Source organism: Lagenorhynchus albirostris, chromosome 19 (assembly GCF_949774975.1).
Source record: "Lagenorhynchus albirostris chromosome 19, mLagAlb1.1, whole genome shotgun sequence".
In the NCBI taxonomy this organism is placed as follows: domain Eukaryota; kingdom Metazoa; phylum Chordata; class Mammalia; order Artiodactyla; family Delphinidae; genus Lagenorhynchus; species Lagenorhynchus albirostris.
The window spans coordinates 33,951,806-34,173,721 of NC_083113.1; the positions used below are offsets into that span (position 1 = coordinate 33,951,806).

The 221,916-nt window shown below is 44.1% G+C and overlaps 4 protein-coding genes, 1 long non-coding RNA gene, 3 other non-coding genes and 2 pseudogenes across 29 annotated transcripts; 6 read left to right on the forward strand and 4 right to left on the reverse strand.

Moving 5' to 3' along the window:
- The first annotated feature begins 7,239 nt into the window (after nt 1–7,239).
- On the forward strand, nt 7,240–17,093 carry GINS3 (GINS complex subunit 3). The gene is made up of 3 exons (XM_060132104.1): nt 7,240–7,579; nt 14,630–14,863; nt 15,233–17,093. Exons 1-3 carry the CDS (start codon nt 7,394–7,396, stop codon nt 15,461–15,463), a joined length of 651 nt encoding a protein of 216 aa, XP_059988087.1. The 5' UTR covers nt 7,240–7,393; the 3' UTR covers nt 15,464–17,093.
- Nucleotides 7,489–113,286, forward strand: NDRG4 (NDRG family member 4). Of its 10 annotated transcripts, none has more exons than XM_060132099.1 (18): nt 7,489–7,579; nt 90,067–90,161; nt 95,990–96,034; nt 100,289–100,336; nt 103,648–103,753; nt 104,006–104,126; nt 104,214–104,276; nt 104,439–104,499; nt 105,628–105,714; nt 105,818–105,874; nt 106,292–106,395; nt 107,285–107,341; nt 107,431–107,482; nt 108,471–108,518; nt 108,702–108,737; nt 108,852–108,903; nt 110,279–110,317; nt 111,128–113,286. In XM_060132099.1, the coding sequence occupies exons 2-18, from the start codon at nt 90,090–90,092 to the stop codon at nt 111,280–111,282; spliced, it is 1,203 nt and encodes a 400-aa protein (XP_059988082.1). In that variant the 5' UTR covers nt 7,489–7,579; nt 90,067–90,089; the 3' UTR covers nt 111,283–113,286. The 10 variants fall into 10 exon arrangements, with proteins under 10 accessions (XP_059988082.1, XP_059988080.1, XP_059988085.1 ...); XM_060132097.1 differs by lacking the exon at nt 7,489–7,579 and adding an exon at nt 70,699–70,827; XM_060132096.1 differs by lacking the exon at nt 7,489–7,579 and adding an exon at nt 71,056–71,182.
- On the forward strand, nt 41,544–42,044 carry LOC132509158 (non-histone chromosomal protein HMG-14-like; annotated as a pseudogene).
- Nucleotides 56,500–72,089, reverse strand: LOC132510274 (uncharacterized). Of its 3 annotated transcripts, none has more exons than XR_009537258.1 (5): nt 71,617–72,089; nt 67,167–67,256; nt 57,763–57,809; nt 57,297–57,401; nt 56,500–56,773 (listed from the first exon to the last, which is right to left on the reverse strand). It is a non-coding gene; the product is annotated as an uncharacterized LOC132510274 (long non-coding RNA). The 3 variants fall into 3 exon arrangements; XR_009537256.1 differs by lacking the exon at nt 71,617–72,089 and adding an exon at nt 69,932–71,029; XR_009537257.1 differs by lacking the exon at nt 71,617–72,089 and adding an exon at nt 69,932–71,028 and having other exon boundaries at nt 57,297–57,355.
- An 825-nt stretch (nt 113,287–114,111) lies between the features above and the next one.
- SETD6 (SET domain containing 6, protein lysine methyltransferase) lies at nt 114,112–118,856 on the forward strand. Of its 9 annotated transcripts, none has more exons than XM_060132077.1 (9): nt 114,114–114,254; nt 114,482–114,571; nt 114,653–115,044; nt 115,145–115,339; nt 115,470–115,590; nt 117,235–117,415; nt 117,561–117,703; nt 117,852–118,103; nt 118,179–118,856. In XM_060132077.1, exons 1-9 carry the CDS (start codon nt 114,228–114,230, stop codon nt 118,227–118,229), a joined length of 1,452 nt encoding a protein of 483 aa, XP_059988060.1. In that variant the 5' UTR covers nt 114,114–114,227; the 3' UTR covers nt 118,230–118,856. The 9 variants fall into 9 exon arrangements, with proteins under 9 accessions (XP_059988061.1, XP_059988059.1, XP_059988064.1 ...); XM_060132079.1 differs by having other exon boundaries at nt 114,120–114,254; nt 114,653–114,797; nt 114,877–115,018; nt 117,852–118,856; XM_060132083.1 differs by having other exon boundaries at nt 114,123–114,254; nt 114,653–114,797; nt 114,877–115,018; nt 115,280–115,339; nt 117,852–118,856.
- Nucleotides 118,857–119,859: 1,003 nt separating this feature from the next.
- Nucleotides 119,860–219,475, reverse strand: CNOT1 (CCR4-NOT transcription complex subunit 1). 3 transcript variants are annotated; one of them, XM_060132075.1, is made up of 49 exons: nt 219,373–219,466; nt 192,222–192,494; nt 177,546–177,653; nt 176,874–176,972; nt 176,452–176,520; nt 176,309–176,363; nt 175,602–175,805; nt 174,503–174,671; nt 172,548–172,674; nt 172,289–172,399; nt 168,307–168,477; nt 167,755–167,882; nt 165,676–165,916; nt 162,696–162,815; nt 161,812–161,934; nt 161,492–161,643; nt 154,405–154,555; nt 152,979–153,180; nt 151,953–152,099; nt 150,660–150,784; nt 150,137–150,423; nt 148,903–148,981; nt 146,812–147,042; nt 146,345–146,485; nt 144,775–144,954; nt 142,914–143,030; nt 142,485–142,595; nt 142,066–142,143; nt 141,715–141,892; nt 140,758–140,888; nt 137,952–138,248; nt 137,061–137,201; nt 136,863–136,967; nt 136,146–136,265; nt 133,971–134,162; nt 133,266–133,408; nt 132,707–132,815; nt 132,438–132,607; nt 131,547–131,778; nt 129,305–129,553; nt 128,161–128,324; nt 127,822–127,939; nt 126,570–126,671; nt 125,263–125,436; nt 124,168–124,317; nt 123,317–123,497; nt 121,660–121,792; nt 120,390–120,524; nt 119,860–120,213 (listed from the first exon to the last, which is right to left on the reverse strand). In XM_060132075.1, exons 2-49 carry the CDS (start codon nt 192,321–192,323, stop codon nt 120,135–120,137), a joined length of 7,131 nt encoding a protein of 2,376 aa, XP_059988058.1. In that variant the 5' UTR covers nt 192,324–192,494; nt 219,373–219,466; the 3' UTR covers nt 119,860–120,134. The 3 variants fall into 3 exon arrangements, 2 of the variants coding, with proteins under 2 accessions (XP_059988058.1, XP_059988057.1); XM_060132074.1 differs by having other exon boundaries at nt 131,526–131,778; XR_009537254.1 differs by lacking the exons at nt 119,860–120,213; nt 120,390–120,524; nt 121,660–121,792; nt 123,317–123,497; nt 124,168–124,317 and having other exon boundaries at nt 125,418–125,436; nt 127,787–127,939; nt 131,526–131,778; nt 219,373–219,475.
- Nucleotides 143,822–143,960, reverse strand: LOC132510585 (small nucleolar RNA SNORA46). Its single transcript, XR_009537383.1, has one exon. It is a non-coding gene; the product is annotated as a small nucleolar RNA SNORA46 (small nucleolar RNA).
- Nucleotides 153,981–154,116, reverse strand: LOC132510519 (small nucleolar RNA SNORA50). Its single transcript, XR_009537326.1, has one exon. It is a non-coding gene; the product is annotated as a small nucleolar RNA SNORA50 (small nucleolar RNA).
- Nucleotides 156,685–156,931, forward strand: LOC132510005 (cytochrome c oxidase subunit 6C-like; annotated as a pseudogene).
- On the forward strand, nt 195,356–195,428 carry TRNAG-UCC (transfer RNA glycine (anticodon UCC)). The gene has a single exon. It is a non-coding gene; the product is annotated as a tRNA-Gly (tRNA).
- Nucleotides 219,476–221,916: the final 2,441 nt, after the last annotated feature.

The window sequence follows — 221,916 nt, forward strand, 5'->3', positions numbered from 1 at the left end:
TATATTTGGAATTAGCGCCTTTAAAAAGGTAATTAAGGTAAAATGAGTTCATAAGGGCGAGACCCTACTCCAATATGACTGGTGTCCTTATAAGAAAGAAATACCAGAGATGTGCGTGCACAGAGGAGACGCCATGTGACAACACAGCAAGAAGGCGCCATCTGCAACCAAGGAGAGAGGCCTCAGGAGAAACCACCCCTGCCGACACCTTGATCTTGGACTTTCAGCCTCCAGAACTGTGAGAACTTTTCTGTTGTTTAAGTCACCCAGTCTGTGGTATTTTGTTATGGTGGCCTTAGCAAACTGATACACAGATCATGGAAGACATGTATGACTTACCGAGGAGTTTAGAATTTATTCTGTAACCCATGGGGAGCCACTTGGGTTGTAAGCAGGGTAGTAATAAGATCAGATCTTTGGGGCAGAAAGATCACTATGGGAATAGTGCAAGGGAGCTTTGGAAGATGGAGAGAGCAGAGGCAGAGAAAAACCGGTCAGGAGGCATTTTGAGAGTACAGGTGAGAAGTGATGAGGGCTTGAACAAAGGCAATTTTATGGACAAAAGAATGAAAAAAAGGTAGCATTAGCAGAACCTATTGAAAGGTTGGATATGGGGAGGTGAGAGAGGAAGTAATATTGAATTCTTCCCAGGGTCCTGAATTGGATAGTGATTGCAGTAGACATTTATTTGTTTTCTACCCAGCTTCTGCTTTCCTAAAAGCACCTAGGTTGTCACACAGAAATTGGCTTCCAGTCTCCCCTGTTGTGCAGCCCATGTGCTTTAGGGAAACTGACCCCATCCCAGCTTTCAAGGTGGGCCTTGAGTGACTTACACTAATTAGCTCATTCCATTGCTCTGGCTCTAGCTTTGGGTTCAGGAGTGAGCATGTGAACTAAACCTGTCAGTGACCATGAATGTCAGAACTCTCTATTGGGACCGGATGATCTCCTTGTTTGGACAAGAATAAAGATGCTTGTAGACCTGACTTAATTGGCAAACATCTTGTGACCCCCAGGGGAATGAGCCATAACTGGACATGACTATGTACAGAGCAAAGCAAAGATTAGATTTCTAGTGACAGTCTTGGGAGGCTGTTGCACTAACCGACCATGAAGTCTTGGACTCAAGTTTTGGAGTCTAGAATCCCTTGTCACTTAAGCTGGTTTGAGCTGGATTCTCCTGTTACTTGCCATATGAAGATACAGGTAATCAGGCAGATGGTGAAGCCATTAACCAGCAGATGCAAGGCAAAAGGAGGGACTGGTGTGAAAGGCAAGAAGTTTGGTTCTGAACTTCCATGATCCCACATCTTTGCTTGAAGTTGATCCTTGGGTCTGGGATGACCCCTCCTCGCATTCGTGGGCCTGCTGGAAAAGTTCTACTCACTCTCGAAGGCCCCATTCTGATGCACCTTCCTCTGTAAAGAGCTTGTAAACCCCTCTGCTGTCCAGGTCAGAAGTCCCCACTCTTCCTGAACTTCCACAACATTTTGGACACGGCTCATGTTACTGTTTCCTTCACTGGGCACCAATATCCTTAACAGCCCAGAACACGTCACATTGTTCTACGCATTCACATCAGCAGCCCCAGGGTGTCTAATAGGCGTCTGAACATCTTTTTTTTTTTGGCCACACCATGTAGCATGTGGGATCTTAGTTCCCTGACCAGGGATTGAACCCGTGCCCCCTGCAGTGGAAGCATGGAGTCTTAACCCCTGGACCGCCAGGGAAGTCTAAGGCATCTGAATAACTTGATAAATAAACGACAGCTTGTTCTTCCCCCATATTCTCCTTAAACTAATGGATTTACTTGCCACTCCTCTTCCTTCGGACTGAGAAGAACTCTGGCTCTCAGAACATGGATTCAATTATATAATAAATTACCAGAAAAAGATAAAAATATAAGAATGGGAGGAAAGGGTATTTTTATGGAGCTGGGAACACAGAAAAAGAAAAGTTGGATTAAATGAGTTACCTCTGTTATACTGATGCGATATCTGCTCCTTTGCCAAGTTATGAGGGTGACACACAAAGTCTCTGAATATATAAGATGGATTTACAATTTCTGCTGAAGATTGTGGGAAGAATCTAAAATCGGCAGTACCCACACATAAGGTTGCATTATGCCCATCAGTTTATTTTGATCTCATTGAAGGCGTTTTGAAGCAGTGCTCAAGAAATAGCTCAACCAAAAGAACATTTAAATTATGTAAAAATGAGCTCCAGTGATTTAAATCCATTAACCTTACATAATAACTTTTCAAACATAGTACTGTAATTTCAAAATTAAAAAATTTTAAGAGTTTGAACTCATAAGAGATAAATTCTAACAATGTTTTCAGGGAAAAGTTGAAGAATAATCATTTATCATCTTCGAGTACATTTAGAAACTTGAATGGGGGGGCGGGCAAGTGTAGCCAAGCCTTTATCAATGATGACAGTAATGAATGACGATAGTTACTTAACAAATGTTTATTGAGTGCTTGCTACGTGCCAAGTATCATTTGGAACGCTAAGGATACAGCAGTGAACAAATGAATATGTATCATCAGTATGAATACTGATGATACTGAGGATGTTTACTGAGCCCTTACTATAGGCCAGGCCCTGAGCTAAGCGCTCTGCGTAGACTGGTTCATTCATTCCACTTTCACCAAAACTCTTGAGCTACTATCATATAATGCCCATTTTACAGATGCAGAAAATAAGCTTCCTGGGACTTCCCTGGTGGCACACTGGTTAAGAATCCACCTGCCAATGCAGGGGACACGGGTTCAAGCCCTGGTCTGCGAAGATCCCACATGCCACGGAGCAACTAAGCCCATGTGCCACAACAACTGAGCCTGCACTCTAAAGCCCGTGAGCCACAACTACTGAGCCTGTGTGCCACAACTACTGAAGCCTGTGCGCCTAGAGCCAGTGCTCTGCAATAAGAGAAGCCACTGCAACGAGAAGCCCGCGCACCGCAACGAAGAGTAGCCCCCGCTCGCTGCAACTAGAGAAAGCCCACATGCAGCAACGAAGACCCAACGTAGCCAAAAACAAACTTAAAAAAAGAAAAGAAAAGAAGTTTCCAATCAATAACTCACCCGAGCTCTCAGAGCCACTTGAAGTGTTGGAAGTTGGACTCTACCCAGGCCTGTCAGATCCCAGAAGTAACACAGCAGTTGAGTATAAATGGCTGCTGGAAATGTTTCATAGATAGGAGACTAAGCCATTTTAAATCTTGTCGACTCTTAAGCATTCCATTTTCACAGTTGGTATAAAAGTCAAATTCAATACTGTTGCACCAAACTTTAACACATTTAACTGAGCAGGGTCCAGTCAATGAGCTTTCATCACGGCATTATTATTGACTGGAGCTTATGGATGTAGAAGGTTAGATGTGACTGGAACCTGTACCTTGGCAAAGTATTTTTAATCACTTAAGTCCAGTGTTTTCAATGTTTCACTGCTACCCTTTGCTCCTGTTGTAATATCTGTACATCACTTGTACTATTATTTACTTAAAACTGATTCATTGTTTTTACTTCATGTTTTAAAGGAAAATAATATAATTACTATAAATAAAGAACCACAAATTCATTCAATAAATATTTATGAAGTGCCTACCGTGCACTAAGCCGTGGGGATACAGCAGTGAAAGATACACCAAAAAGAATCCCTGCCCTCACGGAGCTAATGTTCCAGTAGAGGTGATAACCAGCAAGATAAATAAGTAAGATACATAGGACATTAGAGAATAGTCAGGGCTGAGGGGGAAAGGGGAGGGCATACTTGGTGCCAGTGGGGGAGAGTTAAAACTGTAGATAGAAGGGCTAGGGAAGGTCTCATTGAGAAAGCTTCATTTACCCAAGGTGACTTTGGAGGAAACACGAAACAGGACCAGCCATGTGGAAATCCAATAGAAAGGCAATCTAGGGAGCAGGAACAGACAGTGCCAAGCCCTGAGGAATGAGTGTGTCCGGGGTTTTCAAGGAACAATAAGGAGGTCATAGGCAGAAGCAAGACTAAATAGGAAGCTACTGAAAAATCCAGGCAAGGGATGATGGTGGCCTGGACCAGAGTGATGAGCAATGGTCAGATTCTGGAAATAGTATGAAGGCAGAGCCAACATTTGCTGATGGACCAGTTAAGGGTGTAAGGGAAGAGGGATCACGGAACACCCTAAAACTTCTGGCTGAGCAAGCAACTTGAAGGATGGTGTCCAATATATTTCTTTGTTTCTTTCCTTACCCCGCCCCCCCGTAGGTCTTCCCCTGCCCCCACCCCTGGATTTGGATTTCTGTCACTTGCATCACAGCCTCCCCACTCAATGGAAGAAATTTAGAAAGCACGGGTATTCAAAAAAACACAGATTTAATGCTGCTTGTAGTTTTGCTATATCTAAAGTCTGTATATGCTACACAGTTCTACAATTCTGCAATCTTGAAATGATTACAGTGGGAAAATTATTCTATTTTTCAGGGATCCAGCAGATACCTTTCAGAAGACAGAAATTCCATATATTGTAAATATATTGAATATACTTTGAATATTATAAATATACTGAAATTCTGTTCAGTGTAATTCTGGTATGTAGATTGGTTGGCTGGGGACTAAGGGACACAAGCTTTCTTAAAAAAAGAAGCATGGCTGGCTCTTTAGGCTATAAACAGATCTATACTTGATAAACTATGTGCCCCTTTTGTCAATGAATTAATGTAATTGTTTAGCATCATAAGCTCAAACTTTCACTCATTTCACTTTTTCTGGCTTATTCACTTATTAGTTCAAGGAGAAAACAGACTAAATAGAGAAAAAACATACACGAAATGAATAATAGTTTCATGGATGAGCCAGGACGTTAAATAAGAAAACCAAGGTACTCTGATTTCATCTTAAACACTGGCCTGTTACCTTAGTATCAAAATAACTGTGGTATTTGAGTTTAGAGCCAATATTCTAGTCTCTGTACAAAAGTAATGCCTTTCTTTGGCACTGATAGATCATTAAGCATCCATCTCAACAGTCTCAACATAAAAAATAGCTTACTCTCTTTGTCAGCAAATAACCTACATTGCCTTCAATTAGACAAATTAACTTATATTTCTATCCTAAACTATATCCAGTACCCTACATCCATTCATCCTAGAAATCATAAGTTTTGGATATGAATTATGTTTATTTTTGTATTGGATTGTGTAGCAAACTGAGCATTTAAAATATGATAAAGAAAAGGACTCCCATGTAACTACCACAAATAGATAACCCTAGCGATCCAGTGCTTAGGACTCTGTGCTTTCACTACGAGGGTGAGGGTTCAATTTCTGGTCGGGGAACTAAGATCCCGCAAGTCGAGCGTCGCAGGGAAAAAAAAAGACAAAGAAAAAGACTCTCATGTAACTGCCACAAAATAGATAACTGAAAGTTCAACGCTGGTTTCTCCACTGGGCTGCACACCTGCCTGTTCAGCGGCTCCTGGACTCCATGAGTGCCAAATCAAACATGTATTTTCCTCAAACCACCCATATTCCCGTGCTCTGTACAGCAATTAGTGACACCTCCATCCACCTAGTCAACCAAGTTAAAAACCTGAGTCATCTCTGACCCTCTCTGTCCGTTCCTTCCTATATCCGACTGCTTGCCAGGTACTGCCCACGGAACAGCTTCCAGACCGACTTCCCTGCATCTAATCTCTCCCTTCTTCACCCCACTGCCAGAATTCTCTTCTTAAAGCTCAGATATATGTTACTACTTGCTCAAGAACCTTACACTTTTTCTCCCATTTCCTATGGAATAGTCTAGCTCCCTAGGATAGCACCCAAGGCTTTCCATAATGTGGCCCACTCCCCCACCGCTTCTGGTTTTGACGATGCCCAGGATTTAACTTATATTGGTCACTGAGTGATGACACAGAGTGGTCAGTGCCACTGAAAGAAGTTTACTACTCCCAAGGGAAGGGGGCACATCATGCCACGCAGGGCCACACAGGGAAGTACCAGGGTCAGTCAGGAGGCACAAGGAGCAAGGGGAGAATATGGCCCAGAACCTTTACTGTGGTTTCTGTGGGAAGAAATGGGTGAGGCAGAGTAGGCAAGTCTGAACAAACCTAGGAGTGGATAGTTTGAATAAGGTTGGTCTCTTAGTTGTCCAGTTCTTGGCCCTGGGGTGATTTAGGGCAGGGGAAATATTGGCTTGGTATGTGGGAGTTAGATAAAGGAAGTGGTTGGGATATGGGCTTTGGATCAGTTGCTTTGTACATGGCAGGCAGGTTCATAGGCAAGTTGTTTGTTACTCTAGGAATTAGTTCACCCTGGGAGGAACAGTTCCCTCGGGGCTGCAAGGCCCCAAGATGTCAAAGCATCATAAAATACACAACATAAAAAACATGGTTAACACACATTCCTTTCCTAGGAACCCTCTGCTCACAGCTCTAGTCGCCCCAGAAAATGTCCTTCTTTATGAAATAAGTTCTGTAGTGCCTCTCTCAACACTCTGCCACCACCCATGCCCCTGAGCCCCCAAGTCTGGTACCTGTAACATGACCCCTTCCCTGTCCCTGTGGCACTGACACAGGCACCCAATCTACAGAGTGGCTGGCCACCTATGACCAATGTGCCTGCCTCAAAGAGATGAACTGGGCCGATCAGATTTCCTCTCTTAAGGATTTAAAATAAAAGCCACAAAAGGAGATGGCCACTTGATGTTAAGGTGAACGGGGGGGGGGGGCCCTGAAGTAGACTCAGGGCCTTTGCAAGCCACGTGTGCTGTGCTCCACCCTTCCTGCCACTCTACACCTCCTCCAAAATACTACAAATAGTCCATAATAACTATCTGGAGCTAGTGCTAGAGTTTTGTTTTGTTTTGAATGTTTCTTTCAAGTACCAAGATTAACAGATATTCACAGAGATTGACAAACTGTAGTAAACAGGTCAGAACGGATCAAGCCTGGGAGAGAGGGCGCAATGATATCTTTTTTTAAGCCCCCAAACGTGTTGCAAAGTGTTTTAAATTTCATATAAACGTTTAAAGGACCACATAAAGACAATCCAGTGCAAATGCATCTTGCAGTTTCAAAGGCATTTCCAGCTGCTTTTTAAAGTTCTCACACTGGGCTACAGAGCTGCAAAAAATCTCCAGGCGGATCCACCTACTGCTCCCCCTCCCTTGGGTAGCGCTGAACCAAATCCGCAGACTTTGTCGATTGCTTCTGCCTGGGCAGATCCGCCTGGATCGACTACTCTTGTCTGGCCCGTCCCCTGGCGCGGTAAAAGCGTTTGAATCCAGCCTGGTGGCCGCAGCGACATCCTCAACCCTCACAATCCTGACCGGCCTCAGCCACCTCCTCTTTCTTTTACATCCCTGACTCCCGAATCACAAGAGTGGAAACGGAGAAGCTCAAGCCGCCGCCATGTCCGAGGCTTATTTCCGGGTGGAGTCGGGTGCGCTGGGGCCTGAGGAGAACTTTCTTTCCTTGGACGACATCCTGATGTCCCACGAGAAGCTCCCGGTGCGCACAGAGATCCCTATGCCGCGCCTCGGCACTTTCTTCCTAGACCGGAGCGGAGGGTCCGAGGCTGACAACGCAATCCCTGAGGTAAGCGATCCAGCCCGGAAAGACTACAACTCCCGATAGGCCTTGCGGGCTTGGGGGCGCCGCGTCGCCGGGCCCGCTGCCTCTGGGATCTGTAGTTTTACGGGGAGGCAGGGCCGTGCGTTAAGGAGTCTTGGCCGCTGGTCCCCCGCCGACCTACCCTTCAACACCCCTACGGAAACTAAATTTATACTGGGTCGTCAGGCTCCCTGCAACACGGGTTTCATTTTTGAAACTATCCATATTCAGCAGTGTCTTTACACCCCTACGTGTGTTGATGCTTAAGGATTGGCGCCTACGGAATACTTGAGGACCAGGGTTCTGATCGTTTTTGCCGTAGAACGCAACAGTTTGGGGTTGTATAGAGTAGATGATGTCTGGGAACCGCAGATTGCTAGATTCATTCCTGCGTAATGAAGATGGTATCAGCAACCATTTCCTGAGGGCTTTAGTGTAGGCATGGATGGGGTGGGGGGAGTATACTTTTCCATCTATTACCCCTTTAGTCCTTCAACAACCCTATAGTTAGGTGTTGTTACATATAAGGAAATTGAAGCCCAGAAAGTTTGGGCCAGGGTCTCATTGTAAGTGGTGAGCTGGGATTCGAACCTAGGACTGCAGGACTTCAAATTCGAGTTTGTCCCAGGAATATGGCTTGTAATAGTTATTTTTGATTTCCTATTTAACCTAAGTTTTGTTTAGAAGGGTGCTTTTGTTTGGTTTGTTTTGAGTTAATTTTTATCAAAGTAAGGCATATGCAGAGTTTAAAAAGTTAAACGGTACCGAAAGATTTATAACAAAAAGTAGCAGGTTCTGCCTTGCTTCCCTCATGCCCCTTTCCATTTCCACAGGATCTGTCTACTTTTTTCACAGTTTCTTCAAAATTCACCTCCGTATTTCTAAATAATGTTCTTACATTTATCTTGATTTTTTTTTTTTTTTTTTTACGGTACGCGGGCCTCTCGCTGCTGTGGCCTCTCCCGCCGCGGAGCGCAGGCTCCAGACGCGCAGGCTCAGCGGCCATGGCTCACGGGCCCAGCCGCTCCGCGGCATGTGGGATCCTCCCGGACATGGGCACGAACCCGTGTCCCCTGCATAGGCAGGCGGACCCTCAACCACTGCGCCACCAGGGAAGCCCCTTAAATTTATCTTGATTTTTAAAAAAAATTTAGACATTATTTATTGACTTTCCATTATAGTAGTTAAGGATTTAGTTCTCTTACACACTGATATACAGATGTATCGTACATATTTTATTCATATTTCTTTCGTTTTTACTTAATGTCCTTTTTCTGTTCCAGGATCCCATCCAGGACACCACATTGCATTTAGTAATCATGTGTCCTTAGGCTCCTCTTGGCTTTGACAGTTTATCAGACTTTCCTTGTTTTTAATGGCCATGAATTTTGTGGAGTGCTGACCAGGTATTTTGTTGAGAATGTTCCTCATTTGGGATTTGTCTGATGGTTTTCTTATGATTAGACTGTATTTGGAGGAGGAAGACCACAGAGGTAAAAGTGCCGTTTTTACCACATCGTATCAAGGGTACATGCCATCAGCATGACTTATGTTGATAGATACCTTGATCACTTGATCGAGGTGGGATTTGTCAGGATTCTTCTCTGTAAAGTTACTCTTTTTTTCCACCTTCTTTTTCTCTGGAAGGAAGTCATTATGTGCAGCCATACTTAAGGAGTGGTGAGTTGTGCTCCACTTCTTTGAGGGCACAGTGTCTGCATAAATTATTTGGGATTCTTCTGCATGGGAGATTTGTGTCGGAAGGTTTTTAATGACATTTAATATCATTCATAGACACAGGACTATCAGATTTTCTTTTCTTGTTTTACTCTTGGTACCTTGTTTTTTTCCCCTAGGAATTTGACTATTTCATCTAAATTTTCAAATATAGTGTTATAATGTTCAAATATCCTTTTACTATATTTTAAACATCTGTACAATTATAGCTGTGTCCTGATTTTTATTCTTTTTTTAAAAAAAATAAATTTATTTATTTTGGCTGTGTTGGGTTTTTGTTGCTGCACGCCAGCTTTCTCTAGTTGTGGCGAGTGGAGGCTACTCTTCATTGCGGTGCGTGGGCTTCTTATTGCGGTGGCTTCTCTTGTTGAGGAGCACAGGCTCTAGGTGCGTAGGCTTCAGTGGTTGTGGTGTGCAGGCTCAGTAATTGTGGCACACGGGCTTAGCTGCTTCGCGGCATGTGGGATCTTACCGGACCAGGATTCGATCCCATGTCCCCCTGCATTGGCAGGCAGATTCTTAACCACTGTGCCACCAGGGAAGTCCCCTGATTTTTATTCTTGATATGGAGAAATTATGATGTCTTTCTTAATTAGTCTTACTTGGAGTTTATCACTTGTGTTAGTCTTTTCAAAGAACTAAGTAATGGCTCTGTCAACTTTCTCATTTGTACTTTTATTTTTAGGTCGTTAAATTCTTATCTTAATTGGTTCTTTCCTTCTACTTTCTTCAGACTTGATTTTCTTTGTTCTCTTCCACCCAGTCACATTTTGAGATGGGTACCTAGGTCACTGATTTTTCAACTTTCCTTTTTACATTTTTAGCTGTGCATTTCCTCTAGCTTTAACTAGATTTCACAAGTTTTAATTTGATTTTCTGATTTCCATTGTGAATTCTTCTTTGACTCATGGATTATTTGTAAGACTGGTGCTTAGGTGCAAACATTTGGGGATTTTACTATGTACACTTTTGGGTTTTGATTTCTGGCTTAGTTACACAGTGGCAGAGAATATAGTCTGAATGATTTCAGTTTTTTGAAGGTTAATGCTTGCTTTAAACCCCAGCATAAGATCAATTTAACCCTTCTATATATGCTTGAAAAGCTCTATATTGTGAAGTAATGGTCTGCAATACATAATTTATATCTGTAAATTAGGTCAAGTTTGTTATTTGTTTTGTTGAGATCGTCTATATTCTTACAGTTTTTTTGTGTTTGCTACTTCTCATTTATCTAAAGAGATATGTTAATGTCTCCCACAATGATTATAGGTTTGTCGGTTGCTCTTTTTAATTCTGTTAATTAAATAGTATTTATATTCTTCTTGTGGGTTTAATGACCCTTTTATTATTGTCACATCCCTCTATCTCTAGTAATGCTTCTTTCTTTTGATTACTGTTTGCATAACTTTTTCCATCCTTCTATTTTCAACCTCTATATGTCTTTATATTTATATTTACGGTATGACTCTTTTAAGCGGCATATAGTTGGGGTTTTTTCGTTTGGTTTGACAATTTTTTTATTGGTATATTTAATGTATTTACATTTATTTAATTATTGATTTATTTGTGTTTATTTTTACCTTCCTACTATTTTCTTTGTGTTCCATCTATTTTAGTTTCCTTTTTCTTTTTTGACTTCTTGTGTATTAATCAAATTTTTGTTATCCATTTTCCTTTTTATTATTTATTCTTCTGTTATTTTAGTGGCTACCTTAAATATTACACAATCATTTTTGACTACCAAAATGTTATATGAATTACTACTTTCATCACTTCACAGTCAGTGCTAGAATCTAAGAACATTTTTTTTTCAGTACGCGGGCCTCTCACTGTTGTGGCCTCTCCCATTGCGGAGCACAGGCTCCGGATACACAGGCTCAGCGACCATGGCTCACAGGCCTAGCTGCTCCGCGGCATGTGGGATCCTCCCAGACCAGGGCATGAACCCATGTCCCTGCATCGGCAGGCAGACTCTCAACCACTGTGCCACCAGGGAAGCCCTAAGAACATTTTAACTCCATTTTCTCCCTCCTTTCTTTTATGTTATTGTTATATTGTAATTTGACTCGTTTTAAATCCTATAAAACATTATTGTCATTTATTGTTATTTTTATATTTACACACTTATTTACTCTTTCCATTACTCTTTTTTTTTTTTCTTCCTACATTTCCATATTTCTTGCTGGGGTCATTTTCATTCTCCCTTCTTGATTTCTTTACTCTGGGTCTTCTAGTGATAGATTCTCCATTTCTGTCTGTACAAGGGGTCCTAAAGACCAACGTTGGGTTCGATGATTCACTAAGAGGACCCACAGGACTCATCAGATAGTCATGCTTGTGTTTAAATTTTAATACAGTAAAAGGATAAGAGCAAAATCAGCAAAGGGAAAAGGTGCATGAGATGAAGTTTGCAGGAAACTAGACACGGGTTTCCAAGAGTCCTGTCCCAGTGGAGTCATGTAGGACACACTTAATTCCAATAATGAACTGTGACAACATGTGTGAAATATTGTCTACCAGGGAAGCTCATTAGAGACTCAGTACCCAAGTTTTTACTGGGGGAAGTTTAACATAGGCACTCTCTACCTAGCACATACCAAGATTCCAGACTCCAAGAAGGAAAGCAGGGGTTCAGCATAAGCCACATTGTTTGTACAAACAGTGTAGGTGCGGGCTTCCCTAGTGGCGCAGTGGTTGAGAGTCCACCTGCCGATGCAGGGGACACGGATTCGTGCCCCGGTCCGGGAAGATCCCATGTGCCACGGAGCGGCTGGGCCCGTGAGCCATGGCCGCTGAGCCTGCGCGTCCAGAGCCTGTGCTCCACAACGGGAGAGGCCACAACAGTGAGAGGCCCACGTACTGCAAAAACAAAAACAAACAAACAAAAAACAAAAGCAGTGTAGGCGTATTGAGGCACTCTTATCAGTCCCAGGAATGGTGGGAACTCTCCTGAAACCCAAATTCCCAGATACCAACCAAGGTCATCCTTACAAGCAGGCCTTTCTAAGGAGAGCAGCCTCAGGCTGCTGTGTTAACTTTTTAGTGCATACTTTCTGTCTGGAAATGCCTTTTTTTCACCTTTGCTTTAAAGGATATTTTCACTCGGTATAGAATTTTAGTAAGCAGTTATTTTCTGCCAGCACTTTGTAGTCGGCTTTAACTCTTATTGTTTCTTCTTTAAAGGCAATATATTCCTCACCTCCACTAATAGCTGCTTTTGTCTCTGTCTTTGTTTTTCAGCAGTTTGAGTAAGATGTGCCTCGTTGAAGTCTTATTAATATTTATTCTTCTTGGTATTCATAATGTTCCTTGAATCTGTGATTTTATATTCCTTTTAATTTTGGAAAATTCGTGGCCATTATCTCCAGCTATTTCTTTTGCCTCAATCTATCCCTCCTCCCCTTCTGGGATTCAAATTACATGTATGTTAGACTTTTTTTTTTTTTTAACCATATTCCATATGCCTCTTAGGCTCTTTTCTGTATTTTCTCTCCATGCTTTAGTCTGGTTATTTTCTACTGTTTTTTTTTTCCAATTCATGATCCTCACTTCGTCTATGTTATATCTGGTAAAACTGTTAAATTTGACTTAATCTAGTGAGTTCTTAAGCTCAATGATTGCATTTTTCAGCTCTGGAATTTCCATTTGATTTTTTATTTATTTTAAAGTCAGAGCCTAATTACTGTTGATATTTAGTGCCAAATATTGGACTTTGCTTTTTTCTCTTCTTTCTTGGATCTTGACCCCTCATGTCCTGGCTGCTTGGGCAACTTTGAACCAAATATTTTTCTCCCCAGTCCTGTGAGGTTTACCAAAAGCTCTGCTCACCCACCCCTCAAAGCCACCCCCACCTTTAACAGCAATTCTCCTCTGTGAGAGTTTGTGCCTTTGTTGCCTCCTTAACCCAGTTACGCTTGCCTTTTATTTTTGGATGTTTCTCTTTAACTTCTTGCATTCAAGATTATGAAACTTTGCTGTGGACCCTGCCCTCCCTTCTCCTCCTCCTGTTCACCCTGGTGGTGTGTGGGTGAGGTGCGAGGGGGGACCCACAAATATATATCAGCCCAACAGCCCTAAGTCTCCTCCTTTATTATTAGGAAACAAAACAACTCCAACAAAAAGTGTCATCATGAGTGTGAACAACACTGTCAGTTGAGTTAGTTGAAGTTTTTTTTTTGTACTGTGTCCTCAAATTTAATGGATTAATGTGTCTTGTATATATAAAAAGAAAACCTCTAAAAAAAATGTCAGAGAAAGGCAAATACTGTATGATTTTACTTATATGTGGAGTCTAAAAAACAAAACAGGTGAACAAACATAACAAAATGGAAACAGCCTCGCAGATACAGAGAACAAACCAGTAGATGGTTGTTAGAGGGGAGGGAGGGGCAGGAGGAGTGAAATAGGTGAGGGAGATTAAAAGGTACAAACTTAATTACAGAATAAATGAGGCACAGGGATAAAGTGTTTTTTTTTAAAAAAAGTGGAGTCCATATGATCTTAATGGAGAACGTTTTTCAGATTCTCATTGGGATATTAAAATGCTGGCTGAATCTCTAGCTGTTTTATATAGAGCTGATTGCTTCAATTTGTAGCTTCTGCAAATTTTTAACTGCCTGTTTTTAGGAGTATAAATGTTACTTTTTTGCAGACCTTTGAGGTAAAAACAGGCCCTTGCATATGCTATTCTTGTCTGTTCATTTTAATGTTTCTGCAGCTTGGACTGCAGAAACTGCTTGCATCGTGGCCACCTCATCTATTTACTAATTCTGTTAAGGCTTTAAAAAATAGAGACATTTACCTTTTCTGTCATCTTTAAAGCTGCGTATTGGGCTGGGGAGGGGCTGTAGCCTGAGCTCAGGCTGACTCTATTTTTCTTTATATTCCCCAGCACCTAGAGAGGTGCTTGGCACACAGTAGGTAGTCAGACAGTGCATATGTGGAATAGATGTTGAATCTTCAAAGAAAGTAGAAATGTTTACTATATCTCTGAATCATCTGCAATTGGACAGTTTTTATTTATGTTAGTTAGAAAACTTTCCCTTTGTGCCACATTTTTGTTCTCGACTTTGTTTTTGGTATATAAATCCTTTTTCTCTCTCCATTCCATCATGACATAAAACTTCAGCCCACACAGTTCATTTAAATTCACAGCTATAGCTTCTGTATTTGACAGTTATGCCCCTAAAGAGAACAGGCGGTATTGATATTCCCTCAGGCCACGTGCATTTCCTTTTTGTCACACACATTTCCTACTATGTTACTTGTTTTTAAAACCTACAATCCTGTGCGATACAGGGCTCAAAGCTTGAACTCCCCTTGTGGCTGGCAAAAGGACTTTTTGACAACAAGCGCCGGATCCTTTCTGTGGAACTTCCCAAAATCTACCAGGAGGGTTGGAGGACCGTGTTCAGTGCAGATGCCAACGTGGTGGACCTCCACAAAATGGGACCACATTTCTACGGGTTCGGCTCCCAACTCCTGCATTTTGACAGTCCAGAGAACACAGACATCTCCCAGTCTCTCCTGCAGGCAAGTTATTGACGTGAAAACCTATGGCATTGCACATGTCTCAGGAGCCAGCCGTGGCAGCCACCAGATGTTACTCTTACCCAGAGAGTGTATGATTTATACAATCAGTTTCTTGTTATTCCGGGTCAGCCTACAATTAGACTGTGTTTGCTGATTATATACACATGTAAATATGGCTTGTCTGTCGCTCTTCATATTTGCTTGCTAAGAGTTGGGACCAACAGGAAGTCCTGGAAATAAGATACTTGATTACAGGTGGCAGAGGAGACACAGACCTCCTTCTAAATCCTAAACCATATTCTTGCCTTTCGTGCCATTTAAATGTTCAGGGATTAAAATGTATCTGATTTCTGTCTCTCGCTTCTTCAGACGTTTGTTGGACGTTTCCGCCGCATCATGGACTCCTCCCAGAATGCTTACAATGAAGACACTTCGGCGCTGGTAGCCAGGCTAGATGAGATGGAGAGAGGCTTGTTTCAAACAGGGCAGAAAGGACTGAATGACTTTCAGTATTGGGAGAAGGGGCAGGCCTCTCAGATCACAGCTTCCAACCTGGTTCAGAACTACACGAAGAGAAAATTCACTGACATGGAAGACTGAAGGCCAGAAGAACACGGAATTGCTCCCTGTAGACTTATCCCTCTGTGTGTCCTTGATAGGAGCCTAGTTGACCTTGTATAGGGCCAGAATCATGTCCCATCTTGTGACTTATTCCCAGCAGCACTGTCAGGAGTGCTACCATCTGGTGGGGAAACAACATGCTGGAGGATGTCCCTGGCCCTATAAGTCTTCCAGGACTGTCCCACCTGCTGACCCACAGACCAGACCTACTTAGCCCAGGAACCCACAGCCAAGGAGAAACCAAAGTCCTTCATAAATAAGGATCATGAATGCATATATCGCAGTAGAGTTGGAACTGGGATTCCTCGTGCCTGGGAGTTTGGACAGCCTTAGATATCCAGTTTCACTAGCTCCAAAGGACGGGTACAAATGGGCCTTCCTAACCTGTTCACAAAATGTCCTCTTGAGCTTAATTGCCTCATCTTCCTCATGGTTGCACAAAGGACAGTAACCCCAGGATGCTGGCTCTACTTGTAAATATCTCCTGCCACCTGCCTATGGGGAGTTACCCAGTTTCAAAAAACAGTTGCCAAGAATAAGGAAGGAGGGCTTCCCTGGTGGCACAGTGGCTGAGAGTCCGCCTGCTGATGCAGGGGACGCAGGTTCGTGCCCTGGTCCGGGAAGATCCCACATGCCCCGGAGCGGCTAGGCCTGTGAGCCATGGCCGCTGAGCCTGCGCGTCCGGAGCCTGTGCTCTGCAACGGGAGAGGCCACAACAGTGAGAGGCCCGCATACCGCAAAAAAAAAAAAAAAAGAATAAGGAAGGAAAATGGAAAGCCCCGTGAGTGGCAAGGCTTTTACTAAAGAGAAGACATTGCTTTCCTCTTCTGTGAGGAGGGCTTCATGAACTGGACTTCACGCCTAGGCGGAAATGGTTAAACTGAGCTTGTTTTTGCCTCTAGATCTTTAGAGCCCCCGCACAGTTATTCCATGCTCTCCCTAGGAAAGCTGTCAGGGAGTTGTTTGGAATCGCAAAGAAGTTGTTAAAGCCCTTATTACATTGAAATCAGGGCTTCAGCGTTGCTGGTTATGAAGAGCCCTGTTTGAGAAGCTTAGCATGGCAGATGTGAGTGGGCAAGAGACCTCGGTCATGGTTTTTTACTCTTCAGTAAGTTTTGCAATATTATTATATAACAGATTCCTGACCAGTTACTGAGACTCTGTTTAAGCAACCACAAAACTCTTTCCCTGGAGATCAAGGAGGAAACCTCAGGCAGAGTAGGAAACAGCATCCCTGGGACCCACTGGACTTTTTGAAGGGCAGTTATCACCACACCATGGGTCCCCTTCCAACTTCCCACAACTAGTGAAAATTGCCTTTGTCACTGGAAATTACAGTGGGATTTGGGTCTCCAGATTGTACAGACGTCTTGATGCAAACTTAGAATGTCAGAAATATTTTTTAAATGCCTGTTTTAAGATGGAACTGATGTTTTTATAATTTGATTTTGGTGCTAAATAAATGATCCACTTTGCACATGAATACGTTCTGTACATGTACTATTTCTGTAACTCGAGTACTACAGATGATCAGGCAAAGCTAACAGAAAATTTTGTCTTTGATAGTATTTGACAATAATGCCCCAATAAATCCATGTTTTAGCAACTGCTCTTTTGTTTGCACAATACTCATAAATATGGGGGACATTCTCCATAGGGATGAGCTGTGTCCTTGAAAAGAGGGACTTCCATTGCTGTCACAGCATTAACATATAGTCAGGGGCCCAGAGATAATTCATAGTCAGTGAGAAAAACATATTTTTTAATTTTTGGATTCACAGACAGCTTTGTTTTTAAAGTCAATCCTAAGGCTGCTGCCGGTTTTTTTTCTTATTAAAAAAAATTTGGCTCAGAGGCACATACCAAGAATATGTGGGTATGCACGTGTAGAATTTATTCCATTTTAAATTTTGAACAAATTATATTACAGGGAGCTTCCGAAGCCCATCTCCAATTACAGATTTGCCTTCAAGGCTGTCTGTTACTAACCCTCTCCCCAGCAACCTTCCCCCAAATCAGTCTCTTGGTCCCTTCAAAGAAGTGAATTTTTCAAAATAAGTCAACAAATTGGCTCAGCTACCATATCAGTCTTAAAAACAAGGGGGAATGTGTGCTCTTTCCCCTTAAAGGCTCTGTTCCCAGGTAACTCTGGTCTTAATTACATACAAAAGACCTCACTGTCTTCAGGCTTTTTCCCTGTGGTACAAGTTGGGCTGCCGAGAGGAAGGGCCAAGGCTTTGCTTTCCCAAGTCATTTCCTCCCGCTCTCCTGACCTCTGCGTTTTGGATGGCTCCATGGTCAGTCCTCGGATCTCTTCTAGCCATTCTGACTCCCTCCAGTGTCAAGTTTTAAATACCACCATCTATACGTTGATGACTCCCAAATTCCATCTCCAGCCAGACCTCCCTTCAACTCCAGACTTGCAGCCAGCCACCTGCTTGACATTCCACTTCAACATCTGACCCCACAGGGCTGAAACTGAGGCCCTAATCTTACTCTCACAGTCTCCTCCTATCATCTTTCTCATCTCTGTTTTTGACAACTACATCCTTCCCTACTGCTCAGGACAGAAACGTAGGAGTCCTCCTTGGCCGTCTTTCTCATATCTTTTGGGTCAACCTTCAAGTCATTGGCAGAACCTGCCTGCCTCTTGCCCACCTCCACTCCTGTCCGGGATGGTTGAGGTCAGCTCCCAACTCCTTCCCTGCATTCATTCACCCTTCCCCGCCTTTAGACTCTTCTCACCAGAGCGGCCACAGTGGTCTTGTTCAAAAATAAATCAGATCTTATTACTTCTCTGCTTAAAACCCTCCCTTGTCAGAAAAAGGCCCCTCTGTCATACCAGCACCATTTGTTAAAAAGTCCATCCTTACCCCAGTGATTTGGTATTGAATTTTCTTACTGCTTCCACAGCAGAAGTAATTTGTTCCTTATTTTTAGCAAAAATTTCACCTTCTGCCTAAGAGATTTCTGAACATTTTATAGAGCTTGTTAATCTCTGAGCACCACTGGACCTGAGAAGTTTCTGGACTACTGTGTCTGAGGTAGTGAAATTGGAATGCAGAATTATTGAGCAGCTCACTCAAGTTCATACAGAAGTCAAGTCCTGTTCTGAGTCTTTCTGTTCCACCAGCCTTCAAGAAATTCCAGGAGAGCTTTTCATCTTTACACCATCTGGGACAATGGTGTTTAAGTGAAAATATAATATTTTACACTGATCTTGGCAAAAGAAAATAATTGCAGAGGCCGTACGTACATTTCTGAAAGTAGGTATCCATGTGTTCAAGAGAAAAATCTATACTTGAAGTAACTTGTGGCACAAAATATAGGATAGATGCTTAAACTATAAGAATTACTCCAAGAACCTTAATTTCAACAGTCCTTATCTAATATAGGTAAAATGAAAATCTTAATATTGATTACACATAGAAACATTTATTTATTTATTTTTACATCTTTATTGGAGTATAATTGCTTTACAATGGTGTGTTAGTTTCTGCTTTATAACAAAGTGAATCAGTTATACATATACATATGTTCCCACATCCCGTCCCTCTTGCATCTCCCTCCCTCCCACCCTCCCTATCCCACCCCTCTAGGTGGTCACAAAGCACTGAGCTGCCCTCCCTGTGCTATGCGGCTGCTTCCCACTAGCTATCTGTCTTACGCTTGGTAGTGTATATATGTCCATGCCACTCTCTCGCCTCGTCACAGCTTACCCTTCCCCCTCCCCATATCCTCAAGTCCATTCTCTAGTAGATCTGTGTCTTTATTTCTGTCTTACCATAGAAACAATTTTTAAGACAACTAAATGCCCTGAACCTAAAGAAAAGTGCCTAAAATTTGGAATTCTCTTGCTGACTCTTGATAGTGGCATTTTGAATGAACAATAAATCTCCCGTCATTAATGAATAGTGAATAAAATGTATAGTGAATCAAGGGCAAGTCTGAGAAAATACAAAGTTACCCTCTTCCGAGAGCAAATGATTAACACATGTGACAGGCCCAGCGTGCTTTTGTTTGAGATCGTTTTGTTGATTTTTCCAGGCTTCTGCCTTTCTGCCTCGCTAATCAAAGGAGACACAGTACAATCAGACACAGTCAGATGCGGCTTGCTTTCCAAGCAGCCTTCCTCTAGGACACGAGACAAGCATTCTCCTTCCTGGGTGTGCTCTCCTGTTGCCTGCGTTGTGGTCTAAAGCAGCGGTCCTCAACCTTTTTGGCACCAGGGACTGGTTTCACGGAAGACCATTTTTCCACAGATGGGGTGGGGGTAGGGTTGCAGGCGGTAATGCGAGCGATGGGTAGCAGCTGTAAATACAGATGAAGCTTCGCTCTCTTGCCCGCCGCTCACCTCCTGCTGTGCGGCCCGCTTCCTAACAGGACCAGTACCGGTCTGCCCAGGGGTTGGGGACCCCTGGTCTAAAGCGAGGAGGCCACGCCCAGAAGCCAGAGGCCTCCTATCTGTCAGAGATCAGAGTGAAGTCCACTCAAGGGGCATCATTTCGTTAAACTTTTTTATTTGGAAATAATTTCAGATTTATAGAATAGTTGTAAAGATAGTACAGAGTTCCCCTATATCCTTCACCCAGCTTTCCCTGATGTCTTACGTAATCATGGTACGTTTATCAAGTATTACTAACTAAGCCACAGGCTTTAGTCAGATTTCACCAGATTTTCCACTAATGTCCTTTTATTGTTCCAGAATCCAATCCAAAGTTCTACGTTGCATTTAGGGAGCAATAATTTTTTAGAGCAATTTGGGGAAGCAAAACAGTATTAGATTCTTCCCTATATTCGTTTCAGAAGGTAGGCTTATTGGAAAGGCGTCGTTGCATTGGGCTGCATAACTGGGGCCAACTAGGGGCCTAGTAGGGCTTGCACAGGAGCAAGCTGCTGGTGAGCTAGTTAAGAAGGGACAGAGTATTTGCTTTTCACCTGAAATTTTCACTTTTTCCCCAGTACTTGCATCTGATGGGAAAAGGCCTCTTTCATTTTACTTAAAACTTCTCCTTTCTCTCCCTGAGGGCGGTAACTTGATATTCTCCCCTTTCACTTCTGGCACATACTAGCTAATTTTCTCTGTATCTAAATGAGTTTAAAATGAGCAGGGCTTTCTACCCTAACATTATTAACAAATGTCAGCGCAGCTCTGAAAATAGTGCCTGGGAACTGCTACTGTTTCAGAATCCGTAAAGGGAGCACAGAGAACCAGCTAATCTTTGCAAACATCTCCCACCTATGGCCAATTAAAAAAAAAGAAAAAAGCCCAGAGGTTTGTATCTTTATGACATTCTCTGCTCCTGTATCACCCTTGAGAGAGAAGTTTCTTGGATTCTCACATGATTTGCGTGGCTCCCTTTTGGCAACTAAAATTCTTCCCTGAAGACAGTTTCTTTGGATGCAGGAAAGCAGACGAGGAGCTAAAAAGTATACATTCAGGGGCAATGAATAGATTCAGTGTGGTGAGGAGGCATTTTGATGCTTGAAGAAAGACAGAAACCAGTGTTAAAAGCCACCATTGGCGGGGTCACTGGAGGGAGAGATGACAAAGGGTGTTCCCGGAGAGTGGCTTTATCTTAATGGGAACAAGAGGCCTTGGCGCTTGGCTATCTCTTAGGTTCAAGAGGAAAACATTTTAAAAACTTTGCAAAAGACACTGTCATTTTCTAATTTAGCATTTTATGTTCACGCATTTCTTCATCCAAGAGACCAGATAAGAATTAAGTAAAGTACTTCTCTTCCTGTCACTGAGCAGTCCAGGAGGTGTTTTCTCAGGTTTTGAGGCAGCTCAGCCCTTGATCAACATTTCAGAGGATTCTACTGGCTGAATTTCTAGATCGTTTTAAAGATTTTTAGGGAGAGCTCACCATATAACATGATACATCATGTTTGTGTGTAGTCAGCAGTGATAATCAAGCTCTCTACTTTTTAAGGCATTTTTAAAAGAAATCAATAAAATTTGAAAAACCTCACTCCATTTCGAAAGACTGTTATATCCATAGACCATTGTGATTTAAAAAGGCTTTTCTACTGCTGCAAGTAAAACAAAGAAACCATAGGGAAAAATATCTTGGCTTATTGTAGATGCACCTGTCGAGAGACTAGCGTTTGCTTAGCTGAGTTACACGGAGGTGGACGGATTGCCTTGCTTAATTACGGCTCAAGCATACCCACCTCCTTCGATGTCATCCACACCATGTGGCAAGTTCCCTTGGGGACCCACACTGTGAAATAAATCTCTCAGGAAAGAGCTTATGTCTTCAGGCCCCCAAGATGGCCTTTAACCCAGGGAAGCCAAAGACAGAGAAATAGTGTAGGGGTGACTTCTTAGTAATATTCTCTGTGGGACCCCTTTGTTCAGTGATTCCACACCTGCTCCCTTCTAGAAGTGTAATGGACGGTAGGTGTCTGCCTGATGGCCCACTCATTCCCTGTCAGATTTGGGCCACAGTGTCGGAAGGTGCAAGCCAAACAGTTTTCCCAGTTTGAGGATGGCCTGGGAGCCGGGTCAGCCACAGTTCACCCAGCTCGCTCCCTCCTGTCCACAGGATCATTCTGTGTGCCTCTTCTCACAAACCTCCAGCCTCTACTCTGGGTTTTGTGCCCAGAATTTGTTTTGGAGGCCTCAAAGGCAGTGCCACGCCTGCCCCTTCCAAATTCTTCCCAAAATAAACAGATGGTAGAGGAGTGGAGAGTTTCTTATCAAATCTCCCTCAATTGGTAGCTGCTACCCAGTAGCTTAGAGCTGAAAGGGCCCGTAAGAATTAACTGTTTTCCAGGCTGGTAAAATAACTCTTTATCATGTTACATTTAATACATGTAAAAGAATGCCAGTAACATATCTTTAGATTATGAAGTGTTATAATAACAAGAATACCCAGGGACTTTCACTCACTTCAGTTCTAGAAAATAATCAATACTTCTGGTTCCTTTTGCATGGTTTCCTGCTGCCCCCGCCCCCAGAGTTACCACAGTCCTGGGTTTTATGTTTATTATGCCTTGTTTTATATATCTAATGAATATTATTTTGATTTGGTTTTGAACTCTGTCAAAATAATACCCTGCCACCCACATGCTTCTTTCACTCAATTTTACGTTTTAACTTTCAACCATGTTTTTGCAGTTCATTTTTACTGCTGAATGTTACTCGATTCTGGGAACATGCCACGCTTTCTATAAGCATCCTCTTATTACTGGACATTTGGTTCGTTTCCAGTCCTTTTTTCTATTACAAACATTGTCACTGTGCACATTCATCCTCACATCTGAATCATTTATTTAAGAGTTGCTCTCGGGTAAGATTCACCTAAAAGTTAAATTGCTGGCTTGTAGGGTCTGTGAGTGCTCAACTGCATGTACCAATTTACTCTCCCATCTGCTCGGTATGAGTCCTCATTATTAGATTTCTTAATTTTTGCCCAGTTAATGGGTATAAAATAATACCTCATGGTGATGCAGATTTGCATTTTCCTGAGCACTAATGAGGCTAAATATTTTATTATATGTTCATAGGCCATTCATGCTTCCTCTTCTGTGAAATTCCTTTTTGTGTCTTGCTCATTTTTCTCTGAGGACATTTGTCTTTTTCTTACTGACCTATAGGAGTATTCTGGATACTAATCCTTTTTCAGTTATCTGTGTTGTAAAAAGTCTCCCAGTTTGTGGCTTGTCTTTTAATTTTCTTTGTAGTATCTTTTGATGAATAGAAAAGTTCTTAACCTACCTTTTTTTTTTTCTTTAAATATTTATTTATTTATTTATTTATTTGGCTGCAGCGGGTCTTAGTTGTGGCACATGGGATCTAGTTCCCTGACCAGGGATCGAACCCTGGCCCCCTTCATTGGGAGTGCAGAGCCTTAGCCACTGGACCACCAGGGAAGACCCTACCTTTTTTCAATAAAAGAGAAAATAGGCACAAATAGGTAAGAGGAATTTTTCAATATAAAAGTATTACTATAGAAGAATGAAGTTGGACCCTTACCTAACACCATATACAAAAATTAACTCAAAATGGGTTAAAAACCTAGATGTAAGAGTTTCAGTTTTGTAAGATGAGAAAGTTCTAGAGATCTGTTGCACAACGTGACTGTATATAACATTGTTGAACTGTACATTAAAAGTGGTTAAGATGGCAAGTTTTAGGTTATTTTTTTATCACAATTAAAATTTTTTAAGTGTTGTAGCTAATGACATCTATTATTTATTGAGTGTTTACTCTGTGCCAGGCACTACGATACCCACCTTATACACATTATCTTTTTATTTCATTTATTCTTTTTTTTTTTTTTGGTTTATTCTTTACAACCCTGAGAGAGAAATTACTGCTTCCCCTCATTTTCCAGAGACACAGACAGGCTCAGTGAGGTTAAGCAACTGCCCAAGGTCACACAGCAACACGCGCTGAGCTCAGGGTTGGAACCCTGATCCAGCTGATCCTGAAGGGAAATCTTAGCTGCTCCACTGTACTGTCCAGTAAGCAGCAGAGCCCGGCCAGGAACCATGGACATCCTCTTCCCACCACACCACTAGGTGTTTTTCTCTTCAGCTTTGGTCCTTCCAACACAGCTTCTCCAGGCATCACCACGCCATCACTCCTAAACATCTCCTTTGGGAAAATTGGCCCAAGTTATGCCTATATCACGTAAACGTTATCTGCAATATAAATAGGACTCCTCTTTCTGTTTCAAAACACTGCTCATGTCATTGACAATTCGTGCTCATTCCTGAGATACAAGTTGCTATTTTTGAAAAGTTATTTTGCATGGCATCTTGCCCCAGGGGCCCTTGGCCTGCTTAATCTGGTATCTCAATTGGCAGAACACAGTGCAGCCCTCTGGATTTGATTATGTGTCTAAGCTGCAACTTTGGCTGTTCCCAAACCTCCGCTGCCTCCCTCCATCCCCACCCCACCCCCTCGCTCAAAACAAAGTGCTGAGAGGCTGATGGTTGACCTAATGGCAGGGAGGTCTGCAGAAAGAAGAGCCCATAGGGCAAGCCTGGCAGGTTTTCCGGCCTCTTCCAAAGTGGATTTCACTGAGAGCAGAAACTTATCCCATTCCTTCACTTCTCCAGTGATGCTCTAGCCTGTGCAAGCGCTGGGCACCGGGTCTACAGTGGGGAGTGGAATGGTCACTCCTCCCTGCCCTTGTGGAGTTTACATTCTCAAGGGGCGTTAGATTTGATCAACACAAGATCTGTGATATGAATTAAAGGGCGTGTGAAGGGGAACAGCTCAGGGGACCTTCTTTAAACTGGGTTCATAGGAGGCCTCTCTAAGTTAGGATATGCAGTCGGCCAGGTGAAGAGCCCAGAGAAGAACATTCCAGGCAGTGAGGGTAGCAAGTGCCAAGGTCCTGGGGCAGGAAGAAGTGGGGTCTGTGGCTTGGCCTATTCTGAGGAAGGGAAAGCAGGCCTGGGTGGCAGGAGCATGGAGGGCAAGGATGAGAGTGACAGATAGTGAAGTGGGGGAGGGAAGCAGGGGCCAGGCCATCACAAGCAAGGAGCCATACAAATTGCCTGAGAGCCTATGGCTGAAGCGCCATCCCAAGGTTGGCGGAGGGGCTGGAAGGGAGGGCCTCCAGGGGAGTGACATTTAAGCAAGATCTTATAGCAGTGATTCTCAAAGTGTGGTCCCCAGACCAACAGCATAAGCATCACTTGTGAATTTGTTAGAAATGCAGGTTCTCAGGCCCCACCCCAGACCTACTGCATCCCCCAGAGCACAAAGGACCAAGCCTGTACCCAGTAGATGCTCCATGTACTTGCATGGTGAGTTGCAAGCTGCCCAGCTCCATAATGTGCCCCAGTGTTAAAATGCAGAGTCCTGTGATGGGGGCACACCGCGGCCAGCGGGTCGCACCCACCCGGGCACGGAAGAAGGACAGGGCCCGGTTCACGTGGGTTTGGCTGATTTCAAGGTGCAAAAGTAGAGACAGAAAGTGAGAGAGCGGCATGGACATATATACAACCAAATGTAAAATAGATAGCTAGTGGGAAGCAGCCACGTAGCACAGGGAGATCAGCTTGGTGCTTTGTGACCACCTAGAGGGGTGGGATAGGGAGGGTAGGAGGGAGACACAAGAGGGAGGAGATATGGGGATATATGTATACATATAGCTGATTCACTTTGTTATAAAGCAGAAAGTAACACACCATTGTAAAGCAATTATACTCCAATAAAGATGTTAAAAAAAAAAAAAGTAGAGACAGAAATGCATCTCTACAGCTCTGCCAAGTGGAGCTTCACACTTGGCCTCCGTGTGCCCTGGGGCAGTGCTTAGACTTTTACAAGGTGTGGAAGGAATGAACATTCATTGGAAGACTTTAAACTGGTTTTGAGTTACAAAAATCAGGCCAAAAACAAACAAAAAAAACAAAGGAAAAAACACCAAGTAGAAGAGAAATTACCTAATCTTCAACCTCAGCTAACTCAAGACCAGCTGCAGAGGATGTTACCATATTATCTGTTAAGAAAACCCACCTTGGGGCTGGGAACCAGCCTGAGACGTCAACCCCCGGGGGTCCTTTTGAAAAGAAAGTTTTCCGCCTGCGAACAGAACAGAACAGAACGCTCACTTTTAAAAAGCCGCCTCCTACAGCACTGCAGAGCCTCAGTCCTGGACACTTTAATCGCCCTGAGAGAGCAGGTTAATGGGGTTTTAACGAAAATAGAACCCAAATGGGCATTGAGCCCTATTTTTTTGCAGCCAGGGGCGCTGCCAGAGTTGCATTTCCACAGGTGTTAGGGCTGGCCCCCTTTATGCAGTGAGACCCTGCTGAGAATTACCTAAGGGAAGTGGGCTCATGGAGTCAATAATTTGAAAGTCCACAAAAAGCAGTTGGCGAACTCTCTCATCTATGGCCTGTTCTATCCAGGAAAAGACAGGTCAAATCATGTCCTCAAATCACCACAGGCGTTAAAAGCTTGGGCGTGGCATGTCCGGTACCGGTGTGGCCAGTGAAGTTCATTGGCTGCTCCTCCAGCCAGTTCCAATCTTCAAAAAGTAAATAGGGTGCCGGTTTTCATCTCATTAGTGGTTTTAGGCAGGATCATTTAGTAATGAAGGACTCAGGTCCTGGGCTGAAGCCACCTGGGTTCGAAGCCCACATTGGCCACTTTAGAGTTGCCCAGCTTGGGGGCAAGTGGGGTACCTCTGCGCCTCACTTTGCTCATCTGTAAAATGGGTGTCATGATTGTACTGGTGGTGTAGGGTCTTGAAAGAACTGACTGGGTGGTCTGTAAAGTGCTTAGAGCCGTGACACACCCACGGTAAGCCCTAGAATAGTGCTGGCTAGTGGGGGAGATTGGGAATCAAGTAGACATGACGATTTCAGACAAGCATAGGCCCAGGAAGCAGGTACGCAGACTAATGTGATGGAGAAACTGCGAGAGGGCTGGGGGTATAAGGAGTAGCCAGGCTCACAGAGGCAGCGAGAGCAGAGGCCCCGGGCAGGAAAGGCCAGGGCGGCTGGAACACAGTGGAAGGGAAGGAAGCGACAAGTGTTTGTAGCTGCTGGTGAGGGCCAGACCCTACAGGCGCTTGGAGATCAGGGCGAAGGTATTATAAAAGCGACGAGGAAACAGAGAAGCAACTGAGCCCAGTTATCTTTTTAAAAGCTTGGAGACCATTCTGGCTGCTGTACAGGAACAGACCAGGAACAGACAGGTCCGGGAGGGATGGCCTTTGGGAACAGGGAGACCTCTTGGGAGGCTGCTGCGATCATGCAGGGACAGACGGAGCTGCCTGGACCAGCGAGGGGATGAAAGAAGTGAAGGGAGCAGAGGACACGGTGACGACAGAATGTGGGGGAGGGAGAGAAGTGCAGGTCCAGACGACGTGCAGGTTTGTGGCCTCGGAACCGTGATGAGAAAGCCCCAGGGAGAAACAGGTTTGGCCAAGATGATATAATCCCACCTGGCCAACAATGTGGCCCCTCCGCCTTTACCCTGGGCGCGCTGTGTGTAGTTTCCCACTGGGCTTTTGTCACTTACTTTCCAAGCTGCTCCAAGATCCTCACGATCGCTGCTCATGCTTAGGGCATAAGAATGTGCAGTAGGTCTGCGCTCCCGTTTACATAACCACCTGCCCCTGCCCGGTGACTGAGCCTGTTTCCAATCCTGACAGTAACCAGGGTCGTGGTCCTTCCTGAGACTTCCTGGCAGCTTGGACGTGGAGCCCCTGAGCAGCCCCATGGTGGGGGGAAAGCACTTCGGAGTTTGGAGGCTTTTTTAATCTTAGAACTCTTCCATAGTTTAACTGTGTGTGTTGTATTTGGTTACATAAATAATATGTAAAAGATTCAGACAATCCAGAACAGAACATGAAGTCCCTTCACCATTACCTCCCCTGCCCAGCTCCCAGCGCCTCCCTGCAAGTAACCATCATCAACAAACAGGCGGCTTCCTTCCAGACCCCTTTCAAGGCCTTTACACTCTTACGCCTGTCCTTTATGTATGTTGGACCTTATTATCCATCTGTTTTTACCAAATAATACATCTTGTGGGAGAGTCAGAGATCTAGCTACCGTGTTTTCTTTTTTTTAACAGCTGCACAGTTTTTCTAATATGGTGGTATTATATTTTATTGAATATTTTATTTTGTTTATTTTATTTACTCACCTTCTCTGAGGGTTTGGGCTGTTTACTAATTTTCACAATGCTTTCATGAATGTCGCTGGACTTATATTCGGGCTCACAGGCAAGAATTTCTGTCCAGCAGATTCCTGGAAATGGAATTGCTGGATCAACGGGCAGGTACACTTAAAATTTTCATAGCTTCTTCCAAATTATCCTTCCCAAATGTGCCATTTTCTTAAAAAAAAAAAATTCCTTTGGTTACAAAAAGTAATTCATGTTCTTGCAAAACGTGTACAGAATACAAATAAGACCAGAAAAGAAATTTTAACACACTCATAATTCCATCACCCAGGAATAACAGCTATTAACATATAATTTAGTTATTTGAGCTTTTTACTGTATCTCACAAAGATCTTTTCAAGTCATTAAAGCGTCTTCTCTGGTGACTTTCTAGGTTGTTAATGTGGTTTAGGGACAAGACGAGGAAATCTTGTGTGGAAGGAGGGAAACTAAAAAGAAATTTTTTTTTTTTTTTGCAGTACACGGGCCTCTCACTGTTGTGGCCTCTCCCGTCGCGGAGCACAGGCTCCGGATGCGCAGGCTCAGTGGCCATGGCTCACAGGCCCAGCCGCTCCGCGGCATGTGGGATCTTCCCGGACCGGGGCACGAACCCATGTCCCCTGCATCGGCAGGCAGACTCTCAACACTGCGCCACCAGGGAAGCCCTAAAAAGAAATTTTTTAAAGACTGTGCTAAACAGTTGATAACCCATGTGCAGGATACGTTCACCTGAACTACGTATGTAGAAGAATTATTCTACAACGCTGGTTCTTGGATGTCTCTGAGAATCTGACAAAGCTGTCTCCTTCCCAGCAATGTGTATGATCACACAATTTACATATAATTTCAGGGGTTCATGTCCCTTGTCCCCCCACCAGAAAAAATCCATTGTCTACAGCATCATTTTAAATGGTTGCATCGAATGCCTCAGGGTGGCTGAAGCACAGCTCATGTGACCCATAGGGTGTTAAGAATATGGACTCGAGGCAGACACACCCCATCCAGTCCTGGCTCGACTGCGTGCTCTTCAGTCCCTCTGCCCGTTCCCTCACTTGTAAAATCCAGACAATAATAGGTGGGTTATAGGGTGGTCGGGAGTGTAAAGCGTTCAGTGCGTAAAATGTTTAAAACAGGGTCTGGCACATGGTAAGTGCTAATTAAATGTCAGCTCTTATTATTTCCAGTGTTTGGCTTTTCTAACATTTCTAACTCTATCTTTGCACACTTCTGTGATGACTTCCCGGGGATAAATTCCTAGATGTCGAATAGCTGCGTGGAAGCATTAGCGTATTTATAAGATTTTGGATACATAATGCAAAACTCCTCTATAAAGATTCAGATTCAATCATTATCTAGGACTGAGTTTCCAGTGGTGAACAGATGGATGAAAATCCATGCCTTGGTGGAGTTTACATCAGAAAAGGGGCAGACCGTGAACAAAATAACAACGTGACCTATTAGAAGGTGGCAAGTGCTGTGGAGAGAAATGAAGCAGGGCTGGGGTGGGAGGGCTGGGATGGGGTGGCGGTTGAGGTTCTGAAGGGACCTGAAGGAGGCAGGGAAATGGGAGGACCGTGTTCCAGGCCGAGGGGACAGGTATGAGGGCTTGGGGGCAGGGACGTGCAGGGTGTGCCTGAGGGGAATCCAGGAGGAGAGGAGGACAGAGCTGGAAGGCGGCAGGGACACTTCACGGAGGGCCCGCAGGCTGAATCAAACTACACTTTGGGAGCAGTTTTAATTCTGTCCAACGATCAGTCTAGGAAGGATGAAGTAGGTGTTCAAGGGGACAATTGGAATGAACTGAAATTATGTCTTCCTTGTTTCAGTCTATGCTTAAGGGCACTAAAAGGAAAAGACAGCTCTCAACGTTTCTCCAAGAAAATCAGAGGTTCCTTGTTTTCTGAGTAAAACATGTGAATGTCTCGCCTACTCAAGTCCAGTCTTTTTTCTTTTTTTTCTTCCTAGAACAGTAAGAACCAAGAACAAAATGAAAGACACAAGCTTGTTTTATTTGTTCCTGGGCCGTGTTCCCGGGACAGCCTGTTTGCCAGGTGTGTGATTCTCAGATGATGTTTATCAAGGGAACTTAGGTCTACAAGTCTGAAATAACATTGCCTGGGGTCGAGGGTCCCTGGGCCCCATGCCTCACCCCCTCCTGTCTTCCCTTCACCCGGCGGCCACAAAGCATCAGTCCCAGAGATGCCTGCAGGGGGCAGAAAGGCCAGCTCAAAGGTTGCAGTTCAGGGAAAAGAAGTAGCAAACCACAAGTTCATCTTGGGGACACCATGGCGGAGATAAGTGACCTGGAATTTCTACCCACTTCCTCCAACTGCAGAACCTCTGCTTCAAATAAACCAGGAAGTTCTGGGGGGTTGGGAAGGACCAGACTTTGAGCTGAAATGGTTAGAAATGAGGGGAGACGAATGGGTGTGGAAGTGAGGCTGGTGGGTGTGGGTGTTGCCGTATGGGGTCAAAGCTGAGCCCTGACAGGACGCTTGCCCCTCCTGTTTGGGTGTCATCTACACCTTTACAGGCGCTCCCATCGGTGACTCGGCTGGTCGACAATATGTCATTGATCGCCTACTGCATACACTAGGCACAGGGCCGGTGCCACAGGAGAGCTTATAAAGAATCGTACCCGGAGGAGCTGCCAGTTCCCGCCGGGGAGGGAGGGACACTTTGCTCCACTTGTTGGCTAAGTGCCCCGCAAGCCTTGCCTGCTCCAAGTTAACACCAATCAGCTGGATGTTTCTTTGTCTCCACTCTCTCCCTTCCCTCCCTTCTTTCTGTTTTGCAGATGGTACAGTTTTGTCGTTATGAGATGAGGTTAGACATAATAGATAACTTCTCCTAATAACGGTACCTCAGTTTAAATTTTTAGCCAACTTCAAGCAAGTTTAAATGCTCATTGAAAAGGTAAAACTATATAAAAACAACCAAAGAAGAAGGGCAAACCTTCATCGCTTTTACTTCCTGCTCTTCCTCTCCCGAGATACCGGCTGTTAACATACCAGTATTTATTTACCAGCTTAGACCCTTTTTTCCCTGTACACACCTATTTCTGCATACAGTTTTTATACGGAAAGAGAGTATAAACTCTTGTTTAATTCACTTCTGTACTTCCAGCTTCAGGAACATGATAGACACTGAAAATACCTGTTGAACAAATGAATTAAGAATTTCTGAAATTTGACCTTCTCATTTAAAAATGCACCACGGACGGCCTTCCATGTCATCCAGCTCATTCTTTCTATGGCTGCGTAGTATTCTATAGAACGTCTGCACGGTTGTTCAACCACAACCCTATTGTCAGACATGGGCTTACCTCTGCTTTCAGTATTGAAGCCCTTGTGCCTACCCCCTCCCACACTCACGTGAGTATTTATCTAGGCAACTGCGGTAAACAGAGTAATGGCTTCCCAAAGATGCCGGCGTCCTAGTCCTCAGAGACTGTGAATTTGTTTCCTTCCATGGCAAAAGGACTTGCAGGTGTGATTAAGCTGAGACTCTCGAGACAGAGAAAGCCTTCTGGATTATCAGGTGTGTCCAATATAAGGCACCTTATAAGAAGGAGGCAGGAGGCTCACGGTCGCGAGAGTAGATGCGTGGAGGAAGCCGGGGGAGAGCAGGCGCTGTGCTGACAGATCAGAGGTTGGGGTGACGCCATTGCTGGAAGGCGCCATAAGCCAAAGAACGCGGACAGCCTCCAGGAGCTGGAAAAGGCAAAGAAATGGACTCTCCTCTAGAGCCTCCGGAAGGAATGCAGCCCTGCTGGCCCATTTTGGACTTCTGACCTCCAGAACTGTGAGATAATCAATTTTGGGGTTTTTTTCCAATTTTTTTATAGTGATAAAAATTTTATAGTGATAAAATTTACTGTCTTAACCATTTTTAAGTATACCGTTCAGTGGCATTAAATACATGCATAATGTTTCATCAACACCATCCATCTCCATAACTCTTTTTCATCTTGTAAACAATTAAACAATAACTCGCCATTGCCCCCTCCCCTCTGCCCCGGCAACCAACCTTCTACTTTCTGTCTCTGATTTGGACCACTCTAAATGTCTCATATAGTGGAATCATATGGTATTCGTCTTTTTGTGGCTGGCATATTTCACTTAGTATAATGTTCTTAAGATTCATCCATATTGTAGCATATGTCAGAATTTCCTTCTTTTTAAAGGCTGAATAATACTCCATTTTATGGTGGTGGATTTCTAGGCTGAACTGAGACAGGCATTCTTAGCTGAGACGCCAAGAGGTGGTTAAAACAGTATGAGAACATCAAGGTAGCTGATTCCAAGCAGAAAAAACAGCTGACAGTGTAGCGATGTATTTGAATCTGCTGTAATTAAGATTTTCCACAGGCTGTGGGGTGGGTGAGAGACCTCGTTGACAATTTTATCAAACTTGTGATGTTTAAATTCAACAAAACGTTTACATAACAGATTTCAGAAGGAAATTAAATCTGTTTTTGTTTCACTTTTCTATTTTTTAAAAATATAAATGGGCTAAATGAAAGCTGATTTGATTAGATGTAGAATACTAAAGTGTGTAAATATGTCGGTCTAAAGCCCGTGGAGACACAAACAGGTGTGAGAAGTTCCATGCTCTTAATGATCAAAAATGGGTGTGTAAATCCTAGAGAAGCTTTAATTAAACAGTTCAAAAAAGGTAGCTCCTTTCTACAGGTTTTGCAGATTTTGATAGTTGTAGATTCTTTTTTGCTGTGTTGTAAAACAAAAAAGCTAACTTTTAAACCAGAAAATTGTTTACCCATTCATCTATCAATGACCACTTGAGTTACTTGTACGTTTTAGCCATTGTCAGTAATGCTGCTATAAGCATTGGAGTACTAATACCTCTTTAAGATCCTGCTCTCAACTCTTTTGGGTATATATCCAGAAGTGGAATTCCTGGATCATATGGTAATTCTATCTTAAATTTTTTGAGGAACCTTCATACTGTTTTCAACAGCAGCTGTATCAGTTTGTTTGTTTTTTTTAATTTATTTTATTTTTGGCTGCGTTGGGTCTTCATTGCTGCACTCAGGCTTTCTCTAGTTGCGGTGAGCAGGGGCTATTCTTCCTTGCAGCGCATGGGCTTCTCATTGCGGTGGCTTCTGTTCTGGAGCACGGGCACTAGGCATGGGGGCTTCAGTAGTTGTGGCATGATGGTTCAGCAGTTTTGGCTCATGGGCTCTAGAGCGCAGGCTCAGTAGTTGTGGTGCACGGGCTTAGTTGCTCCATGGCATGTGGGATCTTCCCAGACCAGGGCTCGAACCGTGTCCCCTGCACTGGCAGGCGGATTCTTAACGACTGCGCCACCAGGGAAGTCCCTGTACCAGTTTTTTTTTTTTTTTTTTTTTTTGCGGTACACGGGCCTCTCACTGTTGTGGCCTCTCCCGTTGCGGAGCACAGGCTCCCATGTGCGGAGCACATGGCTCACGGGCACAGCCGCTCCGCGGCATGTGGGGTCTTCCCGGACCGGGGCATGAACCCGTGTCCCCTGCATTGGCAGGCGGACTCTCAACCACTGCGCCACCAGGGAAGCCTTCCCTGTACCAGTTTTTAATATTCGCATCAGCAGTGCTCAAGGGTTCCAATTTCTCCACATCCTCACCAACAGTTGTTTTCTGGGTTTTTTTGTTGTATGTTTGTTTGTTTGTTTTTTAGTAGTAGCCATTCTAATGTGTGTGAGGTGATATATCATTGTAGTTTTGATTAGCATTTCCCTAATGATTAGTGATACCGAGCATCTTTTCATGTGCTTATTGGCCATGCATATATCCTCTTTGGAGAAATATTTATTCAAGTTCCTTTGCCCATTTTTTTTTAATTTTTAAAATTTTTATAAAATTTTAAAAGTTACACTAGATTTATTGTTATTACAAAATATTGGCTATATTCCCTGTGTTGTACAATACATCCCTGTAGCCTATCTTACACCCAATAGTTTGTACCTCCCACTCACCCACCCCTATATTGCCACTTCCCTTTTCTCTCTCCCCATTGGTAAACCACTGGTTTGTTGTATTTTTTAAGATTCCACATATAAGTGATATCATACAGTGTTTGTCTTTCTAACTTATTTCACTTATCATAGTGCCCTCCAACTCCATCCATGTTGCTGCAAATGGCAAAATTTCGTTCTTTTTTATGGTTGAGTAGTATTCCAGTGTGTGTGTGTGTGTGTGTGTGTGTGTGTGTGTGTGTGTATCACATCTTCTTTATTCATTCATCTGTTGATGGACACTTAGGTTGCTTCCATATCTTGGCAATTGTAAATAATGCTGCTGTGAACATTGGGGTGCATGTATCTTTCCGAATTAGTGTTTTTGGTTTCTTTTTTATATATATATATACCCGGGAGTGGAATTGCTGGGTCATATGGTAGTTCTATTTTTAGTTTTGTGAGAAACCGCCATACTGTCTTCCATAGTGGCTGCACCAATTTACATTCCCTCCAACAGTGTACAGGGGTTCCCTTTTCTCCACATCCTTGCCAACATTTATAGTTCATGTTCTTTTTAATGATAGCCATCCTGACAGGTGTGAGGTGGTAACTCATTGTGGTTTTGATTTGCATTTCCCTGATGATTAGTGATGTTGAGCATCTTTTCATGGGCCTGTTGGTCATATGCATTCCCTCTTTGGAAAAATGTCTATTCAGTTCTTCTGTGCGTTTTTAAATTGGGTTGTTTGTTTTATCAATGTTGAGTTGTATGAGCTCTTTATATATATGATGGATATTAATCCTTTATCAGTCATATAATTTGCAAATATTTTCTCCCATTCAGTAGGTTGTCTTGTGGGGTCTTTTGTTGTTTTTTTTGTGGTACGCGGGCCTCTCACTGTTGTGGCCTCTCCCGTTGTGGAGCACAGGCTCCGGACGCGTGGGCTCAGCGGCCATGGCTCACGGACCCAGCTGCTCCGCGTCATGTGGGATCTTCCCAGACCGGGGCACGAACCCGTGTCCCCTGCATCGGCAGGCAGACTGTCAACCACTGCGCCACCAGGGAAGCCCCGGGTTGTCTTGTTTTGTTGATGGTTTCCTTTGCTGTGCAAAAGCTTTTAAGTTAAATTAGGTCCCATTTGTTTATTTTTGCTTTTTACTTTAAACCCTTATATATATGATTAACAAATATTTTCTTCCATTCTGCAGGTTACCTTTTTACCCTGTTGATATTATCTTTTGATGCACGAAATTTTTAATATTCATGAAGTCCAGTCTATTTTGTTTTGTTGCCTATACCTTTGGTGTCATGTTCAAGAAATCATTGCCAAATTCAGTGTCATGAAGCTTTTTTCCTGTTTTTTTCTACGGGTTGTATAGTTTTCGGTCTTACATTTAGGTCCTGATCCATTTTGAGTTAATTTTTATACTTGGCACTAGGTAAGGGTCCAGCTTCATTCTTTTGTGTGTGGATATCCAGTTTTCCCAGCACTATTTTTTTTTTTTTTTTGGCGGTACGCTGGCCTCTCACTGTTGTGGCCTCTCCCATTGCGGAGCACAGGCTCCGGATGCGCAGGCTCAGTGGCCATGGCTCACGGGCCTAGCCGCTCCGCTGCATGTGGGATCTTCCCGGACCGGGGCACGAACCCGTGTCCCCTGCATTGGCAGGCGGACTCTCGACCACTGCGCCACCAGGGAAGCCCTCCCAGCACTATTTTTAAAAAGATTATTGTTCCCCCATTGAATGGTCTTGGCACCCTTGTCAAAAATCACCTGACCATATATATGAAGGTTTATTTCTAGGCTCCCTATTTTATTTAATCAGTCTATCTTTCTGTCTTTATGCCAGTACCACACTGTTTCTAATACCATAGCTTTGTAGTAAGTTGAAATCAGGAAGTGTGAGTACCCCAGCTTTGTTCTCCTTTTTCAAGATTGTTTTGGCTATATGGGGAGCCCTTGAGATCCCATATGAATTTTAAAATGAGATTTTCTATTTTAAAATCCCAATGATGTTTTTTGAAGGTAGAGATTGCATCGAATCTGTAGATAACATTGGGTAGTATTGACGTCTTAACAATATTAAGTATTCCAGTCCATGAACATCAGATGTGTTTCCATTTATTTATGTCTCCTTTAATTTCTTTCAGCAATGTTTGCACTTTTCATTGTACAAGTCTTTCACCTCCTTGGTTAAGTTAATTCCTAGGTATTTTATTTTTGATGCTATTATAAATGGAATTTTTATAATTTCCTTATCAGATTGTTCATTGTTAGTGTATAGAAATGCAACTGGTTTTTGTGTGTTGACTTTGTATCCTGCTATGTTGCTGAATTCATTTATTAGCTCTAATAGTTTTGGTTTTGTGTTGTGGAGTCTTTAGGCTTTTCTACATAGAAGAGCATATCATCTGCAGAGATCATTTTACTTTTCCATTTTTGATGCCTTGTATTTCTTTTTCTTGCCTAATACTTCTGGCTAGAACTGTCCAGTACTATGTTGATTAGTACTTCCAGCACTATGCCCAAAAGTGAGCATCCTTGTCTTCTTCCTGCTCTTAGAGGAAAAGCCTTCAGTATTTCACCATTGAGCATGATGTTTGTTGTGGGTTTTTCCACACATATGGCTTTTATTATGTTGAAGTACTTTCCTTCTTTTCCTAGTTTGAGTGTTTTTCTTACCATGAAAAGGTGTTGAATTTTGTCAAATTCTTTAGCAGCAATTTAGATGATCATATTTTTTTTCCCCTTCGCTCTGTTAATGTGGTGTATTACATTGATCAATTTTATGTTGAACTATCCTTGCATTCCATGAATAAATCCCACTTGGTCAGGGTGTATAATCCTTTTAATATGCTGCTGAATTCAGTTTTCTAGAATTTTGTTGAGGATTTTCCCATCAGTGTTCATAAAGGAAATTGGTGTGGTAGTTTTTTGTTTTGAGTTTTCTTGTTTATTTGCTTGTAGTGACTTTGAATTCAGCATCAGAGTAATGCTGGCCTCATAGAATGACTTATGAAGTGTTCCCTCCTTGATTTTTTGGAAAAGCTTGAGGAGGATTGATATTAGCTTTTTTTAAATGTTTGGTAGAATTCACCAGTGAAGCCATCAGATCTGGGGCTTTTCTTTGTTGGGAGATTTTTGATTACTAGTTCAGTTTCCTTACTAGTTACAGGTCTATTCAGATTTTCTATTTCTTCATGACTTAGTATTGGTAGGTTTTATGTTTCTAGGAATTTGTCCATTTCATCTAGGTCATCCTATTTGTTGGCATATACTTGTTCATAGTATTCTTATCCTCTTTATTTCTGTAGAAATGATAGTAATGTCCCCACTTTCCTTTCTGATTTTAGTAATTTGAGTCCTTTTATTCAGTTCATCTAAGGTTTTGTCAATTTTGTTGACCTTTTCAGAGAATCAGCTTTTAATTCCATTGATTTTTGTCTACTCTCATATTCTCTAATCTTTTTTAAGAAAATTTTATTTATTTATTTTTGGCTGCGTTGGGTCTTCATTGCTGTGCGCAGGCTTTTGCTAGTTGCCGCAAGCGGGGGCTACTCTTTGTTGCGGTGCGCGGGCTTCTCATTGTGGCGGCCTCTCTTGTTGCAGAGCACAGGCTCTAGGCGCGCGGGCTTCAGTAGTTGTGGCGCATGGGCTTAGTTGCTCTGCAGCATGTGGGATCTTCCCAGACCAGGGCTCAAACCAGTGTCTCCTGCGTTGGCAGTCAGATTCTTAACCACTGCGCCACCAGGGAAGTCCCCTATTCTCTAATCTTTATTTCCTTCCTTCTGCTAGTTTTGGGTTTAGTTTGTTCTTTTTCAAGTTCCTTAACTTGTAAAGTTATGTTCTTAATTTGAGATCTGTTTTTTTTAATGTGTTTATAGCTGTGCATTTTCCCCTTAGGACTGCTTTTGCTACATTATAGTTTTGGTATGTTGCATTTTTGTTTTCATTAAAACTAAGGAGTTTCTAATTCACCTTGTGATTTCTTCTTTGATCCATTGGTTGTTTAAGAGTGTGTTGTTAAATTTCAATATATTTGTGGATTTTCCAGTTTGCCTTCTGTCACTGATTTCTCACTTTATCTCATTGTGGTCAGAGAAAATATGATAGTTATCTTTTTAAATCTATTGACAATTTTTGTGGCCTAACATATGGTCTAACCTGGAAAATATCCCCGTGCACATAAGAAGAATGTATATGCTTTTGGTGGTGGGTAGAGTGTGCAGCGTCTGTTATATATAGTTGGTTTGTTGTATCTATTTCCTTACTTCTGCTTGCTCTATCCATTATTTCTCTCTTTAATTCTGTCAATTTTTGCTTTATTTATTCAGTTGTATGTCATTAGAAATGTAAGTGTTTATAATGTTACAGCAAGAGGATACATCACATTTCTATTAATATATAATGTCCTACTTTGTCTCTTGTAAACTTTTTGATTTAAAATCTGTTTTGTCCAGTGTTAGTATAGCCACCCCTGCTCTCTTTCGGTTACTGTTTGCATGGAATACCTTTTTCCATTCTTTCACTTTTGATCTGTTTGTGCCTTTTGATCTAAAGTGAGTCTCTTGTGGATAGCATATAGTTGGACTGTGTTTTTATAACCATTTTGCCAGTCTGTCTTTTGGGGAGTTTAATCCATTTACATTTAAGAGTAATTACTGGGAAGGAGAGACTTCTGTCATCTTATTTGTTTTCTGTACATTTTACGGCTTTGTTTCTCACTCCCTGCCTTACTACTGTCTTCCTTAGTGTTTAGTTGACTTTTTTTTTTTTGGTAGTGAAATGTTTAAATTCCTTTCTCATTCCTTTTTGTTTATATTCTATAGCTATTTTCTTTGTGGGTACCATGGGGATTACATTTAACATACTAAAGTTATAACACTCTTATTTGAATTTATACCAGCTTAACTTCAATAATATACAAGAACTCTGCTCCTTTACAGCTCCATCCCCACCCCTTGCTGTTGTTATCACAGAATTACACCTTTATACATTGTGTGCCGGAGAATAATGTAAACTAATAATGATTTTTAATGCATTAGTCTCAAGTCATTTAGAAAACAAAGTGGAATTATAAGCCATTGTTACAATAATGTTAGCTTTTATAATTACTTGTTTATGTACCTTTATTGGGATCTTTGTTTCTTCATGTGGCTTTGAGTTGAATCTTTTTCTTTCTGTTTCTCAGTCTTGATTATTTCCATTGTCCTGTCTTCAAGTTCACTGATTCTTATGCCTGTTCAAATTTGCCTTTGAATCCCTCTAGTTAATTTTTCATTTCAATTATTATACTTTTCAGCTCCAGAATTTCTTTTTGGCTTCTTTTTAGGTTTTATGTCTCATGATTGATGTTTCCATTTTTGTTCATACATTTTCCTGACTTCTTCCAAATCTTCCTTGAGTTCTTTGAGCGTCTTTAAGACAGTTGTTTTAAAAGTTGTTTTGTCTGCTGTATTTGCCATCAAGTCTTTTTCAGGGATAGTTCCTGTTGGTTTTATTTATTTTTTCTTTGAATGGGCCATACTTTTCTGTTTATTTGTATGCCTTATGATTTTTTTGGAAAAAATTTGAATATTTGGATTTAATAATGTGGTAATTATGGAGACCAGATTCTCCCTCTTACCGAGAGTTTGCTGTTTTTTGTTACTGCTTTGTTTAATAGCGTTTTTTTTGTTTGTTTGCTTCCCATTGCTGTAGGCTATCTATGTGACAAGGATCAGCTGAGGTATAGTTTAAAGTCTTGGGTCTTTTCAGAGCCTTTCCTTGGGCATGCACGATCACTTGCTAACTTCCCCCATATATGCAGTTGTTTTGCATGTCTGATGGTTAATTTTGTGTCAGTTTGCCTGGGCTAAGGAATGCCCAGATAGCTGGTAAAAAATTATTTCTGGGTATGTTTGTGAGGGTGTTTTCAGAAGAGATTAGCAAAGAGATTAGAAGACAATCAATACACTGAGTGAAAAAGATCTGCCTTCACCAATGTGGGCAGGCCTCATCCCATACATCAAGGGTCTGAATAGAACAAAAAGGCGGAGGAAGGGCAAATTATCTCCCTCTTTTTAAGCTGGGAGGTCCATCTTCTGCTGCCCTCAGAGATATCAGAGCTCCTGTTTCTTGCACTAGCAGCCCCTCACCCCGTGGTTCACAGGCCTTCAGCATTTTACTGAATTATGCCCATGGCCTTCCTGATTCTCCAGACTGCAGATCATGTGACTTCTCAGCCTCTGTAACATAAGCTGACTCCTATAATAAATTTCATATAGATATACATAGAGAGGGAGATATCTATATAGAGATATCAATCTACATATATCATATTGGTTCCCTTTCTCTGGAGAACCCTAATACAGTATCCTTGTCTTTAATGTTTGGCTCTAAAAAGGAGGAAAAAGAGAAAAATGAAGAGGGCAGTAAAGGGCACCCACCCTTTAAATCCCTTGGACGTCACTTCAGCTGGAGGTGGAGGGGCAGCAACAATCTAATCAGAAGCAGCAATGGGCAGTCAGAGCATAGATCGCCAACATTTGCAGCACAGGGTCCTCTTTTGCCCAACCTGGCTCCCACAAGCTGTATGCAAACAGCTGCCCACCATGGGAATGGGGGGATGGGTAACTGCTATGCTCAGAGCTGAAACTGACCAAAATGAAGCACAGTTTACCTGTCCAAGCCTTCCTGTGGAAGTTGCAATCCTTCAATAGACTCCAGAGTTCCAAAATACTTACATGAGACAGATTCTGCCGGTACAATTGTTGTCTGGGGGGCGGGGGGAGATAGATTGCTGATTCTTCCCATCCAACTATCTTTCCAGAATCCTTTCAATCTGTGTTCTTTGAAACCACCTAGTTCATAGTAATTTGTTATAGCAGCAGTAGAAAATTAATTCAGCAAGAGACCTAGAAATTTCTAGTTCAAAGTATAAACTCATTTTCTCAATTCATTTATTGTCTCTCATATAGACATGGTAGCCATCCTGGTCACTGCCCTCCTGACAATTCCCAGTGTGCCCATGTTCCTCTCAAAATGTCAATCGCAGAATGACCCACTGCTCTAGACCCTGCCCACTGGTACAGAGTAAGCATTTTGTTCGATTTGATCAGCGTGTCTGGGAATCTCGCATTAAGCTGTGCTCATTAAGCTAGAAATGAACTGAACACCTAAATCTACCTCAGTCCCATCTCTTTTGTCCTGTTCTTGTGTCATTGGTTTGTTTTGACCTTGGGGCAGGACTTTATCCTTTCTAAACTTCATGTTGTCTAAACAGTGAAATAATAGCATCTCCAGCATCAAACTAGACTAGTTGTTTGTTGCCATTTCAATTCCTTGTGCTTTCGGAGAATAGAAAGAGCAGGTAGATTTGGCCCCTTAACCTGGGAGGAAGCTAATAGAGACATTATAAATAGAGTAGGTAAAAGCCACCATGTCAAAACTGGCTCAGCTTCAGGGCTTTACATGCCTAAGATGTTGGGGGTGGGCTCCCAATCCGGTTCCATCCGGTTCTCCCCCCCAGCCGCGGGTCCCCCCCAGCTCGGGCGGCGAGAGGAGCGGCAGCGGCCAGGCAGCCCGGCTTCGAGAAGGCTCTCGGTGCGCCGCGGCCCGCAGGCACCGGGCACGCGCCCGCCCCGCCGCCGCGATGCCAAGAGGAAGGTCAGATCCGCCGAGGGGGCGGCGAAAGAGGAGCCCAAGAGGAGATGGGCGAGGTTGTCCGCTAAACCGCCTCCTGCAAAAGTGGAAACGAAGCCAAAAAAAGGCGGCAGGAAAGGATAAATCTTCAGACAAAAAAGTGCAAACAAAAGGAAAAAGGAGAGCAAAGGGAAAACAGGCTGAAGTGACTAACCAAGAGACTAAAGAAGACTTAGCTGCAGAAGATGGAGAAACTAAAAACGAGGAGAGCCCAGCTTCTGATGAAGCAGGAGAGAAAGAAGCCAAATCTGATTAATATCACACACCTGGTCCTATCAGTGGTCCCTGTCTCCTTTCTTGTACAATCCAGAGGAATATCAACTATTTCGTAAATGCAAGTTTTTTAGTAGCTCTAGAAACATAAAAAGGAGGGAATCCCACCTCATCCCAGTTTTTAAGTGTAAATGCTTTTTTTAAGAGGTGAAATCATTTGGTGGTTGTTTATTTTTTGGTACAACCAGAAAATAGTGGGATATTGAATATGCGAGGCTTTGTCTTGTGTGTCAGCTTAACATTCCACAGATGGAGGGTAGCTTTTATAGCCTATAATACAAAGCATACTAAATGGCAGTTTGGAGTCAGTTGTGCATTTAATGTCTTAAACCCTTTACATTACTTCTCTTCCCATGTTACTTTTGGTAGAATTGTTTCCTAAAGCAAACCACTCACCCCTTGCTCTTGGCTCTCCTGGGCAGAGTTCTGTGCACTCTGTAACATCTTTGATCGGTGGTAGTCCAGTTCTCGTAACTGTTAATGTGCTGTGAACGACTGACAGTTTGAGTATGTAGTGTATATGATATTGTGAATTAGTGGGACTTACGATGTAACAGCCTATCAATATTTGAAGATATTGGTACTTGATATCCTGTGAAGGAAATTTTGCCTTCAAATTTTAAGCTGGAAAGTCCTGGAATAACTGTTCAGAAAAGAATCACAGCTACGTGACTTTTTAGATTTTTGGAATGTATGTTGAGAATTGTGTACAAAATGAAATGTGTGTGTACTGATCCTCAAAACAATCAGTAAAATCTCAGTTATGAAAAAAAATGCCTAAGATATGATTTATAGGGGAAAACTTCACCAAAGAGCCCAGCTCAAAGCAGGGACTGAATTTTTTTTTTTTTTTTTTTTTGTCGTATATGGCCTTTATTATGTTGAAGTAGGTTCCCTCTGTGCCCACTTTCTGGAGAGTTTTTATCATAAATGGTGTTGAATTTTGTCAAAAGGTTTTTCTGCATCTATTGAGGTGATCATATGGTTTTTCTTCAATCTGTTAATAAGGTGTATCACATTGATTGATTTGCGTATATTGAAGAATCCTTGCATTCCTGGGATAAACCCCACTTGATCATGGTGTATGATCCTTTTAATGTGCTGTTGGATTCTGTTTGCTAGTATTTTGTTGAGGATTTTTGCATCTATATTCATCAGTGATATTGGTCTGTAATTTTCTTTTTTTGTAGTATCTTTGTCTGGTTTTGGTATCAGGGTGATAGTGGCCTCATAGAATGAGTTTGGGAGTGTTCCTTCCTCTGCAATTTTTTGGAAGAGTTTGAGAAGGATGGGTGTTAGCTCTTCTCTAAATGTTTGATAGAATTCACCTGTGAGGCCATCTGGTCCTGGACTTTTGTTTGTTGGAAGATTTTTAATCACAGTTTCAATTTCAGTGCTTGTGATTGGCCTGTTCATATTTTCTGTTTCTTCCTGGTTCAGTCTTGGAAGGTAATACCTTTCTAAGAATTTGTCCATTTCTTCCAGGTTGTCCATTTTATTGGCATAGAGTTGGCTTGTAGTAAGTAGTCTCTTAGGATGCTTTGTATTTCTGCAGTGTCTGTTGTAACTTCTCCTTTTTCATTTCTAATTTTATTGATTTGAGTCCCCTCCCTCTTTTTCTTGATGAGTCTGGCTAATGGTTTATCAATTTTGTTTATTTTCTCAAAGAACCAGCTTTTAGTTTTATTGATCTTTGCTATTTTCTTTGTTTCTGTTCCATTTATTTCTGCTCGGATCTTTATGATTTCTTTCCTTCTGCTAACTTTGGGTTTTGTTTGTTTTTCTTTCTCTAGTTCCTTTAGGTGTGCGGTTAGATTGTTTGAGATTTTTCTTGTTTCTAGAGGTAGGCTTGTATAGCTATAAACTTCCCTCTTAGAACTGCTTTGGTGCATCCCATAGGTTTTGGATCGTCATGTTTTCATTGTCATTTGTCTCTAGGTATTTTTTGATTTCCTCTTTGATTTCTTCAGTGATCTCTTGGTTATTTAGTAACGTATTGTTTAGCCTCCATATGTTTGTGTTTTTTATATTTTTTTCCCTGTAATTGATTTCTAATCTCATAGCATTGTGGTCAGAAAAGATGCTTGATATGATTTCAATTTTCTTAAATTTACTGAGGCTTGATTTGTGACCCAAGACGTGATCTATCCTGGAGAATGTTCCGTGCGCACTTGAGAAGAAAGTGTAATCTGCTGTTTTTGGATGGAATGTCCTATAAATATCAATTAAATCTATCTGGTCTATTGTGTCATTTAAAGCTTCTGTTTCTTTATTTATTTTCATTTTGGATGATCTGTCCATTGGTGTAAGTGAGGTGTTAAAGTCCCCCACTATTATTGTGTTACTGTCGATTTCCTCTTTTAGAGCTGTTAGCAGTTGCCTTATGTATTGAGGTTCTATGTTGGGTGCATATATATTTATAATTGTTATATCTTCTTCTTGGATTGATCCCTTGATCATTATGTAGTGTCCTTCCTTGTCTCTTGTAACATTCTTTATTTTAAAGTCTATTTTATCTGATATGAGTATTGCTACTCCAGCTTTCTTTTGATTTCATTTGCATGGAATATCTTTTTCCATCCCCTCACTTTCAGTCTGTATGTGTCCCTAGGTCTGAAGTGGGTCTCTTGTAGACAGCATATATATAGGTGTTGTTTTTGTATCCATTCAGCCAGCCTTTGTCTTTTGGTTGGAGCATTTAATCCATTCACGTTTAAGGTAATTATTGATAATGTATGTTCCTATGACCATTTTCTTAATTGTTTTGGGTTTCTTTTCTTTTCTTCTCTTGTGTTTCCCACTTAGAGAAGTTCCTTTAGCATTTGTTGTAGAGCTGGTTTGGTGGTGCTGAATTCTCTTAGCTTTTGCTTGTCTGTAAAGCTTTTGTTTTCTCCATCGAATCTGAAGGAGATCCTTGCTGGGTAGAGTAATCTTGGTTGTAGGTTCTTCCCTTTAATCACTTTAAGTATATCATGCCACTCCCTTCTGGCTTGTAGCATTTCTGTTGAGAAATCAGCTGTTAACCTCATGGGAGTTCCCTTGTATGTTATTTGTCATTTTTCCCTTGCTACTTTCAATAACTTTTCTTTGTCTTTAATTTTTGCCAATTTGATTACTGTGTGTCTCGGCGTGTTTCTCCTTGGGGTTTATCCTGTATGGGACTCTCTGCGCTTCCTGGGCTTGGGTGGCTATTTCCTTTCCGATGTTAGGGAAGTTTTCAACTATAATCTCTTCAAATATTTTCTTGGGTCCTTTCTCTCTCTCTTCTCCTTCTGGGACCCCTATAATGCGAATGTTGTTGCGTTTAATGTTGTCCCAGAGGTCTCTTAGGCTGTCTTCATTTCTTTTCATTCTTTTTTCTTTATTCTGTTCCGCAGCAGTGAATTCCACCATTCTGTCTTCCAGGTCACTTTTCCGTTCTTTTGCCTCAGTTATTCTGCTATTGATTCCTTCTAGTGTATTTTTCATTTCAGTTACTGTATTGTTCATCTCTGCTTGTTTGTTCTTTAATTCTTCTAGGTCTTTGTTAAACATTTCTTGCATATTCTCAATCTTTGCCTCCATTCTTTTTCCGAGGTCCTGGATCATCTTCACTATCATTATTCTGAATTCTTTTACTGGAAGGTTGCCTATCTCCACTTCATTTAGTTGTTTTTTGGGGTGTTATCTTGTTCCTTCATCTGGTACATAGTCCTCTGCCTTTTCATCTTGTCTATCTTTCTGTGAATCCAGGGACTGAATTTATGTTGGGAATTTATTTTGTCATTAGTGCCAGAGCGGCCAGGCCATCCAAATGTTGGCCCCAGATGCTGCAGGCCTCCTCCAATGCCAGAAGAGAGGAGACACCCTGGGAGCCCCCAGGCTTCACACCTGTGTGACAGGCACCTCCCTTCAGCCCCCTGGGGCCCCACCCAGCACTTGGCCGAGCGAACTCTCAAGGACTGATAATTCTTTGGCACTTTGTTGTCTGATGGAGCTGGGTGGTTTTACAAATGCAAAGCAAGTTAGAGTTTGGAGAGAGCCAATTCCATCCTGGTTCCTCTTTTACAGAGAGAAAGCCAAGGCTAGTTTGTATAGACTTCAGAGTTCTCTAAGTTATGCTTTGTGGAATAGCCTCATGGGAAGTCTCTGTGGGGGCTTCCCTGGTGGTGCAGTGGTTAAGAATCTGCCTGCCAGTGCAGGGGACACGGGTTCGAGCCCTGGTCTGGGAAGATCCCACATGCCACGGAGCAACTAAGCCCGTGCGTCACAACTACTGAGCCTGCGCTCTAGAGCCCACGAGCCACAACTGCTGAAGCCCATGTGCCTAGAGCCTGTGCTCTGCAACAAGAGAAGCCCCCACAATGAGAAGCCTGCACACTGCAACAAAGAGTAGCCCCCGCTCGCGGCAACTAGAGGAAGCCTGGGCACAGCAACGAAGATGCAGTGCAGCCAAAAATAAATAACTAAAATAAATAAATTTAAAAAAGGAAGTCTCTGGGCATTTTTCACTCCAGCCAACGGTGGGTGTGCTGGGCCAGACCAGGAAAAATGCTTCCACACAGGGCTCACACATACTTGTATCGGAAGCACTAGATTCGTTTCCTGGGGCTGCTGTAACATAGTACCACAAACTGGGTGGCTTAAAACAATGGAAAGTTCTTGTCTCTCAGTTCTGGAGGCAGGTGGTCTGAAATCAAGGTATCAGCAGGGCCAAGTTCTCTCTGCAAGCTTCAGTGAAGATCCTTCCCTGCCCCTTCCAGCATCCAGTGGCTCCCGGCGACCCCTGGCATTCCCTGGCTTCCAGGTGCATCCCTCCAGTCTCTGCCTCTGTCATCAGACAGCATTCTTTCTGTGTCTCTGCATCATCTTCCCTTTGCGTATGTCCATCTCTGTGCCCAAATTTCCCCTCTTGTAAGAGCACCAGTCCTATTGCATCAGGGCCCACTCTACTGGGGGCCCTCTTCTTAACTTGATTACCTCTGCAAAGACCCTGTTGCAAAATAAAGTCACAGGTACCAAGGGTTAGGACTTCAATATCTCTTCTAGGGACACAATTCAACTATAATAGGAGCCTTCTACCGGGAGACAGAATGAAGCAGGTAAAAAAGGCCTAGGGATGCTGGTTCCGTTAGCCATGTCCTAACTGAGATATGAGGGCACTTGGACAGGCAGCCCTGCAAACTAGTATTCCTGGCTGACCCTGATTATGAATCATAGAAGGAAGGGCTGATACAGGGCCCAGTCTCTGCACTGACTCTTTTTTTAACTTAAAAAAAATTTTTTTGGCCACACCGCAGTGGCGTGTAGTACTTCCCCAACCAGGGATTGAACCCAGTGGAAGTGTGGAGTCTTAACCACTGGACCACCAGGGAAGTCCTCTGTACTGTTTTGAGAGCCTTCCTCAGACCCAAACTTGCTTCCCTGACTTGGCAAAGCAAGCCCCGGAGTTCCTTCGTCACCTGCCTCAGGATCCAGTTAGCAGTTGTTATCACTTGTATCAGTATTACTTATTCCATCCTCACTCCTTCCCAAAGTACTCCTTCTACCCCAGACACGGCTTCCCCTGAGAAGAGCTCTGGTTAATTAATACAACCTTCCCTCCGCTTGCTGCATTTCCAATGCCATGGTGGCCTGTACGCACCGGCATCCCAGGCAGCCCGCCAGCACACCAGCCCCTCAGCCTCACTCTCCTCGCAGCTCTCAGCTGTGGAGGGTGAGGCTACCCCATTCCCGGGCCTCGCTGCCAGGGGAGCCTGTGTGCTTGGGTATTTTCTGGTTCCAAAACATTGCCAGTGACCTGCTCTCTCTGATCCTTGATGAGACTTCTCACTTCAGTAAAGATTTGCAGATGCGTCCAAATCCACCACCTGGAAGATACCAAGAACCGTCGTGTCCCGTTTGAGTGGGGCCACTCGGGCTAATCGTTTCCGCAGGGGCAGTGGAGGGCCTGCATTGCTTCATCCCAGGGTCTTACATCCTTGACTGGAAGCATTCTCCAAGCCCACTGCAGCCTAGATAGAAAACTGCAGCAAGACTTTCCATTAGGTGGTTCTAGAAATGCCACCTTAGAGAACCATGAACTTGCCCGCGAGTGACAGGACTGCAGGTATTAAACTGTGTGTGCCCTACTGTCCCAGGCCTGCAGGCGAGGGCCCTGGCATCACCCACTCCATTTCCCTCCATACCGTCCCCGGAGGGCACTGCCATTGCCCAACAGGTTCTGGGAGATAGAAAGGAGAAGAACCATCCCGAGGGAACTGAGGTCAGGGGCAGCACATCTGCAGCAAGGGGTACAGGGCTGCTGTGCCAACTCGTCCATTCAATACACTGTGAGCAGTGCCTTCTGGAATTGGGTTCTGGCAGCAGTGCAGAGGCCTGGCAAGTGGGGGGCAGACATCCGTGAGTGAAGGAGAAGTTTTCTGGAAAGGAAAGTGAACATCTCATGGGAGCTGTATGATATGACGGAGAATGGTCACTAGACTGGAAGTGCCTGTGCCGTGTGTACCTGGACCCGCTTTGTGCTCAAAAAGATGTGAACACTTTTTGGAACTTCAGTGGGCTGTGTTTCTTTGAGACCCTGCACCAGGATTGGATCACATGGGTGTTAGAGCCTCAGTGGGGTTCCATGTGCTTTGCCCTCTGTAATCCTCACAACCACCCTGAGATGATGGCGGTGGCGTTATTATCCCCATTTTACAGATGAGAAAACCTAGGACCAGGCAGATTAAGTGACTGGTTGAAGATCTCCCATGACTGGTTTGTGCAGAGCTGAGATTTAGAACCCTGGCCTGGACACCTCACCTCTTCCCATCTCCTTGGTGCTGTGTTCCTTGAGTCAGAATGGCCCAGCCCAGACTTGGGAATCCGGTGCTCCAGGGCCTGGAATTGGCCAGAGCTCTCAGAGCCATAAATAGACCCCATTCCCAGTGGGATGTGCTGTGTGGAGACACCGAGTCTCCTTGCAGCCCAGGAAAAGCATCAGCAATGCCCACAGGGAGAGTCTGCAGGGCTGCTCCCCCCCCCCCCGCCGCCCCCCACCCCCGGGGAGAGCGTGGAGCTGCAGGTCCCACAGGGAAGGAAAGCCAGCCCAGCCTGGCTTTGTGCCTTTCTCCATTTGGCCTAAGAACGGAGGACACCCTTTGGACTTCACGGGCCGTGAGGGCCACAGTGGCCAAGAGGAGATAAATCTGAGTGTGTCCTTCTCAATGGGCTGTCGGCGTGAGATTACAAATAAGTGACAGTTTCCATAATTACCGTGCTGTCTATTCTGAAGCAAGGGTGGATGCGGGTCAGGGCTCTAGAATCAGCGCCGGGTTCAAGTCCTGGTGCTTCTGTGGTGTTGGCCTCATGACCTCAGGCAGGTGAGCCAGCTGGCAAGACTGACCTTGGACTCGGCTCACCCTCACGGCTGCTTTCCCTCCAGACCAGCACCCACCCAACCCCACCCAGCACCCATCCCCACAACCAGCACACGAGTGGTGCCAAGACTCGCAAGTGGTGTGAACCAGACTACCTAGCACCTCCCATGAAGACATGCCCAGAGTTTGGGGCTCAAGCAACCTAAACAGGAAAGGGAGGAAGACATCCTCCAGATCAAGGGAGCCCAGAGCCTTCCCCGGGGTGGCTGGAGAAGGGCCTAAACCAACCCACAGGACCCCCCCTGCCGTTCCAGTGACCTCTTAGTCACACACTGCCACATCCACTGAACATCCACTCATCCATCACGGGCTAACAGGGAGCCCCCCAGTCTTATGGCATTTTGTTACGTCATCCTGAGCTAAGACGGTGCAGCTCCAGGCACAGAGTGTGTTTCTGAAGCCTCTGGTTCATTTCCATCATTAGGTTCAGGGCTGGGCACCAGTCAGCCAGGGAGCTGCACCCACCACCGTCAGGTTCTCCAGGGCTGATGACGGACACCGCATTGCCTGATTGCTTCCAAGGAGCTGAGCCCCCAGCTTATCAGCCACTTGGTACCACACTCCCCATGCGCAGCCCTGAGCTGGCAAGGGTCTGTGCCAGGTCACTGTTCCCACATACCTTGCTCCAAGGGAAATCTCTGCGTGGCTCCCAGCTCCCCAGGATCTGACATTTTAAAGCCTCCAGCCCCTCCCCCAACCCAGGTTGAAGGGATGCGTCAGGAGCTCACTGGGTATGCAAATGTATGCGTGTGTGTTCATAACACAATAGGTTGGATTCTTTCCTGATGTTTCACTTCAGACTGAGGCCTGCTGCAAAAGAAGACACTGGGAGGGGCTCACACGTGAGAATAGGATTCAATTTCTGGAGGGTGAGAGGCCAGGCAATGGATGCCTGTACAGAGAAACAAGGTGTCCCAACAGGTAGGTGTGCAAGCGCAGCAACAAAAATTCACTCAATGCACAGGAATTAAGTTCCTGTTGTTTGCCAGGCTCTGTGAGGGGCTCTGGGATACAGGCAGGACGCAGGCCAGGGAGGCTTAGAAGTCAAGCTCTAGAATCAACCACCCCTGGTCCAACCCTGGCTCCACTTAGCATCTCTGTGAAGCCAAGAACATCTTTTTTTCTGCCAACATCCATTCTCAGCCCCTCTGGTAACTATACCCCTATTGTTCTCTGGGGAACCATCCCTGTGGTTCACGTTGTCCCAGAGAAGCTGACATCCAGCCCAGTTCCTGGGGAAGAGTGAGGGATCCCCTCACCCTGAGCCAATCACTGGCTCCCAGGAGCAGGCAGGCACGTGACCAAGCCGGGGGCCCTGGTCACAACCCTAGATGCCCCTGAGCTCCTGCCAGACCTGAAACCAGAGAGGAGGTAGGGACCACTTCCTGTCTCCATCTGGCCACTAGACAGAGCCCCAAACTGAAGCAAACACAAGGGAAGCAAGAACCAGAGACGGGGGGAAACCGAGGCCTGACAGCATGTGAGTCTTGGGTTAGCCATGCCTGAAATAGCTGCATCCCCACACCTCTCAGTTCAATAAGTAAATTAATTACCTCTTTTCTTTTAAATTGTCTTGTATAAGCCAGATTAAATTAGGTTTCTGCCATGTACAACTCTTCCAATACACGTACAACTCTTCCAATACACATACGTACCCAAAGCAATTGCAGATTTATGAAAATGGAGAATGAACCAAGACAACAGTGTCTCCAGGTTGTACTTGGTTACACATGGTTGGTGAGGGGTAACTGATAAGGTGCCGATTTGTGGTTAGCGTTGGCGAATGTCAGATGTAGGCAGAAGGGCTTCTCATCTAAGTGGCTTTGTGGATACCAGATAAAGTCTGACCTTTCCCCCTTTTTTTTAGGAGTTTATTAATTTATTTATTTTTGCTGTGTTGTGTCTTCGTTTCTGTGCGAGGGCTTTCTCTAGTTGTGGCAAGCGGGGGCCACTCTTCATCGCGGTACGTGGGCCTCTCACTATGGCGGCCTGTCTTGTTGCGGAGCACAGGCTCCAGACGCGCAGGCTCAGTAGTTGTGGCTCACGGGCCTAGTTGCTCCGCGGCATGTGGGATCCTCCCAGACCAGGGCTCGAACCTGTGTCCCCTGCGTTAGCAGGCAGACTCTCAACCACTGTGCCACCAGGGAAGCCCTCCCCTTCTTTTTTGAGAGTGCCTCACAGGCAGACTGGTTACTCCTTGGGTACCCCAAGGGGTAAGAGCCTCACCTATCACTCTAGGGACCCTGAGGTTAGAGGTTTTCAACTCCCCACCCTGACAGCCTGCAATGGCCATAGCTCCATGCAGATTCACTGACCCCTGAGTGAGCACTTTCAACTCATCCAGGAACGGGATTCTTAGATTAAAAGAGGGGCAGGGAAAGGCACATTTCTGGAGAGAAGGCGACCTGAGCAGGAGATGGAATTCTGCGTGCATGTGGGGAGGGGCAGGGTCTGGCCCCCAGAGGTGCTTAATAAACTGGTTCTTCCATAGATATGAATGAGTTAATGAGCAGACCTCACAGAGGGGCAGAGTATAGAGATGGTTATTATATAGGGAATTTCCTAAGATCTCAAAAGGCCTTGGGACATCAGTTGGCAAAATGTGCCTCAGATTCGTCAGATTTCTGCCATATTTGCATGCCACCTGACTGTTATCTACTTAACATTTTTCTTTAAAGTACCCCCCTTTTTTAACTTAAGTATACCACTATGGCAAATACGTGTACAATGCAGATGCAGTGATTCTAAGCCTGAGGCTGGGCTCTTTGTTCAAAAGGATTAGCCAGAGCTAGAGAGGCGTTAAAGACAGCCAGCACCGAGCAGAGACTTCCTCTTTGCGTACTCAGCACTGAAAGGAAAGACTTAACTTGATATTTACTGCTATTTAATTATATGTTAGGTTATTCACTCAAAATCATCATGTATATCTTCTATATCCCAGGAAATACCGGCATAGCTCGAGGATGTTATGAATTCAGTTCCAAACCACTGCAATGAAGTGAATATCGCAATAAAGCGAGTCACAAGACTTCTTTGTTTCCTAGTGCATGTAAATGTTATATTTACACTATACAGTGGTGTGTTATTTATCGTAATGTTTAATATAAATTATTTAATGTTACAATATTGCAAGAATTACTGAAACATGACAGAAGCATGAGGCGAGCAAATGCTGTTAGAAAAATGGAACCTATAGACTTGCTCAATGCAGGGTTGCCACAAACCTTCAATCTGTATAAAATGCGATGTCTGCAAAGTGCAGTAAAACAACACACAATAAAACCAGGTATGCCTGTATGTCCTGAGCTGCCGGGACACTCAGTACAAGACTGCAGGACACTGCCAATCAGTGGCCAGTGGTCTCAAGGCTGTGCCCTTGGCTGGTCTAGTGAACCATCCTGCCACCCCTCTGGATTACCTGTGGGGCTGCTCACTTTCTTTAGGTTGAGGTCCTGGGTTTTTCTCCTTGATTCACAGGAGGCCAGCTGGTGCTTGGATCCTAGACTGGGTTGCTCAGGACCCTCCTGTTGAGCTCCCCATCCTGCTACAGGCTTATTAACTATCATAATTTCAAAGTAGTGACGAACAAAAACAGTGTTTCAAGTTATCTGTAACACTTATCGTGATATGAAAATATCTGTGAGGGACTTCCTGGTGGTGCAGTGGTTAAGAATCCGCCTGCCAATGCAGGGGACACGGGTTCGAGCCTTGGTCCGAGAAGATCCTACGTGCTGCGGAGCAACTAAGCCCGTGCGCCACAAGTACAGAGCCTGCACTCCAGAGCCCGCTAGCCACAACTACTGAAGCCCATGAGCCACAACTACTGAGCCCGCGAGCCAGAACTACTGAAGCCGGCGTGCCTAGAGTCCGTGCTCCGCAACAAGAGAAGCCACCTCAATGAAAAGCCCGCGCACAGCAATGAAGAGTAGCCCCCGCTCACCGCAACTAGAGAAAGCCCGTGTGCAGCCAAAAATTTAAAAAATAAATAAATTTATAAAAAAACCTGTGATTTCTCGTGCAGCAAAGACACTAATACTGCTGAGATGACTATGGTTTGTTGCCTACAGCTATAATTAAGGGAAATGCTGAGTTGAGTTAGAGGTTAGTGAAAAGAAAGATAGACTCTTTTTTGCTCATTGTTTTAAAATGTAGATTTTATTATCATTCAGATATGGTAAGGCCAACAGATCAAGAGATGATTGCCATTAAAAAGATAATTTGTGATTCCCAGATCCCAAGAGGAGGGGTCACACTGTGCCATGCCACACGGGGCCACACGGGGAAGCACCAGGGAGGGAGAAGGAGCGGGAGGAAAGCGTGGGGAAGAGCCTTTACCGTGGTTTCTATGGGAAAGAGGCAGTGATGCAAGGTAAGCAGGCTTAGGATTGGCTAGTTTGAATCATTTCAACGGGCTCTGGGGTGTAGAGGCTATTCTGGTTGGTACCTGCCCCGGGGAGATTGATGTACAATGGTTCAAACCCACTTAGGAAGAGGGAAGAGTGTTATCTGATAGATCTAATTATACACCCACCCAATGACCCAGAAAGTCCTCTTAGCTCTTTAGCTAGGAGAAATGAAAGCATAATGCTCACCAAAAAAAAAAAAATTGCAAAAAAATGTTCATAGCAGCTTTTTTTCATAATAACCAAAAACTAGAAATGGCCCCAATGTCCATCAACAGGAGAATGGATAAACAAACTGTGGTTTATAATGGAATACTACTTGCCAATAAAAAAGGAACAACTACTTGGCAATAAAAGGAACAAACAACGATACACAAGCTAACATCGGTGAAAAAAAAGAGTGGATATATGTATATGTATAACTGATTCACTTTGCTGTACACCTGAAGCTAACACAACATTGTAAATCAACTATACTCCAATAAAAATTTAAAAAATAAAGATCATTGTAAGCCTCAAAAAAAAAAAAACACGGTAATATGGATGAATCTCATAAACATGTTAAGTAGGAAAAGCCAAACGAAAAAGAGTATATTCCATTTATACGAAATTCTAGGACAGGCTAAGTCATGCACAGGACAGCCCCCAAGAACAAAGAATTATTTGGACCAAAATGTCAATGATGCTGAAAATGGTGGGAAGAAAATCAGAACAGTGGTTGTCTCTTGGAGGATGGAGGCAAGGATTGCCTGAGGAGGGCCATGAAGGAATTTTCTAGGGTAATGGTAAGGTCTCATATTTTGATTGTAGTTTGGGTTACACAGGTGTATTCATTTGTCAAAATTCAGCAAATGTGTACTTAGGATTTTTGCCTTTCATTGTATATAAATTTGATTAAAAACAAAAAAATTGAACATTAATGAATGACAAGTGTGCTGAAGTATTTAGGGGAGTGCAGTGATGCCTGTAATTTGCTTTGAAATACATTAAAAAATAAGGTGGATTGATGGATGGATAGAGGGATGGATAGATGGATAAATATATCTAGGTAATTATTTTTTCTTTTTTAAAATTTTATTCATTAAACTGTAGTTGAATTACAGTATTGTATTAGTTTTCAGGTGTATGGCTTTAGATTGTTTTCCATTATAGGTTATTACAAGATATTGACTATAGTTCCATGTGCTATGCAGTTGTCCTTCTTGTTTATCTATTTTATATATAGTGGTGTGTATCTATTACTCCTAATTTATCCCTTCCCTTTCCCCTTTGGTAACCGTAAATATGTTTTCTATGTCTGTGACTCTGTTTCTGTTTTGTAAGTGAGTTGATTTGTATTTTTTTAGATCCACATCTAAATGATACCGTATTTGTCTTTCTCTGTCTGACTTACTTCACTTTGTATGATATTCTCTAGGCCCATCCATGTTGCTGCAAATGGCAATATTTCATTCTTTTTAATGGCTGAGTAGTATTCCATTGTGTGTGTGTGTGTATATATATATATATATATATATATATATACCCCACATCTTCTTTATCCATTCATCTGTCAATGGACATTTAGGTTGTTTCTATGTCTTGGAGATTGTGAATAGTGCTGCTTTGAACATTGGTGTACATGAATCTTTTTGAATTAGAGTTTTCATCTTTTCCAGATATATGCCCAGGAGTGGGATTGCTGGATCATATGGTAACTCTATTTTTAGTTTTTTTGAGGAACCTCCATACTGTTCTCCATAGTGGTGGCACCGATGTACATTCCTACCCGCAGTGTAGGAGGGTCCCCTTTTCTCCACACCCTCTCCAGCATTTATTGTGTGTGGACTCTTTGATGATGGCCATTCTGACCTAGGTAATTATTTACATTAAATTTTCTCCATTCATATGGTTAACGTGGCTTCTGTTGCCCACGTGGACCTTCCTGGATACGTCCATTGAGCAGCCATTCTAAAAGGCAAATGTGATCGTGCCACTTCCCTGTTTAAGACTTTTTAATAGCTCCCCATCGCCAACCAGATAAACTGCTTAGCCCATCATTCAAGGCTCTTCAACATACAACAAACACACACATTATATACTCTAAGTTGTAGTCACAGCCAGCAACTTGCTATTTCATGAACACAATTCTAGCCTTTCTACAACCACTACCCCCAGGAGAGTTTGTACCTCCTCTTCTCTTTGCCTGGAATGTCTTCCTTCTCCTCCTGGAATGTCACCTGCTCCTCCTGGTAACTTCTATGTGTCAGTTACCTCCTCTGAGAAGCCTTCCTTGATTTTTCTCAGGGAGAGAAAAGAATTGCCTCTTGCTGGGCTTCCCTTGTGTCCTCCCAGAGCACTTATCCAGCTGTGTGAGTGCTGGCACCACTGCCTTCTCCCAGAGCAGTGGCTGCTCAAGGCTGGGGATCCATCCCTGCCCCTTACTGAAGCCTGTGAACCTAGAACTGCCTGGCATTGGGCAAAACTCAATTCGTGTCTGTTAAGTGAAAACCTATAGAAACAGATCTACCCTTCAGTCGATTTGCAAATTTAAGTCAAATCATGCCCAAGGATAAAGAAGAGCAGTATCTAAGATTTAACAAACAATAAAGTTAACGTTTTAAAAACTCAGGTTCCATCCCATTTTTTAAAAATTTATTTATTTATTTACTTATTTTGGGCTGCGTTGGGTCTCCATTGCCGCACGTGGGCTTTCTTTAGTTGCGGCGAACGGGGGCTTCCCTTCGTTATGGTGCACAGGCCTCTCATTGTGGTGGCTTCTTTTGTTGTGGAGCACGGGCTCTAGGTGTGTGGGCTTCAGCAGTTGTGGCATGTGGGCTCAGTAGTTGTGGCTCATGGGCTCCAGAGCACAGGCTCAGTAGTTGTGGCGCACAGGCCCTGTTGCTCAGTGGCATGTGGGATCCTCCCAGACCAGGGGTTGAACCCGTGTCCCCTGCATTGGCAGGCGGAAACACAAAAATTATTTTACAAACATAATTGTTAGCCTGGGTCTTGTTTTCCCTCTTTGCACAGAGTTCTACTCATTTTCAGAGAGAGGTCTGCTTTTCAGAGTGGCTTTAATAAATTCATAAAAGGTCATTTGACAAGTTTATAAAAGTTCATTTAACAAATTCATAAAAGCCAGACTTGCCTTGACACTTTGCCAGAAGGGTCAGTTTCCTCTTATTGCATGCATATTATTTTTAATTATATTTTATTATTAAAATTATACATGCTTTTGTAAATTAAAAACAATGAAAAGTAAAACAGATAAGAGATGGGAAAGAAGAAACTAGAAACTTCCTTAAAATCCACTACCCAGAAATAACCATTTTAGCATTTGGTGAACAGAATGCGCCAGTAAGAACCCAAGCTGACTCTTTTAAAAATGATCCAGTACTTTAGATTTTTCATGATTTCAGACTGTCTTTCTGCCTGATTGCTGAGCCTGGGCACACAGACAGTCAAGGCCTTACCTGTGGGAAGCAGACACCCCAGTCACAAAACACAGGTCTCGGCTCTGAGATCCACAGGGCTGGTGTGAGCATGGGTTCAAAGAAAAAAACAATGGGAAGATATCTCTGGAGGGTAATGAAATGACAGTCCAGTGAACATGTTTCAAAAGCACACTCATTTTTGAAAGACAGAACTATTAAATTAGCAAAAAGGAACACATTAGACCCCACAGAGCTGAGTTTCCAAATGTCTTTTTGAAATAATTAACTCCAGGCATCAGGGATCAAGTATATTCACTGCAAGTGGGAAGTGGCTGTGGGACCTGAAGCTGGAAGGTGGCCCTGGAGAAGGGTGTGTGGAAGAGGGCTTGGGGAGGGGGCTGTGTCAGGAAAATAGGCATTTCCACCAACATAAGGAAGCTCTTGGGAAGAGGCGTGAAGAGCACAGGCTTGGAGATCTGGGCTAGAGTCTTTGTCCACCACTTACCAGCAGTAAGATTGCTAGTGAATTTCCCCAAGCTTTGATCTTCTCATCTATAAAATGGGGATAATCTCAGTTACTAGTTCATAGGATTATGGTGACAAATATATAGAACATTTCAGATGGATTAGCAGTCTGTGGTCAGCAGTTAATGCTTGCAGGTGATTCCTGTGGTTGCTTCTAGGATGAATGAGATGGAAGAGGTTCATAGCCAGTTCTGGAGTAGGAGGGGACAAAGCACCACCAGCGTCACCAAAATGACTTGGAACCTTAGAACCAGACTTGCTGATTCACTATAGGCAAGGAATCATACAGCAAGATTAAAGCAGGCAAAGTTAGCCTCAAGAGCCTCTGAAAAAAATAGATTGATCCTGGTGAACTAGTCAGCTATGGCTGCAATAATGCTGTGTAACAAACCACCCACAAATTCAGGGGCTTACCACCACAAGTGTTTGCTTTTCTTGCTCAGGGGTCTGCATGCTGGCTGGGGCAGTTCTGCTCTAGTCCACAGGGCATTGTCAGGCCTGCTCCCTGCACCTCATTCTGTGGCCCAAGGTCTGTACGTGGCAGCTACCCAGTGTGTGTCCTTTTCAATTCAATAGGCAGGAATTCAAGGGCAGGCTCTTCAAGTTGGGCTCCCAAGTCTGGGGAAGACTTTGCTGGGATCCAGCTTTGCTCACTCCCCTGTGCTTCCAGGGAGGGGCATCCACAGAACAAACGTCAGTTGTCCTGGGTCCAAGAATAGTTACGGTGATTAATTAAGCTACAGAATTAATTAATTAATTAATCAAGCTACAGATACCAGCAATGCTAAACTGGAGGAAGTGGGAGGTGGTGAGGTTTGGGGAAGCCCACTCGTTCCATTCTCAGGGTCCTAGGATGGAGGACAAGGAAACAGGACTCTGAAAGGACTCCTTCCAGGGGCATCTGGAAAAATCCCCAGCCGGTGGATTGGTCTCTAATTTCTCACAGTGGGCCACGTGCTTTGGAATCATTGAGGAAGATTATTAAAGACACAGATTCGTTGGTGCCTCTGGTCCCTCCTAACCAGGGTCCCGGAGTCAAGGCTTAGGGGCTGTGTGGGTCACAGGGTCTCCAGATGATTCTGAGAAACTTCAGCTAATCACTCAGGACCTGGGAGTTTTGAGTTTAAAATCGAGGGGGAGAAACAAATGCCTGCCCTCTGGTCTTATGTGCTAACATGTACCAAAAGCCTTAAATTCTGAGGAAAAGGGAAAACGTACAAGAAGTAATTTCCTGGAGTTTTCATTCTCATCTTCCAGAATTCCATGGCGCCAGCCATGATGTTAAGCAACTATTAACTTCAGCTATTGACCATTTTACAGACATGGAAACTGAGCTGAAGGTGACCCAGCTGCTGCCTAGACACCAACCAGTCGGGTCTGCAAGACTTTAGCTTCTGCTTCTCCTTCCCCGTCCCCAGGTGCCCTTCCTCCCAAGAGTTTGTGATCCAAACTAGTCCTTCCTTGCCTAGAGGAAGTTAGGATAGGGTGCCTGGTCAAAAGGTGTGTATCAGTATTCGCTGTCCCTCAGGCCCTGCGCTAGTTGCTTCACAGGAATTCTCGTCTAATCCTCCACTCAGGGAAGTAAACAAGGAGGCAAATAAGGACAGAGAGATTAAGCAACTTGCTCAGTGTCTCACAGCTCTAAGGCTGGGGGCTCCAGGGGCCTTGGGGATCCTGCTCCCAGCCTTAGCTCTTTTTTTAAATTTATTAAAAATTAAAAAAAAATTTTTTTGGCTGCGTTCGGTCTTCGTTGCTGCATGTGGGCTTTCTCTAGTTATGGCGAGCAGGGGCTACTCTTCATTGCGCGTGGCTTCTCTTCTTGCAGAGCACAGGCTCCAGGCTCGGGGGCTTCAGTAGTCGTGGCACGCAGGCTCAGTAGTTGTGGCTCGCAGTCTGTAGAGCGCAGGCTCAGTAGTTGTGGCACACAGGCTTAGTTGCTCCGCGGCATATGGGATCTTCCCGGACCAGGGCTTGAACCCGTGTCCCCTGCATTGGCAGGCGGATTCTTAACCACTTCACCACCAGGGAATCCCCCCAGCCTTAGCTCTTGACCTAAGCACCACTTCCCAGTTGCCACGGTGACTTAGCTTTTGGCTACAAGACCCAGAAGAGGCAACTCAAACGTGTTCAACTGTGAGCTCTTAAATCCATGCCCCTCTCCTGCTCCATATATAACATAAACACATGCCCTCCTCTCATGACACACATGCACACACATGCACACACACACACCATCCTCCCGTGCACACACACTGGTGACTCGAGCCAGGGCTGTGATAAGGGGATGGTGAGTTTGGACTGTGCAGCTGCCGCTGCTTTTCTCAGGAACCCGGGAGCTCACTGGATGTGTTGACTGGCTTGGCAAAGAGGAAAGTGCTCACAAGTCAGCAGGGGGGACTGGCTGTGCCACACCCCAGGGGCCTGCCAAGACCCAGAGAGGCTTCCACGGGGAGGGGAGAGAGGAGAGCGAGGTCCTTGGTCCTCGCCATGGGATCAGCGAGGTCACAGCTCTAGCAGGCAGCATCTGGGTGCCTACAGGAGGTAAGTAATGGGCCATAAATAATGCATCAGGGTGAGGCAGGAGCTGGTGGAAGAGAGAGACTGGATTTGGAGCCAGGAGACCCAGGAAGGAATCCCACCCTTGCTTTGAATTGAGGAAGGCTGGGACCTCCGTCTCATGAGCTGTTTTCCAAAATGTAAGCCAGGGGTACTAATCGTAATGACTGGCCACTGTGAGGATAACAAGAGAAAAGAGGATGCAAATGAGTGTGAACAGAAAAGTCTTATCCAAATGTGAGGTGGTCTTATTGCTCTTACAATCATTATTCCATCTAGAGGCAGTAGAGCGCAGTGGGTAAGAACAGAGACCCTGGAGCCCCCCTGCCTTTGTTCAGGCCCAGTTACTGGCAGTAACTTTACCTTTCTAGACCTCAGTTTCCTAATCTGTAAAATGGGAATAACGATGGCACCCATCACATGGAATCATTATGAGGGCCGAACCAGTTAAGGATGATTGGTACAGTGCCCAGCACAGTGGAGAAAGACACAAGAGCTGGCTGTTCTCTCCTCTGGTGGATTGGTATCATCATGGTACTTACACAGTAGGGCTTGTTATGGACGGAATGTTTGTGTCCCCCAAATTCATATATTGAAATCCTAATGCCCCCCCGCCAATGTGATGGTATTTGGAGTTGGGGGCCTTTGAGAGGTGATTAGGTTATGAGGGTGGGGTGTTGAGAAGTGGGATTAGTGCCCTTATAAAAGGATCCCAGAGGGCTCGCTCTGCTCCACCTCCTCCTGCCCCATGTGAGGACACAGTGAGAAAACAGCTGTCTGCAACCTGGGAGAGGGTCCTCCCCAGGACCTGACCATGCTGGCACCCTGATCTCAGACTTCCAGCCTCTAGAACTGTTTATAAGCCACCCAGTTATGGTATTTTGTTATAGCAGCCTGAGCCGACTCACAGCTGTTAGGACCTGCCAGCAGAGGTACAGACTCAGTGCATGGTGTCCCTTCTGCTTATGGAAGCAGCAGGCGTTCACCCAAAGATGGCATCCTCAGGCCTGAGGCCATGGACAGTCCAGGATGCTGACTCAACCTGCCCAGCAGCACTGCTCACTCACACCCTGGGGCTCCCTTTCCCTAGAAGGCCCCTCATGTCATTCTCTGTGACCCCACTCAGCCCAGCCTGCCAAGCCAATGGCTAGGATCAAACTCTAACCCATCCTGAGACTTGAGACCTCCCGATTAGGCCTCTGATGTAGTAAATCCAGAATATGCAGAAATACTTTTTTCTCGTATGTCTTTCCTGATAGTAAGTGGGGTACATACAGTCATAATCTAATTCGGCTCAACAATCGTTTAATAAGTGACCTAGGTGTGATCCTCAGCGTCAGGCATTGGGCACCGTACTAGTTTTTATTGCTGATGTGAAAAATTACCACATTAGTGGCTTAAAACAATGCAAATACATTTTCTTATAGATCTGGAGGCCCAGAGTCTGGAATGGGTCTCCCTGGGCTAAAATCAGGATGTTGGCAGGGCTGCATTCCTTTTGGAGGTTCTAGAGGAGAATCCATTTCCTTGCTTTTTCCAGCCTCTAGAGACCATCTGCTTTCCCTGGCATACGGCCTTTTCCTCCATCTTCAAAGCTAGCAATGCCACCAAGCCAAGTCCTCATGCTGCCGTCTCTCTGGTTCTCTCCTGCCTCCCTCTCCCACTTTGAAGGATCCATGTGATTACATCGGGCCCACCCAGATAATCCAGGATCATCTCCTTCCTTTCAAGTCAGCTGATAAGCAACTTCACTTCATCTGCAGCCTTCATTCCCCTGTGCCCAGTAATGTAACATATCCACGGGTTCCAGGGACGAGGACACTGACGTATGTGACCACAAATCATTCACGGTGAGCCAAGTGCTGCATTGGTACTTTGCAATCACTCACTCACTCACTCATTTACTCAACAGATACTGGTGGAGGGCTCCCACCTACTGAGCTCATCCTAAGGACCAGGCCCAGTGCTGGATGCTGAGGCTTAACAGCCAACAAGACACAGTCCCTGCTCTCAGGAAGCTCATAGTCCAGGGCGGAGATGGACCGGCACACAGACAACCACTGTACAGCTGAGCCAGTTACTTCACTTCTCTGAACCTGTTTCTTCATCTGTAAAATCAGAAAAATATAACTATAGCTCTCTCTCCAAATGTTGGGAGATTCAAATGAGATAACGTATGTAGGTAACGCTCTTAGCACTATGCCTGGCATATAGTAAGGGTTTCTTAAATGGTAGACTATTATTATTGGTATTATTATTGAGAATGTGGTATGATGGAAGCACAGAGGAAGGCAGTCAGGGAATCAGGGAGTCAGGTGAAGTCTAAATTGACACCCCCAGGGATGAGCAGGATTAGCCCAGGGAAGTGTAGGAAGTGGAGGGAAGGGGTCCCTGGGCAGAAAGAATGCACGTGCAAAGGCCCTGTGGTGAACAGGCCTCTCGATCCTCATGATACCCAATAGCCCACCAGGTCTCTTCCTGCTGTGTACATGAGTTGTGCTCCCACTCCCAAAGTCCAGAGGCCAGAAAGACCTCCTGGCTTCTAAACACCCAGCTCCAAGGCAGTACTGCGCCCACTGTACTCATCACGAGGATCCCACCTGCCTCCACACTCTGTACCTGGAACCACAAAATTCATTGTCCTAACAGCCACTCATCAATGGCCCCCAACTAGGTGCTGGGCCCTGAGCTGAGGGCTCTTCAGTTAGCAACTCACTAACTCCTCACAGCTATATAATTAGACCTGTTGGAGAGAGGAGGAAATTCTGCAAGTGTGTGAAACTTATCCCAGGTCACCCAGGTAGTAGATGGTGAAACCCGAGGCTGTTCTGACTCCCCATCTCAAGGCCCGCTCAGGCCAACAGCCCAGGCCTTTGATGGCTTAGCTCCATGCATAGAGGCTGGACCATGAGGAAATGGGATGAAGTGGGACCTTAGAAGAACATCTGGTCTACCCTAGAGTTTGAACTAGGGGTGCCTGGAGCCTGAGGTAAGGGCCAGGGCATTTGTTAAAAAGAACAGGCTTGTCTCTTTCCCAGGATAAGCTGCAACAGCAGCAAGGCGCAAGAAAACAAAGGACAAACTGGCTTGGACACTTAAGGAGGGTCCCAGACTGAGCCCTCCCACCCTCAGCAAAGCCTGGTCCTACCCAAGAGCGGGGACACCCAGCCCAGAGCTAACGCAGGAGCCAGAGAGAGCTTCTCAGCCTATCTGTTCCTTGACTGGGGACAAAGCTGGGTGGACAAACAAGAAAAGCATATATATCAGAGTCCTGGTGTACACTGGTGGCTCCTGGCCCCTTCCCTCATCTTCAAAGCTAACAGTGTAGGGCCCCCTGTTTTCTCCTGGGGAGCGCTAACCCCTGTCACATGATGTCCGGACTACCTTCTTGGAGCTAAACTTCCTTTCTTGTATGAAATCATGGTGATAATAGACGACAGTGTGCGTGTGCTTGTGGCAAAATAAATGATTGGTATCTGTGCAGCAAGGGGTTAGCTCAGCAGGCTTGGATTGCTCGAATCCTGGACTTTCCAAAGAAAGGACTAGTCCTTGGTGCTCCTGCTGCCTGACGGGAGTGTTTGTGTGTGTTTCAGGCCTTGGGCCACACTGTATGGGTCTGACCAGATAGTTAACACTTACAGTGTGACCCCTGGGGAAAGCCTGTGTTGGAGGCTCGAGGCCCTGGGCCACACTGTGTCAGTTTGACTTCTGGGCGCCTGGAGACTGAGTAGCTTAGGTCAGTTGCGCAGGTGCTGCATGCCTATGTGACCGACTCTCAGTAAAAACCCTGCACTCCAAGGCTCAGGTGAGTGTTCCGCGGTTGGTACTCTGCTCGTGTTATCACATGTCAGTGCTGGAAGCATTGACTGTGCCCCTGTGCGACTCCACTGGGAGGGGCACTGGAAGCTTGCGCCTGGTGTCTCCTGGACTCCACTCGTGCACCCTTCCTCTTTACTGATTTGATCCGTGTCCTTTCGCTGCAGTAAATGGTAACCATGAAGGAAATGGCTTTTCTGAGTTTTATGAGTCCTTCTAGTAAATCATCAAGCTTGAGGGTGGTCTTGGGGACCCTCAACACAGCGTCCTCTGTCGGTTCCTCAGTTTCTATTGTCTGGAAACTTGGTTGGAACCTCTGATTCAACCCAATCCTGTCATTGTGGTGCTGAGGACACTGCGGCCCCCAGAGAGGGAGGCGTGCCCGGGGCAGCCTACCATAGGGTCCACCCTAGGTCTGGGGCATGGCACCCCAACTCTGGGCATGGCTTTAGCTCAGGCCTGGGGTGGGGCTGGGACAATCACCCTGTAGAAAGGGGGCCATTCTCTCCAGAACTGCAGGACAAAGGCTTCTCCAGACACGTGTGTCCGCTTTGGAAGGAGAATGGCTTAGCTCTCCTCCAAAGAGCAAATCTTAGCTTTTCGTCTGCTTTCTACAAATTCACGTCTACGTAAGAGCTCCCTGGGGCCCAGGGAAAGCTGTGCCTCCTCCCTGACCTCTTGGTCCTCCCTTCCCGCTGAAAGTGGGGTTGATCAGGTCCCTCAGGCTCACGACTGGGGCCAGCAGCAGAGTTAGGATCAAGGAAAGCCTGGAGGGCCACCCAGCACCCGCCAGGAGAGCTGTCTTTCCCTGGAACATTTCCTGTCCTTCAGGGGAAACTGAGACAGGGAACTCTTAGCTCTGGACCTTGTGACAAAGTGTGGACTTAAAAACATTCCTGGGCTTCCCTGGTGGCGCAGTGGTTGAGAGTCCACCTGCCGATGCAGGGGACACGGGTTCGTGCCCCGGTCCGGGAAGATTCCACATGCTGTGGAGCGGCTGGGCCCGTGAGCCATGGCCGCTGAGCCTCTGCATCTGGAGCCTGTGCTCCGCAACAGGAGAGGCCACAGCAGTGAGAGGCCCGGTACTGCAAAAGAAAAAAAAAAAAAAAAATTCCTGAATCTGGGGCCAAATAGTTCCCTCCAGGACTGCCTTGGGTGTGTTTGTTTTTTTTAGCTTTTTATGTGAAATAATTATAGATTTACAGGAAGTTGCAAAATAATAGAGAGAGGTCCTGTGTACCCTTAACTAAGTTTCCTCCAGTGGTAACACCTTACACATACAAGATCAAAAAAACTCAGGCTTTAAAGTGAAATTAGCACAATTGGGAAGGTGGGGCTGGCAACCACTCCACTCCTTCTCCAAGATTCCCCCAAGAACCTGCATAGGTGCGAAGCCAATCGGGACACCACACACAGGTCTCCTTTCAAGGATGGATGGGCTGGCATTGGCGGAGGTCAGAGACCAAGCACCCAGGCAAAGGGAGGCTGCAGAATGGCCTTAGGAGGTCATCCAAGAGATGTGGGAAAGCAGCATCTTGGGGTAAATTGCTAGCAACACTGTTTCCAACAATGCAAAATTGGAAACATCCTAAATGCCCAACACTATGGGATCGGCTAAGAAAATAATGAAGCATCCACACAGTACAGTGCAGCTATTATCATTACACTGCGGAAGAATAGTTTTTATCAGGGTAAATGTTCACGATGTACTGGCAAGTGAAAAAAGATTGAGTGGCAAAAATATGTGCAGTATGATTCCTTGGGGGAAAACACACACACACACACACACACACACACAAAGTGCTGAAGGACATACCCCTCCCCTCTGTCCCAATGTTAACATGTTAACACTGGTTATCTTTAGGCAATGGAATTATGAGTGATTTTAATTTTTCCTCTGCATTGAGTTTTCTGCATTGAGCATATATGACTATTGGAATTTTAAAAATATATTGTCAGACCTACCCCTTGCCTGGACTCAGCACATACTGGGGCTCCATGTGTCGTAGAGCTTCCAGGGGAGGTGGAAGGGCATTCTCAAAGGGACCTGGAGGAGGTTCTGCTGTCCTCTTGGATCGGGGAGGACAGATTGGGGTGTCTGGAGTCTCCTGGAGAGCAAAGGGCAGGTACTGAAGGGGGAGGGTCTTAACATGTTATGGGAGAAAGGGGGTGGCAACATAGCCACTGCGTGGTCTAGGGTGGCTCAGGAGCGGGGAGCAGATAATCTGGTGGCTGGTGAAATTCCAGAGGCAGCCTGAGACCAGACACTCACCGCTGCCTACTTGCTCATTCCAGCTTCCTCACCATCTGCTCACGCACACCCAGCCTTCACCTAAATGCACGAGCTCCTGTCAGAGGGCAGGGCTGCAACATGCTCAGCTCTGTGCCGCCCTGAGCTTAGCATGGGGCCTAGCTGACCCACTGTAGGATGGACGGATGGATGGATGGATGCTCTCCCCCAAACACCCTCTCTTCTATCTCCATCTGCTGACCTTCTACCTCTCTGCAGGCTCAGATGCCCCTACCTCCATGAAGCCCTTGCTGACCGCTCCAGGCCCCCCGTGTACTGCACGGTAACCTCAATTGCACATGTTAGCAGAGTCCGCCCAGTACCCAGATTATGGCACTCTGAGGTGGTTTCCTCCATTGGGGCACAAACCTGAAAGGCAAGGTCAGTGCCTGGTCTGCTCTGGTTCTCCAGTGCACTCAGCACAGGGCTTGGCACCAAAGAGGCACTCAACCAAGCCTATAAAAGAAGAGAAAGGATCCTCTCTTCTCTCCCTGAGGCCATCTTACTCATCATTAGTGAGGGGAGTGTTAGTGGGGACAGGGGGACAGTTCCTGCTCAACCTCCCCCTGCTAACAGAGGGAGATTCGATGGCCCCAGGCTCCCCTGCACCCCTGACCCCACCTGCTGCTTCTTTTCACTTGCTCCCAGTCACGGTCACAAGGGGACTGGAGAGGAACGGTGACTCAGCCCAATTCATCACCACAGTGGAAAAACCCAGTCACCTGTCCTCCTGGCAAAGGGACCGGAGCTGCCTCTGCATCTGGAAGGGCAGCAAGCCATACTTTTCTCAAGGTCCTTTTGTCTTTCACCTGCTGAAAAATCAAAGAGTAAAGGATGTAGGAATATTATCACTTGACACTGTAGACTTGCAGTGTGATATGACTCTCAGTGACCCGGGATGGTGTGTTTCCTCCATGCCAGGCTCCGAGTTAAGTGCCCATGTGTGTCATCTCACAGCAGTTTCACAACAAGTCCATTATTATCTGAAGTGGGCACTGGCCACTCTTTTGGCCATCAGCATCTGACATGCCCTTCCTATGAGGCAGAGTCCACCTCCTACTAGAGGAACTGAAAACACATTTTTCCCAGCTTCCCTGGAAGCTTTGACAGAGTACCTTTTACAGGCATCTCCAATCAGACATCACATTCCTGACTGTGAATTAGAAACTGGTGACACGAACAAGCCGAGACCATACCAAGTCCGTTCTGGTGACAGTGTGGCAGTGGCAGCGGCAGCCCCTCTGGCTTCAGAGGCAGCCATGGTCCTGATGCCAGCACCCCGTGTCCCTGCCCAGGGGCAGTGCTGGCTGCAGCATCTGTTCCCGGGGATGGCAGCAGTGGTTTTGACCCCAGACCAATGCTACAGGGTTGGGCCTGGCTCCTGAGGTCCTGAGGGCTTCCCGTCATCCTTTTAACAAAGCCCTGTTTTGCTTAAATCAGGCAGTAGGTTTCTATTTCCTGCAGTCACCCAGACTGATTCGGTAGCCTGAGTTTCCGGATGGGGAAATGAAGGCCCAAAGAGATGTTCAGACAGGCTGGGTCTCGTCTCTAGCTGAGGTACAGGCCAGTCTCCTCCCTGGTTTACAAATGGGAAAAGGGAAGTCCAGAGAGGGCCACAACTTTAGCAGTATCTTTCAGGTAATGAGGAGCAAGGCTTGAGGGATGTGACTTGGAGCCCCCCCCCCCCCCCGTCCCAGCCAACAGCTTGGCCATCTGCCACGCTTGGCTTTCCTCTGTTAAAAACCCTGCCACCCAGCCTGCCCCCAAACACCCTGCCTCCCTCAAAGGGATGAAGAAGAGCCCCGGAGATGAAGAAGAGCCCCGGAGCAGAAGGAAGAGCTGCTTGTGCTTCTGCTTGTGCTTCTGCTCACTCAGCTGGGACTCTTCTGCCCAGCATGACTGACTCCTCCAGAAGGGGTCAGGGCCTCCCTCCCTGCCTATCCCATGAGCACCTTTTCTTTCTTTTTTTTTTTTTAAATAAATTTATTTATTTTTGGCTGTGTTGGGTCTTCGTTGCTGCATGCAGGCTTTCTCTAGTTGTGGCGAGCAGGGGCTACTCTTCGTTGCGGTGCGTGGGCTTGTCATTGCGGTGGCTTCTCTTGTTGTGGAGCATGGGCTCTAGGCGTGCGGGCTTCAGTAGTTGTGGCACGCGGGCTCTAGAGTGCAGGCTGAGTAGTTGTGGCGCACAGGCTTAGTTGCTCCACAGCATGTGGGATCTTCCCGGGCCAGGGATCAAACCCGTGTCCCCTGCATTGGCAGGCAGATTCTTAACCACTGCGTCACCAGGAAAGTCCTAAGCACCTTTTTTTAAAAAATAAATTTATTTATTTATTTATTTATTTATGGCCATGTCGGGTCTTGTTACTGCAGGCGGGCTTTCTCTAGTTGCAGTGAGCGGGGCCTACTCTTCGTTGCGGTGCGAGGGCTTCTCATTGTGGTGGCTTCTCTTGTTGCGGAGCACGGGCTGTAGGCACAAGGGCTTCAGTAGTTGTGGCACATGGGCTTAGTTGCTCCGCGGCATGTGGGATATTCCCAGACCAGGGCTCGAACCCGTGTCCCCTGCATTGGCAGGCGGATTCTTAACCACTGCGCCACCAGGGAAGTCCCCTAAGCACCTTTTCTTGATGCAATAGCTCCCTGGTAGGAGTGCTCCCTGGTAGTGTTCTCAGAATCACATTGCTTCATCATCTATTAAAGCTTTATTTTTTAGGGGTTTAAATCCTCAACCTAACCCCCCACACACAAATACCCACTTGGGATTCATGAATTATCTAAACCAGATGGATTTGTCTGCATTAGTTCAAGTCTATGGCAGACACCATTCCACACACAGATCTGTCTGTGTGCAGATGTGTCACAGTGTCAAAGCTCTTATTAGGCAGCCTTTTACATCCTCCTGGGGCCTGTATTCCAATTCAGAACAGGCTAGGCCTCATGAATTACGTTACTAGAACATCAACAGTTTTATTCAATAATCAGGCCTGAAATTATTGGAAAGGATAGAATTCAGAAAAGCCTGAAAGAATCTATAATGCAATAATAACAGTTTTATCCTCAGTAATCACAAGGACTATTTATTGAGCACTTCATCCATGTGTCTGGCACTATGCTAAGCATTTTATGCCATCATTTAATTCTTAGGAGCCCTCTGAGGTCAGCATTATCCCAGTTTTACAGAGTATAACATGAAGCCTCAGAGAGAATAAGTCACACAGGCGGGAAATTATAGAACCAGCCTGTACTCTTAAGGACCGGTTCCAGGCTTGTATATGTAGAACCAGTTTCCTGGATGTTTTGGATGTAGAGGTTTACTCTGTCACCACCTCCCCTCATCATCCCTCTACAAAGGAGGAAACTGAGAGGCAAGAATTTCCCCAAGGTGAGCCCCAGAGTTGTAAGGAGGACCCAAGCTTGCTGCCTTCTGTGCAGTTTATATACTGCACCCCAAGCAGGAATGCGCACCCCATCTGGGGCCACCAAATCTTACCAGCTTCCTAAACGTTGCACAGTCGGTTAATTCAAAGTCATAGTAGCTTTCACGGAAGCCTGGAGCCGAGGGAAAGCTGGGACCTCATTACAAACCAGCCCAGTTAAAGGTTCAGGGAAGGGGGAGACGCACTGAAGGATCCTTTGACGTCTCAGCCCGCACCATCCCGGACCTCCCAGATGACCTGGTCCAACACAGTCACTCTGCACCGGAAAGGCCGGAATCGGGAGGGGCAGAGCCCCGCCCAAGGTCAGTGGCAGAGCCTGAATAGAACCCCTGTCTCCAGGAGCCCTCCTCTTGAGCTGTCTTGCCCAAGTAAATTTTTTCAGGTCATCACATTTCCATTCACCCTACAGTAGGACTCCATCCAAGGACTTTGGTGTTCCCTCTTTTGGGGTAACAGGTGTGAGAGCAACGTCACTGGGCCTGACCAGAGTGAGCCTGAGCACAAAAGGGGTCCCCAGTTCCCTTTCCTGCTCGCTCAGATAATGGAGGGTGAATGGGGGAGAGCAGGGACCTCGCCACATTCGGGGGGGGGGCGGGGCAAGGGCCCAGAACACCTCTGGCTGGAATCACTCCCGCATGAGTTCCCCAAGGAAACCCTAGGGCTCTGAAAACGGGGGACGACGACCCAAATCCCCCTCAGCGCCTGGCTCTTCCCAACCCCCAAGGGCTTTTCCCCAGCAGCTCCCAGCCGGCGACAGGGACGGGGGAGGGGGTGCTGTCTCCTCCAGGCTCCTGGGGAATCTAAACAAAGACTGGGGCAGAGACCGCTCCCTCCCGCGGGAGCCCGACGCCACGCGGCTACCAGGGGACTGGCGGCGCGGGCGGGGCCTCCCACCGCCCCCGGCGCACTCCTAGCAGCGGGGGACCCTTCCTCCGGGCGCCTGCAGGAGGTGAGGAGCAGGCCGATCGACCCGGGATCTCCGCTAGGTTCGGGTGTCCGGGGGTCTAGCTCGCCAGCCCACTGGGCACTCCAGCCGCAGCGGGAGGCGGAAGCCGAGCGCGCAGAACCGCCTCCCGGGTCCAGACCCCAGGCCCGGCCCAGCACCCGGGCCCAGCGCCCACGCTCCCCGCGCCCTCGTGGGCACGCCCCCCGCGGCGCACCACCCCCGGCCCGGCCCCCGCCCCCAGCAGCGGCGGCTCTGCAGAGGGGCCGGGCGCTGCCTGCACCTGCACCCGCGCGTTGGCTGCAGCAGCGCAGAGGCCCGGCTCCCCGCCTGCGCGTCTGTCTTGCTCGCCTCACCCTAGGTGAGTCGGCGGCGCCCCGAGACCCATCTCCCTCCATTCCCCAGCCACTGCGGCCGCGGCCGGCCCCCCGCCCCTGCGCAGCCCCCGCGAGCGGGCCGCCTTGTCGCCGGGCCACACTTCGCCTACGAGGGCGGCACCCCCCCCCTCAGCCCACTCCGCCCCGCTCGGGCTCTTCCTCCTCGCCTTCCCGGCCAGAGGCGCGGACCCCCAGGGCCACGGCCCCGCGGCCGCCCGCGCCTCCCTGATCGCGACATCGGGGGCGGCCGGGCCTCTTTGTTCGGGCGGCGGCACAGGGGCCCACTCCCGCCGCCTCCCAGAGTGTCATCCGCACCCACCCCGCGCGCTCTCTCAGCCTCCCGGAGTTCACCCGGACCAGGTGGCGGCGGGCGCCTTTGAGGGGTGCGCGGCCGTGCAATTGGTGGATTTTTTTAAACCTGTTTGGAGGGGGGAGCGCGACGTGGGGGGCGGCGAGAGCTCTCCCGGCTCCCGGCTGCTCTTCCTGCTTCACTTCTCACTCTCCTGCTGTTTCCCTCCTCGCCTCCCGCGCTCCTCTCCCCTGCTCGGCTGAGCGCGGGGCGCAGACATGAAGGTGCTGGGACACAAGATAGAGCTGCTGACAGGTACCGCCGGCCCCTCCCCGCCGCTGCCCCTCTGCGCGGCCCTTGCTGCCCGCTACTTGCCGAGTTGGAGCGGGGCTTGGTGGCTGTGGCCGCGGGTTTGGGGTGGCTCGGGTTCGAGCAGGAGGAGGGGGTGCAGATACCAGCTAAGTCCTAGCTTGTGCGCTGCGGGTTCCTGTGCGGAGCCTGGCCCCGGGAGAGGACTTGGGGCGGTGCCCTGCTCGGCTTTGCTCTCTGAGGGGCCCGGCGTTTGGGTGGGTAGAGCGCTTGCCGCAGGGGCGCGCGTTCGAGGACTGGCCCCCTGGAGTCTCCGACTAGTCAAGCTCTAGGTCCCCAAAAAGGGAAAGAGAGCTTAGAGCCCCTGCCCTTCAATCAGTGTCACTCAGTCCCCCCAAGAAAGGAGCTTCCTGGGCTCCCAAAAGGACCTCTGCCGTGGGCCTCTGAGTTCCTGCTCCCCGTGAGAATCTGAGCACCTCTCCCTGGGAGGAGAAGTTACTTGCTCGGAGTAGAGGCCAAGTGGCCAGGAAAGTGGGAAGCCGGATTGGGCCCTGGTGACTGGGGAACTTCAGCCTTGGGGCCCCTGTGAAGAAATGGCCAGACACCCCACTGGAAACCATATCCTGGGTGCTGTGGCTGGAGATAACAGAGGACACTGGGTCTGCCCAGAAGAGTAGGCGGGACAGGGGCCAGGGGTCTGAAGGGTGGAGACGCTCTCCCAGGCATGAAGGGCAAACAGTACAGGTGGCTTCTGTGGTCTCCCCAAGGGAGAGGTGGGGAGAGACCTAGACCGGAGGATGGGGCTAAGAAAGGGAAACAGTTGGGAAGTCCAGATCCCAGCAGGTCCTGGGCTGTAGAAGTGCTCGATCAATGTGTACTGGATGGACATGTGGATTCCAGAAATCGTGCCCTGGCGCCTGGGAGGTTTGATCCCTGACTTGGAGGACCTTACCATCTAGTGCAAGGGGACAGCACAGGAGCCCTGTTACAAGAAAGGGAAGGGGGCAACAGTGTGAGGACACACTCAGGAAACAGGTTGGAGTCTGAGGGGGGGGCAGGAGGAGAGCAGATAGGTTTGAGCACGTGGCAGCGTTTGAACTGGACCCTAAACGACAGAACTTCTATTAACCGAGTGGGAGGTGGCATTACAGGCTGAAGGATGGACGGACCAGCATACGCAGAGGCCCTGGGATGTGAGAGAGGCTTGAACTGGGAGTGATGTGACGTGAAGCAGAGGCCGGAGGGCCTGGAGTGTGTGGGATGGGGTGGGCTGGGGGTTGGGTGAAGTTTCGGGCTGTGAGTACGTGTTCAAGTAACAGTGGCCACTCCTTAGCTCATGCCAAGCTCAGAGGGAAGAGAAGGTGGGCGCTGTTCCTGGAGCGCTAGAAACACCGGCCAGGTGCTCAGAAGCAGGAGATCTGAGCCCAGTTAGCCGTGTGGCCGGCACCCCCCACCCCAGTCCCTTGCCAGCTTGCCTTGTAGAGCTCACCTGAGGCGGGCCAGTCCTCCTGACTCCAAAGGGAACCACAGCAGCGGCTGAACTTGTTAATCCCCCCCCGCCGCAAGGGAAAGTTTGCACCACCCCGTGGGTTTTTAGAGCCCTGCATGCAGGACAGAACTCCTAGATCCTTCCCCTTCTCCTCTTCCAGCCCCAGAAGGGCCTGGAGGAGGAGTGTTCGTGGGAGACATGCGTGAGGGCTGCAACGGGGGTCCAGGCTTTGGGGTCCCAATACAGTGTACCCTCGTCTTTTGGGTTCATGGTTCAGGGCCCCTCCTCCCTCATCAGACAGACGTGCCCGGTTCTCACAGGCTCTCTAGACCCCTGGCCAGTCTGGAACAGGACTCCGTCGGTCACTATCATCAGTCTTGGACTCGCATTGCACCTCTCACCAGGCCCTGGGAGACAGGCATCCCTGCCAGCCGCGCCACAGTGGTTTTTCTAGCCTTCCCTCTTTCTCCAGCTGCCTCCCATCCTCTTCCTCGTCCCACTGATCTGGGTTCAAATCCCAGCCCCGGTTCTGGCCAGCCTGTGATTTCAGATAAGCTGCTTAACCTCCCTGACTTCAGTTTTCTCATCTTAGAGATGGAAATGTTGACCCCTCCCTCCGAGAGCTGGCGTGAGGCTCACTGAGATAGTACAGGTGGCACACCCGGATGGGGCCTGGCCCTGGTGGGCGCCTCGTGGGCTTCGTCTCCCCTCAGGTTCCTGGTCTTGGCCGTCCCTGTGACGGAGGGGTCCAGCTGTGCTGGCTGGTTGGCCACGAGGAAGTTTGGATCTATCTCCACCCACTTTACCCGTGTCACGTGCATCTGTGAGATTTTGAGCCGTCTCCTCTGTTGGATGATGGGCAGGTCACAAGGTGGGGGCCGGTTTATTGTGGTGGCATACAGCCAGTGCTCAGTAGTTGTTGACTGAGTCCAGGCTCAGCAGCGTCTCCAGGATGATTTCTTAGAGGTCTCCAACTCCTTGCCCCACACCAGCATTAGGAAATTATTTCACTGAACCTTTTGTTAAACTCATGTTTATTTAGCTGTTTATAGTTTTCACATTCTCCCATTTTATCATCATGATCATTTACCAATGAGGTCAGTCTCTGCCTCACGTCCTGCGGCTGAGAAGAGGTGGAGCTGGGTTTCAAACCTGAGTCCTGAGCCCTGAGCCATCCCATGCATTTCTTTTTTATTTTTTTTTAATCTTTCGTGTTCGCCTTCCCGCCTGCCTTCCTTCCTTCCTTCTCCACACAGCATGTGGGATTTTAGTTCCCGGACCCACACCCTGTGCACTGGAAGCACAGAGTCTTAACCACTGGACCACCAGGAAAGTCCCCCCCATGCGTTTCTAATTGCCTGGCTCCGGGCCAGTCTCACAGCTGCTCTACATTTCACTTTCCTCATCTGTGAAATAGGTTCGTTGTGGTACCTCCCATACAGGTGTGAGACTGTATGCATGTAAAACGTTGAGAGCAACATCTGGCAGGCAGGCAGCAAATGGCAGGTGTAGGGCTGTTGTCCCCGAGCTACCTTCTCTGGGTCCTGGAGTCTCCTCCCCTCCCCCTGTGCTCCAGTCATCAGATTCCCTTCCTCAGGAAAGCTCCAGTTCCTCCTCTGGGTTCTCCACACAATCCAGGCCTCCCTGAGATGTGCCTCTGGGGGACCCTGCTTTGGCCTCAGGTTCCCGTCACCTGGGACAAGGTGAGGCACGACATCTGGGGTTGGGCCCTGCTGGCCGGACATCCACAGCTCTGACACCAGGTGGGCAAAGCCAGGTACCCCTCACTCGGCTAGAAGGATGCCCATGAGTTGTCACACGCAGCCCGAACATGTCTTTTTGTTCCAGAGGGAAGAAGGGGCTGTTCCTTCACAGGTGAGCGATGCTTAGGCGGCCGGCACTTAGAATTCCAGACACCTTTACAGGGTTTTCCGGTGTAGGGAGGGCAGGGATTTGGGAATCAGAGGATGTGAATTTCAGGGTTTCCTCTCCACTTGTCAGCTCCCGAGCAAATTCTTAATTTCTCTCAGCCTCAGTCTCCTTATCAATAAATGGGAATAAAGGCCCTTCCTCGTGAGCGTGGTGAGAAGGAGCCCGGAACTCTGTCCTGCCCACACACAAGCTCCCTGTAGAGTCCCCAGAGGGCAGACTCTCGGTGCCTTTTTTTATTTCTTCGTGAGATGGGGAAAAGTGGGACATTCGTCTGTTTGCAAGTAGAAAGGTGATGGTTCTGTGCATTTATACTCCAATGGTCTGTCTCCAAGATGGTTCAGAGTCAGAGATCTAAAATGGCAGATTGAGGGCTCTGAAATAGTCCCTTGGGAGCCTCAGTATTAGATGTTGGAAATTTTAAAAAATATACTTGATGTGTGATTAGAAAGCAAGCCTTTTGCCAGTTCAGTCTGGAATTTGGGTATCATTTTAATGCATGGAATGTGTATTTAAATAGTGTTTGATTGTTGGCAGGTGTGTTGACCCATATATTTATATGTGGGGGAAACGGAGGCATTGATTTACCCCAGGAGGCTGAAAATAGGACCCTGAATCCTCATGTCCCGTTCATCCATTTTAGTAAACTTCACTGCTTCGCTGGGGCACTGCGAGAGATAGGTGTGAGGGGACACGTGGCCTGCAGGAAGAGGGGAGAAGGGAGCAGTTCATTAAGCGGGGCGTGGGGAGATGGGCAAGCTGTTCCGCTGGTGCAACTTCTATGAAGGGCAAGTTGGCAGTGATGTATCAGAAGCTTAAAAATATGTATCATCTGTGACTCAGCAGTTGAATTTTTAGGAAAAAATAAAGATGTGTTCAGAGGTGTTTGTTCAAGGATGTTATCCCATAGTTGTTCATAGAAGAGAAGAAAAAAACGGGAAACAACCTAAATGCCCAACAGTAGGGGAGGTTAAATAAATAGGAATGCATTCAAACCAGGGAACCCCAGGCAGCTGTGAATTATGCTACCAAAAGTTATTTACCCACCTGAACAGATGTCTCCTTATATACATGTAATAACGTGATGATAGCTCACAACATGGCATTTGTCATGTGCTGGGCACAGTCCTAAGCACTTTCTGTATGTTAACTCATCATAATAACAACCCTATGAGGTATGTGCCGTTATTTCCTCCCTTTAACAGATGAGGAAACTGAAGCACAGGTTAAGTAACTTGCTTAAGGTCACACAGATGGCAAGTAACTGGCTGAAATTTGCACCAGGTTATCTGGCTCCAGAGTCCAAAATACGTTTCAGTTTAAAAAAGCAAAAACCTTTTTTTCAGTGTATAGATTATTAGCACTGAAAATGAAAGGAGATAAGCAAAAATGTTAACAGTGTTTTCCTCTGGTTACTAGGATTGTATGTGATTTTTTATTTCTTTTTGCTCTTTTGCTTCTCTGACTTTTCTCAGTGAATGTGTATTGCGTGAAATTCAAGTTCTATTTTTAAAAATGAAAAATGAACAAATGTACAGGGGAGAGTGCTAAGTGCTGGGGTTCGGATGAAACCAGAATTCCTACAGGAATTCTGAAGGAGAGCTGAATTCCGGGGTTGTTGGGAGGGTGTGTTCTTGGAAAACTCGAGAGAGGAAGAGTCATTCACCATGGGTATTGAAGTTGGCTTTCCATGTTTATAGGGAAGAGGATACAGACAAAGTGAGTAACGCAGATGGGGCTGCAGGGTCGTGGGGTGTGCGTGTGTGTGTGTACAGGCGTGCTAGGCTGAATTATGGCCCCCAAACATACTCAGATCCTAATTCCTAGAACCTGTGAACGTTACTTTATATGACAACAGAGACTTTGCAGTTGTCCTTAAGTTAAGGATCTGGAGAGGGGGAGATTATTGTGGATTTTCCAGGTGAGCCCTAAATGCAACCACATGTGTTCCTGTAATGGGAGCCAGAGGGAGATGCAGCCACAGGCCACAGAAGAAGAAGGTAATGTGACGTCTGCAGCAAGGTGCTTCACTTGCTCCCACTGCTGGCCTTGTAGATGGAGGAAGGGGGCACGAGTCAAGGAATGCAAGGAACACAGCTCTAGAAGCTGGAAAAGGTGGGAGAACACATCCTCCCCCAGAACCTCCAGAGGGAGAGTGGTCCTGCCAATGCCTTGATTTCAGCTCAGGGCCACTGATTTGGGCTTCTGACCTCCGGAAGTGTAAGACATTAGACACGTCTTGTTTGAAGCCACCAAGGCTGTGGTGATTGGTTAGAGCAGCGCCAGGAAGCCAGTGCTGGGGTGCCTGCAGATCTGACCCGGTGCCTCAGCCACCGCAGAGGCTGGCCCCGTGGCCGTAGGCTTGGGGTCTGGCAACCTGCTTCTGATCAGGCCCTGGCTGTTTGACCTTGGGCTGAGCCCACAGGATAGTTCCGAGGATCAGCCGGGGAGATCATCATGACACTGTTTTGTAAGCACGAGAGCATCACCCACCCAAGCATTGGTAGGATGTGAGCTTCTGCTCGCCTGCCACAAACCTAGTCTCTGTGTCATAACAGAAAAGCTTTCATGGCACGCCCTTCCCCTTTCCTTAATCCTCAGGTGCTTTAAACTCCAAACCACAGATGAAAGGTGTGCTCCAACCAGAATGGCCATACGTCTTAAGCCCCGTAACCAATACCTCTGAGGACTGAGATGTGTTTTCAGTTCACGTGTTGGGGGCAGTGCATGGAGGCACTGTGTGCCTGGAGATGCTCCGGTCCTGGGCAAGTGGGAATCCTGGCCTGTCCCACCCGAGCGTACCCCTGCTCCTCGTCCATCAAGTGAGTGTTCTAAGCCCACTGCGCCCAGAGCCCTTGCCAGCTCCAGAGTGTTTGCTTTGGAGACAGACATCATATGTGAACCCAGCATCCTGGGACAGGGCAGAGAGGGACAGTGGTCAGCGGTGGCCTGGAGGTCCCCTGCAATCTGAAGTGGTCACCCAGGAGGACCACAGGCCGCAGAATGTTCTGGGGCTCCTTTTTACCATTGCATCTTCGGATTCACCTGATGGAAGTGCCTGGGTTGGAAAAGGCCTGAACTGCCAGGGTGGACCGTGGTGTTGCCATTCAAGTGTGGTAGGGAAGCCCTGCCTCCAAGCCCATGAGCCCTCTGACCCCACGCCCAGGCCTGGCTACCCTGTGTGACTGCCAGACAGGTGGGTGGGTGCTGGGCTTTGCTTGGCCCCTCTGGACCATGCAGGTGAAAAGACCTTAGATGTTGTGTTAGGTCTGGTGAAAAGACCTTGCAAGTGACAGGAACTGAACTTAGTCTGACACAAAGAAGGGAGACTAGGGTGTCTATGCAGCACAGTGGACCTACGGCCACTGAAGGCCATCAGGCTCTGTTTCTCTCTCTCCCCCACTCCTATCAGTTCCATTCTTTGGGTTGGTTCGGCCCCAAGTCAGTCCCTTCCTCGTGGTGGCAAAATGGCTGCTGACTCACATACCATCCTCCTGATAACCCCAGCAAAGAGCTTCTCAAATATTCCAGCAAAGGCCTTGCCCTGATTGGAACCCACACCTCTCCCTGAACTGTCTCTGAAACCACATGTAGTGTGTCCACTTGGTTGCCGCACCCCGCTCCTACCTCTCCAGCTGTTCCTGCACACTCTCTACTGCTTTCTCCTCATCTCCTTTCTCTAGGGCTCATCCTGGGACCGCTTCTCTGTCCTCACTCACTCCCTAACTGACCTCATCTAGTCTCATGCGTCCAGACATCGTCTGTGTGGTGACGTCTCCAGTCCCAGACTCTCCCCTGAAGTGCAGACTCTTATAACCTGCCATTTGCAGCCCCACCTGACTCAGGTCTAAGCCAACCGCCTGGGCTTTCCCCCCACCTCTTTTTACCAAGGTCTTCCGGACTCATAAATGGCAGCTCTCTCCCTCCAGTGGCCCAGGACAAAACCAAATCACCCTTGACTCTTCTCTCTCTCATACCCCACAGCTGATCCATCCGCAGCTCCCCCCTGGAGCTACCCTCAGAACATACCCAGAACCTGAGGACTTCTCAACACCTCCACAACGGCCGTCAGCATCTCTCTCCCGGATTAATACAGTGACTGGTCTCCCTGTTTCCACCCTCACCCCCTAGGTCTGTTCTACACATAGAACATGGAAGGAAATCCTATCACATCATCCCACTGCTCAAAACCCTCCAAGGCATCTCACGCAGGAAAAGCCGGAGTTTTTCTAACAACCTTTTAGACGAAACGTGATCTGATGCCTCTGCTCTTCCCTCTTGGGCCTCATTCCTCCTTGTCTCCCCCAACTCACTCTGCTCCAGCCACGCTGGCTTCCTCACATCCACCTGAACACGCCAGGCAAACCCCTGCCTCACAGCCTTAGCGCTTGCTATTCCCTCTGCCCTGAGCGCTCTTCCAGGCATCCACAAGGGCCCCTCCCTCACCTCCTCCACGTCCTTGCTCTGGTCACCTTCTCAGTGAGGCCTGCTCTCACACCCTGTTTCAGATCGCAGCCCCCAGCCCCATGCTCTTTCCCTTTCTGTGACATTGCTTCCTTGCATGCACCTGGCATGTCTGACACACTGTATATTTACTTAGATTTGTTGATTGTTTGCCTACCCCTTCCCCTGAAAGTTCCACAAAGGTAGGACTTTTTGTCTGTAATGATCAACCTTTTATCTCTGGTGCCTAGAATAGTGCTTGACACATAGTAGCTGCTCAATCAATATCTGGTGAGTGAATGAATGAATGAAGGAAGGAAGGAAGGAAGGACTTAGGCCTGGGGCACTTGGCCGCCCCTGGCCGCCCCTGGGGGTGTGGTCATCCCTGTACCGCATGGACTGAGGATGGGGCAGGGGTGCCATTTCCACAACCAGGTGCTGTTATGAGAAGAAATGGCCTGGGGTTGAGCAGGGCCCCCCTTCTGCAGACATCATATGTGAGGCAGGAAGACCCTGGGAGTTGCTTGGAGTGGGCGCTCCTCTGCCAGGTGAGTGTGCCGTTCTTCAGAACACGAGTGCGTGAGGCAATTCAGAGGGAAAGGGGGCTTTCCAGGAGAGAAATAGCCAGTGAGAAAGCTGCCCCTTCGGCCTCTCTCTCTCCTGCAGACCACGTTGCAGACCTCCGAGCTGGAGGAGGCTTGTTGCCTCGGCTTACCCCTTTGAATCTGGCGCAAAGATCCAGGACAAGCGTATCTTTGTTTCTGGAACATTTGCCAAATTAGGCAAAGATACAGGACTGAACTGAGGCACCTGTGTTAAAGAAACTTGAGAATTTGTGGCCGAAAGTGCCAAACTGAGCTTTTTAACTTTTGGATGTGGGTCCTAGTTACTCGTGTTGATGCAGTTACTGTGTGCTGGAAGGGGCTGGTGCACTCCCTGAAGCGAGGATGCTGTTCAATGCAGAGAGGAGGCTGTAGGCTCTGGATCAGCCCTAGAATTTCCCTGTGTCCCCTTGGGCAAGCCCCGTCCTGTTCCTTTTCTTTGAGTTCCTTTAGCATGTTAGGCTGGGTCTCCAAGAAAATTGTCCCAAGTTTAGATTAGCTTCAATGACATGTGACAGAAAACCCACGATAATAATAGATTCAACAACAAAACAGAAACGGACTCACAGACATAGAAAACAAACTTATGGTTACCAAAGGGGGAAGTGGGGGGAGGGATAAAATAGGAGTTTGGGATACACAAAGTATAGATACGTGCTATTATATATAAAATAGATAAACAAGGACCTACTGTATAGCACAGGGTATTCTACTCAATACTCTGTAATGACCTATATGGGAAAAGAATCTGAAATATATATATATATATATATATATATATATAAAACTGAATCACTTTGCTCAAACCTAAAACTAACACAATATTATAAATCAACTATACCTCAATTAAAAAATAGATTAAACAAGATAAAAGTGTGTTTCCCTCTTTCATAAGCAGAGTCTAGAGATAGGCCATCCAGAATTATGACTTCATGATTCTCAGGAACCTAGACTTCTATATTGCCACTCTGCCACCTTTAGTATCCAGCCTCAGGGTCCAAGATGGCTGTCAAGCTCCCACCATCACATCTATATTCCAGCCAGCAGGAGGAAGGAAAGGTTGAAGAATGACATGTCTCCTCCCTTTAAGAGCACTACCCCAAAGTCACATGCTTCCACTTACATCTAACTGGCTGATTGCTGTCACATGGTCATAAATAGGCTTTGTTCCCATTGTCTACCTGCTTGTCTAAAATTTGGGAATCTATTAAGAAGAAGAAGAGAACAGGTACTGGGGGACAATTAACAGTCTCTGCCCCAGTAGGACTTTTTACTGGCTCCGTACAGAAGCTGCTCACATGGAGTGTGTTGTTGGGATTCCAGTTCTGTCTGCCCTTGCCCTTGGTCTGGGGATTGGAAGCTTATTATGTCTGCATTTATAGCAATTTTTTTTTTTTTTTTGGCGGTACGCGGGCCTCTCACTGCTGTGGCCTCTCCCATTGCGGAGCACAGGCACCTGACGCACAGGCTCAGCGGCCATGGCCCACGGGCCCAGCCGCTCCGCGGCACGTGGGATCTTCCCGGACCGGGGCACGAACCCGTGTCCCCTACATCGGCAGGCGGACTCTCAACCACTGTGCCACCAGGGAAGCCCCTATGTCTGCATTTAATACCTGGAACCACGTGTGTACAGAAACAGAGTTCACACATTGCTGCTGTACCTCAACAGAAGAAAGTTTTATAAAAGAGCTATGTTGGGCTTCCCTGGTGGCGCAGTGGTTGAGAGTCCGCCTGCCGATGCAGGGGACATGGGTTCGTGCCCCGGTCTGGGAAGATCCTACGTGCCGCGGAGCGGCTGGGCCCGTGGGCCATGGCCGCTGAACCTGTGCGTCTGGAGCCTGTGCTCCGCAACAGGAGGGGCCCCAAGAGTGAGAGGCCCGCGTACCGCAAAAAAAAAAAAAAAAAAAAAAGAGCTATGTTATGGCAACTCTAAGATGCACCTTTTTTTTCATAACATCTCTAAAATACAGTCTCTGTTGGTAAGTTGGGCACCAGGACTACTGTCCTTGCCATCACATGTACACCAAAATTTGCTGCTTGGAGAGAAATCCTGGAATCAGTAGTGGAGCACTCTTGGGAAATGCTGCACCACAGATGATCTTAATGTCAGAGGAGCTGGGACTTCATGGAAAAGCATAGCCAGCAACAACTTCAAGACGGAGTGATTCGGAGGCACTGGACCTTGAATGTGAAGAAGTTTTAGGAAGACCCAACACAGTTTATTTCACTTGTATTTTCCTTTTTAAGAATTTACAAGTGTTGTAAGCAACTATACTTCAATTAAAAACAAAAAAGAATTTACAAGAGTGCTAGATGCTTTTAAAAATTTGGGTCTGGGACTTCCCTGGTGGTCCAGTGGCTAAGACTCTGCACTCCCAATGCAGGGGGCCCAGGTTCGATCCCTCGTCAGGAAACTAGATCCCACATGCCGCAACTAAAGACCCCACATGCTGCAACTAAAGACCCCGCATGCCGCAGCTAAAAGATGCCACATGCTGCAACTAAAAGATCCTGCACAGACGAAGATCCCGCGTGCTGCAACTAAGACCCAGCACAGCTGAATAAATAAATAAATATTTTTTTTAAATTTTGGGCCTAAGTCTAAAAGAATAAAATATTAAAAAAATAAAGTAAGTCCCCAAAGTTCTGAATAGTAAGAACTCATCATGTGAGTAGCAGTTCTGAAATTACTTTGTGTGTATACTAGGAGTGAACAAATAAAAATATTGGGGATAATGAGAACCAGGTTTCTCATTGTGGAAGAAAAACAATTACAATTAAAGAAAGGGGGGAAGTTAGAATAAACTGAGAGGTGTTGAATTGGAATTAGAGGTATCAGTATAAATTCCAGACTTTTAATAGATATACAGATACATAGATATAGAATGTGTGTGTGTGTGTGTGTGTGTGAGTGATTGAGGCAGAAAAAATGCAAGGTGAGTTTGGAACATCATATAGGGCTAGAAAATTAGAAACAACTCAAAAAAATGATGGGCGCGTGGTGAAAGGACCCAAGAGCCAGCTTGAAGGAACTCCCAATGGCCAAATCTGGGACAATCAGAGCAATAAAGTAATAATAGAGATTGATTATAACCCATAGAATAAAATAAGTAATTGAATAAATAAGTAGATGGAGAAGAAAAGACAGCTCTTTTTCTTCGAGGAGAATTCCAGTTAATGTAGAAGAGATGATGGAAATAGAAAATTATCGTTAAGCAAATACCACAGTAATAACTGTAGGCAAGCATCATCCATGGTTGCTAAAATTAGTGCACGAAAGTATGATGAGAAACAGGATGTCTGCATAGTCTCAGAGTATCTTCCCACAAGATACGTACTAATTACAAAGGGAAAAATAGTAACTTTATACTGGAGAAGCGTGGCAGACACCACCTCAATCGGGTGATCAAGCTTAACATCCCCAATAATAAAACAGATTGACATCTTGTAACCCATAAAATGGTACAATGACAAGGGCACATCTCTTCTGCTGTGTTCTTACTAAAAATGCATCACCTTGGTCTAATCATCAGAAAACAACAGACAAACCCAAACTGAGGGACATTCTACAGATTTAACTAATCAGTATTTTTCAAGTGTCAACATCATAAAAGACAGACTGAGGCACTGTCCCTGATTGGAAGAGACTGCATGACAACTCTGTGCAATGTGGCATCCTGGACTGGGAGACTATTGGGAAAACTGGTGAAATTCATCTCAGGTCTGCAGATTACTTCACCATATTGTATCAGTATTTTCTTTCCTGGTTTCTCTTAATTGTATTAAGGTTCCGTAGCATGGTGACATTAGGGGAAGCTGAGTGAAAGGTATATGGGAAGTTTCTGTGCTTTGTTTTTTCTTTGATTTTTCTAAATTTGTAATTATTTCAAAATAAAAAGTTAAAAGGTAGAGGACAGTATTATGCCTTAATTTAATTGGCAGTGTTTTTCTCTTCTTTTGGTACATAAAATGTTAGTGTCAGCTATGAGCGATGGTATCTTAGGTTTGATAATGTCTGCTGTGTAGAATAAAGTCTCCTTTTAGACCCTCCCAAACCCATGTCCTTCTCCAGAGGTGAGCATTACTGTTACCCTGATTCATTTGAGGATTTAATTTGCAAATATATGTACCTGTTTGGTGCATGTATTTTTTACATAAATGGGGCTTATTTATTTATACTTATTATTCTGTGGCATTCCTTTTTCTCTTAACTGCATATTTTAGAATGCTTTCCCTATCTGTTTGAGTGGAGCTGCCTTAATTTTTAAATAGCTGCATGGTGCTCTGGGGTGTAGATGTGCCATGGTTTATTTAACCATCCTCCTGACATTTGTTTGGGTTGTTTTCAGCTTTTTCCTGTTCCAAAGAGTGCTGCAGTGAGCATCCCTGTGCACAGCCTCTTAGTGTTTTTCTTTAGGATAAATATCTAGAGATATAATTGCAAAGTTGATAGATGTTTGCATTTTTACAAACTACCAACCCGCCCTCCAGATGAAGGTGAACCCACTGCAGTTGAGCCAACAGTGTGTGAGAGTATGTGCTGTTTCCCCACAAGCTCACCAACCCTGAATGTTACCAGTCGTTTAATACTTTGCAGTCTGGGTGAAGAAGCATTCCTTCACTCCATCTCATTCAACAAAAACATATCAAGTGTCAGAAAATATTAACAATCGTTTTCGTCATTATTGTTGTTGTTGTAGGGATGTGATAGGGAAAGGTATTTCAGGCAGAAGGAATGGCATGAACAAAGGCACGTGCTTCCTGTGGGTAGAATGGACCTACTGTGCTGTCCCAACCCTCTGAGGTAAGGGTCGGGACAGAGAATGATATGAGGGGCCAGCTACCCGGAGGCTCGAAACCCTCTACATAGCACAGTTGGAAGTTGAGTTTCTGATTTCTGGGGTCCCTGAGTTCTGGGGCTTCTTTTCAAACCACAGGGCTGGCGTGGTGTGGGTGGAAGGACCTCAGGTGCTCAGGCTTGAACGTGAGTCGTCTGCCTGCCCTTAGCGACATCGTTCTTAATCTGTGGCGCAGACCCCTCCCCCAGGGCAGAGCTGGCCAAGCCAGGTTGGCTCTGCTCCCTGTTCCATTTGCTTGCGGCTTTTCTTGTAATAACGGGACCTTATAATCAGGACTTTCAGGAGTGCACCATCCACAGGGCATCTTGGACCAAGACCTTGACCATGACCTGCCAAGAGGCCCCCTCACTCCTGTGGTTAAAAAAAAAAAAGCCATTCCACAGCCCTTCCGCTTTTACAGTTTGGTTTCTCCCTGTCCCACAAGGTCTGGTTCGCCTGCATGTGCTAACTTTACCCTGTTGATGTCTGGCCTTCCTTCGCCTTCAGCTCTTGCATTTCTTGGTGGGACAGGTCTGGGTGTTTTGGGGTGGGGAGCGATGCTTGGCTGGGCAGCACTGTCCTCACACAACCTTCCACGCCTCTGACTCCCGGGTACTAAATGCTGTAGGAGCCCCCAGTGGCTGAGACAACCCAAAATCCCCACGTGTATTTCCAAACGCCCCCTACTACTGCTGAGCCGCGCTCCCACTCAACAGTTGCTTTATTCCATAGGTTGTGTAACTGCCACTGATCGATTGAATTGAAGCACTTACTGACAAGGCTCAGGAATGATCATAGTAATTGTTTATAGTTTTAACCCTAATAAGTGTGAGGGTTCACGTGGCCCAGGATAGAATCACGTTTAAAGAAGCACGAATCAGCAACCAAAAGTAATTGAAAAGCAATGCAGTTCCCCATAAAGAATCCACCCACGTTCACGCTGCTCGGGAGCTCCTTTCTGTCCCCCAGCCAAAGAGCCCGGGCTTTCTCTCCCTCATCCCTTTCCCGTCCATTTATTGAAATATCAGTGGAGCCTCCCTGCCAGCAGGTATGAACCCTTCCTTAAATAGGAGACAAGAGCAAAAGAAACTGCAGAGTTGTCTTAAGGAGGCAAAGGAAGGTTAGGAGGACCCCAGTCACTTATGTTATTTTTGTCCCATCCAAATGGGTCCAGAAATCTTCCATTTAAAAAGCATGTTTCTATCTGTTGTCTCTGTTGTACCTCAAAGCTCTCTGAGGTGGGCAGAGGAAGGCTACTGCTCCCATTTTGCAGGTAAGCAATCCTCTTAGTGATCGGCCCAAAATAAAGCTAGGCAGTGAGTGATACAGAAGAGATCCCAGTGACTCTAGGCTGGACCACCGAGAAGCTGAGGGCTGGAATTCACCCCTGGCCCATTTGGTTCTAACACTCTGTGTTGCCTTTAGAGAATCTGGGATCAAGAGGGGGAAAAAAGGCAAAGTGAAAAGGTCCCTTGCTGTTGCTTCACAGACCCCCGGGATCTCGCACCCCATTTGCCTTTTGCTCCCTGATTCCTGACAAACCTGACTCAGGCTTCCTTGTGGGCGGTTGATAGGAATCTCACGCTCTCTTTTATTTATTATTTTTGATTTTTCTGAACTTTATTTTATAGCAATTGTCATGATTAGAGAAGTAAATAACACATTTAAAAACCTTCTCAGGGGACTTCCCAGGTGGCGCAGTGGTTGAGAGTCCGCCTGCCGATGTAGGGGACACAGTGTCGTGCCCCGGTCCAGGAAGATCCCACATGCCGCGGAGCGGCTGGGCCCGTGAGCCATGGCCGCTGAGCCTGTGCGTCCGGAGCCTGTGCTTCGCAACGGGAAAGGCCACAACAGTGAGAGGCCCGTGTACCGCAAAAAAAAAAAAAAAACCTTCTCAGGGCCAAGGGATGCCAGAATATTTACAAACACATTCACGCTCTTTTTCTGAAAAATTTTTTCCGGCTTTATTGAGATACAGTTGACATATAACATTGTATAAGTTTCAGGCATACAATATACTGATCTGATGGGAATCTCATTTTCTTGTAACATCATCTAGCTGCTTTTTTTAAAATCATAACTTTCTTAGGAAGAAACTCGTCTGCCACCACCCTGTGGGAATGTCCCCTCCGGCCTCTGTTCCCGAGCCCCACATCACCTGCTGGGCCCTGGGCTGTCCCTGTTTTCCACGGGCTGACACATCTCCAGTTCTCTGGATTATGAGGTTTCTCTCTGCAGCCCCCTTCCCCGCCACCCCCTCATCACAGCCCATCTGTCCCTGCGCTGCCCACTCTCAGCCCTTTTAATAGAACCGTCCTTGGGGAGGATGGTCTCCACTGTGGTTTCATAACAGGCCTGGGAGAGGGCGGGGACACCCCAGTGCTGCCAAAGCTTTTAGTTGAATTCAGTATTCAGGGGGGTTGGCGGCTAAAAAGGCCCTAATGGGAGAAGAGTTTTCCAGGGTGGCCCTTCTTGCAGCTCCCCACCCGGATGGATGGATGAGTGTGCACATGTCAGAAAGGGTGGAAGAGAAAATGGGGGAGAGGGGAGAGGACGCCTTTCTAAAAATACAGCCTGTCTGCGTTGTGTTAGCTGGTTTCCCCAGAAGCCGCTGGGAACTGAGAGCTCCAGCATGGCACTAAGGTGCAGGGACCTGGGTATCTGGGTGGGCAGGGGCCTCCCTGCCTGGCCTTTTCATGCTGGGGACAAGGCTTTCCCAGGGGGGCTGCACGGCTCTGGATTAACCTTCCAGGAGGCCTGAGTGGCTAGCGGCTCCCAGCCCAGCCCCAGTACATCTCAACCCAGACTAGACTCAGGAGGGGAACCCCATGCGATTACAAGGCGCCGTCTATGTTAGCATTCTGGAGGACTGGTGCTCCCTGCTTCTGACAGGATGGAAGGAAGCCCAGGCAGGGTCTGGAGCTACGACCTGGTCTCAGGACCTCCCTGCCACAGCAATGGGTTCCATCCAAGGCCATGTGCCCTTGGGTCCCAGGAAGCCACTGCGCTGACTCCCCAGTCACTAGGGCTTCCACGGGGAGAAGCCAAAGGAGCAGGGGTGGGCAGGGCGGGGGGGCATCTTCTGACCAACCAGCTAGTGGGACTGTCAGCCTTTCAGGGCAGAAGGGAAAGTCTGAGGGCTTCACTCTTGAGAAAGACTAAAAATAGAATTGGGAAGGAAGGGAAGAGGGGTGGGAGGGAGGATGGGAGGAAGGATAGGAAGTCATCCTTCCATCCTTCCAGGTCAGGCCGCACTTCCCATCAGGGTGAAATCTAATAGTGCAGGAAAGTGTACCTTGGGAGATGTGAAGTGCTTTGCAAGAATAAAGAGTTGTTAGTGATCTACAAACGGTCTTTCCTAAATATTGTTTTTTCCTGATTTCAGACTGTAGACCCTAATTTTCAGTCCTTCACCCAGGGATAATGCCTGTTAACTTTGTGAAAAGCCTCCCAGGCTTTTTTATGGAACTATTCATATTTCTCATAATTTGGATAATACTGTATGTTTTATAACTGCTTTTTAAAAAAATCTATTACAACACAGGCATTTTACCATGTTATTAAATAATCTTTTACAAGTTATTTACCCATAGTTTGTCTAGTGCCCTACTTATGGACATTTCGCTTTTTTAGCTTGTTTTGGATTTTTTTTTTTGGATTATAAATGGCACTGTGGTGAGCATTCTTACAGATAAATCATTAGGTGCCATCTCTGGTTTCCTTAGGAAATTTCTCCCAGGGAGAAGATTGCTGAGTCCAAGAGTAAGAACCTTTTAAATGATCTTAATTCATTCTGTAAAACTGCCCTCCAGAAAGACGTACCGATTTATACGCTCACAAGCAGCGTGAGAAAAATGCCAGTTGGGGTGCATCTTTGCCAGCACTGCAAGTGTTGCCAATTCCATTGGCAAAAAAAAAAAAGAAAGGATGTCTTTGACTTCTGGTGAGCTTGAACATTGTCCCGTGTATTTACTGGCCAGTTGTAATTCTTCTGTGAATTTCCAGCTCATCTCCTTGCCTAGTGTTTCTCTTGGTGCACTATGATTTGTGCCATCCTGAAATCCAAGTGAGGAATGGCAGTGCCAGGCTAGACAGACAGATTGTGGGGTCCTGGCACCCTCTGTCTGCCTTCCCCCACCACTGGATCCTCCAAGCACACGCGTGCACATATGACCCCTTCCTCTCCTGAGGTTCGGAGGCCCGGGGTCTCCCACGAACACGCAGCCATTAGGGTCTGGGCCCCTCTGCCTGGAGGCTGTGGGTTGAGTGGTCACTGTGTCATCCCTCCCTGCTGGTGGTACATCATGACCAGCACCTTCGATGTCACTCTGCCTGCCACACTGCCAGGCCCGCCCTTCTGCCCTCTCAGAGCCATCCTCACCCAGGCCTGTCCTTCTAGGCACTCAGGACAGCCCTCAGCTCTCTTCCTCTGTGTCCTCCCGGAGCCCACTGTCCACTTCTGACCACAGGGCGCTTCCGACCCTGTGTTTGGCTTCCCCACACTTGTCCCTCTGTTTCTTAATAAATGCAGTTTACTTGAACTTATTCAAGGGTCATCCTGTATTGTGTCGCCTTGCTTTTCTTTTCCTCTTTTTCTTTCTTCCTTCCCTCCATCCTTCCTCCCTCCCTCCCTTCCTTTCTTCCCCCCCCCGCCCTTGCTTCTTTCTTCCTTTTCTTTTGGGGGAGGCAGGGAACATGTTTTAACTTTTAAGACCAAATAATACAATGACCTTCCCTGAGCCAAGCAGGCGAGTCTTGCAGACGGAGCCTTGCTGCCCGGGTGAAGCGCCGCGCTGGGCCTGCGCTTGGGAACCGGGGGTCCGGGGATGGAGGGATCGGTGTGGTCCCCGGTGCCCCTGCCCCAGCCCGGGCTTGCGCTGTCCCCTCCGCCCGCCAAGAGAGTCCGAGCAGGGCCCAGGCGTGCCTGTCGCAGCAGGGCCCAACCCTCGTCCTCGCCTTCCCTCGCTAGGGCTCCTGCTCCACGACGGGACCATGGCCGGCCTGCAGGAGCTGCGATTCCCCGAGGAGAAGCCACTGCTCCGGGGCCAGGACGCCACTGAGCTGGTGAGTCGCCCCTTCGCGGTCCTGAGGGCGGAGGGCGCCACCTCGTGACCGAGAAGGAAACCGCGCGCCTTCCCTTTAGTCTATTTTCTTTTATTTTTTTTAACATCTTTATTGGAGTATAATTGTTTTACAATGGTGTGTTAGTTTCTGCTTTATAACAAAGTGAATCAGTTATACATATACATATGTTCCCATATCTCTTCCCTCTTGCGTCTCCCTCCCTCACACCCTCCCTATCCCAACCCTCTAGGTGGTCACAAAGCACGGAGCTGATCTCCCTGTGCTATGCGGCTGCTTCCCACTAGCTCTCTGTTTTATGTTTGGTAGTGTATATATGTCCATGCCACTCTCTCACTTTGTCCCAGCTTACCCTTTCCCCTCCCCGTGTCCTCAAGTCCATTCTCTAGTAGGTCTGTGTCTTTATTCCCGTCTTACCCCTAGGTTCTTCATGATCTTTTTTTTTTTTCTTAGACTCCATATATATGTGTTAGCATACGGTGTTTTTCTCTTTCTGACTTACTTGACTCTGTATGACAGACTCTAGGTCCATCCACCTCACGGCAAATAGTCTTGCTGATGGCTAGGAGATGGCCCTCCATCCCGTGAGCCACCCTGAGAAGCCTTGTCCCCGCCTTGGGAGAGTTCCTGGTGGGCTGAACGCCCACGCAGCTAAAACCCAGCCAACCTCGCTGTGGCTTTGGCTGTCTTTGAGGCTGGGAGGCTCTGTAGAAGAGTTATTCCCATTTTAGTGATGAGAAAACCGAGGCACAGAAAGGTTAACTCACTTGGCCAGGGTCACACAGCTCTCGGGGAATGAGGCCCGTATTCAACCCCTGGTTGTGGGCGGCTGTTGAGCCCCAAGAGGGTCCCCGCTGGGCAGTGCTGCCTCCAGTAGGGTCACGATGCTTCCCCAACTACCTGGGCCTTTCATGTCTGCAGCCTCTCTTTTTTCCTCATAAGCCCCTGAGGTATGAGGGAAAGTATTACCAGCAGTGTTTCCAGGAGCAGTGGCATCAAGGCATCTGAGGTTGTTATTTTATCCCAAAGGGCCCTCGTCTGAACACCAGGCGTTAGATTTCAGAATTAGCTCTACCCACGTTTTCCTTTTTTTTTAATAGCATTTTTAAAAAATGTTCTTAATTTTATTTATTTGGCTCCGTTGGGTTTTCGTTAATGTGAGCAGGCTTTCTCTAGTTGCGGTGAGCAGGGGCTGCTCTTCATTGCGGTGCTCGGGCTTCTCATTGTGGTGGCCTCTCTTGTTGCGGAGCATGGGCTCTAGGCGCGAGAGCTTCAGTAGTTGTGGCTCGCGGGCTCTAGAGCGCAGGCTCAGTAGTTGCGGCGCACAGGCTTGGTTGCTCCGCAGCATGTGGGATCTTCCCGGACCAGGGCTCGAACCTGTGTCCCCTGCGTTGGCAGGCGGATTCTTACGTTTTCTTGTGGTAACACCCAGCACAGCTTCCCTTTCCCTCCTGCAGGGAAAAGCTATGGGTCCATTGCTCATAGAATTCTGGGGCATCACGGCTGTAGGTCCCTGCTGGTTATGCCGCCCAGCCCCCCTCGCTTTACAGGTGGGGAAGCCAGGAGCCCAGTCCCTGGATCCTCGGCACACCCTTCTTTGCTCTGCCCCAGCCTCCCAGATTCTCCCTCCAGAAGGAGATAAGCCCAAGAGCTGCTGAGTTCCACATGTTGGGACAGAGTGGCTGTCCAGGTGCCAGGGGCCCAACCACATGAGGCCAGCAGTCTTGTCCCCGAGAAGGGTACAGTCTTCTTTTTTTTTCTTTTGCCCCGCCACTTGCGGGATCGTAGTTTCGCCCGCCCCCGCCCCCGACCAGGGATTGAACCTGGGCCCTCAGCAGTGTGAGCACGGGGTCCTAACCACTGGACCACCAGGGAATTCCTAGGGTGCAGTTTTACTTTTAAAACAGAACCTCAAGTTAACTTATGAGACCTGATTACCTGAGGGCAACCCCCAGGAATGGTCGGGGAACAGCTGGTGAGCTGGACACTTGGTAGACTTTTGATTCTAATTCTACTTCCTCCCTGTTCCAAGCCCCCATCATCTCTTGCCCAGGTGCTCCCCGCTGGTACGGGTGTGCATCTGTGGGCGGCACAGAAAGCTGAGGGCACCTTGGCCTCGCATGTTCTCTTCCACTCTTCGCCTCGGCACGGCAGCCCCACCCGCCTTCCTTCTGCTTCAAGGAGCCTCCCCACTGGTCTCCTTGCTCTGTACAACCTTGTAAACTACATCGTGTCATTCCTGGCTTTCTGATGTGTTCCGTTCACTTGTTCCAGCCCTTCCTGAGTCCTGCCCTCGGCTTGGTAAGGCACCCTTGTATCCTAATTATAGATTTCCCTTTTTTGCTTAGACTGACCAGATTTGATTTCTATTACTGGCCACCGTCCCTCCTGAGGCCTGTTTTTAACTATTGTTCTTGGCTTTGGTAAGGTACCCCCGTAATTTTATCCTTTTTGCGTAAACTAAAAATTCCACACATCATGTCACTTTTCTGCTTCCAGCTGGCCAGTGGCTGCCGTAGCACTCGGAGTTGCAGCCACAGTCCTTCCCGGGGCCCAGGGTGTGCTCTGCACCCCCTCCCCCTGCTGGCTCCTATCCTGTCTCCCAGGCTCACTGCTCTTCCTCGAACAGGCTGGTCATATTCCCGGCTGTTTCCTCTGCCTGGGACACGCTAGCCGCAGGACTCTTCAGGGCTGGCCCTTCGTTTTGTTCAGGCTCTGCTCAGATGCCCCCTCCTCAGGAAGGCCTTCTCCGACCACCGGCTCTAATATTGACACCCGCACACCCTCCGGGCCTGGCACTTAGGGCTCTCGGGCTCTGCCCCACAGGCTCCTGGAGCAGAGACCCTGTCCGTTTGGTTCCCCGATCTCCCCAGTTCCTAGCACAGTGCCTGGTACACAGTAGGCTCTCAGTAAAGACTTGGGTCGGGTGGAAGCTATAGATTGTGATGCAGCTCAGAAGAAAGAAGTTTTTCAGAACTCTCTGAAAAGTCCCTCCTCCCCACAAACAGCCCATCTTTCGAGGCATGCGAGCAGACACCAGCCTTCTTGTGAGGGCGTGGTGGGCCGGATGGTGGCTCTCAGGGACCCCTGCACTCATCACCAGGGCTCAGGGGTAGGGGGCTGCCTGCTGGTACGGGGTGTGCAGCTGTGGGTGGCACAGAGCGCGCAGGGCACCTTGGCCTCACACGTTCCATGCCTGTCTCTTCCACCCCCCACCTTGGCAGGGCCCCTCGCACCCCTTCTCTGCCCAGCCTGGCCCAGCACCTCGCTGCCCCTCCCTCCCTGAGCCCCTTTGACCAGCCCCCGGGCTCTGCCTTCTTCCTGCTGCATTTGGTGTCTCTCACCTCATCCCACCTGGACCAGAGTTGGCTCCCCTGCACGATGGTCTGCGTCTCAGTCCTCCACGGAGGCTGCGAATCCCCAGCTGAGTTTCTCTCCTTTCTCGGGTCAGCACAAGCCCTGTAGACCTGGTCACTGGTCACATCTGCTTTTCCCAAGGCGGACTAATGGCCCCATCCTCAACCCCCCAAAATCCTCCTAGGTGCTCCCAGTGTGGCCTTTCCAGATTTCAGTGACAACTGGTGCAGTCCTGTCTTGAAGCTCTGCCTCGCTCTCTGCCTCCCTCTCCCAGGCGGTTACACCCACGGACAGATTCCCCTGTCCAGCTGCACGGGACAGAAGTGCCAGTCCTTTTCACTTTTTAAATCTTCCTCAGCCTCCCAGGTGCAAATTCCCTGAATGCACTGAGGAGCAAATACTTCCACACGGTTACCCACCGTCCCTCCGCCATTTCAGACTCGCTTGCTTCTGGAGTCTTTGCCTGGTGTGTCCAGGGCTCCGTGGAAGAATCATTGATTCTCCCCATGCCTGCATCCCCACCTGGGTCTCCTTAGGCCGCTCCTGGGCCTGCTCCCCTCCTCTCAGCTGGGCCCTCTCGCCCACCGGTTTTCCTTGGAATGTCCATGTGGTTCCTCCCAGGCCTCCAGTGTCTCTGGATTGGCTTGTATTATGCCTGCTGTTTCTTGGTTTGGGGTCCTGCCCATCTGAAGCTTCCCATCCCCATGAAAATCTCCTGCATCTCTTTCCCTGGCCCCCCCTCGGGCAAGGTCTTCCAAGGTAAGAGGATTCATTGATAACCAGCCTCGACCCTTTCCCCCAGACCCCTGCCCCCTTCCTTGGAGGGTCCAGGAGTGGCCACCATGCTCTCCTCCCCTCCCCAGGCAGAGCCCCCAGGCCCTGGAGGAACCAGGAGGGGAGGAGAGCCATTGTTGATTTCATCTGAGAGCTGGCTTTCCTTTTTCGTGCGAGAGCCTCTAGTGCTGTCTGATTTTTTCCATCACCCCTCCCACTCCAACTGCCAGAATGCAGGTGGGTGAAAACATCAGGTTCGCTGCTTTTCAATGTTTTCCTCCCTGCTCCTGTGACTTGGGTTCATTTTCCTCCTTGTTGCACCTAGTAGCCCTGCCCTTCGCTCGCTGTCCTCCCATAATATCCTGGTTCTCGTCTGTCTCATTTATCCACATATGTATTCAGTAGCATCTGTAGCACAGAGTCCAGTGCAGCAGTGCCAAGGAGAGAGTGACTGCTCTCTGTGCCCCTTGTTTAATCCTCACAGACACTGAGGCTTGGAAGCTAAGTGATCTGCCCACAGTGAGCAGAGGAGAGCAGAGAGGGTTCTAGACAGACACAGTAGAAGGCAGGGCAGAGGCCCCAGATCTCTGCTCTTCCTGGATATGTGGGATCCCCCCATGAGGTTCCTTCCCCAGACAGGGACCCAGGGCGGGTGTAGAGTGTCTGAGGGCCGCCGGGCTGCATCAGGGAGAGCCTGGCAATGCAGACACGTGGGGTTCAGGCCCCCATTCCTCCACTCTCCGTTTCTGCCACCTTATAAACAGTGGGTATATGTAAATCGTGCTCCCCTCATTCATGAAGGTAGACTTGTTCATCCAGATCTGTTTGTGTTTGAGGAGCCTGGTCCATGCCAGGCTTTATGCTGAGAGCTGAGTCAAACGTGGTCCATACCCTCCCGGGGCCTGCAGTCCAGTGGGAGGGATGGGCACCAATCAGAGACTCACACCAGTCACCATAAATGAGCCTAAAAGCAGGGGATTTTGGTGCTTTGAGAGCATGAAGCAGGCAGGTGTGGAAAGGTGGGAGCAGCTACTGCAGAGGCCCAGACAGCGCCTTTGTGCAGGTCAGAAAAGCCCCCTTCTCCCTCAGCTTCTCCATCCCTAAAGTGGGTGTGATAGGCCCGCCTCTGTGCTTGTGCCCTGATGGGCGACCTCAAAAGTCATCTGTGGGGACAGCGGGCAAAGTGCTGAACAGCAAGAATTTGGGGTCAGAGATTATTCCATCACTTTCTAGCCATGTGCTTCCATCTCTCTGAGCCTCACCCTTCTCACCTGTAAAGTGGAAATCTTCACGTTTTCAATTAATAGGTAAAAAAAAATTAACAGGTAAAATCAATGTGTTTAGCTGCTCGTAGCCTCATCTGTCAGGTACTAAATGGCCTGATGCCCGGCGCTTGGGAAGCCCTCTGTCACTTTTGTTAACGTTAAGATAGACTGGGGAGGGAATTCCCTGGCGGTCCAGTGGTTAAGACTCTGTGCTTCCACTGCAGGGGGCCGGCTTTGATCCCTCTCCTGGGAACTAAGATCCCACATGTCGCATGGTGTGGCCAAAAAAAAAAAAGATAGCCTGGGGAACAGCAAGCGAGTCTGCTCAAGGCAGAGCCCCTGTGGCCGCCTGCCTTCCCTGCCTGGCCCAGCCTGGGGCCTAACGAGCCACCCCCTCTGTTTGCCTTGCTTTAGGAGAATTCCGACACCTTCCTCTTGGCTGTGGACACAGACTGGAAGGTAGGTCTCTGCTCAGCCTCCCCAGATGGGGACCAGCTGCTGGCTGGCCCCTCCCCCACCCAGCCTGTTTCAGAGGAGGGTCACAGCCCTTCCACGTGCCCCCAGCCTGAAGCCACAGGGACTGGGCACTTGGAAGCCTCCAGGACCACCCCCACTGCTCACAGTGGCTTTGCCTCCCTTCTGTCCCGTGGAGAAATGCCCCCTCTCTCCTTGAACAGGACAGGGAAAGGAGGAGAGGTCTGGGGGAGTGAGGATGCTGTCATCTGAATCAGCACTTTCCTCCTATGAAAGCCAGGTTGATGCTCTGAAATAGCTCCTGTTTCCATGGCAACAGTTGCCCGGGACAACCATGTCCTCTTTAGTTTGATGCCAGATTCCCTGTGAAACTGAAATCATTCTTTGTTTTTATTTCTCTGCATGATGATTTCTGATTTTGCTCACTTGGCCAACCATTCCTCCCCTGTGAGTCCCATAGTGGCCGTTTATTTCGGCGTCTCAGAAAAGGAATGACAGCAGACACAATGGGAGCCTCACAGGGCTCCAGGGCCCCGCTGGCCATCATAACCTACTGAACAAAGTCAGACTTTTCTGGGACCTTCCTCCTGGCTGGCAGGAGCTAGCCCCCAGGCCACCATCCAATTTGGGTCAGTCTCCCAGCCCCGTGACAGCCTCAGCCTCGTGGTCTGGACGCAGGGGTGACGTGGAAGGAGGGGTGGCCCGCCGGCTCCTCTCCCAGGCGCACGGAGCTGCAGCCAGGATCTGAGGATCTGGATACGAACTGTGCTTTTGACCCTGGGTCACCCGTCCTTCAAGGACGCAAGCAGAGGCATCAGAGTGGCCCTTGGGCACATGCTCTGGTCTCCTGGGAGCACCAGCTCCAAACACAAAGGCCTCTGGAGCTCGAGAAGACAGGATGAGGCCTGGGGGAGTGGGGAACTGGAGGCCGGGGAGGTGTCCACAAGGTGTCCCAGGCCCAGCCAGAGTTCCCTTTGTCCTCCCTGCTCCAAATGAGGGCTGGAATGTGTGAACAAACAGACCCTCCTCCACAGGAGGGGGCTGCTGAAATAAAATCCAGAGCAATCAGCCCCTGCCCGACACTGAGTGGGGCTCACTGGACGCCAACGGTGCTGACTGCCAGCCCCCAAAACACACACACCCTGGGAGGCAGATTGGAGGGTGAAATAGGTGATGAGAATCCTGGGGTCCCCTGCACCCATCTGCCGGGCCCAGACTAGGGTGGTCACCCCATGTGTGTGGGACCTTGGTTCTCAAGATCCTTTGCTTGGTAAAGTGCAGCGTGTGTTGAAAGGTGCCTTACTGTGTACTCTGGGTACACCACACAGCGGCTGCTTTTTCTTTTAATTGTTTTTTCAGTAAAGCAGCTGCCAGGATGGCCCTTGTCTGGGCCAAGGCCTGGCAGGGATTTTATCCTGCTCAGTCCCTTGCCTCAGTGGGCCCAGCCAGTGGGGGGAGGCAGAAGGACAAACTAGAACTAGGAAGACCTGGGTCCAGGTCCTGGCCCTGCCACCTGACCTCCAGTACAGGTCACTACCTCATTTGTAGAGTGAGGCAGGCAGCTCAGCCCTCCCCGGGTGTTTGCAGGGTCGGGGTTGGTGCCCTTGGGCTGGGCACTCAGACCCTGGGCTGTGACTAGTGGCCACTAGAGCCAGACTGCCTGCGTGTGGTTCCTGGCTCTGTACCCACTGGCTGTGTGATGTTGGGCAGGTTGCAGAACCTCTCTGTGCTTCATTTTCCTTGTTTGTAAAGTGGGTGTTCAGAGGATAAAATAAAGTAACATGTGCAAAGCATTTGGATGGAGTATGGCACGTGGGAGATACGGTACTAAGCATTTACTACTCTTAATGTGACCTCAGGCCCGGGGTGCTGAGCTCCACTGCTTACTAGCTGAGTGGGAGAATTTACTTCTCTGTGCTTCAGCACTTCATCCTGTCTCATAGGTTTGTGAAGATTATGTGTTACCCTTGCTCCCTAAGGCTACCTGTGCAAGCAGCTACACTGCTTTTCTACCATTTACAGATGTGGAGGCTCAGAGTTGTTGACTGACTTGCCTGAGGTCACACAGCAAAGACTAGCAGGGTTTGGCTAGCAGGACCTGAGCCTGCCTTATTCAGCCACAACTGTACAACCTCCAGGGAGGAGGCCAACAGGTTGGAGAGACACACAGATTATCCCATTTCTCCCCTGGGCAGGCCTGGGAGAGGCCTGCATATAAGCCTGCATATAGGCCACTACATGTACTGATGTATGAGTCTTTTCTTCATCCTAGCAGCTCTGTGAGGAAGGCACAATTCCTATTTGACAGTTGAGACCAAGGCACAGAGGAGTTTAAAAATCTTGTCCAAGGTCACCCAGCTAGTGCGTGGGGAAGCTGGAATTTAAACTCAGGTCTGTGGATTTGAAACCAGTGAGCTGAGCAGAATTGGAAGGCCGTGGCTTGGGGTGGGCAGTGTCTGAGATCTCCCAGGTCCAAGGGTGGGAAAGGCTACTCAGAGGTTCAGGTGGGCATAAGGTTGGATGGGGGGACCATGAAGGGGCAGGGTTTTAGTGGCAGAAAGGGTGGGAGGCCACCCCACCCTGCCCCTCTTCCAGAAGCATATGGGAGGATTTTGTGGGCCTGTCTGCAGACAGAGCTGTGCTTTTGCACACCACCTCAATTGCCAGAGCCTCTGCCTGTGCCGAAGTGGCTGCAGGGAACAGGGAACATGGACAGAACAGGAGGGGCTGGGGGATAGCCCATTCCACACCCCGGCTGCCCTGGGAGACCACAGGCCCCCAGCACTCTGCACTAGGCCCGCAGTGCGAGAGGTCAGAGAGGGGCAAGGAAAGTTATTGATGCCCCCCAGGCAGAGGACATGGCCAGGAATAGCATACGTGGCAGGGGCTGGCCAGGTCACTAGGCACCCAGAGATGGGGAGGTGACCACCTTCCCCCAGGGCAGCCAGCCAGCGTGCAGGGCTGTCGGCACAGGCTGGGACCAGTGGCGTGTCCCCTCACCAAAGAGACAGAATGGGGGCACAGGGGCCCACACCCCTCCCTCTCTCTGTTGCTCTTGCTTCTCTCAGCCCTTGGGCTCCCTCCTCTGCTCCCCTCCCTGGCCTATTTCCTCTCCTTCTCTGCTCTCCTTTCCCTGCCCCTTCTAATCTCTTTACTCTGCCTGCATGTCTCTGGCCAGCTCCACCCCCAAATCTTGAGCCACGTGACCTCCAGCACCTGTCCTGCTGCTCAGGACAGCGGGAGGCGGTGGGAGGCGGCTCGAGCATCCTGCTCCCCAGAGACTCGAGAGCCAAGCCCCAGGCTGGGTGGCCCCAGGAAAGAGGGCTGGGTGTGTCTGGGGCAGGTGGGCATGCCCACATGGACAAGCTGCCTCCCGTCCCTCCTCCTGTCTCTAGTGGCCTCCAGCCCCTTTTGCAGGGTGGGGGTGGGGGAGGGCAGAGCTGGTGTGTGCTCACCATCTCCCTGGTCCTGCAATCTGCCCAGGCCCCCTGGCCCCAGAACCCCCATTTCCCCAGCATGAGCAGGCGCTGGGTATACATGTGGGCAAAGTGGGGGCTGCCCAAGGGGAGACCCTGGGGGTGGAGAAGGAGCAGTCCCCTGGAGTAGGGTCATGACCCAGGTTGCCCCAGGCAGCAGTGACTCCCCGTATCCCCTCAAGGTTAAGGGATCTAGGCCTTTCTGACGTGGAGGCTGGGCTTGGGGCGCTCTCGGGCCCTCCCTGCTCCCAGGGTATGGGTCAAGGGCTCTGCTGTCTAGGGCATGCCTGTGTGGTCCACCCTGCCCTGCTTCGGTGTGCTCGTCTTTGAGAGGCTCCTGTGTGCCTGTCACAGGGCACACCTGTACACGTGGCCTCTTGTCTTCCTAGGACCCGTGTGCAGCTGCTGCTGTGAGCCTCTGTGCTGGGGGTGGGCCGGATGCAGGGGCTGGGGACCATCAAGACTGTCTTGCTGGGGGTGGGAGGAGCAGGAGATGGGGTGAGTGAGAACCTTGGAAGCCAATCAGAGCCAAGTTTGTCTCCTGAAAGCCAATCTGGGAGCAGGGGCTCCGGGTGAGCGAGTGGCTGCTCAGAAACCCCGCAGGGAGGAGGGGCCAGCCCAGGGCCCCACCCCCCCGCCACCCCCTGGCTCTACATATAAATGGCCCGGGAGCTGTGCCCCGTCATAGAGCCGCTGGTCTCCTACTTGCGTTGCCCCCTCTCTCTGGACTCTGGTGACTCAGGCCTTTGTTTGCCCTTCCTAGTCGAGGCGGGTCGCCTCCCTCAGCAAGATGCCGGAGTGCTGGGATGGGGTGAGTGCGGAGTCTGGCGGTGGCGAGGCGGGCGGGGAGGGAGGGGATCCCTCTACCTCTGTCTGGTGGTGGTTCTGCCTTCAGTCGCCTCCCCTTGGGGGTCACTGGGCAAGGCCAGCGGGTTCCAGGCACCCTGGTCTGCTGCAGCGGTTGGGGGTAGCTGCTGGTCAGGGTCCACAGGGGACGGCGGGGAAGGCTGAAATCTCTGCACAAACTGGAACGGGCTGTGACTTGTTTGTAAGCCTGCATGGATCGGTGTGTAGGCATGTGTATGTCCCACTGACGGTGTGCCCTCCGCCTGGCATGTGCCCACCTGGCTCTGCCTGGCGCCTGTGACCACCTCAGCCCTGTGGAAGCTGTTCCCTGCGTGTCTGTGCCTGCAGACACCTCCTGACCCTGCGCGGGTTGTCTTGGTTGTTTGGGGGACTGCAGGGTGCTAGTCAGGCAGAAGTAGGGAAGTCTGGGTTATGGTGTTAACTGGTCCGTCAGGCTGGGGTCCCTGAAGGGAGAAGGGGGTCGCTGCGCCTTATTTTCTGGGCGTAGGAAGGCAATGCTGGAGGGATGAACCTGCAGGGCTAGGGGCCCCGGGGGGACCAGGGTGCCTCCTTCTGCCTGGGGGCAGCAGGTGCCCAGGCTCGGTGCTGTTCTAACTCCAGGAGGGAGAGGCAGGGGTACACATACCCCTCTACCCCGTAGCCTGCCCTGCCTGCCCTGCCGGGTCCGGAGGCCATGGGGCCGACCTCTACCCAGGCAACGACGTCAGCGCCTACCCGCCGCTGCAGACCCGGTCCTTGAATTATTGATGCGGTTGATGGTAGGAATCCAAGCAGCCCTGCGCGCTCGGAAGGCCCCCCCCTCCCGCAGCGCTCAAGGTCACGGATGAGGGGAGCCGGACAGGCAGAGAGAGAGGACATTAGAGCCCCCTCCCTTGCTGCCGCAGTGCCTCGCGCTGGCGCCCACCTGGAGGCGGGGACGGGCTCTGACGTCACCAAGAGCCAATGAGAGCCCTCGGCCCTGGGGATCGGGGGACTCAAAGCGCATCTGGCTGCGGCCTTTGGGGCGCCCCTCTTGGGGACCTTTGGCCTCTATCAGGATTACCTGGATCTGAACTCCTGGGTCGAGAGGGTGCAGGGAGGTCGGTGGAGGGTTGAGCCAAGGTCAGTGGGCAACCGGGCTGGTGCTCCCGATGGCCTGTCCAGGCCCAGCCCAGCCCATCCCCGGGGGCCTGAGCCTTAGTGGTGCAAACACTGCGACTTAGTCCCGCTGCCCCTGGTGGGGCATGGGGACCTGGGCGGCCACACCGGGACTGGGAGGGGCAGACACTGCCCTCACACACACGCCCACGGGGCAGTGGAGATCTGGGAGGACCACGCCCTGGGCCCTGACTTGCGCTCTGCTGGCTAGAGCTGACCCCGCTCCGAGAACTATGCCGCAGGAAGCGCACTGCAGCTCTTGTGCTGTGGACGCCCTCTCCTGCCCCCAGCCCACCCTCCATAACACCGTGTGCCCCTCCTGCCCCATCCCACCTTCCTTAGCACTGTGCACTCTTCCTGCCCCAGGCCCTGCCCTCCAGCGCCAACAGAGCCTGGGGGGTGGGGATGAGGCAGGGGCCCAGCAGGGACACGCACCCTGTGGAGAGGCCGCTTGCTCAGAAGTCTCTTGCATGGAGCTTGATGTCTTCCTCAGAAAAAAGCAGCCTGAGGCTGGCACCTGGCAAGGTCCCCCTCTGCCTTCTCGGAACTTGGCCTTGGGCAAGTCAGTTCTTTCCTAGCCTCAGTTTCCTCCTCTGTGAGGATAAATAAGAAGATACATGAAAAGCATCTGGTCAGTGGTCAGTGAGCAGGAATTGTTCCTTGTTTTGATAGCCCTGAGGGAGGACAGGCCTGGGCCGTGGGGAGGCTGTGGTGGGCTCGGGCCTGCCTGGAGGACTCCCAGAAGTGTGGCTCCCGGGGTGCAGCCTCGAGCCACAGGGTTGGCACTGCCTTGTCTCTCCCCACTGGAGACAGGCCTCGACAGTGGTCCTCTGAGCCCAGACCCAAGAAGGCCAGTCTCCAAGAAGATGTTCCCTGCCTGAGTCTCCACTCTCCTGTCAGAGGCAAGAACTTAGGTTGTCTCTGAATCTGAGCATCCTAGTGTCCTCCACTTGAAAGATGGGGAAACGAGCTCCTTCTCTCTTGCATAACACCTGGCACACAGTAGGTGCTCAGTCCCATCTGACTGTCCTTGACCCTAGCCCCACCTCCAACTCCCTGGGGCCACCCCCCGTAGTTCCCAGGACTCCCCCTGGTGCCAGCAGGGCTGTTTGTTCAGCTTTGACAGACCCTCTTGGAGCCTCCCCATGAGTGGCCAAGAGGGAATAGTTTGCAGAAGGACCAGCCAGCAGGGCGCCTCCCCAGGGCTTAGAGATGCCCACCCACGGCAGCCCCCTTTCTGGGCCCCTTTCCAAGTGCTAAACACTCGGCAGATACCAGCTTGTTTAGTTCTCACAGAGTCCTGATGAGGTGGCTTAGGCAGCGGTGGCTGGGGCACAGAGAAGTGCATGCCCTGCTCAGAGTTACACAGTAGGGGCCGGAGCGGGTCTTGAACCTGCAGCATCCAGCTCCTGCTTCCTGGAGAACTGACGACCCTGAGCAGCGAAAGCAAAGGCGTGAACACGAGAGGACCCCAGAGCGGCCGCTGCAGAAGGCCTTTGGGGAGGGGGTGGGAGTCTAGCCTGAGGGAGGCCTTGGGGATCACGGAGAGGCAGGAGCAAGAGCCTGGAGGTGGAACCAGGGGCAGGTGTCGGGGTGGGAGGCTGGGCTGGCTAGCAAGGGGTCTTTGCCGTGGATTCTAGGTGAGCTGCTGAGGCCAGTCCCCTTCAGGAGCTGCGGCCCTTTTGAAGGCTTCTGAGTCGAGGGGGAACATGGTGGGGGCGGGACTCAGTGGGGACGGCAGAGCTGTCCTGGAGGGGCTGCAGTGAGATGGGGAAAATGGGCTTCACTGGACCCTGGAGGCCTGAGTGCAGCAGGGCCTGAGCCTGGGCCTGGGCAGTGGCAGCTCGTCCCACTGGCTGGTTTGCAGAGGAGACCAGAACTTTCACGTGCAGACCAGTTCACGTTGCCCCTGTGCTGAACAGCCTTGGGAAGGGGTGCTCCCTCTGGTCTGTCCTCTCTGGGGGTGGCTGGGGGTGGTGAGAAGGGGACGCCCCACCCTATGGGGGTGAAAGTCCCCCCAGAGGCCCAGCAGCCCCCAGGCTGCCCCACAGCATCATTTCCCGGAAGAGCCAGGACTGGGGGCTGCCCGGAGTGTCCAGCGCTGTCTCTCCCCTCCAGGAGCACGACATCGAGACGCCTTACGGCCTTCTGCACGTGGTGATCCGGGGCTCCCCCAAGGGGAACCGCCCGGCCATCCTCACCTACCATGACGTGGGTCTCAACCGTAAGTGCGCCTCAGCGTCCTTTGGCCCTCCACTGCCTCGAATCTCCCGGAACAGAGAGGCCCCCCTCCCTCCCCACAGAGCCCCGTAGATCCCCACTCACACTTAGCTCTGTGCCCCTAGCCATTGGGGTCTCGGTTTCCCCGCTGAACCATGAGGCTGACCACCTCTGCCTCGACCTCCCTTTCAGCATCCATGGGCCTCCCTGCCCGCCTCTCCCGGCTCAGCCACAGCTGAGAGCTTTGTCTTTGCAGACAAGCTGTGCTTCAATACCTTCTTCAACTTCGAGGACATGCAGGAGATCACCAAGCACTTTGTGGTGTGTCACGTGGATGCCCCCGGTCAGCAGGTGGGGGCCTCGCAGTTTCCTCAGGGGTAGGTACCCGGAGCGACCCACTCCCCAGCTTTCCCCAGCCCTGTACCCCCGGCTGCACTGGGCCTGACCTGGTGCTCTGCCTGCAGGTACCAGTTCCCCTCCATGGAGCAGCTAGCCGCCATGCTCCCCAGTGTGGTGCAGCACTTTGGGTGAGTCCTCGCCCTGCCCTGCCCCTGTGCTGGGGGCCAGGGGGCGCCCACCATCTCCGCAGAGCCAGCAGGCTCCAGCTGAGCGCTGAGGGCTATGGGTGGGTCTGCTGTGGATGGCAATCATGGGAAACCCCTAGAGTGACCAGCCATGCTCTCTATCAGGTTCAAGTACGTGATTGGCATTGGCGTGGGAGCCGGAGCCTACGTGCTGGCCAAGTTTGCAGTGAGTCTCTCCACCCGCCCCTGTAACTAATCCCAGGACTGGTCTCTCCCAGGGGCAACCCCACAGGAACTTTCCTTCCTGTCTTCCTTTCCTCCTCCCCCTACTTCCTCTTCACTTAGGAAAAGTCCTTTTTTCTTTTTTTCCTCCAAGGAAATTAACTTTAAAAAAAAAACAAGGTTACTTTTTCTATACAATTCATTAAAACACTATGAGCCATAAGTTGTTTCAACCATTATCCAAAACCAAACTTTCTCTTAGCAACAAACTATACAACTAATTACTCCAGCCACTAAATAAGGATTATCCTAATCACTCATTCACTAATTAGGGTAATACTTAAACATGAATCATTTTTTAATGTAAAATTACACTTATGATAAGTTTGCGAGGTTTAAAGAAATTCAGGTTTCAGAAACATCATGTCGGGTAGGAGCTCACAAGCTTTCCATCTCTAAAAGCAAAAACTTAATTTTTAGGATTCAAAGTATTTCTTTCTTCAAAAAAAAAAAAGAATAAAACAAAAAAACTGACTAAGAATTTTCAACTCCAATTTCCACTGCAGTACTTAACCACTTTGTTAACTGTCAACTATTCCCAGCCACCCCAGACAACCTTGACATGACCTCAGTATTGTATATATATCACCATTTTCCCCTAACACAGGCAGACAGTCGAACGGAAAACTTGAATCTCTTTTACAATGTCTAACACAAAACAGGCTTTGGGAAGGTCAGTTTCTTAATATCACTAGGGTTTTTTCTATGAAAGCAAAGAAACAAAATATTGCATTGAAGATGTTTAATCCTTAGTGTTGCAATAGTAGCCTCTTCAAAGGTATATTAAAGGGGCTGAAAAACAGTGAAATAGGCATAGATAGATTCCAAATAAAAGGGTTTTGAAAGGTTCCAGTTGGGGAGGAGGATGGGCAGGGGCCCCCAGGCAAGTTCCCAGCTGAAGGCACTTGGTTATCAGTGGTACCTTGAAGCCCTTACAGAGCGCGGCCTTCTCTTCAGATCCTAGCAACCGCCTGTTGAGACGGGCAGGGCCAGAATTTTACAGTCCGTTTTCCAGGTGGGAAGACTGGGCTCCCTGCCCCGCCCCCCAAGCCCTGTCTCCCTGTCCCGGCAGCTCATCTTCCCCGACCTGGTGGAGGGGCTGGTGCTGATAAACATCGACCCCAACGGCAAAGGCTGGATCGACTGGGCGGCCACCAAGGTGAGCGCGGTCCGCTTGGAATGGGTGGGGTGGGGTGGGGCGGGGCGGGGCGTGGCGTGGCGTGGCGTCCCGTCCCTCACGCTGGCTCCGCCTCGGCCCGCAGCTCTCCAGCCTGACTAGCACTTTACCCGACACGGTGCTCTCCCACCTCTTCAGGCAGGTAAGGGGGCGGAGCCGTCCTCACGCGGGAGCCGGAGCGGCGGGTTGGGACTCTCCCGAGGGCCTGGTTCTGCCCCCCCTCCCGGCCGGGCAGGAGGAAGAGGGTGGCGGGGTGATGGGGCATCAGACATGCCTCACCCCTGCCCCGGGATCAGCCGCGAGACTGCAGCACCCGAGACGGACTGGGGAGACGGATGGGGCGGGGTCCCCTCCCCTCCCCTCCCCTCCCCTCCCCTCCCCTCCCCTCCCCAGGCCGTGGGCTCCCCCCACACACCCTTCCCCCTCCCCCCTCCCTCCACACCTCTGGGGCTGGGGCAGGGGCCGCTCCGGCCAGAGATGCCCCCTCTGAGCCAGTCCCGGTCTGTGGCTCCACACTGCCCTGCCGCCCGTGCGCTCATCCCCCGTCCCCGGGGCCCAGGAGGAGCTGGTGAGCAACACAGAGTTGGTGCAGAGCTACCGGCAGCAGATCGGGAATGTGGTGAACCAGGCCAACCTGCAGCTCTTCTGGAACATGTACAACAGGTGTGGGCGGCTCGGGTCCCAGCTGGCGGCACCAGGACGGGAGCGCTCACGCAGTTGGGGGACCCCCCCTCCCCGGTACAGCTGCCCACGGCTGGCAACACACTCTCCCAGTTCGTAGATGAGTGGACCGATGAGCCTCCGAGAGGGGTGATCTCTTGCCCAGGGTCACACCTCGCGAGGGGCAGAGGGGGAGCAGAGCTCTTCCACTCCTCCCCCTCCCTTGGGCGTTGCCAGTGGGAGCAGTGGGGGATGTGGGCGCCACCTGCTGCCCCCACTGCCCTGAGCCTCAGTGCTGACCTCCCTAAATTGAGAGGAGGTTGGATTAAGTGCTCCTTGGAGCTCCTTAGGGGTTGCCCTGCAGGGGAGTGGCCGCCGCGCGCCCCCCGCCCCCCCCCCCCCCGCCGCGCTGGCCTGCCCCTCCTTCTCTTTCTCCTACAAATATTTATTGAACGCCTGCTGTGTGCATGGTGCTGGAGAAACACTGGAGAAGGAGGGAAGCCCTGGCCTGCTTGCCTCTAAGGCACGGGACTCCCAGCACAGGTGGTGGTGCACAGCCCGTAATGAGAGCCAAATGTGAGGGCCCACCTGGCATGGCTTGGGGGGTCCCGGAAGAAGTCACGTGAGGGGAGCCCTCAGGCCCCTACTTGTGCAGAACAGGTCTCTGTCTCCCCATTTTGCCAATGGCACGTATGAGGCTTTGTCTCACCGTTGAGACGCTAGAGCGTAAGCCCCCAATCTGGGGCCAGCCCAGCACCTCCAGGGGTGTTGGGCCATAATTGCCATGTGGAGGGACGGGGTTGAAATACGGCAGTGTCAGGCTTGGGGACATTCCCCAAAGCCCTGCCCCGGGATCCAGACCTGGGATGCCCACCTCCGCCTCTCCCTGCAGCCGCAGAGACCTGGACATTAACAGGCCTGGAACAGTGCCCAACGCCAAGACGCTCCGGTGAGTGCCCTGCCCCCTCCAGCTGCCAGGCCTATGTAACCCCCTCTCCGGTGCCCAGGCCAGACAGCCCTTCTCCTCTGTGTCTGCAGCTGCCCTGTGATGCTGGTGGTCGGGGATAACGCACCTGCCGAGGAGGGGGTGGTGAGTGAGGGATTGTGCCCTGGTGCCAGTGGGTGGCAGGGGCAAAGGGGTCACTGGCTCCTGGCCAATGGGGCCAATTCCTGACCCTGCCCCGGGAAGCCTCGGGGGGACACCGGATGGTGGGCTTCTCATCCCACTTCCCCACCATCTTGCCAGGTACCAGTGCCTGAGACAGCCCCCATCCTTCAGGTGAGGGAGGCCTGGAGACAGGAGGGGCCTGGGGCCAGGACCGCGCCACCTGATTGCCCCACCCTACCCCTCCCTGCAGCACGGCAGCCTCTCCACACTCTCCACCCATTTTAGGCCCAGAGACTAAGATCTCTCTTTTCTCTAAAATTGGATTCACTTGTTATGAAATAAGCAATTCATGAGCACAGCAATGGTCCCTCTTTGACCATCACATGCATCCATTATGTTTGGGGATCATGTGTCACCTCTCCTGTTGGAACTCTGACGGCAGGCAGCCCGGGGTGTTCACGTCCCCCAGAGGGTCAGGGGTCCAGGAGTGCCCAGAGAAGACCCCAGTGTGCACCCAAACTACGACACCCTCCATGTGCCTGAGGGCTTCGGGGAGCAGGGCTGTGGGCTGCGCCTGCCATCTCGACCCAGGCAGGGTCAGGGCTTCAGAGTCTCCTGCTGACCCTCGGCCCTCCTTCACCTCTGACGCCCGACTTCTGGGGTGCCTTGCGCTTTCCCAGCGTCCCCCGTCAAGGTGGCCCTGGCTCGCTGTGAGGCCGCTGCCCAGCCCCTGCCCCCAGCCCAGCAGCAGTTGTGAGTGCAGTAGAGGGTCTCAGGCCCTCAGGGGGCTGCTTCCTGATCCCCAGGGCCTTGGCCTTGCCAAGGTGCCTGTGTCTGCCCCCGGCACTCCCGCCCTCACCTGTAGAGGCTCGCAACTCTGGGGATAGACCCTCCCTTAGCACCTGGGGCAGGGGGACGCCTGATAGCCCTCGGGCGCCTCACTCTGTTGAAGCCTGTTCCTTGTCCCCAGGTTGAGTGCAACTCCAAACTGGATCCAACCACCACGACCTTCCTGAAGGTGAGGCCCTCCTCCCCACCCTGCGCCCAGCCACAGGGAGGGGCCTGCCTGGGGGCCCAGCCAAGGCGGGAGCAGAGCCAGACGGTGTGTCTGGTCAGGGGAGCCTGTCCGGGTGTGCCAGGGACAGGCAGGGTGTGGTGTGAGGGGGCCCCTGCTCAGCTCACCCTCCTCTCTCCCCTGCAGATGGCAGATTCCGGGGGGCTCCCCCAGGTCACACAGGTGAGACTCTTGGCCCTCTCTCCGTCCCTTACCTGGCCAGGGGTTGGGGAAGCCTCCCCTCCCCCTGAATCCCAGGCAGGCAAACAAAGCACGTACCGGTCCTTTGCCCTGCAGCCCGGGAAGCTGACTGAAGCCTTCAAGTACTTCCTGCAAGGCATGGGCTACAGTAAGTATACCTCCACCCCACCCTGCCCTAGAGACTGGGGGGCAGGCAGCAAGTTGGGGCTGACGCTGTGCCTGGGGGCCTCTAGGGCATCTCCACCTAGGTTGTAATTTGATTGTCCCAGGCCAGGCCCTGCCCTTGGGGAGGCTTTGGGGCACTGTTCTCCTGACAGGGCTGGGCCTTTTGGGGTGGGGGACTCTTCTCCCAGCTCTGGGGAGGAGGGCCCGGGGCTGAGTCCTGCCAGGGAAGCCTGCCTAGGGGTGAGTCACCCACCCCACCCAGCGCCTGCTGGGCCTACAGCACCTGAGAAGGGCTGAGAAGATGCCGGATGGTACCAGGGGCATCAGAGGAGTGGACTTGGAGTCTGGGGACTGGGGAAGGCATGTGAGGCCATCTGGGTGTTAGGAGAGCTGAAGGCAGCCAAACTGGGGGTGGCATATCTGAAGACCCCGAGGAAAGAGGGGTGGAACTGGCTCCCTGCCCGCCCCCGACTTCCCCTCGTGCGGGGGTGAGACACTGCTCATGAGCGCCACCAGCGCACATGCCCCCTTGTTGACACACGTGCATCTCCTCAGTTCCTTCCATCTCCCCCTTGCGCCTGGCTCTCCTCCTGGAAGGAAACTTCCTCTGCCCGAATTTTTCTTCGCCCCAGACCTCAGCCTCTGGAGCTTGGGCTTTCTGGGGAGGACAGGCCTGTGGGGGAAGGCTGGGGGGCCAGCCAGGAACAGACCTCCACCCCCCGCCCCCAGGGGACCGGGGCCCCCTGCCAGCTTGTCTGTGGAGAAGTAGGGCAGTAAGAGGCCAAGACCCACAGTGAGACCCAGCAGGGGCTCTGAGGCTGGGCGCTGAGCCCAGGAAGTGCCTGGCAGACGCTGCTGGGACGGGTGGGTGAGCGGTACTTGTCACGGGGCTGGGACCCATTCTCAGGGCCCCAGGACAAATACCACCAGGCAGCCCAAGAGCTGGGAAGGATTTGGGAGGTCATACGGGCCTCCCGCGTTCTGTCCACGGGGAGAGTGAGCCCCAGCAGAATGGAGAGGGTGCTGGCACTAGGTTATAGGCCTTAAAGGCTTTGTGGGCGTGAGCCCCCAGTGCTGCAGCCCAGGCTGGAGAATCGGGGGGTGAGACGAGCACCCCACCCTGCTCTCCCGACTCCTAGGGCCAGACTGACATCAGTCAGTGCTGTGGTTCCTTCTGTGGCCGCTGCTTCGGTGGGTGGGCAGGAGGGGGCTTCCTGAGGCTCTGGCCCTGCCCCCAGCCTGCTCTGTGCCTTCCTCTCCTCTCTGACCCATCTCGACGCCCTCATCTCGCCGGACCTCCTCTTCACCCGTGTTCTGTCTCCCCAACCCTGCCCCTCTGGCTCTGTCTTCTCTCTTAGTTGCATACTTGAAGGACCGAAGGCTGAGTGGAGGAGCAGGTAGCCCCGCATCCCCTCCCCTAATGCATGGACTGCCCCCCAGCTCCCCCCCACCCCGCCACCCCAGGAGCCCCAGCTCCTTCCTCTGTGCAGTGCTGCAGCCAGGCCGCATCTTGCCATGGGAACTTCTTGTGTCCTGCTCTTCCGTGGGCTCTGTCCCATTTAGGGCTCCAGATTGGCTGGGTTTTAGATCAGCCTTGCTTCTAGGTTGCCATGGGCCCCGTGGCTTCCAGCACTCTGGCAGTTGGAACCAGAACTTCTCAGAGGTGTCGGCCCTGGGGTCAGGGGCAAGCCATGCCTGAGCTGGACAGGTGGCTAGTTGAGGTCAGGAAGGTAGAATTTGCTTCCTGCAAGTCTCGCTTGTAAAACTCTGAATAAGGGCAGAAACAGGATTTAGGGCAGTCTGGGGCCATCACACCTTGCCCTTCTTTACAGAACTGGTCTCATTCCCCCTGCCCCATCATCCTCTTGAGGGAGGCAGAGTTGGAAATAATGTCCCATCCTTGCTCCAGCTTAAGGACACCCGGTCAGCTGCCACCCCATTTTGGCCACAGCTCTGGCCAGCTCTTGTGAGGAGGGTCCTGCCGGCCTCCGTGGCCCCCCCGCCCCTTTGGCTCACTCCCTGTCGCTGGCGTTGCATGCCTGGGGCTTGACAGAGCAAGTGTAGAGCCCTGGCTTGGGATGAGCCTCCATGCCTTCGTCGGAAGAACCGGTCTCGCTGGCCGCTTTGCTTGCGTAAATCCTTCTCCTGCCTGCCTGCGCCCGGCCCTGCCTGCTGGTCCTCACCCCCGGTGCCCTCTCTGTCTGCAGTGCCCTCGGCCAGCATGACCCGTCTCGCCCGCTCTCGAACCTCGTCCCTCACCAGTGCCAGCTCGGTGGACGGCAGCCGCCCGCAGGCCTGCACCCACTCAGAGAGCAGTGAGGGGCTGGGCCAGGTCAACCACACCATGGAGGTGTCCTGTTGAAGCCCTTGGTCCCACGAAGATGCTCACCTGCCCCCCAACCTGCATCGACGTCCCACTGCCATCCTTGTGCAGCTCATTTCCCCTTTAGTTTATTTTTGCGAGGGCGAAGGGGAGGAAATGGGGTTACTTTTCTTTTGTTTAAAAAGATGAGGGGATCCGTCCTAGATGCTGCAGTGGAACAGTCTCCAGATGGTTTGAGGGGCTCACTCCTCCCCTACCCCCCTCCCCCCCTCACCTCATTAACTTGGCTGACTTAGACCCTCTCTTCCAGTTTTCCAAGGCCCAGGCACAGTCAGGGCAGGGCTCCAGGGAAGAAGGAGATTAGCTAAGGGAAGACTTTGAGTCCTTCTCTGGCCAGGATCCAGGATAATATGCTGGATTAAAGAAAGCATGGGTTGACCCCCTCAAGCAGGCAGGTTTGAAGGTGGGATGGGGTTTTGAGACGGTAGGTGCTGGGACAGCAGGAACAGGGTCCAGCTCAGGCACTGGCATGAGAACCAGGAGACAGCAGCAGGGAGCATTCAGAGGCAGGAGCCCTGGAGCTCTGCAGGCCCCTTTCCCACCCCCAAGCCCCACCATCAAGCACATCTGTTTCTGATTTTAGCACCCGTGACAATCATCTGAACAGTAGCCACAAGGGGGCGCTTCAACCAGACAGCAGTTTTCCTGGTGCTCTGTGGGTGGGCCTGGTGCTGTAGGGCCAGGCAGGTAGGGGCTGAAAGGGGTTTCTCTGCCCAAGGAAGACAGAACACAGAGGACCTTGAGGGCAGGAACCCCACAGACTGTCCCAGCCCACAGTCTGCCGCCTCCTGGCCCTGTCCCGTTTCTGAGCCAAGGCCCTGAGGCAGAAAGTCACCTGGTCCTCTGCCTCTAGGGAGCTGACTAGGGCTGAGGTTAAAGGCTGGGATAGCCTTTGAGTGTTGGGTACGCCTCTGAGAACTTCGTGGTGACTGCCTTTGGAAGCCAGCAGGCAGTGGTGGCTCAGAGTTCCTATAGAGTTCCCCCAGAGACCCCCTTTTCACCCCTAGGTTCCATGGAGGACAACTTAATCAGCAGCGGCATGGCCAAGGCCACTGGAAGCATTTCTAGGGAGAGTTCTAGTCAAGCTATGCCAATGTTTCACGTAGGCATCACTGAGAGAGTTCATTTGGAGAAAACTGGCCCAAGATAGCAGGACTTGGCAGTCCCAAATCACCATCCTAGCCATTTGGAGTAGGCTCAGGCTGGGGCTTGCTGGGTCCTGGGGTGGGAGGTAACGTTTCCTGAAATGAACAAGGGCCAGGCAGAGAAGGAAGGCTCCCCACACACCCCAGCCCCTTCCAGCCAGCTGAAGCCCAGGGCTGTGCCATATACTTCCTGTTCATCCACCTTACTGGGTAGAATCTCCTGACCTAGGAACCAGAAGCCATTTGTCTCTGAGCCTAAGTCAGTTGCCACAAGCCCTCAAATGAGTAAAAAAGAGAAGAGGGGAGAGCAATGAAAAATGCAGGGCGGTGGAGGGTGGGTGGGTGTGTGTGGGGCTGAGGGGACACCTGCATCCACATTTCCTTGGCACACATCACCCCCTTCTGTCATCTTAAGCCATTATAGAGCCCAGTGGAGTGTCTGTTAGTTCTATTCACTCACGTGCTTCCTTTGAATATAGAATGTGACTGTTTGAAAAGCTGGTAGAATTAATCCCTTTTACTGTAGATAGCGCTGTGAATCTTGGATTTTCTTTCCCATGTTCTTTCAGATGAGATTTATAAATATCTATACATTATATATATATGTATATTGGGTACTCCGGCGTGTGGCTTTCCATCGGAGGTTGTCTTCTTTGGTCAAAGTGAACTATTAATGGAATTTGTTATTTTCTTCTCTGTACAAAGTGAAGAGCCTACTTTTGTGTATTCTGGTGCCTGATGTCATGAGACTTTGAGATGACAAAATGTAAAACAAAAACCCTTGTCAACGTAGAAAGAGTTAACTGTGCTGAAAAACTAATAAAGAAACTAAGAAGAATTTGAGTATGGTGATGCCATGCCCATCATGAGAAGCTTTGGAAGAGACAATGTTTAAACTGGTGAGGCTGGTGCTTCTTGGGTTCAGGTGGGGTTGACCGTTCAGAGTGAAGACAGGCATTTCCATCTATCTCTGTATTTCCATATCTTGTCACATCATCTTACCAATCCTTACATTAATTCCATAGGGTAGATACTAATTATCTTAGTTTCACAGTTGAGGAAACTGAATTTGCCTTGATAAGAGGCCAAGCTGGGAGGTGGCCTTGACAGTATTTGACTTCAAAACCCAGACCTGTAACTTTTATATTCGTTGCCTCATTTTCTTAAATTTAACGGCATGCTATTTCCCCATGTTTAACCACCATTTCTGATTCATTTACTCAGCCATTTATTCAATAAATAGATATTGAGTTCCTGCTGTGTGTCAGCAACTAAAGCAGCAAGTAAATAAAAATAAGCCCCTCCATGTGCTACCAGACGATGAAAAACTGAGCGGGTGTATTCTATCAATAGTTCTGGGAGCCCTGACCACACAACTCCGAAACACCTGCACGAACTGCTCTAATTGCGCACCCAGCCGGCCTCCAGCGAGGCCTTCCCTTCTCATCCAGAAATGGGATTTTGCACTTCAACCGGACTTCTACCCCCAGGGGTTTCAGCTGTCACAGACCAAGACTGGGAAGGGTTGTGCCTGGCTCAGACCAGGCTCAAGGCGGCACGTTTTCTTAACCCAAGTGGGGACACCCGGCCTCAAGGATGTTTTCAGCAGGGGTTGTACGACCAGGTGCAAACCCTCACTCTTCTTCCGCGTGGAAGTCGAAACGAACATCACGTGGTTCCGGGGCGGGAACATAGGCCCCGCCCCTGAGAGTCCTGCCCCCGGACGCCGGAAGCGCCTGCGCTGGGCTGCGGAGTCGCGGGGCTGCGCGCCCTCGGACCATGGCGACCCAGGCGAAGCGCCGGCGGGTGAGTTGTGGCGGCAGACGCAGGAGCACCCCTCTCCGCCGCGCCTCGCCGCTTCCCCGTCCGCAGCGCCGTCCCGCACGCGGCTGCGCGGCCTGCCGCGGGTCATTTGCCGCACTCCACATCCCCTCCCCCAACCCCGGCCCTTCCTCCGCGCGCGCGCCGCCGTCTTCTCCGCCCCCAGCGAGCTCTTCCGGGCGGGGCAACGCCACTGCGCTTGCTTATTTCAGGTGGCAGGGCTTGCGGGCAGCGAGGACCCGGCCCCGGTGGCCAGCTTCCTGAGCTGGTGCCGGCGGGTAGGACTGGAGCTGAGTCCCAAGGTGAGTGGGGGGCGGGGTGGAGGCGGGCGCGGCGGGGAAGCGGGCGCGGTCTAGCTCTGACCGGCCGCTCTCCCTGCTCAGGTGGCGGTGAGCCGGCAGGGCACGGTGGCCGGCTACGGCATGGTGGCCCGGGAGAGCGTGCAGCCCGGGGAGCTGCTGTTCGCGGTGCCGCGGGCCGCACTCCTGTCGCAGCACACCTGCTCAATCAGCGGCCTGCTGGAGCGAGGTGGTTACGCCGGCGGGGGTGGGACGCCGAGGCGGGCCTGCGGGGCAGGCTGGGGCCCTAACCTCTTCGTCTCCCTCAGAGCGAGGCGCGCTGCAGAGCCAGTCGGGATGGGTGCCGCTGCTGCTGGCGCTGCTGCACGAGCTGCAGGCCCCGGCCTCGCCCTGGAGCCCCTACTTTGCGCTGTGGCCCGAGCTGGGCCGCTTGGAGCACCCCATGTTCTGGTGAGAGCCGTAGGAGGGGCAGCACCGTAGGTAGCCTGGCTCGAACCGCCCTGCCCTTGGGACACGGGTTCCAAGCGCTAGTTTCGGTAGGTGGTGTGAAGAACCTGGGTGGGGGTGTCACTGCAGGCCAGAGGAGGAGCGCCGGCGATTGCTGCAGGGCACCGGCGTACCCGAGGCTGTGGAGAAGGATTTGGCCAACATCCGCAGCGAGTATTATTCCATCGTGCTGCCCTTCATGGAAGCCCACCCCGATCTTTTCAGCCCCAGGGTTCGCTCTCTGGAGCTCTACCGCCAGCTCGTGGCTCTTGTGATGGCCTACAGGTCAGTGAGCGGAGCCTTAAAAAGGACCCTTTTTTTTAGAACTCTATTGAGGGACTAGAAGGGAAAGAACAGTGAACCCCACTCGTCTCTCACCCTGCACTGGGCTTTAGCAAAGTTCTCTCTGTGGCAGCTTTCAGGAACCACTGGAGGAAGAGGATGATGAAAAGGAGCCAAACTCCCCTTTGATGGTGCCTGCTGCAGACGTACTAAACCACTTAGCCAATCACAATGCCAATCTAGAATACTCTCCAGTGAGTGGATCTGTCCCAGTTCTTGTTCTTATGTGCTTGGATGATTGGGCATGTGATTCAAACCGGTGTGTTATTTATGCTGGCCTGGCAGTTGAGCTAAACACTCCATTCTCCTCATACTAAAAATGTGTAGGTGGAATTATCTCCTCCTCTGTGTACTTTGCATATTCCACTGAAATCGCCTGAACTGAAAACATCTCAAAACCTTACAAGAAAGCTGGGGTTAATCCTCTGATAAACCTTGCACCCTCACTGATTTGGTTCTATAGGTTGGTGGTTCTGTGCAGTGCTAGTGAGCCAAGATTGTTTCTGGGCCCTGTGGACAGCAATCTGGAACAGCCATAGTGTCAATACTTTTCACAAGAGGGGATGTTCGTAAGACCGGTTTAAGATGATACCAAGGCTGTGTTTGTATCAATTCTATTTGCTAAGTGGAAAGTTGCAAAAAAAAAGATCTAAGTTTATGGGATTAAAAATTAGGAAGTGGCTGTTTAAAATAAATTTATTTTTGGCTGTGTTGGGTCTGTTGCTGCATGCAGGCTTTCTCTAGTTGCAGCATGCAGGAGGCTACTGTTCGTTGTGGTGTGTGGGCGTCTCATTGCGGAAGACGGGCTCTAGGCACACGGGCTCAGTAGTTGTGGTGCACGGGCTTAGTTGCTCCGTGGCATGTAGGATCTTCCTGGATCAGGGATCGAACCCGTGTCCCCTGCATTGGCAGGCAGATTCTTAACCACTGTGCCACCAGGGAAGTCCCTGGCTATTACTTTTAAAAGCTTGTGTCCATTTGCTGTTCCTACTTTGATCTTGTGTTTTTGGGTTTTGTTTTTGATTTTTTGCCACACTGCACAGAGCCTAGTTCCCCCTGCCCAGGGATTGAACCTGGGCCCCAGCAGTCTTAACCACTGGACTGCAAGGGAAGTGCCTAATTCTTCATTTTTGTAAAGCTAGCAACTTTTTGGGGGGGCTGTGTCGGGTCTTAGTTGTGTCACACGCGCTCTTTGTTGCTATGCACAGGCTTCTCTCTAGTTGTGGTGTGCGGGCTTTGTTGCCCCGTGGCATGTGGGATCTTGGTTCCCTCACCAGGGATTGAACCTGCGTCCCCTGCATTGGAAGGCGGATTCTTAACCACTGGACCACCAGAGAAGTCTCCAAAGCTAGCAACTTTTTTTTTTTCTTTTTTGCGGTACGTGGGCCTCTCACTGCTGTGGCCTCTCCCGCCGCGGAGCACAGGCTCCGGACGCGCAGGCTCAGCAGCCATGGCTCACGAGCCCAGCCGCTCCGCGGCACGCGGGATCCTCCCGGACCGGGGCACGGAACCCATGTCCCCTGCATTGGCAGGCAGACTCTCAACCACTGTGCCACCAGGGAAGCCAGCTAGCAACTTTTTAAGTGTTTGTGAGATGACTGAGCAAAGATTACCTACTAAACCATGGGGATGACCTTTGACCTTTAAGTCTCACCACTTTTATTCTACAGTACAGGATCTTAACAAGAACTAAAGGTAGAATGTTGGTAGGTATAATGTCAGTCCCACCATCACTGAACTATACCTGCTGGAGGGAACTGTACCCTCCTAGGAGGGAAGTAATCTTCATGAGGCTGGCCTGGGAAGGGCCTGGCCCCAGCTTCTCCCTTCCACCCCAGAATTGTCTTCGGATGGTGGCCACTCAGCCCATTCCTAAAGGCCATGAGATTTTCAACACTTATGGGCAAATGGCTAACTGGCAGTTGATTCACATGTATGGCTTTACTGAACCGTATCCTGACAACACGGATGACACGGCTGACATTCAGATGGTGACGGTTCGTGAAGCAGCGTTACAGGGTGAGTGATTAAACCTTGGACACTGGTGTATGTCTCCACCCCTGCCCCAGGTGCTCTGCCAATAGTAGTTGCTCCCTTTTTGTAGACTAAGGAGAAATGAGCTCTTGGGTATACTGACTTTCACACCAGTACTTTCTGTCTACAGGAACAAAAGTTGAAGCTGAAAGGCTCCTACTGTATGAACGCTGGGATTTCTTATGCAAACTGGAGATGGTAGGGGAAGAGGGAGCCTTTGTGATTGGGCGGGAAGAAGTGCTGACAGAAGAGGAACTGGCCATGACACTCAAGGTAAATGCTCAAAATAAGTATTTTAGATCTAGGTGCGAGGAAAGGTGGCATGGATGGAGAGGACACTTAAATGCTGTCACGGCAGGTTGGCTTCTCTAAATCAATTTTGGAAATATACCCAAGTAAAGGGCCCCATGGTTGCTTCTAGGTACTGTGCATGCCTGCTGAGGAGTTCAGAGAATTTAAAGACCAGGATGGATGGGGAGATGATAAAAGGGAAGAGGACAGCCTGACAATCACAAATATCCCCAAACTCAAAGCATCATGGAGACAGCTTCTTCGGGACAGTGTTTTATTGACCCTGCAAACCTACGCCACAGACTTAAAAACTGAGCAAGATTTACTCAATAGTAAGGAGGTCTACGCCACACTCAGCTGGAGGGAACAGCAAGCCTTACAGGTTCGTTATGGTCAGAAGATGATCTTACACCAATTGTTGGAACTGACTAACTAGCAGGTTCCCTTTTTCCTGAAGGAATGTCCAGGAGAAGAACTTTCTGCTAAGCTGGTACGCATTGATGCTTGAAAAGAAGGATAATTTGGACCTTTTGTTTTGCATTTCATACTAAATACCAAAAGGAAAAGTAGCAAAACTGTTGTCTAGGATGAATTCCAAGGTAAGAGTGACATGCTGAAGGATTTGGGAACAGCAGATGTGGGAACTGCTGCTTTTTGTTATGAACACTAATAAATTTTATGGCTGTTTGGTTCTCAGCTTGATCCAAAGTTAGCAGAAATGTGATAGTGATAACATTTTATTGTAGTCTGGCATTTAATAACATGGACTTTGAAAGTAGACCTGGTTCAAATCCAGGTCTATTTTGAACAAGTCACTTTCCCTTAGTTAACAACTGTTTCCTGTTGGAGGATTTAATAAGCTATGTCACTGGGACTCTGAGCAATTGTTTAAATTCCTTAAGCAGCCTAGATGGCACAACTCACCCTTAAGACACCAATGACGTTCAAGTCCCCATGTAAGATTTCTATTTAATCTTGAACCTTTTTGTCCTCTCTGGCCATAAAACTTGACAGTCATGAAAGGTAAGGTATATATTAGGTAAGTTTTAAATACATACCTACTCCTTTTCTTTTAGAAATTATATCTAACGTTGTAAAGCAATTATACTCCAATAAAGATGTTAATATTGAAACACCATGAGGGTAAAGGATGTTTTTAAATGGGCATTTTGAAACTGTTTGTTTAATCATAGAAACCTGCTCCAATAATTTTTCACTGTTGGAAAGGAAAAGGCAAACAACACTACACAAAAATCACTTCCTTGTTTAAAGATGCCAGATTGGTAGTGGGAAAACCTACCATTCAGCAAAAGTTGGTGTTCCCCAGTGGCCCCAATGGGAAGGCTGCGTGGTCCACTTTCCTCCTCACCACCAGCACTGGCCGCTACTGAGAAAGGCACAGTGGACTCGTGTGTGTGTCATGACTTTAATGTTCGACTACAGTATGCATACACATACAAGAAGTAGGGAAGCTAAAGCCCAGGAACTAGGAAGGCTACAAAATACAACACATGGACCAATACATTTACAAAACATTCAAAATCCTTACAAAAGGGGCTGTATTGGTCCTTTTGACTTTGTTGTTCAGCTTAGTCTGTATGGCCATTCATTGGGATAATGGGGAAGGGCAATTCATAATATTTGGTTCCTTTCCGCACAGTTTACAAGTTATCAGGAGAGAGATGAGGGAACTTTAGGCCTGGTTTGGCTTCCCTTTATAAAAAGAAGTGTCTCACAGGGCCCAAGGGGATGTGTTCTCCAGCAGAAAAGAGAAAATGATGCTCTGCCAACAGCCAGCTTTAGATTTGGGGAAGAGGCAAAATAAAAATCCACGGGATCTCGATTGTGAACTCTTCCCATGTTTCCTGGCATACCAAATTCTACACATCCACATTTTTTAACAACTTTGTGATTTTCAAGGTCCCCATCCGTATTTAAAAAAAATAAGTCACATAGTATTTAAACTGGCTTTCCTGCTATTCTTTGGGACACCAGGAATGTCAGATGACATGGAGCTATGCCCAACCCCCGCCCCAACAAGTGCACGGCATCAGCAGCCTCTTCAATTTATAAGCTGGGAAGTAGGTACCACCAGTTTATCTACTTGCCTTGGACACATTTTGCACAAACCCAAGAAGTTCCAGACAAAGGTTTTCTCTTTCATATATTTACACAAGTTCAAAATGATATTCACAGCATCTTCTAAATGTTGGCCAGGAGTCCAAAAAAATGCATTTAAATTTGGAACGTGTCCAAGTAGACAGGAAGCTGACCCAAACAGTAATTGGGGCAGATACCCGAGACCAAAGGGCCGGAAAAGTCAGGAAAAGCTGAAAGGATCTTCAGCCAGTTTATGAACTTGGTACAGTGGGACCTCCAGGCTGACAAATTTACAACAGAGATGTGGTTCCATCTAACTGGCACCTGTCCCTTCCATTACTTGCTGAGCCTGCTTTTGTCCCATGCAGCACTGTGCGACAGACTGGAATAACCTGAAGAATGGAGACAGTGAACAAGTTTGTGAGAAAACTTCAGGCCTGACTAAAACCTTGTCTTATTAATTTTGGTTACTATGACCTTCTTAATCACCCACCCAAGCTGGAGCCATCAAATGATTCTCATTCTTCTGTCTTAAGAATGTAACAATTTAAAAATTACTTTAACTCACTTTTCAATTTCTGGGGCACAGTGTACAAACTCGTGGTTCCAGAACTTAAACGCTGGATTTTTAATCAGCTCAATGAAGGTAATAAGAAGACCCCAAGGATGTGGCCTATTTACAATCAACCGTTCCAAAAGAACCCTGGAGAAGGGAAGAAAAAGTTAGTCAATGCACAGAAACATACAAATTCACGACCACTTCTCCATTTGTCTTTTTTCCTAACACTTTTCCCCTGATTATTACACTACATGCAAAAATTGTTAGCTTTACAAAAGGCAGGTGGATTAAGTCTTTTCTATAGAATGCTTAAATGGATTCTAGAATTACATAACGTGGGTTTGAATCCCTCCTCTTCCCATTACTGAGCCTACAAGACTAAGTTAAGGTAAAGGATAGAAAATAGATTACATGACACAGAGAAGATAATCGCTTAAAAAATACATACTCAATGAAAGTAAATAGGAAATAAGAATTTTACTACTAGTAGTACATATGTAAATTGGGTGGGATAATTCTTCACATCCCCTGATCTAACCAATTTTACTTCTAAATTTACCCTAAGGATGTAATAAAGCACAAGAACAAAGATTTAAGTTCGAGGAAGTTCACTAAAGCTTTATATAGTCCACAAAATAGGACTTTTACCGTCTAAACATCTAATAATAAAACGCTAGTTAATTTTTAGTATATAAACCTAAGGAATACTAATGCTCAGAAACTACTATTAGGTGAAGGGGCAAGTTTAACAAGTCTGGTCCAGTTTTTTAAGTTTGTGTATATCTCTCTCACTAGGATGTACCCATTCCTGATCTCCAATGCTGTACATAGTCCAAGCAATCTGCAACAGATTCCTAACTATTGTTAGTAGAACACACGTATGATCCTGTTATTTCTCCTGCTTAAAACCTTCCAACCCAGAGGTAATGACAAGTCTAAGTTCTTTAACATGGCCTTTAAAAGGCCTGGGTGTTTCAGGACTGGTTAAATATGCTGACCCCACCACCTGAGAAAAACTCCTGATCTATCAAAATGCTGTGCCTTTTGTCGAAAACTTTTTGTTTCAGCAGTGATTAATAATTCTCTACTTGTGATTTTTTTTGCATCCATCAGACTAATTATCAGGAGGGCAGAACCATGCCCATTTCATTCACAACTATTTAACACATTTAAGATGCTCAGTGAGCATGGAATGCATAGGGAAAAAAACACTCAGAATTCGTAATAAAGGGGAAGAGGCTCCATTTAGAACCCTCTGAAAAACAGACCTCTCTCTTACCTTGTGATCTGTTCTTGGATAGCTTCAGTGTTGGCCTCTGCAAAAAGGTAGAGCATGGTGCAGCTGAAGTAGTGAGTGTGGCTATTTGGGTACCGCAGCTGATTTGCAATTGCATTCAAGAAGAGATACCGACCTAGATATTAAGAAAACCCAGCTTAGCGAGAATTTGCTCTGAAAGGCCAATGTGAGAAGACAAATCACATTCTGACTGGATGGATTTGCATTTCTGATATAGGTTCTCAAATTATCCTTTGGTTTCAACCAGCGGTGCTCAGGGCCCTAGAGTTCATTTCTGTGGGGTTTTTTTCACATTAAAAAAATTGTAGTTAAAAAAATTAGTCTATTTAAAAATAAGAGACCTACTGCATATTAATATAACCTGTTAATAAAAAATTTAAGTATTTCCCCCCAAGAAACTTAGAGAAGAGTGTCACTGTTTCACATTCTGCTGGATTCTCATTTCTGCCCTTATGTTCAATCTGTTCCAGTATGGTTATTTCATGTGGCCTCTGGAAACAGTCACTGTACGCTTGTGACAACATGAGTGTGAAAAAAAGCAAATGTCTTTTATTATTAAAATAGTTTTAACCACACAGCCCTTCTTCTTTTTTAAAAAATATTTATTATATATTTATTTTGGCTGCACTGGGCCTTAGTTGCAGCATGCATGCGGGATCTAGTTCCCCAACCCAGGATCAAACCAGGGCCCCCTGCATTGGAAGCATGGAGTCTTACCCACTGGACCACCAAGGAAGTCCCTCACGACCCTTCTATAAGGGTCTTGGGGATAATCCACTAAGGGTTCCCAGACTATACTTGGAGAAATGCTAGTTTAAACTTTATTGGAATAAGTATTAATTGGATTTGGTTGTCTCCCTCTGCTTGATATTACTGAGGTTTGTAAGGCCATCACAGTGAGCTTTAACACTTAAAGGCTATCCACTTTTTTTGTTGGGCTCTGGACGTAATGGTATTCATTTGTGTTAAATCTTGATTTTAAGCTGCCTCAAACCCCCTCCTACAAATAGGCAAGTAGTATATACTCAAAATTAGCCTCTCAAAAATCCATAGTGAAGTTAAAAAAAGTAGGCATCCTCCTAAAGTGTATGTGTGTTAGGCTGAGCAGCACTATATCGTTGGTCACCATCTACTATACAGAACACCAAAATTGGTAGTTCAACCAAGCAAGATGCAAACCTACAATAGGATTATACTGTGAACTTTTTTGCAGAGCAGGTAGGGGAAGTTCTATTCATTAATCTTTACACATTTAATATTTAACATATTGCCTGGCAAAGAGGCATCAGTAAATGTTGGGATAAAAGGGAGGCTAACAAAAAAAGTAACATGAGCCTATTTTTAAAGAGAGGCTAGTAAAAAGAACATGTTTATTTTCACACTAAAAAAGAAAAATGCTACAATCATACGTACTGAAATATTAACTGATGTGGTAAGGATTCTGGATGATTTTTTTCCTTTATGCTTTGCTGTGTCTTCTGCATTGAGCAAATACTATCGAATTCAAGATAAAATAACCAGCCAGACCCATAACCATATTGACAGAACATTCTCTATTGTGGCTTAAAGTATTTTTGGGACCAGACTGTGACAAAAAGTGCACAAAACTTGACTCTGAGAACTAGCTGGCTTCACTCACCTTCAGTGTCCAAGTCCACAGCCAGGTTCTGGAAGATGTCCATGTGAGCAGAGTGGGTGATCGTGCTCATTGAAGGTGTGCTGCCCTTGTTGTGGATGTGTGCAATTGCCTGAGTCCCTACATAGAGCACCAGTGCATTAATGAGCTGGAGGTTGTAGCGATTACCAGGCTCATTGGATACCTAAATGAACAAAACAGAAAGCTCCTGACTTACTGTCACAGAGGACTTAGGCATCGGATTTAGGCACCAATATTTCTAAGAACCCTTTTTATGCCTTTCATAGAAAAGCTGAACTGTTCCCAATATCCTCTGTGACTTAAATTTTAGAAATCTGCTTGAATTTGTGAGGTTATTTAACAAATACACACTTGCACAAGGGTAGTTGTGTCAACAGAAATGGGATTTCCCTTGGGAAACCAAAGCTTTGACAGTTACCAGCACAAAAATGAAGTTTATAAAGTCAAAATTTGCACTATCTCACTTATAAAAAAGATTTGGAGAGGGGAAAAACATGGTTTCTTGGTATGGAAAGATAATACAGCCTCAATCAATTTGTATACAGCAAATTGAACCAGAATCCATTTACTTAGAAGAGTCTTGGAGCAGGGGATGGTTATCAGCAATCTTTTCTTACAGAAAACCAGTCCATTCCCTGGCTGCCTCTTCCAAGGCTACATAGCTTGTCACTGGTAAAATGTATAATCCAGTTAATCTCATCCAACCATTAAAAATGACAATGTGCTTTAAAACCTTTAAAGCAGGTTGAAAAGACTAACTTACAAGAGACCATGCATAGGACTGTGTGTACAAAGTGAAAGACACAACCAAGAGTTTAAGTCAAACCACTAACCTGTAGGTTGCTCCGCAGATCAGACAGAAAAGTGACAGGTGATCGAGTTTTAAGATAGGAATCCAAATCCTTTTTGAACTGGGGTGGCATCACCCCAGTAAAATTGGTGAGAATCCGGGGTGCAATGTTAATTTCACTCAACATATCCACCTGCCACAAACAAATACAAGAATCATAATCAGAAGCATCTGTAGGCCTTAACAGCAAACTGTATCTATGCTAGAAAGTAGTTGGATTGTTTTTCTAAAGTTATACACTTTACATCTTGAAGAGTAATCAATATTTTAAGAAATTTTTATTGAAGTACAGCACAATGTTGTGTTCATTTCTGCTGTACAGCAAAGTGTTATTACTCATCTTTAATTAGAAGAAATAGATTCTTCTAATTAAAGGTACCCATATACAAAATGATAGTAATCTCTCATTCTATACTATTTTCTCATTCTTAAAATAAGGCATGATAGGTACCTTTTGTAGAGAAGTCTAGTTGATACCACTAATTGTGTTTTTCCTGGAATTCGATTTCAAAACAAGAGTACAGAATGAGATTCCTTGCTCACCAAGAGCCCTAGTCTTTGAAAAGATGCCCCAAGCTGAACAAGACATTGTACTTGCTACTTTAAAAAAAAATGCATGTGAAAAGATTAAAAAAAAATACATAAAAATTACAATAGCCATGTCAGGGTGGTATGATTTTTAAAACAGTCCCTTCTCTCCTGATAATTTAAACAAAACACAAGTACACAAATCCAAAACACCTGTGAAATATGACATTACAAGTGTCTATTCTGCAATTCTGTGCCACTGGGGCCACCCAGCAAATGACTGGCCCAATACCTAGGTTGAGGTTCTGTAAATATAGCTAAATTTAATATCAAAACTGAAAACAGCAACTAGACGAATACTGTGAATCAATATTCAGGAGCAGTATCATACTTTATCAGGCTTAATAACATGACAGCTTCCACCAAAGAGCACCCTTACCCAACAACTTGTAGGTGTGTGTGCTGGGGACAGCAAATACCCCACTTACTAGAGAAAGGACTAAAATACTAAGATGTAACTTGCTTTTCCTTGAACTGTTTAGAACTTTACCTTCAGATTAGGAGTGAATGGGTCTGGGAGCCTCATGTTTCTTGGAAAGGCACTCAGGATCAGATTTCTTAGCTGGATACAATTAGGTGGGATCACATCACAGAATCCATAATGGTAATCACAAAGGAACTCAGGGAAATCATGCAAAAGAACCAGCAGCACTCTTAAAGTGCCCTATATTTTAAAAACAAGAAAAACATTGGCTGTTTCTACATTAAGTAAGAAAATGGGAGTAGCATTTTTACTATTATGAATTTGAAGTAAAAAAAAAAGTTTTCTTTTTAAGTGTAAATGTAAAAGCCAGAATTAATGGCTTCTTGGGCAGGAGGCAAGCACGTGCAAAACAGAATGTAATTTGAGATGGGCAAAGATTTCTTACCCAAGACACAAAAAGCAACATATAATAAAAGAAGAAAACTGGTAATTTTGACTATATTAAATTTAAAGCTTCTATCCCTCAAAAGACACATTACTTTTAAAGGAGTGAAAAGGCAAGCCACAAGAGTAGATGTTTGAATATACATCAACAAAGGGCTTACATCCAGAATACATAAAGAATCCCTGTTAAAATAAATAAGAAAAACCCAGATCATCCAATAGGAATATGAGCACAAGGCTGGAAGAACATCACAAAAGGAGGATACCCAAATGGCCACAAAAATCTCATTAAGAACTGAAGGAAATGCAAATTAAATCCACAATGAGATCCTACTGCACAACTGACAAAATGACTAAAACGGAAAACAATTTCAAGTATGGTAAGGATGGGAAGAAATAGTAATTCTAATGTGCTTCTGGAAGAGTTAACTGGTATACACATATATGAACGTATGAATGCCTTATGATCAAGTACTGGTTATGCAAATATGTTTGATTTTTGTACTTTTCTGAATATATGTTATACTTTAAAAGCTTAATGACAGAGACATCCCTGGTGGTGCAGAGGTTAAGAATCCGCCTGCCAATGCAGGGGACCCGGGTTTGAACCCTGGTCTGGGAAGATCCCACATGCCGCAGATCAACTAAGCCCATGCGCCATAACCATGGAGCCTGCGCTCTACAGCCCACAAGCCACAACTACTGAAGCCCGTGCACCGCAACGAAGAGTAGCCCCTGCTTGACACAACTAGGGAAAGCCCATGCAGCAATGGAGACCCAACACAGCCAAAAATAAACAAATATATATATATATAGCTTAATGATAAAAACAAACGTTAGACCTCATATTCCCAGCTGAAGTGTTTGTTTTTAACTGCTTTAAGTGTTAAGTTTTAATTATTTTAATTTTAGAACTCCAAATTAATTACCTTGTAGAGGATTTGCATAGGTTTGGTGAGTTCCACATTTCTAAGGAAAGGCGCTAAATATTTGAATAAATCAATCAGTAGCTGTGCATACATAGGCCATCCCTGAAAGAAAGAAATGTATGAGTCATAATTATCCTCAGTCAGCTGTCGTCCTGCCACCAAAACTGTTGTCCAAGCAGCTACACTGTGACTTTATTATCTTTTCATATAGCTAGAGAATATGGACATCAGCACCTCTCTTAAAGACTGACTGGCCCGAGAAAGGAATAAGCAAAATTATGGAGATAATGGGAAATGATATTTGAAACAAACTGGCTCCAGAAACTCCAGGATATATAGGTCCTTGCGCCTGTAGCAACATTTTAAATAGGGGGAGGAACTTTCAGACAGAACACAAAACACGTAGCCAACTGAGAAACTTGGGTCTGTTTTCTTAATTTCTTTTAAGTCCTGGATCTCAATCATTTATTTTCCCACTCCCAATTCCTCAACTCCTGGCAAATAACCTCATCCAATTTACAACATGAATCCTCTATTTTCACCCAAACTTGGCCTCCTCACCATATCCCAATTATAACAATTATGTTCATTTTGAAGTAGTTTTTATTCAATATATTTTCCCTCCTCCTGGAATGCACTTATTTGTCAAACAAAATGAAATCCGTTCAAGGATTATTTCACTTTCTTTTTTACTAAACACACAGTATAGTTACAGTCTCCTGATCTGAAGGGTCAATCAAGGGTACTTCCTGGAGTACTCATTTGCCATTTAATTGCAAAATGGGAGAGAAACTTCTCATCACAGTTAAGACTAAAAACTCTTTACTCAAATTTGATCTGCATTTTTCAGATACAGTAGAGACGAGTGGTCCTCAACCCTGAATGTGAGAGCCTTTAGTATTTAGAGAACCTGTAAAACTGGCAGGTTTCTGAGTTCCATTACTCGGAGTTTTACATAGCTGTCTACAGAGGTGCTCTAAGGTTTCAACTTTTTTTGAAAATTCCTTAAGAGATTGACATAAGGAGACTCACAACAACTTGGAGAAGCAGTACCCTAATCATTGAGGAATGGCTTTCAGGCAGAGGCAGTCAAGTACTTGTTAGAGCCTTTCTCCACGACTTGACTCCACATTAAATATAAGAACTCCCAACTAAGCCTGAAAGAAGTACAATGACTACCGAATGGCTAAGAGTGCTAATAAGTCCCAGGTAGTTACAGTCGTCATCTGTAGGAGATAAACTGCAGCCACACCTTCTGCTGTGGCGTATGTGCCAGCATTCTTGCAATAAATATCCGATGGGAGATCAGTTCAAGCCAAGCATACACAAAGCCAGGAGCTTTGGTAGGCCTCAAGATGTGGAATGTGTTGCTGAAAGAAGAAAACCTTAGTCAGAAGCACAAGCTTAAATATGGTTAAAACAAAACAAAACAAAACAAAACACATGAATATAATTAAGTAGACAACATGTAAGCTGCATTATGAATCAACATGCCTCAAATCCACAAAGTTCTACTTCTCAAATTTTACTACACTACAACAGCAATCCTTAACAGGAAATCCTTAACAGTATTATATTCAACAATACTCACCAGAAAGCTGTAAGTGTCTGGAAATTAATGGTTTCCAATACATGTTCAGGTGCATTGAGTTCCAAGAGCAGCATGATAAAAATTCGATGGTAGGGAAGCTGCTGAAATTCACTTTGCCGAACATCATGATCCTGCAGGAGAACTCCCACTACTATACCAAGGACCTACAGAGCACACAGATTATAGAGCTTGTAAATCACGAAGATAATTCATTTACCACTGTCTAGCCATGCTTTGTTACCTTGCATCGTTATGCCCCACATGAAAGGAAATATAAAATTACATACTGGTAGCCAAAGGGACCATGCATTGGGGTTTGATTTGCCCTACAGAATTTTGCATGGTTTCTTTGAATCTCCATACCCCTGTATATGGAAGTATGCTAGACATACATACTTTCCACAAGTTTTTCTAAAGCTCTAGAAATCAGCATGGTACATCATATTTTATCATGTTAACACAATCAACCTAATTTTTCTGGTCTGACATAAAGGTGACAAGAGGCAAATGATTTATCCTTCTCTTGGCATTTAGTAGATGGAAGGTCAGGTATGCTATTAGGTTGCAGAAATATTTAAGAACTATCCTGCATTCCACTTGATTTTATCACTGAACAGTGGGGGATGTATGTGAACCCATTTGTAATTATCCGAGACCAAGCTCTAAGTTCATTTTTGCACTATCTTAACATTCAAATTTCCAGCAATTCCACTGCATAAATCAAACAGAAATTCTGCTTTGTTCCTTTTCAGAAAAATCAAGAAAACTGCAATGTCACTCATGGTATTTGAGTTACCAATTTTTGTTTATCAATGGACATGTCTAGCCATCTCACTCACAGTGATTCTGTACATGGGGGCAAATCTCATACTACCTAAATACTTTCTAGTGTACTCATTACTAAACATTAACATACTGAAAATACGTTATATGTTTTTGTTTTGTTTTAGGGGAGGGGTGTCTTTCAGTTAAGGCACCATACTCTTCCTCTAAAATTCGGTGATTATATTTACATATTATCTATGAATTTAATGTCTGGACAGAAAAGGGGATATTACAAAATGTTTTGAGGGCCCTGTAGGGTTAAGAGCCACTGATACAGACTTCAAGTGTGCAAAGACTAAGGCAAGAAAGGATTTCAGACCTTATTCAGCAGATTAATCTTTGTGACAGTGTTGGTGGCCTCCCCTGAGTGCTTTACTAGCAGTGCAATGAGTCGGACAAAGGCATCCAGGTTGTGATAGCACTTGGCTCGGATCATGGTGGGATTAGCAGCAGGATTGTGCTGCTGCTCTGCCTGAGCACGGTAACTGATTTCAACACACATTTCAGTACACAGACGAAAGAACCTTGTTATGAGGTCATCAGTCTTCAGGATTCCTTGCTGGTGCATCTACCAAGGGAACAAAAACATTACAAGGCACAATGAGATAATACACATGAATAAAATTTTAATTTTCATGTCAGAAGTATTCTTTCATTCAATCCTATTGTCACATTTCTGATTCTTACTTTGTAAAAAAAAGAAAAAAAGGGGGGGGGGTCATGAAAATGACTTTTACATTAAGGATCCATGACACATTTCCTTCAGTTTTAAGTTTGATGGGAGTTGAGAGATAATAACATGGCAATTTTTAACAGCAGTCCATAGCCAATAATTTCAAAAGTTAATTATGCAAATTAAACCAACTTTTAATAAACCATTAAGTCATATTAAGACTTTCTGGTCAATGTGTATTTCTCCCAAGTAAGAGATTAAGTTACATATATTTTGGTTTCTCACATAATTTCTTCTAATAACAACAAAGTTCTTGAAACTCCAACTAGCTGCACTAGGAAAATCAAATAATTTATACAGTAAGTAAGTACCAAAGCAAAATGCTCACAGATCATACCTGGCTATTTTAATGTAAATTAAGATAAAGTAGAAAGGGCAAGTTTACTTAAAAGAAAGGATAAAATACAAATTTTATGACATATGATTTGGAAGTGGAGCAGAGAAGTTATTTCGCTAGTATGAAAGAAGAAAAAGAAAGTGTAACAAGCGTTAAGGCTGCAGAGGGAGGAGGTCAGTGCTGAAACCAAGCCCAGAATGAAAACTTGACCATTATCTTGGAAACTTTAAAACAATTTAAATGTCCCTTGATAAGCAATAAATAACACAGCTGAATTGACAATAATATACCCTAGGAAAAACAGAAGGCCAGCAAAGGGACTTTTGTACAATGAAATCTGAAAAACTAAGCAGGGGGAGAAGAAATGAGGATGGACTGCTATGATCAAGAAGGAGCAGAAAAGGAAAAAAGGAATTCTCAAAAGGATTCAAAAGAGAATAGAAAAGTATAATACATTATCTTTTTCAAATGGAGAGAACAAGAGCAAATAAGCCAACAAGAGAGCTGAGACAGGTGCCACATCCATACCCATGAAATATCAATGACCACAAAAACCAATTGATTTGAAATTCCTCTATCCAAATCAGAAATCAAACTGTAAGTATACAGTAACAGCTTTTCAATAGGGTATGTTTTTATAATTCCCTCGATTCTTTTAAGGGAGAAACTTACTTAGTATGATTTACTAAGAAATTAGTCATCTTGAAAAGTAAATCCAATTCCTGACAACTTCTAAAATTCAAATCAGCTCTTCCACATTCAATTGTCATTTATCTGATAATAGATCTAATTTGCATCTTTCTTTGGTGGCACACCTAAGCTTTGGTCTCAGTTTGAAGAAATACAATGGTCGAACTGCAGAAATAAACTATTTTAGGTAGATAAGGTACTTAATTTAGAAAATAAAATAAAAATCTCCACCATTTAAATACTTAAGGTTTTTTGGTTGTGTTTTATTTTACTTTTAAATTTAAAAAAATTTTTTTTTTTTTTTTTTTGGGCTGTATCTCAGGGCTTGCAGGATTCTTAGTTCCCTCAACCAGGGACTGAACCCAGGCCACTGCAGTGAAAGCACCAAATCCTAACCACTAGACCACCAGGGTACTCATTATTTTACTTTTTAAACATGGGCTATTATAAGAACTGTACAGATTAGCCCGTATCCCATCACTGCTGATTATCAAACTGATAAAATTACTATATACATTTGGCAGTTTCATTATTCATTACCTGACCCATTGTACTTTGTAGCTGTGACAACTGAAATCGGACAAAAAGAACTAAAGGGGATGGGAAATGTTGACTTTACTGCTTAGTGACCAATGATGGGAAAATAAATAGTATCAATTTAACAGTAATGATGGTGACATTTTTGGTTTACATGAGTATGGAGGTAACTGACCACAGGTACATAATACTGAGCTTTAATATTGGAGGCATCACACCCTACTTATGTTGAATAAAAAGCACCTTTCTTTCCAAAAGCTCTACCTGTCCAACAAACGCAGAGAAAGCTTTGGTACTGTCACGACCAGCTGCTGCTGAATGGTAGAGATTCACCCATTCCCTCAGAAGATACTCTGCCTTCTCCCTCAGGCCTGGAGGATCATCATACTCTGAGGCTTGAGAGATCCCAGAATGCATCATAAAGTTAGGGCCTCCATGAGCACGATCAATCATTGCTTCATAGTTGGATCGCACTACTTCCATCAGCTGGGGCAATCTAGTACAATAAATCCAGAATGAAAATCAGTCTATTCATGGCTGTGATTTCACAGACATACAAGTTGGACAATTTGTTTATTTAAGAGAGACCACAAGAGTGATGATAATTTTACCATTCTCATATTTAAACAAAACTATCCTCGGTTTCTTCATATCTGTTTACTCATGAGGACATAATGTGCAAATGACTGGCTTAAGTTAAGTCACTTCTTGACAACAAAACGATGCCCAATGAAATGGAGCTGATGTTCGTGGTCAAAAAATTATTCACTGCATGCCCACTATGTGCCATGCTTTGTGTTATTCATCTTAATTCTCAACAGTTCTTCAAGATATTATTTCCATTTTATACAAGAAACAGGCTTAGGGAGGGTAAGTCGACTTGCCTAAAATCAGATTTTAAGCAGCAGAGCCAGGCCTTAAACAGAGGACTCTTGACACCAAATCTAGTGCTGTATGTACTGCTCTACAGCAAGAAGGCTTGGCAGCTAGTCAAGCTTCATATCTCAAGGGACAATATTAGGCCTCACCAAAGCTTACCATATGTGGTAGGTAAAGCAGTTATATAACAGGTAACGTTACTAAGTCTATACAGTCATTTCTTAAGCTCTTAAAGACTGCTGAATACACAAGAATCCCAAAGCATTTCCTTCTCACCCTTCAGGAGCATTGCCTCTGGAATGAGCATTAATCCTCATGAGGGTTTCAATGGTGTGGAACAGATCTGCCTCAGTAACATGGGCAACACTCCTTTCATCCACCAGCAGGATTTTTACCAATTGCATAGCAAATGCCACAGCCATGTAGTTTAAACCATTCTCCATTGACTGGAAACACAGAAAGCACAACGTAAGAAAGACAGCACTTACAGCAAACACACTTCCGAACTACCAGAGGTCACTTTTCCTGTTTAATTCCTTCCATACCTGAGCTAGGTGAAGATCATACTGTTGCATATTGACCAAATGATTGCGAATTAGCAACTCCACTGCCTCCACATTATATTTATATTCATCCCGACACTCAATTAGGCACCTAGAAAAGTCAGTATTTCTTTATTCATAAAGTCTTAACCATACTATATATCAGGTAAAATAAAGAGCCCATTTTATTAAATGGTAACTTGTTCCAAATTAAGGATGCCTTGAGAACCAACTAAAAATCAGTTTTCAAGATTCAAAATAACCAGTAAAGAAGTAGAACAGACGACCCAGTGTTAAAACACAAGTTTTGTTCTCCAAGTCTAGAAAACAAAGCATTCCATTTAAAACATTATTTATTTATGAACATCACTTCTATGAAATCACTGAAACCTTTTAAAATCCATGATCTATCATTTATTCCCCAAAACAAGGTACTGGTTTTCTGTATCCATCATGGGCACCAGACAGAAAAAGAACAAACATTCAACAATTCTCAGTATTTAGGGTCATGTATGTGAGAAAGCAGTTCACTAAATATTACTCTTCTAAGATGGCTACTGACCTTGTGATCTGTTTGTTACACCATGGAGACCCATACGCCCGGCCATCTTGAAGAGCTTTTAAGACCAAGAGGTGGCACTCTCTGTAGCGAAGCAGGAGGTCAGCATCAGCACCACTGGTGGCATCTAGTAAGCCCTCTACAGCCTATGGAAGAAAAAAAGTGTTCAGATCCATGGAAAATACAGTATTCAGCCCAATTATCAAAGTCAATAACCAAACCTTAATGCAAAGTACAACATACCTTCTAAAGCCACAAGTTAACAATCTCTCCATTCACTAAAATCCCTTTCACTTGCCTAACACACACACTCTCTGAGTTCTTTGTAGTCCATGCTTAGTGCTCTTCCCTGTCAAGAAAGGTGACACTGTCCCTACACAGTAATAACCTAATGCTGCCCCATACCCTACCCGTTACCCAAGTACTTGGATCAACCGTCCCTCAAAATCTAAAGGGCTATCTTTCAAAGTTTCTTAAATAATAATTCCAGAAAATCTTACCTTTATGGAAAAAAGAGAAGATTTCACACTTTACTGTTGTAACTATTTACAACACTCTACTCTGGAGAAAATCATCTGCTTATTACAGAACACAACTTGCTTTATGTTAATTTTTAAAATTTTAAGCATAACTTAAGTAGATAATGGTGCAGGTCACTAGATATTTACAAACCTAGTTTCTTCTAAAATTAACAGTTTAAGAACTAACCTTCTGGAGCAATCCAAGAGCAGCTATGGCATCCCGAGAGTTTCGAGATAATACTACAACCTCCAAAAGACTTCTAAGAGCCTGAGCTTGGGGGTTCATGGCCAAAGTTGGTGGGATGGCGTGAAGGTGCTGCTCCAGTTCTGTAATGCACTTATCATAAATCTGAGCTACGTCATCTGTTGCCCAAGCTTGCTGTTTTGGAGGAGGAAATAACCAAAAAAGGAGAGGGGAGAAAGAAAAAAAAAAAAGAGAGGAAAAAAATTAAAGATTTTCCACTGGCACAGGTAGCAATTTAAATGTCTATTGGGGGGCTTCCCTGGTGGTGCAGTGGTTAAGAATCCGTCTGCCAACGCAGGGGATACGCGTTCCAGCCCTGGCCCGGGAAGATCCCACATGCCGCGGAGCAACTAAGCCCATGCGCCACAACTACTGAAGCCCGTGCGCCTAGAGCCCATGCTCTGCAACGAGAAGCCACTGCAATGAGAAGCCCGCACACCGCAACGAAGAGCAGCCCCCGCTCGCCGCAACCAGAGAAAAGCCCACGTGCAGCAACGAAGACCCAACGCAGCCAAAAATAAAATAAATAAAAATTAAAAAAAAAAAAAGTCTACTGGGGGACTTCCCTGGTGGTCCAGTGATAAAGAATCCGCCCTCCAATGCAGGGGGAAAGGGTTCGATCCCCGGTCAGGGAAATAAGATCCCTCATGCCATGGGGCAACTAAGCCTGCATGCCACAACTACTGAGCCCGCGAGCCTTAACGAGAGAGCCCGTGTGCTGCAACTACAGAGCCCACGTGCCCTGGAGCATGTGCACCACAACTAGAGAGAGTATCCACACGCCACAACGAAGAGCCCGTGCCGCAATTAAAGATCCCGCGTGCCGCAACTAAGACCTGACGCAGCCAAAAAAAAATATATATTTTTAAAAAAGTCTATTGGTATATTAACTACCCTTATTTTTTTTTCTCTCTCTCTCTTTTTCATCAAAACATGGAGGGGCTCTTCCATTCCCCTTCCTGAACTGTTTGGTCTTGATGCCACTAAGTGGTGCAGTGCAAAGCAAGCACTGGTGGGGTGTGTTTTGTTTACTTGATAGTGGAAAGCCTTGCAGACACCAATACAATCAAGTGATGAAAGAGCATGATAAATAATGGGAAAGGCTGAGAGCAGCACCACTTGTAGCATCTAATCTGCAGCCTATGAAAGTATATAATCCAAACCATGGAAAATATAGTATTCGGGCCAACTGTCAAAACCTAATAGGACAGAATAAGAACACAGCATCATTTCTGTGGTATTACTATCAAAGATGTACTACCTGAATCTATTCCTGAGAACATATTGTACAAACCCAAATCAGGTTATTCTATAAAATCACTGGCCTGTAATCAAAGTGGAAGGCCATGGGAAGATGAGAAAAGGAGCTGGAGTAGACTGACCTGTGGGAAAAATTTTAAATATAACAACTAAATGAAATGTGTGGTTCTTTTTTTTTTGGGGGGGGGTGCGCCACACAGCTTTCGGGATCTTAGTTCCCTGACCAGGGATTGAACCCAGGCCCCCGCAGTACAAGCACAGAGTCCTATCCACTGGACCGCCAGAGAATTCCCTGAAATGCGTGATTCTGATTTAGGTCCTTTTACTACAAAAAAAGAATACTGGGACACTTGGTAAAACTTGAATTAGGTCTAAGGATTAGATGATACTAAGGTATCAGTGTTAACTTCCTGATTTCAATGGTTATACAATGGTCACACAGAAGAACGTCTTTGTAGGAAACACAGACCAAAGAATTCAAGAGACTGGGCCATCAAGATCAGCACCTATGTTCAAATGGTTCAAAAGGAAAATGTTTCCCCTTACATTTTCAACTTTTGTTTAAATACCATTTCAAATTTTTAGGAAACGTTTTTACAAAGAACAGGGGAAGCCATGAGGTCACCACGTAAATTCCTTTAGTTAGGCCAAACATGAAAGTTAAATCAACTTCATGGAGTTAAAAAAATTCCCGAATGCCATGCTGATGTGATACAAAGAATATCTATACAACTCAACAACCGTGGGTAATTTTCTTCCCTATAACTTAAGCTCCCAGGAACCAGTGATAGATTAACTGACAAAAAACATTCAAATTAAACTGTACATTACTCAATTTAATCCAAGACGAGTATTTACCTTCATGGGCTGAGCTAAAAATCCTGTGGGCTGACTTAAATCATTTGTAGGCAAGAAGCCAGGCACATTGCGCGCAAACTCTTCATAAACAGCCAGCTGCTTTGGGTCCACACCACCAACCTTGGAAGAAGAAAACTTACTTTAACAAGATCCTCTTCACAATCAAGGGAAACCTTTTTATCAAAGTGGAAATCTTGCATGGGAGTAAGCACAGGGGTTCTGAGAAGGGACACAGGAGTCATTACAACATTTAATAGCATGACTGAATATGCATGCATGTGCGTGCACACAGTTCAGTGTTTCCTATTTCCCTGAGACCTGTTAGAGTCACCCTTATTTATAGATTAAGAGCTTTTCCACTGGGAAATGACTCAAGTAGGACCATGCTGCCAGTGCAATTCTCCAGTGCAGCTGGTAAAAATGATAAAATTTCTCAACATCGTCTTCTCACCAACAACCAACTAGCAATAAAAACTCAAGTATCAGAAGGGAAGACCAAGTTGGGAAACAAAAACTAAAAGGCACTTCAATAATAGGGGGAGGGGGCACATCTAAGCTATTTCTATGTCTTCTCCACAGGTAACCTTTAAGTGAAATGAAATGCTTTCTCAGAAACAGCATTTAAACCCCCTATCCTAGTCCTGGTGAGGAGTTAAGCAACAAGAACAGAAAGAAAACAAAGATGGGGCAGGGAGAGACAGAGCCCCCAATTCTCACTTTCAGCCTGATTTGCTCTGGCATCCGCTCAGCTTGGTATGTTAACACAACAGGATCACAGTACCTGCGTCCTTCTTGCCTAGCATGTTTTCTCAGCTCAAATTCCTGCAAACAAAAAAAGTCACTGAGGTTCTTGTTATGAGGCACTTTCTTAAATGGAAAAACAAAATACTTAAAAGGCAAATGCTAAACACTTACAGTTGCTAATCTCTTGTCCATCTCAGGGCCTGCTTTTTCTACTGCAGTCTTCTGAATAAAACAGCAAGCTAATTCACAATTGTCCTGAGCTAACTGAGCAGCTGCCTGATCCATCATTTCCCTTTGTTGTGGGGATGCAGTCTATTGGGAAGGGGAGAGACAGAAAAAAATTTAAAGTTTTCTGTGAGTAGATGAAACAGATAGATGGGATAACAGAAAATGCAGTGCTTAGACAAATTAATTTTAGAAGTTTCAACTCTACGTATGACTCATTAGCTGTGACCATGAAATAGTCTAACAATCTTCATCTACAAGATGAAAATACTACTCAACTGGAACATCTTACCAGGTTTCTGTGAAGATGGTGAACACTATGAAAGCAGTAAAGCAGTAAACAAAGGCATTATTAACCATGACATATGAGACCCCAAATTAATAACTGAGTTACCTGAAGAGTGAGTGTGTGTGTGTGTGTGTGTGTGTGTGTGTGTGTGTGTCTGTGTGGTGTGTGTGCTCACACAGACATACAGAGTCACTTTAAGGTGTTTTGTACTGTTCTACTCCAAAGTACTTTAAATCTAAATTCTTCATGGTAAACAGAATCAAGACTGTTAACTTAGGCAGTTTTAAAAAAAAATCCTTAGTTTCTTTAAACCAGTAAATATCTGGAGTATCTACTATCTGCCAAACACTATTAAGCATATAATAGTGAGCAAAAACAGACACAATGCTTCATCTCACAGAACTTACAGTCTAAAGGGGAGGACATCAAACACATATGGTAACTATTATAATAAGTGGAAATGCTCACTGTTACTAGCAAAGGAAAAGAAACATTTTCAGATAAGCAATAATGAGTTTTATACAACAACAAGAAAATAATCAACTTACACGAAGGGCTGAGGCAAAACTGTTTTTCAGGTTGGTGGATATGCTCATGAGTAAAGGTTCCCTGCAAGTAATCATAGCCATTCCAGCTGTCAAGTTCCTCATCATGTGATGAGCTGCTATTCGCATTCGAGATTCCTCAGAATCCAGGGCAAAATCTTTCCTGACTATTTGCTCACAAGTAGTCATGGCAATCTTAATTGATCGATCCACTACAGGATGGACCAGCTCCTGGACGGCCCGTTCAATTGCTTGGCGCACACACTGCTTCAACTGTGGATGGGCCTGAAACAAGGGAATCTAGGGAGGAAAAAACAAGTCAACAGCTTGTTTAACTAAGACAACCCAATTTCTATCAGTAATCACACCCATGTTTTTGTCATTATTTCAAGGTTAACCATGAACTACCAATTTCTACTTTAAATTAACCAATGAAAAGCTAAGGAAACAACCTGGGCTCCAAAGAAGGCGTAGTAGTCAGTATATCTTGTGATAGATACATGATTATAGATAAAATTTAATGGGCAAACTGTTCATTACAAGATGCTTAAAGACACTACCTCCTTAGTCAAAATTTGTGGCCCAAGTACTCCTAAAGAAAGTAACTTCTTGGGACTTCCCTGGTGGTCCAGTGGTTAAAAATCCACCTTCCAATGCAGAGGACGCGGGTTCGATCCCTGTTTGGGGGACTAAGATACCACATGCCATGCCAAGGGGCAGCTAAGCCCGTGTGATGCCAACTACTGATCCCATGTGCTCTGGAGCCCGCATGCCACAACTAGAAAGAAACCTGTGTGTGACAACTAAGACCCGACGCAGCCATAAATAAATGTTTAAGAAAGAAAAGAAACTTCTTTAGTAGCATGCGGAAATGCAAGAAGAATCAAGTTTACAGAGAAAAGGCTTTAAAAAAAAAATCACATATTCAGTTTTAATAGGTTATGCCATATTTTTTTCCCCAAAATGATTATATTGTACCCCCCACCAGCAATGCATAACCGTTTCTATTGTACCAACAGCTGGTATGATCATACTTTCAATTTTTGCCTAGTTGGGGGATTTTAAATTTTATATTGTGGTTTTAATTTGCACTTTCCTGACAGCTAATGAGGTTTAGCATTTTCCATATGCTGGATGACTTTTAATATTTCTTCTTCTACAAAATATATCTTTAGTTTTTCTGTTGGGTTCTTTTCTTGGTTTGCAGGTTTATTTATATGCATTAAATACTAATCCTTTGTGGTTATATCTATTGGGACTATCATTTCTCTGTGGCTTGTCTGCTCACTTTCTGCATGGTACTTTTGTCTTTTAAATTACAAAAACTTTACTGAAGTATAGTTGACTTAAAATATTACATTAGTTTCAGGTGTACAGTGTAGTAATCAGTATTTTTATAGATTACATTCCATTAAGTTATTACAAGATAATGGCTATAAGAGAAAAGGCTTTCAACAAAAACTATTATTTTCAAGATAGCAAGCGTTTTATAAAAATTTACCATACACTGAAACCTGCTTCATTGAAAGACTGCTTCCAGGTATTCACTGAATTTTTAAGAAACTTAAAAAAATATTCATGATGAACTTATAAAAATATTCAATTATTGGGAGTATTGTAAAAGAGAATCATAATTTCTAGACCTAGTTTTCCCCCCAAAAACCAAGTGCCACATCTACAGAAGCAAAAACAAACAAAAAACAGGTTAAAAATGATCTCTTTAAAACCCTTTCAAAGTCCTTTAAATACAAAACTTCAATGTATTTACGTTACGACTGTTTCAATTTCTAAAAAGCAAAGACCATGAAATCTGATTTTGAACTAAACAACTGTGTTAAGCAGAATAAGAGAATGAGGATAAACAAGCAATCATCACCCTCAATATACAGAGTAGAATACTACCTTTAAGTATAGGAAAAAGGGACTGATGGGAAGTTAAGAACAGACAATCTCACAGAATCAGGCCACAGAAACATAACTGAGCGTACTAAGTCCACTTCCAGACCTTGGCCTGGAGACTTTACACACACACACATGCACACACCAGCTCAGTTCCAGCTATCTTCCAAAAGATATGGCTTAATGCAAGACTAAGGTGACACGATAATAAAGAAGAAAAACCTGGAGATTTCCCTGGTGGCGCAGTGGTTAAGAATCCGCCTGCCAATGCAGGGGACATGGGTTCAAGCCCTGGTCCGGGAAGATCCCACATGCTGCGGAGCAACTAAGCCCGTGTGCCACGACTACTGAGCCTGCCCTTTAGAGTCCGCAAGCCGTAACTCCTGAGCCCACGTGCTGCAACTACTGAAGCTTACGCACCTAGAGCTTGTGCTCCACAACAAGAGAAGCCACCGCAATGAGAAGCCTGTGCACAGCAGCGAAGAGTAGCCCCCGCTCGCCACAACTAGAGAAAGCCTGTGCACAGCAATGAAGACCCAACACAACCAAAAATAAATAAATAATAATGATAAAATACAATAATAATAAAAAGAAAGAACAAAAACCTATGGTATACACTAAGCATCTTCTGACTATATAAGGAATACTTGGAGACTCTGATTATATTGGCAGCTTACTTAATTATCATGGGTTTGGACATGAGGGGCCAATATAAGTGATGTCTGATCACGACTTACTTTCAGAGTAGAAAAAAGATCTCAGCTATACTACACAGCAACTCCTGATCCCTACTCTCTGCCACAAAAGCCTACAACCTAGGAATCCAGAAGGAAGGGGAAGAGGGATGGGAAAGTAACCAGTTTACCTTGTCACAAAGTAGGAATTTAGGAATAGGGTGGTGTTTACTTACTGTTGGGTTTAGAGTAATGTGTGGTGCCAGGCCCGCAAGGGAATAGACATTGATGTCATGGTAACTGTACTGTGGCTGTGGTGGAACCGTGGCTGTACAGGTGGTACTGGTAGCTGGTGTTGTAGAAGTTGCTAAATGTAGAGAGATAAAATAAGAGCTAATAAAAGGAGCACACTTCTTGACTTTACTATAAAATTAGCAGGGCATCATGTGGTCTTTATCTAATTAAACTAACTGAATGGCGGGGAGGGGTGGCACAGGTCACATTCTTCCACCTTAAATTATTATAAGGGAAATTGTTATTTTAATAGAGATTTGAACAAAGCATGTAAAACTGTATCGGTGCATGGTGGGCACAGAAAGCAATTGAGGGGTCATGCCACATTAGCAGGCCCAAGCCTTGTTCGATTATTCTATATTATAGATGTCAGTTTTCAACCTAGGCTGTTCCCTTGATTTACCTGGGGATTCTTAAACTGAGAGCTGAGAAAAAGAAGAAAAGCTGGTTCATTCTAACCACAACTCCCAATCATTCTACACTCCTACAGCCCCCGCACTTCCAGTCCTCCTGGACCCAGGTCAAATAATCCAGTCCCCTAACAGGTCGAGCTGGTCTGGCCACCCCCAGATTTGAGGAATAACACAGGTCATCATGCCAATGCAATTCTTTCTCGGAGACCTCAAACAATGTAAAAGATAACCTGGCTTAGTTGGGATATGAGAAATAACTGATTAATAATATTAGTTATGAATACCACATGAACTACCCAGATAGATTCTAATATAGTAAGACAATGCCTAAACATAACTAACTTTTCCTTAATAATTTAGAAGGCTCACCAGAAAGTACACAGTTTCAGCACCCCATTACACAGAATAATTATAATTTGTTATACGCATGGGAATGTACCATTAAAGAGAACATCTGATAAACAGAGGGCTAATTATCACACTTACTTGTGGTTGTGATTGGAGGGAGCTCTTCTGGCTGCTTGACATCTTTCTTTGGAGCAGAGAGTTGCTCATCTAAGTTCTTTAGGCGATCTTTATCCTTTAGGAGGTTTCCAGGTTTCAGCTCATTGATGTCTAATGCAAGGTTCTTGCAGAGGACCTCAATCTCAAACTTCAAGTTTAACTGCATAATTCCAGTATTGAATTAGAATATTAAAAATGAAAATTTAGCTTCATAATATACAGTATTCTCACCCATTTGTCATAGTGCTTCCCCCCAAATACCCTTTTTTTCCTGTAAATCTTAATAATGTAAAGCCAGAGAGTGTTCTTAGGGATAAGGAGCAACAAATTTACCTTTAAGTCATGTTCCTGATGTAGCTCAGCTAATACATTCATAATTGCCATTGTCCAGGGGTTGGGTGGCCTAAAAACCTAAAGAAAACCGTTATGTTAAATAAGCTTGCCCCAAAATTACTCTTTAATTTGTATTATCTAAAAGTTAAGCACTTACACCTATGTGGCCATAATAAAACCCCTAGCCTTCCCATTTACAATACTGTATTTCAGAAAAACACCAGAACCCAAAACCACCCATTAAAATCAGTCCTATAATACTACTTGGCCTCTCAATTTGGAAACCCAAGTTTCCCTGAGGAAAATTAACTGAACTAGCTCTATGTCCATAAGAACTAAGGTTATAGCCTCTAAACCTTGTGCTAAAACAAACTAACTCTTACAAATTAGCCATCAATAAAATATTAAAATTTACTCACCACACTACGAATGCTAGATTCTAAGACTTTGGCAACAAAGGGGACTACATAAAGCAACTCTTGCTGTCCTTTAACATAAGCCTCTAGCAGCAAAGATTTTACATCCAAGTCCTAGAATAAAAAACGTATTTTTAAAAGCTAGTAATATACTAGAAAATCCCTCACAAACACCCCCAATTATACCTTGCCAAACTCACCCCTGAAATTGGAATCAATAACCTGACCCTCGCCTTATGAAAAGGAAGGGGTAGCAATCATACCTTATTGGTTTTTGTTTATCCTGCTAAACAATGTAAGGCCATGAGCATGCAATTAGGGATTCAAAACATGGGCCAAACTTTTACAGTCCCAAATAAAGTCAAGACTTTTAAACAGAATATGCTGTATGAACATTCTCAAGTTTTACATGAGCTTTTAGTTGAAACTCACAGTGTGTAAGATGGGTTTATTTTTAGCTAGTGTGATCATTCCTAGCCAATGTCCCAAATTCTTCAGCAAAGAACGATCAGAGAAATTGGCTGCAGCTTTATCAGAGGTCAGGAGCACCTGAAATAGTGCAGGATTAAGGAAGGTATGACAATGAGCTTATAAAAAAATATTCTCAACTAAATGTTTAAGAATTCCATTATTCTACATTAAAAACAAGCTGTCAATAGAGAACATGCCCCCAAAGTAGATCTCGTCCATGTATCATTGTGATATTTTGTGTGTTCAGTGACATTTTTACCTTCAAATGCCTTTCCATTTAAAACAAACAAAAAAAAGGTAATACAAGTATATTGTATAAAGTAACACAAGGTTAAAAGTATCATGTATGGTCCCACAACTAAAAATTTTAGCTAGGTTTGAAGCAGAGACCCAACTGCAAATCTATCTGGAAGAGCTAAATTCAATTCAAATGAAGACTATAGCTATACTTTTTAAGTCCTTCCCAGACAGCAGGCATACTGAGGAACATAAAAAGATTGCAGTAAATGTTGTCATCTTTAGCATTATCTCTGGAGACAACTAAGATAACTTTCTAGAATACAGTGTAATATTGCTTACACACTTATCACATTTCTAGGATACCTAATCCATTTCTTCAATTCTTTACTTCTTTCTTAAGGGGGACAGAACCAACACATGAGAGTGCCTTGGGTACACATGAAGAGTGTCCTGGGTACACACATATATCCACTTACTATATGATACCTTTTAATTTATGACTTTAAGTTTAAATCTGTAATTTAAACTTTTGTTTAAAAGAAAGGATCTTGAAATTCTGCTCCAGATTATGTGGAAATTTTTATATATCCCAATCATCCTTGCTATCAAATAACAAAGGCTGAATATAGTTATGTTCCTTAACTCCATACAGCAACAGCAGAATGGCACAAAGTCAGCTGTGCAACAGAAAGGAGACAGGAATTCTTTTGCACTACAGCGTAACCAAGAATAGGGAAAATTCCTATCCACAGGTTTAAATATAGTGCTGGTTCCTAAGCCAATATTCCAAGTTATTCAGCAAAGAATGTTTTCAGCTACATGCTGGTTCACACTGTTTTCTTGAGAAGTTATTCCTCCTAAGAAAAATACTTGGATTTTATAGAACAAGCATTAGCTCATTAGGAAGAGTTTGAACTTAAACTTCTGAGAATGCTAAACAACAGCTATTCCACAATAGGTCTAGAGTCTTGAGATATATGGCACTTAAGACATAAGGGAAAATACTCACTGCAGCACTGTTTCTGTAATAGTGAAAGATATTATCAACCAATATAATGGATTTCTATAAGACTATTAAAAAGAGAGGGATTAAAGCTAAGAGTATATAATCAAATAATATGCGGAGGGAGAAAAAAGAACTGAAACATCTACTGTCACTTTAATCTTTAAAATTACAAAATATGTAGTCCCTCAACCCCATCTTACTTACTCTCCACTTGACCAAAAGAGGATAAATTACTAATCTACAACCTGCTATTAACAGACCTGACACCAGAACTATTGTTTTCCTAAAAACATGCACAAAGGGTAAAGATTTCAAAACCATGCATAGAATGATGAAAACAAATTCACGAGTGGTTACTTTCAAAGTAAATAGCGCATAGAATATGTCTGTGAGACTAAATTCTTCAGGAAAATTTAGTTCTATATTTGAAACAAACCCTAGAGCAACTTTCATAAATACTTTAACATATACACATACAGGGGAAAACAGCAATACCCCTCCCCCCCCAATTACACCTGTACAATCAAGTATTCCCAAACTCAAAACATTAATAAAAAGAAATACAAGAACACTTACTTTGATGTTTCTATAGGTCTCATTCAGAACCATCTTATTAAATTCAGGATTCTTCAGTGTGTCAAGGAAGTTTGAATATAGGCTGTGAAAGTTTGGCTCAATACTGACTCTCTTCATAACCAGGTATTGTGAAACCCACGGCATAAATTCTTCCTTCACAGTTTCCTTTAGTTCTTCAACCTAGAAAACCATTATGACATGGGAAGTATACAATTAAAAGATGATAAAATAACAGTTTTGTGTTTTCTTTCTGTGAACAATACTACAGCACGTGCTCCTTGCAAAATTAGAAGCTAAAGTACATGCTAGGGCTTCCCTGGTGGCTCAATGGTTAAGAATCCGCTTGCCAATGCAGGGGACATGGGTTCTGAGCCCTGGTCGGGAAAGATCCCACATGCCACGGAGCAACTAAGCCCATGTGCCACAACTACTGAGGCCACGTGCCACAACTACTGAAGCCCATGCACCTAGAGCCCATGCTCCATAACGAGAGGCCACTGCATTGAGAAGCTCGCGCACCACACAAGGAAGAATAGCCCCTGCTCGCCACAACTAGAGAAAGCCAACACAGACAAAAATAAATTAATTAATAAAAATAAATAAAGTACCATGCTACATCTCTCACAATTTCAGACAGATGCTATCCAAGTACAGTATGTTCAATTCCATCTAAGTATAGAGTCAATCATCTCTAACTGGGTGATTAGAACTGAAACATCTACTGTCACTTTAAACTTTAAAATTACAAAATATGTAGTCCCTCAACCCCATCTTACTTACTCTCCATTTGACCAAAAGAGGATATATTACTAATCTACAAACCTGCTATTAATAGACCTGACACCAGAACTATTGTTTTCCTAAATTTATATCTCCAGAAATTATCTGTAAAGTTTGAAACTTCTCTTCCAAAAGGGATGCTGAGTGCTTCAAAATTCTCCCCCAATCAATTATGGTGGGATTTTCAAAGGCAGCACTTGCATTATAAATTACATCTCAAAACCCACTTGTTCAGGCTAATCTTGTTGACTAAAACGGACATATCCAAGTATTGTCTTAGCACATAATCTTGTGCATCATTACCTTTCAGAAGCTCTACCTCACTTATTAGGTGCCTAATGGTTTCTGGGAGGGCATGAATTGTGATTAGAAAGACAAATGAAATTTCCATCATCATGAAATCATTTTCAAGTTTACTTCAAAAAGGCTATAACTCACTGCAAAACAATGTTATTTGGGACTTCCCTGGAGGTCCAGTGGTTAAGACACCACACTTCCACTGCAGGGGGTGTGGGTTCAATACCCGGCAGGGGAACTAAGATCCCACACGCCACAAGGTGCAGCCAAAATAGAAAAAAATAAAAAATAAAAAATAATACCAGTGCTATTTAATGTCTACAAAATCCACAACCAGTAGTTGTATATCCATGTTCCCTTCATTTTCATTCTATTATCTCTACCTTTAAAAGTATTAAAAGGGTGCAGAATGTCATATATAAATCCCCCAACCCATCAAGGAAAAGAATAGAGAGCATTTGTAGTGATATATAAACGATTATTTCAGACTCACCTTTTGTGTCATATTTGACTGGGAGAGGTTGTTGAAGATAAAAGCAATTTTCTCTTGGATATTTTCTGGGGGCTCTACGATTCTCTCTGTTTGATCTGTGGCCACAAGTAATGTATCTATATTTGTAGTATTAATAGAAGGCTAAAGAAATAAAATACATAAAATAAACAAACTGAAATCCTTCCTAGACAAATCCCGGGGCGGGAATGTATACAGATTTCTTTAGTATACAAAATATACATGGTGTGTATGACTGTGTACTGGAAGTGCTGGAAAGACTATGTATTGAACTATTATTAATAGTGGCTGTGTGTGGGAAATCGGGGTGGGAAGGCAGAGAGACAAAGGGAGAAATGCTTTTTTTATAGTAGGCATGTGTTGTTTATAATAAAATTAAAATACATGTTCACTACTGGATATATTACAACATATCAAATCCAACAAAGAAAAAAGACAGACCTACTTACTGGCACATCTTTCTTAAAGCTGACTCCAGTTGGCCTGGTGACTGTAACTGTTTTAGCAACAGTGGTGGTTGTTGAGGTGGTTACCATAGTGCTAACCTGACCAGCAAGGGGAGCTTTCGCTGGAACCTGGGCCTGGGCCTGGGCTTGAGCCAGTGCAATACTTCCAGGGGTTGTGATAGAGCCCTGCATTTTCACAGGAGGATCTCTAGATTGCTGTCCATACTCGATATACTATGGGGGTAGGGAGAGAGAAACACATTAAAAGAGTTCTTAACAGAAACTGAAATTTTTGAATTACACCTCGCTCACTACTGAGAGAATAGAAATTATTTCAGAGCATTCTTTTGGTTCATCTATCTCCCTTACGTCTCACCCCATTCTGGTCCATATTCCTATATCTATAATATATAATTAGATATAATATATATATTATATATATATATTATATATATATAATATATAGTGGATACCATGAACTCCTTAAGGAGTAAAGGTAAAATATTAATATGTTTCTAAAGTATTTATCAGAGAACTAGTCTAACAAAACAAGTTCCAAAAGAGTAGCCACAAATGCTTGCATATAAATTTCCTTAAATCCCTTAATACATGTAAAGTTTTAAAAATTATATAGTAAACTGATTTCTTTTTCTTAAATTTTATTTATTTATTTTTGGCTGTGTTGGGTCTTTGTTGCTGCATGCGGGCTTTCTCTAGTTGCCGCAAGTAGGGGCTACTCTTCCTTGTGGTGTGTGGGCTTCTCGTTGCGGTGGCTTCTCTTGTTGCAGAGCACAGGATCTAGGCGCGCGGGTTTCAGTAGTTGTGGCACGCAGGCTCAGTAGTTGTGGCTTAGCTGCTCTGCGGCATGTGGGATCTTCCTGGACCAGGGCTCGAACCCGTGCCCCCTGCATTGGCAGGCGGATTCTTAACCACTGCGTCACCAGGGAAGCCCAAACTAATTTCTTTTCTATTGGACGCTGATGAGAAAACCGTGGCCTAAAAAACACACTGCAATATGAGTCCGCTTTCAATAAAGCTATTACCACAAAACAGTGTATACCACACCACCTAGCCAACTGGAGGTAAGCATTATACTGGATGTTCTAGGACAAGTTTTTCTTTCCATTTCACAGACCAATAAAAGTCCTTCTCACACACAAATCAGAAGACTGACACACCCTTTGTGATACTATTTCCCACAGCTTGTACCTATAACAAAACAAACTATTATCTATATATACAATAACTTTATTCAAAAAAGGGGACAGGGCTTCCCTGCTGGCGCAGTGGTTGAGAGTCTGCCTGCCGGTGCAGGGGACACGGGTTCGTGCCCCGGTCCGGGAAGATCCCACATGCCGCGGAGCAGCTGGGCCGGTGAGCCATGGCTACTGAGCCTGCGCACCCGGAGACTGTGCTCCGCAATGGGAGAGGCCACAACAGTGAGAGGCCCGCGTACCGCAAAAAAAAAAAAAAAAAAAAAAAAAAAAAGAAGGCTGTATTTTTAAGCAACAGCTGGTCTGAAAGTTTTATATGAAACAGCTCTGGGAATTCCCTGGTGGTCCAGTGGTTAGGACTCGGCGCTTTCACTGCCGTGGCCCTGGTTCAATCCATGGTTGGGGAACTAAGATTCTACAAGCCGCGTGGAGCAGCACACCCCCCGCCCAAAACCACAGAAACAAAAAAACAAACCAAACCACCACCACCACCGAAACAACAAAAAGAAACAGCTCTGATTCATGTTAACACTTAAATCAGAGGGACAACTTTACTTATTTTAATCAAAGAGTCCCACTCCAAATCCTTTTTAGACTCAGGCAAGGGATTCTTGGTAACAGCGAAAGATGTCTACCTCAATAGCATTATTAGGCTAAAAGAACTAGCAAAAGCCTTTTATTAAATCAAGCAAAACCACTGCTTACAAAAGGTAACCCAAAATCTGTATTTTTTCATGATTAACCTGCAAAACAAGCAACAAATAATATGTATACTTGTATCATGCCAATCATTAAGAAATCTTAATGCCATTGCCAGTAAATCCAAATTCAAATTAAAATAGATAAACCATCCAACTACGTAGGTACTGAAGACACTTACCTCCTGTAAATGATGTGGAAATTGCATAAAGTGACTAATAGAAGCCAAGTGCTGACAATACTGGGGATAGTCCTTCAATCTGCCAACAAAAACATTCATTCTTTACCATTTCATGTAAGAACAGAGGCAGCACAATTTAAAATTTTTCAAAAGCTAGTCTAGGCCATTTCCCCCCTTTCTGCCTTTGAAATACCTTATTTGAAGAGAATGCCAAAAGGAAGAACAAAGAAGTAAGGGGGTGGATATTTATGAACTTCACCCCTTTTACATCAAAAAAGTTATTACTGATTGTTTTTTAAAGGTCTTATTCCACTTAATATTAGATTACAATGAGCCACTAAAACTACTGTCTGGAAACGACTCCAAATGTTCATCAACAGGTGAATAGAAAAACAATTTGCGGGCTTCCCTGGTGGCGCAGTGGTTGAGAATCCGCCTGCCGATGCAGGGGACACGGGTTCCTGCACCGGTCTGGGAGGATCCCACGTGCCGCGGAGCGGCTGGGCCCGTGGGCCATGGCCGCTGAGCCTGCGCGTCCGGAGCCTGTGCTCCGCAACGGGAGAGGCCACAGCGGTGAGAGGCCCGCGTACCGCAAAACAAAAAAAAAAAAAAAAAAAAAAAAAGAAAAACAATTTGCTAATGAACCCACAGAATGGAATACTACTCAGCAGTAAAAAGAAACAGACTACTGAAACATGCAGTAACATGGATAAATCTCAAAAGCATCATGCTATGTGCAAGTCAGACTCATACACATTGTGTATGATTCCATTTAAATAATACTCTGGAAAAACTAGACAAATCAGATCAGTGATTGCCAGGGGTTAGATGTGAGGGAAAGTTAACTACAAAGGGGGAATAAGAAAACTTCTTGGGGGTGACAAAAATATTCTGTATCTTGATTGTGGTGTTGGTGGCAGTGGTTATACAACTGTTAGAATTTGTCAAACTTCAAAGAGCTGTTCACCTGAAATACTGACTTTTACGTATATAAAGTATACCTCAATAAACAAACCAAAAAAATTGCTATTTCATTTTATACTTTTCCTACCACATATTTGTCAATTGTAACGAATTTAATTGTCTTCACTTCTTCCTCTTTTACTTCATACAGTCATGAAGATTAGTTAATATACATATAATGATAAGGCATGGCAAGAATTAGTTGAAAAGTAAGCTACTGTTTCTCCTTATATTAAAAAAGAGAAGCTTCACAGGAAACCTATCCACTCACCTATTTTTAAATCTATCTAGTGCAGCAATCCCAAAATAATACATTTTGGATCCAAAAGGCTTGCGTAAGGCTTCAAGAACATATCGTAGGGCCAAACCTAATGCCATGTAAGTGACCAGTCCTTTTTCGATTATACCACCAAACAGGCAGGCTGTTATATGTAACTCTTTATCAGGGTACTGGGGGAAGAACCGATATTCTTCGAACAAGTTCCTTAGCATACAGTTAAATACTTCTCGTTCTCTCTTTATGGTAGAATCTTTAAACCTCTGTAGCATTTCTAATACCTGGAGAAAGCAAGACAAAAATAATATACACATAAAGGAAACCATTATTAAGAGCATTCCTCAAATATTCTTTATTGTTAAGCAGAATATTTAAGAATAAACTGAGCTTGAGACAAATATTAAGGTTTCCAAAGATGCACAAACATATCAAAACACTTTGTGTTGGGATTTCACTTTGAAAAGGGCATTTAAGATTTACCTAAACCATAAAGAATTAGATCGTCCTAGACACTCACCTCATCAACAGACATGGTTGGATGTGGTGGGTGATTATATATTCTCTGGAAATAGCTGTTTGCTTCATCATCTATCTCTTTACTAAAGTGCTGATTTGCCTCTGGCCACACCTGAGACAAGTCCGCTGTTAGAAACAGAAAAGCAACCAGTGGGCATTTAGGCTCTTCCTTCACTCCCCCACATAAAGCATCACTCCCCCACATAAAGCAGAGCCAGAGAGACCAATACAGTTTGAATTTTAAGGAAAAAATAAAGTGTTTTAAGTGGTCAAGTTTCAATATTCAAGTGCTCTAGGGACACAAAAGATTCTCACAAAACTGCCTTACAACCATAGTCCTACCCTAATACTTTCTTCATAAGGATTTATCACACCATGAAAGTTCACTAGGTTCAAATTCATAATGCACTTACCCTCAATACAACCTCACTTGAGGTTAACAAATCTTTACTACTTTATTAAAAAAAAAAATCACCTTTTACATGTAAGAATTCTCAATGCATGTGCATGACACTTGATATAAACACAACGCATGCTACAAAACAACATTCAGACAAGTCTTTCACACTAACATTTTAAAGTCACTGTCACTTGGTATACTTTCAAACCTTGTATGATGAATGTTTAGACCCAATGACAAGGATATTTATAAGCCAATGATACCTATGTATTTACAAAGAGGACGTCTCTGATTTTGAAATAACCTACTAAAGGAGATTAAAACTTAAAAAATTGGTTTTTGTAGCATCATATATATGGCAATACTTATGTGTACTATAAGGCTATATATATCATAAAGCTATTATATTAAAATAAACATTAAAGTAAATATAGTTATTTACTTTATAAACTGCCAAGCTGAAACAGAAATCTGAAATTCTCCTGGCTGCTCCTGATTTGTTAAAAAAAAAAAAAAGGAAAGAAAAAAAAAAACACTAAAAAATCTTTAGGATAAGTATAAGACTTACATACATAGACTTAAACTGATGAAAGTCTTTTCTCTTTACTTCTTACTTTTAGGATAACACCTCAAAGGATGCTACCTCTTATTAACAGTCACCTTGTTCTGGCAATCCAGGATCAAAGGTGGAATGATACCTCAAATTTTTGTTTTAATAATCTAAATGTATGAATTTACTCCCACTGATCTAGAAGGCGTATCAACGGCCCTACTAACAATATATTAAGATAAGTCAATGTCTTTGTCCATGTATCTCTAGGGACAACAAATTGGACATGCAAGTTTTATATGCATCAGTCACACTTCACAATCACAGACAACACTACCACTTACAAGGTTTCATCTTACTCTGCTGGAATGTAGGCTGGTTCAGTCCAGAGGTGCCCAGTTTCCTCTGCACAAAAGGATCGTTATTCACTGCAGGGAGTCCAAGAGCCCCAGTTCCTATACCAGTCAGGCTGCCTGTGCCAAGACCACCTACTAGAAAGAACGAAGGCAGCCAGAAGTTTTATCGTTACTCATATTCTTGACTTTATTCACATCAAAAAATAAGTTTTTAATTAAAAACTTATATTAATTTAAAAATTAGGGTCTTTTGTTAACTCAGTGGTAACTAGGTTACAGAGTTATTACAACATTTCACTCCTTAGGTTTTAGTACTCTAAACTTATACTCTGGCAATAAAAGGTTCAGATAGCTTAGGAGAAACATGTGGTTACTAGAGGGGGGAAAAATGTAACCTTTACTTCAACATTAAGTTAAAAGCCAAAATATGTGGGGCTTCCCTGGTGGCGCAGTGGTTGAGAGTCCGCCTGCCGATGCAGGGGACACAGGTTCGTGTCCCGGTCCGGGAGGATCCCACATGGCGCGGAGTGGCTGGGCCCGTGAACCATGGCCGCTGAGCCTGTGTGTCCGGAGCCTGTGCTCCGCAACAGGAGAGGCCAAAACAGTGAGAGGCCCGTGTACCGCAAAAAAAAAAAAAAAAAAAAGCCAAAATATGTGGAAAAGTTTTAGGGATTTACTATCATTTCCAAGGTAGGTGCAAAATGGCAGAACATATACCTGAATCTGGTGTGTGAAATATTCTACCTTTATTATACCAACCTTGAGTAATTCATAAAGCTATGAGTTTTGATCTAAGCCTAAGTTCTTCAGAATGTGGTTAACACACTTTTAATATTTGTACTATCATCTGATAATACAATGTTTTTCTCTTCCCAACTTTGGATATGAGCGCAATTTTTCACGATTTAGTTCAAGCAGCTTTCCTTTATCATAGTGACTCCAAAACACCTTATATACACTAAGGCACGATGAGGCTTACAAATAATCTGCACCCCTACCCACCAACCCCCTTACCTGGAAGCTGTGATGAAAGTCCTCCAATACCACTGAATGCAGTTGTCTGATTTGGGGTTGAAAGGGGTGGAAATGCTTTTGCTGGTGACTGTGGGGTACTGAATGCAGAACCCAAATTTGGAGGAAAGCCCTGCATACTCTGGGTGTGAGGGGCAGCTGAACCACCTATACTAAGAGATGCCATTCCAGCAAGAGGGTCAATCTAAAGAAAAACATTATAAAAACGTATTAAACATACTTCAAGCAAAGGCAGACAAACGACACAGGTAAAGCAATCTTTAGCAACAGCTCTTCAAATGCTTTATATAAACTGCAAAACCACACACAATCTTGATGATGCTTAAATCCCCAAATCAAGAGTACCAGTCATTTTTCTTATTATATCATAGATGGACTAGGTTTAAAGAGTTAGCCCCTGCCAAAGAACCAGAGCCACAATATGAGGGCTATAAAACTTCAAGAATAACATTTCATACGAATTTCTCTGAAGCTGTACTACTAAACATTTAGTAGTGACATGGGGCAGTCCGTAAAATTTCCCGTAAGCCCCTTTAAAAGAATTCTCTCAATGCAAGTTATTTAACTTTCAACACAATAAAAGCATTAGAAATTAGAAATCTAGTCAAAACAAATATATCTAGTCAAAATTTGAGAATCTTGGGGTTGGAGATCAGCTCTGATTAAAAAAAAAAAAAATCAAAACCAAAAAAAACCCCAAAACAAAAACAGAAACAAAAACAAGGTATACTATTCACCAAAAGATTTTATAAAATATCTAATAACTGCACTTCTAAGCTTCTTAGTTTGTGGCATTATTTCAGACCTTTGTGACTATAGAAAATAATACACAAAATGCCTTTTATAAAGTGGTCACTGAAGAATCACTAAATGCTCTTTCTTTTCTTAAAATAAACCCCAATCTGCCATTCAATGCAGCTGAAAATAGAAGCGGAATATGTTGCTCCCAGAGAGAAGGGGGTGGTTGGTGTCAGGGAGTAACTTAAATGTACCTTGTTTTTAAAAGAGCAGTTCAGTTGAGAGCTGAAGAGCCCCAGTTATAACAAGTCCTTATGCTCTAGCACTGTTGCTTGGCCCGTGAAGCTACAAACAAGACACATCAGGTTCAAAGGCAGTGCTTATTTCTCAAGTCTAAGTTATTCTTATCTTAAAAAGAAGCCCTAAATAAGTTGTTTTGTATCTTTCCTCTCATAGTCATGTTCTTTCTACTTAATGATTAAAATCTGTTCTCAACCACAATGCCTATTTACGGATCTCCTTTAAGTGGATACTAGACATGCAGTTATCTAAAATATAATAAATTCAGACAAAAATTTCCTTTGAGTAGATTATTAATGATGATGTACAAGTTTATTCTATTCCAAGTCTATGAACAAATGGAGATGTACCAAGTGTAGTGTTCATTTACCTGAACAGGAGAAATGGCATCTAAGCTGCTAGCACTAGGAGGGCGTCCTTTTGGCATAACTCCAGGTGGTGGCTGTCTGGCCTTGTTCATAACATTACTGCAGTTGGCTACCATGGTGAGGATGGTTTCTGATAACTCCTGAGAAACACTCCTTAAGAGAAATGAAAAGTGAAAAACGTCACTTATTATTTCCTAGAACACCTAAATAAACAAATCTAGGTTTCTAATAAAGAAAACTTGCTAGAACCTATGGCCAAATTTCCACCATATCCCATGTTTTTGCACCTGTCATTAATCACCAGGATTTTCTGAGCACTGGCTTTCTCTTGAAAATATTTTTTACACCTCTGAAATTAAGCCTTGCGTATAGTGTTGCCTATGTATTTTGAAATACTATGCTGTAAGAAACATTCCATATGCTCAACTACTTCATCAAAAATTATGCCCAAATCTGGACATATCAAAGTAAACAGGTAAGCATTTTTTAGACTAGGTTCTCATAGTCAAAAATAAGACTTTTATTTAAGTATAGATAAAAATGCCATACCCATAGTCACTAACTATATTTGGCAAGCACATACAGAACTGACTGACTTCTAAAATGTCAAATAGGATGCGCGGGTTCGATCCTTGGTCGGAGAACTAAGATCCTGCATGCTGTGCAGCGTGGCCAACAAAAACAGCGCTACATCAAAATCTACAATTTTTAAATTTTTGCCAACATGAAAAAAATGAGTGGTTCAAATACGGACTAGAGGGAGGGAGCAATGTAGGGGCAGGGGATTAAGAGGTACAAACTATTATGTATAAAATAAGCTACAAGGTTATATTGTACAATACAAGAAATACAGCCAGTATTTTATAATAACCATAAATGAAGTATAACCTTTAAAAATTATGAATTAGTACACCTGTGACATATAATATTGTAAATCAAGGATATTCAATAAAAATAAAAAATATGGGCTACAAATGAAAATGAACAATGAGTTATTTTTACATCCACTGAAGCAAGGGAGAAAAACATTACAGACCATGGAAAAGAAAAGAGAGATGTCAACTCCTAACGGTGTGGACCTACTTATTTAAGTTAGTAGTAAGTACTAAAACCATTAATTTCCAAAAGATATTTCAAATAGAAGAACATGAGTAGCTGTCTCTAGCCTCTATGTATCTGGGTTAAAAATACCCACCTCCCCTGCAATTAAAACTTCATGTTAAAAAAACTTCATGGAGATAGCCATATTTCAACTTTCAGATTAGCTACAAGACAACGGGGAAACAGACCAACTGCCTCTGGTTATACTAAAAGGAGAACCTGCTATAGAGAAAACTTTTGCACCTAACAAAATTACGCATGCATTTCCCTTTAACGTAACAATTACTTCTGGTGGGCCCAAATATACACTGGCAAAAATGATGTATGCAATATGCTATTCGTTGCAACATTATTTGTGACACAGAGTGGAATAAACAGAATATCTACCAATGGGTACTGATTTACTAAGGCACAAAACATCTATTCAGTGGAGTACAACAGATTAATTACAAGGAATAAGGAAACTATAATTTCATGGCATGGACTCTGGCATATATGATCAAATGAAAGAAGCATAGTGCAATAAGTATATAATATACTACCTTTTCTACCGGAAAGAGGAAAATATATACTTTTCTAACACAGAGATAACCCACAAAAAAACAAAAATGGTTAACTACAGGCGAATAAAAGAACAAGGTGTTAAAGTTCAGTGGGTTTAACAGTATTAAAGTTAGTGTTAAAGATGTGCCTAAAAATGCATACAGAATCACAGGGTAAAGAATAGCTTATTGATTCTTATTGATAAGAAAATCTCCAATCTTAGCTGAACACAAGGCTTACCCAAACAGAGATTTCAGGGACCAAAGATGACAAAGAATACAGACATTACTGAATTCGTTCAGAAAAGAGCAATAACAAAACAAAAAACGCTTGTGTGGGGGTAAAATCTGATTTCAAGAATTGCCACATTATTTAAACTTTCCAGTTTTCGACCACAAATTGTAAGACATGCAACACATGCACACACACACACACACACAAAGAAGGCATGGCCCGTACGTAGGGAAAAAATGCTATCAAGAGAAACTGTCCCTCAGGAAGAACGGATGTTGGACTTAACCAGACAAAGACTTTAAATCAGCCATTTTAACTATGTTCAAGTCAAAAGAACTACAGGGCCATTTCTCCACCTGTCTGGAAGGGACATCGTTGTTGAGCTGTCAAGGAGAAAAACTACCATGGCTTCCAGTTCTTTGACAAAACCTCAGATGCGTGGCCTTCTGGCCAAGCGTCTGTGATTTCATATTGCTGGAGCATTCATTATCTCCTTGGGAATTGCAGCTTTCTGTAAGTTTGCTGTGGCTGAACCAAGAAAGAAGGCCTATGCAGACTTCTACAGAAATTATGATTCCATACAAGATTTTGAGGAGATGAGGAAGGCTGGTATCTTTCAGAGTGTGAAGTGATTTTGGAATATAAAGAATTTCTTTGCATTTAGTTCCATGCAAGTTTGTCACTTACCTGTGTTCCTGAACTATGAAACTATGAACTACTAATATCTGGGCTAAGGAACAGCTTCTCTTGATAAATAAACGATTAACAAAAACAACAAAAAAAGAACTACAGGAAGTTTGAAAAAGATGTCTCAAAAAACAGAGTGTATCAATACAAATTTAAAAAGAAGAAAGTAAAATAACTGAAATGAGAACTTCACTACGGGTTCCCAACAGCAGATTCAAGCACGTAAAAAGCATCCAAGAACTTGAATATAGTCCAATAAAGATTGAAAAACTGAAAGGGAAAAAAATAAACACAGACTGAGACATGTGCAACACTACCAAAGGTACCAACAAAACATAATGAGAGGAGATAGAAAGGGGTAGAAAGAGTATTTGTTGATAAAATGGCTGAAAACTTTCCGAATTTGATGAAAATTAATTTACACATCCAAGAAGCTCAACGAATTCCAAGTAATATAAGCTCAAAGAAATCCATGCCTAGAAACAACATAATCAAGCTGTTGAAAGAAATAAATCTTAACAGCAGCAAGAGGGGCAACTTATATACAAGGGAGCCTTTAAAAAAATTAATAGCTATGGAAGCCAGAAAGTAGTGGGACGGCATATTCAAAGTGTTGAAGAAAAAGTAATGTCAATCAGAAATCCTTTATTTGACAAAACTATCCTTCAAATATAAAGGAAAAATTAAGATATTCTCAGATAAACAAAAGCTGAGGTAATTCATTGTTAACAGACCTGCCCTAATAGGAAATAATAGAGTGACTTTCCTGGTGGCACAGTGGTTAAGACTCTGCCGCGCTACCAATGCAGGGGACCTGGGTTTGATCCCTGGTCAGGGAACTAGATCCCACATGCATGCTGCAACTAAGAGTTTGCATGCCACAACTAAGGAGACCACGAGCCACAACTAATACCCAGCACAACCAAATAAACAAATACATAAATACTTTTAAAAAAAGGGGAAAGAAATAATAGAAACCCTTTGGGCTGAAATGAAGACAGTATACAGTAACTTGAATCTGTATGAAAAAACAGAGCACCCGTGAAGGGACATAAGGAAATATAAAACACATTATGACTGTATTTCTCGCTTATATATAAACTTTTTATCTCCTACTTGGCTTAAAGGACAATGATTACATTAAACAATAACATCAAATCTTTTGATGGGCACACAATGTATAAAGATACTATTTGACAATAGCAGCACTTTGTTTTTGTTTTTTTATTCTTTGCGGTACGCGGGCCCCTCATCGCTGCGGCCGTGGAGCACAGGCTCCGGATGGGCAGGCTCAGCAGCCACGGCTCACGGGCCCAGCCGCTCCGCGGCACGTGGGACCCTCCTGGACTGGGGCACGAACCCGCGTCCCCTGCATCGGCAGGCGGACTCCCAACCACTGCGCCACCAGGGAAGCCCAATAGCACCACTTTGAAGGAGGAAAGGAACAGAACCGTTTAGAGGAAATTTTTGCATCTTACTGAAATTCAGTTGGTGTTAACTGGAACTACATTGTTTTGAGTTAAAAATGTTAATTTTAATACCCAAAGGAAAAAAGAAACTCAAAAACATGTCAAAGTTAACAGCAAGGAAATTAAGGTGATACGCTAGAAAGATCTATTTAATATTAAAGGAAGAGACTTCCCTGGTGGTCCAGTGGTTAAGAATCCACCTGCCAATGCAGGGGACATGGGTTCGAGCCCTGGTCCGGGAAGATCGCACATGCTGCAGAGCAACTAAGCCCGTGCGCCACAACTACTGAGCCTGCACTCTAGAGCCCGCGAGCCACAACTACTAAGCCCACACGCCACAACTACCAAAGCCTGCGTGCCTAGAGCCCATGCTCCGCAACAAGAGAAGCCACCGCAATGAGAAGCCCACGCACCACAACGAAGAGCAGCCCCCTGCTTGCCGCAACTAGAGAAAGCCTGCACACAGCAACAAAGATCCAATGCAGCCAAAAATAAATAAATAAATAAATAAAAGACAAAACAAAACAAAAAAAACCACTAAAGGAGGCAGTAATGGAGGAATGGAGATGCAAAACAGACATACGACATATAGAAAAACTAAGCAAAAGAGCATGGGTAAATCCTACCTTAGCAGTAATTATGTCAAATGTAAATAAATTAAATACTCCAATTAAAAGGCAGAAATGGTCAAAATGGATTTTTAAAAAATAATCCAATTATATGCTGTCTAAAGGAGACACTTTAGATTTTTAAAAAACACATATAACTTGAAAGTAAAAAATGAAAAAAGGTATGCCTTGCAAACCTTAACCAAAAGAGAACTACAATGACTATACTAATTTCAGACAAGATCGCCTTTAAGAAAAAAATTAATAGACAAAGATACTTTATAATAATAAAAAGGCCAATCCAACAGAAAGACATACATACTTACAGAGTCCCAAAACATATGAAGGGAGAATTAAAGGGAGAAATAGATAATTCAAAAATATAGCTGGAGGCTTCTATACCTCACTTTCAGTAATGTGTAGAGTCAACACTACTTTATTATAAACTTCAAAGTTGCTGAGAGCCTAGATCTTAATTGTTCTCACCACAAAACATAAATGATAATTATATAACATGACAGAGATGTTAGCATAAAAAAGCCTAACCTTCCAATTAATAAATTTTTTTAAAAGCTCAAACTAAACCCAAAATAAGCAGAAGGAAGGAAATAATAAAGTTTAGAGCTGCAATAAACTAAATGGAAGACCTGAATTACTAAAACCAGAAATTCAAAGAGAGGACATTACTACCAACATTACAGAACCAAGAAAGATTATGGGGTATCGTATGCTAACAAATTAAATAAGCTAGATGAAATAGACAAATTCCTAGAAAGACACAAACTACTGAATCTAACTCCAGAAGAAACAGAAAGTCTCAACACAGCAATAACAAGTAGAGATACTGAATTAGTAAACAATATCCACCCACAAGAAAAAACCCAAGACCAGAGGGATTCACTGAATTCTATGGAACATTTAAAGAATTAACACCAAACTTTCTCACAACAATTAGAAGACTGGACACTTATCAACTCATTTTATGAGGCCAATATTATCCTGATACCAAAACCAAAGACAACACAAGAAAACTACAGAACAATATCCCTTAGGAATACAGACACAAAAATGCTCACCAAATACTAGCAAACTGAATGCAGCAGCATATAAAAAGGAAGTGTATACAAAGACCAAGTGAGATTTATCCCAGGAAGGCAAGGTTTTTTAACATCCAAAAAATCAATTAACATAACATACCACACCAACAGAATAAAAACCAAAAACCACATGATCATCTCAATAGATGCAGACAGAAACATTTGACAAAATGCTTTAATGAAAAAACACCAAACAGGGACTTCCCTGGCAGTCCAGTGGTTAAGACTCTGAACTTCCACTGCAGGGGGCATAGGTTCCATCCCTGGGTCAGGGATCTAGGATCCCGTGTGCCTTGAGGCGCAACCAAAGCCAAACCAAACCAAACTCATCACACACACACACACACACACACACACACACACACACACACACACACACACACACACACACACACACACACACACACACACACACACACACACACACACACACACACACACACACACACACACACACTAGGAAACCCCCCTCAATGTGAAATATAACTATAAAAAACCCACAGCTAACATCAAAGTTAATTCTGAAACACTGGATACTTTTCTCCTAAATCAGGAACAAGATAAGGCTGTCTGCTCTCACCACTTCTATCCAACTTTAGACTGGAGGTTCATGACTTGTACAAAATACCTATCAATAAGCATAACAAAAGAAGTGCAAACATACTGAAAGAAATCAGAGCCCTAAAGAAATGGGTAAATATCTCAGATTCATGAATTGGAAGGCTTAATACTGTTAAAATGGCACTATCCCCCCAAATGATCTAAAGATTCTACATAATCCTTATCAAAATCTCACTGGGCTATGTAATTTATTTGCAGAAATTGACAAGATGATCCTAAAATTCTTATGAAAATTCAAGGGACGCAGAATGACCAAAACAATCTTGAAAAAGTAGAGCAAAGTTGGAGAACTCACACTTCCCAATTTTAAAAGTTAATAAAAAGCGACAGTAATCAAGACAGTGTGGTACTGGCATAAGGATAGACAAGATCAATGGAACAGAATTAAGAGGCCCAAAATAAACTCATGTATTATGTGTAACCGATCTTTTAGAAGACAATTCCACAGGGACAGACCAGTCTCTTCAACAAATGGTGTTAGGACAAATGAATATTCACATGCAAAACTATGCATCTGGGACCCTGTCTCACACCACATACAAAAAAATTAACTCAAACAGATCTCATACATATTTTATGTAGTATATATAGTACTTTGGACTTAAAAACCACTGGATTACCTTAGATGTTGTCACTTTTAATCATTCAACCCCTTTTCCTCAAATCAACAGTTATCCATTCAATCCAATTCCAATATTAAACAGTCATTTTCAAGCATGCTATTCTTACCCTGCACAAGCTTGTAAACAGGCCAACATTGTCGCCAGAGTTTCTGGAGGAAGTTGAGCACTTTTGGGCTGATCTTTCTCTGGTGCAAGTCCACCCAAAATAGAAGGACACCGTCTCTTTAAAAAAGTCATACAAGCCTGGATAAAAGGTTCCTGGAAAAGAGAAAGTCTCTCTGTATTTGAAATTCATCATTAATTGCTTTCAGATAAGACTAAGCACTATGACTAAAATCCAGAATACAATAACATCTTCATTGCCACTTTCTTAAGCTATCTTGACCATCAAAAATTAAAAGCAGTAATAAACAGACAAATCCTTACTCCATGCTCTCGAATTTTATCTGTGAGCCACTTGTCAAGTTTGAGGTATTCACGACGTGAAGCAAGTGCAGCAAGGTCAATAACAAAGGCAAATGGAGTACCATTTAGCAGCATTGACAAGGCCTAAAGAAAAAGGATATTAGAAACTACAAGTCAAGCAACTGAGTGACTTTTCTGTCCTATTTTCTGTTTCCAGTTTTTATTTTCACAAACAAGTCTAAATAAAACATACTGCTAATATTTTCTTAGTCATAATTTTTTAAACAGCTTAGTAGAAATCAATGGTAACACTTGTCCCTACTTAAAATAAGATCACATTTCAAAGACAAACACATGACTTTACCTGCAAAATAAACTTTACCCTGTGTTTTTTCAAATAATTTAACCTAAAGCAAAGCAAAACACAAAAGCGTGAAAAATTATCCTTACCCATTTAAAAAAATCTAAACTCAGGCTTACTCTAACCTAAGTACAACTACAACACCATTACCAGTGATCAAAGACATCAAGAATCACACTATTTATCAAAAGACCCTGTTAATGCTAATGAAATCTGCAAAAGGGTTGAAAGCCAACCAGTTTCTCCAAAAATTGTATCTCACAGATTACATCTGAGGTCAATTATCACTTGCTTTAAAACAGCCTTACAAATATCACAGAAGACCAAACAAAATTCAGTGAAATGTAAATGAAAACATTTTTACATTTCTAAAACCACTCTTCTTCCAATCTCTTTCTACAATACAAGGAAAAATTCTAAATCTCAACCATTCTAGCTAAGAGCTAGTTACATGTGAATTATTCCTAAAGCACCTATGTTACATAAAAATGTTATTTTTTATCATTAATAAATAAAAACCGTTAATCTGTCCCTCCAAGCTCACCTTCAAGTCCTGGGCCACATCAAGTATTCGAGACAATTTGGCCTGGTCATACTGTTCCCCTCGCATGTACCATTCTGCCATCGCATGCATGATAAGTTGGCGGATTGAGGGAGACTGTCCCTAAGAAAAGAAAAAGGAGGGTTAAATAGCAATACTCCTGACCATTTTGATAGGCTGTTGCAAATGCTGATTTTACTTGTATTTATGTAAAACTGAGGTGTATCAGTGCAGACAACAAAGCTCAAGCCTCAAGCATTGATTACAGTGACGTTTATTTTGTGGGAAAGCAGTTTTGTCCATATTTCCCAAATGAGGCCTACCCCAAAACCCTGGGGTCATGTAGTCACATACAACAAATTTATTTGTCCTATAAAAGTCTGCCTATACATTTTCAAAGCCGAAGTATGATGAGAATATGAGGATGCATCAAGTTTATATGATCCCTTAAATTAAATCACAAATCACTGGCCTATAAAAACAAAACAGTTTACGGTAATCATCTCTCATGCTGCACAGGGTAGTGTTTTATCAGTATTTCTGGGACTAGAGTTTGTACATTCTAAATCTAGCTATTTTCACAAATGATCATGCTCATTTTTTGTAATTATTCCATTTCTTTTTTTTGCGGAAAACAGCCTGTCTTTGAAGGCTGATCTAAAGGTGTACAGTTGAATGGTAATTTAGAAAATGTTTCTCACAGAAGCAACAGCAAGGCAATTACTATCACTGTCTAAATCACTTTCCAGTAACTGTCTTAGACTGACAGAAAGTCCTAGCAAAACAAGTATCTAACCAGGAGTGGAGATACAAGTCCTTCCACTCTGCCCTTTCCACCTCACAGATGTGGTGAGAAAAGCCTAAGAATGTCTGGGCTACAAACTTTTGGTTAAATGTCTGATAAACATTACTGTCATGTGATTTGAGTCTCTAGAAATGGAGTTGGTCTGACTGAAAGGCATGCAACCAAGGCTACTGTTTTTCATTTATAAAGTCTTATCTGAATTTTTAAAAGCACTTGTTTACAACAAACTACAGCAAGAATATCTTAAAAAGGGAAGTGGCACATTGATATAAAGGGGAAGATGACTGCTTTTTCTTAAAGCTTCTACATATATCTTTATTTAAAATGTAGGCTATGCGGGGGGGGGGGGGAAATCAATGGACAAGAGAGTATTTGTCAAATATATTCTACAAAATTGGCAAGGGGTGGGGGGTGCAGGAGCACAAGGGCTTGAAATCTCAGCAGGAACCAAAATAAAATTTAAATGCTGGATCTGGATAAAACAAAATTATGTCAATTAAACTGTTTTTGTTTTTGTTTTCTACGGTACACGGGCCTCTCACCGCTGCGGCCTCTCCCGCTGCGGAGCACAGGCTCCGGACGCGCAGGCTCAGCGGCCATGGCTCACGGGCCCAGCCGCTCCGCAGCATGTGGGATCTTCCCGGACTGGGGCACGAACCCATGTCCCCTGCATCGGCAGGCGGACTCTCAACCACTAAGCCACCAGGGAAGCCCTCAATTAAACTGTTTTATGATCTTCTTCCATTTACTGTTAAAAAGTGAAATGAGAACCTTCTAGTTCTATGATAAATGATTAAGCTCTTTACTGCTATCGAAAAGATACTGGTACACTAGCAATACAGACCTTTCATAATACTGATTTTTTTAAAATTGTCTTGCCTCCTTGCTCTTTCAAGTTTTATACTTTAATGCCCACATGATGCTAAAAGATAAAATAAGTTTTATAGAAGTGTGACTTTTTCAATGTCAAAATTCCATGATTAACAATTTCTCTAGGTAAACATCATCAAAAGAATGTCAATTATGCAGAAATAGAATCACAGATGTAGAAAACAAACTTGCAGTTACCAAGGGGGGAAGGGGAGGGTGGGCTGGGATGAACTGGGAGATTGGGATTCACATATACACACTACTAGTATAAAACAGATAACTAATGAGAACCTACTGTACAAAAACTCTACTCAATGCTCTGTGGTGACCTAAATGGGAAGGAAATCTAAAAAAGAGTGGATAGGGCTTCCCTTGTGGCGCAGTGGTTGAGAATCCGCCTGCCAATGCAGGGGACACGGGTTCAAGCCTTGGTCCAGGAAGATCCCACATGCCGCGGAGCAACTAAGCCTGTGTGCCACAACTACTGAGCCTGTGCTCTGGAGCCTGTGAGCCACAACTACTGAGCCTGCGTGCTGCAACTAATGAAGCCCGCGCACCTAGAGCCCGTGCTCCGCAGGAAGAGAAGCCACAGCAATGAGAAGCCAACGCACCGCAACGAAGAGTAGCCACCTCTCACCACAACTAGAGAAAGCCCACGCGCAGCAACGAAGACCCAATGCAGCCAAAAATTAAAATAAATTTTAAAAAATAAAAAAGTGGATATATGTATACATATAACTGAATGACTTTGCTGCACAACAGAAACTAACACAACATTGTAAAGCAGCTATACTCCAATAAAAATTAATAAAAAAAGAAATGTCAGGACTTCCCTGGTGGTCCAGTGGTTAGGACTCCATGCTCCCAATGTAGGGAGCCTGGGTTTGATCCCTGGTCAGGGAACTAGATCCCCCAATGCCACAACCAAGACCCTGCATGTCACAACTAAAGATCCCACGTGCCGCAACTTAAACCCGGCACAGCCAAATTAAAAAAAAGAAAGAATGTCCATTATGGGGTGGGGGGAGATAAACTGGAAGATTGGGATTCACATATACACACTACTATATATAAAACAGATAACTAATAAGGACCTAATGTATAGCACAGGAAACTCTACTCAATACTCTGTAACGGCCTATATGGAAAATGAATCTGAAAAAGAGTGGATACATGTATATGTAATAACAGATTCACTTTGCTATACAGCTGAAACTAACACAACATTGTAAATCAACTATATTCCAATAAAAATTAAAAAAAAAAAGAATGTCCGTTTATTAAGACAAAGAAATGGTCATATCTTACCTGCCCATGCCATGCATAGTGCAAAATTATAGCTGAGTTAGGGTGGTTTCCAAGGAAAATTGGCATCAGAGTGGAGATGAGTTCATGGCGCAAGGTGTGCCAGGAGGTGTTGATTTGTAGTAAGGCCAATACCAGCATGTCTGGACAGTGTTTGATAGGGAAGCTGAAGAGTTGTTTGACTTGCTCATATTGCCCTACCTCTGCGAGCCTCAGGAGAGATTCAATCAAATCCAAGCTCTTCCTAACAAGAATGGAAGTAAGATACTCTATCAATGAAAATCTAAGTACACAAAATTCATTTTCCAAATAAGTGATACCAGCTATCAAGACAAAACCAAGTTGTCATCTTTTAATATTTGAAAAATATTTAAATTGGTGTTCATCTCAAATATATAATGCTAAATTTCAAACTAATTTCAAAGGCAGTCCAAATTAAGAGAATACATGATGAAGGACAGCAGACATGACTGACCATGTGCATAACCATGGACCGCCTTACCAAAGAGTTACCATCAAAAACTTTTGTGATTAGAGTGCAAAATAAAAACAAATAGTAGTTTAGAAACAGTCAAAAATCCAACACAAATATAGATATAATTATACACAAGAAAAATTCTACATAAAAATACAGCCTGACACAACACTGTAAATCAACTATACTTCCATTAAAAAAAAAAAAAAAGAGCCCAAACAGTTCGGTAACACCAAGTTTTTACTTAGGTGCACAATGCCCCCTATGAATTATTCTTGCCCCAAGAAGCTAAATGTGGTTGACTTCGATCTAGCCTCAAGGTTTTGCTACCCTTAGTCCATGAAAACTATGGGGATAGGGATCAAATTAAACACCATGAGGAAACAGATACCCCATACCACAGGGTAGACTATAGGATAACTGATCCTACTTCTCCAGTAAATCGATGGCCAAGAATTATATTTAAGAAAAAAAAAAAAGGGAGAAGAAAGACTTACAGCATAAAAGAAACTATGTGGACCTTGTTTGGACTCTCAATCATACAAACTGTTAAAAAGCATTCTTGAGACAATTAGGGAAATCTGAATATATAGCTACATTAAGGAATTATTAAATGTATATGACATTTCAATTTTATAAAATGGAAAGAGGCCTTTATCTGTTAAAATAAAATGAAGACATACTGCCGTACACATTAGACTTAACAGGAGAAAAAAAAAAAAACTATCCTGTACATCCAATGTTGGCTAGCACCTGGGGAAAGGACACACTTCAGAAAAAACCACTGCTTTGGTCAATCTTTCAGAACAGGGATCAGCAAACTACATCCACAAGCCAAATCTCACCCACTGCCTATTTTTGTAAATACTGTTTTGTTGGAAGAGAGCCACACCCATATTTACATTGTGCTACAATTAAAGAGTTAAGTAGTTGCTACAGAGACCATCTGGCTTGTAAAGCCCTTTACAGGAAGTTTACCATCCTTTGTTTATAAGATGTGTCCCAGGGGAGTATGGTTGGAAAAAATGGAAGAAACATTATAAAGTAGATGTCTTTGGGGACCAATCCAGTCCATGCCCACTCTGCACAGCTGTGGGTTTATTATAACAGTGATGGAAGTACTTTTACCATCTTTATCTCACATCCCCAGAGAGGAGTTAGTTCCAGAAGAAACCAACTGAGCCAGTCAGATTCTCCAGCAGAAATTTTGAATTGAAACTCAGAGAAATAGATAATTCAGCTTAAAGTTTTAGATTTCATCCACTGGCCATTTTGAGCCACTTAAAAAGAAAGCAAGCAAGCAAATCTACAGAGAGAAGAAAGGGATTTAACATTAAGGGAGAAGTAAAAACCTCCTTCTAACATTTGATTGTTACAGAAAATATACAATGGCAGACATTACAAGAGGAAAGATGTATCTAGTGATGAGACTAAATATAGATTTTCATCCACCAACACCCTACTTTATAAAAATTTAGGGTAAGTAGGCTTACTAAAAATACTGTTTCATTTAAACCTTTTAACTACGTAGTTGGCTCACTATTAATCTTGTAATTCAAAAAAGTATAAGTGACCCTTTCAAGAAAAGCTAGATGAAGAGTGTTTACCATGTGGCAATTTCTCGATTGTCATCCTCTGGTGGTGCTTTCAGAATATCAGTGGCAACAGTATGACATGGGTAGTCGGCAAAACAGAAGATCTCTGGATTTATAAGGGAATGCTGAATGAAGGAGAGCTGGAACAAGAGAAAAAAGTCCTTACTACCATAAATGAGTGTGAATGTTATAAAAATGTGAAACATTTTCACTAGGCTAATCTCAATCTTAATTCTCATTCATCAGAATGAAATTTCCCTTTAAAATCTTAATTATGCGATCTTTCAAAACCACAGACAAGTCAGACAAATGAAAGGTGCATGGTGAGGTGACCCTGGAGACAAACATCATTAAACTACTGGGAAAGCAGTTTGATTGCTACACTTCAGCTGAGTCTGACTGGTACTAAACTATAATAATGTTCCTTCAAAATTTATCAGTCTCTGCTTTTCTGAGCAATGCCAAACAAATTCTACATTAAAAGAATATTTTAATCAATGGATAGACGGCACTATCTAAGCCATGATTCTTTGCCTCTTCTATAGCTAAACATCATTCACTTACCTGGCCTTCTGCATGTTTCCAAGGTCTGTATATGAGGTCTACAGGGAACACTTCCATACCCAGACCCCTCTGAATGCCATACACTACATTATGAAGTCCTTTACTGTCACGAATTTGAAATCCAGGATGGTCCAGTTCGTAAGTTACTTCCTTGAAATTCAAACTTGGGTTCTAAAAAAGAAAAGCATTTCAAAGTTTAATGAAAAGGGACTTCCCTGGTGATGCAGTGGTTAAGAACCCGCCTGCCAATGCAGGTGACACAGGTTCGATCTCTGGTCCAGGAAGATCCCACATGCTGTGGAGCAACTAAGCCCATACACCACAATTACTGAGCCCACGTGCAGCAACTACTGAAGCCTGCGCGGCTAGAGCCTGTGCTCCGCAACAAGAGAAGCCACCGTGAACGAGAAGCCCGCGCACCGCAACAAAGAGTAGCCCCCACTCTCTGAAACTAGAGAAAGCCCACGCACAGCAACGAAGAACCAACGTAGCCAAAAAAAAGTTTAATGAACAAAAGTGTTTGATTGCTTTATCCAAAGAGCCATATTAAATCTGAAGTTCAATCAAGATGGTCTAATTATAGACTCAAAGTCATCTAAATCTTTCTGGCATTTCCAAAGAGACTTGGAAAGGTAAATTCTTAATATTCAAAATAAACTGGCTCTACCAGCAAGCTACTCCAAGTTACCTTTCAGTTCACAACATACTCGTGAATACGTGAGTACATAAAGGGGAAATCTCTTCCCCTACTTTAGTCCAACGAACACTCCCATCCCAATATGGCAAACAGATAACACTTCACTTAGTGCCTCATCTTTATAGTAAGATTCCACTACCTTGGAACAAAGCTGCAAAGATAAATCAATTATCCCAAATATCAATCTTAATTAACAAGGACTTCCCAGGTGGTGCAGTGGTTAAGAATCCTCCGGCCAATGCAGGGGACATGGGGGTTTGATCCCTGGTCCGGGGATCCCACATGCCGCGGAGCAACTAAGCCCGTGCGCCACAACTACTGAGCCTGTGCTCTAGAGCCCACGAGCCACAACTACTGAGCCCACGTGCCACAACTACTGAAGCCCGCGCCTAGAGCCTGCGCTCCACAACAAGAGAAGACACCGCAATGAGAAGCCCGTGCACCGCAATGAAGAGTAGCCCCTGCTCGCCGCAACTAGAGAAAGCCCGTGCGCATCAATGAAGACTCAATGCAGCCAAAAATAAATAAATAAATTTATTTTTTTAAAAAAAATCTTAATTAACTAAAGATCTCCCCTAAAAGCATCCCAATGTATGCATCAGGAAAAGTGGTCTAGATTCTTTATGTCAAAATGACTAAAAATTCCATTCAAAAATGTTTTATGAAAAGGTATTCATAAAAGCAGTATGAGATTCCTTAAAGAAACACAAAGCAAAGGAAACACATTTAGAGAAGATAATTTACCAAACACTCTGCACCAAGCAATAAGAGTATTTTGTGCTTGGGACTTCCCGGGCGGTCCAGTGGTTAAGACCCTGTGCTCCCAATGCCGGGGGCACAAGTTCGATCCCTGGTCGGGGAACTAAAACCCCGCATGCTGCACAGCGTGGCCAAAAAGAAAAGGGGGAAAGAAAAAACAGAAGAATATTTTGTGCTTGAAAGAAGAAAAGGCTGTGCACACTTCATAATTAAATCTCCAACCAAAGCGTTATGTCCAGTTTAGTTTTGCTCTAAGGTGATACCTTTCAATCCATAAAGACTTTAATGCTTGCTTTGTATATGGTACAAAGAATAAACGTCAGTTGGGGTATTCACTCTAAGACAACAATGGCATTCAGAGGTAACATTTTTTTCTTTCTAAAATTTGTTTCAAGGACTGGCTGTGACAGAATAAAACCATAAATATACTATTAAACAGCATTATCCTAGAGAGAGTTAAGTTTGGTAAATCCACAGGCGTGCCCCTATGGTTTCCTCCTCCCATCCTTGGAAGTAAACCAGAAAAATTATTAACCCAATGTGTATCTGAAATTGTCCTCTGTTCCCTTTCTACAAAAAATTGTACAGAAACTCAAATATACGAGAAAAAGGAAGAAGAAAAGAGATTACTAATTCAACTATTCAAATCCACAGTGAAGGCGTTCAATTTATAGCCTTTGCACTCTCTGAAATCAAAACATAGGTTCAGATAACATTGTCTGCATTTTTTTTAAAAAAGAGTTTTTCAATAGTGCAATAAAGTACAAAGATGAAACTGAGGGAAAAGCATGTTTTCGTATTTGCAAGACAACCACAGGTTAAAAACAAATCAGTAGGGCTTCCCTGGTGGCGCAGTGGTTCACAGTCCACCTGCCGATGCAGGGGACACAGGTTCGTGCCCCTGTCCGGGAAGATCCCACGTGCCGCGGAGTGGCTGGGCCCGTGAGCCATGGCCACTGAGCCTGCGCGTCCGGAGCCTGTGTTCCGCAACGGGAGAGGCCACAACAGTGAGAGGCCCACGTACCGCAAAAAAAAAAAAAAAAGAGTCCGCCTGCCAATGCAGGGGACACGGGTTTGAGTCCTGGTCCGGGAAGATCCCACATGCCACAGAGCAACTAAGCCCATGCGCCACAACTACTGAAGCCCGCACACCTAGAGTTCGTGCTCTGCAACAAGAGAAGCCACAGCAGTGAGAAGCCTGTGCACCGCAACGAAGAGTAGCCCCTGCTTGCTGAAACTAGAGAAAGCCCATGCGAAGCAACGAAGACAAAAATAAATTAATTACTTTTTTAAAAATTAAAAAAGAAAAAAACCAAACCAATTAGTAACTGGTTATCCTTAAGTGCTAAAACTGTGGTTTTATTTTGCTTTTCTTCCTTTTCACTCTCTAAGTTTTCTGCCATGATCACGTGTTATTTTTTCCCCTCCTCTATTACTAAAGAGTAGGTCTGAACACCATAAACCCATCTACTATTAAGAAAAATAAAAAGAAAACCCACTGATGCTGTTAGTAATAAGGTCACACAGAGAACAGTATGATTCCCTGTTACTCAATTTTACTTATAAGTTACAAATGTAGGAAACTAAAAATGAGAAATAGGATAGACAAATGACCTGACACCTTATCAAGAATGTTAGGGAAGTATTTATTTGTAGTCTTTAGTGTTACATTTTGTTCCTTGACATTTTATGAACAAGACTGAAAACATTACATCTTGATCTTGACTCCACTGTTCTCTCACTGACTAAATTTCATCACTCCCTTTTAATAACTAGAAGTTTCACTTTTTTATATTTTATTTTAACAGTTCAATATTTTAGGAGAGGTACGTTGTTTATTTGGGGACCAATTATTTAGTCTGTGGATATTTCAGAAGTGGAAGTAGTAAGATAAGTATGGCTTTTTTTATCCCTATAATAATATCCCATAAAGAAGGTTGGCAGGGTTTTTGTTGCACCTTCCAGAAAAATTTCAGAAGACTTTCTTTCTCCTCAGTAATTCCTCATACAATCATTACTTTGTAACAAATTCATCCTCCCCAAAAAACCACACACTAACAACCTACCAAACCACCTCAGCAGTGCTACTCAGAATTGCATAGCAACAATTCATTATGAACAAAGCTAGAGTTTGATTGCATACTATTTCCAGTACATAATTATCTCGGACCCTTCATTACTTTTTTTTTTTTTTTTCCCGGTACGCAGGCCTGTCACTGTTGTGGCCTCTCCCGCTGCGGAGCACAGGCTCCGGACGCGCAGGCTCAGTGGCCATGGCTCACAGGCCCAGCCGCTCCGCGGCATGTGAGATCTTCCCGGACCGGGGCACGAACCCGTGTCCCCTGCATCGGCAGGCGGACTCTCAACCACTGCGCCACCAGGGAAGCCTGCTTCATTACTTTTGAAGTCAGAAATTATAAAACACTGCAGTTCTCATTCAGCTAGGCATTTTATTCATTAAAATTTTCTTTCTTTGGGCTATATCATACTAACATCATAAATATATAACATTACATGTGTACTCACCAGTTCTTTGAGAACATCAATCAAGACTTCTACATTCCATGTGTGTGCCTGTGCTCCATCACTTTTATCTTTTCCATCACTCCAGATCCCACTGCCAGGAGCAGAGATACTCTGTAGAATTAAAATCTGAATTAAACAAAGCCAACTACTCAATGTGTTCAGCTCTGGTTGGTAGAACAATCATACTGTAATTTAATAAATAAAATAAAGAGGGCAGGACATTAATTCACTTTGTAAAATAGTTTATTTCCACACCTACCTGTAATGGAATTCCATCTGTTAATCCTGAATGAGTTCGAGCCATCATTCCCAAAACCCTTGCAACCTGGGCAGCTGTGACCTCCCGAACACCAAACTGCATGATTATATTGCGACATTCTTCAATACTGAAACAGAAATTTAACTTCAAAAAATGGTACCCTCACTCTTGCACTGCTGGTGGGAATGTGAATTGGTTCAGCCACTATGGAGAACAGTATGGAGGTTCCTTAAAAAGCTACAAATAGAACTACCACATGACCCAGCAATCCCACTACTGGGCATATACCCTGAGAAAACCGAAATTCAAAAAGAGTCATGTACCAAAATGTTCATTGCAGCTCTATTTACAATAGCCCGGAGATGGAAACAACCTAAGTGCCCATCATCGGATGAATGGATAAAGAAGATGTGGCACATATATACAATGGAATATTACTCAGCCATAAAAAGAAACGAAATTGAGCTATTTGTAATGAGGTGGACAGACCTAGAGTCTGTCATACAGAGTGAAGGAAGTCAGAAAGAAAAAGACAAATACCGTATGCTAACACATATATATGGAATTTAAGGAAAAAAAAATGTCATGAAGAACCTAGGGGTAAGGCAGGAATAAAGACGCAGACCTCCTAGAGAACGGACTTGAGGTTATGGGGAGGGGGAAGGGTGAGCTGTGACAGGGCGAGAGAGAGTCATGGACATATACACACTAACAAATGTAGTAAGGTAGACAGCTAGTGGGAAGCAGCCGCATGGCACAGGGATATTGGCTCGGTGCTTTGTGACAGCCTGGAGGGGTGGGATAGGGAGGGTGGGAGGGAGGGAGACGCAAGAGGGAAGACATATGGGAACATAAGTTTATGTATGACTGATTCACTTTGTTATAAAGCAGAAACTAACACACCATTGTAAAGCAATTATACCCCAATAAAGATGTTAAAAAAAAAAATGGTACCCTCAATACCAAGGTTAAGAAACACTCATATAAAACACTCATATAAAACGAGTGAAGTCGCTAGAGTTTTACTAACATGGAGAGTAATAAGCTTCATTTCTTGTTACTTTCACATAGCTAGGAGTGTAAAATCCACCTACTTAAGGAAATAGAAAACGTTTAAAATACCGATGGAAGAAGGAAATATGAGTTAACAGTAGTATCTACAAAGAGACATAAAATTATGTCAATCTTCGGTATAAATCAAGTTATTCTTTAAAATACTGATAACTCAAGAGTTATTCTGATATGTACAAAGCCCTGAAAATGTATTTTAACTTTTTCACTTTGCATCAACAAAAGTTTTATGCCAGGCACATTTATACACACACAAGAAATACACTTTCAAACATAAGTGGAAATGTGGTTTGTATGAGTTTTAAAAACATTAAATGTTACACTTAAAGTCAAAGCAAAGCACATTAATGCCCTTAATAACATATTCTCAGAAAAATATTAACAATCCACTATATCACAGTCCTATGTGCTACCATGAGGGTGAAACAATTTCCTTTTATGCCCCTGGCAGGTGAGGAAAATAAGTGAGAGGCAGGGTATGAAAAAGGCAGAAAAGGAAGACTGTAGAAATCAAGGTACAGCACGGAAATTGAGGGTGCGGGCAGGGAAGAGCATATTAGACATGATGGATGGGAAATGATGCAAGTTCCATGAACACTTGCCTCAATGCCCTCCCTCTCAAAAGCTAAAACTGCCTACCACGGCGACTAGGCTAGGAACCTCTGATCCTTAAATTTGAGAAACTAGGGAGGATGGAGAGATGGAAATTTAGCCATGAGAACATTTATAGCTGCCACCAAAACTAATATGTGGAAGATTAAATTTAGAAGCAAAATTCTTGAGGCAAAGATAATACATTAAGGAATCTTTAGGAACTTGCTTTAAAGAATTACATTGTGCTTTTCACAAGAGTAATCAGAAGTTTAAAATGTCTGACTACCAACCTTGCACAAAAGCCATAGCCCACTTCTTGCATGAAGTCAGCCAAAGAGCTCTCCATCATGGTTTTAGCTACCCCTCCAGAATCAGGCAGGATTCTGTCCATTAGAATGTCCCGTTTTTCAGGGTATAAAAGTGGTGCAAGCACCACGGGACAGCGTTCCTGGGGAAAATCTGAAGAAAGAAAAAGATAATTATAACTGCTATATTGATTAATAACAAACTATCCTCTTTTACTCTTTAAAAGCCCCTCAAACCTGAGTTTTCACAAGTCCATATTCAAACCAAAGTTATTCAGTTTTTCCAAACCAGCTAGCCTAGCCCAAGTTATGACTTCAACCCCAATTCTAAAATTTGAATGTTCTTATGTCACAAAAAATGGTCATAAGTACATTTTTAATTTTTTATTAGGATCCCATTATCTATTGCACCCTAAATATTACTTTAAAATTTCACAAAAGGGCTATCAATTCCCATGCAAGGAAGACATCAGAAATAATTGGTACATCAGTCTCTCTCTATTTCACTGACAAGTGGAAAATGTCCTATTACTGAGAAAGTTAATGAAGTTTAAATTAAACTATATCAATGTTAAGAAGTAAACAATAATAAGAGTGAAACTGGATAGTGGTTAGTCCACTATAAAAGATTTGTTTTAAACACTATCTCTAAAAAAAGGATCAGAGGAAGGAGGATGGCAACAACAGAACCACGAGTTATCTTAGCATAACAATGCCAACAGCCAAGAGGTAAAGTGGATATATGATAGTGATTGACATTTTAAACTAAAGAGAGCATGTCACAAATACTGTAGTCTCTGTCTCCCTAAAAGGGAAAAATCTGACCACGTGGAAATATACCAAGTCTGAAATGAGACTGTACTTAGATAACAATATTGCTGGTAAGTGCTCTTCATTTTATACCTTGTCTATAATGAGGCTTTTATCATTTTCATATTTTAAATTATAAAATACTCTCTTCCTTGAAAGATTACGAAGTTAACAGAAAAGTAAATCACTGCCTTCATTTGTATTCTACAATCCTTTGTAATGTGTGTTCATCCAAAGAAATCATCTTTTGTAGGCTACAGACACTCCTTTTTACCTCTGCGCAGCGTCTTAAGAAAAGCGTCTATCTGTTCCTGTCCAACTCCAAAGGCTCCCTTCTGCCCAAAGAGGAGATGGGAGAGGAGGAGGTGTAGGACTTCTATTGCTATATCCTGGAAGCCACCTTCTTGATTTCCACTGACGTCTGCGTCAATGTAAGAACGCAGAAGATCTGGAAGCTTCTGTTTGATAAACTGGGCAGCTAGAAATGAGATAAATAAAAAACCACAAGTTATTTTTGCACCACGATGGGTAAGAAGTCACAAATCATCAAAATACAGATGATCATCATTCTCATTCACCAACTCACCCTTCACCCTCTAATGTTTTTACAGCTCTAGCTGGTAGGCATAAAAATAAAAGACCAATTACCAGGGACTTGGCGGTGGGGGGCAGGGGCAGGAGGAGGAGAGGGAATGGAGAATTTTTGGATGGGTACAGAGTTTCAGTTTTGCAAGACAAAGAAGTTCCAGACATCCATTATAAAACAATGTGAATATAGTTAACACTACTGAATTACACACTTGAAAATGGTTACGAAGGTAAATTTTATGTTTTTACCATACGTACATATACATACATACATAAAAGAGACCAAAAGAAAATAATCTTACTCTCTAAACTATGGAGGCTCAAGACTCAGAAGCCCACGGGTTTTAAAGACTCTAACTTCACTATAGGATCTTTAGGGAAAAGGAAACTTACCAAAACCTCTGAGATCTGAGCTGGAAGAATTCAAGAGGGCAAGGCCAAAAATTACCTGAAACAAGAAGGGTTAGATTGACCAAAGAGTCAAATAGTTGTTTTATTTCTAATTTTGCCTACATCTCTTTTCTTAAATCACTTACCTCTTGTACTTTGCTTAACTTGAGAACTTTACTCAGCTGGGCAAATAAGTGGGGTGCAGGCTTTAAACTCTGAAACAAACCAAACTTTATTTTAAAATAAGAACATACAATTTTCAAAAAGTTTATAAAAGCATCTGTTTACCCAATTATGGTGCTACATAGGAGTGACAATTCTGTAGTGCTGCTACCAACAGCTGTGGAACTGTGTTCTGACAAGCTTAAGCCTTCACATGATCTGGTTTTATTAAGATTCTAATTATTATCAAACCACCTTGACTTTGTTAGAAAGCTACAAAAACTCCAAAGAAAGTATCTGAAATTTTTATTTACAATATATTATGAGGCCAAGGATTAAGGCCTTTTTAGAAAACCTAATAAAAGATCACATTCTTAGGACCACTAAAGATAAAAGGAATACCAACCTTCTGATAGTGCAATGGATTATCAATGGCATAGGACAGCGTGGAGATAAAATTTGGCTTCGTAATCAGTGACGCACACTCCTGAATCAGAAACTGAGTCTTTAAAAATAACAAATGAATTTTCATTAGCACTAACAGTCATCTTCTTGCACAAATAGAAGCAGCATTGCTCAGAACATTAAAGGGTAAACTGATACTGTACACTGTTTCTACATCAGCTCTTTAAAAATCCTATTGAAACTACCAAAGTCTATTAGCAACAGGTGTTAAACCAAAACCTCTACAGAAGAAAGTCCACTGACAAGATAACTATAAGGAGTAATATCATGACAAACTGTTCCCAGATTGAGAATCAAACCATAGAAACTCAAACTAGGTGAAGAGATCCTCTCTCTGCCTTACTTACTTGTCAAGCTGGACTTCCCCACAGTCCTGCTTCCTTCAGGCAGGTCTGATTCCCAGCTCTCTAAACCTGAACTAAGTAGCTGTAATGGTCTGCAGTCAGGCAGGAGAAGAGAAGGACAAGAAAAGGAAGCGTCCCACTGCCTTTTAGCCATTCAGCTAAGATTATTTTTGGATCCTTTATGTGTTTGCTACACAGCTATGCCCAAAATGCAATTCATGGAACAATTAGATCTAAGTGAATATATATACTATGTAAGCCCCAAATACCTGATGAAAATCTTTGCCACTGCTTTTACCATCGCCACTGAAATCCACATGCGAAAATAGGCAGCGTAATAAATGCCTGTCTGCCTCAGGACCGTGCCGATTCACAATCTAAAAAGACCAAAAATATGAGTTTGCTAAGAGTGACTTTTCTTTTTTAAAAAAAATTCATCTCTAGGACAACATCCCAAATTACATTAATTGTTCATTTTGGAACAAGAGTTCTAGGAATTATTGAGATGGAGGTGCCAACATTTTATAATTAAATATTTTTTAAGTGTTTCCTACAGGCACTAGCAGGAAAGAGAGAAGAAGAAAAACTACCAGTAATTAGCCCCATGTAACAGTGTGCTCTGACCAACCTCTACACCAAAAACACCAAACAACAGCACAAATGACATGTTTAAGTTGTAAGGCGACAATTTTATAACTGGACTCATGAGAGCATCACTTTTCTATCCATTGTTGTTTTTAAACCCTAAAAAGTATAACCTGAAATCTAACATAACTGTGACTCTCTGTAACAGCCTATAGGGCAAGGCCCTAAAGGAACTGGTCTGGTATCAGTACTGGCCCTGAGCTTCTTGCTGTTCCTCAAATTTACCAATGTTTGTACTTGCTATTCCCTCTAACTAGAAAACTCTAGATATCTACATGCGGTTTGTTCTCTCACTTCCTTTAGGTTTCTGCTCTAAAGCCACCTCATCAGTCAGAGGTTTCCTAACTACCATCCCTAAAATAGCAACATGAACTGCCCCACCATCACCGCTCAACCTGCTTTACTTTTCTCCACAGTACTTAGCACCACCCGATAATTTCTGTTTATTGTCTATGTCTCACTCGACTGTAAGTTGCATGAGAAAAGGGAATTTATGTAGTTGTGTTCACTTCACATTTAGGTCAGGAAAAGAGCTTATTTAGCACAATGTATGTGCAGAGTAATCATTTGCTTATTAAATGCCACATTAAAATTTTATAATAGTAAATATTTAACTACCTACTTTGGCCTAAAAATGTGACTGGGCTTCCTTGGTTTAATCTTTAACAACTCTGCCAAAAATTACTCCCATTTTATAGATGAGAAAGTGGACACTTCAAACAAACTCCATAAGCCTAAAATCCAACAGTCTATGAGTTAGGAGTCTGGTATTCATAGTCCAACTCCAAAGTCTATACTCTTTCTACTGTATCATAATTATGTCACAGCCAGCTAAGTTAACTTATTTCAGTTTCAGTTTTCCCCATCCAGAACATGTGAGAGTTAAGTAAGACCAAGCTTTACACTGCCTCAGACATCTTAAAGTTAAAATCTATATAATCATAGGTTATTTTTTCCTATCCCCTGGAACCCTGAAGGCATTATCTTAAAGAGCCAATTCAAATTAATTAAGAAGAATTACCTATGCTCCAACAACCAGACCTCTCCCTTGAAAGAACAAGAATAACTGGCTTAACAAACATTTGTTGAGTACATGCTAGATACCATTCAAGGTATAGCAAATATAACAGCAGAGGAGACCAATGTGTTCCACAGCTCTCATGAAGTAGAAAAGTACAGGCAAACAATTTCTGATAATATTAACTCATGAAGAAAACAGGGTTATATGATATTGACAGGACGGTGGGGGGGGGTATACCTCAGAGAGGCCATCCCTAAAGATGTAACATGTAAACTGAGACTTAAAATATTTAGGTGACAACCAAAGATACAATGAAGGAAGAGCATTTGAGACAGAAGGTAAACAATACATAAAGGATTTTAGTAACAGAAAAAAGGCCAGCAGGAGTCAGGGAACCAGATCATGGTTAATTAGCGTACTGACTTAATTGGTACTTTTTTTTTTAAAGAAGATGTTGGGGGTAGGAGTTTATTAATTAATTTATTTATTTTTGCTGTGTTGGGTCTTTGTTTCTGTGCGAGGGCTTTCTCTAGTTGTGGCAAGCGGGGGCCACTCGTCATCACGGTGCGCGGGCCTCTCACTATCGCAGCCTCTCTTTTTGCGGAGCACAGGCTCCAGACGTGCAGGCTCAGTAGTTGTGGCTCACGGGCCTAGTTGCTCTGCAGCATGTGGGATCCTCCCAGACCAGGGCTCGAACCCGTGTCCCCTGCATTAGCAGGCAGATTCTCAATCACTGCGCCACCAGGGAAGCCCTTAACTGGTACTCTTACACACCAACCTAAAAGATGGAAAGACAGGGCTTTCCTGGTGGCGCAGTGTTTGAGAGTCCGCCTGCCAATGCAGGGGACACGAGTTCGTGCCCCGGTCCGGGAAGATCCCACATGCCACAGAGCGGCTGGGCCCGAGCCATAGCCGCTGAGACTGCGCTCCACAACGGGAGAGGCCACAGCAGTGAGAGGCCCACGTACCGCAAAAAAAAAAAAGAAAAAAAGGAAAGACATTCCAAGAGACTGTCAATGGCCACTGAAACCCCAGAAATTTTTGTTTTAATTAGGATCACCGAATTTAATGAATATCCCTTATCCTTAGCATTTATTTCTGTAACATTTTATAATTTTAAAATTGCTTTTACAACAACTCAATCTTCACAACAACCCTAAGAAGTATATACATATAATACATATAATACACCATGTTATTACAGACAAGGTTTGTTTTGTTTTCTTTTTTTAATCAAGATTGCAAAGACTAAAGACAAATGTCATATAATTTGCTGGATAAGTGGTAGAATCAGAAAGTGTGTTTTATGGCTGCTAAGTGAATGAAATATTCCTCCTGTGATACCATGCTACCCTTCTCTAGGAGCAACTGTTTTCTTTTAAAACTAAAGTGGTATTTTAAAAACATGATCTTGGGTTGCAAAGATGCTGAAATAAGATTTCATTGATCCCATAAGATTAAGCCTTATACATTTTCCCTTAGGTTCAAACCATTACACCCACTGGGCAGGGGAGACTAGCAAAATCAACAACCTTTTAGTGAAGTTAACTACACCTTACAATTTGATAGCAAAATCTTTGGCTATTAAAAATAAAGTAACTTTATCAAAGGCATTCATTCATTCTATAATACTTTTGTAATAATCTGATTTGTGGCTAGAGTAACATATTCTCATCTAAGACTCACATATTAAGAGGAACACTAAAAAACAGTGCATCCACGATGGATGGTAGAGATTCAGAAAATCATGCAGAATGGTTGGGGAAATGGGGCACTATTTGGCCTAGAGAGCACACATAAGGGAAGAATAAAGACTTAATTATGTGAAGGGTACTTGAATATTAAATCCTCACAAAAAGAGTCCCAAACAGTTTATTTTAGCTTGTTATAAAGATACTCCTAATAAGGTTGTCCACAAATGGTAATGAGTAAATGAAGTAGTCAACTAACTTCCACAGTCAGAAACATCAAAAATCCCTACCTCTATTAATACTTTAAAAAGTCATTCTTTGGGTAGAATACTGATAAAGCAGCAATTATCTGAGGAATTGTAATATCAACCCCAGCTCCTAAAAACAGCTTAGAAAAAAACCCACATTGGGATTTCCCTGGTGGTGCAGTAGTTAAGACTCGGCTTCCAGTTCAGGCGGCACGGGTTCAATCCCTGGTTGGGGAACTAAGATCCTGGTGCAGCCAAAAAAAACCCCGAACAAACAGAAGAAAACAAACCACATCTATAGAGATTTTCACATAAAAACAAGATTTATATAAAGAAAACTACTAAATCTAGCCTAACAGATGACCTCAGAGGCCCAAGATTCTATATAATTACAAAGTACCAGATTTTTAAAATTTAAATTGAAGACAGTAACTCACTACATTACAATGATTATAGGAATTGGAATAATTGGATTGTACGTAAACATACATATACTCCACCACACAAATAATGTAGGATCTTCATATTTCTTAAACTTGTTATACATATTCTAACCATTAAAAATAGTCATTCCAGGGCTTCCCTGTTGGCGCAGTGGTTGAGAGTCCGCCTGCCGATGCAGGGGACACGGGTTCGTGCCCTGGTCCGGGAAGATCCCACATGCCGCAGAGCGGCTGGGCCCATGAGCCATGGCTGCTGAGCCTGTGCGTCCGGAGCTCCGCGACGGGAGAGGCCACAACAGTGAGAGGCCCGCGTACAGCAAAAAAAAAAAAAAAAAAAAAAAAAGACATTCCAGGTTTTTACTGTATTATCTGTATGAATGCTTTGGGTTACTTTATAAAAAATAGTGTACCTATTCAAAACAGTTTAACATACTGAAAAGACCATGAAAAATTTTTGCAGTAAACATAAAGGGTTACTTTTAACACAAAAGGCACAGAACTGTCAAACTCCTAAGTAAAAGATGTGGAACTAAGAGCCCTTTTTTCCTAATTCTAGCCTCTCATATATTATTTTTCTTCTAGCCTCTCATATGAAAAAACAAAAATCCATTTTCAACAAAACATTCACATAAGAAGTGGTCCAGAGAGATATGTCAGATAGCTTATTCTCAGTACCTCAAATGACGGGCTAAATGCAGCTTTCTATTTGGGACTGATAAATCCAGAAATAAAAATGTTTAGGACTGATGAATGTCCCAAAACACACATAGTTATCCTTTGTTCAAGTGATGATTCTGGAGCACAGATGAGCCATGAAAGAAGACTGTCCATTTAGAGACCCAGATCTATATATGGAAATTAGAAAATGGCAAAGGAGACAGAGCTGAGGGAACCAAGCTCAAGATGCTACTTTTAATGTCTGTAAGCAAACCATCGAGTTAAAGGAGAATCCTGGAGAAGCAGAATAACAAAGAAGAAGAGGTAACCATTACCAAACCTGGATACAGAACATGGCAGACTACCCCAACACACTTCCCCACCCTCAAGCATCCCCAAGATGGTTTATATGTGAGTAAATAATGTGTTGATTCAAAGACAAGCAAAAAATTCAAAGACTCAGCCTGGAACCTATTTGAAGAAACTGTAAAACAGAGCAAAGAAACAAACAAGACAGGTGAAGAATATACTTTCAAAAGACTTACCCCCCACCCAGAAAAAAAAATTTTTTTAATTTAAAAGAAACAAAAGACTTACACAAACAAACAGAAGAGTTCAGACAAATAGTATTCCATATCCTTGAAGAGATTATAGGAGCTGTTTTTGTTTTTTAAAAGGAAATTCCTCAAAAAGGTAAAACAAAACACTAGGTTCAAGTACAACATAACAGAAGGAAATGAAAGCAAACTTTTGGCACTTAAGAAAGCAAAACTCTTACAGAAAAGATAACTTAATAATCAATATATAATATCTCAATCCACAAGAAATGAAAAGAAAAACATTCAAAGAAAACAACAAAAATATCCCTGAAATAAACATTTGAGTTGGAAGAATGAAAGGTATACCATAGCACAAGAAAGGCTGATGCAGAATAATCAATACTACAGCATACACTCGAAGTTAATAAACTCTAATGAAAAGGAAATTCAGGGACTTCCCTGGTGGCGCAGTGGTTAAGAATCCGCCTGCCAATGCAGGGGACACAGGTTCGAGCCCTGGTCCAGGAAGATCGCACATGCCACGGAGCAACTAAGCCCATGCGCCACAACTACTGAAGCTCGCACGCCTAGAGCCTGTGCTCCACAACAAGAGAAGCCACCGCAATGAAAAGCCTGTGCACCGTAATGAAGAGTAGCCCCCACTCTCCACAACTAGAGAAAGCCCGTGCGCAGCAACAAAGACCCAACACAGCCAAATAAATATTTTTTTTTTAAAAAGGAAATTCATAGGGATATTGAGGTTAGGAATAGATGCTGGCAGGAAAAGTTAGTCACCTAAAATGCATGAGGGAGGAGAGAGACAAAGGAAGATAGGCAGCTTTTGGTAACTGATGCTGTTGAAAGAATAATGGGGAACAGTATTTGCAAAACTAGGGGGAACATATATCTACTGATAACTGGACTTCCAATAAAAACAAGAAAGATATTCTCAAGCATGAAAGAACTCAAGTAACGGCACCTGAGTTCCAAATGAAACAAATCTTCTGACAATGATCTATGGTCAAAAAAATGTATGAAAATAAAAGATATTTTCAGGAATATAAAAACTGCAGTAAAAGAACAGGCTGCAAGTACTCAATCCATTTCAATATATAATACATTTTTAATAAGACTAAGCAACTCTTTAAAAAAATTTTTTTAAACTGAAGTATAGTTAATTTACAATGTTGTGTTAGTTTCAAGTGTACAGCAAAGTGATTCAGTTACATATGTTTATCTTTTTCAGATTCTTTATTATAGGTTATTATAAGATATTGAGTATAGTTCCCTGTGCTATACAGGTCCTTGTTATTTACCTATTTTATATAATAGTAGGGTGTATTTATTAATCCCGAACTCCTAATTTATCTCCCCCTTCCCTCCACTATCCCCTTTGGTAACCGTGAGTTTGTTTTCGATCTCTGTGAGTCTCTTTCTGTTTTGTAAATTAGTTCATTTGTATCATTTTTGTAGATTCCACAAATAAGTGATTTCATATATTTGTCTTTCTCTTACTTAATATATCTCTAAGTCCATCCATGTTCCTGCAAATGTCATTTTTTCATTCTTTCATTTTTTTATGGCTAATATTCCACTGTGTGTGTACACACACACACACACACACACACACACACACACACACACACACACACACATACATCTTCTTTATCCATTCATCTCTCAATGGACATTTAGGTTGCTTCCATGTCTTGGGTATTGTAATAGTGCTGCTATGAACACTGGGTGTGCATGTATCTTTTCTAATTAAGAGTTTTCTGCCAATATATGCCCTGGAGTGGGATTGCAGGATCATATGGTAACTCTATTTTTAGCTTTTCAAGTAACCTCCATAGTGTTCTCCATAGTGGCTGCACCAATTTACATTCCCACCAGCAGTGTAGGAGGGTTCCTTTTTCTCCACACCCTCTCCAGCATTTAGTATTTGTAGACTTATTTTTAATAATGGCCATTCTGACTGGTGTGAGGTGATACCTCATTGCATAAACTACTCTTTTAATAAAAGTCATTTTATAGATTTGACTTGGGAAATAAACGTTTTACATGGTATCAAGCAAAATTAGATTACTATTAAAAGTACTTTGTAAATATTGAAAATAATATGAAAACAATGAACCCAAACTCCATATCCAGTTGGTGGTGTGGCATCTAACTATTCCAAGAAGAACCATTTTAAATGACTTTAAAACAGTAACTTGATTTTACATCTCTAGTGAGATATACCTTAAAAGCTCCCCCACCAACCCCACCAAAAAATGGTAAACTACTTTCCATAATCACAGTGCTGTTAAGTAAAGTCACAGATAATCTGAGACTCTTGACTGTGGAGTGTGGAATAAAACAAATGACTTTTCATTACTGAAAACAGGAATTTTCTGCACTGGAAGTAAGGAGAGACAGATTTTAGGTAATGAATTGAAATAAAAATCCCTTGGTCCTGAAATTAAACTGCAAGCATTAATATGAAATCATGGTGTATTTTCTCCTTAGCTTTGTCCACTGAAAGGCCTAATAATGGCCAACTGAGTATCAGTAAACAATGTAAGTGTTGAAATAACTTTCTAGGCCCAAAATGGAGTGTTCCTGCCCTTGGTGTAACATCAGCAAACCAAAACTTAGATAACTCTGGAGCCCCCGTAAATGTTTCGCTTGACCAGAAACACAGTATATTCAGTCAGCCAATTCCCAAACACCAAGCCGATTCTGGGTGTTCTAACCGCTATCTAGCCCCTAACAAGGTTGACTATGTGGTCCCAGCCAATCATATATTTTCTATTTGTCTTTTCTTTATTCTTTTTTTTTTGGCCGTGCCAGGCAGCATGTGGAATCTTAGTTTCCTGACCAGGGCTCGAACCCGTGCCCCTTGCGTTGGGAGCATGGAGTTTTAACTACTGGACCACCAGCAAAGTCTCTGTTCTTTATTCTTTACCCTATAAAAGGTTCTTGTCTTCTGCCCATTTTGCAGTTCTCTGAAGTAAGACTGTCCATTTCATGAAATGTTAAATAAAGTTTGTTTGTATCACCTAAATGGTCTTAATCATTTATTTACACAAGAGTCGGTAATCTCTAAATACCATTTCCCAGTAAAATAAAACCAAGACCTCTTAGAGAAATTGCTAATTTTCCAGGTCTGAAGCAAGAAACATACGAGTCTGGAATATTTCAGTTTCCAAGTTTCTGGAATCACAACAAAGACAACAAATAAGAATACAGTCGAAAGGACTCAGAAGCTAACATGAATAAGTTTACACTGGCCAAAGAGGATAATGGATGAATATCAATAATACTTTCAGTGAATTCAAACACATCAAATATGTTAAAAATACATGAGTTCCTAATATTAAAAAACTCATTTATTGGTCATATTTGGAGGATGCTAGGAAACAAGTCATTTTGAAAACCGGCAAATAGAGAGAGAATCAAGCCCTTCCTATATAAACTGTACTTCGGGCAACCAGATAGTTACAGTTGGTAAGGGCAAGTTTCCCTTTACAGAACTATTTCAACTAATAAAAAACGTCTAACAACTAGAATGTCACCACTTTCCAATCCCTAACAAATCAATGAATCCAGGCAATGAACAAAGCCTGCTAAAAATAACAAAAATAGAGATGACTAGACATTATGAACCTCCTAATAAAAGTATACACCACCACCTGTAAAACTGTCCTAAGGGAGAAAAAACCTTAATCTGATTAAGCTCCCAAATTTAATTACCAATTTACAGGAAATACAACAGTCAGAAGAACATGTAAAATACCATGCTGGGAATGTAATCAGCAATATTCAGACTGTGGGTAACTACAGGACAACCTGATTTCTTTAACAAAATAACTGCAAGAAAAATAGAGGGAGAGAAAACCCAGATTTTAAAAGAGATTTAGTAAGGGCCAATGCAACAAACAGACTGGGGAAAGGGGTGGGGGGGTGGTTGTAACTCAAGTTAACTTTAAAATTTTTTTTATGAAGCAAACTAAGGAAATGTGAATGTTAACTAGATATTTGATGTTTAAGAATTATTTTGCTGGGGGATGGGGTGTGGGGGAGGATTGGGAGTTTGGGATTAGCAGGTGCAAACTATTATACAGAATGGATAAACAGCAACATCCTCCTATATAGTACAGGGAACTATATTCAGTGTCCTGTAATAAACCATAATGGAAAAGAATATGAAAAATATACATATGTATAACTGAATCACTCGGCTGTACACCAGAAACACATTGTAAATCAAATATACTTCAATACAATTTTTTTTAAAAGAATTACTGTGCTTTTTTTACAAAAAGATGTGACAGGGCTTCCCTGGCGGTGCAGTGGTTGAGAGTCTGCCTGCTAATGCAGGGGACATGGGTTCAAGCCCTGGTCTGGGAGGATCCCACATGCCGCGGAGCGGCTGGGCCTGTGAGCCACGACTGCTGAGCCTGCGCGCCTGGAGCCTGTGCTCCGCAGCAGGAGAGGCCTGCGCACCGCGATGAAGAGTAGCCCCCCGCTTGCCACAACTAGGGAAAGCCCTCGCACAGAAATGAAGACCCAACACAGCCAAAAGTAAATAAATAAATAAATAAAAAGATGTGATAACAGTATTGAGGTTAGGTTTATATAAATAGATGAAATTATAACTGGGATCTGCTTTAAAACAACCGAGGACAATGGGTTAGATGAAACAAGATTGGTCATGACTTCAAATGAAGGTAGATGATAGATTCATGGGGGCTATATTATACTACTCGTGTGAGTAGCATAAATAAATTTTACTTACTTAATTTTAATATAAATTTTACTTATTTAATAAATTTTAATTTTTAACTTTTACATATGAAATAAATTTGAAATTTTAATAAAATGTTTTAACATTATATTTACAGAGACTATCATTTAAAGAACAGTATAAAATATTTTTATAAGCTACTTTTTTTTTTTTCGGTACGCGGGCCACTCACTGTTGTGGCCTCTCTCGTTGCGGAGCACAGGCTCTGGACGCGCAGGCTCAGCGGCCATGGCTCATGGGCCCACCCGCTCCGCGGCATGTGGGATCTTCCCAGACCGGGGCACGAACCTGTGTCCCCTGCATCGGCAGGCGGACTCTCAACCACTGCGCCACCAGGGAAGCCCTATAAGCTACTTTTAATGCAAAGACAAAAAATACTCAGAAGTGTTAAAAAGCTGAGTAGAAAAACCAGAGTTGATTTTATTTTTTCTATATTTTACTTACATAATTTCTGTAATAATGACAACAAATATTTTTAAAGAAAAGAACAACTATAGGAGTTACTCTCTAAAGCAGGGGTCCCCAAGCCCTGGGCCTCAAACAAGCAGCCGCACAGCGGGAGGTGAGCGGTGGTGAGCAGTGGGCAAGGAGCAAAGCTTCATCTGCACTCCCCATCGCTCGCATTACAAGCCTGAACCATCACCATCTCCCTCCCGCATCCCCGCCCATTTTTTCCAGGAAACTGATCACTCTGGTGCTAAAAAGGTTGGGGACGCTGCTCTAAAGAACATCATAAAATCCTGACTGAGGGGGCAAATTAAATTTTAAACTTGTTTTTTCACCTATAAAATGGTAATATTAACTAGCTCATTGTTCATGTTTAGGGAACTCATACATCTAATAAATACAATAAACATTCCTTCTTCCTACTAGTCAGTAGGAGAAATAACAAAGGGAACACAATCCTAGCCAACCTATTAGTCTAAGCCCCCAAAAGTATGGCACTAAAATATATCACGCATCTAAGAAGTACAATAAGCCTTTACATATCACCAAAGGAAATCAAGACAGAGTCAAGAACTAGAACCCTGCTCCCATCCCAGTTCTAAATTCCTAATCATTCTAAAAGTAAAAGAAGGCGACTATCTGCAAGGGTAGCACTGAGGACACACTTGTCTAAAGAATATCTGTAACACTGAAAACCTCAGCCATAGGCTGAAACCAAGCATTCTAACATTTACCTTCAAAATTAATTACTTACTCATTTATTCCTTCTTTCATTCCAATTGCATTTGAACACTTACTAAATGTTAGGTTTAAGAGACATAAACTAAAGGATAGTCCTACACCATGAGGTCTTGGGAGTAGTCTTGGGATCAAACCAATTAAAATATAGTATTAAATTGACCAGATCACGCAGAGCCTTGCTGGGGTAAATTCAGACAGTGCCACCATATTTCCCACTTCAAGTTAAAGTTGCAGGTGCCCCAGCAATCAGCTCCTTCAGTGTCTGTCTAAGCTGCAATAATACTACCCAAGGGAACAAGCCCTCCTGAGGGAGCCCTCACACAATAACAGGGATATGAAGGCCTAGCCATTTGGGCCCCCTATGGGACAACTCTGATACCCATCCCAGAATTCCCCATGGAGTTGATGAAGATTTCCACTGTAGTTCTCCTCCTGTCCAATTCTGTTTCCAACCAGTCCTCCTTCTCCTACAGGTGTTGAAACCTTATAAATAACCTACATTCCAAAATGTTTCATATCTGCTTCCAAAAGAACAGCAATAGAGGCCCAGCTTAGGAGTATGAGCTTTAAATTGAGTGGGACAGAGACACACAAAAGATTTTAAAGTGGCAAAGAGACTATTAGATATACATTTTAGAAAGGCCACTCTGACAAAAAGTGGAAGACGTTTTAGAGTAGGGGCTGTCAGGGCATCAAACTTGGGACTAGATGACCTTCCAATCCAGAGTCTCTAATTTCCTTCTACTTCTTTGTCTTCTGTGAACAATTACAAAGAGATTCAACATAGGAATGTTGTGGGTTCCAATCTCACATCTGCCACTTTCAGGGAGAGTACCAGTGGGCAAAAATATTTAATGTCTTTGAACCTTAGTGTAAAATGGAACAATACTACCCACTACCCATCCTGCATGACTGCGACAACAATGTGAGAACTGACATAAAATCACATTAACAATACTGGAACACTGTAAATGCTTGAATGGTTGCTATGACGAGAAAACTGACCGTACACAGAATTACTGAACTGACAGAATGTTTAGCATTTTTCACTCAACACTGAAGATCAATCGATGTTGTTCCACAAAATAGTCTCACTGCTTCTTAGTATACCTTGTTGATGGACACTCAGTTGTTTCCAACTTTGGGCTATCACAATACATGTTTTTTTGATCAATGTATATATGCATTTCTGTTCGTTACACACAGAGAAACAGAACTGCTGGGTCATAAGTGATATGTTCAACAACTAAAACAGCTTCTGAGATGCTAGTATCAATTTTCTTAATCTGCATGGTTATTAATAGCTATGTTCACTTTATGAAAATTCATCTGCACACTTAACGATTTATGAATTGTTTGGTATATACATTTTAATTCAATAAAAAGTTGATTAGGAGTTACTCAGTTTTCCTCAGTCTCTCCCATGTATACATGTTATTAAATCTTTGGAAAAAAAGCTCACACACACACAAAAAGAGTATGTGACACACAGCAGATGTTTAAATAGTAGCTGCATGAAACTGTTAGGTCACATTCAGACCAACACAGCTTTCAGAATGAGCCTAAGGAATTAATCCAAATAAAGGAAAAGGAGGGTAAGTCTTCACTGGTAAGGTGGTATTGGATTTGGTTCTTGAAAGAACAGAATTCCAAGAAAAGCATTTAAAACTGGACTTACAGTAGGGCCCTGAAACTTTTTACTGAGGAGCTTTGACTTTGTTCGGTAGTAAGAGGACCACTGAAGGTATCAGAACAATGAACTTAAGCACTATAATTTGTTAAAGCAGCATCAAATGTAATAAACTCCATAAGCATACACACCTGCTTTTTCAATGTACCAGAGAAACAGTGCTACATGTAAAGAAAAAAATCAAACAGAAATATATAATTCTAAGAATTGAGCTTTTCCATTAGAGAGAAGAGTTGCCCAAGCTTGAGTTTCTAGGAATCTATCCTACAAACATACTGACAGATATATGCATGCAAGAAATAACCTTGTAACAACACTGTCAATAGCAAAAAAAAAAAAAAAAAAAATTTTACATAACCTAAATGTGCATCAATAGTGAAGTAAATTCTATATGATTCACCCATACCATGGTTTACTATGCACCCTTAAAAGAATGAAGCTTTTTGTGTACGGATAAGGAATCATTTCCAGGATAAACTAGTTAACTAAACAAATTAAATAAATCAAGATGCAGAACAGTTTATACTGTATGTCACCATATGAAAAGGGATGGGAAATATTTCCCTATTTTCTATATGCAAATATCTTTGTAAGGACAGTTAAGAAATAGCTAGTATCAGTTGCCTATGGGTAGGAGAAATGGGTAGCTAGAGTAATCAGGTTAATATATTATCTAGTTTTTAAAATTTATTTATTTTTGGCTGCACTGGGTCTTTGTTGCTGCACGCAGGCTTTCTCTAGTTGCGGCGAGCGGGGGCTACTCTTCATTGTAGTGTGCGGGCTTCTCATTGTGGTGGCTTCTCTTGTTGTGGACCATGGGCTCTAGGCTCACAGGCTTCAGCAGTTGTGGCATGAGGGCTCAGTAGTTGTGGCTCGCGGGCTTAGTTGTTCTGCGGCATGTGGGATCTTCCTGGACCAGGGCTCAAACCCATGTCCCCTGCACTGGTCAGGGAAGTCCCACTATATTATCGATTTTAAAAATAAAATTAGGGCTTCTCTGGTGGCAGCGGGGTACTTCCCTGGTGGTCCAGTAAGAAAGAATCCACCTTCCAATGCAGGGGATGCGGGTTCAATCCCTGGTCGGGGAACTAAGATCCCACATGCCCTGGGGCAATTAAGCCCACGTGCCACAACTAGAGAGCCCAAGTGCCGCAACTACTGAGCCCATGTGCTCTGGAGCCGCAACTAAGACCTGACGCAGCCAAATAAACAATAGAAAATTTAAAAAAGATTGTGGGGGTACAAACTGAAATTTCTCCAAAGATATACAAATAAGCACATGAAAAGATGCTCAGCATCATTAACTCTAAATCAAAACTACAATGGGATACCAGTTCACACCCACTAGAATGGCTAAAAGCAAAGACACACAGTAACAAGTATTAGTGAGGATCAAGAAAAACTAGAGCCTTCATACACTGCTCCTAGAAGTGAAAAGTGATACAGTGTTCTGGAAAACAGTCTAGCAGTTCTTTAGAAAGTCCGAGTTACCATATGACCCAGCAATTCCATTTTTTGGTAAATATCCTCAAACTTTAAAATAAACATCCACCCAAAACTTGTAAATGAATGTTGACAGCCACAATATTCACAACAGCCAAAAGGTGGAACCAAACCTAAATATCTAAATGCATGCTCCAACATGGATCAACCTTGAAAACTTATGCTAGTGAAAGAAGGCAGAAACAAAAGGCCTCATATGGTATGATTCCATTTATATGAAATGTCCAGAAAGGCAAATCCATGGAAGCACAAAGTAGGTTAGTGGTTACCAGGGGCTGGAGGGAAGAAGAAATGGAAAGCAACTGCTAATGGATTCAGGTGTTTCTTTTAGGGGTGATGAAAACATTCTGGAGTTAGATGGTGACAGCTGAACAACCTTGTGAAAGCTCTCTTTTATATATTAAACTGAAATCACTTGAAATAAGGAGCAAAGGTTACTTTTCATGCAACACACCCACAAAAATTTCCAATTTTCTTTTCACTGCATACTCATTCCTTTAATGGTGCTTGTTTTCTCACTAGTTTACTTACATGCTGTATTTCCTGCTGGCTGGCTCGGTAGTTTTTCTTGGTTAAATTGTCCACCAGGTAGCTGATTTGAGACAAGGCCAGCGAGAGCGAGTCAAGATTCATTGCTGGTTGGGGCGGAAGCAGGCGGCCGAGCCCGGCGCAAAATCACCATTATTCCCCTTTAGTCACCTCAGAGGCAGGTTAATGCTTTCTTTGTAATTAGCCTATATCTGATGTCTGTACAGTGTCTTCAGTTCTTTACCAGGGGTCTTACTCTGTTCTGAAACATGGCACCTGTTAAAAAAAAAAAAGATATTTTAATTAATGTTTTATTAGGGTTAAAAAGGGTTAAATAACCATCTTTCCATCTTAATACCTGAAATATCACTAAGCATTTTTTTTAAAAAAGTAAGATGTCTCAACCACTATTGATAAAAGATGCTAAGTTTTAAAAATTAGGTAGGGCTGGTATAAAAAAGAAAAATCACACCCACCCACCCACAAAAAAGTTGTCGTTTTAGCAAGACGTCCTATAATATTTGAGGCTTCTACTCTATCAATTTCAATGATAATTTATACTATTCCCTTTAGAAGCCACACAAAACTGATTAAGTAAAATTAGGGTCTGTGGAAAGAAACACTCATCTGACATTTTCAATCCCTCTTCTCACACTATCTACAACTTATTTATAAGATCCTATTTATTCACCTTACAACTTATGTATTGCTTCAGAATCAGACAATAGTTTGGTCTTTAAGTTTTATCTTAGGATATATGTTTTCGGTATTTGAACGGCTAGCTTAAAAGTAAGTTAAGGGCCTCAGAACCCAAATTCCTTCCTGCACTAGGAAAATTCAGAAAGGGAAGGTCGAAGCAGCAATATAGCTAAAATGACAGGATGCTTATCATTTTAATTCCAACAACCTGGTGAGTCAGAGGAACATTCTGTATCACAACACAAAAAAACAAACAAAAAACACAAGTGTTTTTAAGAATTCACCAAGTACCACTGCTGAAACAAAAATCTTTGAATCCAAGGAGCTAAGCTTGTCCACAGCTTCATGATCTGAAATCTGCTCATACTTTCATTACCATCAGAACTTACTATGTAAGGTAAAGAAAATTCATGAAGATTAAAAGCCCCTTGGTAAGGGCATTTAAGCCTTTATCTTTAATAACTTATTAACAATGTAGAAAGACTACACTGTCCCTACATTTTTGTTCTGTTTTGTTCATACAAAGCAAAGATTCTACCTATGCTATCCTTTTCCACATCCTCCCTAAAAAAAAAAAAAGAGAGAATCTTGGGAATGTGGCAAGGTATTTTTGTTTATTCTAAAGTAATAACGTATGAGAAGTTAAAGATAAATTGTGTTTATATCTATCCATTATATGTAACTAAACTTGCTTGCTATAAATTCTTAGAGCAAGCTGTTCCTTCATATTATGATGACAGCATATTTTCTGTATCAGACAATCAAAAATCCAAGTCTGAGAACACACCATAAAACAGAGGACTTATCAGATTGTTAACAACATTATTAACTGGTACCATCTTTTCTGAAACTCAAAGTGGCAATATTGTAAATAAAGAGTTTCTTACACTACCCCTGAACCTAAATTCCACAATTAAGACTGTATCCCTCCATGTATATTGCCTCAAGAACTCAAAGGAAACAGAGGTTTTGACTGAAATACTGTGTATCATAGCAAAAAGAAAGTGCAGCAAAAAGTAACTGCTTAAATAAATTATGGTATATCCAAACAAGGCAGTTGTTAAAAAGAATGAAGCAAAACTGTGCAGGAAAGATACTCATTAAGACAAAAAAAAAAGGACACAGATAAGAATTCCCTGGTGGTCCAGTGGTTAGGACTTGGCATTCTCACTGAGTGGCCCCAGGTTCAATCCCTGGCCAGGAAACTAAAGATCCTGCAAGCTGCATGGTGCGGCCAAAAAACTAAACTAAAACTAAAACAATAAAATAAAATGTTCATTCTTAGTACCAAATATAATTCAAAGTATTTTTAATTTTTACAAGTTGCGTTCAGCTAAAACTGTATTATTCAAAGTATATTATTCACAGGAACAGTAGTTACTTTAAACTATATTACACACATCTAATAATTATTATTCACAATTACATACAAAAAGGCAATAGATGATAAGAGTTTGCAAGACATAAAGTTTCTCCTTGCTCAGAATTTGTATCACAAATGCTGACACAGAGGGACAACAGAATCACTTTATCATGAAATAGATGTGATCACAGCCTATTTTAATTATCTTTTTACCTATGGTACAGCACAAATCCAGCAAAACAAGTGTTGAACGACCTTCCAAGAAAATGAATTCCTGATACTTTGGCACTTCAACTTTATCTTCTGATATGAGCCCCATGACAAGGGTTACAACTTCTCCATGTTAACATCTAAAGGCTGTGAAGGAGGGAATTCCCTGGTGGTCCAGTGGTTAGGACGTGGCGCTTTCGCTGCCAGGACCTGGGTTCAATCCCTGGTTGGGCAGGTAAGATCCCACAAGCCTCGAGGCATGGACAAAACAAACAAACAAACAAACAAACAAAAAAGACTGCGAAGGATAAAAATACTAGTGTAACACAAATTTCAACAAGCCAATCGTCATTACATGAGCAAGTTAATGCATTAAACTAATGACCAATTTTGAACCATCACCTTATGAGATCTATTAGTAGGATGACAACATAATTTATTAACCAAACTACGACGCTTCTGAAAATAAAGAGGGTACCATTAACAATTTACACCAAGACAACAGGTATAAACTAGGACACGTGATCACCTTAACCATCCAGAAGCCTTAGACAAGCTGATCCCTCCCTCCAAGATACACCTTTGTTACTTTGTTTCTAAAATGCCATTTCACTGGTCTCTTGTTCTCAGTCTCCTTTACTGGCCCTTCCTTTTTTGACCTCGCAGTATTGGAGTCCTTGGACTTCTCTATATTCACTTTCTTGATATACTTCAGTCTTATGGCTTTCAAAACCACCTATAGCAATAACTCCTATAAGTTCTATCTCCAACCCAAATTTCTCACGATGTCTAGAAATATATTATTTAATTTCCTAATGACATCTCAAATATTGTACAACATGTTCAAAACTGAACTCCTGGGACTTCCCTGGTGGTCCAGTGGTTAAGACTCTGCACTTCCAATGCAGGGGGCTCGGGTTCGATCCCTGGTCAGGGAACCAAGATCCCACATGCCACGTGGCACAGCCCAAAAGAAAAAGAGCTCCTGATCTTCACACCCTGCCCCCATAATATTCCACCCCATATGTGTTTACCCCATCTCAGTTGATACCAACTCTGTCCTTAAAGTTACTCAGGCCAAATTCTTAGACTTCCCACTCCCCATAATCAATCTGTCAAAAAATTCTTTTGGCTCTACCTATAAAATATACACAGAATCCAGTCATTTCTCACCATAGCTATGATAACAAAGCACCATCATTTCTCACTTGGATTACTATGTTAACTTCCTAACTAGTCTTCCTGCTTCCACCCTTGCTCCCTACAAGTCTATTCTCAACACAACAGCCAAAGAAAAAGACTTTTCAAATATTAAAAACTCAGGGCTTCCCTGGTGATGAAGTGGTTGAGAAACCGCCTGTCAGTGCAGGGGACACAGGTTCGATCCCTGGTCCGGGAAGATCCCGTATGCCGCAGAGCAACTAAGCCTCTGTGCGACAACTACTGAGCCTGCGCTCTAGAGCCCGCGAGTCACAACTACTGAGCCCACATGCCACAACTACTAAAGCCCGAGCGCCTAGAGCCCGTGCTCCGCAACAAGAGAAGCCACCAGAATGAGAAGCCCGCGAACCGCAACGAAGAGTAGGCCCTGCTCGCTGCAACCAGAGAAAAACCCACGCGCAGCAATGAAGACCCAACGCAGCCAGAAACAATAAATAAAAAAAATAAATAAATTTATATATATAAAAAAACCCTCAGATAGGTCATCCTGTGCTCAAAACCCTCCACTGACTCAGAATGGAAGCCTGAGCCCTTATAATGGCCTATGAACGAACGCAACTTGATGGAACCTAGCCACCGGTACTCTTCTGGCCTTCCTCTTCTTCACTCCCCCTTGCTCAATTCCCTTTAGCTACAATGGCCTCCTTGCTGCTTCTCCAGCACACTCTCACCTTAGATGCCTCTACCTGGAATCCTCTTCTTCCAGATACCCAGATGGCTAACTACCTCACTTCTTCAAGTCTACACAAATGTCACCTTCTCAGTGAGGATTACCCTGACCACAAAATTGCAACGCCCACCCTTTTTTACACATTACATCACCAAACATGGGTAACATTTATATTTGCCCATCTCCTCATATGTAAATTCCATGAAGGCAGTGATCATAATTGTCTATTGTTCACCAACTTATTACAAGCACTACATAGTAGGAGCTCACTACATATTTGAAGAGCTATAAACTGAAGCTTAGGATTTTGCAACCTATATTTTGACTCTACCAAAAGGCATGGAAACCCAATGAAATTTTCCTAGTCAGAAATAACAATCACACGAGAGGAAATAACAATCACATGAGAGTAAATAACAGATGATTTTTAATTTAATTGCCTCAGTAGCATACACTATCAAGTTGTTAAGACCCTTCTAAGTAACCTTTAGCATCATAATGTGTATATATAAATTGAGTCACAATGTTTTACAGAACATGTTTCTTGAAATATGTTAAATGCAAAGCTATAAAGTGACTATTCAACAGCTTTCCACTAAAATGTTTAGATGTTAAATTCTTTCAAGATCACTAAATTTGAGATTCCAAGATATTCCTTAACTGTAAGGAATTTGTGGCCCAGGAGCATTCTATTTGTATATGCAGTGCCTAGTATTGGTCTCCATAATACACCAGGGACTCAGAGACTTTAAATAATTATTAATTTCCTATCAAGGCAAAGTCTTAAAGAACAGTTCAAAAACAGCTACCACTTCAATAGGCCTCCTTATCTTCATTATTAAAAATGTACACAGGCATAGTCTTCCAAAACCCCAAAGGACTTGTTATCACAGAGCTGGGATTTCAACAGTGGAAACAATAATAGCAACAATCTTGCAACAAAATCACTAAATCCTTCCAAGCAGTAATTCTACTACTGTTATTCCCCCCAGCATTTCTCAATTTAACACTATGAATGAAAGGGCACTGACATTTGACAGCAATATACTATAAGACAGCTGTTACCCGAACAGTGGTAACAAAAAATCTCCCAAAGATATGGTTGTATAAAAAGTAAAACAGCAATTCTGGAAGACTGTTTAAATGTGTTCTCAGTATTTTTCCTAATATTTAAAATTTTAGAAACAATCTATATATCCGTCAGTGAAGGATTATCTACCTACATGCAATGGAATCCCACCCAACATGTGAAAGACATTTAAAACGCGGTTTTGCTGTAAACATTCACTACACACTGGAAAATGAAAGAAAGCGTATAAAACGGTATGTAGACGTCCAACTTATGTAAAATTACTTCACATTTTAACTGGAGAACACTACACAGTATTACAAATTGTTTCCTAAACACCCAATCTAAGGAATACAGAAGCAGTTGTGGTTTATAGCTAATCCTCTAAGTGTTATGTAAAAGAATACCCATGACACTGACTGAAAAGCTGCAGTACTCTGAACAGCATGATCCCATCCCATAAACACATCCATGTTAACATGTGCAAAAAAATAAGCTCTAGATTAACAGAGATTACAGAGAGGATTTCACTTAAAATTCCATTTTTACAGAAATCCAAGAAATCTATACACTTCATACATGTAACATATGCACAATGTTATTCACTGCAGCAATATTTATCACAGCAAAGGAATGGCCATGAGTTAGTGGCTGGTGAATAAACATCTTGGACTATGTACAAAGTAGTCTACTCTTTATTTAAGCTTTAATTTCTACATATATGCTACTTTTTGTTTTGTATATATGCATACATATACGTAGTTGCTTTTTTGCAAAAAATACACAGGAAAGATCAGACATAAACTAATAAAAAGTTACCTATACTGGAGTGGGTGAGAACTGGGTAAATGACATAGAAATCAGAACAAAAATTCACAGATTGTATCTTTTATATGGTTTTGACTTTTGAACCATATTTACGTTTGAAATTTAATTAAGTAAGATAAAAACTAATATCAAGCACAAAGAATGAACTGGAATATCAAGCTGATAACAAAGAACACAGTGAAAACGAATATTTCAAGTAACTACTGAACACAGTATCTGAACAACCCTTGATGTACAGTGGGATATATTTTTAAGGACAGAGAAAATTCAAAGAAATTTGACTCAATAAGCTTACTGTTAGCAATAATATTTCATTGCAATTTTAAGCTACTTTTATATATTACTGGATACAGCAAATAAATTAACAGGAATCCAGATTCAGTGCAGATCAATGTAGTAAAGATGAAACTTTTAAAAACCTGAAATATTTTATTCAAAATAGAAGTATCAACAGGAACTCATTTTTAAAATTTCCTAATTGAGTCTAATAAAACATACTAGATTGTACAATAAAAACTACAAAACTGTTTAAAGAAATCAATAGAAAGATGACAGGAACAGGGGACATTCCCTGGTGGTGCAGTGGTTAAGAATCCGCCTGCCAGTGCAGGGGCCGCGGGTTCAAGCCCTGGTCCAGGAAGATCCCACATGCCGTGGAGCAACTAAGCCCTTGTGCCACAACTACTGAGCCCATGTGCCACAAATACTGAAGCCCGCACACCTAGAGCCTGTGCTCTGCAACGGGAGAAGCCACCGCAATGAGAAGCCTGCACACCACAACGAAGAGTAGCCCCCACTCGCTACAACTAGAGAAAGCCCCTGCGCAGCAACCAAGATCCAATGCAGCCAAAAATAAATAAATAAATAAACTTTAAAAAAAGACAGGAACAAATGGAAGGACATTCCATGTTCATGCATTGAAAGAGTTAATATTGTTAAAATGTCCCGGCTACCCAAAGCCATCTACAGATTCAACACAATCCTTATCAAAATTCCAATGGCATTTTCCATAGGGGAAAAAAAAAAATCCTAATTTTTTTTTTTTTTTTTTTTTTTGGCAGTACGCGGGCCTCTCACTGTTGTGGCCTCTCCCGTTGCGGAGCACGCTCAGCGGCCATGGCTCATGGGCCTAGACACTCCGTGGCATGTGGGATCTTCCCGGACCGGGGCACGAACCCGTATCCCCTGCATCAGCAGGCAGACTTTCAACCACTGCGCCACCAGGGAAGCCCAAAAAATCCTAAAATTTTTATGAAACCACAAAAGATCCTGAATAGCCAAAGCAATCATAAAAAAGAAAAAAAACAGGGACTTCCCTGGTGGCACAGTGGTTAAGAATCTGCCTGCCAATGCAGGGGACACGGGTTCAAGCCCTGGTCTGGGAAGATTCCACATGCCGCGGAGCAACTAAGCCCATGCGCCACAACTACTGAGCCTGAGCCTGCGCTCTAGAGCCCGGAAGCCACAACTACTGAGCCCACGTGCCTAGAGCCTGTGCTCTGCAACAAGAGAAGCCACAATGAGAAGCCCACGCGAACCACAACGAAGAGTAGCCCCTGCTCGGTGCAATTAGAGAAAGCACTCACGCAGCAATGAAGACCCAACGTGGCCAAAAATAAATAAAATAAATAAATTTATTTATTAAAAAAAAGAGAACCTACAGAAAGGGAGAGAATATTTGCAAACCATGTATCAGATAAGGGGTTAATATTCAAAGTTCATAAAGAACTCATTCAACTCAATAACACAAAAACAAAACACATGTGATTTAAAAATGGGCAGAGGAACTAAGTAGACAAAGATGACATCACAATAGCCAACAGGTACATTAAAACTCTAATCCTCAGGGAAATGCAAATCAAAACCACGGTATCACCTCACACCTGTAAGAATGGCTATCAATAGGAAGACAAGAGGTTAAGTGTTGGCGAGGATGTGTAGGAAAGGGAACCCCTATGCACTGCTGGTGGGATTATAAACTGGTTCAGTCACTATGGAGAACAATGTGGAGGTTCCTCAAAAAATTAAAAACTACCATACAATCCAACAATCCCACTTCTGCATATACATCCAAAGATGAAAATAGGTTATCAAAGAGATATCTGTACTCCCATGTTTATTGCAGTATTATTCACAATAGCCAACATATGGAAACAACCTAAGTGTCCATCAATGGATGAACGTATAAAGATGCAGGATATACAGCGGACCCTTGAATGACACAGGTTTGAACTACGTGGGTCCACCTATACGCAGGTTTTGTCAGTAAATATGTACTATGGCACTACACAATCTGTGGTTAGATGTGGAACTGCACATAATGACACCAACTGTAAAGTTATATGTGGGAACTGATGCCCCTAATTCCACATTGTTCAAGAGTCAACTCTGTATACAATGGAATTCTATTCAGCCATGAGGGGGAAAAAACATCCTGCCATATGCTGTAACATGGTTGGGTCCTGAGGACATTATGCTAAGTGAGATGAGTCAGACAAAGACCATGACTTCCCTTCCATTCCACAAAGAAACCCCCCCCCCACCTAACTCATAGATACAGAGAGGTGATAACTGATTGATGGTTTCCAGAGGTATGCATGTATTAAATTTTTATGTGAAGGTGGTCAAAAGGTACAAGATTCCAGCTATAAAGTAAATAAGTCCTGGGGATGTAATGTACAACATCTAGAATGTACAACTTTTAGAATAAATCTTGAAAGTCAGGAAAAAAGGAAAAAACAGATTTTTTCATAACTCTGTGTGGTGATGTTTAGATTTATTGTGATCATTTTGAAATATATGCAAATTTCAAATCATTATGTTGTACACCTGAAACTAATATAATATGTTGAGCATCTTAATAAAAAATAAATTAAGGGACTTCCCTGGTGGCGCAGTGGTTAAGAATCCACCTGCCAGCCAATGCAGGGGACACGGGTTCGAGTCCTGGTCCGGGAAGATCCCACATGCCGTGGAGCAACTAAGCCCACGTGCGAAAACTACTGAGCCTGTGCTCTAGAGCCTACAAGCCACAACTACTGAGCCCATGTGCCGCAACTACTGAAGCCTGTGTGCCTAGAGCCCGTGCTCCACAACAAGAGAAGCCAACGCAATGAAAAGCCTGCGCGCTGCAATGAAGACCCAGAGCAGCCAAAAATAAATAAATAAAATAAATTTATTTTAAAATTAATTAATTAAAATGTAAAAAAATTGAACTTGAAAAAACCAAGTGGAATGGTGGTTACCAGGGGTGGGGGACTGGGTGTTTAAAGGTACACACTTGCAACTAGTAGATAAATAAGTCCTGGAGATCTAATACATAATACAGTGATTACACACAACAAAACTGTATTATAAACATTAAATCTGCTAAGATCTTAACTGTCCCCACCACTAGAAGAAAGGATGATAATTATACATTGATAGAGGTGTTAGCTAACAGTACAATGGCAATCATATTGCAATATAAATGTATCAAATCAATGTGTTATACACCTTAAATGATACCCCAAAAGCAATGAGCCCATCTAACTTCTGGATCATGGTTTCTAAATACTAAAAAGAACCAAGGTTCCTTGGAGATATGACTAACAAGGAAGATGCAAGGTGAGTTTGGCTCATCCTATGACAAAAATAGGAAACACTTAAAAATTTCGTCAGAGAGAAATGAGCCAATTAAAAGGATTCTTCTAATTTTGGGTCTATCTGAGCACCAAAAGGAACTTATAACCAATGTTTCTATAATCTTCCCTAAATGCAGCATCATTTAGAAATGCTTGAGGGAACATAGAAATAATCTGGTGATTTTACTATTGCCAATCTGTATACTCTAAATTGTTAATTTATCTCAAACATATATATTTTTGAATCCACACACACTGGTGATCAAGTTTACTTTTTGCAGCCACAAATTTCTTTCTACGAATTCTAAGTTGTTCATATGTGTGCAGATGAAGAAAATTCCAAACAGTTAAGCATCCTGACATAAACAGAAGATTAAATGAAAATGTGTTACCTAAATCTGAAATTTCAGTAAGCCACTATGGATAAAAGTTCCTTCCAATAAATCACAGGGTAAAAAAATTGACTACAACTATAATACAGTGAATAAGAATCCCTAAATCCATGATTATACTTAAAGAGGAAGGACAAGATGCACCAGAAAGGTGCTGGCTAACAAATTTAGAAAGTATAAAAGAAAAATACAGTTACCATTATGTAATACCCCTGACCAGTATAAAAACTGATTCAGGCAAGAATCACCAATGCCTAAAAATCCTCAGGTGGGACATTTGTACAGTATTACCCACTAATTACAAAGGGAAAGAAATGTTCCTCTACCATAGAGATATGACTGTCACTACCTTAAGTAAATGATCAAGTTACTAATGGTGAGACTACCCAACAAATGTGCCTACTGATGTGTTGCAATGTGAAGTGTCACTTTGGAGTATTCTTGCCAAAGATGGCTAACATAAACCTAACCACACCTCTACACCTATCAATTCACAGGAAATAAAGGGTTTAAGGAACAAGTTTAACTATACATGAGAACCTAATCAGACAAATCCAAGTGTTGGATTATTCTACCAGACCACTGGCCTACACTCGCGAGCCAGAGAGAAAGTCAGGAAGAGAGAGGAGAAAGTGGGGTCTGTTCTAGATTACAAAACCAAAATGAAAAGGTTTAAAGTGAACAGTAATCTGAGCTTGATTCAAAAAAGCTATAAAAGAGTGGTCCAGTGATTAAGACTCCACGCTCCCAATGCAAGGGGCCCAGTCAGGTTCGATCCCTGGTCAGGGAACTAGATCCCACATGCCGCAACTAAGAGACCACGTGCCCTCAACTAAGACCTGCCGCAGCCAAATAAATAAATAAATATTTTTTTAAAAAGCTACAAAAGATATTCTTGAGGCATGGGAAGTTTTTAAACTGACTGGATATTATAAAAGTATTTAATATTCTGGGAGGGATAAATTGGGAGACTGGGATTGACATATACACACTACTATATACAAAAAAGGTCACTAATAAGGACTTACTGTATAGCACAGGGAACTCTACTCAACATTCTGTAATGGCCTATATGGGAAAGGAATAAGTGGATATATGTATGTGTATAACTGATTCACTTTGATGTATACCTGAAACACAACATTGTAAATCAACTATACTCTAATATAAGGTTTTTTAAGTATTTAATATTCTTAGATGTAGTATGACTATGCCAAAAAGTCCTAACTTGTAGGAGATACATGCCGAAACATCTGGGATCAAATACTTCAGTAAAAATATAAAAATATAGAGAAAATAAACATGGCAAAACGTTAACTGTTTAATCTAGGAAGAAGTTATGGGATTGTTCACTGTATTATTCTTTGCATTTTTCTGTACGTGTGAAATTTTTCTTAACAAAACTGAGGATGGGGGCATGTATTACCTTTATAATTTAAAGCAGGAATTACAAGCACGTGATAGGATTTCCAAAAATTCACTTTGTACTCAAGTGTATTTTAATTTTTACAAGTATATGGTAATTTTTACAAAATGAAAATTTAAGCTAAGTTTAAGCAATTTTTAAAATAATTCAAAATTTAAAGCCATAATACCAGTAACTACACATAACACAAGGGTAAATGACCTTGAATAAGTGATGGACCTCTATGCTTCCCCCTCCCCATTGGTAAAATTAGGCCTCAACTATATCACAGCTTTCCCAAAGGGTTTATCTTTAAGAGGCAGGAGGTGTAGCAGGGATAAGGATCTCCTAAGCCCTCAAGGCAACAACAGGAGGTATCCATTACAAGCACAGTGGATGATGCTCTATCACCTCAACATCAGCTTTAACAGCTAGCTAAAAAGTAAGCAACTATCAAATCTTTTCAGTGGAGCTGATGGAGAAGTTTACAAACCACATGCTAAAGGAGTATAGCCAGGCAGACCAAATTGGTACTGACTGGTCCAGAGTGATGATATGGTAAAGCTGAGTGGTTGGCTTCTGACAGGAGCAATTAATACCCTTAAATCTCTTGTCTTCTCTGTTAAAGTGGCATCCAAGACAGCTGCAATGATGCTATGCACACAAACTCTCAAATTAAAGCTTCATCTTTACTTTCACATCATTTTTAATGTTGGGCTCAAAATACATTCACATTTTTCTAAAGGTATTACATTTTGTCAATAAAAAAGGATGAGCCTTGGGCTTCCCTGGTGGCGCAGTAGTTGACAGTCTGCCTGCCGATGTAGGGGACACGGGTTCATGCCCCGGTCCGGGAAGATCCCACGTGCCGCAGAGCGGCTGGGCCTGTGAGCCATGACCGCTGAGCCTGCGCGTGCTCCGCAACAGGAGAGGCCCAACAGTGAGAGGCCCGCGTACTGCAAAAAGGCTCGGGAAAAAAAAAGCTTGAAAAAATGTTTTAAATGTATCACATATTTATTTATGCAAATGAGGCTTCTCTTTGATGATGACTGTCAACAATTTGGAGATTGTTAAAATGTATGTAGCCTTTTCAAGCATAAAACCGACATAAACCTGATTACAGAAACAAGCTCAAATTCATTAAACTTTGAAAATATTTTTAATTGAAAAAGTTTACTATTATCATCCCTTATTTTATCAGGATTATGCAAAATGTCAAATGCTCCTTTTCCATTTCGCTCCAGTGTACCATAAAAATCATCTGCTAGAGGTGGCCCTCCTATTAATTCAAACACTTGAGCCTAACCATATACCATGTACATAACTTTAGATGCTATAGAAAACACAAAAGTAAACACTGATCTCAAGGGGCTTAACAGAATACAGAATTTACTGTAATGCTTGCAACTAAGGCAACTGTATATAAGAACTGGGAGAAGAGAGAGAGGTATTTAAAATGCTGATTCCTGGGAATTCCCTGGCTATCCAGTGTTTAGGACTCTGAGCTTTCACTGCCGTGGGCAGGGGTTCAATCCTTGGTCAGGGAACTAAGATCCTGCAAGCTGCGCAGCATGGCCAAAAAAAAATAATTTAAAAATTAAAAGTAAATAAAATGCTGATTCCTAAGCATTACCCTACACCAGGAGAGTCAAAATCTTTAGGGAAAGACAACAGGACACTCCATTTTAAACTCTGGAGGTGGGCTTCCCTGGTGGCGCAGTGGTTGAGAGTCCGCCTGCCGATGCAGGTGACACGGGTTCGTGGCTGGGTCCGGGAAGATCCCACATGCCGCGGAGTGGCTGGGCCCGTGAGCCATGGCCGCTGAGCCTACACATGCTGAGCCTCTGCAACTGAGCCTCCACAACGCGAGAGGCCACAACAGTGAGAGGCCTGCAGAACCGCAAACAAAACAAAACAAAAAACTCTGGAGGTGATTCTTATGCATTTTAAAGTTAGAAAACCACTGACTTTACAAATAGCCCTGGGATTAGTTTAAGAAAAGTATAGCTTGAGGCAACCTCTTGCTACTAAGATAAGGAAAGCCCCTCCCACTGATTCCTTTTTCTCTCCTTTATTTCTTTCAGCTGGGCCAAAGACATGTCTAAAGACACTTTGGTTTCCCATAGCAACCTTAATAGTTACCACCTAACTTGCTCTAGGTTTAAGTACCAATAGGTACTTTAAGAAGCCAAATAGACCAGACCAAAGGCTATCAGTTTATTGAACCCCCAACTTCCAGTATTAAAAATACATAGAATTCTGAGGTCTACTAATACCAAAGTCTGACTTTGAAAATTCCCAAGTCTTAAAAGTAGCATCCTGATTAGAAGAAGCTGAGTTGAGCCTTCTTCTCTCATTCATTTTCTCCAATTATGGAAATGTTCCACAACAGCACTGTTCAATGTGGCAGCTACTAACCACATGTGGCTACTTGAAATGTGGCTAGGGTGACTGAATTTTTAATATTTTACTTAATTTTAACTAATCTTAGTATAAAATTAGGGACTTCCCTGGCGGTCCAGTGGTTAAGACTCCACGCTTCCAATGCAGGGGGCTCAGGTTCGATCCTGGTTGGGGAATTAAAATACCACATGCGTTGTGGTGTGGCCAAAAAAAAAAAGGCCACATGTGGGTACTGTTACCATAATTGACAAAGTTGCAAAGTACTAATGGCCCATATAAATCAGGGAAAAGTATGTACTCTAGCATCCAGAAGCAACCATTACTAATTTTCCCAGATGTCCCACTTCTTCCTTTGGTTTTAAGAGAGCTCACTACTTTCTACAGAACTTCATGACCAACTAAGCACTAACTTAAAACAAAATACATACCCTGATATTTAATATTCCTCCAGGAGGCAGGGACTCTAGATTAACACTGCACAGTTCCAAGCCATTCATCCAAAATGTTGGCTCACTTATTAAAATTTCAGTTATAATTACTGTCTACATAATAGGATAACTTATAGGAGCATAATCACAACAAACACTTAAATACTAGAATTGTTCTAAGCATTTTACATAGTTGACCCTTAAACAGGGGTTTGAAATGAGAGGATCCAGTTATTCGTGGATTTTTTCAATACAGTACTATATCCAAAGTTGTTTGAATCTATGGATAAAAAGAGCCAACTGTAAAGTTACCCGTGAATTTTTGACTTCAAAGCTGTTGGTGCTCCACCTCTCATGCTATTCAAGGGTCAACTATATTAGTTTATTTAAACCTGATAACTCGTTGAGGAAGATATTATCTCAACTTTAAAGTTTAACTTGCAGCTACTAATACAGTTGTGAAGACATAATAATAGAGCAATAGATGTATGATTTTTAAAACTTGTATTATAACTTCAAAATCAATATTTTAAAGAGTCTAATTGTTTTGGGGTTCTTTTTTGTGGTTTTTTTGGCTGTGTTAAGTCTTCGTTGCTGCGCGCGGGCTTTCTCTAGTTGCTTCATTGCGGTGCGCAGGCTTCTCACTGCAGTGGCTTCTCCTGTTGCGGAGCATGGGCTCTAGGCACGTGGGCTTAGTAGTTGTGGCACACTGGCTTAGGCCGGCTTAGCTGCTCCACAGCATGTGGGATCTTCCCAGACCAGAGATCGAACCTGTGTCCTCCTGCATTGGCAGGCAGATTCTTAACCACTGTGCCACCAGGGAAGTCCCTAACTTTTAATGTCATTTCCTGATATAAATATCTCCAACCTTACAGAAAGTGATGAATAGTAAGAGCTTTAGGTCCCTAAACCCCCCATCTCTGCACTTTGTCTTTTAACTCATTTCTTTTTCATCCAGGAAATGACCAACTCTTTATTTTTTTAAGATTTACTTTATTATTTATTTAATTTATTTTTTGGCTGCTTAGGGTCTTAGTTGCGGCACGCGGGATCTTCCGTTGAGGCATGCAGGATCTTTTGTTGCGGCGCACGGGCTTCTCTTCCGTGGCGTGTGGGTTTTCTCTCTAGTTGTGGCGGGCAGGATCCAAGGTGCATGGGCTCTGTAGTTGTGGTGCGCAGGTTCCAGAGCATGTGGTCCCTGTAGTTTGCGGCACACAGACTCCCTAGTTGAGGCCTGCGAGCTCAGTGGCCCCGAGGCATGTGGGATCTTAGTTCCCTGACCAGGGATCCAACCCACGTCCCCTGCTTTGCAAGGTGGGTTCTTTACCACTGGACCACCAGGGAAGTCCCAGACCAACTGTTTAAAATGTATCAACTGAGAACTGCCTAGGTATCCATCAAAAGGGCACTGGTTAAGTAAATCATAAAATGGAATATCATTTAACACTAATAAAAAGAAGCTAGAAAGGTTGGAAATATCTATTAGGGTTTTTAAAAGCAAGTGACATGTTGTATGTATGTCCTTATATGCAGAGTATCTAGAAGGATACAAACAGTAACCATAAATGAAAAGTTAGATGAAAGAAGCTGAAAAGGAAATTGAACTTTTTTCCCCCACTGATAGAAAAGTAATTTTAGGGCTTCCCTGGTGGTGCAGTGGTTAAGAATCTGCCTGCCAATGCAGGGAACATGGGTTCGAGCCCTGGTCCGGGAAGATCTCACATGCCACGGAGCACCTAAGCTCGTGTGCCACAACTACTGAACCTGCGCTCTAGAGCCCGCAAGCCACAACTACTGAGCCCACTCACAACTACTGAAGCCCATGCACCTAGAGCCCGTGCTCCACAACAAGAGAAGCCACCGCAATGAGAAGCCCGCACACCGCAACAAAGAGTAGCCCCAGCTCGCCGCAACTAGAGAAAGCCCGCGCGCAGCAACCAAGACCCAAAGCAGCCAAAAAAAAAAAAAAAAAAGAGAGAGAAAAGAAAACTTAGGTCAATAAAGTTTGTTTGTTTGTTTGCATATTCTAAGGTTCTCTATACAGAATCCCAATCTATAGAGGTCTGAACCTCAGTCACTGTGCAGAAGAGTTAATTTAACATAGAAGGCCTGAGGCTGCTATACTTAGGAAGGCTTGCCAGGTTGGCTCTTGGCCGGTGTCAGAATTTGGATTTTGAGAGAACGAATTCCCACTCCCAGAACTAATAAGAGTGGCTCACTGTGCCTAAACTGTACCCAAAAATGTGGTTTATGTTGAACACCTGCTTTCCCTCTGGGAACCTGGAATTTTGCTATGTGGTAGGCAGAAGGTGCCTACATGACCAACCTAGGCACTGAGTTTCTAATAAGCTTCCCTGCCAGGAGGCATTTCATACACATATGCTGTCACAATTGCTGGAGGAATTAAGTAGGTCCTGTGTGACTCCACTGGGAGAGGCACTAGAAGAGGCTCATGCTTGGGAGAATGAGCCTAGTTTTCTCTGGACTCCACCCCATATGCATTTTCCCTTTCCTGATTTTGCTTTGTATCCTTTTGCTGTAATAAATCATAACCCTGAGTACAACCATATGCCAAGTCCTGTGAGTCCTTCTAGTGACTGAACCTGAACCTGGGGATGGTAGTCCTGGGGGACCCCCCCGCAACACACTCATCCTGTTACTAGCCAAGAGGAAAAGCCTTCTGAAGGTAACTGGGATTCATTTTGTGGGTTTCTTCTCTAGTATGTGCAGAATCCATTTCAGAATTTTGCATTTTATCATAAAGACAATCCTGGAAGCTATTTGGATTGCCTTAGATATGTTTTAGGGAATAGGGAAGTGGCAGAGTCTGATTAGATAATCATCAAATCTGTTTCCTCTTCCTGGATAAACAGCTAGACTATATTTCTCAGCCTCTTGCACAGGTGTGGCCAACAAACTAAGTTATACCCAATGAAATGTAGGCCAAATATGATACCAGCCACTGGTCCATAAAACCTCCTACTCACGACCCTCTGGTTCTTTCACCAAGCACCAGCTATGAACAGAACTCCTAACACCTAGAGGAGGGTGGCACCAAAAGATGGAAGGAGCCTCGGTTCTTGAATTACTGCATAGAAGGTAACCTAAATGAACACTCTCAATGAAAGTTATCTGAGGAAAGTTATCTGAGTATAAACGTCTACTTTGCTAAGCCACTGATACCTTGGGGTTGTTTGTTACAACCCTAGCCTGCTTTTTTTTGCCTACCAAAAGAAGACATGATTGGGTGAAAACTTTTAGAAGTGACTCTTGACAATGTGAAACACTGAGAAAGAAGAGTAGGTCACAGAGAAATTAAGACTATCAGTGGGAAAAAGAAGTGAATGCACTCAAGAGGGAACTGCAAGGATTCTAAAACTGTGAAGAATAAGGAAGGAAGTGAATAAAGAGAAGGAATCAAACACACCTTTCCAGACTAAGCAGCTGGGTTCCACTCACTCCTGACATGAAACAACTGAGGAAGACAAAGTGTGAAGGGCAAGAAAGATAATGAGGCATGCCTTGAGTAAAGCATACAGATGAAATCCACTGGGCAGTTAGATTTACAGTCTGGAGCATGGAAAGTGTGGGCTGCTAATAACACATCTCAGTGTCATCAACATATAGATGATAGCATGGGAGAACTATAGAAATGAGAATAAGAGAGGGCCTATAGAGTAGCAGTTCCCCAACCTTTTTTGGCACCAGGGACCAGTTTTGTGGAAGACAATTTTTCTACTGGGGGGCGGGGGGGATGGTTCGGGCAGTAATTTTGAGCAAAGGTTCAGGTGGTAATGCGAGCTATGATGGGGAGAAGCAGATGAAGCTTCTCTCACTTGCCCACCACTCAACTCCTGCTGTGTGGTGGGGAGGGGTTGGGGACCCCTGCTATAGAGAGTCCTAAAGAAGCTTAGCACTTAAGGGAAGGTGAAAAAAACAACCCAAAACAGAGGAACTCAAAAACTAAAAACAGGGACTTCCCTGGTGTGCAGTGGTTAAGACTCTGAGCTCCCAAATGCCGGGGACCCGGTTCGACCCCTGGTCAGGGAACTAGATTCCACATGCATGCTGCAACTAAGGAGCCCACGTGCCTGCCTGCATGCCACAACTAAGCAGCCCAGGAACTGCAACTAAGACCTGGCACAACCAAATAAATAAATATTACCAAAAAAAAAAAAAACCCTAAATACAGAACTACTATATGATCCAGCAATTCCACTCCCAGGTATATGTCAGAAGAAAATTAAAACACTAGTTCGAAAAGATACATGCACCTCAATGCACATAGCAGCATTATTTATAACAGCCAAGATATGGAAGCAACGTAAGTGTCCATCAACGGAGGAATATATAAAGTAGATGTGCCCATTTATATACACACATATATAAAATGGACTATTACTCAGGCATAAAAAAAATGAGGGACTTCCCTGGTGGTCCAGTGGTTAAGACTCCATGCTCCCACTGCTGGGGGTGTGGGTTCAATCCCTGGTCAGGGAGCTAAGATCCCACATGCCATGTGGCTCAACCAAAAAAAAAAAAAAAAAAAGAAATTCTGCCATTTGCAACAACGTGGATGGACCTACAGGGTATTATGCTTAGTGGAGTCAAAGACAAATACTGTATGCTATCTTATATGTGAAATCTTAAAAAAAACACAAACGAATATAACAAAACAGAAACAGATTCACAGACAGAACAAACTAGTGGTTAAAGGTTGGAGATGGATGGGAGAAGGGGCAAGAGATTAAAAGGTACAAGCTACTATGTATAAAATAAATAAGCTCTAAGGATATATTGTACAGCACAGGGAATACAGCCAATATTTTACAGTAATTTTAAATAGAGTATAACCTCTAAAAACACTGAATCACTACGTTGTACACCTGAAACTCATATAACATTGTAAATCAACTATACTTCAATAAGAAAAAAACAAAGGAAGTCAAAAAGGGAAATAAAGAGTGGACAGAGAGGTGGAAGAAACAGTGATTAATATCAGAAACCAAGCAGAGTCCTCTTCTTAATGGTAATAAGTAAAACCTAGAAACAGATAGCATCCCTAAGAGAGCTCCAAGGAAGAATCTTTGTCCACTGTGGTAGGCAGCCTCTAAAATAACCCCAATGATCCCTGCCTAATATTTACTTACACCTTTAAGTAATCTGCTCCCCTTAAGTGTGGGCTGGACCTTAAACGTGGCTTCAAAATAAGAGAACAGAAAGCCATTTCCAAGATTAAGTTACAAGAAGACTGACTTCTGTCTGGTTTACCTCTCTCCGAGCCTGTGCTCTGACAGAAAGAAGCAAGCAGTCATGTTGTGAGTAACCCTGTGGAGAGGGCAATGTGGCACAGAACTGATATGTCCCAAACAATAGCCGGCAAGGATCTGAGACCTGCCAACTGCTACATGAGTAAGCTTGTATCCTTCAGACCCTTCTCACTACCCTTCAGACATGAGATGAGTATGGCCTGTGAATACACGCACTGCAACTTTGTGAGAGACACCGAGTCAGAAGCATCTAGCCAGGTTGTGCCTGTGAAATAATAAAAAGCAAAGAAGCTTTAAACAGCTAAATTTGGAGGTAATTTGTTGTACAGCAACTGATAACTAATACATCCATAATAGTCTATGAAAACCATGGGGGAGAGATCTTATGACATACATTTGGCAGTATAAAAAAAAAGAAACTATTATAAATTATCAGAATTACCAACTAGGAGATCCCTAATACCTTCAAGACAGGGACGTTAGTGGTCACCAGAAGGCAAGCAAATAAAGAGGACAAAACCATCAGGTAATAAGACCAGGGCCTAGCTCAAGCCCCAGCCCCTCTGAAACCTTCCAAACACATCAGATTGTCTACAGGTTGATGTGCTGATTTACCTTCCCTTCCCTTCAGTATGCATGACACATACTGTTAAAATTTAATCACACTGTTCTCTATTGTTTCATGTGTATTATCCTTTTCATCAGTGCCTGGGGACATACTTTGGGTTTATTCCCTATCTCTTCTTTGCCACCACTCCCAACCAAACAACCAGCTTTGAGGGCATCAAAAATTTTCCATAACCCTGCTAAATAAGTCCAATACCATATTCAATTTCTAGGTCCCTAAAATACAATTTGACTAGACTTAACAGAAAACAAAATGTAGTCGAAGTTTGGTAAATTTCTTCTACCTTCCTCACCCATCAAAGGCGGAGATAATTTTCCATAATCTCATTTCAGGTTGGTTTGTCTTTAATTGTGATAGCATCACTATCTTATGTATCACTTACAAACTTTATTTGGCAGTTTTTTTCCTGACATGATACATCCCAATTTCAGAGGTGTTAAAATGTTAAAAATTTCTTTTAGAATCAGTGAAATATGGTATTCCTTTTCCATATGTAGTGTTTTCACATATGCTGTTGTAAAATTAAAATAATTTTAAGTAAACTTGTGACTTACCCCAACAATAGTTGGATAAAAGTAAAATAACCCTGACAACAAATATGAACCCCAAAAGGGTATTTATACTGGTATTTATAAACTAGAGGGCAATATCATCTCCAAAAGCATTTTGAAAGGGAGAGCCACTGGTATTCAATGAGAATTAGAGATGCAATAAACATCTTGCAAGGAAGGAGGACAGCACCACCAATAAACTATTCTGCCCAAACATCAATAGTGTCCTTATTGAGAAAACAGCTTTTGCATCCACTTTCTGCAGGTGGGCCCTACATGCGAACACCTCAAGTTTGGCTTCCCACAAAGTTAATACAAAGCCAAGCACAACTTAAATCCACCAAATGGTAGGAAATAGTATATGGCTAATGTGAAGTGGCTACCAAAACTTATCAGAGAAACAGTTTACACACTACTATTATGTATATTAACCTAGTCAAATACTTGTTGAGTACTTACTATGTGTCAGGTATTTGAGATACATCAGTGAACAGCCATGCATACATCCCTGCATTCCCAATGGGGGAAACAGTAATCATAAAAAATTATCAAGCATTTCAAGAGACACTAAGTACTATGGAAAAATAGCAAGGGTAAAGGTGAACCACACTGGGGGTGAGGAGGGCGGGAGGAGATTGCAAAGTAGGGTGGTCAGAGTAAGCCTTATGGAGAAAGTAGTATTTGAAATTTTAAGGAGCTGAGGGGTTTAGCCATGCACATATCTGAGAGAAGAATGTTCCAGACAGAGGGACTGTCAGTTAATGCAAAGGCTTCCTCAGAGAGTACATGGCATATGTGAGAAAAAGCATGGAGGCCAAGTGTAGGTGAAGTACTTAGTGAGGGGGAGAGTAAAGAGAGTAAGTTGGGGAGAAGGGGGAACATATGAAGAGGTATAGGGCAGGGCTAAATCCTGTAGGTGATAAAAGGACTTTCTTTGGCTTTTACTAAAGACAAATGGAGAATCAATGGGTGGTTTTGAGCAGAAGACACAATATAATTTTTAAAAATATAAGAATCACTCCAGATGATGAACTGAGAATAAACTACAGGGGAGCAAGGGTAGAAAGCAAGGTAGATAATAGCACATTAAGAGGAAATTAGTGACTAAAACCCAAACACAGAAGAACCCTACAAAGCTATACACAAATATCCCAAAACAAGGTTACGATATTAAAGTAAGTTACCATACCAACGTTTTGCAGTTGCCAGAATCCTTTGAGGGCTTACTGATTGAAGAAGACAAAAATCAAAATGAAATACTTTCAAGTAATTTTTACATTTTACCTTTAGACAGACAACCTCAACTTCTGTAATCTTTGGTGTAACGGTTTGAAAAGGGAACAGGAATATTCCTAAAATATCCATGCCATAACAGTGGATATATATACACGGTACACTTACCTCTTCATTACCTAAAGAACAAAAAGCACTAATATGAGTAATCCAAATCAAGGACATCCCCAAATTATGTATTACTGGGCTTAGAAAGGTCTAGTGTAAAACTTTTTTTTAGAACCCAGCTGGCAAGGGATAAGGAAATATTCAAGAACATTATGGTCAACAGGTAATAAATCGGTTTGAAATGAAAGCTTTGCCAAGGATAAAAACAAATGGATCAAGAGTTGACTGGGACTTCCCTGGTGGTCCAGTGGTTAAGACTCTGCACTTCCAATGCAGGGGGCACGGGTTCGATCCCTGGGGTCAGGGAACTAAGACCCACATGCTGGGCGGTGTGGCCAAAAAAAAGGCAACAGAACCTTAATAGTAACTTTTAAAGCACATTTAATAGCCTTGTGTGGATAGCTTCACAATTTTATTTCACCTTATTTTACTTATTTACTTTTTTTTTGGCCACTCAGCATGTGGGATCTTAGTTCCCCAACCAGGGATTGAACCCTCAACCCCTGAAGTGGAAGCACAGAGTCTTAACCACTGGATCGCCAGGGAAGGCACTTCACAATTCTAGAAGAATTACTACAATCTGTACATCAGCATAGTTTAAACAACTGTTAGTATTAGCAAATAACCATCCATTTTTAAAAACTGAAAAAGTGAAAAGAGCCCAAAAAGCATGTTTACTCCAAAATCAGAAAAGAACCAAGTTCTTGATCTGAAATCAACTGAATATTCAGAAGCATCTTCCCAGTAGCATGTGTAAAATTATAAAGCTATACACTATGTATTTAAGATAACTAAAAAATAATAACAGAGAGTACCCTTCTTAGAGCTACTTTATCTTAAAACTGTAACTACACCAGAAGAAAACTTACTCAAATTATCTGTCACAATTCAATTTACAGTGCTGAAGAACATTTTAAAACTTAAGTCGCTCCACCCTTTGAAGGCCTCAGTGGAAATGCACGTTTATTACACTGAGGTTAAGTAACGACCATTCCCAATAATTGCAAAAGACTATCTTTTTGTCAGACTAGAGTTTTATATTTTCACACTGAAGAGATGAAAAACTCAAATCTTGTGTCTTGTCCTCCAAAAATAAGTGGTTGATCATAGATTATTCTCACCTTTATGATGAATGATCAGATTCACAGAACTTTTCCTTGTACTGAATAGCAGTACGGAAAGACAGAATCACCATTAGGCTAGAGTAGGAAAACCTCGTCTAACATTAAACTTAAGGAAGTCACCTCACTTTCCTGGGCTTCAATTTCCTACAGATGACACCATAATTCTGTATGACTAGATTTCAAAGTTTAACCTTCTAAAAGATGTCAACAGAATTATAAGTATATAGCTCCAAGAAAAACAGGCTGTGTCCTCAAAAGAAAACCAGAGTGTACTGTTTTCCAAGAACACCATGTTCTATAAATCTACCCAACTGTAACAAATGAAGTATTATTCAATTACCATTCAGGGCAACTGTATGTATATGTTTGGAGGATGGGAGACTTCTTACCTACTATAAAATGAGACAACTTATAAGGCAATACATGGTAAAGATAAGTGAAACTAGCCAAGAGGAATGTAAGAAATCAATTTTGCTTAGGGAAGTCAGGGAAAAGATTATAGACAGTACATCTGAGTATGAACTGGAATGATGGATAATGTTTTTGTAGATACAGACGATGACATTCCAGATTAAAGGGGCAAAAATGTATTTGGGAACCACTGTGCAACAGTCTTAAATTTAACTAAAGTCTAAGTTGTAATATACTGCTATAAGTAGGGAGGGATCAATACTTACACAATAAGCTCCAGGCCAAGGTACTTGAAAAACTTTGGCGTATAGGATGCCTAGTTTCAAACCAATGATTTAGTAGACAATTTGGCATTAATGTAAAGAATTAACTGTATTCCCAGAATCATTTACAATTAGAACATATTCACATATTACTTATGTAATAAAGAAATCCAATAAACAAATGATGGGGAAAAGATACTGGAGATTAGTTAGAAAGCTACTGCAGAAAAGACAGGGTCTGAAACAAAGGAGTAACTATTCTTATGAGCCTACCAAAAAATTTAAAAGTAACACTGCATTTCAAAACTAAGAGCTCTAAATCCAAGGTGACAAAATTTCAAACTAATTATCTGAAAGGGAAAATGCTGAGCTCTTAATATGAAGTTTAAGAGCAATAAAATGGTGTCTTTCACAATATGCTTTCATTCCATGTTACATTTCATATAATTAGTCCAAAAAACAAAAAACAACCCAAAAAGCACAACAATAAAACCAACACCTCTCCTGCAGACAGTTTAACATCTCATTCAACATTTTAATTTAGCCTAGAGGTATATCCTGAGCCTTCCAGCATTAAAGACAGAAATGCATTTTTTCCCCCAGAAATGCATTTCTTAAACCTATGCTCCACACTCCCAAAGGCTGCATTTCCTTCAAATCTCAACACAGGATTTCAGATTAAGTCTACACCTCTAATTAGTGACTTCTCAAACAATGCTTTCCAACAAATAATTTGTTTTATTTGCTTTGCTACATTCTTGCAAATGTATGAATGAAAAGTACGGTAAAATTAACTACTGTGTACATATAGGGTGCAAAAGGTTTTGAGCCCATTTTAGCTTTGAAACATGCTTCTGAAAAATTGTGAGCAAACAGAAGAGGAACTGCTGGATCTTTCTTTATATAAGGTCTTAAAATAAGACTCAGTAGGATGCCATTTTGAAACTTCCCAGCAGGAAGTTCAGTTTGATCAGAGGGCTGGTTAAGAAATGCTTCAACTAATAATATGAACTGACTTGAAAGTCAGCTTTGTTCTTTTACAAAAGAATATACCAAATTCATAGCAGGTACTACTTTTGTTAATTCAAGAATCATAAACTTCTCATGAAAAATAAGTGTCTTGAAATATCTGAGCATTCAATTAAAATTATTGTGATAAATTCTCTTCCAAGGTATTGAGTACCAGAGATCTGTTATGTGGTAAAATGAAATACTCAAGTTCATAAATTTAAATTGGCTAAAAAGAAAGCTTTTCATAACTAGATCAGAATCTAACCAAAAACATACTTGGAAAAAGCAAGGATAATTTGAGATTAGTCTTAAAACATGCTGTCAAGAAATAGGAAGCATTTCCTCTTCTGTCCTCACAATTGTTTTTGCCTTTTTTTTTTTAATGACTTAACCCAAAGTTAGGAGAACATCACAGGACTTAGCCTGAAAAGATCCATATTAAAGAGATTGGGATTTAAAACCCCAGTAGAAATTTAAGAGACCATAAAGAAAGAAGCTATGCCAGAGATTCATTCGAGTGAGTTAGGAACCAAAAGCGTTTCAGTTCTGTTCCACCATAATGCCACAAAAGGCTGCCTTAAAACTTCTATGATTACAATCTTAGGCAAGAAAGGGTAATACTTTCAGTTATTGATGGTCAAATCTTGGTGCCTTGATTCTAGACTTAAGTTTCCACGGAAGGACTTGGGCCCCCACTTGTTGAAAAGAGACCAACTCTCTAAACAAGTTTTATCATCATGGGACCTTTTCAGTCAAAGCTCAACTATATGTCTAAAACTTTATGTATCATCAGCTCATTTTCTCCTCAGACAAGGTAACAATCTGCAGTGTCCTACAACAGGATTATTTAAACTGATACCATATATCTTATTAATAGCTAAAATACTACACTGCCAATCTTTGGATGGGTAGGAATGTCAACCTGAGCACATTAAACCCAAATACTTCTACACAAACAAGTTTGTTCTTATTCTATTTGACCTATTTCCTGATTTTGTACGTGTCCAACCATTTTTTCATCCGTGTATCCCTAACTCCTATCAAACGGATTGTCATGAGGCAAATGTTCATAATTTTTTTCACAAACGGTAATAAACTACACTCACTCAATTATTAACTGGTCCAATAAACTCCCCAAGGCAATCGAATTTTAGAGAAAGAGGGAGACTAAGTGCTATTACTCACTTTCAGGAAAAAAATACTTTTTATTAGAGCCCTAAAAACTGTGATATTTGAATGACTTCAAGGGGCAAAGTTTCTGCTCGAAGTTTACTTTAAACACAACATTTCCAAACCACAGACATCCTAGTGAGGGTACTCCTCTGTGGGAGCCCGGTGGTGTGAAATCTACAGAGGAGGTGGTACTGAAAAAGAACACCTGTGCGTTTGGCCTCACGGAACCCTCTAGTAAGACCTGTAGTAAGTCCCTCTGCCACCAGCGCTGAGGCCTACAAGTGCTCGGCTAGGAAGCGGGCACTGCCTACGGATGAGCGGAACCGCCACTACAGGACAGACACTGGGCCCGGTGGATGGGGGCCGACTTTGGAGACAGTGAGCGCCCGGGCGCGCGAGTGGAACAAAACCTGTGGCAAGAAGTAATGAGGAAGTGCTCTCTCCCGCCCGCCCCTCCCACCTGCGGACACCCGAAACACCGGGGATTTGACAACGTGCTGGGGGCGGGGGAGGGGACTGGCAGTTCCAGGTCCGCCCAGAGAAACCGGGAGCCTGTACTCCAAACACGGGCCCCTCGCCCCCGGAGCTAGGCCTCCGGGGCCGATGCCCGCTGCACCCATCCGGCAGTTGAGGAGCTCGTGGGGGTCTGAGAAGGGTGCAGTCCGCGCGAACCGAGGCCCAGCCGCTCCAGCTGCCGCCACCGCCGCCCTCAGAGCCTCCAGGCCCGGGCCGGGGGCCATACCGGGTCTCATCCCGCGCTCTGCCCTCCGCTTTATGGAGCCTTCGCCTCGGCCTCTTCTCTTCAGAGCCCAAAGACTCTACAGCCGAGGGGAGAGAGTCCGCCCTCTCTCGCCTCTCCACTTCCCCGTCCCGACTGCCCCTCACACAGCGGAGCGCCAGGAAACGCTCCCAGTGGCCCCGGGACCACCCCCGGTCCTTCCCGCACCGGCACCCGCTTTCCGTAGCTGACACCGCCCGCCGGCCCCAGCACCCGACTCCAGCCCACCTCACCTCAGGCGGCTCCGGCGGCGCTGGACACAGGAAACTCCTGGGTCCCCGACTCCGGCTCTCCTCGACCCCTCTTCGGTTAACTCCGCTTGTTTCTCTACAAAATGGCGCCGGAGGTCGCGCGCTCACGTCGCGGCCTTTCCCCTCCCCGTTCCCATTTCATCATTCGCTGCCCGCCCGAGGAGGGAGGGCCCCAGCACCAGCCAATGATCGTACCCCGCCCGTGGCTCCTGCCCAATCACCGACGGGTGCCCGCGGATTTAAACCAATCACACACTATCACTTGCAGAAGTCAAGGAAGAAACCAGGCTCTTGCTAGCAACTACCAATCCAGACTCCTACTTCGCGGGCTTTGGCCAATTGCCGCTCACCAGTCCCCAGGGACGGGAGTAGACGCCCTTGCGCCTGCGCTCGAGGCGAGGGCCAATGGAGAGACGCAGATAACTTCGATTTGGGGTTTTACGGACTTCCCACCTGCCCTCGAGGTCGTCGACCAATGGGGGCCTGGCATTGCCTCTGAGAAACAATAAATAAAGGAGAGGGCCCTTAAATCTTCGCCACCTTGCGCGGGCACTACTCTGAGAGGGAAAAACAGTCTTCCGATACTCTCCTTCCTCTTTCGAAGTGTCAAGTCTGGTAGACCACCGGGCTTCCCAATCTTAAACATTTCCCCACCCCCACCCCCCACCCCTCTTGTCCATTTGGCGGGGAACGCCAGCTCCCAGAAAGCAAGCCAGCCTGTAACTAGAGGGTGGCGCTTTTGCATCCTGGGATATGTAGTTCCCCCCTCCCCGTTCCTGTCGCAAACGTAGTGCGAGTTCTTCCGTCACTGACTGCGCCCTAGGAGAAGTAATGCGTGCTGGAGAACGTAGTCCCCCAGGTTCCCGTTTGGTCCTAGCCTGCCTCACTTTCGTCAAGAGAACTTTCCCATCTAGTTCTGCCTGTTGAAGAAGGGACTCTTTACAGAGAGGTAGGAAGCTCAGTCTCTCTTTGGCTTAGTCCCTGGAAGTGGTATCAGAAAGAATACTTACGCCCTTTGCTCTCGGGAGAAAGAATAGAGAAACATTTTTTTAAAGATTTTGTGGTCACGTGTTCCTAGCTGAGTGTGGGAGGAGTGGAAGGTCGTGTTGACTGGTGGCTCTTTTAAGTTTTGAATAAAATGTATCCTCATTACCCCGTTCTGAGGCTATGCTGGGTTGCTTGTCTCCTAGCCATCTCTCTCATACTACCTTTTGTGCCTAAAAATGCTTTAAAAAAAATTATGGTAAAAACACATAGCATAAAAATTACCATCTTAGCTGTTTTTAAGTGTACCGCATAGTAGTGTTAAAACTATATGCATATTACTGTGCAACTGATGTCTAGAACTTTTTCATCTTGCAAAACTGAAACTATGCCCATCAAACAACTCCCCATCTCCTCCTCCCAATCCTTGACAACCACCCTTCTATTTTCTAAGAGTTTGACTACTTTACATACCTCATATAGGTGGAATCATGAAGAATTTGTCTTTTTGTGACTGGCTTATTTCACTAACGTCCTAGAAATATTTACTGACACCTGCCCATTCCTTGGTTGGAGGCAAACTCTTTCAGCAGACATTTACTGAGTGGTGATTTCAAACAACTGTAGGATACCCAGGGACCCCACATACAGCAAGGGCAAGGGTTGCTTCAGTCCTGTTCATGGCTGTATCCCAGCACCTAGCACAGTGCCTGGCACATGGTAGACATGTGAGCAAATAAATGTTGAAAAATCAGGAAATGGAGAAATGGACTTAAAACATTATGATATTAGTGATAGAAGGCCCCCTAAACAGACCAAGGATGAGGAATAAGTCCCTTCTATACCTTGTTGCTGTATAAAATTGCTAAAACCTCTATGGATAGCAGAATTTTGGCCAAATTTATCAAAACTGAAAATGCACAGACCCATTGACCCAGTGTCTAGGAATTTATTCCACAGGTGAATATTGCAGATTTGTACAGAGATGAATATATAAAGATATTCACTGATGCATTGTTAATGGAGTCCCAAAAGATTGGACACAATAGGGAAGAGGATAAATAAGTGTATGGTACTGTTATACAATGGAATACTACAGAGTTTTTCAAACCCGTGAGGTAGTCTATGGGTACTGATATGGAATAATTCAAAGATTTATTGTTAAATTTAAAAGTTAAGTGCAGAAAAAGAAAAAACGAAACAAAAAAACTGATGGTATAATCAGTATGTTACCATTTGTGTAGGAGAAAATAACTATATTTGTATTTACATATAAATAAATGCATAAAAAGATTTGTAAAGATACACCCTTTCCCCAAACTGACACCAGTTGTTATCCCTAGGGAGGGGAGTGGAATGAGGAAGGGTAAAGGGAGCTTTTGCTTTTTGTTTTGTGTATTACTATATTATTTGAACTTTTTGCAAAGAGGATGTATTCATGTTTTATTTGTATAATTTAAAATAAAAATTTTTTAAGAGGAGACAGATAATGACACCCATAGAGGTCAACTATCTAAGATCAATTCTGTAATTCTACAACTA

Coding starts and splice junctions, on each gene's coding strand:
- SETD6 (XM_060132076.1), top strand. CDS start 114,228: ATGGCGACCCAGGCGAAGCGCCGGCGG. Junction 115,340..115,469: donor GCTCTTGTGATGGCCTACAG/GTCAGTGAGCGG, acceptor TCTCTGTGGCAG/CTTTCAGGAACCACTGGAGG. Junction 115,591..117,234: donor CCAATCTAGAATACTCTCCA/GTGAGTGGATCT, acceptor CTTCCACCCCAG/AATTGTCTTCGGATGGTGGC.
- GINS3 (XM_060132104.1), top strand. CDS start 7,394: ATGTCCGAGGCTTATTTCCGGGTGGAGTCGGGTGCGCTGGGGCCTGAG. Junction 7,580..14,629: donor CTGACAACGCAATCCCTGAG/GTAAGCGATCCA, acceptor TGTGCGATACAG/GGCTCAAAGCTTGAACTCCC. Junction 14,864..15,232: donor TCTCCCAGTCTCTCCTGCAG/GCAAGTTATTGA, acceptor TCGCTTCTTCAG/ACGTTTGTTGGACGTTTCCG.
- NDRG4 (XM_060132099.1), top strand. CDS start 90,090: ATGGCCGGCCTGCAGGAGCTGCGATTCCCCGAGGAGAAGCCACTGCTC. Junction 105,715..105,817: donor TCGACTGGGCGGCCACCAAG/GTGAGCGCGGTC, acceptor CTCGGCCCGCAG/CTCTCCAGCCTGACTAGCAC. Junction 106,396..107,284: donor TTCTGGAACATGTACAACAG/GTGTGGGCGGCT, acceptor CTCTCCCTGCAG/CCGCAGAGACCTGGACATTA.
- CNOT1 (XM_060132074.1), bottom strand. CDS start 192,323: ATGAATCTTGACTCGCTCTCGCTGGCCTTGTCTCAAATCAGCTACCTG. Junction 172,400..172,547: donor CAGATGGAATTCCATTACAG/GTAGGTGTGGAA, acceptor TTAATTCTACAG/AGTATCTCTGCTCCTGGCAG. Junction 167,883..168,306: donor GGAAACATGCAGAAGGCCAG/GTAAGTGAATGA, acceptor CTCTTGTTCCAG/CTCTCCTTCATTCAGCATTC.